The sequence below is a fragment of the Loxodonta africana genome, chromosome 3 (assembly GCF_030014295.1).
Source record: "Loxodonta africana isolate mLoxAfr1 chromosome 3, mLoxAfr1.hap2, whole genome shotgun sequence".
NCBI classification, from domain to species: domain Eukaryota; kingdom Metazoa; phylum Chordata; class Mammalia; order Proboscidea; family Elephantidae; genus Loxodonta; species Loxodonta africana.
This window is the reverse complement of record NC_087344.1, coordinates 44,272,657-44,495,969: the sequence shown is the minus strand read 5'-3', so window position 1 is coordinate 44,495,969 and position 223,313 is coordinate 44,272,657. Positions and strand designations below refer to the sequence as shown.

The 223,313-nt window shown below is 45.3% G+C and overlaps 2 protein-coding genes and 1 pseudogene across 12 annotated transcripts; 2 read left to right on the top strand and 1 right to left on the bottom strand.

Annotated features, from left to right (window-relative positions):
* The first annotated feature begins 24,395 nt into the window (after nucleotides 1-24,395).
* CLSTN1 (calsyntenin 1) lies at nucleotides 24,396-115,429 on the top strand. Of its 4 annotated transcripts, XM_064281242.1 has the most exons (19): nucleotides 24,396-24,700; nucleotides 65,373-65,495; nucleotides 83,450-83,479; nucleotides 84,661-84,856; nucleotides 86,962-87,170; nucleotides 88,790-88,939; nucleotides 89,054-89,239; nucleotides 92,519-92,767; nucleotides 93,132-93,253; nucleotides 100,879-101,041; nucleotides 105,090-105,146; nucleotides 106,339-106,496; nucleotides 107,086-107,234; nucleotides 107,467-107,693; nucleotides 108,298-108,468; nucleotides 108,990-109,135; nucleotides 112,151-112,286; nucleotides 112,698-112,882; nucleotides 113,631-115,429. In XM_064281242.1, the coding sequence occupies exons 1-19, from the start codon at nucleotides 24,610-24,612 to the stop codon at nucleotides 113,829-113,831; spliced, it is 2,949 nt and encodes a 982-aa protein (XP_064137312.1). In that variant the 5' UTR covers nucleotides 24,396-24,609; the 3' UTR covers nucleotides 113,832-115,429. The 4 variants fall into 4 exon arrangements, with proteins under 4 accessions (XP_064137312.1, XP_064137313.1, XP_064137314.1 ...); XM_064281243.1 differs by lacking the exon at nucleotides 83,450-83,479; XM_064281244.1 differs by lacking the exon at nucleotides 105,090-105,146.
* Nucleotides 115,430-117,037: 1,608 nt separating this feature from the next.
* PIK3CD (phosphatidylinositol-4,5-bisphosphate 3-kinase catalytic subunit delta) lies at nucleotides 117,038-191,749 on the bottom strand. 8 transcript variants are annotated; one of them, XM_064281236.1, is made up of 25 exons: nucleotides 187,672-187,793; nucleotides 152,709-152,827; nucleotides 134,930-135,029; nucleotides 130,556-130,725; nucleotides 127,807-128,035; nucleotides 127,497-127,726; nucleotides 126,903-127,082; nucleotides 126,442-126,591; nucleotides 125,888-125,977; nucleotides 124,291-124,512; nucleotides 123,480-123,576; nucleotides 123,253-123,383; nucleotides 122,132-122,182; nucleotides 121,892-122,059; nucleotides 121,639-121,760; nucleotides 121,292-121,435; nucleotides 121,026-121,125; nucleotides 120,727-120,905; nucleotides 120,529-120,644; nucleotides 120,253-120,331; nucleotides 119,564-119,731; nucleotides 118,808-118,931; nucleotides 118,483-118,628; nucleotides 117,950-118,082; nucleotides 117,038-117,305 (listed from the first exon to the last, which is right to left on the bottom strand). In XM_064281236.1, exons 4-25 carry the CDS (start codon nucleotides 130,694-130,696, stop codon nucleotides 117,168-117,170), a joined length of 3,138 nt encoding a protein of 1,045 aa, XP_064137306.1. In that variant the 5' UTR covers nucleotides 130,697-130,725; nucleotides 134,930-135,029; nucleotides 152,709-152,827; nucleotides 187,672-187,793; the 3' UTR covers nucleotides 117,038-117,167. The 8 variants fall into 8 exon arrangements, with proteins under 8 accessions (XP_064137306.1, XP_064137305.1, XP_064137303.1 ...); XM_064281235.1 differs by lacking the exons at nucleotides 134,930-135,029; nucleotides 187,672-187,793 and adding an exon at nucleotides 191,620-191,749; XM_064281233.1 differs by lacking the exon at nucleotides 134,930-135,029.
* On the top strand, nucleotides 140,864-142,864 carry LOC135230690 (tigger transposable element-derived protein 1-like; annotated as a pseudogene).
* Nucleotides 191,750-223,313: the final 31,564 nt, after the last annotated feature.

Here is a 223,313-nt window from a genome sequence, read left to right as displayed (position 1 = left end):
TGGCCTGAGGTGGCCATTCCCGGTGAGGCCACTTTGCTATCTGAGAAAGCCTGTCCCCAGACCCAGCCCAGGGGAGGTCTATGGCAGGCCAGCAGGGGTGTGGCTGTCCTTACCCACCGCTCACTTCTTACCCACACTGCTCCTGCCTGGCGTGCCCCATTGGGAATTTGTCTGGGAGGGGGGTGGGAAGCAGGTGGTCTGGCATCCCAGGGTAAGCTGCTCCCCCAGCCTGTGGGCCACGGTGGTCTGTGGACTTTCCTTTGACTGAATTCCCACACCCCATCTGGAATAGCTGCGGCTGCACCTTGGGAGAGGCAGTGTGGACTCTGGCCCCTCAGGGTTTCTATCCAGAACCTTCTTATCTCTCACAGATCCACCCATCTCATGTTCACATTGTCTCAAAAGTGAGCCCTGAGTCATCTGGCTGGCACCTAAGTCTTCTCTGGACTCCCCAAGAATTAACCTGGCCTGGGCAAATCGGACCTACTATGAGCCAGTCTAGGGAGCAGAGGTGAGAAGACACACCCTGCCCTACGGTCCCTGAGGCTGAAGAAGAGACTGACTTAAAAACAGCCACCAACAATGCAGTGCTTGTGGGAAAGGAAAACGCTCATCACATGAGGGGTTGTCAAGACCTGGGCTCGTATGAGGGGGCTGAGGGGTGTCCCTCAAGGCTGCTGCACCTGCCCATGGTGGGCATCATTTTCCCTGCCTTGTCATGTGAGTTGTCAGGGAGGCCAGGGCAGTGGGGGGAGTGCCTGTGGTTCATGATGGGGGAAGGGGCACTGGCTCCTGGCTCTTCCCCAGCAGCCAGAGGACAGGACAGGCTGGAGGACCCCAGGAAGCTCTTCAGAACCGCACAGGAGGAGACAATGGTTGGAGGGTGATTTGTTGGGACAAGCCCTGGAAGTCAGGCTAGAGCCTGACTTGAGCCAACACCCCCACCATGGCCACCCCCCAGCCCGACCTGCTGAAATTCCTGCTGACGCTGTTCAGATGGGCAGCTGCCAAATCGAGTTTGGGCTTGCTCTTTCCACCCCCTCCACAGACTGCACAATCTATTCAGGGCTCTAAACACTTGTCCCTGGGGAGAGATGAGGGGAGAGAAAAGGGTGTCCTAGTTCTCCAGGGGGTTCATCCTGGCCCTCTGAGTGGGTGCTGGGGGATGAGCTAGTACTCCTCTGTGGAGGGGACTGAAAGGCTTAGGAGATTAAGCTCTTACAGGTCATTAGGCAGAAGAGGAGGATGAGGTGGGGTAGGGGGCATTGCAGAGAGTGAGCACTGGACGAGGAGCCAGGGGTCTGAGTTCTCTAGCTCACCCTGCCACTAACCTTGAGTAAGTCCACTAACATGGGGTCTGACCATTCCATGTGTCTCACCACCTTCCACGTGCATATGCCCATGCAGACAATTGTGTTGAGGAGTTCAGGTGAAGAAGGTTGGTGAGGGATGAGGTGGCAGCTGGAAGGGCAGAGAGATCAAGGCCCACTTATCCGTGCCCACCTGTCCCTCAGTCTGACTTGTGTGGCCCAGATATGGCTGCTAGACAAGATGCAGCCAATATTCCAGGCCCCATGTTTCATGAATCACCTCCCTCAGGAAGTCAATTCCCCTTCTGGAAAACAGGGGTAGTGGCAGTATGGGAGTCATTAGTGCTGTTCCCTAAATATTTCCAGCTCTTTACTTTCTGGGCAGAGTCCCCAGGTGGTGCAAATGGTTAACACACTCAACTGCTAACTCAGGTTCACCCAGAAGCACACCAGAAGAAAGTCCTGGCCATCTACTTCCCAAAAAATCAGCCACTGAAAACTTTATGGAGCATAGTTCTACTCTGACAACATGGGGTCGCCATGGGTTGGAATAGACTTGACAGCAGCTGGTGGTGGTTGCAGTGTTCCAGCGGTGGTTGCCCTGTCAGCCTGGACCCTGTCAGAGCCCCCAGCCAGTCCATAAGTGAGGAAGAAACTGTGTTGTTTGATGCCCTGAGGGTCTGTTGTTTCTGCAGCATGAGCCTCTTCTGACCACACGGGTTGGACCAGTGATGTCTCAAGCCTGTGAAGTCGTGGCATTGAGACCCTTGCTGTATCAGAGAACCATCTGCTCCGCCATAGCTCAAGGGCTTCTCTGCAAGGTTGGTGCTTGCTTTTCTGGTACCCGAGGCAACAACACAGGAAAGCCTGCCCAGTCCCCACCCTGATCCCCCACAAGGCAGCGGCTGACCATTACACCTAGGATAAAATCTTAGCTCCTTACTGTACACCTTATTGTTACACCACAACAAAAATCCTCACAACTGGACCAATAAGCAGCAGCATGATAAACAGAGAAAAGACTGAAGTTGTCAAGGATTTCATTTTACTTGGATCAAGAATCAACACCCACGGCAACAGCAGTCAAGAATCAAATGTTGTATTGCGTTGGTCAAATCTGCTGCAAGAGACCTTTTTAAGTGTTAAAAAGCAAAGATGTCACCTTGATGACTAAGGTGAGCCTGACCCAAGTCGTGCTATTTTCAATTGCCTGATATACATGTGAAAGCTGAACAATGAAAAAGGAAGACCGAAGAAGAATTGATGCATTTGAATTATGGTGTTGCCGAAAAATATTGAATATAGTATGGACTGCCAGAAGAACCCCCACGTGTCCGTCAGTTTGTCATACTGTGGGGGCTTGCATGTTGCTGTGATGCTGGAAGCTATGCCACCGGTATTCAGGTACCAGCAGGGTCCCCCATGGAGGACAGGTTTCAGCTAAGCTTCCAGACTAAGACAGACTAGGAAGGACCCAACACTCTACTTCTGAAAAGTATTAGCCAGTGAAAACCTTATGAATAGCAGTGGAGCATTGTCTGATATAGTGCTGGAAGATGAGCCCCCCACATTGAAAGGCACTCAAAAGATGACTGGGGAAGAGCTGCCTCCTCAAAGTAGAGTCGACCTTAATGACATGGATGGAGTAAAGCCTTCGGGACCTTCATTTGCTGATGTGGCACAAGTCAAAATGAGAAGAAACAGCTTCAAACATCCATTAATAATCAGAACCTGGAATGTATGAAGCATGAATCTAGGAAAATTAGAAATCATCAAAAATGAAATGGAACTCATAAACATCGATATCCTAGGCATTTGTGAACTGAAATGGACTGGTATTGGCCATTTTGAATTGGACAATCATATAGTCTACTACGCTGGGAATGATAACTTGAAGAGGAATGGCGTTGCATTCATCGTCAAAAAGAACATTTCAAGATCTATCCTGAAGTACAACGCTGTCTGTGATAGGATAATATCCATACACCTACAAGGAAGACGAGTTAATACGACTATTATTCAAATATACACACCAACCACTAGGGCCAAAGAGGAAGAAAGAGAAGATTTTTATCAGCTGCTGGAGTCTGAAATTGATCGAAGATGCAGTCAAGATGCATTGATAATTACTGGCGATTTTAATGCGAAAGTTGGAAACAAAGAAGAAGGATCAGTAGTTGGAAAATATGGCCTTGGTGATAGAAACAATGCTGGAGATCAAATGATAGAATTTTGCAAGACCAATGACTTCTTCACTGCAAATACCTTCTTTCACCAACATAAACGGTGACTATACACATGGACCTCGCCAGATGGAGCACACAGAAATCAAATTGGACTACATCTGTGTAGACAGACGATGGAAAAGCTCAATATCATCAGTCAGAACAAGGCCAGGGGCCAACCGTGGAACAGACCATCAATTGCTCATATGCATGTTCAAGCTGAAACTAAGAAAATCAGAGCAAGCCCACAAGAGGCAAAGTATGACCTTGAGTACATCCCACCTGAATTTAGAGAACATCTGAAGAATAGATTTGACGCAGTGAACACTAGTGACTGAAGACCAGATGAGTTGTGGAATGACATCAAGGACATCATCCATGAAGAAAGAAAGAGGTCATTGAAAAGACAGGAAAGAAAGAAAAGACCAAGATGGATGTCGACGGAGACTCTGAAACTTGCTCTCAAACGTCGAGCAGCTAAAGCAAAAGGAAGAATTGATGAAATAAAAGAACTGAACAGAAGATTTCAAAGGGCGGCTCAAGAAGACAAAGTAAAGTATTTTAATGATATGTGCCAAGAGCTGGAAATGGAAAACCAAAAGGGAAGAACAGGCTCAGTGTTTATCAAGTTGAAAGAACTGAAGAAAAAATTCGAGCCTCGAGTTGCAATAGTGAAGGATTCTATGGGGAAAATATTAAATGACGCAGAAAGCATCAAAAGAGGATGGAAGGAATACACAGAGTCATTATACCAAAGAGAATTAGTCGATGTTCAACCATTTCAAGAAGTAGCATATGATCAGGAACCGATGGTACTGGAGGAAGAAGTCCAAGCTGCTCTGAAGGCCCCACTGGCGAAAAACAAGGCTCCAGGAATTGACGGAATATCAATTGAGATGTTTCAACAAATGGATGCAGTGCTGGAGGTGCTCACTCGCCTATGCCAAGAAATATGGAAGACAGCTTCCTGCCCAACTGACTGGAAGAGATCCATATTTACGCCTAGTCCCAAGAAAGGTGATCCAACTGAATGTGGAAATTATAGAACAATATCATTAATATCACACGCAAGCAAAATTTTGCTGAAGATCATTCAAAAATGGCTGCAGCAGTATATCGACAGGGAACTGCCAGAAATTCAGGCCAGTTTCAGAAGAGGACATGGAACCAGGGATATCATTGCTGATGTCAGTTGGATCCTGGCTGAAAGCAGAGAATACCAGAAGGATGTTTACCTGTGTTTTATTGACTGTCCAAAGGCATTTGACTGTGTGGATCATAACAATTTATGGATAACGTTGGGAAGAATGGGAATTCCAGAACACTTAATTGTGCTCATGAGGAACCTTTACATAGATCAAGAGGCAGTTGTTCAGACAGAACAAGGGGATACTGATTAGTTTAAAGTCAGGAATACACCAGGGTTGTATTCTTTCACCATACCTATTCAATCTGTATGCTGAGTAAATAATCTGAGAAGCTGTACTACATGAAGAAGAACGGGGCATCAGGATTGGAGGAAGACTCATTAACAACCTGCATTATGCAGATGACACAACCTTGCTTGCTGAAAGTGAAGAGGACTTGAAGCACGTACTAATGAAGATCAAAGACCACTGCCTTCAGTATGGATTGCACCTCAACATAAAGAAAAGAAAGTCCTCACAACTGGACCAATGAGCAACTTCATGATAAACAGAGAAAAGATTGAAGTTGTCAAGGATTTCGTTTTACTTGGATCCACAATCAACATCCGTGGAAGCAGCAGTCAAGAAATCAAAAGATGCATTGCATTGGGTAAATCTGCTGCAAAGGACTTCTTTAAAGTGATGAAGAGCAAAGATGTCACCTTGAAGACTAAGGTGCGCCTGACCCAAGCCATGGTATTTTCAATTGCATCATATGCATGTGAAAGCTGGGCAATGAATAAGGAAGACCGAAGAAGAATTGATGCCTTTGAATTGTGGTGTTGGCGAAGAATATTAAATATACCATGGACTGCCAGAAGGATGAATAAATGAATAAATGAATAAATCTGTCTTGGAAGAAGTAGAACCAGAATGCTCCTTAGAAGCAAGGATGGCGAGACTGTGTCTTACATACTTTGGACATGTTGTCAGGAGGGATCAGTATCTGGAGAAGGACATCATGCTTGGCAAAGTACTGGGTCAGTGGAAAAGAGGAAGACCCTCAACGAGGTGGATTGACACGGTGGCTGCAACAATGGGCTCAAGGATAACAATGATTGTCATGATGGCGCAGGACCAGGCAGTGTTTTGTTCTGTTGTGCATAGGGTCACTATGAGTCGGAGCTGACTCGACGGCACCTAACAACAACAACAACAACAAAGCCAGAAGAACAAAATAATTCTGTTTTGTAAGAAGTACAGCCAGAGTGCCCCTTAGAAACAAGGATGGTGAGACTTTGTGTCACTTATTTTGGACCTATTATCAGGAAGGACCAATCCCTGGGAAAGGACATCCTGCTTGGTAGAGGGTCAGTGAAAAAGAGGAAGACACTCAAGGAGATGGATTGACACAGTGGCTTTAATAATTGGCTCAAACATACCTACTATTATAAGGATGGTGCAGGACCAGGCAACGTTTCCTTTCTGCTATACATGGGGTCACTATAAGCCAGAACCAACTTGACAGCACCTAATAACAACTATTGTGCATGGCCCAAGGCCTAAATGACCTGGATCCTGCTAATCTCAGCTTCATCTCCTACCTCTCCCTCCCTGCCACTGGCCTCCTTTTGTTCCCTGAACATGCCAAACTCATTCCCACCTTGAGGCCTTTGCACTGTCTGTTTCCTCTGCCTAGAATGCTCTCACTATATGCCTAAATCCTTCTCCATTTCATTTTCAGACATCAGCTCAAATGCCACCTCCTCAAAGAATCTTCACTGACTTCCCCTATTTTCGTTTCCACCCCATCACTCTATACTCCATTTTCCTGTTTATTGAAATTATGACTATTATTAATTGAAATTACTTTGAAATTACCTTATTTATTAATTTCTTTGTTTTTGCCTTGGTCCTCCCACTGGAATGTAAGCTGATTGGGAGCAGAGACCTCGTCTGGCTTCTTCATGGCTGTGTCTCCAGAACCTGACACACTGTGGGCTCTCGGTAAAGACGTGTTAGATGGATGAAGAAACTTGACCTTGAACGACTCCTCTGCTGTGCCCCTACGTGACCCAGAGGTACAGAGACCCTATTTTCAGAACCAAAATTGTGCTGACAAAAAGGAAACCTGGGGCCGAGGAGAAGAGTGTGCCCCTTCTGTTTCAGAGGCTGAGAGCCTCAGGTGAAGTTTTAGTGAGCCTGGCACCTGTGTAATGACCCATGCCCAAGCCCTGCTGGGCCTGTCTTGATCCCAGATTGATTCTGAGCCAACGAAGGGGCTTGGGGACTTGTATTGTCAGGCCTGTGGTTTGCAGGCAGCAGAATCCCAATTCTAACTGGCTCACACAGCTGGGGAAACTCACAGAATTAAGGTGATTGCTGCAAGAAACAGGCCTTCAGGCACTGGAACTGGGGACTCTGTGCTTTCACTCCCTCCCTTCAGATCTGTTTTCACCTCTGCTTGTGTCTGCATTGCTTTGCCTGTTGGCCTCATCATTTCCTGTCACAGGCTGGCCTTCCCCTCCTGTGGTAGAATACAATTCCTGGCAACTTCTGTGGAAAGAAAGCTTCTTTGCCCCAGTGCCCCAAACAATCCCTGCTTGGGTGGTGTGCTGCCCACTGGACCAATCACAGTTGCTGGGAATTTAGCCATATTCCCTCATGGCTAGGGTGGGACAGGCTATTGAGAGTGACAAGCCACACAGAGGGAGAGTGGTGGTGCCTAAAGGGAAGGATGCTGTGTGGTTAGAGACAAGATGTCTACCATGGGATTCTGGTCCTGACCAAGTCCCAGAATGAGAAATTCACAGTAACACCAACCCTGGGTCTCAGTCAGCTTCCCGTGGGGCTGGGGACCCTCCCATTGAGATTAAAACCAGAGTTTCCTTCTTCCTCATGTTCTCCTGTTTTTGCCATCTTAGAGCAGCACCATGGTCCACACACACACACACACAAAGACACAGTATTCAATGAAGGCTGGAAAATGCTGCACACTGTACTCTTTCTTTTGGGGAGTAACACTATATTAAAGGTTCTGAGAAGTCCTGCAATAAAGACATCTATCATTAGCCATCTAGTGCTGCTATAACAGAAATACCACAAGTGGATGGCTTTAACAAAGAGAAATCTATTCTCTCACAGTCTAGGAGGCTAAAAGTCCAAATTCAGGGCATCCTCTCTAAGGGCAGGCTTTCTCTCTGTCAGTTCTGGGGGAAGGTCCTTATCATCGGTCTTCCCTTAGTCTAGGAGTTTCTCAGCACAGGGACCCCAGGTCCAAAGGACATGCTTTGCTCCTGGCACTGCTTTCTTGGTGGTAGGAGGTCCCGGAGTCTCTCTGCTCCCTCAATCTTAAAAGAGATTGATTTAAGACACAATCTAATCTTATAGATTGGGTCCTGCCTCATTGGCATAACTGCTGCTAATCTCACCTCACATCATACCCATTGCTAACCAAGCCCGTTGCCGTCAAGTCGATTCTGATTCATAGCGACCCTATAGGACAGAGCTGAACTGCCCCATATGGTTTCCAGGGAGCTCCTGGTGAATTTGAATTGCGAACTTTTTGGTTAGCTGCTGTAGTTCTTAACCACTACACCATCACGGTTTTCTATTGACATCATAGAGGCACGATTTATAACAGGTAGGAAAATCACATCAGGTGACAAAACAATGGACAATCACACAATACTGGGAATCATGGACTAGCCAAGTTGACAGACTTTTTTTTTGGGGGGGGGGGATACAATTCAGTCCATGACAACATCCTTTTCATTTAGCTTTTCCCTAAACTTTTTGTTTTTTAAACATTGCCACGGACCAACCTGTGAGAACTGCCTGCTGCAAGGGAAGAGCACTGGATAGAAAATGAGAAGTCCTGGTCGAAGTCCGAGCTCTGCCTATTGCTGGTGGTTTGACTTCTCTCATGAAAGGGGTGGTAATACTAACTGCCCCTCCCCATAGGGCTGATGTAAGTGTGGAATGAGAAGGTGTATTTGATAAACGCTGAAAAGCACTATGCAGATAGATGCCTGACAACTACAACTACAGTCGCCTGGAAAACAATATATACCCTGTGTTATGGGTTGAATTGTGTCTCCTCAAAATACGTATTAGAATCCCAACCCCTATACCTGTGGATGTAATCTAATCTAATGTAATCAATCAATCAGTTGAGGTCATACCAGTGCCTGGTATATCCTAAACCTTATCACTTCTGACTTATATAAAGAACAACATTGGGTAGATGTTCTTCAGAATACCTGCCTGCTTTAGTCAGTCAGGAGCCCTGGTGGCACAGTGATTAAGAGCTTAGCTGCTAACCAAAACGCCAGCAGTTTGAATCCACCAGCTGCTCCCTGGAAACCCTGTGGGGCAGTTCTACTGTGTCCTATAGGGTCACCATGAGTCGAAATTGACTCGGTGGCAATGGGTTTTTTATATACACAGAGGGAAGATAAACTCTGTCTGATGACAGCTACTGGAAACTGAAATAGACAAAGAAGGACCTCCCCCTAGAACCACACCCCGAATTTGGACTTCTAGTCTCCTGAACTGTGAGCACATACTTTTCTGTTCTTTAAAGCCACCCGCTTGTGGTGTTTCTGTTACAGCAGCGCAAGTAAACTAAGAACCCTGTTTACCTCATGAGGTAGGTAACCCTCAGTTATAGGATTATGGGGATGACAAAGAGGAAGCAAATGAAGCCAGGCTCGGCAGAGCCAGGGGACTTATTAGAGCTGAGGGCAGAGACAGGGAGGAATTCCAGCCTCAGTGCCATGGAGAATGAAAGCTGAGGGGCCAGGAGGACCGAGGCGACACTGGTGGACAGGGAGGAGCCTGGAGCGGAGGGAGGTGCTGAAGAGCCATTACGACTGCTGCTGAAGCCTCTCTGGTGCCTCCCCCAGCCTCCCTTGTCCCACCTGCCTCTCCTCCAGTTACCTGGTGGGCTCTACCCAGGAAAGGAGGCCCATTCTCCTTAGTAGGCATTCTCCATCTCACAAGTCCAATTCCCTGTCTGAAAGCACGTGGACTGTGGCCTGCTGGAAGAGGGAGCGAGCCCATAATATTGCTAATTGTCCCTATACCAGATCTGCAATTAATATGGCATGGGAACAAAGAGCAAATGTACGAATAGCACATAATTAGACTTAAACTGCACCCTCGGCAGAGCTGTGCCACCAAGCTCTGCTGTTTATGCTCCTTTTCAAATTAGCAAAGACGAGCAAATTAACACGTTTCCCCCTTCACCCAGCTTGAAGAGGAGCCATAGGGGTGGGGGACAGGGGGGCCCCCTGCTGGGATCCAGTCCAGGGCCAGGCACCCAGGCCTGGCCTTCGGAGTTGTGGTCAGGATGAGGGTGCCGAAGGGCCTCTTAGCTTCCAGCCACAGGAGTGAGGAATTCAGACCTTTCTGGAAGCCCTGATACCCGCCCAAGGTGGCACAGAGGCTGGTAATGGTGCTTATGGATGCTTTGTGCTCTGCAGCATGGCGTGACTCACCCAGGTGGGCCTATTATGGGCCCTGAGGCAGGTCTGGGCTGGGTTTGGAGTATCCATACTCCATGCTGCAACCTCACCACCTCCATCTTGTAGAGGAGGTCAAGTCCAGGCCCCTGGCAGCAGACCCCTGGACAAGGGCGCCTCTTCCTTCTGCCTCCCTCAGCCCGCTGGCCAGCTGGCCTCGTGTCTCTGAGGCTCGGGCACAGGCTCTGGTGCCCACCCAGCTGTACTTGTCTCCTTTCACTGGCAGACGCCCTGTTGCAGGCCAAAGGCTGCTGTGAGCTTTATAAGCAGTGACCTTGGCCCAGCACGGGTGCCAGGCAGAGCCCCTCCCTGACCCCTCATGTGCATGGAGCCCCTTTCCTTTGGCCTGTCCATCCACCTTTTCCTCCAGCTCCCTGGCCTTGCTGAAGCCCCCTGGAGGGGCTGAGCCTCCAGCTGGCAGCGCAGACGCACTCACCTAGCCATTTATCAGGGTCCTAACTAGGCCTGTGTTGGCAGGGGGCCAGGGCAGGAGCAGATTAATGCACTACCCTCCTTGGTTGGCCTTCCCTCCCTCCCTCCAGGCTGCAGGATGTCCCCGCCTCTCCTGGCCTGGGTGCAGGGTGCGAGGCCTGTCTTGCTCCAACGCTTCCTTGCAATTTGCCTCCCTACCCTTTCCAGGCCACTGGAAGCCTCCCCCTGGCTCCTACTAAGCCAACACCGGAAGCAAGGCTCATTGAGAATTTCTCTGGCCCTATCTGGCTCTAGAAGATTGTCTTCCTCAGACAGCAGCCTCCTCATTTGCATCCCCTAAATCAATGCCCTCAGGTGATCAAAGCGCAAAGCACAACTGCTTCAATGGGGCTGCTGAACCAGGGGACTGAGAGAAGGGAGAGAAGGCAAGGATCACCCCCCTACTTCCTGCTGCCCCTGGAAACCCAAAGGGAGCTGGAAACGGGAGGCCCTTGGAGGCACCGGCAGTGGGGCACCACAGGGCAGGAGCAGAAGTTCCTCCCGAGGTGAGTGGTCCCTTCTCCCAGCTTCTGCTGCAGGCTGGACAGAGAATGGGGCAGGCCAGTCCTCGGCCAGCAAAGTTTGCTGGGATGCACTGGGGCCCTGGGCCAAGGCCATGGAAGGGGAAGCTCTGGGAGGAAGGCTCCTAGTTTGGCTTTCTAGTGAGTTCAAGGACTGTGTCCTCAAAACCCCAAAACCAAACCCATTGCCATCCAGTTGATTCTGACTCATAACAACCTTATAAGACAGAGTAGAACTGCCCCATAGGGTTTCCAAGGTTGTAATCTTTACAGAAGCAGACTGCCACATCTTTCTCCTGCAGAGCTGCTGGTGGATTCAAACTGCCGATCTTTTGGTTAGCAGCCCAGCACTTAACCACTGTGTCACCAGGTTCTTAAAGAATCAGCAGGATTTAGGCAGATGGAGGAGGAGGGTTAGTCATCAGCCCTGACCATGCTATGCGTTTATAGGGATGACCCACATGGTCCTAGCTATCACGATAAAAAGATAGCCACCATTTATTGAGCACTCAAGTTGTGCCCCACCACCTGTCTGTCAGTTTGCCCTACTATGTTGCTGTGATCCTGGAAGCTATGCATGCTATCAGGGTTTCAAATACCAGCAAGGTTCACCCATGGCGGACAGGCTTCAGTCAAGCTTCCAGACTGAGACAGACTAGGAAGAAAGGCCTGGCTATCTACTTCTGCAAATTAGCCAATGAAAACCTTATGGATCACAATAGAACATGGTCCGACTCACTTGCTTTGGGCATGTTATCAGGAAAGATCAAGTGCTGGAGGAGGACACCATGTTTGATGAAGCAGAGGGAAAGTAAGGGTAAGAGAGACCCTCGGTGAGATGATGGGTACAACAGCCGCAATGATGAACTCAAACATGCTGGTGATTATGAAGATGATGCAGGGCTGGGCAACGTTTCGTTCTTCGTCCTGTTGTACATAAGGTCACCATGAGTTGGAGTCTACTTGACAACAGCTATCTATCCACCCATCCATCCATCTATCCATCCATCCAGGAGCGCTGGTGGTGCAACAGTTAAGCGCTTGACTGCTAACCAAAAGGTCGGCGGTTTCAACACACCCTGCAGCTCCTCAGGGGGAAAAAGCCTAGTAATCTGCTTCCATAAAGATTAAAGATTTACACCCTAGGAAATCCTATGGGACAGTTCTAATCTGTCATGTGGGGTCGCTGTGAGTTGGAACGCAATAGGCTTGACAGCACATAACTACTACATCTGTCTTTCTATCCAATCCATTCTTTCTATCTATCTATCTATCTATCTATCTATCTATCTATCTATCTATCTATCTATCTATCTATCTATCTATCTATCTATCTATCTATCTATCTATCACGATGTGCCAGGCACAGTGCTAAGCAGATTCCACACATTATTACATTTAATCCACATGGCAACCCTATGAGACATGTGTCATTATTATCTCCATTTCATAGATGGGGAAACAGAGAGGAATACCCTCTTTGTCAGGAGTGGCAGAGTCAGGGTTAAATGAGAGAAGGCTCAAAGAAGGGTTAAAAATCAAAAAACCAAACCCATTGCCATCTAGTTGATCCCAACTCATAGTGACCCTGTAGGACAGAGTAGAGCTGTCCCATATAGTTTCCAAGGAGTGCCTGGTGGATTCAAACTACTGACCAAAAGGTCAGCAGCCATTGCTCTTAACTACTATGCCACCAGGGTTTCACAAGAAGGGTTAGTGACCTGAAAAGTGCTGTGTGAAGGGGAGGGTGTTCGAGGGCCTGATCCTGTCTGGGATGATGGGGCAGCCTTAGCAAGCCCCACCCTTACAAAGAAGGTGCCTTCTGGGGACCCTTTGGTATGAGATGAGGGTTTCTGGCTCTTGTTCAGGGCACTTGCTTCCCCTCATTGCTCCATCCTCGTATCTTGACTCAATTGCAACCACCCAGTATAACATGAGCTCTCAGAGCTGGAGGTGGTATCTGACAGGGAAAATGCCAATGTGGAGACCAGCCAAGCTCTTCTTCCACCTTGATGCCTCTCTGAATTCTTATGGCTTTGCAGAAATTTTCAGAGCAATTTTTAGGAGACACAGTAAGGTCATGGGTAGGTACTTCAGACCCATGAACCCAGAGAAATCTGGGTTCAAATCCTGACTACCACTTAGCTGTTTGACCTTGGGTAAATTACTTAACCTCTCTCAGCCCCAGCATCCTCCTCTCTAGAAGAAGGATAATGATTATATTCATTGCATGGGATTGCAGCCAGCAATTGCATGAGATGGAATCAGACACCGCATGTAGAATGCTTCATTCAGGGCTGTGGCTGTTCTGTGCCCTCGAGTTGATTCTGATTCATAGCAATCCTCTAGGTCAGAGTGGAACTGCCCCATGGGGTTTTCTAGGCTGTAATCTTCACGGGAGCAGATTGCCAGGTCTTTTCTCCTGTTCATTCAGGGCTGGCCCACAGCCAACACTCAATATGTGAGCCATGCTTGTTATTTCTTTATCTCTGGGGGCTGATTAATCCCTGCTATGCAGATGAGGAGGAAAAAAAAAAGAGGGAGAGAGAGATCCCCAAACCATTAAATGAATTGCAGTCTTGAAAGGACCAGAAATTCTGAAGCCTGGCTCTTGATTTTTATCGGAGGCTGCTGACTGAGGGAATGTCAAGGTCGGGGAAGAAGTACAAAGAAGCCTGAGGAACTGCCTCTGAGGCCTGGCTCTGCTACGTCTAAGCTGGACGGCCTTGACTAGTCCCTCAACTCCTCTGAACTCCTGTTTCCCATCAGTTAAATGGGGGTACATGAAAACTCCTACCCACGAGGTTGTTGCGAGGTCCAAGCAGGTAGAGGTGCCCTTTGAAAAGGGGAGTGTGCTGAACAAATGCCAACTCTGAAGTGTGATCTGAAAGGAGAAAGTAAATCATCTCCTTAGATTCTTCAAAGTGCACCATCATCATCACCACCATTAGTGGAGCATCTACTATGGGACCTGGGGGCGCAGTAGCTAAGAGCTTGGCTGCTAACCAAAAGGTCGGCAGTTCGAATCCACCAGCTGCTTCTTGGAAACCCTATGGGGCAGTTCTGCTCTGTCCTATAGAGTTGCTCTGATTTGGAATCAACGTGACAGCAGTGGGTTTTTTGTTTACTACATGGCAGTGCTACACCCTTTACACGCATTTTCTCATTTCATCCTCACAATAATCTAAAGGGAGGTATTATGATTATTATACCTATTTGACAGATGAGGAAAGTAAAACTTAGGGTAATGAGATTGATTTTTTTTCTGCTAGCAACTACAGCCTAGCTCCATCTGAATCAAGATCATATTAGTAAGGCCTACCTCCTTTTTTAAAATATACACTTGAATATAGAAAAATTGCACAGAAAGCACAGAGAGTTCTGTATATCTCCTCTGCTTCCTGTGCACAATTTCTCCTATTATTAACATCTTGCATTAATGTGGTACATCTGTTACAACTGAACAAATCTTGATACATTATTATCAACTAAAGTCCATAGTTTACATCAGGGTTTACTCTTGGTGTCCTACAGTCATATGGGTTTTTGACAAATGCATAATGCCATGTGTCCACCATTATAGTATCGTGCAGAACAGTTCCACTGCCCGTAAAATGTCCTGTGCTTCGCATACTCGTCCCTCCCCACTCCCCCAATCCCCTAATAACCACTGATTTTTTTTTACTGTCCCTATAGCTTTGCCTTTTCCAGAATGTCATGTAATTGGAATCATACTAAGGTTGTTTTTAAAACCACTTTACCCCACTACCTCCCTTCAGTCCAGGAAATATGATGGAGCTATAGATAGAACCGGAAAACCTGGTGGCGCAGTGGTTAAGAGCTCACCTGCTAACCAAGAGGTTGGCCGTACGAATCCACCAGGGGTTCCCTGGAAGCCCTGTGAGGCACTTCTGCTCTGTCCTATAGGGTCGCTATGAGTCAGAATTGACTCGATGGCAACAGGGGTGGGTGAGTGTGGATAGAATCCAGCTCTCCTAACTCTAAATTTGGCACTGTTTCCACCGTGCCCACACCTACGCTGCCCATCTCTTGGCTGGCCATGTCTCCTCTGCAGTGCTGGGGAGCTGTGCCTGTTTCTACCCTAGCCTTTCTCTCCTCTCTTGCTCCTTCCTGGAAACCCAGCTCAGTCCTTTTCATCTGGGTGTTGTGTGTGGACAGGTCACATCACGTTTGGCTTATGCATCCTCAGAGGGTAGGGACCCCATTTGTTGTGTGTGGTGGGTAGTGCATGGGGGTGTTGTATAATCCCCGCCGTGCCCTCCCCATGTCACCCCCTCCCCTCCACCACACGCAGAAGTGAGTGGCTAATGTACCCCCTCAGCTGCCCATCCAAAGAGGGGAAAAGGATGTGCTGTGTGTTACCTTTGGTTTTGCAGTGAATGAGAATTTAAGTCAGAACCCCCAATCTTGTTCCACCTTTAGGGGTGCAGAAGTGAGCTGCCTGGCTTCTGTGGAAAGATGAGATTTTCCTTCCTTGGAGATGTTCACCAGCCGGAGATAGCTGATGCTTCATGTGTGGGAATCCAAGAGCTCTTTTGCAAATAGAGAGCCACAGAAATTGTGAGAGAGAGTCCAAAACAAATCCACAGATCCACCTTGATTCCCAGAGACCACAGGAATGCCCTTTCCTAAGTCAGGGTCTCTGTCACTGCCAGAGTAACATAAAGCTTCCGGGCACAGACAATAATGAATAATAATAGCTAATGTGGCTATCATTGCTGATGTCAGACAGATTCTGGCCGAAAGCAGAGAATACCAGAAGGATATTTACCTGTGTTTTATTGCCTACGTAAAGCCATTTGACTGTGCGGATCATAACAAATTATGGATAACATTGCGAAGAATGGGCATTTCAGAACTCTTGTGCTCATGTGGAACCTGTACATAGATCAACAGTCATTCGAACAGAACAAGGGAATACTGCGTGATTTAAAGTCAGGAAATGTGTGCATCAGGGTTGTATCCTTTCACCATATCTATTCAGTCTGTATGCTGAGCAAATAACCCAAGAAACTGGACTCTGTGAAGAAGAATGGGGCATCAAGATTGGAGGAAGACTCATTAACAACCTGCGTTATGCTGATGACACAACCTTCCTTGTTGAAAGTGAAGAGGACTTGAAGCACTTACTGATGAAGATCAAAGCCCACACAGCCTTTAGTATGGATTGCACCTCAACATGAAGAAAACAAAAATCCTCACAACTGGATGAATAAGTGACATCATGATAAACGGAGAAAAAATTGAAGTTGTTAAGGATTTTATTTTACTTGGATCAAGAATCAAAACTCATGGTAGCAGCAGTCAAGCAATCAAAAGACGCATTGCGTTAGGTAAATTTGCTGCAAAAGACCTCTTTAAAGCGTTGAAAAGCAAAGATGTCACCTTGAAGACTAGGGTGTGCCTGATCCAAGCCATGGTGTTATCAGTTGCCTCATATGCATGTGAAAACTGAACAGTGAATAAGGAAGACCGGAAAAGAATTGATGCTTTTGAATCGTAGTGTTGGCGAAGAATATTGAATATACCACGGACTGCCAAAAAAATGAATAACTCTGTCTTGGAAGAAGTACAACCAGAATGCTCCTGAGAAGTAAGGATGGTGAGGCTTTGTCTTACATACTTTGGACATGTTATTAGGAGAGATCAGTCTCTGGAGAAGGACATCAAGCATGGTAAAGTAGAGGATCAGTGAAAAAGAGGAAGACCCTCAAGGAGATGGATTGACACAGTGGCTACTGCGATGGGCTCAAGCATAACAACGACTGTGAGGATGACACAGGACCTGGCAGTGTTTCCTTCTGTTGTACACAGGGTTGCTATAAGTTGGAACCAACTTGATGGCACCTAACAACAACAACGTTGGCTAGCGCTTGCTTACAATGACAGGCGCTGTGTGTTCCCTGCTTTGAGTGCATTGGCTCATTTGTTCCTCACCCAGCGAGGAGGGCACTGACTTTACCTTCATTTTACCAGTGGAGGTACTGCTATCAGAGAGGTTAAGCACCTTAACAAAAGGTCACAGCATTGGAAAGTGGCAGGACCGGCAAAAATACAAAGAAGCTCACCGCAGCATGCTTTGTAACAGCAGAAGACTGAAAACAACCCATCCATAGATAAACAGACAGGCAGACAGACAAAGAGCTGCTGTCGAGTCACTCCAACTCATGGCAACCTTACATACAACAGAATGTAACATTGCTCAGTCCCGCATCATCTTCACAATTGCCAGCATGTTCAAGTCCATAGTTACAGCTATGGTGCCAGTTCATTTCAGCAAGGGTCTCCCATGCACTTGCTGGCCGTCATGATGTCCTCCTCCAGCGATTTACCCCTCCTAATGTTGTCTATGTCCAAAGCAAGAGAATCGGAGCATGTTCTGTTCTGTTGTGATCCATAAGGTTTTCATTGGCTAATTTTTGGAAGATTGCCAGGCCTTTCTTTCTAACCTGTCTTAGTTTGGAAGCTCCACTAAAACCTGTCCACCATGGGTGACCCTGCTGGTATTTGAAATACCAGTGGCATAGCTTCCAGCATCATAGCAAACGTGCAAGTCAGCATAGTATGACAAACTAATACATGGTGGTAGAACCCATAAATAGGGGGAAATATCCATCAATAGGGGACTGATTAAATAAAGCCTGGTATCTCCACAACTGGAATGCTATTGTGTAAAGGATGAAAACGATGTATAGTACGATGGAGTGAACTTCAGAACATTTTGTTAAGTGAAAAAAGCAAGATGTGAATAGTAGGTGTAATATGCTGCCTTTTATCTAAGTAAGGAAGAGGAATATGTAAAAATATTTGCTTGTATTAAAAACAAAAACAACAGTACAGGAAACATCCTAAACGTCCACCAATGGATGAATGGATAAACAAGATGTGGTCCATCCATACAATGGAATATTACTCAGCCATAAAGGGAGAAATGAAGTCCCGATACGTGCTACAACATAGATGAGTCTCAAAAACATTATGCTGAGTGAAGGAAGCCGGACACAAAAAGTCCCATATTGTATGATTCCATTTATCCAGAATAAGTAAACCCATAGAGACAGAAAGCAGGTTGGTGGTTGCCAGGGGGTGGGAGAGGGAGGAATGGAGAGCAACTGCTTAATAGGTACAGGGCTTTCTTTTGGGGTGATGACAATGTTTTGAAACTAGATAGAGTCGGTAGTTGTCCACTATTATAAATACATTAAATGCCACTGAATTATACCCTTTAAAACAGTAAATTTAATGTCATGTGGATTTCACCTCAACTTAAAAAAATGAGGGAAAAAAACTGCACAATGGAAGAATAAGCTGAAACAAATAAAAATGATAACCTATAAGGACAGGGAGAAAATAGGAAAGGGCACAGGGATGGTACTAGACTTCTCTGAGCACTTTGTTTTCTAGATTTACTTTGGAAGCATACAAATATTTAATGTCATTATAAAATTAAATTGAAATTTTTCAAAAAGGAAGTGGATACAGGTAGGTTTGAACCCAGGTCTGTCCATCATCCTTTTTGTTGTTGTTAGCTGCCATTACGTTGGCCCCGACTCATGGCGACTCCATGCACAAAAGAATGAGACACTGCCTGGTCCTGCACCATCCCCATGATTGGTTGTAGATTAGACCGTTGTGATCCACAGGGTTTTCATTGGCTGATTTTCAGAAGTAGATCTCTAGGCCTTTCTTCCTAGTCCATCTTTTTCTGGAAGGTCCAGTGAAATCTGTTTAGCATCATAGCAACACGCAGATGGGTGGTAGCTGCACATGAGGCACCTTGGCCAGGAATCCAACCCAGGTCTACCACATGGAAGGTGAGAATTCTACCACTGAGCCACCGCGTTTGCCTCCTATTAATTATCCCTTCTAAAAACCCTGGTGGCATAGTGGTTAAGAGCTGTGGCTGCTAAGCAAAAGGTCAGCAGTTCGAATCCACCAGGCACTCCTTAGAAACCCTATGGGGCAGTTCTACTCTGTCCTATACAGTCGCTACGAGTTGGAATCGACTCGATGGCAATGTTTTTGTTGTTGTTGTTGTTGTTGTCGTTAATAGTCATGGAGTGACCTGGTCTGGCCACCAGAAAACAGAAACGGGGCCAGACCTTGTACCTTTTGGGGCTCCAGGGCTGTGGTTTTAGTACTTTAAAAATTCATTGCTGTCGAGTTGATTTGGACTTATAGTGACCCTATAGGACAGAGTAGAACTGACCCATAGGGTTTCCAAGGCTGTAATCTTTACAAAAAACAGCCTGCCACATATGCCTCCCGAGCAGCGCCTAGTGGGTTCAAACCAACCTTTTAGTCAGCAGCAGAGCACTTTAACCATTGTGCCACCAGAGCTCCTTAAGTACTTTACAAAAATGAAAAAGGATCAAACCTGTTGCCCCCGGGTCATTTCTGACTCATAGCAATCCTAAGGGACAGAGTAGAACTGCCCCACAGGGTTTCCAAGGAGCACCTGGTGGATTTGAACTGCCAAACTCACGGTTAGCAGCCATAGCTCTTAACCACTACACCACCAGGGTTTCTTTAGTACTTCAAGGAGTTTGTTATCAGCTACTTTCATCAACAGTCTCATAACATTCTCCCACGGCAGTCCTAAAGTGGGTCTTACCCCAAGCGCATGGTTAGGAGAGCGTCTGTAATGACTGCTTACCTGCCTCCGGCTCAGTTCCATGAGCACTTAGTGCACACTGTGCAAAACGGTAATAACACGCCCACCTGAGAGCAGCTCCACATGGTCAGCAAAAAACTTTTCAGCACGCAATCTCATTTCATCCTCGGCAACTCTGGAACTGGGAATTCATGTCCCAGAGGAGGTACTCGAAGCTGGGTGAGAACGGTCTCCCATGACCTGATACAGCCACAGAATGGCAAGCCGGGGCTTGAAACCCCATCTCCTGACATTGGTGGGGCAGGCTGGCTCCAAAGCATTGGATCCCGTGTGGGGCTTTTTTGATATCTGGGGGGTACTTTCACACACAAGGCAAAGGCATATTTGGAGCTCCCATGGACATGACATTGAATCTCAGGTTTCCTTCTTTCTAGCAATGATCTCTTGAGCAAAATTTACATTGTTCTCGCTTATTTTTTTTTTTCTAGTAGAAACAGGCAAATGCATGGAGACCACAGTTTATTAGCGGTTACCAGAGTGCGGGGAGGGGGAAAGGAGAGCCATTGCTTAGGGGGCACTGAGTTTCTGCCAATCGTGCTGGAATCCTTTGGAAAAGGATAGCGGTGACGGTTGCGCCACATGATGAATGTAATCAATGTCACTGAACTGTGCGTGTAAAAACTGCTCAATTGGCAGCGGTTTTGTTACATGTATTTTTTAACTACCAGAAAAAAGTGCAAAAGCGAAAAAAAAAAATCATCGCTCTCATCTGTAAAACAGGGACTATAAGAAGTTCTGGCTGCTGGAGGCATAAATGATAGATCATGTATTTAACACAGCTGTTGTTGTTAGTTGCCATCGAGTTGATTCTGACTCATGGTGACCCCATGTGCACAGGGTAGAACTGCTCCATGGAGTTTTTAAGGCTGTGACTTCTCAGAAGCAGATTGCCAGGCCTGTCTTCTGAGGCACCTCTGGATAGGTTCGAACTGCCAACATTTTGGCTAGTAGTAGAACACTTAACAATTTGTGCCACCCAAACAAAAGAAAACAAAACCCCAAACCCATTGCTGTCGAGTCGATTCTGACTCATTGTGACCTAGAACTGGTCCACGGGGTTTCCAAGGCTGAAATCTTTACAGAAGCAGCCTGTTACATCTTTTTCCTGCAGAGCAGCTATTGGGTTCAAACTGCTTACCTTGTGGTTAGCAGCTGAGCTCTTTAACCACTGCGCCACCTAGGCACTCCTATTTAGCACACTACAGAGGTTGCTGTTATAAGACCCACCCTCAAAAGGTGCAGCGTTCTGAAAAATCTCCTTGTGTCCTTCCCACCTACTGCCTCAGCTCGGTTGATATGTGTTCAAAAATCCCATCTTCCTTGCCCAATGGACAAAGCCACCTCCTGTCCCGTGTCTGTGTTCTCCTAAGTGAGCTGACACTCCTCAGCGCCTAGTTCAGCTCCTTGAAGAAGCTAACCACGGCATGAAGTCCAGATCGATCCCCACCTCAGGGCCATCTTGAAGATTAACTACTGCGTCACATACAGACCTTTGAAAAGTGCCAATATGGCCGAGGCTGTTGTCAGGAGGATGGCATCCTCAGTTCCCCAGTTTCCCTCGCTTCCAGGATGCTGCAGCTGAGCTCTGCAGCTGGGCGAACTCTCAAGGGGGCAAAATCACAGCGTGTGCAGGTTGCACGGAGCGCGCCAGCCAGCTGTCTGCCCCACCTGCAGCTGAACCTTTTTGATCTCTTTGTTTCCTTAAGGGACAGCCAGGCTGAGGAGATAAGGGGATTCAGATTTCAGACACCAAGGTTTTATTTGTGCTTTTAATAGAACTGAATATATTTCAATTTTCTCTCTGGACTCAAAATACAGTTCTGAGATTATACCTTTCTGATTTTATGTTTTGTAAATCTAGAAGGTCCATGAAAACCTACAGGGAACACTGTTTTTCCATCTAGGTATGATCTCTATAAGAGACTAACTAACATAGCAGTTCATTTAGTTCATCACCGAACATTTACTGAGTACGTAGTAGGTGTTCAATAAATGCATTTGGCTGCTAACCAAAAGGCTGGGGATTCGTACCCACCCAGTGGCTCTGTGAGATAAAGACCTGGCAATCCGCTCCCATGGGGTAGTTTTACTTTGTCACATGGGGTTGCTTTGAGTCAGAATCAACTCGAGTCACCTAACAACTACACTATGTATTCACCAGTATAGCAGAAGCTCAGAAGGCTACTAGCCCTGAGAGAAAAAGAGAAACCACCATATATTCGGCACCTACAGTATACCAGGCTCTGTGAGGCACTTTAATGCCTCATGTAATTATCACTAGTCTAGGAAGTAGGTGTCAGTATCCCATTTCACAGATGAAGAAATTCAGAAAGTTCCATAACTTGTCCAAGGTCATTTGTAGTATTGGGAGCCGTAATTCTAGTTTAGTCCTGTCTGATGGTCCTTTCCACTAGAACACAGTGGGGAGAAAAAGGTGCACACGTGGAATAGTTAGCACAAGGCAGCAGATTAGAAAGCCTGCGCTGTGAGGTATAAGAGTTGGTGGGTATCAGTGCAGGAGGGCCTGCTAGTCAGGACTTTCTGAAGGAGGTAGCCCAGGGATGAGCCTTAAGGACTTAAGGCTCAGAGGAGGGGTGAGGGTGGATGTGCTATGATGCTGGCCCTGGGTAGGAGAACTAGAGCTAAGATGGAGGTGAAACCTTAGGTCCTGAGGTTACCTGGGTGGGGCCCGGGGCTGACAGCTTGGGAGCTCTGCGGAGCTGTCTGAACCACAGAGAGGCTGCCAGCAGCCAATGGTTTATGTGTCAGGGAGGGACAGTAGCAACACTCAGGGAGGGTGACTCCCACATCCTTGGCTGGAAGGAGTGGTGGGACACAGTCTAGAGATGGCAGGGACCTCAGGTGAAGTCCAACCAAGGACATTCTAGTGTCCGGCCAGCATGGAGAGTTGAAGGACAGAGGTTATCTTGGGGGACAAAGGACAGAGAGGGGCATAGTCAATTATACGACTGCTTTGAAACTCCCCTTGGGTCACATCACATAACTACTTCCTATTGCTTGCCAGCTCAAGTCCAAATACCTCATCCTATCATTTAAGGAACCTCACAATCTGGCCTCAATCTACCTTTTTGGGATCCTTGCCCACTACTCTTCTAAATAAGTCCTCTCCCCTACCAAAGGAGTGACTCATTCTCCTCACAGCCTCCAAGGCTGCCCACTCCTCTCCACTGACCCCCACCCCCAAGCTCTCCCGAGAGCCCACCAGCCAGCTGAGCTCTTACTGCAAACGTAGCCCTTGGCACTTGGCAGTGAGTCACCTTTGATATTTTCCAGCACAGTGGCATAATTAACATTTTATTGTTATTTAACTTTTTGCTGTAGGTGTCTCATCTCCCTAATGAGATGTCCTCCACGGCTGATTCTTCTTTTTACAGTAGTCGTCTCAATTGGGGAAGTCATATGTCTCTCTGACTTAGTTTCTTCATCTGCAAAATGGAGCCAATAACATGGTCTCACGTGGCACAGTGCCCGGCACACAGAGCTTATCTGTTAGCCAGTCCTTTCCTCTAGTGTGGGGCTGTGGCCCCTGCCAGGGTTCGAGATCACCAGCTGAGAGAAGGGGGTGCCCCAGAACGGAAGAAAAGGAGAGGACCCCATATTTCTGCAGGGATCCATCAGAAGGGCCCTCCTTCATCTAGTTGGATCTCCTCATTTCTAAGGGCCGTGAGCATCACACTTAAGATTGGTTAGAAAGACAGTACCTTTAAAAAGCCAGAATCGGATTTCTTAAGCAAATGGAGAAATCTTCGAGTTGCAAATTGAGGACGGACGCCTGGGAACACGCAACCCCCTCCCTGGCTGGTACCACCGCGGCACGTGCTGCGCAGCCCTTAACTGTTTAGCCTGTCACGCTGCCCTCTTCCCCTTGAACATCTTGCACCACCCCGAGTGTTACCTCTTATCACCTCCACTAGGCACAAGAGGACACCGAGAATCTGGGAGGCAAGGACTTGCTGGAAGTCTGACAGGGTGCTGGCGCTCAAGGGCCCTGGGCTGCATAGCGCTGCCCTGGGGTGGGGCTGGGGAAGAAGTCCTTCACGTGAGAGAAGCGAAACTTGGGCTCCAAGGTGCCACTCGCTTGGCCTCTGGAGCCTGGGAACGCGCCTGGGGACGAGGAGTGGTGCACTCCGGCTGCGCGGGGTCAGGGCGTACACAGATCGCGGGGAGCCAACCTCCGGCGCATCCCCCGCGGGCGCGCGCGCGCTCCTGGTTCTGCCAGCCGGTTCGGAGGCGCGAGTTCCCCGGCCTGTCGCGCGCCCGCGCCCCCCACGCGCCTCGCACCGCCCTCCGCGCGCTCCCGGGCCCACCGAGCGCACGCGCCCGTCCCCGCCGCGCCCGCGCCCCTGCGCCCCGCCCGCGCCTCGCGCCGCCTCCCGCGCGCTCCCGGGCCCGCCGCGCGTCTCTCGCTCCCCGCCCCTCCCGCCGCACCCCGCCCCCGGCCGGGTACCCTCGCCGGACCCGAGAGAGAGCGGCGCCGCCATCTTAGTTGCTGCCGCTGCCTCCAGCGAAGCGCTGCCTCCGCGGCGGAGGAGGGAGGGCGCCCGCGGCCGGAGCGCGCGGCCCAGCGTCACGGCGGCGGCGGCTCCTCCTCGGACCCCGGTGCTCGCCGCAGCGCCAAGCAGCCGGCCTCGGGGCGCGAGAGCCCCGCTCTGCGCCCCGCGTGCGTCTCTGCCGCTCCCGCCTCGGGCCGGCCGAGGCGCAGGGAGCCCGAGCGATGCTGCGCCGCTCCTCGCCCGCGCGGGCCCCGGCTGCCTGGCTGCTGCTGGCCGGGCTGCTGTGCGGAGGCGGGGTCTGGGCCTCACGAGGTAAGCTGTCGGGTCGGGGCGCGGGGTCTCTGGTCGGGGCGCGGGGGTCCCGGTCAGGGCGCGGGGGTCCCGGTCGGGGCGCAGGAGGCCGCGGGCGCGCGCTGCACCGCCTCGGGGAAGCCGGGTTCGGTCCCGGGCGGCGCACCAGGGCTTGGGCCGCCCCTTTTGCGGCCCCGGGAGGTGGCCGTGCGGGATCGTGGGGGCGTGGGGACGGGCCGAGGGGTCCTCTGCAGCGCACGGAGTCGGAGACGCACCCCGGGGTGCGATGCTCGGTACGTGCGTTGTGTGCTGAGAGGTGCAGCGGGGCGGTGGGGGCACGCACAGTTTTTGTGTGTGCTTACATAAGAACCCACTCCTCCGCATCCTTTCCCAAGACCCCGAGTCCCGGCTGCTGCGCGGCGGACACTGCACCGTTTCCCCTGGCCATCTCCCCCCAGGGGCCTTTAAACGTCTGTTTCCAAACGAACAGTGGCGGCAACTTCTTGCTCCCCTCGCCCCTCCTTGCACCCTGAGGTCAAATTGTGTGTGTTGGAGATCTCCGTCTCCCCCGCCCTCGACGCCTTGGTGCAGTTTTTCTGACGGTAATTAGATCGTGCAGGAGCTTAGCTGGCCTCAACAGAAACGAGAAACGAATCCCCGCGGTGATTTCTTAGGGTTGTAGGACCGACATTATTTTGTAGTTACATGGCAAAAAAGATTCCATGGTGAATTGATTACTTATTTTACTTTCACGACTTGACCTTTTAAACGTTACATGATTTCTGATATTGATTGATCTTGCCAACCACAAGCTTACGCATTGCAGATACAGGCTTCTGAATGGATCTTGGAATCGTAAACATTTTCCTTGGCCTTAGGAGCAAAGTAATCTAGGTGTAGTCTATAGAGTATTTGAATCTAGTCTTATGATTTTTTTTTTTAATGAAGTGTGTGGGGGGGGAGTTTTGACAGAAGTCTCGATGAGCCCGTCAGCATTTCAATTTAGCAATTTAAAATTCTCTTTTCTCCTCTTTGGCACGACATTATTGAGCCAAGTATGGTGTCCACAAATTAAAGAGCAGAAGAGGCAAAATGCACCTTTTGTTCCATATTCTTTTCTTAACATGGAGGATGATAAGCTTTGAAACTTCATTCATATCTTTGTAAAATCCTGTTGACTGTGTGGGATTCAGATCTCATTCACTAAGTATCTAATTGTGCTCAGTTTACAATTTGCTTTTTAAAAGTTACATCAAGCTGAATTAGAAATGTTCTCTCAGATGTGAGATGGAGATCTGAAAGTCTGTATAGCCCCCCCCCAAAAAAAACCAAAAAACAAAAACCCACAGTATGTGTCAAAGTTTTGCTTGTCTTGGGGAAAACCCACCCATCTTTTAGTATGTGCTTGGTTTTGTATTTTGGAAACAGTTCAAGTATATTTAGTTTAGTCGATGATAACATTTCATGTTAAAATCCTTGTTTTCTTAAGTTTGTCCATTCAGTCACATTTGCTATTCATTATTGAATTACTTTGTGCACTTAAATAGCATGAATTTCAACTATAAACACTTTCATTATGCTGAACTGAGAAATCTTACGTGAAAGATGCGTTTGAGTATTGAGTCCTTTGTAATTTCCTAACTTTCTCTAAGCTTTTCTTGGTGCAGTTATAGTACTTCAGGATTCTTAGACTTCAAAATAAAAACACATTTTAAACATCAGTTATTCTGTTGCATTTGTTTTTCAGCTTGCAAATTAGAATATGTCTCACTAATATTACATGAGATGCTAATAAAGTGATAACATTTTGAATAAAAAGTGAATTTTTTATTTAAATAGTACCATCTGTGGAGATATTTTGTATGGGCTCGTTTTAAGTGATGATTGTTTCAACTAATATTTGAATTTTTTTATTGCTGCAAAGAAGTATGCCATTATGAACTGCTCTTCATACTCCAGTTACCTCTTATAATTATTAATGGGATAAAAATCACATACAAACTGCTGGAGAGAATGATAGACTTTGCGACATAAATTGTATTTTGGCTCTTAAGTAGTTGTTTTATGGAGAACCCCAAATTTCCCTTTAGTAGTTCTGATAGTACCAAAACCAAAAAACCCGCTGCTGTCAAGTTGCATCCAACTCATGGCGACCCTATAGGACCCTATAGGACTGAGGAGAACTGCCCCGTAGGGTATCCAAGGCTGTAAATCTTTACGGAAGCAGATTGCATGCCCATCTTTCTCCCAAGGAGCTGCTGGTGGGTTTGAACCACTGACCTTTTGGTTAGCAGCTAGTGCTTTAACTACTGTGTCACCAGGGCTGTAATAGTAGTAGTAGTTCTCAAAAAACAAAGGTCAAGTAAAGCAAACTGTTTGGAGAGAGAGGCTTGGCATGTGTTCGTCCCTGATGGCCTTCTCTTTAGGCTGCCTGCTTTTTCTTCGTTGAGTTAATGATCAGGAAATAGAAGTTCAAGTACAGGAAATAGGAACCTGCCCTTCCCTGCTCTAGTTTTTCTTTTTCCCACATGCTTTGTTACTTACGTTTTGTCTCCCCTTACTAGAACAGACCTCTCAAGGTGGAAGGGTTTTGGTCTGTTTTGTATACAGGTGTATCCTATCAGCCCAGCTGTCTTAGTTATCTAGTGCTGCTGTAACAGAAATACCACAAGCGGGTGGCTTTGACAAACAGAAATTTCTTTTCTTACAGTGTAGGAGGCTGGAAGTGTGAATTCAGGGCACCAGGTCTAGGGGAAGGCTCTCTCTCTTTTTCCCTCTACTCTGGGAGAAGGTCCTTGTCTCTTTTCAGTTTCTGTTCCCAGGTTCCTTGTGGATCATGTGACATGTATCTTCCCCTCCATGCTTGCTTGCTTAATCTGCTTTTTTGTATCTCAAAAAAACAGATTGATTTAAAAGACACCCTACACAATACTTCCACATTAGCACAACAAAGAAAACTCATTCCCAAATGGGATTATAACCACAGGGATAGGGTTCAGGATTTACAACACCTATTTCTGGGGGACACAGTTTATAACACCAGCCATGCCAGGCACACAGTATTTGCTGTGTGATTGAATGAATGGATGGCTATAACTGTGTTTCAGTTTAGGCAACATAGTATTTTTACATTCTAAAATTCACCTGACAGATAAATGTTAGATACTAAAAAACCATTACGGGCCTAGAATATTAACAAACTTCACCTCTGCAGCACGGATATGGGACTTCATCAGTAGATAATTTCCCAAGACTCCATTCTATTGATTGCAATGTTGGGGGATTTTAGATCATAAAAATCTGTATCTTTAAAGACTATAGCTCTGTGGGTACCATTCTGGGTCCATTAAAAAAAAAAAAAAAAACTTGTAATTCCCAGTTTTCTTGGAAAATGGTTCCTTGTTACCTTGTTTTCCAGAGGCAACCTTGAGGAAAAAGCCATTTGAATATAGACTTCAGTATTACACTTAATCTAGCCTTTTTATTGCTGAAAATAAATATCATTTTACATAAGAGCTATAACCCCCAAGAAGCAATAAAATATTACAAATTCTGCATATATTCCAGGTCAAGAACTAAAAATCGAGGAACTGAAACTGTCAGTTAACTGGAAATCGTCTTTTGACTGCATGCTTCTTTTAGGAGAAAAAGCCTAAAACCAGTTTCATAGGAATTCTTTTTCCTTCTTTCTCTCTTTTTTTAAATCGTACTTTAGATGAAGGTTTACAGAACAAACTAGTTTCTCATTAAACAGTACATGTATAATTTTATGACATTGGTTAACAACCCCACGACACGTCAACACTCTCCCATCTCGACCTTGGGTTCCCTATTACCAGCTTTCTTGGCCCCTCCTGCCGTCTAGTTCTTGGCCCCTCCTACCTTCTAGTCCTTGCCCCTGGACTGTTGTGCCCCTTTAATTTTGTTTTGTTTTATGGGCCTGTCTAATCTTTGGCTGAAGGTGAACCTCAAGAGTGACTTCATTACTGAGCTAAAAGGGTGTTCTGGGGCCATACTCTCAGGGTTTCTCCAGTCTCTTGTCAGGCCAGTAAGTCTGGTCTTTTATTGTGAGTTAGAATTTTGTTCTAGGTTTTTCCTCCAGCTTTGTCCAGGACCTTCTCTTGTGATCCCTGTGAGAGCAGTCAGTGGTGATAACCGGGGACCATCTAGTTGTACTGGGCTCAGTCTGGTGGAGGCTGTGGTAGATGTGGTCCATTAGTTCTTTGGACTAATCTTTCCCTTTATCTTTAGTTTTCTTCATTCTCCCTTGCTCCTGAAGGGGCAAGACCAGTGGAGTATCTTAGATGGCCGCTCATGGGAGGAATTATTATACAAAATGAAGGTTTAGGATCTCATGTCATGTATTATCTGTGTTAGTACTACTTAATTATTGAGCCACTCTCCCCAAAAAAACCTCAACTAATATTTCAGTTTCAGATATGAGGAATATGAGCAGTAAATGAAATTTATATAAAATATGATGAAATTTTTTTTTTTACACTGAAGTTAGGAATACTGTAATTTCATGACACTAGTCTCAGGACTTGGTTAAGTTTTATTAAATAAATTCTCAATGTTTAAAAGGAGGATCTTGAGATATACGGTAAGATCTTAAAACATGAAAAAAAGATTGAATTGTTTTTATTATTGCCTTTTTAAGACAGGAAAATGTAATTTTCAAGTAGAGTTCATTTATAAGGTTTGACGCAAAACAAACCCATTGCTATCAAGTCGGTTCTGACTCCTGGGGACCCCATGTGATAGAGAGTAGAACTGTGCTTCATGGTTTTCTTGACTGTAATCTTTATGGAAACAGAGCTGCAGGATGGGTTTGAACCCACCAACCTTGAGGCTAGTAGGTGAGCACAAAGTTTTCGAGCCACCAGGGCTGCCTGAAAGAAAATAGATCTGATTGTTCTGAAAATCATCGATCGATTTGATTGGAGCAGAGTTGTTTGAAGAAATGAGCCTTGATAAATAAATTTAAAATGTTGATTTGCTGTAAAGTAGATTTTAGTGGAACTTCAAGAGTGTGGATTCAAGATGGTGGAACTGATTTATGCAACGCATGTTTTTGCACAGTTACACACACTCAGAAGTGCCATTTTGATTCCAGAAGAGGCTCTTCATAAGCCAGAGAGGGGAGCACTCAAACGCTGACGGTTTCTCTTCACTGTGTGTCAATTAAAATTTTTCACAATATCTGCTGCTGAGGCTTTTTTTGTTTTTAAAGATTCTTGGCAAAGTAACTAAATTTAGAACATTTAAAAAATCTAAACATATCTGAAAGTTAACTTCCTTGCATTCCAGAACCCCAGTAAGAGGTTCTGTGGTAGCATGGTAAAGGAAGACTCGTATTTTTCTTTTTTACCTTTTTGGTCAAATTTGAATATTACCTTTCAGCCTTCTACCTTGGACCAGCCTGATTCTCTTGTGACAACATCTTCTATTGAGTTGGCCACTTTTCAAGTCTACCTTGAACTCGTTGTTTAGGACAAAGGAAAATATCCACTCTTTTTTTTAAAAAGAAAAAATAAAAATTTTATTGAAATATAATTCACATACCAAAAAATTCACCCTATCGAAGTATACAATTCAGTGGCTTTTAGTATATTCACAAGGTTGTGTAACCACGACCACTATCTAGTTCTGGAGCATTTTTATCACTCCAAAAAGAAACCACATACCCATTAGTACTCAGTCCTATTTCCAGCTCCCCCAGGCCTAGGCAACTACTCATCTGCTTTCCGTCCCTATGGGTTTGCCAGTTTTGTACATTTCATGTAGGTGGTATCATACGCTTTGAGGCCTTTTTTGACTGACTTCTTTCTCCTAGCGTAATGTTTTCAAGGCTCATCCGTGTTTTAGCATTTATCAGTATTTCATTTGAATGTACATGTTTCGTGGCTGAATAATATTCCTTTGTATGGATATACCCCATGTTAGGGGTTGAACTGTGTCCCCCCCAAAATAGATGTTTTAAATTGTAACCTCTGTGCCTTTGGTTATAATCCCATTTGGGAACGGGTTGTCTCTGTTAGATTAATGAGACAGGGTTAGCATAGGGTCTGTCTTGAGTCAATCTCTTTTGAGATATTGCTGTTTAGGTGCCATGGAATCAGTTCCAACTTGTAGCGACCTCATGTACAGCAGAACAAAACACTGTCCGGTCCTGTGCCATCCTCACAATCTTGCTATGTTTGAACCCACTGTTGTAGCCACTGTGTCGGTCCATCTTGTTGACGGTTGTCATAGTCATATAGTGCTCCTATAACAGAAATACCACAAGTGGATGGCTTTAGCAAAGAGAAATTTATTCTCTCACAGTCCAGTAGGCTACAAGTCCGAATTCAGGGCACTGGCTCCAGGGGAAGGCTTTCTCTGTCAGCTCTGGGGGAAGGTCCTTGTCATCAGTGTTCCCTCGGTCTGGGAGCATCTCAGCGCAGGAACCTCAGGTCCAAAGGCTGCGCTCTGCTCCCGGTGCTGCCTTCTTGGTGTTATCAGGTCCCCCTGTCTCTCTGCTTGCTTCTCTCTTTTATATCTCAAAGAGATTGGCTTAAGACACTATCTACTCTCGTATATCTCATCAGTGTAACTGCCACTAATCCATCTCATTTCATCATAGTGATAGGATTTACAACACAGAGGGAAATCACACAAAATGGACAATCACACAATGTTGGGACTCATGGCCCAGCTAATTTGACACATATTTTGGGGGGACACAGTTCAATCCATGACAAGGGTCTTCCTCTTTTTTGCTGACTCTTTACCAAGCATGATGTCCTTCTTCAGGGACTGATCCCTGCTGATAACACGTCCAAAGTACATGTTTTGAGATATAAGATAAACAAGTAAGCGGACAAGCAGAGATGAGGGAAGAGAGCTGCCAGGCCACATGAAGATAGCCCAGAAGCCAGTGACAAGGACCTTTCTCCACAGCCAACAGAGAGAGAAAGCCTTCCCCTATAACCGGCACCCTGAATTCAGACTTTAGCCTCCTACTAGCTGTGAGAAAATAGTAAGTTTCTGTTTGTGTATTTGTGTTACGCGGCACTAGATAACTGAGACACCCCGTTTTGTTTATTCACTCATTAGTTAATGGTCATTTGGGTTGCTTCCACTAGTGACTGTTAGGAATAATGCTGCCGTGAACATTTGTGTGCAAGTCTTTGTGTGGGCATATGTCTTCAATTCTCTTGTGTTTCTATACCTAGGAGTGGATTTGCTGGGTCATGTGGTAACTCTGTGTTTAACCTTTTGTGGAACTGCCAGGTTGTTTTCCAAAGTCACTGCACCATTCTACATCTACTCTTGACCGCCATAATCACCCATGGGAGCATCTTTCTAATCAGATAACGGGAGTCCCTGCGTGGTGCAAATGATTAAGCACTTAATTACTAGCCAAAAGGTTGATGATTGAAACCCACTCAGAGACGCCTCATAATACAAGCCTGGCGATCTGCTTCTGAAAGGTCCCAGCTTTGAATACCCTATGGAGCAGTTTTACTCTGCACACTTGGAGTCGTCTTGAGTCCAGATCAACTTGATGGCAACTAACAACAACATATTTCACAGTTGTCTAGCAGTTTTCTCATTAGAGTTTTAAGTTGCTGATTTTTTTCCTGTTCTAGAGGCAACTGACGTTTGATTCAAACAATTTCTTCCTTCGCATTATCTCCTATATTATTTCTATCCAGGATCTCAGACTTAGAGCTGAAAGGAACTTTGAAAGGGCTGCTTTCTACTCAAGTAGACTTCCCTGAAAAACAGTTGTTTCTTCACACCATCCCTGACAAGTGATTGCACAACCTCTGTTTGAACTTTTCTAGTGCTGGGGCACTTGCTAGCTCACGAAGCAACCCTTTTCTTAAAAACAGTAAGTTGAGACTTTGAGCTGTTTTTCCTGGAAACCCTGGTGGTGTAGTGCGTAAGTGCTGTGGCTGCTAACCAAAAGGTCAGCAGTTCAGATCCACCAGGCGCTCCTTGGAAACTATATGGGGCAGTTCTACTCTGTCCTGTAGGGTCACTATGAGTCGGAATCTACTGGACGGCAATGAGTCCTTAGGTTAGGATTGAACTTCATCAGTCCTTCCAAATCTTTCTGGGCATCTAGCCCCGCATCTTAGTTTTTTACCACCACTGAGAGGGTGGAGGTCCCTGGGCACTGCAGGTGGTTTGCACTCGACTGCTAACCTAAAGGTTGGCAGTTTAAACCTACCCAGCAGTGTTGCAGAAGAAGGGCCTGGCAATCTGCTTCCGTAAAGGTTGAAAAACCCATTGCTGTTGAGTCAATCCCAACTCATAGCAACCCTGTAGGATAGAGTAGAACTGCCTCATGGGGTCCCAAGGCTGTAAAGCTTTACGGAAGCAGACTCATGTCTTTTCTCCCACAGAGCAGCTGGTGGGTTCAAACTGCTGACCTTTTGGGTAGCAGCCAAGCACTTAACCATTGCACCACCAGGGCTCCTTTCCATAAAGATTACAGCCAAGAAAACCTTATGGAGTGCAGGTCTCCTCTTAACACATGGGGTTGCCATGAATCAGAATTGACTGGAAGGCAGTGGGTTGGGTTTTGAGATAAGCTGAGAACATTCGTGGTTGGAATCTGAGGGATGAACAGGCTGTAACCTCAGTGGTGGGGACAACCTCCCAGACAGAGTAAGTATCTACACTTAACTTTATGAAAGGAACTGGAAAAAATACTAGACCCTTTAACTCCAAGTAGTTTAGAACATGACATTTCCTTCTTCATTAAATTTTTGTTACGCTAATTGGCTAAAAATGTGCTTTGCTATTTTGTCTAGTCCTTTGATTTTATTTTTTAATTAACTTTGTTATTTACCTGATCTTCAATCGTACTGTAAAACCTTAGAAATACATCTTTAGATTCAAATGAATTTTAAAACTCAGTACAAATGAATGTCATGTTTATTTAACACTTAAAGTGTAACGAAGACATATTTGCCCTGAGCTCTTCCTAATATTAAAAAAATTTTTTTTTTGTATAACATACAGTACTTTCATTTTAAGGACCACTTAGAAAAAATGAAATGTCATGAATGTAAGTTGAAGAAATGTAAAATTTTAGAATGATTTGCATAAGGTTGCCTATTAAGTGGCTTTTAAAGAACTTAATTTATTACATCTGAAATGCAGAATCCAGTTACGTTTTATTTTGCATATTTCAAATGATGAGCATTGACGGGATTGGCTGTGTAGTTCACAGGGCCAGGTACAAAATGGAAATATGGGGCTCCTTGTTCAAATGTATTGAATATTTCAAGATGGCAACAGAGCATTAAGCCAAGCTGGTTCTGAATATTGATACATTTCTATGACAGAAGGTTGATAGAATACCGGCTAGCCCCGAGAGTTTGGGTAGACTCATCTGCCCTCAGGGTCGCCTTTTAGATGAACTAGCTGGCACACAGCCCTCCTTAGAGGTACCACCTGCTGATGCCCTATCTGCTGCTGGAGATCCCACCTTTTATCGTCTCTGGCCTAAGGGTGGAGTCTGTGCTCACGTTTATTACTGTATCAAACCAAAACCAAACCTGCTGCCATTGAGTCGATTCTGACTCATAGTGACCCTATAGGACACAGCAGAACTGTCCCATAGGGTTTCCAAGGATTCGAACTGCCAGCCTTTTGGTTAGCAGCTGTAGCTCTTAACCGCTGTGCCTCCAAGGGTTTCCTTACTATCCCTAGCAACTAGCAAGAAGAGTGGACTAAGGTACCTGGGTGATGGAAATGGTTAAGTACTGGACTGTTAACTGAAAGGTTGGCAGTTCGAACTCACCCAAAGGTGCCTTGGAAGGCAGGCCTGGTGATCTGCTTCTGAAAGCTCACAGCCTTTGAAGCAGTTCTACTGTCCATAAGATTAGTTGACTGGACAGCAACTAACAACAACGACATACTAAATTCACAGTGACGTTTGTTAAATGAACAGAGGACAATGAAAGCAAGCTGAGGCTAATTGAGCAATAGGGTCCTTTATGAGTTCGGGGATTAAAGCCTTTGCGTGAAGCAGATTGTGTTAACTTTTAAAACACCTTGACTAATTTATGCCAGTTTCCTGTTACTTAAGGTAGTAGTAACAAGGCTAACAGAAATAATTAAAATTCTTGGGTAATTCCTAATCCTTTTTTTTTTTTTTTTGCCATGCATTTCAGACCTTAGTATTTAGTAAGTCACAAAATGCACTGATTTGAATTTAATTTTCTGTTTAGGCCTCCCTCACTTAGGGCTAAAATCAGAAAGGATCAGTGGGATGACTGAAAGGTGGGCAGCTGCTGTTCTCAGTAAATACGTGAGCACCTCCATTCCTGGTGCTGTGCCAACGGTAGGGGGCCTTGATAGTCCTCAGACTGCATCCTAAAGCATTGACTTAGCCATCTTCCTGACCTTGCTTTTGAATTGTTCGTAAATACTCATTAACATCTGTTCATGATCCCTGTATCAAGCATTTTCATCTGGCAGGGGTTTAAAAAAATCCAAGGCCAAGTATACGAGAGCCCGTTCTTTTTTTTTTTTTTCGTTAATAGTATTTCATTGTGTTTTCAGTGAAAGTTCACCCATAAATTAGGTTCCCATTTGACAATTCCTGTAGGAGTTGTTCAGTGACATTAGTTACATTTTTTCACAATATATCAACATTGTCATTAATTGTGTTCTGGTTCTGTTTCCGGGACCCCCCCCCCCGCCCCGTCTTCTCATTTTTGCTTTGGCTTTGGAGTAATTGTTGACTAAGAACCTTTTCATGCTTAACAAAGAGAGGCATCTTCTAAACATTATCCATGAAGACCTAGTGGCACAGACGGTTAAGCGCGTGGCTGCTAACTGAAAGGCTGGTGGTTCAGACCCACCCAGTAGCTGTTCGGGAGAGAGACCTGGTGATCTGCTTCCGTAAAGATTACAGCCAAGGAAGTCCTATGGGGCAGTTCTGCTTTGTCACATGGGGTCACTATGAGTTGGAATCAGCTCGATGGCACCTGACAGCAGCAACAACAGTTTTCCAAAACTTTAGAATAGAAAATAAATAAGAATAGAAAATAAATACTAATATACTTTTTAATCTGAAATCTGACATTGTTAAGCCTCTTCTAAACTGCATTTCATTTTACTGGGATCCACAATCACAATGCTGGTGGAAGCAGCAGTCAAGAAATCAAATGACATTGGGCATTGGGCAAATCTGCTACAACACCAAAACCAAAACAAAACCCAAACCAATTGCCCTTATAGGACAGAGTGGAACTGCTCCATGGGGTTTCCAAGGAGTGGCTGGTGAATTCGAACTGCTGACCTTTTAGTTAGCAGCTGAGTTCTTAACCACTGTGCCACCAGGGGTCCACTTTAAAGTGTTCAAAAGCAAAGATGTCACTTTGAGGACCAAGGTGCCCCTGACCCAAGCCATGGTATTTTCAGTTGCCTCATATGCATGAGAAAACTGGGAAATGGATAAGGAAGACTGAAGAAGAATTGATATATTTGAATTATGGTGTTGGTGAAGAATATTGAATATACCAAAAGAATGAACAAATCTGTCTTGGAAGAAATACTGCCAGAATGCTCCTTGGAAGCGAAGATAGTGAGACTTTGTCTTACTTACTTTGGGCATGTTATCAGGAGGGACCAGTCCCTGGAGAAGGACATTATGTTTGGTAAAGTAGAGGGTCAGCAAAAAAGAGGAAGACTCTCAGTGAGATGGATTGACACAGTGGCTGCAAAGATGGGCTCAAGCATGCAGTGATTGTAAGGGTGGCACAGGACTGGGCAGTGTTTCGTCCTGTTGTACACAGGGTTGCTATGAGCCGGAACTGACTTGACTGCACCTAACAACAACAACAAACTGGCACATGTACCACTTGTATAGTTTCAGAACGTAGCTTTTTTCCCCCCTTAAACGGTGATTTCAACCAGTACTATTAGTATTTCCTTGAATGAAATAGTGTTTTAGATAGGTCATTAATGCTAGTGATTAATACATGTTTGCTTATTCAATTGAGAAAGCTTACTACTCCATTTTTTTCCTAGAACTATCCTTTCTGAGTATTCTTAGAAAGTTTGAGATACTTATCACCACTTAAACAAAGTAATGCTTATGACAAGAGGGTCTGACCAAACTCTCTGTCTTTGTTGCATTTGTGTTCCTTCACATTAAGCATGTCTTTGAGGTCCTTGGGTGGCACAAATGGTTTTCACTCAACTACTAACCTAAAGGTTAACAATTTGAACCCACCCAGCAGTGCTAAGAAGAAAGACCTGGCAATTGGCTTCCGTAAAGATTACAGCCCAGAAAACCCCATGGAGCAGTTTTGCTGTGCACAGATAGGGTTGCCACAAGTTGGAATCAACTCGACGGCAGTGGGTTTGGTGTTTTGTGTTTTTTTAGACTGTTGTTAGGGTCATAGGACTAAGAGAAGTGACCCAAGGGGAAAGCAGAGAGGGACACGGGGAGTGTGTTAAATGAGAGATTCCAGGTGGGTGTGTGTGGCAGTTGAGACTTGAGGGAGATCGGTGGAAATGTGAGGACCAAGGCCAGGCATTTGAGTTGGTGATGAAGAGGTTGTTGATGATTTTAGGGATACGCTGTGCAGAGTAGCTTGGGGAGGAGCAGACTGCAGAGACTGAGGAGTGAAATCATCTGGGGCTGAGTATGGAAAATGGCAAAATGTCAAGTGGGCAAGAGTCCTGAGGGCTGGTCAGGGCTGTTCAGAGCATCTACTGGAGGGAGCCCAGGCTGGGTGGTGGGCGTGGGATGTGGCTCTTGGCTACGTGCTGTGATTTCGCAGGGAGGCTCTGGGAGGCGTCGGGGCCACAGTGACAGCATGGGGCCAGGGGTCCAAGCCCTTGGGGAGAACTAAGTATGGGGTTCTTTTTACCCCTCAGCTTGGGTTGCATGTGCCAGCTCTCCCCCTGCCTTATCTTGCTGTGTTTTCATGATTGTTTCCTGGGATGTAGAGCCATCTCTGGTTCCCAGATGATCAACAATGGCAACTCATATTATTGATCAAGAGTTGCAGTTGAACTCAAATTGGATTTTCCTATAGAAACATTGTTATAACCTGTTTATGTCCCAAAGGTAACCCGTAGTAACCCATACCAAAACAAAACAATTAAAAAAAAACCATTGCTGTAGAGTCGATTCCGACTCATAGTGACCCTATAGGACAGAGTAGAACTGCCCCATAGAGTTTCCAAGGAGCGCCTGGTGGATTCAAACTGTTGACCTTTTGGTTAGCAGCCGTAGCTGAACCACTACACCACCAGGGTTTCCACAGTAACCCATAGCAAGTGGAAATAGGGCAAATTTGCAGTAAAAAACACTCCACTATTGAAGAATATGGCATGAGGATTGGAGGAAGACTCATAACCTACGATATACAGATGACACAGCCTTGCTTGCTGAAAGCGAAGAGGACTTGAAGCATTTACTGATGAAGATCAAAGACTATAGCCTTCAATATGGATTACACTTAAACATAAAATAAAGTCCTCACAACTGGGCCAATAAGCAACATCATGATAAACAGAAAATATTGAAGTTGTCAAGGATTCCACTTTACTTGGATCCACAATTGAGGCCTATGGAAGCAGCAGTCAGGAAATCAAACACCATATTGCACTGGGCAGATCTGCAAGAGGCCTCTTTAAAGTGTTAAAAAGCAAAGATGTCACCTTGAGGACTAAGGTGCACTTGACCCAAGCTTGGTATTTTCAGTTGCCTCATATGCATGTGAAAGCTGGACAGTGAATAAGGAAGACCAAAAAAGAATTGATGCATTTGGATTATGGTGTTGGCAAAGAATATTGAATATACCACAGACTGCCAAAAGAAAGAACAAATCTGACTTGGAAGAAGTACAGCCAGAATGTTCCTTAGAAGTGAGGATGGTCAGACTTTGCCTCACTTACTTTGGACAGTCTCTGGAGACCAGAGGGACCAGTCTCTGGAGAAAGACATCATGCTTAGTAAAGCAGACAGTCAGAGAAAGAGAGGATGACTCTCAACGAGATGGATTGACACAGTGGCTGCAACAGTGGGCTCAAACATAGCAATGATTGTGAGGATGGCGCAGGACCAGGCAGTTTTTCATTCTGTTGTATATAGGGTCACTATGAGTTGGAGCCAACTTGATGGCACCTAACAAAAACAATGTGATAAGTTGATCTGTAAGGTAGAGATTAACCCATGTGCTCCATGGGTTAATAGGTGCGATGTGGAAAAAGGGGTCTCTTGGTCACCTAAGTTGGGGAAACGCAGTTAAACGGGTTTCGTAACTGCAGGACTTCTCAAAGCCTTTAGTGTGCTAACATGTGCTGAGGAATTCCTGGGCGGGTATAAACAACATTTACCCAACTCACTCAACCATGGAATCTTTTTTCCTGGAGCATCTTGTGGCACCAGTGTTCCAGAGAACACACTGAGGGAATGCTGCTCTTACTGAAAGAAAAAAAAAAAAAAGAGTTAAAATGACCTAAAATACTGCCTCTTGGAAATCATTTGTCTTAACACTTTCATGTATTATCTGTATAGATGTTTCCCTTGTAAAAATTTATCTACATAGTCAGAGTTTTTTAAAAAAATTCAAAAAACCAAACGAGATCATACTGTATAGGGTGTCCTGTAACTTTCATGTAATGCCATTCATTCAGCAGACATTTGTACCAGGTATGGTGTGTGTAGCAACCCATTAGGGATCTGTTGTCCTGTGTTGTCGAGTTGATTTTGATGCCCAGTGCCCCTATAGGACAGAGTAGAACTGCCCCACAGGATTTCCAAGGCTTTATAGGGGAAACCCTGGTGGTATAGTGGTTAACTGCTAACCAAAGGGTTGGCAGTTCAGATCCACCAGGCACTCCTTGGAAACTCTATGGGGCAGTGCTAGTCTGTCCTGTAGGGTTACTATGAGTCAGAATCAACTCGATGGCACTGGGTTTTGGCTTAATCTTTATAGGAGTATATTGCGAGGTCTTTTCTCCTGTGGAGCCGCAGGTGGGCTTGAACCCCAACCTTTCTGTTAGTGGCCAAGTGCCTAACTGTTGCGCAACCAGGGCTCCCTACGGGGATCTACCGTAATCTACTTAGCAAGTCCTTTAGGGCAGCAGCTCCCAAACTGGTTGTAGAACTCCTGTGCTCTCAAGAATTATTGAGGACCCCAAGAGAGTTAGTGCTTATGTGGGTCATATCTATTGATCTTTATTAGAAGTTAAAGCTGAGAACCTATTAAAAATTTAATTATTAATTTATTTAAAATAGCAATAAACTCATTGCATGCTACCTTAAATAACATATTTTATGAAAAAATGAGTAGATTTTTTCCAAACAAAAAACTAGTAAGCAGAGTGACATCGTTTTACATCTTTGCAAATCTCTTTAATGGATTTGCAAAGATGTAAAACATTTAGCAACACCCTGAATGCTGGATTCTGCTTTCAGGATGTTGCTATATGTTGTTTGGTTGAAGATGTGAAGAAAATTTAGCCTCACACAGATGTGTAGTTGGAAAAGGAAGCGCCTCATGGATTCCCTGAAAGGGTCCTGGGGGTTCCCAGGGTTGCTCAGACCACACTTTGATTACTGCTGCTCTGGGGCGGCAGTTGGTCTCAATACCATTGGGGGATGTGTCATAAGTAATTCGTTTCTAAATAATCGTTGGAGTAGCAAAGGAAAGCTCGCAAATGATTTACTTAAAAATGTAATGGAAATTAGAGTGAATCTGACTTATCCCCACAATTCTCTCCCTCATCTGCACTGTCGCTGGCTTAGAGGGAGAGATACAGCTCTCAGGTCTGGGATTGCCTATGATGTCCAGCAAACACCGCTGTCCCCCAGTGAGGGGGCTTTACAGATGGGCAGTTAGTATTGACCCATGGTGTGTGTGGAATCAGGAGTTCTGTGTGCTTGAGGGTTGTTAATCGGGCTTCCTTTTTATTTTTACTGTTGGACATGTTTTAAATAAGGGGAGGGCAAGGATGGGTGAAAAAAGTAGAAGTAAATAGTAAAATGAGATTTATTTGGGCTTATTCTTTGGTATGTACTTTTTCACCTTATTAATCTTCTTAGAATGAGATCTAGAAAAAAAATCATGGCTAATGTTTTTAAAAAGTTTCAATACTTAAAAAAGGATAGTCCCACCTTTTTTTTTTTTGTTGTTGCAAGGTAGCCTTTTTGAGATCTTTAAGTGGCTGACTTTGTTGTAAAATGGTTCTAGAACTACCATGATAGAAGGAATTTATGCTGCTGTTTGCTTTATTTTCCTGAAAAATCTTTTGGGGTTCTGTCAGAATCTGGCTTTGCCCCTGGAATATGTTTTGCGTGAGCGTGCACCTACCCTTGTCTGTCTTGGTAGAGAAAGGTTGAAGAGCGCTGTTCTAGGGCATTTTGTTTGTTTGCTTGGGCATTACCCTTGATTACCAGTAGTTCAGTTCTTGACTATAGTCCATAAATCCAGTTTCCCCTTGAGAGGACACCTAATCCTTCCTCCTCTTTTATGACAGAGTCCTTTATTTTTAAAATCTGGCAACTCATTTTCCTACTTCAGTAATCTCTGGTTATTTGTACATTATTGCATTATGATGTTAAACATTGTTTTAACCCTCATATTGAAAAAGTCTGATAATCTATTGGAAATCTAAGCTTCATAATTATATAGGGAGAATTCTAGAAATGGGAAGGACTTCAGAAATCCTTTAGCTCAGTTAGTCCATCTTAGAGAAGAGGCAGCAGTGAAGTTGTTACTGCTGGTAGCTCTGCTGTTTGTGTAGCTCAGAAAATGAAAGGTGGGAAGAAGTCCAAGAGAGTGTCTTTAACTCCTTTTTTTTTTTTGTAGTAAATATTATCTGGAAAACGTAAATTTGGATGACTTGTTACCTACCTTTTCGTGTGCAGTTGAGTCAGAAAAGTACATTATAAATGCAAAATTGGAGTTGAGTTTTAAAAAATTCTGAAGAAAGCACATTTTATTAAAATTTATTTTTAGTTTTGAAGTGCTTTTTTATCTGAACATCTCAGAGAAATTTACACAATATGCTCAAATCATAGTTACAGAGTTGACAAGAGCCTTAGAAATTATCTAGAGCAATGTTTGACGTCTGAATCCTCTCTCTTGACAATGGTTAGACAGTCTCTGCTGGAACTTGTCTAATCAGGTGGCTCCTTTCATTCTGGAAGGCGGCCTTCTTTGTCAGAAAGTTCTTTGTCCTAGTTCTATCACTGGGTCCTCACAGAGTAAGTTTTGGCCCTGTGGGGGTATACTGGACTAGTTAAAGCATGGACTCTGGAGCTAAACTGTTTGTGTTCAAATCCCCGCTCTGCTACTCACTAGCTGTGTGATCTGGATGGGTTACTTCATCTCTCTGTGCCTCAGTTTCTTCATCTGTGAAATGAAGATAATAAGACTATCTACTTCATAGGGTCGTTATGAGGATTAAACAAATTTTGGAAAGTTTTAGAACACTTTATAGTAAGCATTATGTGCCTGCTGTTTTATTAACTCAGTTCCTTATAACTTTTTAAAAGGATTTAAAGAGTTAGTTACCTTGTCATCCCTTCTGCCCAAACCAGCCTTTTGCATTTCAAAGCTAAGAATCCTCTGTTCCTTCCATATTCTTCATGTGTCCTTATTTCCAAAATCTCTGCCAGCCAGCCTGGTTTCTTTCTTCTTGGCTTCCTCCGAGGTGTGCCTGTTGCCTTTCAGATAGGGCAGGAGGTCTGGTAGAATCCCCCATGGGAATGTGGAGTTAGAGTGATGTGGGGCAAGTGCTCCCTGTTTTAGCACTTCAGCAGCTTTGTCACACCAATTCTATTTAACCCAACCCCAAGTCTTTCTGTCCCCTCCACATACTGATTCTTAACCATGCTTCTCATCTTTGAACTTGGTGTTTTCATCCTCAGTGAAAGTCTACTCATTATCTTCATTACACTCTGTCTTGCTGCATTTGGCCTTCCATTCCATTCTGTCAAGTAATTTTGACATTTTGAATTATGACAAATTTTGAATTCCGACTGCATAGTCCATCAAATGTGCTGTTCATTCTAGCTTTGTGTAACTCTCAAATTTGAAGTGACTGTAGAAGAGACCAACCAAGTATGGAGCCCTTTGAAAGGTTACCAGAGACTTTGTTCCGTGTTCCCACAGGTTCATTTCCCATTGACACCTATTGTAAATCCACCCATGTTTATTCTTATCCAGTTCACCATTTACCATCTTGGTCTTAACCCAAAGGAAATCCAGAGAGGCCTTGCAAAATGCCTTGCCAGTTCAGTGCACCATTTTTAGAGTTTCAAGTGAGTAAAAATTTTTATTATTGTTGTTGTTGTTGTTAGGTGCTGTCGAGTCGGTTCCGACTCATAGTGACCCTATGCACAACAGAACAAAACACTGCCTGGTCCTGAGCCATCCTTACAATTGTTGTTATACTTGAGCTCATTGTTGCAGCCACTGTGTCAATCCACCTCACTGAGGGTCTTCCTCTTTTCCGCTGACCCTGTACTCTGCCAAGCATGATGTCCTTCTCCAGGGACTGATCCCTCCTAACAACATGTCCAAAGTATGTAAGATGCAGTCTTGCCATCCTTGCCTCTAAGGAGCATTCTGGCTGTGCTTCTTTCAAGACAGATTTGTTCATTCCTTTCGCAGTCCACGGTATATTCAATATTCTTTGCCAATACCACAATTCAAAGGCGTCAACTCTTCTTCGGCCTTCCTTATTCATTGTCCAGCTTTCACATGCATATGATGCGATTGAAAATACCATGGCTTGGGTCAGGCACACCTTAGTCTTCACGGTGACATATTTGTTCTTCAACACTTTAAAGAGGTCCTTTGCAGCAGATTTGCCCAATGCAGTGCGTCTTTTGATTTCTTGACCGCTGCTTCCATGGCTGTTGATTGTGGATCCAAGTAAAATGAAATCCTTGACGACTTCAATCTTTTCTCTGTTTATCATAATGTTGCTCATTGGTCCCATTGTTAGGAATTTTGTTTTGTACTTTCGATGAAGGTTTATAGAAGAAACTAGTTTCTCATTAAACAGTTAGTACGCTTACTGTTTTATGACATTGGTTAACAATCCCACAACACGTTAACTCTCCCTTCTTGACCTTGGGTTCTGTATTACCAGCTTTCCTATCCCCTCCTGCCTTCTCATCCTTGTCCCTGGGCTGGTGTGCCCCTGTAGTCTTGTTTTGTTTTATGGGCCTGTCTAATCTTTGACTGAACGGTGAACCTTGGGAGTGACTTTATTACTGAGCCAAAAGGGTGTCTGGGGGCTATACTCTCAGGTTTTCTCCAGTCTCTGTCAGGCCAGTAAGTCTGATCTTTTTTTGTGAGTTAGAATTTTGTTCTTCATTTTTCTCCAGCTCTGTCTGGGACCCTCTATTGTGATCCCTGTCAGAGCAGTCGGTGGTAGACAGGCACCATCTAGCTCTACTGGACTTGGTCTGGTGGAGGCCATGGTAGATGTGGTCCACTAGTCCTTTGAACTGATCTTGCCTCAACTGAGTAAAATTTTTAACGTGGTGCTTGGCACTTAATCATAGCTGCTGTTTTTCTTCCAGCTTTCCCAATAACCATCTCAGAAGAGAAAATATTTAAATAACCTGTTCTGATGAATAATGCCACCTGCTCTTTGTGATTGCTTTTCCTTCTCTAAAGGCACCAAAAACCAGTGTAGAATTTGCCCATGACTAGTGTCAAGCTCCCTGATCCATAATTTACAATATCCATCTTCTTCTCTTTTTAAAAATACCAATATTTATATGCTTAGCAGACCCCTTAAAGATCACCCATAGTGAAGGTTAGCAGTACTGTCTATAAGTTTTCTCAGAGCCCTGGGTTTTAAAACACCTGAAATAACTTAGGGGAATTTTGTCCTTGTCTTTTTTCTCCATGTCCTCACCAACCTTGGGTTTTAGTTCTCTCATCATTGTGTTGATTCTGCTCTTTCTGATAAAAAATAAATGTGCTTCTTGAGAGACTCAGTGACAAAATAAGATTGAGCTATTTTACTTTCTGCATTTATTGTAAAAACATTCTAACATTTATTTTCTAAATAATGTAAGAATTCTGCTTTAAAACATTTATCTTGCTATTGTTAGTATTGTAGGAAGGTAAGTAAGGCGCAAAAGTAGGGACTCAAGGACAGAATCTTGATTTTTTTTTCTGGCTATATCATGGATTTACTAGATAATTCTAGTCAATTTACGACATGTCTTAGTTATCTAGTGCTACTATAACAGAAATACCACAAGTGGATGGCTTCAACAAAGAGATATTTATTCTCTCACAGTCCAGTAGGCTACAAGTTCAAATTCAGGGCGTCAGCTCCAGGGGAAGGCTTTCTTTCTCTGTTGGCTCTGGAAGAAGGATCTTGTTATCAGTCTTCCCTTGGTCTAGGAGCTTCTCCATGCAGGAACCTCCAGTCCAAAGGACACGCTGTGCTCCTGGCACTGCTTTCTTTGCGGTATGAGGTCCCCATGTCTCTCTCCTCACTTCTCTCTTTTATGTCTCAAAAGATATTGGTTTAAGATACTATGTAATCTTGTAGATCTCATCAATATAACTGCCACTAATCCATCTCATTACATCATAGTGATAGGATTTACAACACATAGGGAAATCACATCAGGTGACAGAATGGTAGACAGTCATACAATAGTGGGAATCATGACCTAGCCAAGTTGACAGATATTTTTGGGGGATACAATTCAATCCATGACACAAGGGGACTTTGGGGAGCCACTGCTAAGAACTTTGCATTCATAATGAATGTCAGCAGGTCTTGAGTGTTTTTTGACCTGTTTTGAAACTGTATGTGATGATGTTTTCCATTGTATGTGAAGGTCAGGAGACTAAAAAAAACACATGCACACACACAGAACTAGGAAATTACCATTGGGCTATTATGTTACCATTCAGGACAGCGCCCTGTCCTATTTTAATTCAAGACAAATGTGATAATGATAAGAAATAAAAGGGCAAACCTGGCCTGAATTTTCTGATAACGTTACAAAATAGGAAATTTAAGGCAATCATGGCTTGGAGTTTGTTGCATAACTGGATTTCTGATTGACTTGCGTTGTCAGAATTAATTGATAAACGAATGCGTACAAACCAGTCGATTTGAAGTGTTCTAATAGTGGTTTGTCATGTTGAGGACGAAGGTGCACCTGACCCAAGCCATGGTATTTTCAGTCGCCTCATATTCATACAAAAGCTGGACAATGAAGACCAAAGAAGATTTGATGCCTTTGAATTATGTTGTTGGCGAAGAATGTTGAATATATCATGGACTGCCAGAAGAACAAACAAATCTGTCTTGGAAGAAATACAGCCAGAATGCTCCTTAGAAGCGAGGATGGCAAGACTTTGTCTCATGTATTTTAGACATGTTATCAGGAGGGACCAGTCCCTGGAGAAGGACATTATGCTTGGTAAAGTAGAGGGTCAGCAAAAAAGAGGAAGACCCTCAACAAAATGGATTGACACGGTGGCTGCAACGATGGGCTCAAACATAGCAATGATTGTGAGGACGGTGAAGGGCCGGGTAGTGTTTCGTTCTGTTGTACATATGGTTGCTATGAGTCGAAGCTGACTGGACGGCACCCAACAGCAACAACAAAAACAACAATAGTGGTTTGGCAGTGGATCGGTTCCTGCTGTGCTATGTATTTAATTCTATACAAATTGCATAAAAAAAAAAAAAAAATTCTGAATGATTTTCCAGGGCCGGCTTTTTGATGAAGGTAGCCAGACACATGTAAGATATGAACTAAGAGACACTAAATGACTCTGTTGAAGAAGTGCTTTCCTCTATTTTGCCTGATGCCTGCATTTCTTAAACCTTAGTTTCTACTTTCATATTAAATAATGGGAGTTGGTAAAATGACACGACAGTGTTTTATCACATTGGTTAACAATCCCAAGGGGAGGAGAGAGAATCAAGATTATTAGCCCAAGGCTGATTGCTATGAGGTAGAGGTCAGACATACTTCCACCCTCTAACCTTTTTACCAATGTGGATACCAACTGTCCCTCCCACAGCAGCTTACTTCTCTGCTGGGTTTGATGATTCATTGCAATGACCACACAGAACTCAGACTGTACTTACAGTTACGGGATTTATTAAGAAGTAACAGGCTACAGATCAGGATCAGGAGTGACTCAGGATATAGTTCTTCGGTCAGGACAGCTTCTTGGCGATGCACACAGGCAGGCCTCTCTCGGCTCTTGGCCCCTCGGTCCCTCAGCCTCTTGGCCTGGCCTCTGCCTTTCTTGGGCAAGTGTTACAAAGCTCTTAAAAAACTCATTCCTGTTGAGTTGATTCCGACTCATAGTGACCCTATAGGACCGAGTAGACCTGCCCCTGTAGCGTTTCTAAGGAGCAACTAGAGGATTCGAACTGCCAAACTTTTGGTTAGCAGCCAGGCCCTTAAGCACTGTGCCACCAGGACCCTACAAAACTCTTAAGCTCTGCCAGTAAGTGCCCAAAGGCACCCCACTTGCTGTTAAGCCTCAGCCAGTAATCCTCAGCCTGAAGCCACTCAGCTCTCTTGCTCCATGGGCCAGGAAGCCCACTGTGCTATCTCACACCAGTCTCCTGGTTCTGCTGCCATTTCTCTGCTGCTGCCTCTCACTGTCTCTCTCCATCTCCTGAGTCTAGGGGGTTCTCAGCTCAGGGACCCTGGGTGCAAAGGACGCGCCCTGCTCCCGGCTCTTCTTCTTGATGGTAGTGAGGTCCCCTCTTTCCACTTCTGGGATTGGATCTCTTTAATCCTAGCAGGATGGCAAAACCAACCAACCCCCTTATTAGGGTTCCTTACACCTTATTTGCATGGTCCCACTCCTGCAATGGTTCCATGCACCTTATTTGCACTCTTAACAGGCTTTCCAATCCCTTGGTGGGTCACAAACACTTTATGTGCATAGTCACTCACACCCAATTATTGTGTGGGAGTCACAAAGACTGTAGTCAGAAGGGCCATGTTAGGTAATTCACTGAACCGCAGTGTTCTTTTCAGAATGCAAATGTGGGTATCTTAAGTCATTGTCATTCATTAGTACTCAACTCAGATTGGTTTCTCAGATTAGCTGGCCTAAAGTCTTAGCAGGAGGTGAAGAAATGGAAAGTTGGAGCAGATAAGTTTTTTTTTAATTAAAAAAAATGTTTTTTTCATCAGAACACATACAGCAAAACATACACCAATTCAACAATTTCTACAGTACAATTCAGTGGCATTGATTATATTCTTCAGGCTGTCACCATTAACTCACTGTCCCCTAAACTTCTTATCTAACCTTTCAAGTAGTTGTTGTCAAATGACCCCATATAGATAATAATTCAAAAGAGCACAATGCTCAAGGTAGACATTCTTTACTAATTAAGCTAAGCTGGTTTCAAGAGCTCTGGTGGTGCAGCATTTAAGTATTCAGCTGCTAAGCAAAAGAATGGTCGTTCGAACCCACCAGCAACTCCATGGGAGAGGAGACCTGGCTATCTGCTTTCATAAAGATTACAGCCTAAGAAATTCTGTGGGTTTCCTATAGAGTCGTTTATGAGTTGAAATTGACTTGATGGCAGTGGGTTTGGTTTTTGATATAGCATTGTTTGGTTTAAAGATGACTTCAGGGATAATAATTTCAGTTAAAGGTTTAAAGATTACTTCAGGGGATAATTTCACTTGAAGGTTTAAAGATTAGCTCAGGGCAGTAGTTTTGGAGAGGGAGTCATCCAGCCTCAGTGACTACAGAAGACCTGGATTCTGTGAGAATTTGAAATTCTTTTCCACATTTCTCCCCCTTTTGATCAAAGTTCTTTCATAGAATCTTTGATCAAATTGTTCAGTAATGGTAGCTGGGCACCATCCACTTCTTCTGCTCTCATGGCAAAGGAGGCAGTTGTTCATGGAGGCAATCAGACAAACATTCCTCTTCCTTCTCTGATTCCTGAGTCTTCCTCTGCTGCTCCAGGCAAATAGAGACCAATTGTTACACCTTGGATGGCTGTGGAGCAGATAATTTTTGATTTGATGCTGAAGAAGAGGCCAAGAAAATCTGGAAGTTTATACTGATGGGGTGTAGGGGGCATATAGATGGGAAACCCTGGTCTGTGGGGGGAAGAACTAGAAACAGAAAGGCGGTGTGGTCACACTGAAGATAAACATCATGCGTTACTATGCCTGTGAGAAGTTCTTTGAATTACACTTTGGAGAATTAATAGCCATACATGAGCTGATTTTTACTTGAGGGCCCTGGTACTAAAACAAAAGCAAGGGCCAGTGGCCGTAGCTGGTACCAGTTAGGGCTAAGTATTCTAGAAGAGCAAAGTCAAAGACACGTCTCTCCCAGAGTAGCTGTCTAAGTGGGAGAAAGCACCCAGACAGCAAAAAATGGTCTAGGAGAGTAAAAGTGAAAATTGATGAGTCAGCTGATACCCGCACTCCTCTCAGAGAGTGCTCTCTAGTACATGGGCCTCTGTTCACAAGCCTCCGACTCCGTCGGGGAGTGCGTCAGAATCTCCTAGCAAATGTTCCAAACCAGACCTGCTGGAGCCCCACACCTGGCTGCCTGTCTCACATTCCGGGGTGGGGCTAGGGGGTGGTTTGACAAGGATGTCTAGAGGATTCAGCCTTGTACCCTGGTTAGGGACTGTTGCCGTAGTTGGTGAATTGAGGTGTATTTGCTCTCTGTGGGTTCAATCTTCTCTGTCAGGATACTGAATTCTGAAATAATTCTATTCAGTGTTCACAAATGAACAGCCACCTGAGGAAAACTCATAGGCCCCTGGAACCTGACCCCAGCGCCAGTCTACACTGGTCAGAGGAGACCCCAAGTTCCCATGGGTGGCTGGCCTACAATGGAGCTTTTCTTCCAGGCACCCATCTTCATACATCACCTCTGGGGGATTCTGGGATCCAGGCCAGGCACTTCCTCTGTTCCCAGGGACACTGTAGCCAAGGGCACAACTCTCGGCTCCAGTGCTGCTGTGGGGGAGGGTATCACTCACCAGGACCCAAGAGGAATCCTGTGACCCTGAGCGCTTCCATTGGAGCTTCCCCCATGTTACAGCCAAGAAGCTGAGGGGGCCCCCTTATTTCCTGAAGTTTAAGGACTGCCTTCCCGGCCCACCTGGCCTGTCACCTTGGGACCTCTAAAAAGTCGTGCAAAAGGTTTTGCAGTTAGAAATTTCGTGTGTTGCAACTGGACGTGAGGGTCCAGTACTGGAGCAGCTGCCACATCACATTTGTGACATTAAAGAGAGGCTCTCAGTTAATATGTGTGATAGTTGTTTATGAATATAGGCTTTACTATTAGATTTGCTAGTTAACTGTCCGGATGGTTAATTTTATGGGGCCAATCTTAACATTAAGGAGCCCTGGTGGCGCAATGGTCAAGCACTTGGCTGCTAACTGGAAAGCTGGCAGTTCGAACCCACCCAGCAGCTCCACAGAAGAAGGTGATCTGCTCCCGTAAACCTTATAGCTTAGAAAACCCTATTGGGCAATTCTCTTCTGTCACATGGGATCACTGTGAGTCAAAATCGATTCCACAGCACCGAACAAGCAACAACAGTCTTAACATTGAGTAAAGAAGAATTTGATTAGAAAATTAATAGACTTCTGCACTTCATGCTAGTGAAATGCTTTTAGTTGCTGACTAGAAGAGTTTGTGAATGTGGTATTAAGGTACTTTGGGATATGTAAATATAACCTTTTATGAAAATCTACATGGTGGAAAAATGAGGTAATGGATTACCGAAGGTTAGATCTTTTAAATAGATGCATTTAAAAATTGTTGGAAACTTCTTTAAGATGTACACATTTCCTGATAAATAGTGAATAAAATATGTTGAATGCTCTTGCTGGCTTAGGGTCAGTTATTATACTGTGCTGTAGGGACTTGTCTTAGTTTCCTGGTGCTGTTGTAATAGAAATAACCACAAGTAGGTAGCTTTAAAAAGCAGATTTATTTTGTTACAGTTGAGGAGGCCAGAAGTCTGAATTCAGGGCACTGGCTACAGGGGAAGGCTCTGTCTGGGTTGACACTGGGGGAAGATCCTTGTCTCTTTCAGCTTCTGTAACCCCTGTGTTATGCGGCGCTGACTTATGCTGGTACAGAATGCGCGGCGGTATATGACTGTGGGCGTATGTGCCCAGACCGAGTTCGGGTGACGTGTGTGAGCCTGTTCCTGTGACCAGCTGTAGGGGTGCCACTGGGCGCGTCCATCCCCTCCTTGGCAAGTTGCGTGTGTGTGGAGCGAAGACACCCCTCCTTGGTGTTCCTCAGGTGGCATCTGTCTTCCCCCCATTTGTGCTTGCTTCTTTGGCTAATTTGCTTTTTCATAACTCAGAAGTGATTAGGTTTAGGACACACCTTACACTTACATAACCTCATTAACATAACAAAGAAAATGCTATGTTTTGGGATACCAGTGCATATTGTGTTGTTACTGTTAGGTGCCTTCAAGTCGATTTAGACTCACAGTGACTCCACCTGACAGAGTAGAACTGCCCCATGGGGTTGTCTAGGCTATAAACTATATGGGAGAAGATTGCCAGGTCTTTGTCCTGCAGAGCTACTAAGTGAGTTCAGACCACCAGTTCTTTTTTTTTTAATATATAATAATTTTTATTGAGCTTTAAGTGAACGTTTACAAATCAAGTCAGTCTGTCACATATAAGCTTATATACACCTTACTCTTTACTCCCACTTACTCTCCCCCTAATGAGTCAGCCCTTCCAGTCTCTCCTTTCGTGACAATTTTGCCAGTTTCTAACCTTCTCTACCCTCCCATCTCCCTTCCAGACAGGAGATGCCAACACAGTCTCAAGTGTCCACCTGATACAAGTAGCTCACTCTTCATCATCATCTCTCTTCTACCCATTGTCCAGTCCCTTCCATGTCTGATGAGTTGTCTTCGGGAATGGTTCCTGTCCTGGGCCAACAGAAGGTTTGGGGACCATGACCGCCGGGATTCCTCTAGTCTCAGTCAGACCATTAAGTCTGGTCTTTTTATGAGAATTTGGGGTCTGCATCCCACTGATCTCCTGCTCCCTCAGGGGTTCTCTGTTGTGCTCCCTGTCAGGGCAGTCATCGGTTGTGGCCAGACACCATCTAGTTCTTCTGGTCTCAGGATGATATAAGTCTCTGGTTCATGTGGCCCTTTCTGTCTCTTGGGCTCATAGTTATTGTGTGACCTTGGTGTTCTTCATTCTCCTTTGATCCAGGTGGGTTGTCAGGCCACCAGTTCTTTGGTTAGCAGCTGAGCGCTCAACTTTTGCACCACCAGGACTCCTTAACATAATTTGGGGGGGACACAGGTCACTTCAGAACAGTGGTACGTGCACAGGGCAAATCTGCTCAGATTCCTAAAGAGAATATACCTGGCGCTTGTTTTAAAGAAAAGAAAAAAAAAAACCTGATTCCTTCATTCTGCCCATCCATCCATTCATCTTCCTTTTCATCTTTCTCATAATAGTGGAGAAAAAATGTTAAGTAACATAACCTCTTGGGTAGTGTAATAAAGATGCCCATCTATAAAATTAAGTAGAGAATCAATGTTGGGAGGCAGCCCTCGTGGAGGGTTTTTGTTTGTTTATTCTCAGTAAAAAGCATCTTTTTGTCTTTATCGCTTGTGCCTCTCAGTGTTACTGAAAGCATACACTGTCATTTTAGCTTCAAATTTACTTCCTTGTTACTTACAGCTTATCTGTGTCACTAGCTTTAAGCCCTCTAAAAAAACGCAGCAGTGTTGCACCTTATTTGAATTTCTTCTCTGACAGAAAAGTCTCCGTGAACCGTTAAGATACTGCTGCTAGAGACCACCAGATACGAAGTAAAATTTTGGTACCATGAGCATACAAGAAATGTAGTTTTACAACTTGATTTCTAGTTACCTTGAGGTGCTGCACGAAGAGGGTCAGTTAATAAGAGACTTCACTGTATGTTTTTTCTAGATACCTTTGTTGTGTTGGTGGTAGATGGTAACAAAACACTTGTCATTTCAGTAATCTTCACGTGTACATTTCGGCGACATTAAATATGATTACCGTGTTGTTCAGCCATCACCATTCACTGTGTGTTTTAGAACAGTGATTTTTGCCTGCACTGGTTTCTGCGGGTGTCTGAAGCACCTGAATCTCCTGCCAAGTGTTGTGTGTTTGTGCATTGTTTTCCTGGGAGGAGGTTCGTGGCTTTCATTAGATTTCTCAGAAGATCTCGTGATCTAAAAATGTTGTGAATGTTGCTTTAGAAGGTCCTTATCCTTTATGCCAAACCAGTACCAAACCCACTGCCACTGAGTCAATTCTGGCTCATAGTGACCCTTTAAAACAAATCTTCAATTATTTATCTTTTAGATTTGAGGATGCTGTATTTAAGCTGGAACCCTGGTGGCGTAGTGGTTAAGTGTTCAGCTGCTAACCAATAGATCAGCAGTTCGAATCCACCAGCCCCTCCTTGGAAACTTTATGGGGCAGTTCTACTGTGTTCTGCATGGCCACGATGAGTTGGAATCGACTTGAGGGGAATAGGTTCGGTTTTTATTTTTGGTTATATTTAAGCCAGATGTAATAGCAAAAACATTAACTCCACTCAGTCTTCTTCTTTTTTTTTTTAGTTCTAATTTTTATAAAAGCACATTGTGATGATCACACCCTATTTTCTCAAAAACAGCATTGTTATTGGGGTTGTATCTTGCCTAATCACATAGCTAATTGCTTTAGAAAACCAGTCTTAATGGTAAGCAAACTCAGGCATATATCATGCCTAGCTTGCAGTCGGTACACAATGAATACATGTTGTATTTGATATTGAAAATACAAAACTTGAGTAAACTCAAACCAGTAGAACTTTCGGATCAAAACAGAAGTTAATTAAAATATATATTGACCAAAATTAAAAAGTAACAATGATTGGCAAAGTTGTGGAAACACCTAAAGCAATTATTGTTTAAGGGTAAGCAACGATTTTAAGTTTGTCTTTCATAGCCGTGGAATTCAGGTTGGAAAACACAAATTTAACTATACAGAAATGTATATTAGATTAAATTATTTGATATAATGAGATAAGTATTATGGATATTTGAATAGTAAATAATTGTGAATTTTTTACGTGATAATGACATGGTTGGTTTTAAAAAGACTCGTTTTAGAGAGGTACAGTATTTATGGAAGAAATTACATGATGTCTGGGATTTGTTTCAAAATAATTGAAATTGGGGGAGGGAACGGGAATGCATAAGTCAAACAAGATTAGCCACCTGTAACAGTAATTCTAGTGGTTGTGTGATGGGTATGTGGGTTCATTATTCTGTCTACATTTGCATATGTTATAAAATTTACATTAAGAAAAAGTAACTTGTTTGGGATTTGGAAGAATAACTAGAAGGCTCCTTTTAAGCTTTAAAAAGTTGGATTTGTACAAAGTGTGGTATTGTTCCCTAAGAATTACTTTACCAGTATTTTAACGTATATAACATAACCTCCATACATGGTCCCTCCGCCTTCCTTTCCTTCTTCCCATCCATCTACTCTGTGGTACTGTTGATTCACCAGTGTTTCCTAGCACCTAGAAGACTACTTGGGCTTAGTAAAGGTGGATGGATGGATGGGAAGAAGGAAAGGAAGGGAGAAGGAAAAAAGAAAAAAAAGACAGAAACCTGTTCCCTGGCTTCTCCTCAGCCCTGTTGACCCTTCCTGGCTTTCAGTCCAGGAGGGCGTGGCTGCCCCATCAGCCGTCTGCAGTGGGAGCCTCCTAAACTGCAGCCTTCATTCAGCCTTGACTCCTCCTTTCTCATCGTGGCCTGCAGAGGGTTCTTCTGAGAACACAGGGCAAGCCTCTCCCCTCCTTCTGTTCCCTCAGTGGCTTCCCTTTGCATTTAGAGTGCAATTCAGAGTTCATTGAAGGGCCTCCAAGGCTCGGTGGCAGCTTACTCTTGCTTGCTTTTTCCGTCTCATCTGTGGATGTGCCCCCTACGTTCATTTTGTTTCCTGCCAGCCTGAAAAATCATCAGTTTCTGAGCTTGGTTGAGGACCAGCCAACACCTGAGCGACAGCTCTCCCTGGTGGGGGGGTTGGGTAGTGCATGCCTTCACCAAGGGGCCCATTCCAGTGAGAGCATCCCACCTTCCAGGCAGATAACCATTCTCACTTTTCAGAAAATGTCAGTACTTATGCATAGTGTGGTATATGATAGTACATGCTAGGCAAATGCTTGTAAGTGAAAAGTGAATAAATACAAGAAAGGTTTCACTCAGCCATTAAAAAGAGTAGTTGCTTGTTTAAGGACTTATTTTACCCTAAAATGGGAATTTTACTTAAAAATTAGCTTTACATTGATATAATGCACATAAATGATAAAATTGGATGTTTTGATGTGGAGAACATTAGTTTTCCTTAAAGAGGTGGCTCTAAGCCTGGTTCCCAAAGTAGGGGGGCGGGTTGCCTCCCAAGGAATATTGAACAATGTCCGGAGACATTTTTGGTTGTCACAATGCTGGGGGGGGGGGAGGGGAATGGGCGTGCTACTGATGTCTGCTGGGTAGAATCCCGAGATACCGCTAAGCCTGCAGTGCACAGGAGAGTCCCCACAGCAAAAAAATATACCTAGCCCAGAATATCAGTAATGCTGAGGTTGAGAAACTCAGATCTAAATAATATCTAATATAGACAGGCTTTTCAAACACTTCAGAATTAAATTTATTTGGGATTGTAATGAAGGTGCCTTTAAACTTGTGCTCACAAAATTTGCCTGGAGATTCTTTGGAAATCTTCAGAAAAAAAAATTATTCTTAGAATAATTAAAAAAATATGTTTTACAAAGTCGGAGGAAACTGGTGCTGTATTAGCCAAAACTATTTCTAGGAGTAACCTCAGCTGCAAAGGAGAGTTAGTGTGTATAAATATCATGCTGTGTTACTTTGGTTAGTGAAAAAGTTTCCTCTTTTGTTAAAGTGCCAGGGTTTTTTTTTTTTTTTTTAAACTATGAGAGTATCTCTCTGCTATAACACTGGTTCTCTCTTTTCTTTTGCTAAATACAAGGGATGAAATAAGGTCTCAGTGGAGCCTGAAAACTGTGGGGATTTCCTTTAGCTGTAGGGTGTGTATTTAGGAAGATGGTGATGTTAAGGTCGTCATGGGAATGAGTCCTTAAGCCTCCTGAGTCTCCTTAACTCTGGTTTTCTGCCCTCAGAGTTATTTCTAAAACACAGCTCCTGTTTATGATTAATTAATCACCAGTATTTACTGAGCATCTGTGTGGCAGACATATAGCGGGCCCTTCATTTATCCTACTACTTAGAGTCCTCACCACAAGCCGGTGAGGTGGGGACCGTTTCCCAGGTTACAGTCGCAGAAACAGGTGTAGGTGGTTAAATGATGTGTTGCATCACAAAGCCAGTCAGACAGAAGCACCATTTGTATACTCTGTCTGATTTCAGGGTCCCTGCCTTTTCTGCCATACCACACCAAGTGTTTCAAATTTGCAGCGGCTTCCCATTCTCGACAGAATTAAGAATACTTCTTGGTGTGGCTTAAAAAAGGGATGCTTACCATGTGCCCCAAGTTACAGGTCAGGCCCCCTTTCCAGCTGTACCTCCTTATACCTTTGCAGCAATAAATTGTGGTCTTGCTAGTCCCAGAATGGGCCATATGCTTTTTTTTTTTTAAATAATTTTTACCGTGCTTTAAGTGAAAGTTTACAAATCAAGTCAGTCTCTCACATAAAAACTTATATACACCTTGCTACACACTCCCAATTACTCTCTCCCTAATGAAACAGCCTGTTCTCTCCCTCCACTCTCTCTTTTTGTGTCCGTTTCGCTAGCTTCTAACCCCCTCCACCCTCTCATCTCCCCTCCAGGCAGGAGATGCCAACATACTCTCAAGTGTCTACCTGATCCAAGAAGCTCACTCCTCACCAGCATCCCTCTCCAACCCATTGTCCAGTCCAATCCATGTCTCAAGAGTTGGCTTCGGGAATGGTTCCTGTCCTGGGGCAACAGAAGGTCTGGGGGCAGTGACCACCGGGGCCCTTCCAGTCTCAGTCAGACCATTAAGTCTTGTCTTTTTATGACAATTTGAGGTCTGCATCCCACTGCTCTGCTGCTTCCTCAGAGGTTCTCTGTTGTGTTCCCTGTCAGAGCAGTCATCGGTTGTAGCCAGGCACCATCTAGTTATTCTGCTCTCAGGGTGATGTAGTCTTTCCTTCATGTGGCCCTTTCTGTCTCTTGGGCTTGTAATTACCTTGTGTCCTTGGTGTTCTTCTCCTTTGATCCAGGTGGGTTGAGACCAATTGATGCATCTTAGATGGCAGCTTGCTAACGTTTAAGACCCCAGACGCCACGCTTCAAAGTGGGATGCAGAATGTTTTCTTAATAGATTTTATTATGCCAATTGACTTAGATGTCCCCTGAAATCATGGTCCCCAAACCCCTGCCCTTGTTACACTGGCCTTTGAAGCATTCAGTTTATTCAGGAAACTTCTTTGCTTTTGGTTTAGTACAGTTGTGCAGACCTCCCCTGTATTGTGTGTTGTCTTTCCCTTCACCTAAAGTAGTTCTTATCTACCAACTAGTTAGTGAATACCCCTTTCCCACCCTCCCACCCTCTCACCTCCTGTAACCACAAAAGAATGTTTTCTTCTCAGTTTAAACTATTTCTCAAGTCCTTATAATAGTGGTCTTGTACAATATTTTCCTTTTGCAACTGACTAATTTCACTGAGCATAATGCCTTCCAGGTTCTTCCATGTTATGAAAGGTTTCACAGATTCTTCACTGTTCTTTATCAATGTGTAGTATTCCACTGTGTGAATATACCATAATTTATTTATTCATTCATTTGTTGATGGGCACCATGGTTGCTTCCATCTTTTTGCTGTTGTAAACAGTGCTGCAATAAACATGGGTGTGCATATATCTGTTTGTGTAAAGGCTCTTGTTTCTCTAGGATATATTCTGAGGAATGGGATTGCTGGATCGTATGGTAGTTCTATTTCTAGCTTTTTAAGGAAGCGCCAAATCGGTTTCCAAAGTGGTTGTACCATTTTACATTCCCACCAGCAGTGTGTAAGTGTTTCATTCTCGGCACAGCCTCTCCAACATTTATTATTTTGTGTTTTTTGGATTAATGCCAGCCTTGGAGTGAGATGAAATCTCATTGTAATTTTGATCTGCATTTATCTAATGGCTAATGATCGTGAACATTTCCTCATGTATCTGTTAGCTACCTGAATGTCTTTTTCAGTCAAATGTCTATTCATATCTTTTGCCCATTTTTTAATAGGCTTATTTGTCTTTTTGTAGTTGAGTTTTTGCAGCATCACATAGATTTTAGAGATCAGATGCTGACTGGAAATGTCATGGCTAAAAACTTTTTCCCAGTCTGTAGGTAGTCTTTTTACTCTCTTGGTGAAGTCTTTGGATGAGCATAGGTGTTTGATTTTTAGGAGCTCTCAGTTATCTAGTTTTTCTTCTGCATTCTTAATAATGTTTTGTATACTGTTTGTGCCATGTATTAGGGCTCCTAACATCCCTATTTTTCTCTCCATGATCTTTATCGTTTTAGATTTTATATTTAGGTCTTTGATCCATTATGAGCTCGTTTCTGTGCGTGGAGTGAGGTATGGGTCTTGTTTCATTTTTTTGCAGATGGATATCCAATTACGTCAGTACCATTTGTTAAAAAGACTGCCTTTTCCGCATTTAACTGTTTTGGTGCCTTTGTCAAATATCAGCTGCTCATATGTGGATGGATTTATGTCTGAATTCTCAATTCTGTTCCATTGGTCTATGTATCTGTTGTACCAGTACCAGGCTGTTTTGACTACTGTGGCGGTATAATAGGTTCTAAAATCAGATAAAGTAAGGCCTCCCACTTTGTTCTTCTTTTTCAGTAATGCCTTATTTATCCGGGGCCTCTTTCCCTTCCATATGAAGTTGGTGATTTGTTTCTCCATCTCATTAAAGAATGTCATTGGGATTTGGATTGGAATTGCATTAAATGTATAGATCACTTTTGGTAGAATAGACATTTTTGTAATGTTAAGTCTTCCTATCCATGAGCAAGGTATGTTTTTCCACTTATGTAAATCTCTTTTGGTTTCTTGCAGAAGTGTTACTTTTATACCTTTGTACTTTATGTCTTGTTTTTATTCTGTTTAAAGTACTTCGTCACGCTCAAGAAAACCTCAGTTACCCTTCTAAGAACACCCTCATGCGGTACTTCTGGTGGTCCCTAGAGCTGTTCTCATATACTTCCGGACCTCTCTTCCAGACACATGGTAGAATTGTGCTTCTCCTCCCGTTGAATTTGAGTGGGGCCGGGTGACAGTTCTGGCCAGTGAGTTATGATCCAGAGTGACTGGTGTCCCTTCTGAGTGGATGGCATTGCTCACTGGGAAATGCTCTCACTCTTTGTCTTTGGCATGAGGGATGGCTGCTCTGTCAATCTGGTCCCTGTGTGACTCCAGTGAGCCAGTCCCCCTCCAGCCCACGATGGACATGAGTCAGGAGTAAGATACAAACCTTTGATGCAGGAAATTCATTTGGAATGTAGACAGTTGTTGATATGTTTGTGTTCTCTGATAGGTTGTGACTTGAGCTCCCAACAGCCCAGTGCCTTGCAGCGTGCCTTATCATTTGTCAGAACAAACTAAAAGTTAGTAGCTATTTGAAGCCAAAAGAATTCTTGGCATTAAGTTGGTTTGAAAGGCCAGGAATGTCTTATTCCAGTATAAGACTTTATGGCCAGGAGAGGACTTAGAGAGTCCATGAGATTATATACCTTCTTATATTTTGGTTTTGGACCTATATGAATATTTTACTGATTCCATTTTTTTTTTCTTGAGAAAAAACATAGTCAACTTGATATTTTAAGCCTGTATAGTTTAAAACACTCAATGAGTATCATCTTTTAGCAAAGGGCCGGGTAACACGGATTACATTCTTCTCCTTTAGTAACCCAAACCAAACCCATTGCTGTGGTGTCAATTCCAACTCATAGTCACCCTATAGGACAGAATAGAACTACCCCATAGGTTTCCAAGGCTGTAATCTTTACGGAGGCAGACTGCCACATCTTTCTCCCATGGAGCAGCTGTGAGTTTGAACCACTGACCTTTTGCTTAGCAGGGAAGCAGTTAACCACTGCACCACAGGGATAAAGATTTAGGTTCTTAATCGAAGCCTGGTAGCTTGGAGCATGCAATGAAAGGTGCTTATTGCCACCTAGAGGCCAAAACAAAACAAAACAAACCCAAACCTGTTGGTGTCCAGTTATTCCGACTCATTGTGACCCTATCTTTTGATGGACCAAGGTTAAAAATTCAATCTGCAAACGATACATGTAACATCATCTGGGATTTACCAGGCATATAAAATTCAGTTTTAGAAACTGATTTTAATTAAAAAAACAAAAAACAAACCCACTGCTGTCAAGTCGATTCCAACTCATAGCGACCCTATAGGACAGAGTAGAACTACCTGATAGAGTTTCCAAGGAGCGCGTGGCAGATTTGAATTGCCGACCTCTTGGTTAGCAGCTGTAGCACGTAACCACTACGCCACTAGGTTTTCCCAACTTGTAGGTGAATAAATCTGAAGGGAACTGTTTGTGATACTGGATTGACATCAGGGCTACAGTAGCCTCAGAGTTAGCCTGCAGGCTCCGGAGCCAACCTGCCGGGTCCTGTGTGACCTGGGTAAGGGCCCAACCTGTCTTTAGCCCACAGACTTCAGTCGTGCTGGGAGACACAAGTTTATACTTAACACTGAAGTTGACCGTTGTATTCTTTTAATCTTGTTATTTAAATCCGTGACAATTTCTAATGATCAAAATCTACCATCACAACAAAAAAAAAACTAATCATATCCTAAAGTAATAGATGTGTATCCTAGATATAGGATCACTGGTAGTGCAGTGAGTAAAGCATTCGACTGCTAACCAAAAGGTCATAGGTTCGAACTTACCAGCTGCTCTGCGGGAGAAAGATGTAGCCATTTGTTTCCATAAAGATTATAACCTTGCAGACGCTACGGGGCAGTTCTGTTCTGTCCGATAGGGTCGCTGTGAATCGGAACTGACTCAGCTGCAGTGGGTTTCATTTTTTTTTAAATCCCAGATACATCCTACACTTACAGAAGGTCTGGTTGCCAGCTTTGCTATTCCATTATTTTAAGTGAATGATACACCATTTAAAATTTAGTAGATCTTTGAGTCTGGTTAAGGTTTATGGTTTTTATGGGCTGGAGTGTGACAAAATGAGACAGGTATAGACCCTCAACATAGACAACACTTTCCTGGACTTCTAGTTGGTAGTTTCTGTCTTTATTTAAGATTTTTTTTTTTTTAATGACTACAGAAACATCAGTCACGTTGTTTCTATAAATGTTTTATAATGCAAATTGAATGTGATGAAATATTAAAAATACCATTCATTAAATATTCAAAATTTCAGTCTTTGGAACTAACCAGACCTCTTCAATCTACTGCCAGCTTAAAGAAGCAATTTAGGAATTCTGAATTATAAAATGAGAATGCTGGGGAAAAAATAAAATGGCTGGGATTATGGCTGTAAAATTCCTTTTCTCCTTGAGCCATCAGCCATTTTTAGCTGCAGGCCTTTCCATTAGGGTAGCAGAAATAAAATGGTATTTTAAAACTCCATTACATCTGTAACTCCCGGCAGTATTCCAGCCAGAATAATAGCATGGTTTATTTAAAAAGATACCTGGGATGGATGCTGAGTTTTAGCGGTGAGGTAAAGAGTTCAGCCTGATCGCCAATGAAATTATCTTTTGTGTTCAGTGGAACCATCTGAGAATAAAGGCTGAATGAACAAAGGGTTTGTAAGGCTCAGGCAGCCAGCTCCACCGGTTAACATGTCACTGTTTATCGTGGTCATGGGGAGTTTCTAAAGGGGAGGGACAGGTATGCCACGGGGACCTGGATTCTCCTCTTCACCACCTCTCCTGTCCCAGGAGGGGAGAAGATGTGTTTCAGAGGCACTTTTAATTTTTGATCTCTGTGCTCGGGGTTTGATTTCATGGTAGGTTCTTCCATAATCTAACCATAACTTACCTTTTCCAGACATATCTCTCAGTGTTTTGGTTCACCCACAGTGTGCCTCTGGATTTTCTAGCCTCCTGGTTTGGAGCATCTACCTGCCACAAATAAACAAAAATCAAAACACCTTCCCAGTGTCTAAAGCCCCATCTCATGCCCGTCTTTCAGTTCTGAACTCAAAAGCTGTCTTCTCTATGGGAGAATTTCATATTCGTACTATGTGTTGTCGTAAAGGAGCCCTGGTGGTGCAGTGGTTAAGTGCTTGGCTGCTAACTGAAAGGTCAGCCTTTCTAACCAACTAGCTACTCCGCGGAGAAAGATATGGCAGTCTGTTTCCATAAAGATTATAGCCTTAGAATACCAATGGGGCAGTTCTCCTCGGCCCCATAGGGTCACTATGAGTCAGAATTGACTTGATGGCAACGGGTTTCTTTGTTTTAATGTTGTTGATATTAGCTGCCATCTAGTCAGCCACTGACTCTTGGCGACCCCCCTGCACAGTGGAATAAAACTCTGCCCAGTGCTGCCCCATCCCCATGGTCAGTTGCAGATGGGACCTTTGTGATCCACAGGGTTTTTACTGGCTGAATTTTAGAAGCAGATCTCCATGCCTTTCTTCATAGTCTTAGTCTGGAAGTTCCACTGAAACCTGTTCAGCAGCATAGCAAGCCACAAGCCTCCAATGACGGACAGGTGGTGTCTGTACACGAGGTGCATTGGTCGGGAATCAAACCCAAGTCTGCCACGTTGCAGGCGAGAATTCTACCACTGAACCATCAATGCCTCTTGTACTATATAAGGTTCTTTATGTACTCATTCATTTACCAAATAGACTTGAGAAATTATGTGCCAAGCACAGTTCTAGGTATTGGGAATTAACCGAGAACCAAAAGGTCACACCCCCACAGAGCCTGTGTTTTCAGGTGCAAATGTGTGTGAGGGAGGAGAAATAATACCACCACATTTTGGCATTTACCAAATGCTGGGTACTGTTCTAAGTATTTTACATATTGACTGAGTTAATCACACAACAGCCTATGAGGTGGGTACTTTATTGTCTGCATTTTACAGATGAGGAAACTTTGAGGCCCAGAGAGCAAGTCATGTAACATCCTCAAGGTCACAGGCTGGTCTGGGTAGTCCGGCTTCAGAGTTCGGGGCTCATGCCGCCTCCTTCTTTCCTCTCCTCACTGCATGTGGTGAACAGCAGAGTAGACAGGCTGGGTGATGGTAAAGAAAAGGACAGGAGCAAGGGCAGAGAGAGCAGCAGGTTGTCCTCCTTGGAGGAGTGAACCATCGAGCAGCGATCTGGAGTGAGTCTCCTGAGGCCCTTCCAGGGGCTCCGAGAGGACAAGCTGTTTTAGTGATATTAAGACATTATTTGCCTTTTCTTACCAGTGGAGTTTTCTAGAGGCTACATGCCAAGTGACGTGCAGCACATTGACTGCTGGAGCAGATGTAAAACGATTTGCAGAAATATAAAACACTGCCACTCTTCTCACTAAACTCAGGGAAAATATAGTTATTTTCATAAAAATATTTATGTTAACATATAATGGGTTTGTTTTTTAAAATGAGTGAGTAAATATTAATGTATTTCTTGGTCTTAATTTCCAATACAGTAAATACTGATAGATAACAACCCACATAAACAGAAGACCACCGCTGTTTGAGAACTGCTGTTCTGGGCGATTCCCCCTGGCTGCTGTGTGGAGCCTTAGTGTAGGAGGGCAAGAATGAAAACGGGGGTCAGTTACTTGGCTTTTGTAGTCGAGGTGAGCAGCAGAGAGGACGAAAAGTGGCTGGATCTGGATTGTTTTGAAAGTGAAGACAAGAGGGTTTGCTCTTGGCTTGCTCGTGTTTTGTGCAAATGACTGGTGAACATGTTACTAATAAGAAAGATGGCAGCTTTGCTCTGGCCTTTTTTTCCTCACAAATGGAGGCCTTTACATGCCTCTGATTTAGGATTTTAGCTGCGAGCTCGCTGCTCCCATACTGTGCCCTGTTGGAGTAGTTGCCAGGCGAGGCCAGGTACTGCTGATCTTCACATTTTCCTCTCATTGTGTAATAGTCATTAACAGAGTAGCAAATAAGTATTATCACGTCATGGTGGTGGTTCTTAGTGTCAGGTTGGCTCTGACTTATGGCAGCCCCACATATAACAGAACGAAATGTTGCCTGGGCATGTTTGAGTCCATTACTTTGGCTGTTGTGTCAATCCAGCTCATTGAGGGTTTTCCTTGTTTTCAGTGTCCCTCACCTTGACCAAACTTGATGCCGTTTTCTGCCGATTGGTCTTCCCTGATGACACATTCAAAGTAAATGAGTAGAAATCTTGCCATCCTGCTAAGAAACATTCTGGTTATATTTCATGTCATGATAGCATTGTATTAAAGAAGGCATATTTATATTTTGTGTTAGATATGTCCAGATTGATTTACACTTACAGAAAATACCACCATATACTTGGAAATAAAAATTTCATATCACTCGTTTTAATCTTTCTGGATCAGTTTAATTGAGTATCCTGAGGTTATAATGTGAGCTGTTAACAATCTTCAGGTGTAAAAAGAAATAGAAAAGGTTTGAGCTGTGAGGCAGAGCCCAGAATATGCCAGTGGAGATAGGAAGCTCAGGGAGGGAGGGAGTATCTCTGAGTTAGTATCCAGGGGAGTTCCAGGCATGTGAGCACGGCTCCAGACAAAGCAGAATGGACAGGAGCTAGAAATTTATTTTATCATGTGAATGACCTAAGTAGATGCCAGATCAGCAGTTCTTACCTTAAGAACTTAGGTAGCAGTTCTAATGCCCAGTAGAGAAGGAGAAAAAAATTGCTTCTCCAGTGGTGTATGCTCACCCCCATGTTGAGAGCAATGGTGTCTCTGGATTTCAAGTGAGGAAATTGAGAATAAGAGATCAATGAACTTGCTCAAGGCCACACTAAAAGTAGCGGGAAACTGGAATTGGATCCCAGGTCAGCCTGACTCCAGAGTGGGTATTCTTAAGCACTGTTTTAAATTAAGTTTTTTAGAACTTTGCATTTACCTTATTTTTATGCAAATAATGGGCATGTTAAATGTTTTTGTCAACCACACAGCTCCTTCATGCGTTATTTTCCTGGGTATGCTAGGTGCTTTATATGTGTGGGTGTTTTATTTATGTGGGCATGCTATTTGCAAAAATATGATAGTTTATTAATTTTACATTAAAATATCTACTTCGAACTTTTTTAAAATTTTTGTTGGTAATGTTAATTTAATAATAAGGTAATATCTGTTGTAAAAGAAATGACATATTTTTCTTTGTAACTTTTCTGTTTACAGATAATTTGAGTTTATCTATAGCCATCCATCTTTTTGTCTTTCTCTCGATTTCTAGTGCAATTTATTTCTTATTTCTGGTTGCTTCACAGGCTCAAATAATTTCTCTACTACCAACTTTAGAATTTTATCCCATTTGGGCCTTGATACCAAACTTGGCAACAAAAATACAAGACTAAATGGGAGTTTTATTTTAATCATATAAATGGACAGATATTTTTCTTAAAAAATAGTTATAAATTTAAAATAATAATTCTGACCTTGTGTATTTTGTCTTTTTTTTTTTTTTCCCACCAACGCAGTTAACAAGCATAAGCCATGGCTTGAACCCACCTATCATGGTATCATTACAGAAAATGATAACACAGTGCTCCTTGACCCCCCGCTGATCGCCGTGGATAAAGATGCACCTATGCACTTCGCAGGTACAAACATGGTTTTTATTTACTCTTGTTAAATTTGGACTGGATGGGAAGCACTTCATAGACCCCGTTTGTATCATTTCTGAACTTTCTGAAAATGTCTTGATAGCAAAGTGTTATCTGTGGCTCCTGTGTGCCAGATTTTTTCCTATTAATTTTAATAGTTGAGACACTTGACCAGAAAAGCTGGTTCTTGTAGGTAAAAGACAAAACATTTAATTGCCTCTTTATACTCCTTGTCTTGATGGAGCCAGGTGGATGATGTCTAGATCAGTGTGTCTCACACTTGAGTGTGTACACAGATCACCTAGGGAGCTGGTTAAGATGCAGATTCGCTAAGTCTGGGGGGACCTGAGACTCTGCATTTCTAACCTGCTCCCAGGTGATGCTGATGCTGCTGGTCCATGGGCTGCACCTGAGCGATGAGGCTCTAGATAATTAGGGCTTGAGATTTTGCTTACACTGCCTAGACTTCAGGTATCTGAAAAGATTTTTTGAAAATGTTGAGCAGTCTTTCTAGAGGAATCCTTTTGCCTTAGGTTTTACTTCCAATAAATTTTAGCCTGAGTTACTTCATAAGATCGTAGTACCTAAGTCTTTTAATAGAGTCAAATCTCTAGGATTGCTTTGGAGATTTTCGTAATAACCATCTACTTTGCTAAATTGTAATGGTACTTTCCAGATCAAAACTGTTCTCACACTTGACATTCACATCAAACGTCCATATTTGTTTCCTTAACTGATGACTGCTGAACTCTTTATTTGCGTCAGACTTAGAATTGACATTGTAAAATTAAGTTTTAAAGAGCAGTTTTTGCCTGACAGTTTCCCAGAATAAAACTTCTCCTGTGAAATGAAGAGTGTGTTTTGTTTGCCTAGGGAGAAATAAGAAAAATTGGATTAACTTACATAAATGACATCATACATTAATTTTACTATAGCTAATCAAAGGAAATGAGTGTGGGGTTATTTCTGAGGAGTTACTTAAACAAATTTGTGCTTCATTATGTTCAAGTGCCACATCATATTTTCAGAAAAGTAACCTGAAAATTAGTGTGTGCTGTTCAAGTCAGTGATGGAGACAGACTTTTCCAATTAGTGTTACTTATTCAATCATTTCTGGAGAAAAACCCCATTAGATGGACTGCAGAGGAAGCCCTGCGTGCTGTGAACACACACGTACTCTGTTCAGTAGCTGAGGTGATTTGTGGTTTTCCCTCAGATTTGAAACCATTTTTAGCGTTGCATACTGGTTTCCTCTGTCCTAACTAGGTTTTTCAGTGTCTGTGTATGACCCCATACTTGGTTATTATGTAGTTCCTCCTTATGAGTGTGATGTTCAATGCTGTATAGATCATTGTAAAGGATTATCTACGTTGTATTTTTCAGTGGACGTTTATGCCTTTCTGACGTTTCGTGCTTTTTAAGGGGTGATTGCTGTCAGGGGTTCTGTACGTACTCCCTAAGGCCTTTCTTTGTCATGTGAAGTGTCAGCTGTACACAGTCCCATAGTATTTGTGGAACCCTGTCTACTCAGGCATAACAACAATTGTGAGGATGGCACAGGACCGGGCATTGTTTCATTCTGTTGTACATAGGGTCACTATGAGTCGGAACTGACTTGACGGCACCTAAGAACAGTCTACTACGTTAAGGAGCCGTGGTGGCTCAACAGTTAATAAGCGAAAGGTTGGCATCCTGAACCCATCCGGTGGCTCCTCGGGAGAAAGACCTGGCAGTCTGCTTCCCTAAAGATTACAGCCCAGGAAGCCGGATGGGGCAGTTGTACTCTGTCCTGTAGGGTCACTGTGAGTCAGTTGACTCAACAGCATGTACAACAACAGCATCTACTACGTTACTAATCATTCACAACGCTTATAAGCATTCACAGTGTTCTAGGCGTTATTCCAAGCGCTTTACAAATTTGTGTTTTGTGCTGGCAACAACCTCATTAGGCAAGAGTTGTTTGTGCCAGCCTCCATTTTAAAGACAAGGAAACTGAGGCACAAACATACATTATGTGTTCAGGGTCATTGTGTTAGTTATCTGCTGCTATAATAGAATTACCACAAGTGGATGGCTTTAACAAGAGAAATTTATTCTCACAGTCTAGGAGGCTAGAAGTCCGAATTCAGGGTGCCAGCTCCAGGGGAAGGCTTTCTCTCTTTCTTGGCTCTGGGGGAAGGTCCTTGTGATCAATCTTCCTGGTTGAGGAGCTTCTCAGTGCAGGGACCTCTGGTCCAAAGGATGTGCCATTCTCCTGGTTCTTGTTTCTTTGTGGTGTGAGGTCCCCTGTCACTGTCTCTGCTCGTTTCTCTCTTTTATCTCAAAAGAGATTGATTTAAGACACACCCTAATCTTGTAGTTTGAGTCCTGCCTCATTAATATAACTGCCTCTAATCCTGCCTCATTAACATCATTAAAAACAAAACAAAACCTGTTGCCATCGAGTGGATTCCGACTCATAGCAACCCTATAGGACAGAGTGGAACTACCCCAGAGGGCTCCCAAGGAATGTGTGGTGGATTCGAACTGCCGACCTTTTGGTCAGCAGCCAGACTCTTAACCACTACGCCACCAGGGTTTCCCTTAACATCATAGTGGTAGGATTTGTAACACATAGGCAAATCACATCAGATGACAAAATGGTGGACAATCACACAATACTGGGAATCATGACCTAGCCAAGTTGACACACATTTTGGGGGGACACAGTTCAATCCATAGCCATCAAACAGCTAATATGTATGTGGCAGAGGCAGAAAGTTACAAAAGGGAGGAGGAAATGAAGTGTGCACATTGAAGAAAAAGTCATAGCAATAAAACAGCACTTTTTTCTTTCTCATTGTATTGAATCTAACTTTATTGTGTCATTTGTCAAAACTTAATGTGTAATCATAGATTTAATTATACTTAAAAAGTTTTATGAGGTTTTTTCATTGATACGCAAAAGTTATATATTGGCTTTTTTTTTCTTTTTTTATCTGTGAAGAGAAGAATTTAGAGCTAAGCCATAGTGGTAACATGGTTGTATAGCTTATATGTCATAGTAGATAGATAAGTCAGTGTTTTCCTTCGGGAAATTTTTATGAGGGAGCACAGCTACATATGTATGTGTATATATATTTTTTGAGATATAATTCACATACTATAAAATTCCCTGTTGAAGTATAAAATTCAGTGGTGTACAGTATATCCACAGGTCATGCAACCATCACTACTGCCTAGTTCCAGAATGTTTTTATCACTTGCCTCCGATAGCAGTCACTCCCCACTTTCTTCCCCAGCCCCTGGCAACCAGTAATCTATTTTCAGTCTCTATAAGTTTGCCTGTTCTGGACATTTCATATAAATGGAATTAAGCAGTATGTGGTCTTTTGTGTCTGGCTTCTTTGATTTAGCGTGTTTTCAAGGTTCATCCATGTTGTAGCATGTATCAGAGCTTCAGTCCTTTTTATGGCTGAGTAATATTCCACTGTATGGCTGTGCCACATTTTGTTTATCGTTTCATCACTTGGTGAACATTTGAGTTGCTTCTACTTTTTTGGCATAGAATAATGCTGCTCTGAACATTTGTGTACAAGTTTTTGAAAAGACAAAGGTTCTCAATTCTCTTGGGTATATGGATTTGATACTCGTGTATTCTTGACTGAAGCATGGTGCGCTTCTCTGCCTGAGGAGTGAGCAGCTGCATGGGGTGGGGAGGGGAACACCTCCCATGTCACCTTCCCTCCTTCGCTCTTCTGTTGTTGTGGTACACATCCAGCAGAACACTGCCTTCATGAGGCTGTAACAGACAGGCAGTGAGGAACACAGACCCACAGAACACCAGATAGCCCACATTTGAATCCTGGCCCTGCTGCTTATTGGCTCTGTGGCCTTGGGCAAATTACTTAATCTGTCTGTGCCTCAAGTTAATCTTTTGTAAAATGGGGATAATAATGTCACATACCTCATAGGGCTTTGGGAATATTAGCGTATTTATTTGTATACGTACACAGACGGGGAGGGAGTATGTGGCCGCTTACCTGCCCTGTGCTATCTTGGATTCCTGTAGTTGAAGTGCAAATCTCAGGAACACACATATGTGGCACTAACTTATTTGTTATAAAATCTCACCATACATTGTGATTTCTTATACACAATACTTTCCCAGTATAGTACCACAAAACACATCACTAAGGTAATAGTGCCTTCTGATGCTGTTGTTATTAATAATAATAGAATCTTTAAAAAACATATTTTCACTTAACATTCTGTGAGAAATATTTTTTCATCTTTCTACGTAGTCTTCATAGTGTTCCATTTTCTCAAAGAGTTTCTTTAATAATTTTCCTGGATAAGGTAAAGGCTGTATCTGGAATCTTATTTTGATCGTAGATTTGTTTTGTTAGTGACATTGAATTTAATTTGGCACCATGATGATGGTGGTGGTGGTGGTGGCAGCAGTGGCAGCCATCAGCGTGGCAGAGATGGTTCTAAGGACTTTACGTGGATTACTTTCTCTAATTCTTTTCACCAGTCTCATGTGGTAGGCACTATCCCTGTTTTCCAGATGAGGGAACTCAGAGCTCTTGCCTACCTTGTTCTCCACTGAATCCCTCATACCTAGAGCAGCGCCTGGGAAGAGTCAGCGCTCCATAAATATTTGTAGATGGAATGAGTGAGCTTGGCCAGTGTCCCACAGCTCATAAATGATAGCTCTGCCTTTGACCCAGAGCTTGATTCTCCAGCCCGAATCCTTAGGCTCCCTGTGTTGACTCTCATGATGTTATCGTTAAAAAACTTGAACATTCCAGCTTGTAGTCTCATCCCATTACAAGGCCTGTGTGTGGGTAGCCTGTGGAATTTCCTTGTCAGAAATAAATATATGTGTCATGTTAGAAACTCAGTCATGGATGCTTGTGGTGAAGTGTAGGCTCGTTCGTCACTGATCAGACGTTTACCTTGAGTATACAGGGTCTAGTCCAGAGTGCTTTCTTGGGGTGAAACTAAGAGAATAAAGTCTTAGTATTCGTCAAGTATTTTAGGATATTATTGTTTGTTGCTGCTGAGTCAGTTCCAACTCACAGTGACTTCATGTGTTTCAGAATAGAACTGTGCTACATAGGGTTTTTGCGGCTGTGACATTTTGGAAGCAGATCACCAGGGCTGTCTTCTGAGGTGCCTCTGGGTGGGTTCGAACAGCCAGCCTTTTGGCTAATAACCTTTTGAACCATCCGGTTAAAATGATTTTCTCTGCCCCTCCTCCTCAATCTGCTGGAATCTGGGTTGATGTGTGTAAGGCTGAGTGTGAGAAGCTTGGTGGGATGGTGGTTAAAATCCAGTTACAGGATAACAAGATATTTTCAAAATCAGTTTACTTAATCTACTTGTGTTAGGCACTAATAGTTAGAAGAGCGTGACTTTTTTCAGTAAGTAATTAAAATGTAAATCAAGCTCATGGGGCAGAAAGTGTCCCTTCATTTTTGATTAGAAGATTATGTATTATATAAGCAGACACTTTTGAGATGAGATGAAATGGTATTCCCTTTTCTGTGTGATACTGCTCCAAAGCAAACTGGATCATAGATCATACTATGGCCACCTTGCAAGCAATCGTTAGCTCTGTAGTAAAGTTCGAGATTAGTAGACGAGTGTACTACTCTAGGTGAACGCTTGCTGCATAGTTAACACTTACACGTGCAATGATGCTTTGTTAAAACAACCAGCTGCACCTTTTTGAAGCCCTGCTTAGGCTTCTAACAAATGTTAAAACTTTATTTTTTTTGGATGTGTCTAGGAAACTTCTGTGCTTTTCCTTCGGTCCAGTTGTGCTGACTTCTGCTATATAACAAATGTTAAATTTTATAAGTGCAAAACACAAAACAAATTTTACATCTTGTTTACTTAGTGGAGATTTAAGGAGCCCTGGTAGCGCACCAGTTAAGTACTCAGCTGCAAACCAAAAGGTTGGCAGTTCAGACCCACCCAGGGGCTGTGGAAGCGAAAGACCTGGTGATCTGCTCTGGTAAAGATTGTGGCCTTGGAAACCCTATGGGGCAGTTCTGCTCTGTCGCAAGGGGTCGCTGTGAGTTGAAAATCGACTTGAGGGCACCCAGCAACAGCAACAACAATGGAGATTTGAAAGCTTTTGAATCATGTATACAGACCTCATTTGTTGCTGCTTTTAGAATTGTACGTTCCATATTGCTCATGGAAACCCTGGTGGCATAGTGGTTAAGTGCTACGGCTGCTAACCAAGAGGTCAGCAGTTCGAATCCACCAGGTGCTCCTTGGAAATTCTATGGGGGCAGTTCTGCTCTGTCGTATAGGGTCGCTATGAGTGAGAATCAACTCGATGGCAACGGGTTTGGTTCTTGGTTTGGTATATTGCTCATATTAGAAAGCCGAGCATCTCCCCACCACTTTTTTTAATGCTCTTCCTTTGAGTGTGGGTGGTTCTATTCAGGCATTCTTTTTCCTTACCTTCTCCGACTGAGTGCAGGTATTTTACAAGATCGGTTAAACAATTATGAATAGAGTCCAGAAGAAATTTCAGGGCAAGGATGGGCACTTTATTGTCACACATATTTAATTAGAACCTACTCAGAAGATCTATGATAGCTTTTCTCCGTATTCTTCGCAATTCGTGTGATTCATATCCCCTGAGGATGACTGATGAGTTTAACTACTCTATGTCAGTGCCCGATTTTGCATTTTTAGGATATGCAACTGGGCTGATGTTGTGTTTGCAGCAATGGAGGAAGGGGTGTGTTAGGCTTGGCCACGTGAAGTTGGCATTTTTGTATGTCAAAAATGATCAAATATTGGACTTTGCCCATGGTCCAACCTAATATAAGGCAGTAATCACTTGAGTAGCAGTTTAAAAATAAGTATCTGTATGTTAGGACAGAAGCCCGGTATTATCAGTTACTGATTAGAATGAACTCATTTTGGAAGCAGTTGTCTCTCAGGAAAGGTTCAGAATTAGTAAATATTAGACAACTATGCCAGCTCCTTTAGGAAATGTTAACAAAGCATGAACGTTGGCCCTGTTCTGAAAGCACTGATAATCTAGGTGGGAAGGCAAAACCAACATTGACAAAGAGTTACCCAGGGTGACTAGGAAGTTTATAAGTCAGTGCAAAGTAAGAGAGGCAACACATAGTATTTTCGGGAGTTTATAAGCAAGAAAAGATGATGTGGGTGAAGAAGGCGAGGAAACGATTTCACAAGGCAGAGCTTGAGCTTCCTTTTAAAGGATGGGTAGAATTTGAATAGGCAGCCAAGGTGGAGAGAAAGGTAGGAGCAGAGGTGGGAACTGGCAGGGCTTCCAGGGAGCAAGTGAATAGATTCAGCTTGTACGGCGTGTGGCATGGGGAGCAGGGGTTGGGAGTCAACTTCGGGTCCAATGGTTTCTGTTGAAGAGATGAATGGAATGGGGTGTTCTCTTGCTGTGGTTTTCCAATATCGCATCCAACACTGTGTCTGCCTGGGGCCCTTGTGTGGTGTGCAGACTCCCGAGCACTATTCTCAGCTGCCTGAGTCTGTACCTCCAGGGCTGGAGCCTAAGAAGTCCTTGACAGCCAGCCAGGTTTGGAATCCACCGATAGGCCAGTTTTCTCAAAGCATAATCTTCAGCCTGTTTGCTTTAGGAGCGCTCATTAAAAATACAGATTACTGGGCTTCTCTCCAGAGCTGCTAAATCAGAATTTCTTGGGGGTAGAGCTTGAGAAACTGTGTTTTAAACAAGCTTTCCAAGTGATTCTTGGCACACTAAAATTTGAGAACTACTGCCATAATTCATGAGTTTGTGAGAGCAGAGCCTGTGTATTTAAGGAATCTTGATTAGACCCATAACTGAGCTTGCCCAGAAACTAGCCCGGACCAGAAAGCAAGGAAGCCAGCCTTCAGCACAGGTAAGGACCAGGCTGGGCATCCCAGCTGGTGAGCGTGGGCACCAAGGCTGAGCAGGGCAGAGAGACATGGATTAGAGATGAGCGGTAGATAAGCAAGCCCAGTGCAGCGGACACTTGTTACTCAGCAGATGTCCACTTTCACTTCTTAATAGGCCCCTGGTCTCTTTCCCATTGGGTATAGGTCAGTGATTCTACAATCCGTAACCCACCTCCCCAAACCAAGTGTGTTACGCAATCTGTGCCTCCCTCCTTGGAATTTGAATACTGAGCAGAGAGACAGAGAAGCTAAAGACTGGTGTCCCATTCCATCTCAGCAGTGGTAAGCACTGTCCAGGCTGTTTTGCTGTGGGACCGTTGTGGTTTCCATTTCCTGGTCTCCTGAGCTGCCTTGGGAGGCTCTTTTCCAAGTCCCATTCTCTAGACTACCATCAGTTCTTTGAGTTCCCGATAGCTTTCCATTAAATTCCCTTTTGCCTAGGTTTGCTAGAATGGATTTCTGTTGCTTGCAACCAAAGAACCCTAACTGGTAGAGGCAGCACTAATGTCCTCAGTAAGGTGTGAAGGAAACACTTGCTGTACCTGGGCAGGGCCAGCTGAGAGCCAGGGAGACTCTTAGAACAGGATTTAGAGATACCCTTCTCATTTGTGGAAGACTTAGAAAGGAGCAGGACCAACCTGAAGTTTGGGTTTTCAAAGGAATGAATGAGGAAAGAATAAGGGTAAAGCGCTGTCAGTTGAGAACCCCGGACATGACTTTGGGTATCAAGAAATTGAATTTATCTATTTTTATATTTTGCTTTTAAAATTCTTTAGTACAGTTCTTTTGGACTATTTTAGGTGAATGAAGAGGGGAAATAGAGATAGGGGAAGGTTTGATTCACTCCTAGGCTGTCAGAGCTACAGAGGTCTCCTGGGAAACCTAGTCGGGCATTTTATTACAGAGAACAACAGGATGAAAGTAGAGTTGTAGGTGGATTTATCTAGTGGTGGTATATAACCTGAGTTGAGTGGGAAGGGGGTACAAAGAAAATAGAATCTGAGATGATTTTGAGGGGTCCTCCCTTGCAAGATCAGATGTGAGGTTACGAAGTGAGGACTGAGTCTAGGATAGCCAACCAAAAATGCAAAAGGATAGCAAGGTACCGTTACATGGCCTTACAGTGATGCGACTCCATGCAATGCATGTAACTACCATGTAACTTCATGTGCGTAATTACCACATGTATATAACTAATAGAACCACATATAATGGTTAAGGAGACTGGGAAAAAGAATGAGTCAGTGACAGCTTGTGAGAATGGTGGTCTCTGGTTTAGGGGAAGAAGATAATAAATTGGATTTGGAGTATAAATCGGAGAGGAATTTTTGTTAATTTTGTTATATCTGAGGAATTATTGTTAATTTTGTTGGCCTGATAATGTTATGGTTGTTGTTAGGTGCCCTCGAGTCAGTTCCGACTCATAGTGACCCTATGTAGCACAGAACGAAGCACTACTGGGTCCTGTGCCATGCTCACAATTATTGTTATGCTTGAGGCCATTTTTGCAGCCACTGTGTCAGTCCATCTCATTGAGGGTCTTCCTTCTTTTCCCTGACCCTCTACTTTGCCAAGCATGATGTCTTTTTCCAGGGACTGATCCCTCCTGACAACATGTCCAAAGTATGTAAGACGCAGTCTCGCCATCCTTGCTTCTAAGCAGCATTCTGATTGTACTTCTTTCAGGACAGATTTATTCAGTCTTTTGGCAGTCCATGGTATGTTCAATATTCTTTGCCAACACCATAATTCAAAGGCTTCAGTTCTTCTTCGGTCTTCCTTATTCATTGTCCAGCTTTCATGTGCATATAATGTGATTGAAAATACCATGGCTTGGGTCAGGCGCACTTTAGTCTTCAAGGTGACATTTTTGATTTTCAACACTTTAAAGAGGTCCTTTGCAGCAGATTTGCCCAATGCAGTGCATCTTTTGATTTCTTGACTGCTGCTTCCATGGCTGTTGATTATGGATCCAAGTAAAATGAAATCCTTGACAGCTTCAATCTTTTTCCTCTTTGTCATGGTGTTGCTTATTGGCCCAGTTGTAAGGATTTTTGTTTTCTCTGTGTTGAAGTGTAATCCATACTGAAGGCTATGGTCTTTGATCTTTATCGGTAAGTGCTTCAAGTCCTCTTCACTTTCAGGAAGTGAGGTTGTGTTATTTGCACAACGCGGGAGCCTTCCTCCAATCCTGATGCCCAGTTCTTCTTCATATAGTCCAGCTTCTCAGATTATTTGCTCAGCATACAGATTGAATAAGTATGGTGAAAGGACACACATGTGATGTACATCTTTCTTGATTTTAAACTTCACAGTATCCCCTTGTTCTGTTCAAATGACTGCCTCTTGGTCCGTGTACAGGTTCCTCATGAGCACAATTAAGTGTTCTGGAATTCCCATTCTTCTCAATGTTATGCATAATTTGTTATGATCTACACAGTCGAATGCCTTTGCATAGTCAATAAAACACAGGTAAACATCCTTCTGGTATTCTCTGCTTTCAGCCAGGATCCATCTGACATCAGCAATGATATCCCTGGTTCCACATCCTCTTCTGAATCCGGCCTGAGTTTCTGACAGTTCCTTGTTGATATACTGCTGCCGCCGCTTTTGAATGATCTTCAACAAAATTTTACTTGCATGTGATATTAATGATATTATTTGATAATTCCACATTCGGTTGGATCACCTTTCTTGGGAATAGGCATAAATATGGGTCTCTTCTGGTTGGTTGGCCAGGTAGCTGCCTTCCAAATTTGTTGGCATAGGGATTGAGCACTTCCAGCACTGCATCTGTTTGTTGAAACATCTCAAGGGATACTCCGTCAATTCCCAGAACCTTGTTTTTTGCCAGTGCTTTCAGTGCAGCGTGGGCTTCTTTCAGTACTATCCGTTCCTGATCACATGGTACCTCTAGAAATGGTTGAACATCAGCCAATCGTTTTTTGGTATAATGACTCTTTGTATTCCTTCCATCTTCTTTTGATACTTCCTGCGTCATTAATATTTTCCCCGTGGAATCCTTCACTGTTGCAACTTGAAGCTTGAATTTTTTTTCAGTTCTTTCAGCTTGAGAAATGCAGAGTATGTTCTCCCCTCTAGTTTTGTCTCCAGCACGTCATTACGATACTTTGTCTTCTCGAGCCGCCCTTTGAAATCTTCTGTTCAGCTCTTTTACTTCATTATTTCTTCCTTTTGCTTTAGCTACTCGATGTTCAAGAGCAAGTTTCAGAGTCTCTTCTGACATCCATTTTTGGTCTTCTTTCTTGTGTTTTAGTGACCTCTTGGTTTCTTCATGTATGGTGTCCTTGATGTCATCCCACAACTTGTCTTCGGTCATCAGTGCTCAGCGCATCAAATCTATTCTTGAGATTGTCTCTAAATTCAGGTGGGATATACTCAGGGTCGTACTTTGGCTCTTGTTGACTTATTTTAATTTTCTTCAGTTTCAAATTAAGCTTGCATATGAGCAATTGATTGTTCCACAGTCAGCTGCTGGCCTTGTTCTGGCTGAAGATATTGAGCTTTTCGTCATCTCCACAGATGTCGATTTGTTTCCTGTGTATTCCTTCTGGCGAGGTCCACATGTATAGTCGCCATTTATGTTGGTGAAAAAGGTATTCACAATGAAGAAGTCGTTGGTCTTGCAAAATTCTATCATGTGAGGAGGCCATATTTTCCAACTGCTGGTCCTTCTTCTTGGTTTCTAACTTTCACATTCCAATCACCAGTAATTATCAATGCATCCTGATTGCATGTTCCATCAATTTCAGACTGCAGAAGTTGGTAAAGATCTTCAGTTCCTTATGGTAGTTATCTTAAAGAAAAAACTCTTATCTGTTAGAGATATCTGCTGAAGTATCTATAGATGAAACAATATGATGTCTGGGATTTGCTTTACAATACTTGAGCAAACAAACACTTCACCCTTCTCCCAAGTCTTTCCTTCTTTCTCTGTGTTTTAGTTCATTAACAGCACCATCAGCCAAAAACCAGGGAGTTACTCCAGTCTCTTTCACTCTCTCTGTCGTTGGTAATGAAGGCATAGCTGTTGGTGTTGTTAGGTGCTGTTGAGTTGATTCTGACTCATAGTGACCCTATGCACAACAGAACGAAACACTGTCCAGTCCTGCACCATCCACACAATCATTGTTGTGCATGAGCCCATTTTTGCTGCCACTGTGTCAGTCCATCTTGTTGAGGGTCTTCCTCTTTTTTGCTGACTCTCTATGGAGCATGATGTCCTTCTAGCATCATAAAAATCTTCCTGAATCTGCCTTAGTTTTTAGCCTCATCGTATCTCATCTAAAATCCTGTAGTAGTTTTAACTTGTCCACTTGCCCCATCCTTGCTCCCGTCGAATCCATTTTTCTCATTAGAAGCAGTGTCATAGGCTGAATGGATAAAGCGACCCCGAGAAGTGGGTATGGTGGCCCTCTTAAGCAGATGGCTCCGCAGTGACCTGTCCAGTCACACAGCTGATGTGGGAAACCCAGGGCTGTCTGAGGATGAAGCCACGCTGCCCCAGCTGCATCAGGCTGCCCCTTGGGAAGGCGGTCATTACAGGCAAAAGGACCCAGCCTGACTAGCAGTGGATTTATTACCACTGAGTGAAAACCCATGAAGTAGCCAACTTAAGTACTCAAAATTGGTTGGTTTATGTAGAAAAGATGCAATTACATGTTTTTGCAGCTCTTATTATGAATGGATCCAGTCTTTAGAGAGCAGCCTGGAAATATGTAGTGAGTTTTAAAATAATTTATGTCCTTAACATTTGATAACCATACCTTTGAGACACTATTTCAGGTTTTTTGTTTTTGTTTTTTGTCCTTAACAAATTATAATACTGGGGTCCCTGGGTGGTGCAGACAGTTAACATTCTTGACTGCTAACCAGAAGGTTGGGAATTTGAGTTCACCCAGAGGCGCCTCAGAAGAAAGGCCTGGTGATCTACTTTCAAAAAACCAGCCGTTGAAAACCCTGTGGAGCACAGTTCTACTTCGACACACATGGGGTCCCCTGGGGTCAGAACTGACTCAACAAGCTGTAACACAGATACACGTTCAAAACTAAAGGAACAATTCCCATTTCTCCCTTCTGTAGTGTTTCCCATCTTAGTAAAGGGCAACTTCATCCTTAAAATTTCCCACTTAAAATCCGCTAACAGATGCTGTTGGCCTTACTTCCAGAGCACACCCAGACTCCAACCACTTCCCTCTATTCCCACTTGTACCAGCCTGGTTCGAACCGTCAGCATCTCTTGCCTATTGTTGGGCACTGTCAAGTTGATTCTGACTCACAACAACCCTATATGACAGAGTAAAACTGTCCCATATGGTTTCCTGGGCTATAATCTTTTTGGGAGCAGATCTCCAGGTCGTCTTTCTCGTGGAGCTGTTGGGTGGGTTCTAACCACAGCAGAGTGTGTAACCATTGCACCACCAGTGCTCCAAATAACCTCTGTATCTGACCTTGCCCTCCTACAGACTTATCTTCCACAAAGCAGCCAGATAGATTCTTTCAGAATGGAAGCCATATCATGTTATTTCTCAGCCCAAAACCCTCCAGTCACTTCCTTCTCACTCAAGGAAAAACCACAATGCACACTGTAGTGTAAGAGATCCCACCTGTGTGGCTTCAGGCTACTTATCTGGTCACATCTACTGTTCTCTGCCTTGCTCAACTCCTCCAGCAGCACAGGCTACCCTATCACTGATCTGAGCCAAGCCCACACTTGCCCCATGGCCTTTGCACATGCTTCCCCCCGCCCCCCGCCTGAAACTTCCCCGTATGATCACCTTGCTTACTCCCTTAGCCTACTGCCATCGAGTCCATTCCGACTCATAGTGACCCTACAGGACAGAGTAGAACTACCCCATAGGGTTTCCAAGGCTGTAACCTTTACCGAAGCAGACTGTTACATCTTTCTCCTGCGGAGCCTTTTGGTTAGCAGCCAAGTGCTTAACCGCTGTGTTACCAGGACTCCCTCCTTACTTCCTTAGTGCCCTCCAATCAGTAAGGCCTTCCCCATCACTCGAAGTATAAAATTGAAATACCCCTCTGCTGTCCTACACTCCAAGTCGTCTCTCCCTGATTTATTTTTTGCCATAGCACGTACCAGTATCGACAAACTCTATATACTGTAAAATCTGTGAAAGCCAGAACCTGTGTAAGGTGGAAACCTGTCAGAGAAGAAAAACTCAAATATTTTCCACTAGTAGAGACCGATAGAAAGGTGCTAAGACCACACCCAGTCAAAGATGGAAGATGTAAGAGACCCAGAAAGACAAGGCAGTCCCAGCGAGTTCTGGCTTTCACTGTATTTCTTTTTTTATTTGTCTGAATAAACAGACATACCAAAACATAAACTACAGTGTCAGCTCAGTGACGGTGGGGGACCTTTGTTCCCAGCCATGTCACCAGTGCCCAGGACAGTAGCTGGCACCTGGTAGATGTTTACATTTTTGTTGGATGCATAATGAATGTTCGTTGGAAAACTAGTTAAAATCATAGTAGTTTACAGTACTGTCTTCTGTTTGTGGAATTTGGAATGCCTTGTGTTTGAAATGGCCAAAAGTAAGATGTGACAAATTTGCAGCAAGTGCCTGGTGAGCTCTGGTTTCCAGATGGATGGTACAAGAATTGGTACTTGTACCAGATTTTTGATTTTTTTTTAAGCCATTGAGATGAAAGCAGAGACTTGTACAATAAACCAAATTCCCTTTCCTAATGACCCTCAGGAAACCCTGGTGGCGTAGTGGTTAAGAGCTACGGCTGCTAACTAAAAGGTCGGCAGTTTGAATCCACCAGGCACCCCTTGGAAACCCTAAGGGGCAGTTCGTGGCAATGGTGTTTTAAGGGAAATAGTTTTCTGTTGCTAAGAAGGGCCAGGCCCCATATGCAGCCTGATCTCTCAAAGGAGAGATTTAGTTAGTTTACAACTATTGGCAAACAGTTCCTAGCTTCTTCTGATAATGGACTCTCTCATGGTCAGATATAATCCCAAGGGCATTGCTCCTGGTAAGTGGTCATTGGTTAAAGCAATGTCCAGCATAGGTGGCTTTACCCAGGCCAGAGACTTCACCTCAGAGGTCTAAAATCTGCCCTTATCTGTACAGTGGCCTTTGTCAGGTAAGCACACTGCAGTCACTATCAGTGATGGCAACCCAGAAGGAGCAGAACTTCCTCCTCAGGAAGCTCAGTCACAAACAGGGTTTTCTCTAAATTAAACCTGGGGCAACTTGACTTATTTTTAAGTGTATTATGCAATATTAATATGTACAGGAAGTTTTAAACATAATATAATGAGCTAGTACATTCTGCAGACGATTTGACGTATCTGGTACAGTGGACTATCCTACAACCCAGCAGTTCTACTCATAGGCATGTTTCTAGAGCAGTGGTTGGCATCCCTTTCCTATAAAAGGTCCGTTAGCACTTACTTTAGGTTTTGCATATGATACGGTCTCTGGTGCATCCACTCAGCCCTGCACTGAACTCAGCCATTGGAGTGCAGAAGAAGCTATAGAAGTGCATACATGGGCATGTCTCTGTCCCAATAAAACACTGCTGAAGGATACTGAAACTTGAATTTCACATAATTTTCTCATGTCGTGAAATAATATTTACAAAAGGAAAAACCATTATTAGCACATGCTGTTACTGTTGGGTGCTGTTGAGTTGATTCTAACTTATGGCAACACCATGTGACAGAGTAGAACTGCCCCATTAGGTTTTCTTGGCTGTAATCTTTTACATTAGCAGCCTGGCACCTAACCATTGCACCACCATTCCTAGTTCGTGGGCTGTACGGACACAGGCACAGGCCAGCTCTAGCCCAGGGGCCCCAGTTTACTGACCCCTGCTGTGGAGCAGCACTGCCCAGTAGATCTGGCTGTGATGATGGAAGTGTTCTGTATCTGCATCCTCCCATTCAGGAGTGGCTCTTGAGCACTTGAAATGTGGTTAGTGTGACTGAAGAACTGAATTTCTAATATTTTATTTTAGCATGAATTTTAATTTAAATTTAAATCCTGTGACTGTTGTTGTTAAAAAAAAAAAATCAAGTCGGTTCCAACTCACAGCTACCCCGTGTGATAGAGTAGAACTGCCCCCTAGCATTTTCTAGGCTGTCATTTGCCAGGTCTCCCGTGGAGTTGCTGGGTGGCTTTGAACTACCAGCCTTTCAGTTAGCAGCCAAGTACTTAACCATTGTGCCACCAGGGCTCCTTCTCGTTTGGCTAAAAAAACAAAAACCAAACCCATTGCCATTGAGTCAGTTCCGACTCATAGCGACCCTATAGGACAGAGTAGAACTGCCCCCCTAGGGTTTCCAAGGATCGGCTGGTGGATTCGAGCTGCCAGCCTTTTGGTTAGCAGCTGAGCTCTCTAACCAGGGCTTTTCCCCCATGTGGCTGGTGGCTGCTATGTTAGGCAGCTCAGTGCTAGAGGAACATCAGGGCATGTGGCAACATTAGTCATGGACAGAAGTGTTCATTTGGAGCAGTGTTCATAACAGCAAAAACTAGAATTCTGGCATATTCACCCAGTGGAAGATAATCATAGTAATTAATAGCAAATATTCCCTGAGTACTCTCTTATTGAAACCCTGGTGGTGTAGTGGTTAAGTGCTGCAGCTGCTAACCAAAAGGTCGGCAGTTTGAATCCACCAGGCGCTCCTTGGAAACTCTATGGGGCAGTTCTACGCTGTTCTGTAGGGTCGCTATGAGTCAGAATCGACTTGACGGCAGTGGGTTTGGCTTTTTTAGGGGGGGGTACTCTCTTTATGCTAGGTAGTATTTCAAGCATGTTGCATGTATTAACTCACTGGAGTCTCACGACTGTGTAGTGGTATAAATGAGTAAACTACCTACAGATGTCAACAAGGGTGAATGAATCTTGGATACACAAGGTTGAGTGAAAAAGCAAGTCACAAAAATCACATACCATACGATAACCAGTTTTTAAACTTTAAAAACAAGCCAAATGGAATAATAGATTGTTTTAGGAATATGCAAATATTAGCTAAAACCATTAAGAAAAGCAAAGAAACTTCTTTGTTTCCTTTGCAGGGAGAGAAGGGTGCAACCTGTAAGGACAGGCGCGTCTGGTGAGAGGCAGCTGGGCTCTTTTCACATTTTCTGCTCCTGTAGAGCAGTCACGGGGCAGAATCTAGGTTGACCTGTTAGAACCGTGTTTTCCTGTAGTAAAAGCCATGATCGCTGTAGCATCGCTACAGTTAGTATGTAGCCTGGTTTCAGTTCACATTTAACCAAATGTTCTTTTAGACGAGGGAATTGTATTTGTTGCCATGGTGGGTAGTTCAGATCAGAAAAACATTGTTATTCACTTCAAGAACAAAGGGTTAAAGTCTCATTAGGGGGAGAGTAATTGGGAGTGTGTCCCAAAACCCAGTGCCATCGAGTCGACTCATAGCGACCCTGAGACAGAGTAGAGCTGCCCCAGGAGTGTGTAGCAAGGTGTATATGGGCTTTTGTGTGAGAGACTGACTTGATTTGTAAACTTCCACTTAAAGCACAATAAAAATTATATATAAAAAAAAAAAGAACAAAGGGCTAGAACCTTTTGCTCCAATTTTTTGTTTCATTAAACTTAATGGTGAGATGAATGTTACCAGAATCGGAGAGAATTTAGCATGAAAATGAAAATCCCCAAGCTGTGAAATAACAAATAGGTGTACTTATTAACTGTTATCAAAATGCTCGTTAAAAAATCCTGATGACACCTGAGGGTGTTAGGAAACATTATAGCAGCATTTCATCCACAAGTTACTGTGATTTCAAAACTATGCCTCGTTCACGGTAAGTTGGATTCAAAGTGGCATTTGGCTACCAAGGACGCACTTTCGGTACAGCAGTACCTGCAGCGGGCTGCTGAGCTCTCTGTTAAATGATACGTCAAACTTTTCTATGTAATATTTGCACCTTCGTTTTTTTTTTCCTGATTGTTCCATCTTCTTTCCTGTATTACTGACATGGGTTTATCTTTTCTCCCTTTAGAGAGTTTTGAGGTGACAGTCACCAAAGAAGGTGATAAAGGGTTCTTTCTATCCCTCTTATGAATATTAACCCACTAACTTTGTTTATAAAATTGGGAATCAGCCCTTGAACAGAAGATACTGTCATGCTTTTTTGCCCCTATTTATTCTCCTATTTGTTTCTATTTTTCAGTATATTGATGGAAATTGTATGTAACCAAACCCTTGGTTAGAAATATCTGGAAATCAGACATCCATTTGAACTATATGGATAATACTGTACATTGAAAGAGAAAAGAAAGAACTTAAGTTTAAAGAGAACTTTTGCTTCTTAACAATTTCCATTAGTTTGGGATTTTGGAGGCATTCAGTCATATTTCTACATGAAATGACATTTTGTAAAGTTTCATATGCACATCAAAACATTGACCCCCATGGGCAAGAATGGAAAAGTGGAAGCTTTTAACTCCTAATGAAGCTCGTAAGCCCACTTTGATGTAGTTAAGTTCTGAGGTGAGGCAGGTTTCTTTTTCAGGTTTGATAGGACAGTCTGAAGGAAAGTCTAGCAAACCCCTCCCCACAGTAGACACTGTCTTAACAGTAGATGCTAGCTGTTGAAATGGATGCCTGAAGAGTTGGTATTTCTACCGTTCTCATTTAGTAGTTTGTTTTGATTCCCTAATTTTAGCCAGGCTCATTGCACAGGAAGACTTGCTTCTTCTGATTTTCCTTTTTTTCTTTTGGACAGAATGTCTGTAATTATGGTGCTGAACCTATATCTCACGCTTTTTCCTCTCTCGACACGTAACTGTGTGTTTTCGCCTTCTCTCTGGTGCAAACCAAAACCACTGCCCAGTTCTCCCCAGTAGCTGGGCAGTCTCTGGGTGTTAACAAGGCCTTGGCTGTTTGCTAATGAGATCGACTTTGACCCTAGAGCCATCCTAAGTACTCCTGTGAAATGCCTGTCTATATTTTCTCTTTCTCTCTTTTGTACTCCTGCATGAATGGATGCAAAGTAAACGAGTTGCTTTGAAAGTCAGAACTCGCTTCTTTTTACTAAAGCCCCCAGAACTTACCCGTGTGAAAGCACAGCGCCCTCGCTTTGTCCACAGCCCTCCAAACCCCTGGCTGCCAAATTGTTATTTGTTTTCTCTGGGGGTTGGTGGGGGGGTGGGGAATATGCAGAAGGCCTCTGTGGCAGAAATGCTAACCTCATCTGCTTTGACTTCCCAGGTGAGATTTGTGGATTTAAAATTCATGGGCAGAATGTCCCCTTTGATGCAGTGGTAGTGGATAAAACCACTGGTGAGGGACTGATTCGCTCCAAAGAGAAACTGGACTGTGAGCTGCAGAAAGACTACACGTTCACCATCCAGGCCTACGACTGTGGGAAGGGGCCCGATGGCACCAGCGTGAAGAAGTCTCATAAGTGAGTAAGCTGGACAAAGAGCAGAAAGAATTTACCAAGGAAATGTGTGTATGTGCTTGTGCGTGTGTGTGTGTGAAGAAAATGGCAGTGACCTAGCTCATGTCCCCAAGACTTACTGTGTTTTTGAAAGATGAGGGAGAAAATGTTTCTCAGTTGTCCACAATTAGTCTGTAAGCTCTTTGAGGGTAGGAATCACGTCTGTTTTGTTTACCCCTGTATACAGCTCCTAGCAAGAGTCTGGCACATCTTAGGTGTTGAATTAATAATGAATGAATAATTTCATCCTATCGAGTATTCTATTAAAGAAACCAAGACCATATAAGTTGAAAAAGCCTGCTTTTTCCCGAGGAACATATTTTATTGTCACATTTATCTTGCACTGTCAATTCTAAGGGCATGACATCCGTTAGTGCTGTTGAGAATGAATTGGCCTTTGTACCCCATCCTGGGTGGTTTCATGTGCTACCTGCCAGGTGAGAACGACTGGTGGATGGAAAGAATTCTGGCCAAGACAGTAGATTTAGAATTTTAGTCTTTTCTCCACCATTTACTACCCTTTTGACCAAAAAACCAAACCAAATCCACTGCTGTCGAGTTGATTCCAACTCATAGCAACCCTATAGGACAGAGCAGAACTGCCCCATAGGGTTTCCAAGGAGCACCTGGTGGATTCGAACTGCTGACCTTTTGGTTAGCAGCCATAGCTCTTAACTACTACACCACCAGGGTTTCCAGTCTTTTGACATTAGGCAAATGATGTATTTTGTTGAGTCTCAGTTTCTACATCTACTGAGGAAGGGAGTAGAGATGATGTCACGTAACCCCCATTGTGAGATCAAACCCAGTGGTGCTGCCCTGTGGAGACTCTTATTGGAAGTACAGCTGGTGTGTCAGTGAATCTCTGCTCATCCTTTCCCATAGTGTGATATTACTGTTTTTTCCTGAAAAGTATCTTATATTGATCAGAGACCTTTTCTGATTCAGAAACAATCCCTGATGAGTAGTCCTTGAAACCTGTCAGCGTTTTTTATTTGTAGTCTGTTCTGATGAGGGACGAAGATGTTCACGTGCAGGGGCTTAGCGAGGGTAATGAGCACCCAGGGACAGTCTGCTTCCCTCCCCCCGCCCCCCATTTCAACATGAATAGACGTCTGTAGCGGCCGTGCATCAGAAACACCTTCCATTCTCTTGTCCGGCTGCCTCAGTCAGGCACCTTTCATGTTTGTGGCGCCTTGGAATGCCATTCTGTGCCTATCTGGTGTCTCCGGGACTTGTGACCGGGGGCAAGTCATTCCTACCCCCCGCAGTTCTGTTCACGTTTGATCATTTCAACATACCATCATTGTTTAAGAATATGGGAAGCAAGTCAGCATCACCAGTATAAACTAGCCCTACTCAGTCCCAGACCCCCTTATTACTACTTCTAGATTAAAAGATTAAGAGCAGACCAATTGGTCCTTTTGGTTGAAGAAGAAATCATGTCAATATGATGACATCTGTCTAAAGAGTCAGTGTGGAAAGTGTGCATGTGACCCAAGAGGGAGAGCCCAAGTAGCAGCTAGGGCTTGGCCTCCCCAGAGCCCTTTATTTATGAGATCAGTAATGGGGTGGCAGCCCAATAATGGGCCTAATGGTCTCACCCTATTCCCTAAGTAGGACAGAACTTGTGTTAACCCTCATCAAGCCTTCCTGTACTTTCTCTTTTTCTACCCATTCTTCCTTTGGCTCTGTTTTCTAGACTTTGCAACAAATTATCCATTTTTAACTTTATAATTAGAGAGGAGACAGATGTCTGATAATAGTTTATCTCCCTTCCGCATGCTCTGATACAATGTCCCGTATATTGCTAAAGAAAATCACTTGTCTCTTATATTTGTGATTTTTTTTTATACCAGCTAGCCCATTCTTAGGACCTGGAAGAATCAACACAAATCCCTATTTTAGCCTTTTGTTGTTTTCATCCTGAATTTAAAACAATGAACAGTTTGTCACTTTCATGGTATGAATTTCATGAAGCAGGCTATCTGAAGAAGGAAATTTAAAATTGGGTCAGAATTGATACCCTTTGGGTAGACACAAATAGCCTTTTATTTTTTTTCTCCCAGAGCAACTGTCCACATTCAGGTGAATGATGTGAATGAGTATGCACCTGTTTTCAAGGAGAAGTCCTACAAGGCGACAGTCATCGAGGGGAAGCAGTATGACAGCATCCTGAGAGTGGAGGCGGTGGACGCGGACTGCTCCCCCCAGTTCAGCCAGATTTGCACCTATGAGGTTGTCACCCCAGATGTGCCATTTACTATTGACAAAGACGGTAAGAACAGAGGGGCGCATTTTCCCCAGCTGGGGCTCACAGTCTTGGGGCAGACACAGCCCCTTCCAAGCCCATCAGCTCTAAGCTCATGTTTATATACGGAGCACTTTGTAAGCACTTCAGTGAACCCCACAGATTGGAGACCAGATTTGGTGTGTGTTTGTTTCACATTTACGTTTTCACTCTGCTCCCAACAGCCACTTCTCTGGCACCCTGAAAGTCTTGTGTTCTCTTGTGAAGCTTTCCTCTTTTTCCTTTTCCACCAAATCAAATGAAAATCTCCCATTTAACATGCTTTTATTATTTTATCTTCTCATCTTTCAGTCACCATGCACCTGAGTAAGACTGACCTTTAGTTCTTTGATTTTTTTTCTGTTCTCCCTTAGATTTGCGTTTTCGGTCTCATCTTGAAAATGAGGGTTTATATCTTACTGCCACTGCTAGGCCCACCTACATCCTTAGTAATTGAACAAAATCAGCTCCTTGTAGAGCTTAACTTCTTTATAAGGTTATAGCTTCTTAATATCACACGGGGTCTCCACTGTCAACAAAGTCCAGGGTCTTTGATGGAATTGTGAACATTGCCCACATTTTATAAGAAGTCAGGCATCTGTACTCTTATTTGAGAAGCAGGCGTCTGCTCTAAGTGGGTGGGGTAGGAAATCTCTATTTCTTTAACAAAGTAAATCTTTTAGCAAGAATATTTAGTACGGCTTGTTGTAGTTAACGTTTGAATAACAGAATTATTTTGCTTATTTATGTTCTTTTTTATATAAAGTGTTAAATCTTAAAGTGAATATAAAACCCAGTGTGTAAAACTGTAAGAATAATTGGAGGTTGAATTATGTGAACTCATTTCTTCTGTTTAAACAATTCTTTTATTGTTGAGAATGTACACAGCAGAACATACACCGATCCAACAGTTTCTACCTGCACCATTTAGTGACACTGATTACATTCTTCAAGTTGTGCAACCATTCCTACCCTTCTTTTCTGAGTTGTTCCTCCACCATTAACATAAATTCACTGCTCCCTAAGGTTCCTATCTAATCTTGCAAATTGCTGTTATCAGTTTGATTCCATATAGATTGTTCTTAAAAGAGCATAATGTTCAAGGCAGACATGTTTACTAGTTGAGCTAAATTATTGTTTGGTTTTAAGAAGACTTAGGGGATATTTTTGGCTTAAGGTTTAAAGATTATCTCAGGGCAGTAGTTTCAGGGGTTCATCCAACCTTCATGGCTCTAGGAAGTCTAGATTCTGTGGAATTTAAAATTCTGTCCTACATTTTCCCCCTTTTGATTGGGATTCTTCTATAGACTTTTTGATCAAAATGTTCAGTAATGGTAGCCAGGTTCCATCCAGTTCTTCTGGTCTTATGGCAAAGGAGGCAGTTGTTCATGGAGGCACGTTTAAAGAATTCTTAAAGATGAATTTAATGTGTGTTCAAAGCACGTGTAAACCAGGTTGAGTGTTAATTATCTCAAGCGTAAGTTTATTTCTGCGTCTGTCAGCATTTACAGGTTTACAGCACATGCATTTTATGTTTCAGCATAAGATAACCAAAGTAAAAAACAGTGTGGGTTTTTGTCTTCCCTGCTGTTTCTTTTCTCGGTAAGGATATATAAAAAACACAGAGAAGTTGAACTATGGAAAAGAACATCAGTACAAGCTGACGGTCACTGCCTATGATTGTGGAAAGAAAAGAGCCACAGAAGATGTTTTGGTAAAGATCAGCATCAAGCCCACCTGCACCCCTGGGTGGCAAGGTGAGCTGCATCCTTTTCTCTGCTCTTATACCTGATCTTAAAATTTATCAGCGGTAGAAGCCTACAATGTGAGTTTTGCTTCTTTTCCTCCACCCCAATTTGTGGGCGATACAGGATGGAACAATAGGATTGAGTATGAACCTGGCAGTGGCGCTTTGTCCCTCTTCCCCAACGTCCGTCTGGAGACATGTGACGAGCCTGTTGCTTCCGTCCAGGCCACAGTGGAGCTTGAGACCAGCCATATAGGAAAAGGCTGTGACCGTGACACCTACTCTGAGAAGTCCCTTCACCGGCTCTGCGGTAAGGAGACCCTGTGATGCTGAGCTGGTCGGTCTTTGGTGCAGGCAAGAGAGACCCTTTCCAACAGATAGGTTGGCTGAGGGGCTGACCCACTGTTCGGGTACCTTGGTGTTCATCATGATAAACTATAACAGAGGCTCTTTGCTTTTCTGAAATCACTGTCGCTGCCTTGTTGGCAAATTTTCATACTGAATGGGCTTCAGGGGAACATAAACCCCTAACACTGTTCAAAATGTTATGTGTAAGTACATTTTTCTGGGGAGATGGCCATGACTTTCATCATATCCGTATGTAGGTGTGTAAACAGTTAAGTGCTCACCTGCTAACCGAAAGGTCAGTGGTTTGAACCCACCAGCAGCTCCACAGGAGAAAAGACATGGCAATATGTTCCTGTAAAGATTACAGCCTAGGAAGCCCTATGGGGCAGTTCTGCTCTCTCACATGGGGTTGCTATGAGTTGGAATTGACTTGACAGCACCTAAGAACAACATGAGCCTCCCTCCCCTTCTCCTCCAGGACTGGGAGACACTGATTTGGAGAAAGTAAATATTCCTCCAAGGGTACATTGGGAATCTTCAAAATAGGGATCATATAAGTGCATTTTAGGTCAATGAAATGGGATGTATGTTTAAGGATTTATTTATAAAAAATAGCTAATGCAATAGCCTTTGGCAAACAGGAAGTAGAAACACAAAACTAAAGATACGCACATCAAATTTATAATCTCAACAGAAGATATCACAAACATCGTGTGGGAAAGTGGAGAGACAAAGTTCTTGTGAGTCTGACCCAAAAGATTAACTCTCTCCCTTCAGTTGTGGACGTTTTTCGGTCTGTCCCAATGAGGGAAGCCTGAGATGTGGGCTTCTCTTGTGGAAGATGCAGAGGAAGAGCGTTTGCCTTGCCTGCTGATAAAATACCAGCAACTTCAGTGGCCTCTGGATAAGCAGAAGGGTCTTTGTGTTGCAAGAGCTGCTCGGAAACAGCTCTGCAGGGAGCGTTTTCTGATCTGTCTCATAAGGAGCTTCCTGGTATCACAATGGTTAAACACTTGACTGCTAACCAAAAGGGTGGATGGTTTGAACCCACCAGCTACTCTGTAGGAAATCGATGTGGCAATCTGCTTCCATAAAGATTTGCTGCCTTGGAAACCCTACAGGGCAGTTCTACTCTGTCCTGTAGGGTTGCTATGAGTTGGAATCAACTTGACGGCAATGGGGTTTTTTTTTTTTTTAATCTCTTATCACTAGACTGGTAACAGACTTAAGCAACTGGTTCTCTGACTGAAATTTGTTGTAGGGGGAATACACAAGGGATAAAAAGTATACACTCTTGGCCCATCCTGATGGTGAATATACTAGACTGTTTTGTGGTTCTCAACCTAAGTATTTATAATAATCATGTACCCAAATAAATGTAAGTTTGGAGGTCTGGAGGATTTTCTGATTTAAACTATGCATATAATTATAATGTATTACATAAATTTTCTTTTCACAATACTTTTTATGGTACTAAATAAGCATTCTCTCAGAACAGTTTGACGTTAGGAAGAAAATAAAGAATTTAATATCTGAGTATTCACTGTATGCTAGGTACTTCCACATGTGTTATTTCATTGAATCTTCCCAACTGGCCCAAGTAGTTGGTATTGAGCACCTTCTTAGGAATTAATTAAGACTAAGAAGGTTAAGTAGGTTGTCCAAGGTCAGACTTTTAGGAAGTAGCAGAGTTGGGATTCAAACTGAGGTTGTATGTTACTCGCAGGAGCAGGCTGATCTAACCAAGTCATGCTCTCCCTAAGAATGAAGAAGCCAAGGACCAGTGACTGAGAGACTTTGCAGCATCTTTATTTGTAGAAAAATGTAAAAAGAAAACGTGAGCTTGGCAATACCTGATAAAAGTTATAAAATATTTTTCATGCTGCTTGACTTAATAATTCCATGTCTAGGAATTTATCCCAAGAGAAGAATCTGAAAGACATACAAAGGTATTCATCAAGGTGAGGTTTGTAATGGGGAAAAGCTAGGAATATACTCAGTGTCCACCAAGGAGATTGATTAAATAAATTATGATCTGTCTGTACAAAAAAATGCTATTCAGACAATTTAAATTATGCTAGGAACCCCTGGGTGGTACAAACAGTTAATACACTTGGCTGCTAACCGAAAGGCTAGAGGTTCGAGTCCACCCAGAGGCACTTCAGAAGAAAGGCCTGGTGTGATCTACTTCTGAAAAATCAGCCACTGAAAACCCTGTGGAGCACAGTTCTACTCTGACACACATGGGGTTACTACGAGTCGAAATCAACTCGAGGGTAACTAGTTTGGTTTTTTCGTTACAGAAGACTTATCGGGATAATGTATGTTTATCATGACTCCACTTTTATAAATAAATACGTTGTATCTGTATATATTCACAGAGAATATATACAGCTTTGGAAACTGTGGGGCAGTTCTACTTTGTCCTATAGGAACCCTATGATTCGGTGTCTTAGTCATCTAGTGCTGCTATAACAGAAATACCACAAGTGGATGGCTTTAACAAAGAAAAGTTTATTCTCTCACAGTCCCAGTAGGCTAGAAGTCCAAATGCAGGGCGCCGGCTCCAGAGGAAGGCTTTCTCTCTCTGTCAGCTCTGGAGGAAGGTCCTTGTCATCAGTTTTCCCTTGGTCTGGGAGCATCTCAGTGCAGGAACCGCAGGTCCAAAGGACGCGCCCTGCTCCTGGCACTGCTTTCTTGGTGGAATGAGGTCTCCTGTCTCTCTGCTCACTGCTGTCTTTCATATCTCAGAAGAGATTGGCTTAAGACACTACCTAATCTTGTAGACCTTCTCGATATAACTGCCGCAATTCGTTTTATTGCATCACAGTGATGAAATTTACAACACGTAGGGAAATCACATCAGAAGATAAAATGGTAGACAGTCATACAATCATACAAGGGAATCATGACCCAGCCAAGTTGACAGATATTTTGAGGAGGGGGGACACAATTCAGTCCATGACAATCGGAATTGACTTGATGGCAGTAGGTTCATAGAGAAAGGACTAGACGTGTTTATACCTAATTGTTAATAGTGGATACATTTGGTTAGTAATATTTCTTCCTTTTTTTTTTTTTTCACTATCCACAGTGATTGAATTTTTGGGGGGAGTAATGAAAACAGTGTTTGAGGAGAGGTAAGCTGGAGTCAGCACGTTGTGTAACTGTAAGATAAGACACTACCTTTGAGTAGTGTAAATTCTTCATGCAGTTTGTATTAAGCGTTGTTTTGTTTCAGGTGCTGCTTCTGGCACTGCTGAGCTGCTGCCCTCCCCGAGCAGCTCCCGGAACTGGACCACTGGCCTCCCCACTGACAATGGCCATGACAGCGACCAGGTCTTCGAGTTCAATGGCACGCAGGCAGTGAGGATCCCAGACGGCATCGTTTCAGTCAACCCGAAAGAGCCTTTTATGATTTCTGTGTGGATGCGGCACGGGCCTTTTGGCAGGAAGAAAGAGACCATTCTTTGCAGTTCAGACAAAACAGGTCAATAAATTTTGCTATGAGTGATGTCATACTTTTTCATACTCTAAACCTGTGCTGTCCAGCATCCCCTAAGGCTCCACACAGGCTGGTTGGTGGTGTATGTTATTCTGCATGTCATGCTGGTGCCCTTGTCCTTACAAGACAGCTTTGGTATTTGTTAGTTTTACTCCGTGGCTGTCAGGAGATCACAGGCTTTGCTTCCCATTAAAACCCAAGTGTATTTGCTTCCAAACCCTGCCTTGGCCCAGCTGGAGAGTTGATGTATGCAGATAAAATTGTGTCTTCAAAACCCATTAAAGAAATAGCTTTTATTTCTCCTTTGGGTTTTAAGTTGGTCACTTACCAGCAGGCACTGTCTTTGCAGATATGAACCGGCACCGTTATTCACTCTACGTCCATGGTTGCCGGCTCATTTTCCTCCTCCGTCAGGATCCTTCAGAGGAGAAGAAATACAAGCCTGCAGAATTCCACTGGAAGCTGAATCAGGTGAGTGAAGGGAAATCTCACTAATTATGATCTTTTAAGGAGACTATTAACTGGGCACTGCAACCTGCAAGGTGACTAGCTGTTTATACTCCATGTGTTTGTGACTTTATGATTTGTGTGTCTCTGAGTAATGTTGTTGTTGTTAGGTGCCATCAAGTCGGTTTCGACTCATAGCAACCCCACGTACAACGGAATGAAACACTGCCTGGTCCTGTGCCATCCTCATAGTCGTTGCTATGTTTGAGCCCATTGTTGCAGCCACTGTGTCAGTCCATCTTGTTGAGGGCTTTCCCCTCTTTCTCTGACCCTCTGCTTTACAAAGCAGGATATCCTTCTCCAGGACTGGTTCATCCCGATAACCTGTCCAAAGTATGTAAGACAAAGTCTTGCCATCCTCGCTTCTGAGAAGCATTCTGGCTGTACTTTTTCCAAGACTGATTTGTCTGTTCTTCTGGCATAGTCAGTAGTCTTCGCCCACACCATAATTCAGAGGCATCAGTTCTTCTTTGGTCTTCCTTATTCATTCTAGGTAATAGGATAGCATATTAAATTCCTTTAGTCCCTTTCCACTGAAGGCCTGAGTTCTTTTGGCATGTGTGTATTTTAAACATAAAATATTGGCACAAATCAATTATGTATTTTAAATTTAAAACATTGTTATAATTTATTGAAATAAGCACATTAGCTTAAAAATTGGGATTGAGACATTTGTATTTATTTATTCATTATTTAAGGCCTCGGCTCTCAAACTGTGTGCCAAGGTGCCCGGGGCACCTCAGCGGTTCAGGGACATCACAGGATTTTGTAAATTTTCAAGAAGCCAGCAGTCTGTCGGACACTACACAAACTAGTAGATGTAGGTGGTTTATGCTTTCGGCATTAGAACACACTATATGAGTCGGACTCGACTCCGTGGCAGCAGGTTTGGTTTTTATATTCCTTTTGGTGATGTCATATCTTTACAAAGCTGATTTCCCACAGTTGCTATGATTGAAAACAAGTATCATGTCAAAAATTGCTGTCATAAACAGATATATGCACACCCATGTTCATTGCAGCAGTGTTTACAATAGCAAAAAGATGGAAGCAACCCAAGTGCCCATCAACAGATGAATGGATAAATCTAGTATATTCACATAATGGAATACTACACAACAATTAAGAACAGCAGTGAATCCGTGAAACACGTCGTAACACGGAGGAATCTGGAAGGCTTTATGCTGAGTGAAATTAGTCAGTTGCAAAAGGACAAACATATGAGACCATTATTATAAGACCTCAAGAAAAAGTTTAAATACAGAAGAAAATATTCTTTGATGGTTACGAGGGTAGAGAGGAAGGGGGGCGGTATTCACTAATTAGATTGTAGACAAGAACTATTTTAGGTGAAGGGAAAGACAACACACGATACAGGGGAGGTCAGCACACTTGGACTAAATCAAAAGTTAAGAAGTTGCGTGAATACAACCAAATGCTTCGAAGGCCAGAGTAGCAGAGACAGGGTCTGGGGACCATCGTTTCAGGGACATCTAGGTCAATTGGCACAACAAAATGTATTAAAACGTTCTGCATCCCACTTTGGTAAGTGGTGTCTGGGGTCTTAAATGCTCGCAAGCGGCCATCTTAGATCCATCAGTTGGCCTCAGCCCACCTGGAGCAAGGGAGAATGAAGAACACCAAAGACACAAGGTAAGCATGAGCCCAAGAGACAGAAAGAAAGGGCCACATAAACCAGAGACTTCCATTAGCCTGAGACCAGAAGAACTCGATTGTGCCCAGCTACCACTGATGATTGCGTTGACAGGGAGCACAGCAGAGAATTGCTGATAAAGTAAGAGAACCGTGGCACACAGACCTCAAATTCTCATAAAAAGACCAAACTTAATGGTCTGACTAAGACTGGAGGGACCCCAGAGGTCAAGGCCCCCAGACCCTCTGTTAGCCCAAGACTGGAATTGTTCCCAAAGCCAACTCTTCAGACAGGGATTGGACTGGACTATAAGACAGAAAATGATACTGGTGAGGAGTGAGCTTCTTGGCCCAAGTAGACACATGAGACAATGTGGCAGCTCCTGCCTGGAGGCAAGATGAGAAGGCAGAGGGGGATAGGAGCTGGTTGAATGGACACAGGAAATACAGGGTGGAGAGGAGGAGTGTGCTGTCACATTAGGGGAAAAGCAGCTAGGGCTACATAGCAAGGTGTTTTTGTATGAGAGATTGACTTGAGTTGTAAGCTTTCACTTGAAACACAATTAAAATAGCTGGGTTAGAGGAAATGAGGTACCATATGGGGGTGCTGTAAACTGAGAAAACCTTCTCATTAAAATTAGGACAAATCACTTCTCTTGATTTAGGGTTGGGGGCAAGAAAGGGGGCCTTTGGCCTTAGCTCATGGGGTCAGTAAAGAAGTAACTGGTAGAATGCTCATTAGAAGTGAGGATGGCAGGACTTCATCTCACATACTTTGGACATGTTATCAGCGAGAAAGAGGGAGCCCTTCAACGAGATGGATTGACACAGTGGCTGCCACAGTGGGCTCAAGCATAATAACAATTGTGAGGATAGTGCAGGACTGGGTAGTATTTCGTTCTGTTATACATAGGGTCGCTATGAGTTGGAACTAACTGGACAGCACCTAACAACGTGGCGTCAGTGGCCAGGTGCCGACATCCTGCTATATATGCCTGTGGTTGCTACCATGTAACATGTCTGAAATAGTTAACAAGATAGGTGAAACTGTAGCAGCATAAATGAGAAAGGAAAAAACTGTCATGGTGGAAAGATAAAGTGAGCGTCCAGTTGGTAGCTTTCATCTCTTACTAATGCAATTTTTTATTTACATGAGTAATTTCTTTCTCAGACAGTTTTGTGACTTTTTTTTTTCCTTTCAAGAAACCAAAGAAAAGTATAGGTCAGATAAAAATTTTTTGCAGCATAGGTGGACATTTTAGGGACAGTTCTATTGTAAAACCCATTGCCGTTGAGTCAGTTTTGACTCACAGTGACCCTATTAGGACAGAGTAGAACTGCTCCATAGGGTTTCCAAGGAGTTGCTGGTGGATTCAAACTGCTGACCTTTTGGTTAGCAGCCAAGCCCTTAACCACTCTGCCACCAGGGCTCGTAGTTCTATTGTAATAACCATAATCTATATTTAGTTTCTCACAGCTCTTCTGATTACATTTAAAAAAAAATTATGGAAAATTCTAGATATATACAAAAGTAGAGATTAGTATAAAGAGTAATTCCGCATACCCTTCACCTAAACAAAAAAAAAACCAAATCCAGTGCCATTGAGTCGATTGCGACTCATAGCGACCCTATAGTGACCCTTCACCTAGGTTTAACAATTAACAATTCCTGTCAGTCTCATTTCATCTTTACTTCTACCCACCTTCCGCCCATTAATAATTTTCAAGCAAATCCCAGATATTATATAACATTTTATTTGTACGTATTATATATCTCTAAAAGATAAGCATGATCACATCTTTAAAAAATATCACATCTTTTCACATCTTAGAAAAATTAACAGTAATTCCTTAGTATCATCAAATATCCAGTCAATGTTCAGGTTTTAAATTAGCTCATAAATGCTTTTGTTTTTATGATTTGTTTGAATCAGGATCCAAATAAATGCCACCATTGCTGCTGCTTGATGACAAGCCTTTTGAGTTTGTTTTTTTTTTTTAATCCATAGCTTTCCTCTCTCTCTCTTCTTTGCTCCTTGCAGTTTACTTGGTGATGAAGTCAGGCTTTTTGTCCCATAGAGGTTCCCATAGTCTGGTTGTATCCCTGTGGGGCCATTTGACATGATCCATTGTCCTCTTTACATCCTGTGAAACGGTAGTGGGATCTAAAGCCTCGATCAGACCTAGATTGGTTGGTTTTGGTAAGACTGCGTCAAGGATGATGCTTTTATTCTTCCATCAGGAGTCACATATGTCTGGTTGTTCCTCTTCAGTGACTTAAAGCAGCCTTGATGTCCAGTGCCACCAGTTCTTGTGGCAGTGTCACTGGTCATTTTAGTTGTATGATTTGTGTTCTCAGGAAGGGCCCGGGGGAACAGTCATCCTTGAGTTTCTGCATGCTTTTAATAGTAAGCCTTTGTACTGAAGGCAGTTTGGATGGGTATAAAATCTCTGGTTCATATTTAAGATTTACAAGAAAGGAGAATAATTTCTGCATTGTTTTCTGGCATAAAATGTTGCTATTGAAGTCTGACAATAGCCTGAGTTTCTTTCCCTTTTAAGAAAATTGGTCCATTTGTTTGGATGTGCAAAGGATTTTTTTTCTTCTTCTTTAAAAAAAAAAATTTAGAGTCAGTTAATTTTATTACTGTCTTGGTTTTTCTGAGTCTCTTTTCCCAGACGTGCTTTACGTTCTTTCAGTACATAGTTTCAAACATTTTATTTCAGGAAAGCTTTTATTGTTAAAGTTTTCAGTATTCCATTGGTTTGGTTTTCTTCTTTGGGGACTCCTTTCATCTTATATTGGATGTTCTTTATCTATTTTCTGTACCGGTTGTTTTCTATTTAATTCTTTTCCTGTGTTCTGTCACCTCATTTCTGAGTTGCTATAACTGTGAGCTGTGTACCTTTTTGTGTGTGTGTGTGGTTTGAATGAAAGTTTTATGAGCTGTGTTCTTTTATGCTTTGTGTCATTTTCTTAATGTCTTCTAGCATATTTTGAAATACTAGGTTATAGTTTTCAGTTCTTTCACAAGCATAACTTTCAGGCACGCTCCCGTTGTTTTCTGCCGTGGTTAAGAGCTCAGGCTGCTAACCAAAAGGTCAGGAGTTCAAATCCACAGCTGCTCCTTGGAAATTCTATGGGGCAGTTCTGCTCTGTCCTATAAGGTTGCTATGAGTAGGAATCGACCCGATGGCAATGAGTTTTTTTCCCCATTATCTTCAGGGACCTCATTTTCCTTATAAAAAGTTTCTGTGGGATTTAATTATGATCCTTTCTCTCCCCCTTATTTTTTCATGAAATTCGTTTTCCTTATACTGTCAAAAGAGAGAGTTGGGTCAGGATATCTTCTCTTGCTTTCTGGCTCTTGAGCTCCCCCTTCTGTTGTTTTCATGAGGTGTAAAAAAATATGGCTTGACATCCTCCGACAGCTCCTGGGCCTGGTCTGCCCTTTTCTCTGGACCTTTTCTTTGTCTCTAATCCCCATGTCCGGCTTTGTTTGATTCTGTTAGCATTTTCTCCTCTGTGGGCCTTTGTCCTGGAAGGGAGCTTTGGCTAGAAAGCTTTGAGGGTTCAGAGGATCCAGACTGCTTCAGTCCCTTCAAACTTTATCACAAACTTTTAGTGTTGTTGTTGGGCACTGTCAAATCAATTCCGATTCTGCCCCATGGGGTTTCCTGGTGATAATCTTTATGAAGGCAAATCACCAGGTCTTTCTCCCATAGAGGAGCTGGGTGGGTTCAAACCGCCAGCCTGCCAGTTAATAGCCAAGTGCTTAACTATTGTGCCACCAGGGCTCCTTAATTAAAGAAAAAAAAAAAAAAAAAAAAACACCAAACTCACTGCCATTGAGTCTATTCTGACTTACAGCAACCCTGTAGGACAGAGTAGAACTGCCCCATAGAGTTTCCAAGTCGATAATATTTACAGAAGCAGAATGCTCCATGTTTCTTTCGTGGAGTGGCTGGTAGGTTCAAACTGCTGACTTTTCGTTAGCACTTAATCACTACACCACCAGGGCTCCTTTGGTTCCTCAGTACTCCCCTATAAATCGGAGTGTGCAAATTCCTTCCAGATTCAGCTGCTGCCTCAAATTGGTCTGGCATTTTCCAGTGGGTACCTTTTGGCTCTTCTGGGGGTTCTCCTCTTTTCAGATCCACTAGAACCCTTCTCGCTTTTCTCCACCTTCTCCCAGACAGATGCTAACACATGAGTTTGTAGCTCTCCTGGTTTGTCCCCAGTCACTCTCATTTCAGAGTTCCTGGGGTTACTTTGCTGCCACGTCTTGGTGTAGATGCCTGTGGGTTTTGGTTTTGCTATCCTAATCACCTGCCTGATTTCAGAGAAATTAGAAAGCTCTACTGATTCTACTCCTGTCTTTTCAAAATATGCTTGTGAATTTTGACCAAATACTAATGGTGTTTAAATACGTCACTCTGCTAATCCTGTAGAAACCTGCAACTCTTTAAAAACTGGGTGTGTAATATAAATTGCTTTCTGAAAGACCTAATCTTACAGAGCTTGTTTTAAATAGAAACTTAAGCTAAATTTGAGGTTTTATCTATCTTAAAAGTGAATTCGTGTGCAGTTTCTTTATTTAGAAATACTTTATTAGTATGGGGATTATTTGCTCCTTAGAGGTTTCAGTTTTTTCTCTAATAAAGTGATCAGGACCAGCTGCTTTCCTTTTGTGGGTATTCATTTCATAATTTCTTCATTTATTTTGATGTATGTGGTCTGTTCAAGCTCTCTATTGCTCATTGGTTCAGTTTTTTTTTTTGGGCATTTAAATATAAACAGGCCAAGAAGTACATTTTAAACAATATATTGTTATAGACATGTATTTAAAGTCCCCCGAGACTATGGCCCTTGGACGCCCTTCTAACTTGGAATTGAAACCATTCCTGGAGATCACCTTTTATCCAAATAATAGGCCTATAAAATAAACAGTAACACCCATGAGAAAAGTGAACTCTTAGAACAATCATCTGTATAAGACCCAAAGGTCAACATCTGCCCAAAAGGAAAGATAAGAAGGCAGGCAGGGGCAGGAAAACCAGACAAATGGAAATGGGGAACCCAGGGTGGTGATGGGGAGAGTGCTGAGACATTGTGGTGATTGCAATCAGTGTCACAGAACAATTTGTGTATAAGCTTTTGAATGGGAGACTAATGATGCTTTGTCAAACTTCACCTAAAACAGAATTAAAAAAAAAAATGTATATATATATATGTAAAGGAATTGCACCACATGCTATTTCTTTTTCTGCCTCTCTGTTCTTGAGTGTCTACGTCTTGCTCTAAATGCCAGAAATCAGATGTCAGAGCTGAAAGGGGCCTTAGAGACTGCAAACTAGCCCCATCTTTTAACAGCACAGAAGTATTAGCAAGATGCTCTTTTGTGATAGGAAAGGAATTCCACTTACACTTTGGCATACCATTGGAGCTGTATGTTCATACTTAGATCTTCAACTTTGAAAAAAGATAGCATGCATGGCAGTGTGCCTTATTCTGAGATCGAAGGTAGTTTTAATTTTGATCCAGAAGAGGAATGGCCAGTTGGCAGGCCAAGCTAGCCTATTAGTGGATGGGTCCCTTGCCTGTCAATATAAGAATTTTTTGTGTCACATTCTTGGCAGACGAGAATTGGGCAGCTTCCTTTCTTGGACCCCCATAATATGATGAATGAGCAGCGTGACCCAGTTTGAAATGTCCTGGAGATGGTTGTGTGTTGCCTTGGCCCTTTTTGGTGAGATGTGTTTGCACAGTATTTTGTTGTTAAATTTTTTGAATCTCAATCCTTTCAGGAAGATGGATGTCCATTACAGGTGACTTGTTTTCCATGTGCAGCTGTACGGGTTTCATTTGTTCTGTCTCTGGACGAGAGGGACATTTGACCTTTCACACTCCTGACCCATCCCTTTGTCTCTCATAGGTCTGCGATGAGGAATGGCACCACTATGTCCTCAATGTGGAATTCCCAAGTGTGACTCTCTACTTGGATGGTGTTTCTCATGAGCCCTTCTCTGTGATGGAGGATTACCCACTTCATCCATCCAAGATAGAGACTCAGCTCGTGGTTGGAGCTTGTTGGCAAGGTAACATCATTGACAACTTCTTTCCCTGCTTGTCAGGAATTAAATCATGTCTTTTTACTCTACTGGTGGAAACAGACTATCCCTAGGGCCTCACATCCTTCTCCCTCCTTCACTTTGTCTCTTCATTCCTTGTCCCGTGTATAGCCTTTTCGGGAACACCGTTGACACTATGCTCTAGTGTAGTTCTATTGATGTTCAGAAGGTGTGTCATAGGATTGAAATATACCCACATCTGTCCCAGGAACCTGAGAACGAGCATTGCATAGAGGGGTATATGCAATTGGGGAACTATTTTATAAATTTATGTATTTATTGAAAAGTCTACAAGGGCAAAGAGGCAACAATCAAAAGACTGTCTCTAAGGGACACAGAAACATAACTGTGCTTCAGACCTGGAGGACTTTTCCAGAGTGCTTTGAGTTTGTTAGCCTGGTGGAACGACCGTGAAGGAGCTATTGGCCTTCTGCAAGTGCTCATAAGTTTGGAGAGGATTTCATGGAAATCTCCACTGCAAAGACAATGTTACCAAGCCCTTTGGAAAAATGAGTGCAAATTGGGAGAACCCATTACCTTTCCCACGTGTGAGATGTAGAGTTTATAAGAGGGATGGATTTCAGAAAAATACAAATGGGGATCTGATGTCAGCTACCAGCACTGCAGCAGTATTTATTTTGTGCTTATTAAGTGGCAAAATGTAAAGCTGGCTATATGCTGATTACTTTACATACATTATCTTATTTAATCCTTTCAGTAACTCTCTGAGATAGGGTTGCTATGAGACGGGATCAACTTGATGGCACACAGTCACAACAGCTAGAAACCATTCTAATTCCAGTTTACAACTGAAGAAATTGGGGCTCAGCAAAGTAAAGTAACATATCACATGGCTGATGAGTTACAGAGTTAGGATTTGAAACTGTGAGGCCTGTGCATCCAGGGGCCCAGCTCTAAACCACCAGTCCAGGCACTTTTAACCCTCTTTGTACTGTGGATGACCCCTTGGGCATCTGAGGGAGCCGATGGACACCTTCTCAGAATAATTTCTTTTTAATCTATACAGTAAAACACGTAGGATGTCAAAGGCAATATAGTTATCAAAATACTAGAAGAATAAACGTGTGAAGTTGCAATATACAAGTAGTCCCCGACTGAAAACAGGGTTCCATTCTGACAACTCGGTCGTTAGTCGATTCTGATGTAAGTTGAATACCTATTTTTTAAGTTTCCATTATTACTGCCTTTTATTATCAGCATCTTTATAAATCCAATCTTTGAACATCTGTGAGTAAACACCTGAGAATTAATAAGACCAGCAAATTATGTTCTACATCGTTGTATGTAGTACCTATTACTGATGATAAGTTGTACCAAAAAAAATTAAGTAAATGAAAGATGGGCTTAAGTTCGGTTCATCGTAAATCAAATACGTCATAAGTCGGGGACTACCTGTTATGTGCAGATTTATTAACAAAGAGCCAGATTTAGTAGCAGGCCTGATAACTACCAAAATTTGAAAGTAATGAGGAACATAAACGATGTTTTGTGACAGTCGTAACATGATGTGAAAACATGTGATTTCTATTGGTGTCAAAGTCACAGTTACTGCTGATTCTACTGTGGTTTGTTGCCTACGTTTACAACCAAAGGAAATGCTAAATTTCACAAGTTAGTGAAAATTAAAAGTGTGATTTTCCCCATCCAAATCCATGGACCCCTCAGCCTCTCCATGAGGTCCTGGACACACACTAGCCCCTTGCCTGACCATATGGACTCTGTTTTGTATCACGAGTCATGACATGGGCTTGCTAAGAGACTTTCTGAGTATTTTTTTCCCCTTATGAAAGCAATCTACCTTGAGTTAGGTTAGAAATTGATGAAAGAGCCTAATTTCTAAGACATATTTGCTTATTTTAAGAGAATTTAAATTTCAGAATTTTCCTGAGGCCTCTTTCAAATGAAAAGGAGTAAGATAGTATTCTAGGGTGAACTTCTTCAGCAGACTCTCAGGCTTAAATCTGGTGGCAATTGACCATGAGAAAATGGATGATGAGACCAGAGAATGAGGGATAAACTCTTAGGGACCTAGGAGTTTCTTAGTTGATGTTCTTAAATTTTCAATTCAAATTTGCTTCCCAAATTAAACAATAATCTCTGGATAATTAAAAAAAATAATTATGTAAGCCTAAAGGTTATTTTTACATTCTGGGAGCTTCGTTGCTTTGGTTAAAATAAACCACCCTACCTTCTTTGAATTCTGTGTTTGTTACAATCTCTGCCATCAAATAGCAAAGCCTTTTCATCTTCTCAACTTTTTCTACCTTAGCCCTCTTGATATCTCATCCAGAAAAATCCACCTAAATTCCCAAACCAACCAAACAAAATTCTTTAAAGCGTGGTTAACAGGGAGGAGAGCTTTCTTCCTCTCAGTGGAAACCACTTTTGTTGCTAATTCATCACAGAGTGCCTGGGCTAAAGGTGGCACCTTCATTTCTGCGGGAGTGAAACATTATTTCTCGCAGCGTGTTAGCAAAGAATTATGCTAGGTGTGCAAGTGGCCAGTGAGCTGTGTGCTCTAGACACACCTGTGCCACCCCCTGCCCTCACCTAAGGTGTGTCCCCTCACAGCTGCAGCCCAGCAGGTACAACAGCAGGTTCGGGCAGTCTGAGCCTTGGGGCTGTGAGAGGAGAAGGACTTCTAAATCGTGATCCAGAAGATGGAGGCTCCATCCTCAGCCATTGGGAATGTGCCTCTCCAATATGGCATTGAACTTGGAACACTGGCGGGGAGCTACAGCTGGTTAGAGTCCCCTCAGTCGAGTTCCTTGACCTCTGAGTCTCCCTCCCTCTTCAGAGAAAGTGGTTAAAAATGTCTCCGCTTTTCTCTGTCACTTAGAGGTTGACATGTAGACAGATGTGAACTTGTGTTGCACTTTAAACAATACGTTCTTTTGCATGTTTACCATGTACCAGCCTTTTTTGGGCACCAACAAGAGCTACCCCACACTGTCTGTGCAAACTGTCCTCCCTACTGTGGGTCCAGGGTTTGGTGTTGGCTACAGTGGGTACATGGCGGCAGTGGTCAGCCTTCTTGGGATAGCCTGCTCAACAGCACAGGTTGTGAGATCAGTGAATTCACTAAATCAGCTTTAATTTGTCTGATTTTGAATCTTACATATTGCAGTGAGTCAAGAGTGAAAAATGAAAGTAAGTTTGTACAGGGCTATAGCTCTCAGCAAGTAATCGACATTTACCCAGTGACGTTTTCATAAGCTTTATTACTTTTGTGGTAATTAGGACAGAGGGGAAAGGGTAAAATTCCATCTCAGCCCGGTCTCCCTGGCCTTCACCCTAAGGTGAGCTGACAGAGAAACCCCGCCAACACATAGCGCCTTGGTGCGTTGTAGGTGAAAGACAAAGGGATAAAGGGACCTGGGCCTTATATACCAGAGGGGTCTACATGCAGGGGTGCATAGGAAAAGGGGAAGGGGAGGAAGAGAAGGTACCCCGTGATGCAGTCTGGGCTTAAGGTGCCTGATGGCCCTGTGGCAGTTGTCCCCAGCCTTGATGGCATCAAAGGAAGAACATCCCTCCCCTTCTGGGATCTAAGATTAGGTCTTGCCAGCATGCAGCCATATAGTTATCATATACCTTACGACGGAAGGTGCCAGGGCAGGGAGGGCCTACTTCCCCTAGGGTACATTCTTCCAGTACAATAGCAGAGCACTTGACCATTGCGACACCAGGCCTCCTAAGGGTTGTGCAGACGGTGGGAGAAGAAACTGCTTTCTGCTGCCTCTGCACCTGTGTTTTGGCAAGGAGGATGTGGGATGATAGAATAAAACACCAAGGCATGTGGGGAGGTAAATACACTTCTGGGAAAAGGTGGTCAAGGACAAGCTTGTGTCTTGGTGGAGTCTGTCCCACAGAGGGACAAGGGGGGCGTACTTCTCTGTTTTGTGTTTGGTAGCTTCTAAACCAGTTTTCCTGGTCCACTGAAGACCCTAACCTCTTGGTGCTTTTCTATTGTCTCTGTCTTGCTTTTCTACAGAGTATTCAGGACATGAGAATGACAATGAGACTGAGCCTGTGGCTGTGACCTCTGCAGGTTGCTGGACTCCCTTCCCTACTGTTCACTCTTACGTTTCCTTTAAAGAGACATTGATTCATTCCACATTGCGCATGAAACGCCCAGGTTGCATTATGACCGCAGACACCGTTTGAGCTGCTGCCTTGTGTATCTCTGCATTGTGCTTCCCATTGCCCCGAGGGATCCCCTCCGCCCACTCGGATCCCAGCTACCATGAGGGCACGTGGCTCACTAATGCACTGCACTAATGGGATTTTTTTTTTCTCTCATCAAATTTTACCCTGGTCCGATTGCATGAGGCTCCTTGCTGGCATCTCACAGGGCAGGTTGGGCAGCCACGTCATGGTTCTCATGGGGCTGAACCACAAGACAGGAAAGGCTTGTTTCTAGATAGTCTGTCTTGATTGCTGCTAATTTTAAATGTACGTTTCTTAGAAACGTCGACCCCTAATGAAGACATACAAGGTCTAAGGTCCTCATCAGGACATGAGACCAGCTACTCAGAAGTCGTCTGTCGTCTTCCGTCAGCTTAAGAACAAGGTTTAGTTTCACCTGTTTTAGACTCTCCGACATAGTCTGTCAAGGCCAGTTTTCTGGGTTTGGGTTTTTGTTGAACATCTTCACTCCCCATTTAGGAGACAGGAAGAATGTGATTCAGCCAACTCAGAGATGGTCTGCAAGGCCTTGACGCCAGGGAACCCAGGCTCTGAAGAGCAGGAGACAATTTAAGTAGCACTTTGATGTTTCCATCATGGTTGCTTAGAATCATCTCCAGATTTGTGCACATCCCCCAAGTCTGCTTAGCTAGAAAGAGCAGCCATAGTGGGATGGCAGCTGGCTGAGAAGGAAGGGAGTGGTTGCCAAGGCTGTTAGTGGTAGGAAGTGCCCCTTCCGAACCAGGTGATGGGGCTGATGCAGCCTATCCTTGCTGGGGGTGGCTGGACACGAGGGGACACTCATGGGACCTCTTGGGCTCCAGGCGTAGGTGAGGGACCCCAGTTCCTCCTTTCTCCAGGCCATATGCATGATCATCAACAGTTTAATTTCTTCATTGCGCGTCCATGTAGATCACAAGGCTAACAGGGTTTGGTATGAACTAACCCGCATGTCCATACATCCAGCTGCCACCACTGGTAACACTGCACTGAGAAGTGAAGCAGGAGGCTCTGGCTGTCCCTGTAACTTCTTGCTTTTTCCCCCTGTCCCAAAGGTGGCGACCTGCACATGACCCAGTTTTTCCGAGGTAATCTGGCTGGCCTAACAATCCGTTCTGGGAAACTTGCGGATAAGAAGGTGATTGATTGTCTGTATACCTGCAAAGAGGGGCTGGACCTGCAAGTCCCCGAAGACAGCGGCAAAGGCGTGAAGGTAGTACCAGCCAGAGAGTCGATTAGCGTTTACCTACCCAGCATTAATGAACTTCATAAACCGCAATTATGGAGGTTGTCAGGACAAGGAAGTAGCCTGTGGTTGTTAGGTTTGCACTTTAGAGGTTGTTGTTAGCTGCAGTTGAGTCGGCAACAACTCGTAGCGACCCGTGTATAACAGAATGAAACATTGCCCAGTCCTGTGCCATCTTCACGATCATTGGTGTATTTGAGTCCATTGTTGTGGGTATTGTGTCAGTCCATCTCATTGAGGGTTTCCCTTGTTTTTGCCGACCCTTTACCAGCCATGATGTCTTTTTCTAGCAATTGGTCTTTCCCGATGACTTGTCCAGAGTAAGCAAGCTGAAGTTTCACCATCTTACTTCAAAGGAGCATTCTGGTTGTATTTCTTCTAAACTTTAGATATGACCATCATATAAAAGAGGGTTTCATTCACTGGAATTTTACTAGCTTTTCTTTTTCATTTTACCAATTCAAATTGATCCTAAGCTAATCCTATGAGCCATAACTATTAGCTTCCTGAAAAGGGAACCTTACTCCTCTCCTCTCTCCATTTGGCATGATTTCAGATCCAAGCAAACCCCAGTCAGTCCATGCTGACCTTGGAGGGAGAGGATATTGGGGAGTTGGATAAGGCCATGCAGCACATTTCCTACCTGAACTCACGCCAGTTCCCCACTCCTGGAATCCGGAGACTCAAAATCACCAGCACGGCCAAGTATGTCCAAATTTCTAACAATAAACCTGTCTTAGTACAGTGACACCTGAGAAGAAGGCGTGTAAGAAACGGTGGACCATCCCTTATCACCACAAAGTTTGAGTGAGAGACTTGAATGCTGCCTGTGACCCGCGGTTCTGTGTCCTGAGATGCCCACTCTCTTTGCTCCCCCAGTGTGGTCTTCGAAGCCCTGACCCTTCCGTTTCCTTTTACCTGTGTTTCTTGTCGGCAGGTGTTTCAATGAGGCTCCCTGCATCTCCATCCCCCCAGTGGATGGCTACGTGATGGTTTTGCAGCCAGAGGAGCCCAAGATCAGCCTGAGTGGTGTCCACCATTTTGCTCGGGCGGCATCTGAATTTGAAAGCTTGGAGGGAGTGTTCCTCTTCCCTGAGCTTCGAATCATTAGTACCATCACAAGAGAAGTGGAGCCCGAACGGGATGGTGATGAGGACCCCACAGGTAACAGCCCTTTCAGGTGGGACTGGCTCCCGCTCCCTCCCCTTGGCTGGAGACTGGGTAATGGAAACCCCATTGCTGCCACTTACTTCCTGGGCTTCTCTTCTCAGTGGGATTTGGGGGGGGCTTTTAAGTTTGTCCTGCTATCCTTGAGCCTACTTCTGACCTGTGGGCTAGAGCTCATTGTGGGTGTGTCCCTCTTTTTCTGGCTGGATGTCAGGATCTGAGATATAGCTTGAGAAAGCTGAGGAAGTGAGACCGTTGCAGGGAGATGTGGAGACATCCATGCCTCCTGCCCCTTGGTGTATACACTGGGCTCGCCTGGCCACATCAGGCACAGGTTCCCACCATGCTGGTGGCCCATCCTCCTAAACACATAAGGTACCCCCAATTCTCAGAAGTGGCTCTACCCTACCTCCCTCACTAGTTTTTAGTAGAGTTTTGTGAATCTGAGGATGAGTCACTGTGACCAGCCATTCTGGGCAGTGTGACCAGATTGACCAGCTGAGTGTGACCAGTGTGACCAGCCAAACTTAATGGACTGTGTGATCAAGTGTGATCAGCCATGCTGGGCTGCATAGTCTGCTGTCTCTGGCCATTTTTGCAGTTCAAGAGTCCCTGGTGTCTGAGGAGATTGTGCATGACCTGGATACCTGTGAGGTCACCGTGGAGGGGGAGGAACTGAACCAAGAGCAGGAGAGCCTGGAAGTGGACATGACACGCCTGCAGCAGAAGGGCATTGAGATGAGCAGATCCGACCTGGGTGTGGTTTTCACAGGTGAGGAAGCGCTACTTATAGGTGAGGGGGGCCCTTTTCCCAGGTGAGGAGGGCTCTGCTCACAGGTGAGAAGGGCTGCTGTTCACAGGTGAGGGGTGCGCTGCTCACAGGTGAGGGGGGCCCTGCAGGACTGAAGGCCCAGAGCAGGCGAGACCAGGAAAGTGAGCGCTGAAATGCTCAGCCAGTTACTTCCTTCCATTTAAGAGTCTTGAGTGTGTCCCAGAGGAGAGGGGATGAGTGTTGGCTAGGCATCAACACCCGTCCTTCTGTAGTGGGAAGTGGGAGTCGGGGGCATGACCTTACAAAAGGATGGGATTCAGGTGCATCAAGGTGCATCCCCTTCCAGAGGGAAAAATGCCCAGCACACTTTGCATTCTTGCCCGTTATTGGAAAGTCAAAATATGTGGCCTCTGGCTCGGCTGGCCCAGGTGCCTGACTCTGCCTGCTTTTGTCCATGGCCATGTCCACACCTGCATTCCTGCCTGAGGAGTCACGGGCAGCCTCTTGTCTTCCCCCCATAGGCGTGGACACCATGGCCAGCTACGAAGAGGCGCTGCACCTGCTGCGCTACCGCAACTGGCATACCAGGTCCTTGCTTGACCGCAAGTTCAAGCTCGTCTGCTCGGAGCTGAACGGCCGCTACATCAGCAATGAATTCAAAGTGGAGGTGAGTGCAGGGCTGACTGAGCATCCGGCTCTCGGCCCTAATGCTTGCAGACACCACTCTTTAGAGCCTTCATAGTATCCCTGCTATTTAAACTTGTCCCAGGAGCGGGTTCCTCATTCAGCCTTGGGGTGCTGCAGGTTGGGCAACAGGTTATGCAGGGTAGGCTGGGGTTCTGCTTGGTGCGCCCCTCTCAGCTGCCCCAGGAAGCCTTTGGAGAGAGATGGGGAAGGGCAGGTGGCAGTTCAGTGCCAGTTGGGTAGCAACAGGGTTATGTCTTGAGAGTTCGCACGTGAAGGAGACATGAGGGTGCTGTGTTAAAGAGAGTGCCCAGGACAACACACAGTACAGGGGAAGTCAGCACAACTGGACTAAACCAAAAGCTAAGAAGTTTCCTAAATACAGCCAAACACTTCGAGGGACAGAGGTGTGGGGACCATGGTTTTGGGGGACATCTCGGTCAATTGGCATGACAAAGTTTACTAAGAAAACGTTCTTCATCCCACTTTGGTGAGTGTCATCTGGGGTCTTAAAAGCTAGCAAGCAGCCATCTAAGATGCATCAATTGGTCCCAACCCACCTGGAGCAAAGGAGAATGAAGAACACCAAAGATGCAAGGAAAATATGAGCCCAAGAAATAGAAAGGGCTGCGTAAACCAGAGACCACATTATCCTGAGACCGGAAGAACTAGATGGTGCCCGATTACCACCAGTGACTGCCCTGACAGAGAACACAACAGAGGGTCCCTGATGGAGCAGGAGAAAAGTGGGGTGCAGAACTCAAATTCTAGTAAAAAGACCAGACTTAATGGTCTGACTGAGACTGGAGGGACCCCAGAGGACATGGCCCCAGACTCTCTGTTAGCCCAAAACTAAAACAATTCCCGAAGCCAATTCTTCAGACAAAGCCTAGACTGGACTGTTAGTTGTTGTTAGGTGCCGTTTAGTCGGTTCCGACTCATAGCGACCCTATGCACAACAGATTGAAACACCGCCCGGTCCTGTGCCATCTTCACAGTCGTTATGCTTGAGCTTATTGTTGTAGCCACTGTGTCAGTCCACCTCGTTGAGGGTCTTCCTCTTTTCCACTGACCCTGTACTTTGCCAAGCATGACGTCCTTCTCCAGGGACTGATCCCTGCTGACAACATGTCCAAAGTATGTAAGATGCCGTATTGCCATCCTTGCTTCTAAGAAGCGTTCTGGTTGCACTTCTTCCAAGACAGATTTGTTGGTTCTTTTGGCAGTCCATGGTGTATTCAGTATTCTTTGCCAGCACCACGGTTCAGAGGCGTCAGTTCTTCTTCGGTCTTCCTTATTCATTGTCCAGCTTTCACATGCATATGATGCATAGGAAAATACCATGGCTTGGGTCAGGCGCACCTTAGTCTTCAAGGTGACACCTTTGCTTTTCAACACTTTAAAGAGGTCCTTTGCAGCAGATTTACCCAATGCAATTTGTCTTTTGATTTCTTGACTGTTGCTTCCATAGCTTTTGATTGTGGATCCAAGTAAAAATGAAATCCTTGGCAACTTTAGTCTTTTCTCCATTTATCATGGTGTTGCTCATTGGTCCAGTCGTGAGGATTTTTGTTTTCTTTATGTTGAGGTGCAATCCATACTGAAGGCTGTGGTCTTTGATCTTCATTAGTACGTGCTTCAAGTCCTCTTCACTTTCAGCAAGCAAGGTTGTTAACGAGTCTTCCTCCAATCCTGATGCCCTGTTCTTCTTCATATAGTCTAGCTTTTTGGATTATTTGCTTAGCATACAGATTGAATAGGTATGGTGAAAGGATACAACCCTGATGCACACCTTTCCTGACTTTAAACCATTCCATATCCCCTTGTTTTGTCCAAACAACTGCCTCTTGATCTATGTAAAGCTTCCTCTTGAGCACAGTTAAGTCCTTAGACTGGACTATAAGACATAAAATGATACTGGTGAGGAGTGTGCTTCTTTCTTAGCTCAGGTAGACACATGAGACTAAATGGGCAGTTCTTGTCCGGAAGTGAGATGAGAAGGCAGAGTAGGACAGGAGCTGGTTAAATGGACATGGGAAATACAAGGTGGAGAGGAGTGTGCTGTCACATTGTAGGAGGAGCAACTACGGTCATATAACAATGTGTGTGTAAGTTTTTGTATGAGAAACTGACTTGAATTGTGAACTTTCACTTAAAGCGCAATTAAAAAAGAGTGCCCAGGGAACCAAGCACTTTGTGGGCGTGTCAGATCACTGGCCCTGTTGTGAATAAAGTTGACCTCTGTTGCAGGGTTGCTGGCATGGGGACCAGCAACAGCAGGCACACGCCTGCTGAGGATGGTCGTGGTGACTCAGGCCACAGTGGCCAGAGGGCAGCTCATCTTGTTCTGTAATTGCAGGTACTTAGCCATTCAAGGCCTCTGTGATCTGGGGGAATGACCCAGAGTTACCCCAGCAGCAGAGCACCCCTAGCTGGCCTGGAGGAATGACCCACAGTTGTCCCAGCAACCAAGCATCCCCAGCTGGTCTGGGGGAATTACCCACAGTTGTCCCAGCAACAGAGCATCCCCACAGTGACCTGAACTGTGGCAGAAGACTAACTTCACAGCACTGAAGAATTGATGAGTATTTAGTTTGAGCCCAAGGGTGACTGATTTGAAAGGAAATAAGTGGTTATGGTTTGTGCTGTCTGCCACATGGCTGTGGTTTTTGGGAAAAGGGGACAATGGTCTATGCCAGGGCTTCTTGAATTTCCTGTTCTCTTTTTTTCCCCCAATCTGCTGTGGAGGGGTTTTGTATACAATGAGAATGAGTTCTTAGAAAAGCAGTGTGTTCCTGGGTTGCTGTGGCAGCATCAGCTTGTTGAAGAAGTTTCCAAATGCCCACTCTGGATTTCTGCCCTGCTGCTGTCACAGATGTTGCACAGTTTGCAGACCAGCCCTAGTTCAGGGTCCGCACTCTGAGTGATGCTGGTCTGTGTCAACGTATTGATTCCATTTTTATCCCTTGGCCAGTAGTCCTGTCTCTCTCTGCTGCAGGTGAACGTGATCCACACAGCCAACCCCGTGGAGCACGCTAGCCACATGGCCGCACAGCCGCAGTTTGTGCACCCCGAGCACCGCTCCTTCGTCGACCTGTCGGGGCACAACCTGGCCAGTCCCCATCCTTTCGCAGGTAGGGTGGAGGAGCATCTCTGCTGACACACCCTCTTGACACCTGAGCCGGGTCAGAGTGCAGGCCTCCTTCCCCTGCCTTCCCTGCCCCCAAATGCAGAAGGGCAGGGAGGACCCCGCTGGGAGAACATCACTGTCCCCAAAGCCACTCCCAAGTGGTGAGTCAGGCATGACCAGCCCTTGTCACTCATGAAAAAATTAGGCACTGGCAGAGGGCACGTTGAGTTTTCCGAGGTCACAGAGCAGCCAGTGACAGAACCCAGATTTGAAACCCGGGCTGAGCATTTTCTAATGTTTCTTCCCATCTTTTGGGGATCAGACAGGCGTTCTGACAGCCCGTTTTGACCTTGTGTAGCCAAGGAGGAGTTAGATCATGTGATTAACACTCACTCCATCTCTCCCCTCGCTGCAGTTGTCCCCAGTACCGCGACTGTCGTGATCATTGTGTGTGTCAGCTTCTTGGTTTTCATGATTATCCTGGGAGTGTTCCGGATCCGGGCCGCTCACCAGCGAACCATGAGGGATCAGGATACGGGGAAAGAGAGCGAGATGGACTGGGATGACTCTGCCTTGACCATCACCGTGAACCCTATGGAGGTAGGAGTGGATGGGCGGCCAGGAACAGAAAACCAGCCAAGGTCAGACCAGAGTCAGGCTGACCACATACAGACCCATTGTCTGGGCCCCTCCCCTGTCCACCGTGTTTACATACTTTAGCTCAGGCAATCTTTGCAGCGACTCTGTGAGGTAGGCATCCTCATTTTTCAGGTGGGTAAACTCAAGCTCATCGGTGTGTGCTGTTGAGTCGATTCCAACTCATAGTGACCCTGTAGGACAGAGTGGAACTGCCCTGAAGGGTTTCGTAGGCTGAAACCTTCATGGGAGCAGATCGCCAGGTCTTTTTTCCCGTGGAGCAGCTGGTGGGTTCAAACCACTGACCTTTCGGTTAGCAGCTGAGCACTTAACCGCTGCGCCACCATTGCTCCTTAACTCAGGGTCAGAGGTGCCTTATTCGAGGCCATACTAAGTAGTACGAGTCGAAGCATGGCTTATGCCAGACCTATTCTCATCCACTTACTGCTCTTTCTCTCTTCATTTACCTGCCGGCCTCTGCCCACATGAGACACATTTCTTGGGTGGGGAGACCGACGCACCTTGGCACAGTTCTTCCCACGCTGATGTGTCTCCCTGGCGTGTGCACATGGGGTGGCGATCAGAGCTTCATTTTTCTTTTCTCTCTGATAAGGCAACTTCCGGTGCTACACAGGCCCCTTCTCAGCACTGGGTGATTGGGGTGCGGGCGGAGGGCCAAATAGCCGGACTTAACCTGCCATCTCTTGGTCAGACTTATGAGGACCAGCACAGCAGTGAGGAGGAGGAGGAAGAGGAGGAAGAGGAGGAGAGCGAGGAGGGCGAGGAGGATGACGACATTACCAGCGCAGAGTCAGAGAGCAGCGAGGAGGAGGAAGGGGGGCACGGGGACCAGGCGGGTGCCAGCAGGCAGCAGCAGCAGCTGGAATGGGACGACTCCACCCTCAGCTACTGACCGCAGCAGCCCTGGCTTCTCCTTGGCCCTCTTTTCCGCTTCTGAAGACTTTGCCACCCCCACCCTACTCGTCCCAAGGATCCACGATGTAAAAAGTCATTCGGCCAGTAGGTCTGCAGTTCCTCCCCAGTGCCCGTCGTCCACCCCGCTTGGTGTATAGGACTTAGACACCCCTTCCTCTGCCTGGATCTCGTCCAAGTTACGTGAGGAGCGACCCCCACGCCCTCAGCCGTCGTCTTGTTCTGCGTAGTGACCCACTGCGCTCAGACACGCACACATGGTGTCCGCAGGCCCCGTCTAGCCTGTGAGGACGGACATGGCTGCGCGCGCCTCCTGGAGCCGCACTGACGGACTTACTGACCAAGGGTAACATTGCTCACTCCGACCTGGTAACCAGTTTTGTTTTTTCTTTTTTTAAAAAAATTTTTATTTTTTCCAAACTAGTGCATGTATAAAATGGCGAAATGGGGGTTGATATGTAGATGATTAACTGACTTTTTAATATTCTGTAAATAAATTGGAATTCTATTGTGTCGGTTGTGCTAATGTAATCAAGGACTGGAATTTAAAGTGAAATTCAGATTCCTGCGTGCAGCGGAGACCCTCATGGGCTCCCTGCTCTCACCGGCCTACCCACCCCGCCAGAACAAGGAGGAACCTGTCCCCCCACCCAGGTCCCCAGGTCCCGCAGGGGTCCATGCCCTACTTGGTACAATCCAGCCTCAGGTCTCCGAGTGTGGGTGGGGCAGCCTGCTGGGGGTCCAGGCTTCGTGTCCTGCTTGGCTGGGGAGACTGGCTGGGGGGCCCTTCTGTGGAGGCTGGACATAGCCAAAAAAAAGCTCTTCTTTTTTGGGATTCTCCCTATTGCTAATTTGGTGGAGGGGGTGGGGGTGGGAGTGCGTTGCTGGGATCACCGGTCTGTTACACACTCCTTGTACAGTCATCTGAACTCTTCTTGTGCAGCCTTGTTGTTTATACTTAATGTATCTTTCTCTGCTGGTGACATAATGTATAGATGACACAAATGGACAACCATTGCCTGGACCATTTGGGCACTTGGTCTGGGGACAGCAGCAGGCCTGAGCGAGCCGGACTCAGGACGGCCGAGGAGCAGATGGGCTGCAAGGAGCCTCTCCAGACAAAAGCCACCGGCTAGATTTTCCCCGGCAGTTGTTGCCCCTCCACCCTCCCCCGGATGACCCTGCCCCAGGTGTCACACCATATCCAGTGGCAAGAAGGGAGAAGAGAGAACAGTCAGGACCTAAAACCCACAGGGCCACTTTTTTTTTTTTTCTAATTTAAATGTAAAATTTTAGATTTCTAAAACGGGGTGGAGTGGGCAGATAATTTTGAATACTGTCCTGTGATCATAACTGCTAGTTTCTCAAGAAAACGGACGGTCATCCTGTGCTCTTGTGTAGCCATCCTCCATACCCCGCCACCGTAGCTGCTGTCTAGACCACTGATAACCTAACGTGGAGAGGGGACTGTGCTCATGTGTCTGTAGCCACCATGGGTGTCGCTCTTCAGATGTGTATATTCATGCTAGGTCAGAAAGTGTATACGCTACAATAAAGTTCTGGTTCTAACCACTTGGAGCCGCTTCTTGTTTTTTAATCCTTCGTTCCCCTTGCTGTTTCTGAGTGGAGACATGACATAACAAGGCTTTTATTTCTTTTTTTAACCTGGTTTCACCTCATTCCGAGGTTTCACAGAGTGCTGGTCTTGGCCTCCATCAGCACTGTTGAACTCGCCTTCCCCGTACAGAAACAGTAAATGATTAAAAAAAATAGGAAATCTTCTCACCAGGCAGACAGACTACACACCCAATCCCCAAATCGCTGTGTCTGTGCAAAGGAATGCTGCCCACACCGGAGAGCACGCAGACCCACTTCAATAAATAACAGAATATACATAGACACGGGCACTCAGCCTTCGATTTCCTAACAGGCGGGGTGGAGCTGTTAATTTCAGCACACACTCTGGAAGAGTGTAGTCACTTGGTGACTTCAGATGAGCCAGGTGTTCTGAGTGACACTGACAGATGGGGTGGGGGGGGCAGAGCCATCCGGGGCCAGCCACCTCCTGGAGCAGGGCACTTCCTCTTGACTCTAACCATACCCACATTTAGCACCTGCCTCTTTTTTTAAGCCAGGCACTGGGCTATTGAGAGGGCAGCTACCACGGCTCTGCTGAGCCTCAGGAGGCCTTTGGAGAGGCAGTGGTGTAGCCTAGCTGGTCCCAGGCCTGCCACTAGCACATCAGGACCACCTGTGGGCTGCTAAAAACCCAGATTCCTGAGTCCCTCAACTTCGGAAGGTGGGAGAGGCCCGGGAATCTGCATTTTTGAAGCTTCTGAATCCAGATGGTTGGGAACTGCTGACCCAGCCTGGCTCTTGCCCTGAGGCCTAAGGCCAAGAGCTAAGTACCATCAGAGAAAGACTCCATCAGGCCCCAGACCCCTCATGCGTCTGGTACCATTGACTCACAGCAGGTTTTCAAAAATGACAGTTCTGGAAAAAAAGCTCAGCTCCCATACCTTAATGAACCCCGCTCTCCAAGGCTGGTCCCAGGTATTGCACAGAGTACTCTCGAACCTGCTTTCCCCATGATTTGGAGCCAGGACGAGCCAAAACAAGCTCAACTTTTTTTCCCCCAACATTTTTAACACATCTGGAGTACCCACATATATTATTCTTTGTGGCAGCCGGGTCAGCTTTCCCTAGCCATGGAGGTTCAGTAAGGAGTTTGGCTGTATTTCTTATCCGCACACAAAATGGCTTTACAGCAGAGATGAGAGGATCCCCGGGCCCAAGAGTTACTTTAAAAGCGAAGTGCAGCAGGCATCCCTGAATCTCGAGGGCACCGGGTGTCCTTGGGGTGGGGGGGTGGCTACCCCGAATCACAGTCAATGGGGGCTGGGCAGCACAGGCGGTGAGAGGAAGGCTGAGGACTGGGCGCCTCTCTGGACAGTAGGCACCAGGTGACTGCTGGAGCCGACACTCCCACAGCTGGGCAGCTCCCAGGAGGAGAGAAGTCGGGCTGGGCCCAGATCACCAGCTGGAAGACTCGGGGCTGCAACCCTCCACTGAGGGGCAGCCTGGGGGCGCCCCATGTTCCTCTCCACCAGGCTCAAATGCTGCATTTCTTTTTATGGCTGTTTAGTCCCTTTAACATTTCAAGTCATAAATAAATAAACGCAAGTATTTCGTTCAGTGTAAACAAAAGGCAATTGTGTAGGTTCTTTCCAATGAGGTGCAGTTCAGGCCTTTGGGATAAAGGTCGTCCCTGCTCCTGACACAAGGGCTAGGAGCCACAGCGTGTGGGGCCAGAGGGCTACTGCCTGTTGTCTTTGGACACGTTGTGGGCCAGCCAGTTCACTTTGGTTTTCCAGCTCTCTCGCAGGGCTTCGTTAAACTTGACCCGGAAGTGCTTGAGTGCTTCCTCTTCCGTTTTCCCCAACGCCAGGGAGTCCTGAGGCCAAAGCATCAAAGCAGTATTAACCCAGTGCATGGCTCAGGAACGCAGCCCTACTGCCCCTCTGGATATTCTAAATTCCCTCCTAAGAGAAGTGCATGAAGGAGTCAGGCTACAGCCAGTCCCAAAGTGAAACAGGTCAGGGTGACCCACCTACAGAATAAGGATGCAAACTGCCAGGGTGTCTTGGCCCCCCAGCCCATGGGTGACAGCTTTGTCTTCTCCAGTGGAGACAATAGCTCCAGGAGGAAGGGGGCGGGGGGCCAGTTTTGTTTTGCAGGAATTAGCACCAAGAGGGAATCCATCCTCACTACCCACCCCAGCTTCTCACCTGAAAAGATGCAGGAAAGAAAACTACCTAACCCAGCCCCTCATTGTATGAATGAAAAGCCCGCAGTCCAAGGAGGGTAAGTGGGTTGACCAAGGCCAAAAACATGTCTGCAGCAGGCCAAGGACTAAAGCCAGGCAGCACGAGTCCTGCTCTGGCCACTGGCCACCAGGTGGGCACAAGGAATGCATGAGGTAGGAAAGCCCATGGGGTCCACCACACTCGGACTCTCCTGGCTCGCATCCCTTGCAGGGAAACCTTGGGAAGTCTGGCTACACCTGGCATCCCCCCTGGAGTGGTGGTCGTGATTCACCTTGAGATACTGGATGTCTTTGGAGCAGCTGAGTTCAGGCAGGCCTGCTGCTCTCATGAGGGCAAAGAGATGGAGAAAGAGCAGCCCATGGCGCCGCAGGATGGTGTATGCTCTCTCACAGTAGCCCCTGAACCTGCAGAGGTGGAGACAGAGACTGTGGCTCTGGTCCTCACGGCCACTGCCAAGCCCAGGCCGCCTGGCAACTTCCCCAGAGCACTTGTCCTTGCTCTGAAGACAGGCCATGTACACAAAGCCCCGGATTCCTCTAACTGACCCCCCATGCCACAGCCTACTACACATACGTGACCTATGGATGCCACCCCCCGCCACTGCCCCAGTAGGGCACTCAGAGCTGGGGTGGGGGTGCTCCTTGCTGAGAAGGCAGGAACATGTTCCAAATCCCTCAGTAACCCAGAATGGGGGCTGGAGTGCGGGAGGGCCAATTCCCCATCCCTGTAGCTTGTGGGGACCTCTGCTCCCTCACTGGGACACTGGGGACTGAGGGACCCCTAGTGGGTCTAAGGTGCCCTCACCTTTCAAACTTCTCACTGTTGTTTGTCTTCCCCTGCTGAATCACATGGACAAAGTCATAGGTGAGGATAAACGGGACGCGTTCACGGTTGATTCCAAACTTAGTCTTGAAATTCCCCAGAAAGTGGCCAAAATCAATGTGGAATAGCTAAGGGGAAGGAAGAGCAAAGGCTGAGGTGGCGTCAAGAAGGCGAGCCGCCAGGTGTGGAGTATCCAGGGGGCATGGTGCGGCTCAGGCTAACAGGGGACTCTGCCCAGGAATTGTGTGCAGGGCAGAATGGCCAGGGGCCACAGGCTGCCCATGTGGCAGCCGCCCACACCACCTACCTGCCCGCTTTCACGGATCATGATGTTGTCACTGTGCCGATCGCCAATGCCCAGCACATAGGTGGCCACACAGTAGCCAGCACAGGAGAGGGTAAACTCCTCGATGGCTCGGTCCAGGGCCTCCCTGGGCAGGGAAGATTGAAATCATGGCTACAACGCTTTGTAGCTCCTACCAAGAATTGTGGGCTATTCCTCTCCCCTTGAATCTGGCTGGCCTTGTGACCTGCTTTGGCCACAAATGTGGAGGAAGTGATGTTGGGAGCATTACAGAGCCTAGGGCTTAAGATACCTTGCAGTTCTTGGACACACCTGCTCATAAATGAACCCCAGGCTGGTATACCAAATGAGGACAGGCTACATGGAGAGGGACAGAGCTGACAGCCAGCACTAGCTACCGGACATAAGAGTGGGGGCATTGTTGATCCTCCAGGCCCCATCATGCCACCAGATGGCAGTAGTCGCATGAGGTGACCCCAAGCAAGACCAGCAGAAGAATCACCCAGCTAAGCCCAGCCCAAACTGCAGATTGATGAGCAATAAATGGTTAAGTCCCTAACTTTTGAATGATTGCCACACAGCAATAAATAAGTGATATGTGGAGGAACAGAGACCCCCTATCCCAACACAGACATGGGCTGCCTCTCAGCCTGAATGTCACAGCCCCTTCCTCTCACCTTTGACAGTAAGAGGCCAGTCCCTCCCAAGCCACCCCTCTTGGGAAGGATAGAGCATCTGTCCCCAGGGCCCTAAACCAACCCCGGGTTCTTGGACTTGAGCCAGTTGAGCAGGGCATCCTTGTTGAAGGCAGCTGTGGCTGCCATGTTGCTCTTGTTTAGCTGGATGTTGGCGATGGTGTCTGAGTGGAGCACTACTTCGATGAGGCCTGTGCGGTCCCCAGTGGAGAGGCAGCCATAAGGGGTCATCCTGTGCCAGTGCAGAGAGGGGAGGCAAAGGCCATGGTCAAGGCCTGTCCCTGGCGCTGCTTGGCCCCACAGACCTCGAGGTACCCAAAACCACCATAGGAGGTGCTGTTCAAGGAGCTGGGAAGGAGCCCACAACTCCAAGTCCCCTTGGAGAGTCAGCCCTGGCACCTAAGACCCCAAGGGGAGAGCTCAGCACCTTGGCTGAGCTCATGCTGGCTCAGAAGAAAAAACCATGGTGGTTGGAAGAAGACATCACTACTTCCAAAGATGAGGCAGGAAGCCAGGGACACTTGGGGTGAAGAAAACAATGGCGAGTGAGGAGACGCCAAGCCTGGAACAGCCTTCTCCACACGTCCTACTGCCACCATCGCCCCCTTCCCTGGACATGGAAATGGCCCCAGCTCTTCTTACAACAGCCCTTTCTCAGCAGGGAGAGTAACAGCTGCTTTGACAGGCAGCCCCTCAGAGGGCACAGGGCCCTAGGCCTTGTGCAGAGACAAATGGATGACAAGGGGCCCTCACCTCAGGTCCAGCCCCTCCTGCTTCCACAGAACATCCATGAGCTGGATCATCTGCAGAGTCAGCATGTCCTGGCGGAGGTCTGTCCAGCCAGCCACAGAAAGGAAAAACACAAATTTCTGGAGGGCTCTGCACTCCAAGCCACGTCCAGGCCCTGAAGTCCCGGGTCTGTCTTCTCAGCTCTCCCCGTAGGAGTTACTCACAGGCATCCCCCAGGTCAGTACAGGCATGGAGGGGGGAAGGCCTCAGCGGGGTCCCTCCCAGGCCCTGCCCACTCACCATCCCCGTTCTTGAAGATGATGCCCACGCTGCCCTCACTGCCAGCCTCCTCATTGCTGTACATGATCCATAAGGGCTTCATCTTGGAGTCCATGAAGGTGCACTGCTCCACGCTGCTGGGCCAGAGATCGGTCAGTGGGCAGCCGAGGGGCCAGGGGCAGTCAGGCAGAGGCCCTGGTGGGGCATGGGCAGGCCTACCAGACATCAGCCAGCAGGGTGCTAGGGTCGAGCGGGGACTGCAGGTGGGAGAGAGCCTCCAGGTAGGTCTCCTGACGCATGCACATGTGCATCATCTCCTTGGCTTGGGGCTTGGTGGTCTTCTGGGAGCTCAGCTGGACAAAGTCGTTCAGGGCCTTCAGTTTGCTCAGTGCTTCCCCCTGGCCAGAGAACGGGAGGTTGGGAGGAACAGGCTGGGAGGGTTTGAGCTCTGGGCCTCGCTAGGCTGAGTGATTCGAAGGGGCCCAGCTTAGGGAGGGGTGCAGAGGTTGGAGCCTCACCTGCTTCATTAGCACCTTCATGTGGTGGGTGCTGCCCCTGCAATAGGCCTCCATGATGAGGCCGAAGCGCAGGGCCACCGCTGGAACGTGCATCTCAGAGCTGAAGGGAGAGGAGAGGCTTGAGTCCCTGGCAGGGCCAGCCCCTGGGACCCAGGTGGTCAGGACACCCAGGCCTGCAGAAACTCGGGGTCAGAGGACCAGAGGCCCCTCTCCCGCCATGGCCTTCCCGCCCTGGGGGACACAGAGGCTGGGGGGAGTTGGGCTACCGGAGATGCCAGAAGAGGAAGTGACCAATCTTGCGGTTGGCCAGTGCCCGGTCCAGCAGGAACTTGGTCAGCTCACAGTCGAGGTAGGACTCATACTTGAGTACCTGCACCAGCTGCAGCAGGTACTGGAAAAGCTCATCGTCCCTGCGAAGAAGGGAGGCTACTGGGGCCACTGCAGATAGAGGGCCCACAGTGGGCGGAGGCAAGGCAGGAGCAAGAGGCAGCCTTCACTTCAGCAGGTCCCAAGAGGCTCAGTGGCCCCTAGCAGTGGCCTCTTGTGGGCAGCTGGGGCAAAGCCTCCTTCCAGCTCCAATGCCCAGCAGTCCCCAGCAGCCTGCAGAACTCACGTGAGTTTGCGCAGGGACTTGATGGCGAAGGAGCCCACGTGGCGGTCTGGGAAGCTGAAGTCCAGCAGCTCCAGGGCACTCAGGACAGGCAGCTCGGGCCACGAGCACAGCAGGTAGAGCATCTGGGGGAGGGGGAGGGGCTCAGGGTGATGGAGTGGGGGGGCTGTCAGGGGTGGAGGCCATGGGGAGGAGGCTACCAGGGGAGGGGGCCACCAGGCTGACTAGGCTCTGCCCGCCCCCACCCCCTGCCCACCTGGGCCACATCCTCATGCTTGTTCCACTTGGTGACCAGCAGCAGCCGGGCCAGCGCCTCGGGGAAGCGCTCCTGGACCTCATGGCGCATCTTCCACACCAGGTCCTTCTCATGCTCGTACAGCTCCCCCGAGCCGCGCCGCTCCAGGATTTCCCGCAGCTGCAGCTGCTGAGGGGCGCAGGGGGTGAGGGCCGCCCCCACCCACTCTTCTCCCTGCCCCGCACCTCACACCCAGCTCACCTCCTCCTCTGTGAAGCGCCCATGCTCCACATGCCGCCCCAGCTCCAGGATCTGCAACACAACCACCAGCCCTGCTCTCAGTAATGCCCCCCACTGGCCACCCCTGGGCCAGCCCCGAGCAGGGCTTTCAGATTCTGGGGCACAGTTTCCAAGTTCAGCACTGCTGACGTTTCAGGCCAGATGATTCTATCGCGGGGTTTCCTGTGCCTTGTAGGAAGTTTAGCACCATCCCGCTCTCCACCCACTAGATGCCAGTAGCACCACTTTCCACACTAAACCAAAAACCAAACCCGTTGTGTCAATTTCGACTCATAGTGACCTTACAGGATAGAGTACAACTGCCCCATAGAGTTTCCAAGGAACACCAGGTGGATTCGAACTGCTGACCTTTTGGTTAGCAGCTGTAGCTCTTAACCACTATGCCACCAGGGTTTCCCCTTCCACAGTAGTTAACAACAAAAAACGTCTCCAGACATTGCCCAATATCCCGTCATTGTTAGGTGCTGTCCAGTCAATTTCGACTCATAGCGACCTCGTGTGACAGAGTAGAACTGCCCCATAGAGTTTTCTTGACTGTAATCTTTACAGGGCGTCCTGGTGGTGCAGTGGTTTAAGGGCTCAGCTGCTAACCAAAAGTTCAAATACACCAGGCGCTCCTTGGAAACCCTATGGGGCAGTTCTACTCTGTTCTATAGGGTCGCTATGAGTCGGAATTGACTCGACGGCAACAAGTTATTTGTTTAATCTTTATGGGTGCAGACTGTCAGGTCTTTCTCCTGAGGAGCCGAGGGGTGGGTTCTTATGGCCAACCTTTCCGTCAGCAGTCGAGTGCTTAATCATTGTACCACCAGGCACTGGAGGGGTGGTCAATATTGCCCGGGTTGAGAACCTCTGCTCTAAGGCAAGTGAAGATTCCAGAAAGTCAGGGACACCCCCACTGTGCATAGTGACCCCCCCGACCCCCCCGACAAGCGCTGGGCAACTCATGGGGTGGCAGAGACCTTGCTCTGGGAAGCACCTGAGGCAGGGCCCTGAAAGTTCCCCTTTGACCCCATAGGCTCCGGGCAGGGCAGGTCCTGGTATGGGGGTCCAACCCAGCCGAGGTCCTGCCCCAAACTGACCTTGTCCAGGGCAGGGTAGTACACGGGATGGGGGGCCACCTCAGGGAGGCAGATGACCAGGGCAGCAGCACTCTCTGTGTTGGGGTTACTCCGCACAGTCCCTGTGGGGTTTAGCAGTTCCCCTTTCTCGTCTGAACACAGAGACAGATGGAGTCAGGTGCATGGGGAACACCACCACCAGTGGGGCTCCCCATGCCCCTGAAGCCTCTGTTCCCAGCCTCGCAGACCTGGTACAAAGGGCCACATGAAGAGGCAGTGCTCCCCGGTCTTGAGCTGGTCTTTATAATCAAACAGCATGAGGTTGGCCCAGGCGATGGGGCAGTCCTGGGGAGGACAAAGCAGGTCAGGGTCAGAAGGGACTCAATTTGCTCATCTGCAAAATGGGACCAGCCTCCAGGCCAAGCTTCCCCTGTCCTCACCCAGACATCCCAAGGTGATGTGCGAGAAGACTCAGACCCCAGCTGAAGTCTCCCAACCAGACCTCGGAGGAGGCCCTGCTTAGATAGGGGGAACCCAGTGTTTTCTCCTCCCTATCAGAATCTCAGTGAGAAAGGCCAGCTGCCTTACTGCGCCCTCTGCTCCCAGTGGCACCTCCACCCTTGGCTTCTTGAGAAACCCCCAAACCAACCACATCAGCTCCCAGAGAGCTGGCCCTACTCAGCTCTCCGTGAGTCAGCAGGACTGGTGGGACTCAGGATCCCACCACCACCTGCTCCTGATGGTGTGACTTAGGCCTTCTGCTCCCCAAGAGGACAGCAGCTTTGTCCCTCCCACCTCAAGAAGCTGCCTCCAGACTCCCACAGGACCAAAGGCCCAGATAGTCCAAGTAGCCTGCTCACAGCCCAGCCACCAGAGCCTTTGCAAGGGAGGGGTGGAGGCTAGACAGGGAGGGGTGAGGCTGGGAGGCTGGGGTCTGCAGGTCTGCCCCAGAGCCCCCATCCAGACTGGGAGAATGGAGAGAAGCCCAGCTCAGGGGCAAGACTGGGCCCAGCAGGAGGTACACTGGCCCTCGGGGGTATGGACCCCAGTCTGACCCACCGCCTTCTTGGACTTCTTCTTGGTGGAGCGAGCCTTCTTGGCCTTCTCGATCACTGCATAAAGTGCAAGGCAGAGCCGGGCCATGCGGGGCAGGTCACAGATGCTGATGTCGAACTCCAGCCGCTGGTTCCACACGGGCCCCGAGCACACGCTCACCTCTGAGCTGGACACCATCTTGCACAGCATCTCGTTGCCATGGAAAAGCCCGGCCTGCACCACCAGCTGTGGGAGGCGCCAGGGCATGGGTGAGCCGACAGCACGGGTGAGAGGGCATCACGGGTGAGCGGGCAGCCCAGATCCAACCAGATGGAGGCCCGGGGCAGAGGCCCAGCCCCTCTCCCTCCCAGGCCTCCCCACCCCATTTAACAGCTCGAATCTCCTCCTCCTTGTTGTTAGTTGCCATTGAATCAATTCTGACTCATGGCAACCCCATATGTGTAGAGTAGAACCGTGCTCCATAGGGTTTTCAATGGCTGTGACCGTTCAGAAGCAGATTGCCAGGTCTATCTTCCGTGGCACTGCTGGGTGGATCCAAATTGCCAATCTTTAGGTTAGCAGCAGAGTGTTTAAACCATTATGCCACCAGGGTTCCTTTTCTTCTCCTTAAATGCCCTCATTTAAGTGGGGATGAGTCCCACTGCCATGTGGAACAAGGTGGTATGGCAGAGGGAGGGCCAGGCTGCCTGCATGGGACAAGGCCCAGTGGCCATGGGTGGGGGAAGCACCTGGTCTCAGCTCCCCCACTGGCTCTGTGGGACCCCAGGACATGTCTCTTCCCCTGCTCTGGGCTTCAGTTTCCCCACATGTGCGTGGGAGCTCCAAGAGTCCTTCTAGCTCCAACGTCCCAGGGCTCCCTTCATTTCTTGGGATTTTTTATGAGCCCCCATGAGCTGGGAAGTCCCCAGCCTGCCTCCCCCACTCCCACTGCCCCATGCCAAAGTCTGTTGCCTGCCAGCCCATCTGATCCAATCCACCATGATTCTACTGGGGGAGCCCAGACCTGCCTGCTTATAAAAGTCCTCCATCAAAAAATGCTCATGGGTATGACACTCAATCCCTCTGGACTCACAAGTGGGACAATAAGCCCTGCACCTCACAGGGCTGTTCTGAGGACAGACTGGGTTAGGAGTGTCACATATTTGGAAGAGAAAACAGCACAGCTCCAGTCCCCATACTGTCCTTGCAGCAGAGGTGGACCCTGGCCTGATCTCTGGCTCCCCGGGGTGAGACAGTGACGGCCACACATACCTGCAAGCCCCGCCTTCACCAGCTCCTTCCATGCCTTCTGGCACCCACCCCCAGCCAGACTCTGCGGTTCCTGCATCTTGGAGTTGGGCCTGGTCCCCGCCACCTCCACCAAGCTGAATACCCAGAACTCGCCCCAAGTTTCTGTGAATTGGTCTCTCAGGCCAGCCAGCCTGCCCCCAACGCGGCTTCCTGTTTTGAAGCAGCTCACAAACCACCCCGGGCAGGGATGCTGGGTAATGTGGTCAGGTGGCTTTCGTGTGATCCCCCTTCTTCCTCTGCCACCCCTCCAGCCACAGCCGCCTGTTTGTGCAAACGCCCCTGGCTCCCCACCTGCCCCCAGAGCCCCTACCTTCATGCGCTCGTCGGCATTCACTTTGCTGCCCTGGATCAGCTCGATGCAAAATGGCTGCTCCAGAGACCACAGGGACGCAGAGGAGGGCTGGGGAGGAGAGAAGTAGGGCTGGTGACGGCCCAGGCAGTGGAAGAATCCAGAATGCTGTCATTGGGCTCACTCCCCTGGCCGCCACTTGGAGTGGGGCGCGAGTGTTGCAGGTTTGTGGCAAAGCTCAAACAGGGGCCCACAACACCATCCTTTACCAGAAAAGCTGCCGGGCAGATGACCCAGGGGCCCACCCTGCCTGAGATCTACAGGCCATCGAGTTCTGCCGAGAGTGTGGGGAGCTGGTGGCCATGGGGCAGGGCAACAGGGCAGCCAGCCTCTGCCCCCAAGGACATTAGTCTGTGAGCCTCCCAGGGTCAAACCCCAACTCTCCACACTGACCAGCCATGAGGCTGGGGGCCCTGGACCGACAGCTACCCCGGGGCGCTGCCCAACAGGCTCTAGGCTTGGCCAACAGGCAGGAAGAGGGATAGAGGGGAGAGTCGTGGAGGGCGCTGGCTCACCTTCTTCACAGGAATGGGGGGTGGCTTGGTGCGCAGCTTCTGGACCTGGGCAGCGGGGTTGCTCTGCTCGTCCCGCATGGCCAGGATGGAGGAGGAGTGCACCATGGTCAGGTGAGGGGTCAGCCCACTGTGCAGGCAGCTGCAGATGTACTGAGGGGGGCAGTACGAGCTGATGATGGGCACCTCCTAACCACTCGTTGGACAACAGGCTCCCTGGGAACACCGCCCCCCCTCTGTAGACCACCACCAAACCCAGGCCTCTTGGGGTCCCCAACCACCTCCTCAAGATGGAGTATCTCCTTGTGCTCACAGAGAGGTCCAACCCAGCAGGGAATGCTTTAGCCGAGACCCCCAAAGGTCTGGCTCAGGAGGCTGAAGGGGGCCCGAGGACCAGCTCTCCTCACTCTAAGGCCTAGCCCAGGGCTATAGGGAGCACAGATACGGGGCCCCCCAGGCCTCACCTGGAACTGGCAGAGGGGGTAGCTGCCATAGAGGTACTCGTACTTCCCGTTCACCTGCAGTGCATAGTCCTCCGGCCGCTCCACCAGCTGCTGCCGGAACACAGTGGCCTTCTTCCGGAGGGCACAGGCCATCAGTGCCAGGGGCATGTCCTTGGTGGACACCTGGAAGGTGAAGCTCTCCTGGGAGGAGGACAGTGGGTCAGCCCTCTGCCCTGTGGAGGTCCCATGGCATTCTGGGGCACAGAGGGCCTTAATTGTCTAAAGCAGGAACCCCCCACCCTGGAAGGTGAGCTCCATGAGGGTCTCAGGTGTCCACTGCCAAGGGCATTTAGCTGACGCTCAGGAAGTATTGACTGAATGAATGAACAGATCGATAACCTAATGCCACTGTTATACTGCATTCTGTTATACTGAGACCACCGGTGGGACTGATCCAGCTCGCCTGGTGGATGTCTGGCTGAGCCTTCACGCGCACAGACGCCTTGTAAATACCATCTGGTACTACTGGAGGGAAGTGAACTTGGGGGATCATGGGGAAGCACCCCCAGCAGAAGCCACAGCAACGTCTAGGCTGGGATGGGGGGCGAGGCTCACCTCACTGCCCTCAAACTTGACATTGACCAGGAGGACCCGGTTGGGGACGCGCAGGGTGCCAGCACCCCAGCCCCGAGCTACGGGCTCCAGCTGCAGGGGAAAGCTGTACTGCAGCCAGGCCTCCCAGCCCAGCTGCTGCCGGTGCGCAGCCGCCTCCTCGCAGAACTGGCGCATCTTGGTGCGAAAGTCATTCACCTCCGGGTCTCGCAAGGAGTCGAACTCATGGAGGCCTGAGAGGTGGGAAAGGGCTGTTCAGCATGGGATGCCTGGAAGGCCCACCCCGGTCGATGGGATCCACCCACAGGGGCACCTTTGCCAATGACGAGGCTGATCTGTGAGTTGATGAGCTTCTTCACACGGTCGCCCTCGCGGGCCACCAGGCGCAGGACCGGCAGGAAGGGCTGGATGTCGCAGAGTCGACGCTGCTCGTCCTCCAGCTCCTGCTGTTCTGCCGTCTGGTTGACGCAGGTAAACACATAGGCCTCGGGATCGCTGAGCATGTGGAAGAAGGGCTCATACTGGGCACGGTGCCACAACACCTGGGAGGGACAGGCACCAGTCAGCTCCTCCAGCCAAGACCACAGAGAGCTGGGAGGAGCGAGACTCGGGCTCCCACTCCTCATGGCCCAACAAGAGGGCAAAGGCAAGACTCCAAGACTGGCGCCCTCTCCAGAGCCCTTGAGCACTGACTACATGGTGCCCAGGATTCTCTGTTACTGCTCTTCTCAGAATATACAGGGTACACGCTGGGGTCTGGGGCTGAGTGCTATGTCCCAAGGTCGCCCTGAAGTCACCCTGGGAGACAGCAGCTAGAACATGGCCTTTAGACACCCCCCCAGCTAATCATTCTGGGGTTCGTTCCCTTGGCCATTAGACAAACTCACCTGAGTTCTAAATGTTGGCAACTAAATCAGAAAGGGAGTCCCTACGTAGTACAAAGGGTTAATGCACTCAGCTGCTAACCAAAAGGTTGACGGTTCAAGCCCACCCACCCAGAGAGGCCTTGGAAGAAAGGTGATCTACTTCCAAAAATCAGTCATTGAAAACCCTGTGGAGCACGGTTCTACTGTGACACACATGAAGTCGTTATGAGTTGGATTTGACTCGGTGGCAATGGTTTTTCTTTTAAGTCAGAAAAGTTTAACACACTGAATGGGCCAAATAAAACACATCTATAGAGTGTGTTCAGCTCCACAGTGTCCCCCCAAAGTGAGGTCTCCCTAGGAACTCTCCAAGGAGAAGCAGTCCAAGAGTCAAGCTTTAGTACAAAGATGTTCAGCACAGAGGAGGAAACAGCCATCGCCCATCAACACTACGGGCCAGAATCTGGGATTCCTATACATATGGGCATGGAGGGGTCCAAGGTACATCGCTAAACTGAAAAAAATCCCCAGTTGTAGAACAGCAGATATAATTCAAACCCACTTTCATAAAAAACAACAATAAACATATTTATTAACATAGACCAGAGTTCAGCGAACTACATTGTGTGGGCCAAATCTGGCTCACCAGCTGTTTTTGTAAAGAACGTTTTATTGGAACACAGCCACACCCATTTGCTACATATTGTTGACGGCCGCTCCTGTGCTACAACAGCAGAGCTGAGGAGTTTCAACAGATACTCTATGGCTAGCAAAGTTTCAAATATTTACTCTCTGACCTTTTACAGAAAAAAGTTTGCTGACTTGTAGTATAGATAAACATATAAAGAAATTAAAGCTAATTGGTTCACGCCTTCTGTGGGGTGAGGCTGTAGGGGCTGACATCTATGTTTTATATTTTCGTAGTGTTTGAACCTGAATAACAAGCATGCATAGCTTCTATAAGCAAAAAAATAAGATTAACTTTAAAATGATATTTATATAAAATAACAATGAAGAAAGATGTTATAATGTTAACTCAGAAAAAAAAAAGGAAATAAAAGTTCATAATAATCAGAACGATCACTGTTATGCAGGAAAAAAACAACACATTCTATATAGAAAACAGGAAATAGCCAAAGTGTTAACTGTGGTTTTCTCATATGGCTGGATTACAGGTAATTTTTTTCTTCTACTTTTCCTAAATTTTAATGGGTCTATATTGCTTTTTTTTTGGGGGGGGGGGGAGGTGGTAAATATAATGTAACAAAATATTTGCCGTTTCAACATTCTTCACATATACAAGTCAGCGACATTAATTACGTTTATCACGTTGTTCAACCATTACCATGTCCATATTACTTTCATAACAGAAAAACGTAGACTTAATTTTCAAAGAAATCCTCCGAAGGGAAGATAAAACTCAAGGATGTCCATGGCCTCTCCTTTTTCTTTCTTGTTCCCAATTATCACTTTTAAAATTCTGAGAGATGGTTTCACCCTTTGGCAGCCCAAGGCAAGAACCATGAAACTCCATACTTTGTAGATAGGATAAGCCCTTTGAATGTAACATGACCAAAAAAAGGGGGGAAAAAAAAAAACAGCCTGTTGCTGTCCAGTTGATTCCAACTCATAGGACTGAGCAGAACTGCCCCATAGAGTTTCCAAGGAGCGGCTGGTGGATTTGAACTGCCGACCTTTTGGTTAGCAGCTATAGCACTTAACCACTACACCACCAGGGTTTCCAGTACTGTGCTAATATCTACCAAATACATCCAGATGTTTCATCCTTTACTCAGTAATTCACCCTGAAAATTATTCAACAAAAACTGCTTCCAAAGATATTTACTAAGGGGTCAGTGCTGAAGACAAAGATTAATAAAATTCTTAAGTGGCCATGGATGGAGTGTGCTCCCAACAATGGCACAATGGGATGCAAGTCGCCACTGAAACCAGCACCTTGAAACTTCTGCTGTGACCTAGCTAGGATAAACACACTGTTAAAGTGGGGAAGCGGAATTTGGAATGATATATAGAATGTAACTGCAAGTTTTTAAACAATTCTCGGGTATTAATTGTATCTTTTAAAATTCTTCTCTGAGGCTCCCAAATCTGATAAACTATGCATGTGAGTGGGAGAGTCTGTCTGTCTCTCTGAATGCTAAATTCTGAGGACCTGGCTTAAGGTCGAGGTCATACCTGCTTGATGGTACTGAGGTTGGCATTGCGGGACACAGGGAAGTTCAAATAGACACCCGTGGGCAGCAAGAAGTCAACCGCCACGCTCTGGTTCTCCTCCTTGGTCCAGAATTCCATAGGGCAGTCAACCCCGGGGGGCATCCTGTTCTACCTCTCAGGCGCCAGTTGCCCTGAAGAGGAAGCAAAGACAGAGTAAGTGACCCAGGTGATCTGGGCAAGTCAGAAATCCATGACAGCTGGAGGCTCAGGGCTGGGACCTAGCCCACAGACACACAAAGCTGCCTCCCTCTGGGCCTCTTCCTGCCCAGGGGGGGGTTGTGGCTCCCACTGCCCCAGGCCACAGTCTCAGCTGTGCTGCTCCTCATCACATAGGGAACAGTGTCGCAAACCCTCACTGCAGTGCACCAAAACCAAGACACCAACAGACTCATGCCAATCCTTTTTTCCCAGGAACACACACATCTAGGAGGCCTGGCCATGGCCACCAGCTCGCAAAGCCAGGGGACATCAGGAACACTGGGCAGACAACCCAGGGCATTAGAAGGACTGGAAGGTAGCAGTTCTTTGACACTTAATAGCCAGAAACCAAATGACTTAAAAACAGCTTTGGGTATATACCCAAGAGACTAGAAAGCAGTGACACCAACAGACACATGTACAGCAGTGTTCATTGCAGCGCTTATCACAACAGCCACATGGTGGAAACAACCCAAATGTCCATCAGCTGAGGGATGGATAAACAAAAGTGGTATATACATACAATGGGATACTACTCCATCATAAAGAGAAATGAAGTCCTGATACCTGCTACAACAGGGATGAAACTTGAAAACATCATACTGAGCGAAGCCAGTTGCAAAAGGACAAATACTGTATGATCTCATTTATATGAAATAAGCAAATAGGTAGAAACCAAAGATTATTAGTGGTTACCAGGGGTGGGTTGGAGAGGGAAAGGGGGAGTTCTTGCTTAGGGGGCATTGAGTTGATGTTAATGATGGTGGAATGATTTGGAAAAGGATATTATATTCAACTAGAAGAATGTGATCAATGTTACTTAATTATACATGGAGAAATTGTTGATGTATGTTTTGTTGTGTATATTTTCAACACAATAAAAAAGAGAGAAAAAGGAAAAAAAATGCCTTTGGGCAGCAAACAATTTTTTGCAACATCTCAGCCATATCAAAGTATAAACAAATCCATGTACCATCTCCAGTAAGTGACAAAATGTTACAGACACAATTAAAGGACCTTGTCTACCCCCCATCGGAGCCCTAGTGGCAAAGTGGTTAAGCACTGATGGTGGGTCCCCCCACACTCTAGGTTACCATCACCTGGAATCTGGTTGTTTATCATTTCCATGCATGTTTTTAGACTTTTAGTATACAGATATGTATCCACAAGCAATCCCTAATACATTTACATGTTTTAAAACCCTGTATGAATCTTAAGTTTTCTACCTTGTTTTTGCCACTCAACACTGTTCTTCAGATTCATCCACACTGATAACGTGTAGCTCTAGTTCATTCATTTGAACTCACGTATGATATTTCACTGTGTAAATAAACCACAAGTTATTTACCTCTCTCTTGTTGAATGACTACATCTGGGGAAAGAGATGAGGGAGGTCAATATCAGTCAGAACAAGGCCAGGGGCCGACAGTGGGACAGACCATCGATTGCCCGTATGCAAGTTCAATTTGAAGCTGAAGAAAATTAAAACAAGCCCACAAGAGCCAAAGTATGACCTTCAGTATATCCCACCTCAATTTAGAGACCATTTCAAGAACAGATTTGATATCCTGAACACTAATGACCAAAGACCAGATGAGTAGTGGGATGACATCAAAGACATCATACATGAAGAAAGCAAAAGGTCATTAAAAAGACAGGAAAGAAAGAAAACACCAAAATGGATATCAGAAGAGATTCTGAAACTTACTCTTGAACACAGAGTAGCTAAAGCAAAAGAAAGAAATGATGAAGTAAAAGAGCTGAACAGATTTCAAAGGGCAGCTCGAGAAGACAAAGTATTATAAGGAAATGTGCAAAGACCTGGAGTTAGAAAACCAAAAGGGAAAAACATGCTCAGCATTCCTCAAGCTGAAAGAGCTGAAGGAAAAATTCAAGCCTTGAGATGCAATACTGAAGGATTCTATGGGCAAAATATTGAACAACACAGGAAGCATCAAAAGAAGATGGAAGGAATACACAGAGTCACCGTATCAAAAAGAATTGTTCGACATCCAACCATTTCAGGAGGTAGCATAGGATCAAGAACCAATGGTATTGAAGGAAGAAGTCTAAGCTGCACTGAACGCACTGGTGAGAAACAAGGCTCCAGGAATCAACAGAATACCAACTGAGGTGTTTCAGCAAATGGATGCAATGCTGGAAGCACTCACTCATCTGTGCCGAGAAATCTTGAAGACAGCTACCTCCTGAAATGGTTGGATGTCGAACAATTCTTTTTGGTACAGTGACTCTGTGTATTCCTTCCATCTTCTTTTGATGCTTCCTGTGTCGTTCAATATTTTGCCCATAGAATCCTTCAGTATTGCATCTCAAGGCTTGAATTTTTTCTTCAGCTCCTTCAGCTTGAGGAATGCTGAGGATGTTTTTCCCTTTTGGTTTTCTAACTCCAGGTCTTTGCGTCTGGAGTTGCACCTACCAGAAAAGATCCATATTTGTGCCCATTTTAAAGAAAGGTGATCCAACGGAATGCAAAAATTATTGACAGTATCATACGCAAGTAAAATTTTGCTGAAGATAATTAAAAAATGGTTGCAGCAGTACCTCCACAAGAAACTGCAGAAATTCAGAAAAGTATGTGCAATAAGGGATGTCATTACTGATGTCAGATGAATCATGGCTGAAAACAGAGAATATCAGAAAAATGTTTAGACTATGCAAATGCATTTGACTATGTGGATCATAACAAATTACAGAAAACATTGTGAAGAATGGAAATTCCAGAATTGTGGTGCTCATGAAAAACCTATACATACATAGGCCAAGAGGCAATTGTTCAAACAGAACAAGAAAGGTGGGCATCAGGGTTGTATCCTTTCACCATACTTATTCAATCTGTTTACTGAGCAAATAATCCAAGAAGTTGGACTATATGAAGAAGAAGGGGGCATCAGGATTAGAGGAAGACTCATTAACAACCTGCGTTATGCAGATGACACAACCTCAGTTGCTTAAAGTGAAGAGGACTTGAAGCACTTACTGATGAAGTATGGATTACACCTCAACATAAAGAAACCAGAAATCTTCACAACTGGACCAATAAGCAACATCATGATAAATGGAGAAAATACTGAAGTTGTCAAGAATTTCATTTTACTTGGATCCATAATCAATGACCATAGAAGCAGCAGTCAAGAAATCAAACGTCATATTGCATTGGGCAAATGTGCTGCAAAAGACCTCCTTCAAGTGTTAAAAAGCAAAGCTGTCACTTTAAGGACTAACGTGTGCCTCACCCAAGCAATGGTGTTTTTAATCACCTCGTTATGCATGAGAAACCTGGACAATGAAGAAGGAAGACCAAAGAAGAATTGATGCATTTCAATTACAGTGTTGGCGAGCAATATTGAATATATCATGGACTGCCAGAAGAACAAACAAATATGTCTTGGAAGAAGTACAGCCAGAATGCTTCTTAGAAATGAGGATGGCGAGACTCTCTCACGTACTTTGGACATGTTATCAGGAGAGACCAGTTCTTAGAGGACATCACGCTTGGTAGAGGGTCAGCAAAAAAGAGGAAGACACTTAATGAGATGGACTGACACAGTGGCTGTAACAATGGCCTCAAACATAGTAACGACGGTGATGGCGCAGGACCGGGCCGTGTTTGCTCTGCTATAGGCAGAGTCTCCGTGAGTTGGAACCCACTTGACTGCACCTAACAACAACTTGTTGAGGAACCTCAAGGCATGCTTCTAATTTCTTTTTGTTACCACAAACAGTGCTGCAATGTATATTCTTACACTCCTTGAGTTCATGTGAGAGTCAAGTTCAGCACTGTCCAACAGAAATATGTGAACCACATACACAATGTCATGACAATGAAAAAGGAAGACGTAAGAGGAATTGATGCATTCAAACTGTGATGCTGGCAAAGAATACTGACTTCCAGAAGAATGGACTGGCACAAGAATGAACAAATCAGTCTTAGAAGAAATACAACCAGAATGTTCCTTAAAAGCGAGACTTTGCTGGCTTATTTTCCACATGTCATCAGGAAAGACCAATCACTAGAGAAGGGCACCATGGTTATTAAAGCAGAGGGTCGGCAAAAATGAGGGAACCCCTCAATGAGATGGACTGACACAAGCGCCACAACAAGGGACTCAAACTTACCAATGATTATAAAGATGGCACAGGACCAGGCAACGTCTAGGTCTGTTACAGACAAGGTCACCATGAGTCGGAGGCGACTCAAGGGCAAATAACAACAATGCTAAAAAAAGCAAAAAGACAGGTAAAATTTTCATAATATACTTTATTTAACCCAATATGTCCAAAATGTGGTAATTATAGACATGTAATCAATATAGAAAAATCACAAAAAAGAAAGGGTTTGGTCTGGCCAGACTCAGAAAGAGGAACCCAGCTAGGATGTGGTTTTACAATCAGAGGAAGTGAATGCCTGCAATGGCAACACGGTTGTGCTGGGTGATGTGTGGGTCCCGCTGCTCAGGGCCAAGGGCAAGCCTCGGCCCAGCTGGTAGAGCCAGCAAAGCAACTGCTCTCTTACACTAAACATTTCCTTTCGACTCTTTTTTAAAAGTCATTTAAATCTAGGAGAATGTGACCTTAGGATAAAGAAAAAAAAAAATCATAAAACAGAAAGGCAAAAATTGATAAATTCAACTACATTGACACTGAAAACTTCTATCCATCAAAAGATGCCATAAACAAAGTGAAAAGATAACCCAGACTAGGAGATGATACTTCCAACAAAGGGACTAAATCTAGAATACACAAAGAAATCCTACATACCAATAAGAAAAAGACAGCCCATGGGAAAATGGGCAAAGATTACAAGCAGGCAATTTGCAGGAGATAAATGTTTACAGATAGTAAAGGAAATGCAAATAAAACAACAGGAGACCATTTATTTCATACCAATATTAGCAAGAATGAAAAAGTTTGACAATTCTAAGTGCTGACGAAGATACGGAGATTCTAACACTATACAACAGTGGTATGCTTGTTAATTGGTGCTACCATCTGGGAAGACACCTGGCAATATTTAATGATGTGAATAACCTATGATATGGGGACAGTGGTGATTCAGAGGTAGAATTCTCACCTTCTATGTGGGAGACCTGGGTTCCATTCCCAGCCAACACACTTCACGCACAGCTACCATCCGTCAGTGGAGTCTTGCGTGTTGTTATGATGCTGAGCAGGTTTCAGCAGAGCTTCCAGACTAAGACCAACCAGGAAGAAAGGCCTGGCAAACTATTTCCGAAAATCAGCCAGTGAAAACCCTATGAATCCTAACAGTTCGATATGCAACCCATCATGGGGATGGTGCAGGACTGGGCAGCATTCCATTCTGTTGTGCGTGGTGTCGCCATAATTGGGGCAGCTAACAACATATGACCTACGACCAATCCATTTAGAGGTATATACCCTAGCCCTTTGCTGTCCAACATGGTAGCCACCATCAACATGTGTTTCTTCAGCACTTGAAATGTGGCTACTGTGACTGAGGCAGTAAGTTTTTCAAATGCTCTCGTTTTAATTCAAAAACTGATACCCGATCCAGTTATTAGAAAACTTTTGAGTGTGTTTGAAACAACCTGGGTCCGTAAGCCTACTTTTTCACTTGTAAATGGTATGAAATTTACCTATAAATCAAGTATTTCTGATGAAAATTTAGCATCTGAATAGCAATGTACTGTAAGTGTTAAACACACACCAGATTTCAAAGAGTTAATGCAAAAAAGAATGTGACAATATTTATCTCTTGCAAATTGCCTGCTTTTAATAGTTGCCGTTCTCCCACGGGCTGTCTTTTTCTTACTGGTCTGTAGGATTTTCTGATGTATTGAGATTTAATTCCTTTATTGGAAATATCTTCTAGTCTGTGTTATCCTTTCATTTTATGGTATCTTTTGATGAACAGAAGTTTTCAATGTTGATGCAGTCAAATTTATCAATCTTTGTCTTTCTGTTTTATGATTGTTTTTTCTTTATCCTAAGGTCACATTCTCCTAGATTTAAATGACTTTTAAAAAAGAGTCGAAAGGAAATGTTTAGTGTAAGAGAGCAGTTGCTTTGCTGGCTCTACCAGCTGGGCCTGGGCCTCGCTCTTGGCTCCGAGCAGTGGGACCCACATATCACCTGGCACGACCATGTCGCCATTGCTGGCATTCGCTTCCTCTGATTGTAAAACCACATCCTACTGGGTTCCTCTTTCTGAGGCTGGTCAGGTCAAAGGCCTTTTTGATTCGAAGCTCGAGGAACAGTCAGAAATACGAGAGAACCCACTTACAATCCCATATATGATTTGGCCAAGCTTGAAAAGTCAGGGGGCACCTTTGAGCACCCAACCCTATGAGCCAGAGATGGCATGAGCTCCCAGGGGCTCTTGCCAAAGGGCCTGGGCTCTGAGAAGTGCACGCTAACTTCCCTATCCCTTGTTGTTGTTGTTGGCAGCTGCCATCAAGTCGGCCTGCACTCGAGGCAACTCCATACACAACGGACAGGGCTGCTGTCCAGTCCCGCACCATCCCGATGCCGGGTTGTGATCCATAGGGTTTTCACTGGCTGATCTGGGGGAGTAGACAACCAGGATTTTCTTCCTAGTCTTCCTTAGTCTGGAAGCTCCACTAAAACCTCTTCAGCATCACAGCAACACACAAGCCTCCATCGACAGACAGGTGGTGGCTGCATACGAAGTGCATTGCTGGGAATCGAAAGGGAAAAATTTTATCACCGAACCACCACTGCCCCCTCCCCGTCCCTGAGCACTCTGGAAATGAAGCCTTCAACTACACTCACCCATCTGGATGCAGGGAAATACTTTCATACCAAAAAACTCTCACTCCTAAGAGAGGAAGACACAGCACGGTGTGGGAGGGACGTAATCAAATGCCAGAGACAGTCACTAATGAATGAGACAGGGGACAGGACAAAGCAGGACCTCCTTCCCTCTCTATGGGCCTAGGACCTTCCTCTGAATGATGTCCAGACCCACTGATCTCCAACAGGTAAAGGACACAGAGGTCAGCTAATCCAGGGATGTTCAAACCACCCCAAGAGTGCAAAGTGGTACAACCACTTTGCAAACCTCTTTGGCAGTATCTACTAAAGCTGAGCATGTGTCTGCCCTAAAAAAAAATCAAAACCGAACTCATTGCCCTGGAGTTGATTCCGACTCATAGTAACCCTACAGGACAGAGCAGAGCTGCCCCAAAGGGTTTCCAAGGAGCGTCTGGTGGATTTGAACTGCCAACCTTTTGGTTAGCAGCTGGAGCCCTTAACCACTATGCCACCAGGGTTTCCCTTGGATCCAGCAATTCCACCCCTAGGAATACACCCAAAAGAAATGTGAGCCCTTGTGCACCAAATGACATGTAGAAGACTATCTGTGGCATCACTGTTCTTAATAGTCCCAAACTGAAAACTTCCCAAATGTTCATCAACAGTAGAATAAAAAGTAAATTGTGGTATTATCTCCCAATGGAATATTATATAGCAATGAGCGTGAACAATCTATAGATCTGTTGTTGTTAGCTGTCATCAAGTCAGCTCCAAATCATGGTGACTCCATGTACAACAGAAAGAAACCATGGCTGGTCCTACATCATTGTGGGATAAAGGACCTAGTCTTATCCCAAGTAAGGTGGACTTTGTCCTTAGCCCTGGAGAAATAAGCTTTGGAGTAATTAGGGTGCCTTGGTCTGGGACTTCCATGCTATACCCGAAGGTTTGTGCTGGCCAGTATGGGCTGGCCATATCAGAAACAATTCACGTTGGAGGCTGATATCAACTAGCCTCAGGAGGTATGATTTAACTTATCAAGCAGGACTGGCTGATAAAAGCCCTGAATACAGAGGTGCAGAGCTTCCTGGCTGGTGAAAACATCTGCTCTCAGGAGGTAGCACCTCCCTTGAGACATGGAAGCTCTGCACTAAAAACCCTTCCAGACCTCACCCTATGCGTCTCTTCATTTGCATCCTTTTTGGCTCTAACAAATCTGTAGTTTAAGTCTGGTATACTCTCCAGAAATTCTGTGAGACACTCTAGAGAATTATTCAACCCAAAGGAGTAGTAGGAGCCAGAGGTCAGAAAGTAAGGGCGTGGTGTGGACTCCCAAGGTTCCATCTGGCATCTGAAGGGGTGGTGTGAAACCAGCTCTGAATTTGTGGCCAGCAAGTCAGAAAGTTGGGGTGTTGTGTGGACTCCCCAAACTTACGGTTGGCATCTGCCTGTTTGACAGTCTGAAGGATGTCGTCCTTTTAACTTGTGATCTCTGACCTAGCTCTGGGTGGCGAGGGGCAGAAAGAGAGAGTGCCACGGGGGCAGCTGGTGATGAGGATGGAGAAGCAGGAATGTGAGGACTGGAGCAATCTCCACATTTTGGGATTTGGATTCATCCTGATCCTACTGCACAGCCATCTTCACGAACATTGGCACGCTCGAGTCCATTGTTGTGGCCACTGTGCATTTTGAGTGTCTTCCAACCTAGGAGGCTCATCTTCCAGCATTATATTAGATAATTCTGTTGTGATCCATAGGGTTTTCACTGGCTAGTTTTTAGAATTAGATCTCACCAGGCCTTTTTTCCTAGTCTATCTTAGTCTGGAAGCTTTGCTAAAACCTGTCCACCATGGGTGCCCCCACTGGTATTTGAAATACCAGTGGCAGAGCTTCTGGCATCATGCCAACACGCAAGCTACCACCGTACAACAAGCTGACAGGTGGTGGGATCTACAGATAGAAACTACAGTATAGATGAAACATAAAAGGGAAGCCACACACAGAAGAATATGTGCTACATGATTCCAATTATATAAAGAACAAAAACAGGCAGAACTGATCTATGTTGGCAGAAGAAGGGACACTGGTGACCCCAAGGGGGGGGCGTTTAGCGAGTGGAAAGGAGTACAAGGAGGCTTCAGAATGCCAGAACCACTTGGAACCTGTGGACTTTTTACAAACTGATCACACCCAAGTCCTTTCAAATGGGCTGACTTTACTCCTGGCTTCAGGGGTGAGCCTGAGATCCGGGCCCAGCCAATCTGAGCCCTGAATTCTGTGGCCAATGGGATTGGACTAGCTGTGGGACTGGACTTAGACCGGCCAATCACTGTACAGCATCTCCCTGACTACAGTGATCCCAAGATGGGCACATGAGCAAGTCAATCCAGTGAGTTTTGACACTTGGACTTCTCCAGGAACTTTTTCCTGGGGCAGCAGAAAAGACAGAATATCTGCCTATAGCTACCAACGAGCACCTGCCGCCCTGAAGGATGGAACCTGAGGAGACCCATCCAGAGGAAAAGCAGAGCTCAGAGTGAGAGTACAGCATCTCCATTAGCCAATAAATCCCTCTTTTTTTTTTTTTTTTTTTACTTAGAGCAGTTTGAGTTGGGGTTTTTGCTTCTTGCATGTGAAAGTATCTATTTCAAATAATACAGAGCACATTCCATTTTTGGAAGCTTCTAGTAGTTAGAACCGCCACCCAGCTGTCAGTTTGTTGTCCTGTGGTGGCTTGTGTGTTACGGTGATACTGGAAGTATGGCACCAGTATTTCAAATGCCAGCAGAATCACCCATGGTGGGCAGGTTTCAGCAGAGCTTCTAAACTAAGACAGACTAGGAAGAAGGGCCTGGCAATCTACTACCAAAAATTACCCAATGACCCTATGGATCACAACAGACTATTGTCAAATCACCAACAATCACGAAGATGGCTCAGGGGCCGGCAACATTTCATTCTGTCATACAGGCATACCTCATTTTATTGCACTTGACTAATACTGGGTTTGTTACAAATTGAAGGTATGTGGCAACCCCGCGTTGAGCAAATCTATCAGTGCCATTTTTCCAACAGGAAGCACTCACTTCATGTCTCTGTGTCACATCTTGGTGATTCTCACAATATTTCAAACTTTTTCATTATTATGGTGATCTGAGATCAGTGATCTTTGATGTTACTATAATTGTTTTGGGGTGCCACAAACTGCACTGATACAAGACAGTGAGCTTAGTCAATAAATGCTGTGTGTGTTCTGACTGCTCCACCGAAGCCCAATCCCCCGTCTCTCCCCCTCTCCTCAGGTCTCCCTATTCCCTGAGACACGACAATATTGGAATTAGGCCAATTAATAACCCTACAATGGCCTCTAAGTGTTCAAGTGCAAGGAAGAGGTACATGTCTCTCACTTTAAATCAAAAGCTAGAAATGATTAAGCTTAGTGAGGAAGGTATGCCAAAAGCTGAGACAGGATGAAAGCTAGGCCTCTTGCACCAGTTAGCCAAGTTGTGAATACAAAGGAAAAGTTCTTGAAGAAAATGAAAAGTGCTACTCCAGTGAACACACGAATCATAAGAAAGTGAAACAGCCTTATTGCTGACATGGAGAAAGCTTCAGTGGTCTGGATAGAAGATCAAACCAGCTACAACATTCCCTTAAGACAAAGCCTAATCCAAAGCGAAGCCCTAACTCTCTTCAATTTTCTGAAGGTTGAGAGAGGTGAGGAAGCTGTAGAAGAAAAATTTGAAGCTAGCAGAGGTTGGTTCTTGAGGTTTAAGGAAAGAAGCCATCTCCATAACAAAAGAGTGCAAGTGCTGATGTAGAAGCTGCAGCAAGGTATCCAGATCTAGCTAAGATAAGTGAGGAAGGCGGCTACACTAAACAATAGATTTTCAATGTAGATGAAACAGCCTTATATTGGAAGAAGATGCCATCTAGGACTTTCATAGCTAGAGAGGAGAAGTCAATGCCTGACTCGGAAGCTTCAAAGGGCAGGCTGGCTCTCTTGTTAGGGGCTAATGGAAATGGTGACTTTAAGTTGAAGCCACACTCATTTACCATTCCAAAAATCCTAGGGCCCTTTGGAATTATGCTAAATCTACTCTACCTAAAAAAAAAAAAAAAAAAAAAATTTTTTTTTTTTTTTTTAAATGGAGCAACAAAGGCTGGATGACAGCACATCTGTTTACAATGGGGCTTACTGAACATTTTAAGCCCACTGTTGAGGCCTACTGCTCAGGAAAAAAGATTCCTTTCAAAATATTACTGCTCATTGACAATGTACCTGGTCACCCAAGAGCTATGACGGAGATATACAAGGAGATTTATATTGTTTTCATGCCTGCTAACAACACATGATCCATTCTGCAGCCCACCAATCAAAGAGTAATTTCAACTTTCATGTTTTATTATTTAAGAAATACATTTCATAAGGCTATAGCTACCACAGACAGTGATTCCTCTGATGGATCTGGGCAAAGTAAATTGAAAACCTTCTGGAAAGGATTCACCATTCTAGATGCCATTAAGAACATTTGTGATTCATGGGAGAAGGTCAAAATATAGATGTTAACTGGAGTTTGGAAGAAGTTGATTCCAACTCTCATGGATGACTTTGATCAGTTCAAGACTTCAGTGGAGGAAGTAACTGCAGATGTGGTGGAAACAGCAAGAGAACTACAATTAGAAATGGAGTCTGAAAATGTGAGTGAATTGCTGCAATTTCATGATAAAGCTTTAACGGATGAGGAACTGCTTCTTATGGATGAGCAAAGAAAGTGGTTTCTTGAGATGGAATCTACTCCTGGTGAAGAGGCTGTGAACATCGTTGAAATGACAACAAAGGATTCAGGATACTGCATAAACTTAGTTGATAAATCAGCAGCAAAGTTTGAGAGGATTGACTCCAATTTTGAAAGAAGTTCTACTGTGGATAAAATGCTATCAAACAGCACAGCATGCTACAGAGAAATCTTTCATGAAAGGAAAAGTTAATCAATGCAGCAAATTTCATTGTTGTCTTATTTTAAGAAATGCCATAGCCACCCCAGCCTTCAGCAACCACCACCCTGATCAGTCAGCAGTCATCAACATCGAGGCAAGACCCTTCACCAGCAAAAAGATTACAATGTGCTCAAGGTTCAGATGATGGTTAGCATTTTTTAGCAATAAAGTATTTTTTAATTAAAGTATGTATATCATGCTGTTGCATACTTCATAGACTACGGTATAGTGCAAACCTAACTTTTATATGCAGTGAGAAATAAAAAAACTTGGCGTGACTCATTTTATTGTGAAGTCCGCTTTATTGCAGTGGTCTGAAACCGAACCTGCAATATCTCCAAGGTATGACTGCACATAGGGTTTCTGTGGGTTGCTAACTCAAGGGCAACTACCAACAACAGTAGTTAGAAAGTTCTTTTCTTGGAAGCTGACTTGCCTCTAACAGTCAATCCCTGGCCTTTGTGTTGTCACCTAGAGGAACCCAGAGGAGGCCACCATGATTGCTCTTCTGCTGGATGGTGGCTCCATCATGTCAGTACCTCTGACTCTTCTCCCTACAACATGGTGTTTAGATCTTCTGCCAAAGTTTGGAGTTCAGAGATAACAAGATGATTCAGTTGGGGCCAACATGTCAAGCTATAGAGGGATGTTCTGGGCACTAAGATCCTATTTGCTTAGTCTAAAAGTTTACGGTCTCTCCCACCCCTACCCCAGATAGTTTTTTGGTGCTTATGTTAGCTATTGGCCCTCCATGAGCTTTTCACAGTAAGTCAGGTTCTCTCAGCCTGTATAAAAACATCAATTTCCTGAATCTCATTGCAGAATTCATAATTATTCTTGGTAATTTCATCTCATGGACATAATTGACACTCATATACTACGGGATTTAATATTCTATATATATCACCCTAGCCTGCAATATATTTGTTTCAATTAATATTTATGGAGCTCAACTAAGTGCCAGGTATGATATGAAGTGCTGGAAACACTGTGGTAAAGGAGACAAAAGGGTCCTTGCCTTCAAGGAGCTCACAAACGGAGGGGAGACAAGTAAGTAGGTAGGATGATTACAGAGTCCCTGGGTAACGCAAATAGTTAACTTAATGCACTTGGCTACTAACCGAAAGGTTGGCGGTTCAAGTCTACCCAGAGGTGCCTCAGAAGAAAGGCCTGGTGATCTACTTCCAAAAAATTGGTTATTGAAGACCCTATGAAGCACAGTTCTACTCTGATACACGTGGGGTGGCTATGAGTCAGAGTTGACTTGATGGCAACCGGTGTGGTATTGGGCACAGTGAAGGAAACGTGGGAATGCGATGGAGAATAACTGAGAGTGGATGCTCCATATGTGGAGGTCAGCCAAGACTTGAGGACCAGAGTGAGCCAGTCACACAGAGCGCCCTGGACAGCAAAGAGTAAGGTGGGAAAGAGCCACTGTGGCTGCAGCATATGGTGAGGTGTGGGGTGATAGGAGATGGGATTGAAGATATCAGCTGGGACCAGGTCCTATAGAGCCTTTAGAACAGGGAGGGTACCCAGGTCTCATTCTAGAGTGATGGACAGCCCTGGGGGGGCGGGGGAGGAAGATTGAGGCAAAGTAGTGATGGGATATGATTTGCATCCAAAAAGATGCTACTGGCTACTATGTAGAAGGAGAAGAGAAGCTAGGATGGAAATGGGGAAAGTGTGAGGAGGCTGGTACAGGGGTTTGATGACAGTGGTTTGATCTAGGAGGAGATGGAGCTGAAGAAAGAACAGAATCAAGATATAACTAGGTGATCTGATGGATCAGATGGGGGCAAATGACCAAAAGGGAGGAAACAAGGATGAGAGCCAGTTTTGGCGCTGGGGCAATTGGATGGGTGGTGCCAATGCTCAAAGTCGGGGAAGTAAAGGGGAGAGGGGGGTTTTGGGGGGACAAAGCAGCAAGAAGTCTACTGCAGACACACTGAATTTAAGATGCCTACTAGAATCCAAGTGAAGACAACCAAGGGGCAAAGTTCCCAGGTCAGTGCTCAGCGGGGAGGTCTACCGGCTCACAGAGATATAATTTGGAGTCATTAGACTACTGACAGGATGTGGAGTTGTGGGGACAGCTGAGATGGCCTAGGGACAGAGGGTAAGTGAGGGCTGAACCACCCCCAAGATCCTGGATGTATTACCCAAGGATGAACCATAAGTAATCCCTCCCTGTTCCAAGTCACCCAGAATCTTGAGGCATAACTACCTATCCACATCTAAGTCATTAATAAAAATGCCAAAGGAAACAGAGCAAGAAAGAGCTCAATTCCTCCCCTTCCATCTCCCTGGCCAGGACATTCCACAGCTGTGCACAGTAAAAAGGATTGTAGGATCAAACCATCCTAGAAAAAAAAAAAAAAAAGTACAGGTTGTTCTTTAATGCTCCCAGTTAGGTGCACTTTATTTACCCTAAGGTTGAAGAACACTTTATGTGTGTTTTGGGTGGGTGGGTGGGTGGGTGAGGGAGTCCTGGACTGCCAGCAGAGAGGACTTTCCCCAAAGACTTTCAATAAAGTATGTGTGCTACCATCCTTCCCAGCCAGCACCAGAGAATGCTTCAACACGCTCTAATTTATTTCTGCAAGTGGATGGTTGTCTCAGAGTCCTAGTGTTGCTGTAACAGAAATACAAATGGGTGGTTTTCATGAACAGACATTTATTTTATCACAGTTTAGGAGGCTAGAAGTCTGAATTTAGGCCACTGGCTCTAGGGGAATGTCCTCTCTATGTGCTCTGGGGAAAATCCTTGTTTGAGCTTCTACAACCCCAGTGTTTCTTGATTCCTTGGTGATTTCTACATGGCACCTATGTTCCCCCATTTGTGGTTGCTTGCTTCTCTCTGTGTCTAATCTGCTCTTTTTATATTTCAAAAGTCATAAGGTTTAAGACACACCCTACACTGATATGGCCTCATTAACATAACAAAGAAAACTCTATTACCAAATGGGGTTACCTTCACAGGTCTAGGGGTTAGGAGTCTATTTTGGGGGGAAATTTCAATCTGTAACAGATGGGAAGTAGGGGAGTGTATCCCAGGGCCACAAACTCTTCCTCTGGTCTGGGAGTGAAGTTGTGGCCTACCCCACAGCCCCTGTGGCCTAGCCAACCTGCTGATTGGCTGCCTGTCCCAAGCTTAGGACTCTGAAGAATCCATCTCATTCCTTTGGAACTCCACCACTTTGGGGCTCTGAGCTGCCTTCTCTCAAGCCTGTCAGGCTTCTACATGTTTCCAGTGACCTCGCAAATGGTTCCTCTGACCAGGGACAGCTTCTCAGCCTTCGTCAATGTAAAGACAGGCTCTTCGGTCCCACAGTCACATGCCCTGAGGAAAGGCTTCCAAAGGGAACACATGAGTCACTCCAGGCAGGCTCTGCACCAGGGACAGGCAGCAGGAAAAGAGGGGAATTTGCGTTCCACTTATCTGCATTATAAACATCCTTCTCCCTGGTATCCTATTGCAGGTTGAATTGTGTCCCCCAAAAAGACATGTTGAAGTCCTAACCCCCAATTCCTGTGACTATGAACTCATTTAGAAATATGGTCTTGGAAGACATTGTCAGTTAAGTTAACATGAGGTCATACTACAGGACGGTGGGCCCTAATCCAGTGAGTGATGGCCTTATAAAAGAAGAGAGGAGAGACACAGAGAGAGACATAGAGGGAAGATGGTCCTGTGAAGACAGAGACAGAGATTGGAGTGATGCACCTTGTAGCCAAGAAACGCCAAGGACTGCCAGGAACCACCAGAACATAGGAGACATAAGGAGGGATTGTCCTTTGGTGCCTTCAGAGGGAGCGTGGTCCTGCTGACACTTTGATTTTGGACCTCTAGCCTCCAGAAATGAGAGACAATAACTATCTGTTACTTTAAGCCACCCAGTTTGTGGTACTTTGTTACAGCAGCCCTAGGAGACTAATACACTCCATGAGGGTGACCTGTGCAAAATACAGCATGCACCTTCAGATGTTACTCTACAGCAGTAGGCTGAAGTTCCTCTGGGCCAGCCCTACAAGTGTGTGTTCATACAGACAATGGCTCACTATCATGCTCTTAGCCCTACAGACAAAACATCTGTTCAACACCTAGATTTCAGAGCCAAAAGCTGTAATCCATTTAGCCCAAGAGAAAGAACCTCAGTCACAGAAACTTCTACACTGTGGTTACACTCAACAGTCCATGTATCTACCATAATCCCAGGCCTGGGAAGATGCAAGACCAGCAGCCACCATGACAGATGCAGAAAGGTCACCACGTAGCAGTGTCCATGGTGTAGGTTCAGGAACGCCACCCAGGCTGGCCTTTCATGCCTTGCTCAACAAAGCAGGGTCCTGATTGGTCCTCTTGACCTGCGTTTTGTTTTCAGGTACTTTTCAGCCTCAAGAAGTGTTTTGTTTCCCAGCATTCTCTCTTGGAGAATGAAATTGGCACATTTCTGGTTGCCCAACCAATGTGGAAAGTGAGCGTGAGTGGGCACTGAGCCCAATGGCACTTGGCCCACAGGGCCTACTTCCCAACGAATCTTCAGCTGGAGCAGTGGAGACTGGGCAAGGATACCAGGAACCCCCAGCCTGCTCTGGCTGCTGGGAACACCCCAAATATCCTACATCTTTACATCTGCCTGGAGTGCCTCAGGAACAAGGCCACCCCTCCTCAGTCTGGAAGATCTCAGCCCCCAAGTCCTGCTCATTCATTCATTCATTCAGCAAACACTTATCTGTGCTCCTTCTGTGTGCCAATCAGGGAACGGGACAGGTACCATCCCTGCTCTTATAGAGTTTTTAGTCTAATGGGAGAAGACAAACAATAAAAAGAAAACAAATTAATAAACAAGATGATTTCAAAGAGAAAGAACTGGGATGTAGTTCCTCAAAAAGTTAAACGTAGAATTTAACACGACTCAGCAATTCCACTCCTAGGTATATACCCAAAAGACTTAAAGCAGGGACTCAAACAGATCTTTGTACACCAATGTTCACTGCAGCATTACTCACAAGAGCCAAAAGTGTCCAACAATAGATGAATAAACAAACAAAATGTGATACACAGATACGATGGAATGTTATTCAGCCATAAGAAGGAATGACGTTCTGATATATACTACGACATGGATGAATCTTAAAAACAATATGCTGAGTGACATAAGCCAGTCACAAAAGGACAACTATTGTATGATTCTGCTTACATGAAACATCTAGAACAGGCAAATGCACAGAGACAGAAATTAGATTAGAGGTTACCACAGACTGGGGAGGAAGGGAATGGGCGTTACTGCTTAATGGGGACAGAGTTTCTGCTTGGGGTGATGAAAAGTTTTGGAACTACACTGTGGTGAAGGTTGCATGATATTGTCAATATAATTAATGCCACTGCATTGTATACTCAGAAGTGGCTAAAGTGGCAATTTTGATGTTATATATATATTTTACCACAATAAAATTGAAGGAAGAAAAGTTGGGATGCAATAAAAAGATAATTGCAAGAGCAGTCTCCTTCAGATGATGGGTCAGGGAAGTGCTCTCAGGTAAGATCATGGGAGGGAAATCTCCAGAAGCCCAGGAACCAAGCAAGCAGGACATCCTGAAGACCAAGGCTAGGACTGACAGAGGAGTTTGCCTGGAGGGCTGAAGGTACACCCCGAGTGCCCACCACAATAGAAAGAGGTCAGAAGGGTGAAGGATGGGCATGGATGAAGTAACAAAGTATTGTGAAATCATGTAAAAGGCGTTCCAAGGTCCACTCGGAAGGTAAGATGAGGACAGGAACTGCTTCACACCCTACCATGACCCAGTAATTCCATCCTTATGTATATAACCAAAAGAACTGAACCCAGGGACTCAAATACTTGTACACCAATGTTCATTGCAGCATTATTCACAACCGCCAAAAGGTGGAAACAACCCAAGTGTCCATCAATAGATGAATGAATTAACAAGATATGGTCTCTCCTTACAATGGAATATTACTCGCTTCTCTCTCCTTCATTTTGACTGGTGTTTCCCTTGAGGTGATATGAATCAATAGGATATGAATTTTTAATTTGAATATTTAAAAAGGAAAAAACACAACAAAAAACTTCATTGGGAAAAATCAAGACAGAAACAAAAGAATGAGAGACATAGGCCTCTGGAAATTCTGTTTTATATGGAAAACAAACATTTCTGACCCCTTCTGCTGCCACCAGAAAAAAATAAGTCAACTACCCTGAAGAAAATTCTATCCCAGCCATGTTCTATGATGTCTGCTCATGGCACAACCAGGGAGGTCTCAGCCTGCAGCCAGTTGGAACCCTGGCTGCCATGGTGAGATCCCTCAAGAGCTGCCATAACATCTCAAAATCCAGAGAAAGATCCATGGTCTCACACGTGTCAATTCTAAGACCTTGGGAACTCCCCCTAAGGAAGTAATTCAACGGTAAAAAAAAGCAATATGAATACATCTTCATAGTGGTATTGTTCGTGAAAGTGAAAAATCAAAAATAACGAGGAGATGGCTAAGTAAATGTTTGTTAACGCAATGGAAATGAATGCAGTCATTAAAATACTCGTGTGGATACTGCATAACACTATAAATATTTCCCACACTAAATGGAAAAAAAATACACATACATTTATCATTATGACTTATGCCTATGGATAAAACATTTCAGAAAACACAGCAAAAAAAAAAAAGATTATATTATGGATGGATATGGGTGTCGTAATAATGATATTTAATTTTAATGGCTATGAAAGTTATATAGCACTTGATTAAAAAAATTAATTAGAAGTAAAACTAAAAACACTCCTAGAAGAAAATAACAGTCTCCTGACCCCTACCTCTACACACATACCAGCCCCAAACAATTTCAGTTGTTTCTCTGGGTATTTATCTCTGTATTTCTAAATAATAGGTTTACACTCATATTTCTTTATTTTCTACTTTTAACTTTTTACCTTAGAGAATAAGATAGAGCTTCCCTATACATGTTTACATGCAGGTATCCTCTCCACCATTTTCTAAATACAGTAGTCCCCCCTTAACAGCAGAGGATACGTTTCAAGACCCCCAGTGGACACCTGAAACCACAGATAGTACCGAACCCTATATTACTATGTTTTTAACTATACGTACATGCCTACGGTAAAGCTTAATTTATAAATTAGACACAGTAAGAGATTAACAACAACAATAATAAAATAGAACAAATATTAAGTAAAATAAGGGTTACTTGAACACAAGCACTGTGACACCATGACAGCTGATCTGATAACCAAGACGGCTACTAAGTAACTGATGGGCGGATAGTGTATACAGCGTGGATATGCCGGACTAAGGGATGATTCACCCCCAGGGCGGGGCAGCAAGGGACACTGCTAGATTCATCATGTTACTCAGAAGGGCATGCAATTTAACACTTATGAATTGTTTATTTATGGAATTTCCCATTTAATATTTTTAGACCATGGAAAGCAGAACCACAAACAAAGGGAGACTACTGTATAGCTATGTGACAATTTCTTGCTATATAAATCTTCACTGCTTATTATTATGACTATGCAAATATTGCTGAAAGCTAAGTCACATAGTATACTATGATTATATTTCCTTTCTTGTTCAACTTTTTATTTTTCCTGTAGTTGACAGTTGCCTCATTTTTTTACTTGCTTTGTTTTCAATATATTGATCACTAATTCTTCCTCAACTCCCCACCCACTGCCTCAACTCCCCAACAGAGCTATAAAACTCATCACGATACAGCAAATATGTTAGATAACCAATCAGTTCCATTTTCTTCTTGGAGATATTTCTCCGGAGGCCCTCCACCATCTTGCTCGCAACTGGGTTGACTGCTATCTAGGTCAGCTGCACAGCTGTGGTACTGGTTTCACCAACATTACGAAAATTCCATTCACCTCTCTCTGGATCAGTCAGGGTTCTTGGTTGCAAGTATAGAGGCCAACTCTGGCTGACTAAACAGGGAAGGAGCTGATAGATTATCTGACATATTTGTTGTATTTTGATGAGTTTTACAGTTCTGTTGGAGAGTTTCAGAAAGATATAGTGATCAATACATTGAAACAAAGCAAATTAAAGAAGGCAACTATCAACTTGAGGAAAAAAAAAGTTCAACAAGAAAGGAAAAATAATCATAGTACACTCTGGGGTCCATGATGCAGAACCACATCTGATGACAAAACAGCTGTTGTTGCCACCAATCACTGGGTACCACAGTGTGCATAAGGAAGCTGTCCTTGCATACATCACTGCTGTCACCACCACAGCCATGGCTAGAGCACACTCTTCATCCCTTTCTTTTGTGTCACTGGCTTGTATGTCAAAAAGTGCCACAGGTTAATCTCATCAACGGATCCTGGGCCATAGACTTGGTCCTGACTACAAAGGAGGCTCAGAAGTGAGTACTTCTTATTTTCCATTGGGAGGAGGTAGTTTTTCTTTCTCCCCACTCCCAAGACACAAAGTAATCTAATAGCTGAAACACAAAAAGTCATTTGGCAGCTGAGCAGCCAGAACAAGGGACACTTGCCCATTGTACTACTTGTTCTTCTTTATTGATTTATTCCCTCATTTTTGGTGGAGCACATCCTCCAGTAGCCTTCTTGAAAAGAAATATGAAGGAGGGTGATATTTCTTAAAATTCACATGTCTTAGAAAAGTACCTGTACTCTCTTACTTGAATGATAGTGAATACAGAATTCTGGATTGGGAATTAATTTCCCTTGGAAGATGGAAAGCATCTCTCCATTGTCTTCTAGTTTCTAGTGTCACTTTTGAAAAGCCTGATGCCATTCTGTTTACCACTCTTTATGTGGCCTCTTTTCTCTCTGGTGGCTTTTATCAGACAGCTGGGCAGGAGTCCCTGGATGGTGCAAACAGTTAATGCACTCAGCTGCTAACCCAGAGGTTGGAGGTTTGAGTCTACCCAAAGGTGCCTCAGAAGAAAGACCCGGCAATCTACTTCCAAAAAAATCAGACATTGAAAACCCTATGCAGCACAATTCTACCCTGACACAAATGAGTTTGCCATAAGCCAGAAGGGACTTGACAGAACTTTTTTTTTTCCTAATCCAGTATGGGAAACCCTGGTGGCACAGTGGTTAAGAGCTATGACCACTAGCCAAAAAGTCAGCAGTTTGAATCCACCAGGCACTCCTTGGAATCCATATGGGGCTGTTCTATTCTGTCCTATAGGGTCACTATGAATCAGAATTGACTCGGCGGCAACAGGTTTGGTTTTTGTTTTTTTTTTTCCCCTAATCCAGTATGACCTAATCTTAACTTGATTACATCTGCAAAGACGCTATTCCAAATAAGTTCTCATTCACAGGTTCTGGATGGACACGAATCTTGGGGGGCAGGGAATACTATTCAACCCACTACAGAAGTTTTGAAAGACATACAGAAAATGAGGTTGGCATTACAGGGAGGGGGAAGCCTTAAAGGAGCTACAGCTCCTTCCCCTTCCATTCTGAAGAGATGGCTGTCGCTCAAGAAGCTCGCTCACCATCCCCGGCTACCTCAGGACCCCAGACAGGGGCATTTAGCCCAATGCCAGTCATTCTTTGGTCTCAGTTTCTTCATTCGCACGATGAGATGACTGTATTCATCTTCTAAGCCTTATACCCTAGAAGCTCCAAAGAGTATTTTATTCCCGATAATGTGATGGCCAACTCTCTGGGGCTGTGGGGGGGGGGGGGGATGTCCCTATCTAAGGACGTTTTGAGAAGAAACACCAAATTAGAAAAAATAAATTCACTTTCTTTTGAAGAATATTTTACTTTTTCATTCCCAAAATAGGCCAACCCAACTCCACCATGACTGTAGTGAGTCAAATGCCAAATCCTGCTGCTCGGGAATGGGCTCCTGACAGCAAAACCACACCTTTTCCCAGGCAGCATCCCTCCTTTGGGAACCTAGCTGAAGTCTAGTTATCTTCTCCCTTTGCCAGCTCCTAGCACAAATTTGGGTCATTCTCTCCCTTGAGGCATTCTAGTCCATGGAGAAGCTCTCCTTGGCGAGACAGTCAGGGAGGGCAGATTTGGTTCACATTCTTAATCGATCTGCAAAATAATGTTTCTTCTTCCTCCCGTCCCCACACTTACCCCCCTATCCCCAGCCTACCTCCCTGGGATGGTCCAAGAAAGAGCAGAAGCAAAGGCCCTTCTGTCTGATAGATTAGAGATGCTTTAGAATCAATGAGTGTCATTCCGCCCTTGCCTCACTCTGGGCTCCTTACGTGCCTGAAAAAGAGAGAGAGAAATTTAAAAAGGGACAGAAGATACTTTCAAGATCTATCCATGTGGTATGGAATCGGTAACAGCTACTTGAAAGATTAGATAGGAAACTCAGGGGGCAGTGAGTTTATGTTAATGAGGGAGGAACAATTTGGAAAAGGAGGGTAAGAATGGTTGCACAACTAGAAGAATGTAATCAATGTCACTGAATTGTACAGGTAGAAATGGTTGTACTCGTGTAGGTTTTGCCGCGTATATTCTTAACAACAACAACAAACATAATATAGATTATTAAAAAGAGAGAGAAAGAGAATCTCAAACCTTCTCTCACAAGATTTTAGCCCAAAAACAACTGCTTCACCTCATTTCCCTTTTTGCAAACCAGTCACATTCAGCTTGGTCTGCCTTTCTCACCATCTGCATCCATGCCACCCCCAGCTCCCTTTGGGGTTAGTGAGCAAAACACAGGAACATCTCCAGGGCCTGAAACAAGAATACGCTGAGGACTGAGATCAGTTCTAGAGCTGTTTGTTGGTTTTGTTTGGTTTGGTTTTTGAAAGCAAAGTGACCTGAGCCAGGCCTGGGTTCGAATTCCATTCAATGGCTGCTAGAAGCAGGTTTGTGAGCTTGAGACAGTGCAATTTCCCACAGGAATCTAACTTCAAGGCTCAAATCGCATCAAAAAGGAAAATCCATCACTGCTCGGCTGGAGATGAAAAGGAAAGCCGACCTTGTGGAGGGCGAATGGGGAGGAGGCCGCCCACTCACTGGATCTATGGTGATTCGCACCCCCCTCCGCCCCCTGGAAATAATCTGACCCCTGGGAGAGAAAGACGCCTGAGCTCCGGAAGCCCGGTTGCCTGAATTCCAGCAGTAGGGCCTCTACCCCACCCCGCCACCCTATGGCCCTGGGCGTCGCTATCTCCACGGGGTGGGAAGTCCTGCCTGGAACCCACCAGGCAGGGCTGGGAAAGGCTCCTAACAGGTAGGAAAGGGAGACTATTGCTGGACCCGCTGAAAAAGGTGTCTATTCCGGGAACACATTTCCCAAGGACCAAGTGGGAATTCTCCTTGCCGCCAGCCCAGCTCCTGGAAAGAGGACCCCCGGTTCCAAGAGCCCAGGAACGTGGGCTGGGACGGTCTCTTCACCCAGCATCCGGGGAGAAGCGCCAGGACTTCCTGAGGCAGAGAAATGGGAGGCCAGAGCCCACAGCTGACCAACATAGAAAAGGCCAATACTGGAGTTAACAAGAGGATCGATAATCCCAGCTCGGTAACAGGGAACTGAGACACGGTAGTAGGGAAAGAGACAAGGGGAGATAAAGCAACAAGGATGATCCAGCCGAGAGAAGAAGAGTTAGAGAAGGCGGCGAGAGAACTGGTTCTCAGGAATTCAGGTCAGGAAATAATGAGCCAGGAGAGAATGCACAAGAGGGCGGCCAGGGAGAAGACGCTTCCCCCGAGGAAGGTCAGTCTTCGGCCAGGACCTCAGGACCTAGTCTGCAGCCGCTAAGCCCTCAGGTTCATGCGCGACCCTCGGGACGCGCAGCTCACAGGATGCTCCTCGCGCGCCTCCTGAATGGGGGCAGGGGGAGGGGAGGACGCGCACGGCCACTGCTCCGTCCCTGACAAGTAAACAGCTCGCCCCAGACAAGCGCGTCCTCGAACGGGGCCCAGCGGAGGGCCCTGATCTTCCCATCAAGGGCGGCAGCGGAGACACCCCGGATCTCCGTCCTCCCGGGGCAGAAACGGGGCTCCATCAGACCAGGGGCGAGGCAGAGCATCACGCAGCCCCACCAGAGAAGCAGAACGCGAGCCCGACTCTGCCCCTGCCGGGGTCCTGTTCTCCCCCACCCCCCACGCCCCGGACCGCGATCGCCTCCACCACCCACGCCCGCCCCGCCCCAGAGAGACAAAGCCTGGAGCCTGGCGGGCCGGCACGCCGGGGGGCACTGGGACCCCGCAGACGCCCGCGCAGGTGGGTTCCGTACCGGTGTCGGGGGCTCGGGGGCGGGGCCCAGTCTCCCTGGTGACGACTGCCCAGGGGACGCTGCAGGCAGGTCCCGGAGTGACAGGAGAGAGCGAGCCTCCCGGCAGTGGCGCGGGGCCCGCAGGGGCCTGAGGGCAGCCTGCGAGCGCCGTTTAGGCTAGCAGCGCATCCGCCGAGAGGCGCGGCCCGGGGCGGGGCCGGACAGCAGGCCGGAGGGGCGGGGCGTCCCCGGGGGCGGGGCGGGGCGTCCCCGGGGGCGGGGAGGGGCGGGGCGTCGATGGCCCCTCGGGTGGGGCCAGTGGTCTGCTGGGCGGGGCCCCAACGGGGCGGGGTTCGGCCGGCACGGCGCCGCGCGGGCACCGTCAACAAATTCTCACACCCACTAGAGGCGACACGCCAAGCCGTGAGAGGGCCCGGGGTGCGGAGGGAACGGCTGAAAATTCTCCCCGAGCCCTGCTGCTCCCGGCTGGGAGGCCGGAGGCGGGGCTGGCTGGGTCGCTCCCCTAGCCTCCGCCAGACCAGATCGCGCTCGGGCGCAGACCCTTGGTCTCGATCTTGCCCTGGAACAGGGGTAGATAGAAAGTGACATTTGCACAGTGAATGAGGTCTGGTCGTCTGCCAAACCGCTCCGTGCTCCCCAGGAATCACCAGAAAGGGCGGGTACCGGACCCAGGTCACGGATTCGGAGCCTGGGTTACCCGAGGAAGTGGCCCAGTCGGACTCTGGGCTCCAAATCCCGCGTGCTGGTTGTTCCCCAGCCGCGGAGCTTTCCTTTCCATCGGGAGATCCCTTAGTGTAAGAATTATAAAATAAATGCGCTTACCGGGGACTTCCGCCAATGCATCTATTCGGTGCAATGAGCCCAGGGCGTGCTGGCCTATGACCCCGGCAATAACGCAACAACCACTGCGGGGCACCTGACACCCCGCTCTGGGGCTTAGCCATGTCTGACACCGCGAGGTAGGTGCTGCGCACAGGGCGAGGACTCTTACCCTCCCAGACGCACTCACACGCGGACACACACGTGCACTCGGACAGAATTACATACACAGGCACGGACGTCCACACACAATTCTCACAGCCTCTAAGCGGCAGTTAGCATTGGAACCAGTTTGGTTTGACACCAAACCCATCCGCTTCTCCTGATGCCCGGCCACGTCCTTTAGTTTACCACCTGGTCCACAGCCCTGGATTTAAACCTTTGCCACAGTGCAGTTCAAGAGAGAAGGTAGGGTGTTTCAGGATCAGAATCACCGGCTCGGGGTGGGGCACACGAGGGTCGGGGGAGGTGTTTGTTTTAACTGCTCGGCGCTCACAGCTTCCGTTTGGATCAGCTTCCAGGGTCCGAGGAATCTCCCTCTGCCCCAGGATCACCCTGCGCGGACCCGCATGCATGAGAGGAGGGCATGGTGGAGAAAAACCCAGCTAGAAGCTCGGGGCGGGGGAGTTCTGCAGAAGCCCGGGAAGAGAGGAGGGGGCCTTGGCACCTGGAGCCCCCAGCCAGAAGGGCAGGCTTATTATATACACTGACACACATCCTCATACACACTCAGTCACAATTATGTAACTGACACCCCCCCCCCCACACACCTGTACTCACACACGGAGACCAGACACATTCACACACAGATGAACTCGCCCACATTCACACACCCACAGTGAGAAGAGGGGCTGGGCACTTGGCAGACAATCCCCGGAGAAGGCGGAGCCCTGGCCTTAGACCATCCCTGAGGCATCTTCTCTCAGGGACTTCTTCCACCTCTGCTTTCCCACCTCTTGCCCTGGCTCAGAGCTTGCCTAGGAGCCAGGCAGCAGAACGCACACCAAAGGCAGGGTGGGGAAGGACTTACTGGGGTGGGAGAAGCCTGATCCCAGGCAGCACCTCCCCTGACCCACAGGGCGGGGTTTCCAAGGTTGAGAAAGAGACTTTTCAAGGGGTTCCTCTCCTCCCACCCCCAGCCTTTTCCTTGGGTGCCTTCTCCCCGGGGGGCCAGTCTGCAATGGTCCCTTTGCTTGGAGACTTCCCTTTCTCTCCAGCACTTCTGATTGAACATCAAGCTCAAAAACAAGGTCCCCATCAGCAATGGAACCCAGTGACCCTGCTGGGGTTCAAATTGGGGGTATCAAGCAACAGTTTCTCTGGAACCACAAAATGCCAGCCCTGAACGTCCTGCTGGTATTACCATGATGTCCTGGAACTGCATTGACAAATTCTGGAAAGATACATAATTGTTGTGGGGAGAATTAAATGAGTGAATACAGGTACGTAAATACGTAAAGTCTTCAGGGCAGTGCCTGGCACCTATAGTAAATGCTCAGTAAGTGTTTGCTCCCACAGATGGGAAATGGGCACAAAGAGGCCAGGTCACTTGCCCAAGGTCACACAGATACTTTGTGGTTTAGGAAAAAACAGTCTCCTGATTCCTTATTCAGGGCTGGGTACCTTCAGTCAGTCTTTTCTGAAACTAGATGAGGGTATAAACAAATCGGTTCCGTGGATAAATAAATTAGTTCCACCACTGTTAAAATTCAGAGTAAATAGAGAAATTAGATCCTCACCCCACTGCTGATTATAAAGCTGATCGTCTTTATAAGTCCCCAGCATAAGGCGGTAAACCAGTGTGTCTTTGTTCCCACCCATTAGAGCCCTCGTTACATTTGATAAGCACTAGGGTAATGGACTTGAAGACAACCAGTTTAGTTTTAGTTTATAAGAGGGAGGTTTACTTGCTCCATTAGTCATATCTCTGGCTCCCCCCCAACACAATTCCAGGTAGTCTCACTATGATGAAATGTGAGCCTCACCCAGCTGCCCACCAATATCTCATCCACCATTATTCATTCTCCCTAGAATTCTGCCCTGATAGCACAAGGGCTGAGCACTCAGCTGCTAACCAAAGGGTCAGAGATTCGAATCCACCAGCAACTCCGCAGGAGAAAAGACCTGGCAATCCGCTCCCCTAAAGATTACAGCCTAGGAAACCCTATGGGACAGTTGTACTCTGTCCTACACTGTCATCATGATTTGTAATCGATGCAATGGCACACAGCAATTTTCTACTCAAAGTTGGTACTCCAAATTTCTGTATCTGGTTCAGATAAGAAGCTGAGTGGGGACAAGACTAGGAAGGCTAAAGTCAGAAAAAAAATAAGATGCAACTAACAAAAAAACAACTACAACAGAACAGTTTAGCATTTGTTTGCAATTCTACTAGAAAAAATGGAAGGACTCTGGAGAATAATCTTTCTCCTTGATGGGGAGAGATAGTTTCCATATTTGCTCAAACGATCCCCCTGGCCTTTGTTCCCTTGATATTTTTACTCTCAAAGCAGGAGTATGAGGGAGGCGAATGACGTGAGTGTCTGGGCCCTGTTCTCCTGCCTTCCTTACATATTTTCATTCATCTTTGAGACTGTCACACCCAGTGAACTCAAAAAGTGGCTCATCTGTAGTTAAGAAGCAAAGTTAATTAGAGTCTGGAGCTTCCGGCTTTCTTTCGACAATTCCCCATGCTTAGTACAAAAGTCTGCCTTAATTGAGGCTTTGGGAGCTTGTGACCTGGGGGACAGGGAGTGGGCAGAGAGAAAAATGAGGCTTGTGTTTGAGTTGCTCATTCTTTCAGGTGTCAACCAAAAATGGTTCACGTTGCAGGGAATCTCTCAGTGAGAGGGGGGAGTGCAAGTTCAGGAGTTAGGCTTGGTTTTGGATGAGTTTCCTAACGCCTCTACCTCATCTGTAAAAGGGACCAGCACACAGCACATGGCACTGACCTTGGATAGTGCCATGGATTGAATTATGTCCCCTCAAAAATGTGTGTATCAATTTGCCTGGGCCATGACTCCCAGCATTGCATGGTGGTCCTCCATTTTGTGATTGTAATTTTTATGTTAAAGAGGATTAGGGTGGGATTGTAACACCCTTACTAAGGTCACATCCCTGATCCAATGTAAATGGAATTTCCCTGGGGTATGACCTGTACCATCTTTTATCTCTCAAGAGATAAAAGGAAAGGGAAGCAAGCAGAGAGTGGGGACCTCATACCACCAAGAAAGCAGTGCCTGGAGCAGAGCACTTCCTTTGGACCCCGGTCCCTGTGCAGAGAAGCTCCTAGTCTGGGGGAAGATTGATAAGAAGGCCGACAGAGAGAGAAAGTCTTCCCCTGGAGCTGATGCCCTGAATTTGGACTTTTAGCTTACCTTACTGTGAAGAAATAAATTTCTCTTTGTTAAAGCCATCCACTTGTGGTATTTCTGTTATAGCAGTACTAGATGACTAAGATGGTAATAAAAAATAAACAAACCTGTTGCCATCAAGTTGATTCCTACTCACTGCGATCCTATAGGACAGAGTAGAATTGCCCCATATGGTTTCCAAGGCTGTAAATCTTTATGGAAGCTGACTGCCACATATATTTCCCCCCGCAGAGCAGCTGTTGGGTTTAAACTCACCTGACCTTTTGGGTTAGCAGCCAAGCACTTAACCACTGTACCACCAGGGCTCCTTCTTTGGACAGGAGAGGTCATGATTAAAGGGACAGTACATTTAGAGGAGACTTTTAGGCTTGGAAACCCATGCCATTGAGTGGATTCTGACTCATGGCAACCCCATGTGTTGCAAAGTAGAACTGCACTCCATAGGGTTTTCATGGCTGTGACCTTTTGGAAGCAGATCACCAGGCCTTTCTTCCCAGCCCATCTTAGCCTGGAAGCTCCACTGAAACCAGTTCAGCATCATAGCAACATGCAAGCCTCCACAGACAGAAGAGTGGTAGCTGTACATGAGGTACACTGCCCGGGAATGAACCAGGTCTCCTGCATGGAAGGTGAGGATTCTGAACCATCACTGCATTTATTGAGTTCCCACTTGGGGGCCAGTGACTGGGCTGAGATCAAGGCAGGAAGGGTGCCTCCCCTGGAGAATGTACAGGTGGGTGGGCTCGAACTACCAACCTTTTGGTTAGTAGTCTGGCGCCTAACCACTTTTGCCACCCAAGGACTCCTTGTCCCTAGAGGGGAGCATTGATTGATACAGCGCGTTCCCTCACCACTTTCTGTGAGTCTCAGGTTGCCCATTTGAGGATGTGATCCTTGTGGGACGACATGATGTCTTAGACTTCATTTTAAGATTCGCGGTAGGAAAAGAAGACATTCCTGTGTTTGTAGAAAAGATCAGTTTCGAATATTTACTGCGAGAAAATGAGGATAAGGGCATAAATAGGGTGCCTGAAACAACAGGGCATTTTGTGAGTCACACATCAAGGCTCATGAAAGATACGCTGGGGGATTGGAGCAACTGATCTAGAATCTCCTTGCGAAATCTCTGTGTTTGAGAAGCTGCTGAGGGTAAGAAAATTAACCTAAGGGCTAGGAAATAATAGTAATAATAATAAAAAGTTGGCTCCAAATTTGAAGAAGGTAAAAGAATGAATCCAACAATATTAACCACTTACTGTTGTGTCGATTCCAACTCATGGCGACCCCATGTGTGTCAGTCTAGAACTGTGCTCCACAGGGCTTCAATGGCTGATTTTTCGGAAGTCAATTGCCAGGGTTTTCTTCCGAGGTGCTTTTGGGTGGACACAAACCTCCAACCTTTTCGTTAGCAGCTAAGCATGTTAACTGTTTGTACCATCCAGGGACTTCCTGGCAATATTAGACTAAACATAATCACAGAGCTGAGCCTTAAAGATCATTTAGTTAAGACAAGGCAGGTGAGTTGTCTGAATCACACACAGTTAGCTACATAGCAGTAAGTTCCAGTCTTTTAAATATCAGTACCTGAGAGATACTAAAACTAGTAACAATATTGACAGCAACAGCAGGAGCAGCTGGCAGCTATATGACACATACTATACATCAGACATTCAACCATTTCAGAAGGTAGCATACGATCGACAACCAATAGTACTGAAGGAAGAAGTCCAAGCTGCACTGAAGGCACTGGTGAAAAACAAGGCTCCTGGCATTGACAGAATATCAATTGAGATGTTTCAACAAATGGATGCACCGCTGGAAGTGCTCGCTCATCTGAGCCAAGGCCAACTGACTGGAAGAGATCCGTATTTGTGCCCATCGCAAAGAAAGGTGATCCAACAGAATGCAGAAATTAATGGAACAATATCATTAATATCACACACAAGTAAAATTTTGCTGAAGATCATTTAAAAGCAGTTGCAGCAGTACATCGACAGGGAATTGCTGGAAATTCAGGCCGGATTCAGAAGAGGACATGGAAAAAGGCATATCATAGCTGATGTCACATGGATCTTGGCTGAAAGCAGAGAACACCAGAAAGATGTTCACCTGTGTTTATTGACTATGCAAAGGCATTCGACTGTGTGGGTCATAACAAATTATGGAAAATATTGCCAAGAATGGGAATTCTGGAACACTTTATTGTGCTCATGAGGAACCTCTACATAGACTAAGAGGCAGTCATTCGAACAGAACAAGGGAATGCTGCATGGTTTAAAATCAGGAAAGGTGTGCGTCAGGGTTGTATCCTTTCACCATACCCATTCAATCTGTATAAGCAAATAATCCAAGAAGCTGGACTATATGAAGAAGAATGGGGCATCAGGATTGGAGGAAGACTCATCTACAATCTGCGTTATGCAGACGATACAACCTTGCTTGCTGAAAGTGAAGAGGACTTGAAGCACTTACTGATGAAGATCAAAGACCACAGCCTTTAGTATGGATTACACCTCAATAAAAAGAAAACAAAAATCTTCACAACTGGACCAATAAGCAACATCATAATAAATGGAGAAAAGATTGAAGTGGACAAGGATTTCATTTTACTTGGATCTACATTCAATGCCCATGGAAGCAGCAGTGAAGAAATCAGATGACGCATTGCATTGGGCAAATCTGCTGCAAAAGACCTCTTTTCAAGTGTTAAAAAGCAAAGATGTCACTTTAAGGACTAAGGTGTGCCTGACCCAAGCCATGGTGTTTTCAATTGCCTCATATGCATGTGGGATCCCTGGTGGCATAGTGGTTAAGTGCTATGGCTGCTAACCAAAAGGTCAGCAGTTCAAATCCACCACGTGGCTCCTTGGAAACTCTATGGGGCAGCTCTACTCTGTCCTATAGGGTCATTCTCTGAGTGAGAATTGACTCAATGGCAATGGGTTTTTTTTTCTTTCATATGCATGTGAAAGGTGGACAATGAATAAGGAAGACCAAAGAAGAATTCACACCTTTGAATTATGGTGTTGGTGAAGAATATTGAATATACCATGGACTGCCAGATGAAGGAACAAATCCATCTTGGAAGAAGTACAGCCAGAATGCTCATTACAAGCAAGGATGCGAAACTTTGTCTCAGATACTTCAGACTTGTTATCATGAGGAGTCAGTCCCTGGAGAAGGACATCATGCTTGGTAAAGTAGAGGGTTAGCAAAAAAGAGGAGGACCTTTTATGAGATGGATTGACACAGTGGCTACAACAATGGAGTCAAGCGTAACAGCAATTGTGAGGATGGCGCAGGACTGGGCAGTGTTTTGTTCTGTTGTACATAGGGTCACTATGAGTCAAAACTGACTTGACGGCACCTAATGACAACAACATACGTCAGTCATTGTACCCAATCTTAACATTCTTCATGAAGGTTTTAAAACATGGCAGCAAATTCTTTGACATTCCTTCCATTGAGATTTGGGATCTGTGTCTCCTCTCTTTAAATCTGGATGAGTTTGTGACTACCTTGGCCTGACCAAAAAAGTATGGCAAAAGTGATGCTAAGTGACCTTGAGAGGTTAGATCATAAAAGGCCAAGTAACTTCTGCTTTGGTTTAGGAACACTCACTCTTGAAGGTTTGGGTATCAAGAAAGAAGTCTGACATCCTGAAGCCGCCAAGCTGTGGGAAAGCCCAAGACATAAAGAGAGGCCATACACGTAGGTATTCTGGCTGACAGTCCCACCTGCGCCCAACCTTCGAGTCATCCCCACCCTGGCACTAGATGTTAGTGAAGAAACCTCCAGATGATCCCACCCCTAGCTGTTCAAGCCCTTTCAGAATCTTCCCAGCTGACACCTAGACATCATGGACTATAGACAAACTTTCTCTGAATCCTTGACCCACAGAATCTGTGAACATAAGAAAATAGTTATTGCATTACATTTCTGAGTCTGAGGTGGTTTATTATACAGTTATACCAAAAAACCAAACCCATTGCCATTGAGTCAATAGTGACCCTATAGGGTCACTATTGAGTAGAGTTGCCTCATAGGGCTTCCAAGGAGTGGCTGGTGGATTCGAACTGCCAATCTTTTGGTTAGCAGCGGAGCTCTTAACCACTGCGCCAGTAGGGCTCCCATACAGCTATAAACAAACAGATAAAATCCAAACCCGTTGCGGTTGAGCCGATCCCAACTCATAGCAACCCTATAGGACAGAGTAGAACTGCCCCATAGAGTTTCCAAGGAGCACCTGGTGGATTTGAACTGCTGACCTTTGGTTAGCAGCCGTAGCACTTAACCACTATGGCACCAGGGTTTCCTATACAGCTATAGATAACTGGAATTTCATTATTTCATTAAATCTTCAAAACAACTCCACAAGGCAGTTACTATCATCATCTCCATGAGGCAATGTAGGCTGAAGACTGACCCAAAGCCACACAGTTAGGACATGGCAGAGCAGGGCTCAGATCCCACCTCTAACCTCCCTGGGTGGTGCAAATGGTTAACAGGCTCCCCTGCTAACTGAAAGGTTGGAGGTTTGAGTCCACCCAGAGGTACCTTGGAAGAAAGGACTGGTGATCTACTGCCAAAAAATCAGGTACTGAAAACCCTAGGGAGCACAGTTCTACTCTGACACACATGGAGTCACCAGGAGTCAGAGTTGGCTTGACAGCAACTATTTTTTTTTTTCTAACTGCTTCTAACAATGAATCAACCAACTACTATTATGGCACAAGGCTCATTTTTTTAAAAACATGCTGTATCTGCATTTTAGCAAGGTCCGATCCTATCGCTGAAGTCAGCCTCATGAGAAATGAGGGGTCTTCAGTGACTCCTGTTACATGGTAGAAATCAGCGCAAGAGTGTCCCACATTACAGCAGGGTTGGTCGGTGTGACCCAAAGAAAATGGCAGACATGAGGGTGTGTCACCTCCAAGATTAGGTATGAAAGACTGCAGCTTCAGCCATGAGCTCTCTCACGCTGTCTTGTGGTGGCCATGTCATGAGGACACTCAAGCGCCCCTGTGGAGAGAGGCCCAGATTTTGACTAATTGAGGTGTCTGGCCAACAGCCAGCCACGGTAACTGAGGACTGTTAACAATATCTTGGAAGGTATCTTCAGCCCCAACACTTGCAGCCCCAGCTGATGACTTGACTGCAACCTCACGAAAGACTCTGAACCAGAACCACCCAGCTAAGCTACTCCCAGATGCCTGACCCACAAAAACAGTGAGAAGAAATGTTTATTGTTTAAGTTGTGGGATGATTTGTTACAGAGCAATAGGTTACTAATATACCACTCAGGGATGCCGTCCTTCTCCCTGTGTGCCCTGGCACCTGCCCCACGCCTGATCGAGCAGAGGCTCAATCAATACTGTGATTAAATCAACGGCCAGTATAACCAAAAACCCTCCCCTGTATTTGTATGGGTCAGACATGTTTCTAAAGAAGAGGTAATATGTTCAGTGAAAGAAGCCAGACAAAAGATCGCATATTATATGATTCCATTTTTATGAAATGGCCAGAATAGGCAAATCCATAGAGACAGGAAGTAGATTAGTGGTTGCCTAGGGCTTAGGGAGGGGTAGAAATGGGAGGCAGTGGAGAGTGGCAGCTAATGGGTAGAAGGTTTTTTTTTTTCCCGAGTGATGAAAACGTTCTAAAATTAATGGTGGTGATGGCTACACAACTCTGTGAATATACTAAAACCCATTGAATCATACACTTTAAATGGGTGAGTTCTGAATTATATCTCAATAGAGCTGTTATATTAAGAGGAAGGAGGAGGAATAGAAGAAGAGGTAGATCACTGGTCCCAAGTGGGGAGTGGCACTCAGGGAGGCTGGCCACCTGGAGTTTGAGAAAGCTTTGAGATACTTGAAATGCAAGGTGCCTTGCTGCTGTCTGGGCCAGAGGAGGTGGGTGCTGAGGTCTGCTCACCATTGCTCAGGGCCAGCCCCATCCACTTGGCACAGGTGGGAGGGGTTTGCTTCCTAATCATCCAGGGAGACCCTGCCTGTTCTCATAGCCACCCGGAACCCCCCAACATGTGGATCCTGGTACACGGCGCTGCCTTCCTTCTCATTCTCTGTAGAAGAGGAGCCCACCCTCTCATGCCGATGTATACACTCCAGCCCCCCCAGGGCTTTTCCACCAGCCCAGCCAACGCCCTTCACATAGAAGTGGAACCACAGACCCACGGCTGTGGCTGTCCCAACAGCCTTCCTCCTTTGTGAATGAGCTAATTCTACAGTGGTTTTTGTTGTTAGGTGTCGTTGAGTTGGTTCCAACTCATAGTAATTCTATATACAGCAGAAGGAAACACTAGCTGGTCCTGTGCCACCCTCACAGTCTTTGCTATGCTTGAGCCCATCGTTGCAGCCACCGTCAGTCCACCTCACTGAGGGTCTTCCGCTCTTTCACCCACCTTCTGCTTTACCAAGCATGATGTTCTTCTCCAGGAATTTGTCCCTTCTGATAACATGTCCAAAGTACGTGAGATGAAGTCTCACCATCCTTGCTTCTAAGGAGCATTCTGGCAGTACTTCTTGCAAGACAGATTTGTTCTTCTGGCAGTCGATGGTATTTTCAATATTCTTTGCCAATACCATAATTCTATGGTGGACACAGACCAAATGATGCAGGAAAGTCAGTCCTTGCTGAACACCACCAAAAAGGAGCACTAAATTTAGGACAAGGGAAAGGATTTAACTGGCAGGGAGTGAATTTGCACATCTTAGCTGAGAGGTAGCCAAAGCTGAACAGCTTCAAACTGGACTTTGAACCGGTGTGTTGGCACGCGTCTTACAGGAGCTTCTGGCCCTCCCTGGCCTCTGGTGTCAGAGACAGAGCCCCACTGCTGAGGTAGGGATGGAACCACAGCCTTCCATCGAGCAGAGTCTGGGGGCGAACTTGGGGGAGGCCAGGAAGTCCCCAAAATTACACTAAAAAAGGTTCCTGAGGAAGCCTTTTTCTGCAGAGAAAGTCCATGATTTTTAGCAGATTTTCAAAGGGATTTAATATGTGAAAGGGGTTCTTGGGTAGGTGGATCATGGAGTTTTTTTCTTCCTTTGACAAACCTGTATTTACAGACTTTATCACTCACTTGTATCGCTTTTATACAACTAGAAATATATAGGGTATGGCATAGAAACATTGATAAAACATACATATAGCATAGATATTAAAAACATCCACATGTATAATCTAGAAGATTCTAGCCTATAATACTCAGAAGATGTAGGCCACCCCAATCTTAAGACACCCAAATAATATCTTCTAAAACTGCAAATTCCACTTCTCTTCTGCCTTGGCCCTAATCTAAGAACACCACACACACACACACACACACACACACATATATTCAGGGCAGCAATGGAGATGGGTTTCCCCTTTCAAGGCTGTTTGCACCCGTTCTCCTGGGGTCTACTCTGCAGCCACACTCCTGCCTGCCTGCCTGCCCTGACCCCTTACTTGCCACTCAGCCCTTGGGCCCTCCTTCTTCACCCAGCAATGGGCTTACATGCCCGCCTCCCCTCCTTGTGAGACACCAGAACTGCAGACAACCCTCAAACGGTTGGGCCAAAGGGAGAAAAATCTTGGGGACCACGCTTAGAGCTCCAGACACCTCATCCCATTGCCCTGTTCAGCCTCTCCTCGCCAGGGGCCCGGGACTGCCTCCTTCCACTCCCAAAGCAAGACTCCAGGCCACTTTTGCCCCTGGGAGCCTCTGGGGGTACGTTCTGACCCTGACCCAGAACAAGAACCTCTTGATCATTTACCAGGCTCATATTTGGGGTGAACATGGGCAGCGCCCATCTCAGAGCACCTCCGTAAGGCCACACGATTCTAGGCCCCATACGTTCATTTCTCATTTGATCATCACAACAAGCCCCTAAGTCAGGCATTCTGTTTTACAAATGAGGGAAGCGGGGCTCAGGGGGGTATAGCTGCACAGCTAGCAAATGGGAGAGGCAAGATTTAAACCCAGGTTGACTCCGGAGTCCTGCTCTTACAAGTGTATCACACTGCCTCTCCTGGGTTAATGCAGAGTGATCAGAGCTGGGCCACTGGCCCAGAGGAGACCCAAGTCCTGTTGCCTTGATCATGTCGTTTGCCAGCTCTAAGATTCCTCTCAGAAGGCCCAAGAGACGGATGTGGAGACCATTGAGGTTTCAAAGGGCAGGCACTGCTTCCTTTGGATACAGGGGAGAATGGCTCACAAAGACCACCCCAGCCTCCCTGGGGCTGGCGACTGGGGTCAGCCAACCACCAGAAGCTGCATTCTCCTAAGCACTCTCACTGCACAAGAGACCAGAAGCTAAGTCCACCAGCGAAGGAACACCAAGTACAGGGAAGGCTGCCCAGGAACCCAGCTGAGTCCCGGGGTGGGGGGTTGAGAAGAAGCTAGGAAAGCCCTTCCCCAGAGCCCACTGACTCCCAGAGGCCTCCCCTCAGCCTCCTACCCAGATCCAGACCCCCAGACCCCCACTAATGCTTCCTCCCAAGAAATGAGCGCCCTCACTTGGAGGAAGTGCAGAACAGTGGTTAAGAGTAGGCTCTGCCACTTTCTAGCTGGGTGGACTAAGGTAAGTTACTTAACCTTTCTGTGTCTGTTTCCCCATCCATAAAACAGGAATCTCAAGAGTATTTATCACAAAAACCAAAACCAAACTAGTTGCTGTTGAGTCAATTCCGACTCACGGCAACTCCATATGTGCAGAGTAGAACTCAACTCCATAGGGTTTTCAAGGCTGTGACCTTTCAGAAGCAGATTGCCAGGTCTTTCTTCTGAGGGATCTCTGGGTGGATTCATTCCCTTAACTTTTAGGTTAGTTTCCGAGCACTTAACCGTTTGGGCCACCCAGGGACTCCAATACTTAACACATAGGGTTGTAATAAGAATAAATTAACTTAGTATTTCCAAGTGCCCAGGGGGTGCTACAAGAATCTTTGCTATTATTATTAGTCAAAGAAAATAGCAAGCTAGCATAATGAAGCTGGCAATTCTGAGCTGGCTAATGGCAAAGCTCTTAAGTATAATGTAGCTGATCAGACTCACAGAAAACAAGCCTAGTCTGAAATGTCCCCCTACTAGAGCTCGTTGTGGTCGTTCTCAAAGTGAGGGGCTTGGTAGTTTAGTTGGGAGTCCTAAGCTGAATCTCGCCTCTGGCCCGGGTTCTCTGATTTCTTGTGCCTTACCCAGCCTCCACCTGGCAGACTCAGTGGATTAACTGTGTATCCATTTCCTCTCTGTAAAAATGGCATGGTGGGGGCATCTGACCTCCTCTAACTTCATGAGGAGAATCACCATCAGCATCAAGAGCCCAAGGCTGACTGCTGGGAACCCGAAAAGAAAAAAAAAAACCATTGCCATCAAGTGGATTCTGACTTATAGTGACCCTATAGGACAGAGTAGAGCTGCCCCAGAGGGTTTCCAAGGAGCGGCTGGTGGATTCAAACTGCTGACCTTTTGGTTAGCAGCCAAGCTGTTAACCACTACGCCACCTGGAGGTCAAATATACCTCCACCCTCCAACTTTTTTACCAATTCCTACACCAGCCATCCCTCCCGTGTCACTCTACTCCTTTGCTGGGTTCAATAATTCGTTGCAATGGCCACACAGAATTCTCAGACAATACTCACGATTATGGGGTTTATTAGGGGAGTACTAGGTTACAATTCAGGATCAGGAACAACTCAGGGTACAGCTCTTTGATCAGTACAGCCTCTTCTCAGCTGTGCCCACAGGCAAGCCTCTGTCTGGCCTCTGACCTCTACCCTGCTTAGGCAAGTGTTACAAAGCTCTTAAGCTCTGCCAACAAGTGCCCGGGGGCACCCTACTTCACCAGTAAGCCTCCGTCCAAAGGCACTCAGCTCTCTCGCTCTGTGGGTTGGCATACTCACTGTTAACCACCTCGCTCCATAGGCTGGGAAGCCCACTGTGCCATCTTGGGCAGGTCTCCTGGTTCTGCTGCCACTGTTTTTCTGCCACTGCTTCTCAGCATCTCGTGCTGTCTCTGGTGTTGTAGCTCTGTCTCCTGTGTCTAGGAGGTTCTCGGAGCAGGGTTGAAAGGTTGCACTCTGTTCCTGTCTCTTCTTCTTGGTGGTAGTGAGGTCGCCCCCTTTCCACATCTGGGATGGTTCATTTTAAGGCTAGTGGAATGGCAAAACTGACCAAAACCCCTATTTGGGTTCCATATACCTTATTTGCATGGTCCCACCCCAACAAGGGTACCATGCACCTAATTTATAGTATTAGCAAGCTGTCCAATCCCCTTGGTGGGCCATGAGTGCCTTCTTTGCATAGTCCCGCCCAATCTTTGGTGGGAGTTACAAGACCATGGCTAGAAAGACCATATAAAAGCGACCCATCACACCACACTCTCCAATTAACATCCTGACCAATGTCCTCAGCACACCAGCCACTCAGGGTGCCAGGACGACAGGCCCTTTGGGCTCTGCATGCTAACAGGTGTTGGCTGTGCTTGTCCCCAAATCTGTCTGTGCCAGTTGCCCATCTCTGTAATTACCTAAGGTCGTTATTCATGGATTCCGTACTTTCAAATTCCCCTCTTTGCTAAAATTTGTCTCTAATTCCAAAACCAACACTCACGATGCCTCTGCAGGCATTTGTGGACACGCATGTGCTCACAGCAGCAAAAAAACAGTCACCCAATGTGCACATTGCCAGCTGGGCTCAACAAGGCCACTCACTCTCTGCCTTCTTGTTTCAGCTCTCAGGCTGTAAACAAGTGTCCTTTTCGCAATTTATGTAGTGCCACATTTTTCCATTTTCATGCTTCTTGTTGGTGATTTTGCTGTTTAAAATGGCCCTTCAGCATAGTGCTAGAGTGCTGTCTAGTGTTCCTATGTGCAACAAGGCTGTGACGTGCCTTAAGGAGAAAATAGGTGTGCTAGATAAGCTTTGCTTAGGCGTGAGTTATAATTCTGTAGGCTGTGAATGAATCAATAACATATACTAAAAAAATAATACTATCGATTAAGCAAGGTGTCTTTAAACAGAAGCACACATAAGATAACCAAAAAACTTGTTGCCGTCGAGTCAATTCCCACTCATAGCGATGCTAAGGACAGAGTAAAGGTAATATATTGATCAGCTCACGAAAATGTTGTGACCAGAGACTTGCAGAAATCTAACCCTGTATTTGCCCTAGGAGCAATGGTTCAGTATTCATTAAGTGAATGTTTGCGGTGACATTATAAAACATAACTACCATGAGTAATAAGAATTGGCTATATTTTTATATTATATCAGTGGATGAAATAGCATGAAAGGAAAGATCTGATTCCGTGAAAACTAAGCTGAATGCTTTAGACACTCATTAAAGATAGATTGGGGAAAATCAAAACCAAACCCATTGCGGTCGAGTCAATTCTGACTCATAGTGACCCTATAGGACAGAGTAGAACTGCCCCATAGAGTTTCCAAGGAGGGCCCGGTGGAATCGAACCGCCAAATCGAACTGCCGACCTCTTGGTTAGCAGCCATAGCACTTAACCACTATGCCACCAGGGTTTCCATAGATTGGGTAAGACAACTGTAAAAGATGGGGGGAGGGTTAAAAATCTAGAAGGATTCAGAAGGCTTCATCAGTGTCTTTAAATTCTTGATGTTTAGTTAAAGAATAAACTAAATCAGGAAACTGTAGAGTATACAAGTGTGCCTTATACAAGAACAATGGACCTATGCAAACAAAAGAAAGGCCATTGGCATTACATCTGTAGATCAGTGAACAAAGGTACATTTATATGTTTTCAGTTAAAATAAAATATTTATGTTTGAGGTATAGTATAGTATATTTATAATTCTCTTCTTAAACCGAAGTTTTAGTTACTCAACCAACAAATCACATGGGATAAAAGGGGCCCTATTAAATAATGCGGAGTCATTGGGCAGTACAGTTAATGAACTGGGCTGCTAACTGAAAGGTTGGAGGCTTGAGTCCACCCAGAGGCGCCTCAGAAGAAAGGCCTGGCAATCTAACTCCAAAGAGTCAACTATTGACAACTCTATGGAGCACAGTTCTACACACCTGAGATTACCATGAATTGGAATCAACTCAAAAGCAACTGGTCTTATTAAACTACGTATTTCTTGTCACAACTGTGTCTTATCACTCTTCCTACTATTTGCTCTAACCTACACTTTTTCAAACTAGGGTTGGAGACACTGTGCTGGGAGTAGCGGAAGCCACAAAAAAAACACAGACATCTTCTCAGAGCATCTGTTTGACTCGGCAATTAGGGGAAAACATTCTCTATAGTAAAATAAACATAAGTATATCATGGAATAGAATGTAAAATTTACGTTAGTGTTAAAAATAAAACTTGAGGCTTCAAAGCAAGGTCATGCTTGGGGTGGGCTGTGCAGGCTGGGGTCACACATCCCATCTCCTCTGGCTGAGGAGTGGGTGGGAAAGTCGGAGAAGCACAGCTCCATTGAGGCCAAGGTCACTGCCAGCCACTTGGCTATCTCCCAGCCACCATGACCTCCACCCCATGTGCACGTAGCACAAGGCTCATGGGACATCTGCCTCCAGAACAGGGGGATCCAGGCTAGGAGCACCCACCTCGCTGCTGCAGCTCCCAGGCCAGGGGCCAACCCAGAGTCCACTGCCATGGCCAAGGCCACTTGAGGGCAGATCTCCCAGTGAGCAGCTCTATCCTTCTAGTCCAGGCCCAGGGAGTGAGTCTAGAGGCAGCTCATGTCTGAGTCTAATATCACCTCCCGGGAAAGGTAGGAAATAACCCAGACAAGATTTTGTTCCCAACAATCCTCAACTCTGGTGCCTGTTGTTAATTGCTGTCGAGTTGATTCCAACTCATGGTGACCCCGCGTGTGCAGAGTTGAACTGCTCCATAGAGTTTTCAAGGCTGTCACCTTTCAGAAGCAGATCAGCAGGTCTGTCTTCCCAGGCGCCTCTGGCTTGTAATCCAGCACTTGCTTAACCCTTTGTGCCACTCAGGGACTCCACCTGGTCCCTTAAGCACCTTCAGACATCGAGAGGTTAGAAAAAGCTGAATATATCCAAGAGAAACAGGTGGATAACAAACGGAAAAGCAACTCTAAACTTTTATCTGTAAAATGGGGATATTGATACATGCCCTGTGCATTCCCTAAGAGTCATTCATGGGAGGGTCAAATAAGATAATAGATTTATAAGCCTTATCACAACATGTCAGTTTGTCCTACTGTGGGGGCTTGCATGTTGCTGTGATGCTGGAAGCTATGCCACTGGTATGCAGATGCCTACAGGTTCACCCATGGTGGAAAGGTTTCAGCTGAGCTTCCAGACTAAGAGAGACTAGGAAGAAGGACCTGGCAGTCTACTTCTGAAAAGAATTAGCCCATGAAAACCTTATGAATAGCAGCGGAACATTGTCTGATATAGTGCGGGAAGATGAGCCCCCCCAGATTGGAAGGCACTTAAAGATGACTGGGGAAGAGCTGCCTCCTCAAAGTAGAGTCGACCTTAATGACGTGGATGGAGTAAAGCTTTCGGGACCTTCATCTGCTGACGTGGCACGACTCAAAATGAGAAGAAACAGCTGCGAACATCCATTAATAATTGGAACATGGAATGTACAAAGTATGAATCTAGGAAAATTGGAAACCATCAAAAATGAAATGGAATCCATAAAGATCGATATCCTAGGCATTAGTGAGCTGAAATGGGCTGGTACTGGTCATTTTGAATCAGACAATCATATGGTCTACTATGCCAGGAGTGACAACTTGGAAGGAAGAAATGATGAAGTAAAAGAGCTGAATGGAAGATTTCAAAGGGTGGCTCTAGAAGACAAAGTAAAATATTTTTTCTTAATTTTTATTGTGCTTTAAGTGAAAGTTTACAAATCAAGTCAGTCTCTCACACAAAAACTTATATACACCTTGCTACATACTCCCAATTGCTCTTCCCCGATGAGACATCTCCAAAGTAAAATATTACAATGACATGTGCAAAGAGCTGGAGATAGAAAACCAAAAATAAAGAACACACTCAGCATTTCTCAAGCTGAAAGAACTGAGAAGAAAATTCAAGCCTCGAGTTGCAATAGTCAAAGATTCCGTGGGGAAAATATTAAATGATGTGGGAAGCATCAAAAGAAGATGGAAGGAATACACAGAGTCGTTACACCAAAAAGAATTGGTTGACGTTCAACCATTTCAGGAGGTAACATATGATCAGGGACCAATGGTACTCAAGAAAGAAGTCCAAGTGGCACTGAAGGCATTGGTGAAAAACAAGGCTCCAGGAATTGACGGAATATCACTTGAGAGATTTCACCAAACGGATGCAGAGCTGAAAGTGCTCACTCGTCTATGCTAAGACATTTGGAAGACAGCTACCAGGCCAATTGACGGGAAGAGATCCATATTTATGCCTATTTGCAAGAAAGGTGATCCCACCAAATGTGGAAATTATCGAACAGTATCGTTAATATCACACGCAAGTAAAATTTTGCTAAAGATTATTCAAAAGCGGCTGCAGCAGTATATCTACAGGAAACTGCCAGAAATTCAGGCTGGATTCAGAAGAGAACGTGGAACCAGAGATATCATTGCTGATGTCAGATGGATCCTGGCTGAAAGCAGAGAATGTAAGAAAGATGTTTCCCTGTGTTTTATTGACTATGCAAAGGCATTCGACTGTGTGGGCCATAACAAATTATGGATAACATTGTGAAGAATGGGAATTCCAGAACACTTAATTGTGCTCATGAGGAACTTGTACATAGAGCAAGAGACAGTTGTTCAGACAGAACAAGGGGATACTGTGTGGTTTAAAATCAGGAAAGGTGTGTGTCAGGGCTTTATCCTTTCACCGTACCTATTCAATCTGTATGCTGAGCAAATAATTCAAGAAGCTGGACTGTATAAAGAAGAACAGGGCGTCAAGGTTGGAGAAAGACTCATTAACAACCTGCATTATGCAGATGACACAACCTCGCTTGTTGAAAGTGAAGAGGACTTGAGGCACTTACTGAGGAAGATCAAAGACCACAGCCTTCAGTATGGATTACACCTCAACATAAAGAAAGAAAAAAAACAACAACCTCACAACTGGACCAATAAGCAACATCATAATAAACAGAGAAAAGACTGACGTTGTCAAGGGTTTCATTTTACTTGGATCCACAATTAACATCCATGGAAGCAGCAGTCAAGAAATCAAAAGATGCATTGCATTGGGCAAATCTGCTGTGAAAGACCTCTTTAAAGAGTTGGAAAGCAAAGATGTCACCTTGGAGACTTAGGTGCGCCTGACTCAAGCCATGGTATTTTCAATTGCATCATATGCATGCAAAAACTGGACAATGAATAAGGGAGATGGAAGAAGAATTGACACCTTTGAATTGTGGTGTTGGTGAAGAATATTGAATGGACTGTCAAAGAACAGACAAACCTGCCTTGGGAGAAGTACAACCAGAATGCTCCTCAGAAGCAAGGATGGCGAGACTGTGTCTTACATAGTTGGGACATGTTATCAGGAGGGATCAGTCCCTGGAGAAGGACATCATTCTTGGTGAAATTCAGGTTGTCAGAAAAGAAGAAGACCCTCAATGGTTTGACACAGTGGGTGCAACAATGGGCTCAAGCATAGCAACAATTGTGAGCATGGTGAAGGACTGCGCAGTGTTTCGTTTTGTAGTACGTAGGATCGCTATAAGTCGGAACCAACTCGACGGCACCTAAAAACAACAACATCACAGCATGCAAACCTCAATGACTCATGGCAAGGATACCTGTTATTTAAGATCCACTTGCTGCCACAGTGTGGGACCTCAAAAAACTCATTCATCCAATCACAAAAATAGCTTATTGAGTGCCCACGACCTGCTAAAGGTTTTTCATTATTTCTAATCTTCATGATATCGGTCAGTTTGTCATACTGTGTTATGTGTGTTGCTGTGATGCTAGAAGCTATGCCACTGGTATTTCAAATACACACAGGGTTGTCTTAGTCATCTAGTGCTGCTGTAACAGAAATACCACAAGTGGATGGCTTTAACAAAGAGAAGTTTATTCTCTCACAGTCCAGTAGGTTATAAGTCCAAATTTAGGGCATCGGCTCCAGGGGAAGGCTTTCTTTCTCTGTTGGCTCTGGAGGAAGGTCTTTGTGATGCATCTGTCTTCCCTTGGTCTGGGAGCATCTCAGCGCAGGAACTTCAGGTCCAAAGGATGTGCTCTGCTCCCAGCGCTGCTTTCTTGGTGGTATGAGGTCCCTCTGTCTGTCTGCTGGTTTCTCTCTTTTGTACCCCAAAAGAGACTGGCTGAGGACACTATTTACTCTTGTAGACCTCATTAGTATAACTGCCACTAATCCATCTTATTACATCATAGGGATAGGATTTACAAAGCACAGGGAAATCACATCAGAAAATAAAATGGTAGACAATCTCACAAGGGAATCATGACCTAGTGAACTGTTTTAGGGGATACAATTCAATCCATGACAAGGGTCATCTGTGGTGGACAGGTTTTAGAGAAGCGTCTAGCCTAAGAAAGACTAGGAAGAAAGGGCTGGCTATCTATTTCCGAAAATCAGCCAATGAAAATCTTGTGGATCACAACAAAATATTGTCTGATCAGTACTGGAAGATGAACCCCCTAGGTTGGAAGGCACTCAAAATATACAGTGGCTGCGACAATGGACTTGAGCACACCGATGATCTTGAAGACGGTGCAAGACCAGGCAACATTTCCCTCTGTTGCACCTGAGGTCGCCATGATCAATGGCAGCTAACAAAAACAAATCTTCACAACAATCCAGTAAAAGAGTACTGTTATCTCAATTTTCAGATGAGAATCTGAAGGCTCAAAGAGGTTAAGCAACTTGTCGTGGTCACCTAGCTGGTAAAGTGTCAAGGCCAAGATTTGAACTTCCATCTGTCTAATTCTAAAGCCCTTGCTTTGGCCGCTAACATCAAGCTTCCATTCTATTCATTTGCAATACACAATGCCTTGCACAGCATTTCCCATTGGAAATGTGAAGTCACACACATTTTAAAGAAGCTCCCATATATTAGATCTGTTGCATTTAATTTAAAAATAGCCCACATATATCATCACTGGTTTCCAAATGACAGCAGATGGGCTATATTATTCAAATATTCATCACACCATACAATAAGGAAAAAATATTCATGACTGATGATCTGGGTCCTGGACTCAGGAACCTTAAGAAACAGGAGGGGTGGTCTTGTTCATTCTTTCGTTGGCTTCTACCACAAGAAATGTTTCAATGGAATTTTCTGAGGGACAGGTGAGGGGAAACAGTGGCTTTCTGGTATTTTTTCTCCTAGAAGAAATGTCTCACAAAGCAGATTATTTGAGACAGAGATCCTGGTTCCATTAACTTCCTTCTCAGACACGTCAGGCCACCAATAAAGAGGAAAATGCATGCATTAAGCACCACATGTGTGCTTGATTTATGCACCTTCAGTTAACAATATGTAAGGATCACTTGAGATGAAAGTGGAGGCCACTGGGCTCTGTTGTTTTTAGTTGCTGTTGAGTCCATTCTGACTCATGGCGACCCCACATGTGGAGAATAGAACTGCTTCATAGGGTTTTCAAGGTTGTGACCTTTTAGAAGCAGATCATCAGGCCTATCTTCAAGGCACCTCTGGGTGGTTTTGAACAGCCATCCTTTCAGCTAGCAGTCAAGAGCTTAACCATTTGCACAAGGGCTGCAAAAGCAGATGCAAAGGGCAGTAGATGAAACTGGTGCCAACACCCCTGTGGTCCTGTCCCTGAAATCTGTGGGGCATCCATAGAGCTGCCTCAGCTTCCCAAGCTGCACTAAGGAACATCTGGATGTAGAGAGTAGGAAAGTCACCATGATGAATTCTGAACTCAAAATTAACCATTGTTATTCTTACTGTAAACAGGTAAACATCCTGTTTACCTGTGTTTTATTGACTATGCAAAGGCATTCAACTGTGTGGATCATAACAAACTATGGATAACATTGCAAAGAATGGGAATTCCAGAACACTTAACTGTGCTCATGAGGAACTTTTACATAGATTAAGAGGTGGTTGTTTGGACAGAACAACGGGGTACTGATTGGTTTAAAGTCAGGAAAGGTGTGCGCCAGGGTTATATTCTTTCACCATACCTATTCAATCTGTATGCTGAGCAAATAATACGAAAAGCTGGACTACATGAAGAAGAAAGGGGCATCAGGATTGGAGGAAAACTCATTAACAACCTGCGTTATGCAGATGACACAACCTTGCTTGCTGAAAGTGAAGAGGACTTGAAGCACTTACTAATGAAGATCAAAGACCACGGCCTTCAGTATGGATTGCACCTCAACATAAAGAAAACAAAAATCCTCACAACTGGACCAATGAGCAACATCATGATAAACGGAGAAAAGATTGAAGTTGTCAAGGATTTCATTTTACTGGGGTCCACAATCAACAGCCATGGAAGCAGCAGTCAAGAAATCAAAAGACGCGTTGCATTGGGTAAATCTGCTGCAAAGGACCTCTTCAAAGTGTTGAAGGGCAAAGATGTCACCCTGAAGACTAAGGTGCACCTGACCTGAGCCATGGTATTTTCAATCGCATCATATGCATGTGAAAGATGGACAATGAATAAGGAAGGCCAAAGAAGAGTTGACACCTTTGAATTGTGGTGTTGGCGAAGAATATTGAATACACCATGGACTGCCAAAAGAACGAACAAATCTGTCTTGAAAGAAGTACAGCCAGAATGCTCCTTAGAGGCAAGGATGGCGAGACTGTGTCTTACATACTTTTGACATGTTGTCAGGAGGGATCAGTCCCTGGAGAAGGACATCGTGCTTGGCAGAGTACAGGGTCAGCAGAAAAGAGGAAGACCCTCAACAAGGTGGATTGACACAGTGGCTGCAACAATGAGCTCAAGCATAACAAAGATTGTAAGGATGGTGCAGGACCGGGCAGTATTTCATTCTGTTGTGCATAGGGTCGCAACTGACTCAACGGTACCTAACAACAAGAACAACAACAACTTTCTTACTGTTGGCGAAGCTGGTTCAGACCTTGGCTGCTAACCAAAAGGTCGGCAGTTCCAATCCACTAGCAGCTCCTTGAAAACCCTATGGGGCAGTTCTACTCTGTCCCTCTGTCCTATAGGGTCACTATGAGTTGAAATTGACTCAATGGCAGTGGGTTTGTTTGTTTGTTTTGTTGTTGCTGTTAGGTGCCCTCAAGTCAGTTCGGACTTATAGCAGTCACTGTGTACAACAGAACTAAATTTTGCCCAGTCTTTTGCCATCCTTACAATCATTGCTATGTTTGAGCCCATTGTTGCAACCACTGTGTCAATCCATCTCATTGAGGGTCTTCCTCTTTTTCACTGACCCTCTATCTTACCAAGTATCTTAGTTTCCTAGTGCTGCTATAACAGATGGATGGCTTTAACAAAGAAAAGTTTATTTCTCATAGTAAAGTAGGCTAAAAGTTCAAAATCAGTGTGTCAGCTCCAGGGAAAGGCTTTCTCTCTCTGCCAGCCTTCTCATCAGTCTTACCCTGGACTAGGAGCTTCTCCGCACAGGGACCCCAGGTCCAGAGGATGCGCTTTGCTCCTGGTGCTGCTTTCTTGGTCCTATGAGGTTCCCAATTCTCTGCTTGCTTCCCTTTCCTTGTTATCTCTTGAGAGATAAAAGGTGATGCAGGCCACACCCTGGGGAAACTCCCTTTACATTGGATCAGGGATGTGACCTGGGTAAGAGTGTTACAATCCCACCCTAATCCTCTTTAACATAAAATTATAACCACAAAATGGAAGACAACTACACAATACTGGGAATCATGGTCTAACCAAGTTGACACATATTTTGGGGGGACACAATTCAATTCATGACACCAAGCATGATGTCCTTCTCCAGGGACTGGTCCCTTTTGAACCATTAGTAAGTCTTTATGCCCGATTTCCCCCAAGGCAGAGACTACAGGACTGCAGTGAGCCAGGAAGCCAGGGTCCGGAAAAACAGAATTCCCTGTAGCTCATCATGGCCCCTCTTTATCTGATCAGGGAGGTCAGCATCTCCATGTCAAAGGTTCTTTTGCTTTCCCCAGGGAGGCTCAAGCCAGACAGCCAAGGAAGAGGTGCATTTCTGCAGAGAAAGGTTATCAGTTCACCTTCTAGATGTACCTTACCTTTTTGACAGAAAAGTCTATCTTTATGCTTAACCCAAATCCCATTAGCCAGGTAAAACCATTTCTCCTTGTTGAAACAAGATCAATCTTGAGGGTGTTGGCATTAAAATAATGGTAATAATTTACCGAAAATTTATAAAAGCTAGTAAAAAAAAGAGGTTATACAACTATAAAGCTAATATTTACTGAAAATCAACTACGTACTAGGTGATGTTATTGTCTAATTTATTTCATTTAATCCTTAAGAAAATCATAGGAATGGGTCCTATTAGCTCCATTTTACAGATGAGGACACCAAGGATCAGAGAAGTTAAGTACCCTACTCAAGATTACAGAGCAGGAAGTGGGGAAGCTGAGGTTAGAATCTGAATCCATCTGAGCATATAACTCTTGCATTGAACTGCAGCAACCTTATGCTACACATACAGCTTCCAATCAGAAAAAAGAATTCTCAACCTCACCAGCAATAAAAGAAAGAAGTTTAAGATATTACCTTTTGGTATGAGACCACTATTATAAGAACTCAGGAAAAGGTTTAAACACAGAAGAAAACATTCTTTGATGGTTACGAGGGTGGGGAGAGAGGGAGCAGGGTAGTCACTAACTAGATAGTAGATAAGAATTATCTTAGGTGAAGGGAAGGACAACACACAATACAGGGGATGTCAGTACAACTGGACTAAACCAAAAGCTAACAAGTTTCCTGAATACAATCAAACACTTTGAGGGACAGAGTAGCAAGGGCTGGGGTCTGGGGACCATGATTTTAGGGGACTCTAGGTCAATTGGCATAACAAAGTTCATTAAGAAAACGTTCTGCATCCCACTTTGTGAATGGTGTCTGGGGTCTTAAAAGCTAGCAAGCGACCATCTAAGATGCATCAACTGGTCCCAACCCATCTGGAGCAAAGTAGAATGAAGAACACCAAAGACACAAGGAAAATAGGAGCCCAGGAGACAGAAAGGGCCACATAAACCAGAGACTCCATCAGCCTGAGACTGGAAGAACTAGATGGTACCCAGCTACCGCCAATTACTGCCCTGACAGAGAACACAACAGAGAGTCCCCGAAGGAGCAGGAGAAAAGTGGGGTGCAGAACTCAAATTCTAGTAAGAAGACCAGACTTAATGGTCTAACTGAGACTGGAGGAACCCTGGAAGACATGGCCCCTTGGACTCTCTGTTAGCCCAGAACTGAAACCATTCCGGAAACCAACTCTTCAGACAAATATTAGACTGGGCTATAAGACATAAAACGATGCTCGTGAAGAGACCGCTTCTTAGCTCAAGTAGACACATGAGATTACATAGGCAGTTCTTGTCCGGAGACAAGATGAGAAAGCAAAAAGGGACAGGAGTTGGCTGAATGGACACGGAAAATCTGGGGTGGAGAGGGGGAGTGTGCTGTCACATTACAGGGAGAACAACTAGGGTCACATTATAATGCGTGTATAAATTTTTGCATGAGAAAATAACTTGAACTGTAAACTTTCACTTAAAGCACAATAAAAATAAATAATTAATTAAAAAAAAAAAGACATTAACTTTTGGGCCTATTAGTAAAATGTTTCTTTCAATATGACTTAGTGCTGACAAGGGTGTCATTGAAACCATTATGTATCACTAGGTTTCCAAATGGCAGCAGATGGTAAACTGGTCTAGAACACCAGTTAGTTTCAAGAGCCATAAAAATGTTCAACGGCGTTGATGTAATAATTCCTGAATACAGAAAAGCCATATGCCCCAAATGTCAATCACAGGGTTTTGAGAGGGGTATGTGTGTGTGTGTTTGTGCTTGGAAGCAACATAAATGGCCCACAATGGAGGAAGCTTGAGAAAATGATGGTACTCCTATTTTAGGGAACTTATAAAAAAAAAAAAAAAATTTATACTACTGCCATGGAGCTCTGGTGGCGCAATCATTAAGCGCTGGGTTGCTAACCAAAAGGTCAGCAGTTCAAATCCTCCAGCCACTCCTTGGAAACCCTATGGTGGCAGTTCTACTCTGTCCTATAGGGTCACTATGAGTTGGAATCGACATGACAGCAGTGTTTTTGTTGTTGTTGTTGTTGTTGTACTACTGCCACTATGGTCTCTGGGTGATGCAAACAGTTTGCATTTGGCTACTAACCTAAGGGTTGGAGGTTTGAGCCTACCCAGGGTGCCGTGGCAAAAAAGACCTGGCAATTTGCTTTCCTAAAGATTACAGCCAAGAAAACCCTATGAAACCGTTCTAACCTGCAACACATGGGATCACCATGAGTCAGAACTTGATGGCAATGGGTTTTGGTTTGGTTTGGTTTTATACTGCCATTGAAAAGGATGACTAGGTTATGAAGCAACATGGAAAAATGCTAGTGAATCAATGTTAAGTGAAAAAGCAAACCGTGATCATGCATGCCTACTAGTTACAACTAAATTAAAAATGCCTGTAAAAAATTGAGAGGGTACCCAAATGGGCAGCAGCTGTGTTGGTACAGTGGGATGATAACAAACCACTTTTGGGGCACCTACTGTATACCAGCTCCTTTACAGGCACTGTGTGTACTGCTGTGTGCCTGGCCCCTTATACTTGGTCATATACGAACTCCTAAGACTAATGGGGTAGGGACTGTTATTCCAATGCCACAGGAGGGGACTCTGGCCCAGAAGGGCTAAAGAATGTGCCCAAGGTCACCCAGCAGATAAAAAGCAGTTAAGATTAAAGCCAAGTCCGGGCTGGCTCCAAAGATGGTGATTTTCCTCCATGTGGCAATCCCCCCATCATCACCCACACCCCGCCTCGCCCTGCCCAGCCCCGCCCTGCCCAGCCCCACCCTGCCCTGCACAAAGGACTTTTCAATTCACAGGACCATGATCTTGCTTCCCTATTGATAAGAAAGTGTTCCTCCCAGATTTCACAGCCAAAGCAAAGCAATGCCCCACCACCAAGACTAGGCAGGAGGGGAACGGCTGGGGCAACCCCCCCCCCGCCCCCTGCCAGCACCTTCTCAGTTCAGGTCTCAGTGATAGACTCCTAGGGGCTTCCATGACTGGAGACTTCCCCAAACCCCTCTCACCACCACCAGCCCCATCCCAGGAAAGCCTCCAGGTTCAGTGAGACAGTTATGGCCTCCAGGTGGTGCGGCCCCAGCAGCAAGCGAGGTCCTGACTCCACCTCTCTTGGGGGCTCAGAGGAAACATAAGGGGCTGTGAGGTCTCAGACAGAGGCTGGGGAGGGGCCCGGGCAGGGTCAGGAAGGGAAAGGGAAGAGGAAGAGAGGCCTGGGTAGTTCTCTGAGAGGAAGAAGAACTTGCCCTGCAGGCGCCTCCTTCGGCTCGGGATCCCAGAGGGAGGGTGTGGGGGGAGGCTGCAATGATTGCAGCTGACGCTAAATGTGGCTGATGGCCCACAAAGTAGGGGAAGCAGCAGGCTAAGTACCCTCTCAAGGGGCTGCCTTGGTTTCCCAAACTGCATTAAGCAGCAACTGGGTATAGAGAGTGGAACAGTCATTCCAATATAGTGCTGCACTAGGGATAGTGGGACAGCAGAGACCCCCCGGGGACTCTGAAATCCTTGTTCAGGTCCCCAGGGGAAAGTGGCAGAACAGGCCCGGACGAAGGGAAAGTTTGGCTCTCTGCAAAGACATCGGAGCTTAGCACCTTCCCTAGAAAATAAGTAAAGAAGAGCATTCCTGCCCATTTGCTATGGGTTGAATGGTGCTCCCCCCTCAAATATATGTCCAAGTCCTAACCCCCAGAACCTGTGGACTGGACCTCTAGAAACAGGGTCTTTGTAGAGCCATTAAGTTAAAGATCTCCAGACGAGATCATTCTGGATTATCTGAGTGGGCCCTAAATCCAATGACAAGTGCCTTTATAAGAGACAGAAGACACAGAGGAGGCAGCCAGGTGAAGGTGCAGCCATGAGTCCAGGAATGCTGGAACCACCAGAAGCAGGAAGAGATAAGGAAGGACCCATCCATAGAGCCTTCAGTGGGAGCATGGCCCTACCAACACCTTGATTTTGGACTTCTGCCCTCCAGAACCGAGAGAGAACAGGATTCTGTTGTTTTAACTCACCTAGTTTGTGACACTTTGTCACAAGAGCCCTAGGAAACGAATACACCACCCTGCCAAGACGCAAAATTCCAACTCAGCTTGATTCCTTTCTTCCAAACCTCCTTCTATGCACCCCCACCCCAGCTGCCACTCTGCCAGCGCCTTCCCCAAGTGGGAGCAACCCCCTCAATGTGAGTGAAGCAGAAGCTAACCAAAATACCGCTTTAGAAACTCCACATCCATCACTCCCATCCGTTCTCTGCTCACAGAGGAGGCAGCCCGGGAAAGTACCCTGGCAGGTACAGCCCTGAGCCCTGTCCTAGGCTGGAAGTTGTCAGGCCTGGGCAGAGAAGGGGCTCACCTGCTCCTCCAGCAGTGCAGGTGAAAGGAGAACTTTCACTGGAAGCCAACCCTGGGCACCAGGTACTCTGCTGGCCCAGGGAAGAGAAGGCAGGTCTCACTTGAGTGTAACCCCCAGAAAGTTAAAATGTTTGGCTACAAAGAAAGAGAGAATGAGGAGGGAGGCTCTTGGGGGATTTTTTTCCACCTTGAAACTGCCAGTATTTCTGATATGATTACGGGGGATTTCCGTTAACCAAATGAAATAAAATTCCGCTTTAGTGTTAACTGCAAGGAGAGTTTTGCAACCTTTGCCACTTAAGAAACACTGTTGTCTTAGCTATCTAGTGCTGCACAAGTGGCTGGCTTTAACAAACAGGAATTTTTCTCACAGTCTAGAAGTACAAATACAGAGCACCAGCTCTAGAGGAAGGCCTCCTCTCTCTGCCCGCTCTGGAGGAAGGTCCTTGTCTCTTCAGCTTCTGCTTCCTGGTTCCTTGAAGATCTCCATGTGTCTTGGCATCTATCTTACTCCATGTCTCCTCTGCTTCTTGCTTAAAATCTCTTTTATATCTCAAAGGAGATATAAACATAACAAAGACAACCCATTTCCAAATGGGATTATAACCATAGGCATAAACTCGTTATGGTTGAGTCAATTCCAACTCATAGTGACCCTATAAGACAGAGTAGAACTGCCCCACAGGGTTTCCAAGGTAGGCTGGTGGATTCAAACTGCCAAACCTTTTGGTCAGCAGCCAAGCTCTTAACCACTGTGCCACCAGAGCTCCAAACCACAGGCATAGAGGTTAGGATTTACAACACATATTTTGGGGGACATAATTCAATCCATAACAACTGTCATTAGCACAATGATGACAGTGTCTCTCTCCACTCCCAAACAAGCCAGATTCCAGCCATCTTATGGTCAGTGGACAGTCGCCACCCTCCGTGGGACCCATCCGACCAGGCACTGCCCAGCCACCCTCCTCCAGCATTTCCCTTCTGGATCTTTCCCTCCAACAGCTTTGCTGGGAAACATGTTTGTCGCCTGGGGAGTGGCCGAAGCATCCCTTCTGGCTGAAAGAGCTTTTCTAAGGTCCCACACTAAGAAAACATATGGTGGGGCCCCAAACCTCACCACCAGACCCACAGAGGCAGCTGGCCTCCAGGGAGGGAACTGCTGTCTAAACAAAAAGGGTTTTGAAAAACAACCCAGCCGAAGGGGAATTGCTTCATAAGTTGCACATTCACTTCTCCCTCTAACTCTGCAATTGAAGAAAAACAAGGTGAAGCAGGAACCGGCCCCTCCCAACCCCAAGCTCACCCCCTACCCCCCACTGCCATGAACTCCCTCCACATCACAGCGCCAGGTCCCTGGAGGCTGACAATTTGTGATTTGCCTGTGTCCTGTGCGCGCTGTCTGTTGCGGGCACCCTCCCTGTCTGCCTGCCTTGTTCTCAGCCCAGCCCCCGGCCTCCAAGCAGGACTCAATGAATACTTGCTACCTGTAGGAAAGCAAGAGAGAGGCCTGGAGTCCACAGCATAAGGCGGTGCACTGGGAGCCCTTCCTGGGCATGGGACGGAGGTTGCAGAAACACAACTTGTCCTGCTCAAGGGGAAATCAATAAGGCCAGGAGTGCCTCTGGGACACCTGCCCTCATTCGGAAAATATCTACATTCTCAGCATGGCCCGCACTCTCTAGACATGGGCAGAGGTGATGGGAGGAGTGGGGCGCAGAAGGAGGTGAACTGGTTGTCTCTGGAGGGAGGCCAGCCAACTGGGTTTTAAAAGCACTGCCCCACCCCCACTAGGGTGTCTTCTGTCCCTTCCAGGAGATGCTCATGAAAGCACCAAAAGGGAATCGACCCTGGGATGTGGCTGAGCAGTCCTCTTGGGGGCCTCAGTGGTGGAATCCTGATATCAAGAAATCAAAAGCAGGGGCAGGAATATTAGGGGGCCGGAGAGATCAGAAGAGGAAGCTCAGTTTGTATCTCCTGTTTTGTTACAGCCCCATAAGTCAGGAGAATCTTCAATCTCACTCATCACCACAATCAAACTCGACACACTGCTCAGAATACCAGCTGTCAATCAAACCCTGCACAGAACTCCGGACCATCAATTGCAGTATCCGGGTTTTTACCTGGGAGAATCAAAGGGGAGTATGTTAGAGGCTGCGCTCTGACAAAAAACCAAAAAGCCAAACCCACTGCCGTCGAGCGACTCTGACTCATACCGACCCTATAGGACAGAGTAGAACTGCCCCATGTGGTTTCCAAGGAGCCCCTGGTGGATTCGAACTGTTGACCTTTTGGTTAGCAGCCCTATCTCTTAACCACTAGGGCACCAGGGTTTCCGTGCTCTGACAGGGGACCCCCACTCTCCCAGCCCCCATCCAAGAGACTTATTAGGAAACGTCCTCTACAAGCTACAACCCCTGGAGATTTACCACTTTGCAGTGTGAAAGAGCTGGGGTTCAAATCCTAGATCGGCTACTTAGACATTGCATACGTCTGGCTAGTGACAACTTCTCTAAGCCTTAGTTTCCTCAACTATAAAATAGCGACAAATCAGTTAGCTCCTTCCATTGTGTAACTGAAAACAGGTATGTAAAATCGATCCATTATTTGGGAGGAAAGTCCCTACGGCCCCATTTAATCAATAAGAACACCAAGGGCCCATTAGATGTCCAGGAGCTGGATGTCAGCTGCAGAATTAGCCTGGGTTACAAAGTCCCTTGGGAGCAGCGACTTTTCCCTTGAAGAATCCTGAAGCAGGAAGGACCCCTCCACCCACACATCCACAAGCGACTGTGCGCGACACAACACGTCAGAGGGTGCAGCCCAGCAGCACTCCAAGTGGAGGAACTCCGGTTTATAGAGTCTGGAGGAATCCAAGACCCGTAGGTCCCTCCTTCCAAGGAGCCGGTGAACGAGGTGCATGCCGTTCAGTCGACTGAGGGCCCGAGCGCTCCATCCGCAAACTGGGCACCCAAGGCTGCTGCCCAAAGACCCTGCACGTAGGACGTCAGTGCTCCCGCAGGGCGACTCCGGTCCTCCTCCCCCCGCCCCCCCGGCCCCGGCCAGGGACGCGCCTTCCGTGGCCTCGCAACAGTTCTTTCCTGGCTCTCTGGACCTCCATCTCCCGGTCAGGGCAGAGAGCGGTGCTCCCACCCTGGCCCCCACGAAAGGTTATCCCTGTACCCCTCTCCGCGATTTCAAAGGCGGCGGCGGGGAGGAGGAAGCCTAAATAAAAACAGGAAACTCGTTTTAAAAAAACGAAAGAAAGAAAGCTTCATTCAGGCTGAATTACGGGTAAGTGTATTTAAAAAAAAGAGTCCGGAAATGCAAAGCTGGAGGCGGTTTTGCCGCCGTAACCCGGGCTCAGTTGCAGATCCGGGGGCTGGTGTCGCCTGCGCCGCTGCAGAGAACACGCGGTGACAGCGCGGCCCCCAAAGGCCGCCCAGGCGGGAACCAAGGAGGAGACAGGGGCTGCAGGCCGCGCACCGGCCAGGATGGCACGGGACACCTCGACCCCGGCTCCCTTGCAGCCGGGCACCGGGAGGGCGCGCGGGGCCGGGCGCAGGGGAGCTGTGTGCGCCGGTTCCCCCTCGGCCTCGGGTGGAGCAAGGGGGCGGCCCCGTTGCAGGGGGCGCAGCCCTGACCCCGCGCCCTGCGCCCCGCCAGGGCCTCACGGTCCCACCTGCCAGGGCACCGGGAGGACGCGCTAGTCCTGGGCGCAGACAGCTCCGCGCTTCCCGGACCTGGGCGGGCTCGCCAAGAGTTGCACCGCAGGCGGGTCCCCAGTCCGGCCGGGGAGGCCCCAGGTCTCTTGTGAGCCTCTCGCCCAGAGGCACAGAGGGTACACAGGGAGCGGCCCGGGATCCCGAGCACAGCCCCAGCCGCAGTCCCGGAGGCCCGGCCCGGGGCGCACCCGTCTCCGGGATCGTTGGACGTAGGGAGGGAGCACAGGGTAAGGGCGCACAGGGCTGTGTGCACGGCCTGCCTCCGGGCTCGGGGACACATCCGCGAGCCAGACCGCCCAATCTCCCAGCCCAGATCCTCCTTCCCCACCTCCCCAGACGCAGCCAAAGGCGAGCGCTTACCGGTCCCGGCGCGGCTTGGTGGGGTTGCGGCTCGGCCCGCGGCCGCTCGGAGCAAGGGTGCCGCGGGCGAGTGAGCCTCGAGGGAGGGGGGCGGGGCTGGTGGGGGTGCCCCGCCTGCTGACAGCCGCACACCCCACTTCCCACTTTGTTTCCTTTTTACTAGCAACAGGAAAAACAACCGCTCCTCTTGCCGCCTCGCCCGCCCCCACCCCCTCTGTGGCTGGAAGGGTATCTAGCAGGTGTCTTTCGGGAAGCTCTGCACCTCGCCCGTCTTCAAAACAAATTTTCTTTTTATACCAAGGAAAACAACAACCAAGTATAGGTCCTAAAAAACCCAACCCAGGTCCTAGGAGCCCATAAAACCCCAGCCTTTCACACTCACACACCAAAGAATTTTCCCAGAGGCCAAGAAATGTCTGAGGGCGGGGAAGAGGGCGGGGATGACAGTGACTGGAGCTCAAGGCACCGGAGGGAGCGAGGTTACCCGGCGTGAGGGAGGTGAAGGACTCCAGACTTAGGTGAGTAACAAGCATGCCGGTGAAGGCCTGGCCGCTCAGATGACAATTGATGACAATCGTGGCTTCAAATCTTTCTCGGATGAGGTAGGGGATGAGCCTGTCAATTGTTTAGTCAAACAACTGCTTAATCAATCTACCCTAGGCAACCTGGCCTGGGAGGTAAAGCAGCTATTATCGTCCCCCTGGACCGATGAGAAAACCGAGGCTTCTGAGGGGCTTGGGCCCAGCCGTGGCCCAGGAGGTTGCTGAGGGGGGAAGTGTAGAAGCTGTTCCATTTTTAACCAGGAAAGAGGAGAGGGTTTGGGCAAGGCTAAGCCAGGTGCCGAATGGTCCCAGTTTTCTACAATCCTGGTGGCAACTTCTGGACTCTCAACTGAATGCCTGTGATCCGTACCACAGGTCCCTTTGGGGAGAAATGTTGATGTTGGGTCTGTCCCAGGAATGAATACTAACATCTTTCCCAGAAGAGCACCTGAGACTCACAGCCTCACTCCTAGCCCAGGCTCAGAATGACTGAGCCTTGGCAGAACGCTCCAGCCACCTCCAGAGAGATCCTGCCTGAAGCCAGCAGAGAAATGCACATCTCACAGAGAAAGTCTGATGGTGGGGTGAGCATGCTTCCCTCACACCTGTTCCCAGACCTGATCCTGCTGGGTCACAGTTTTAAACAGATGAAGAATACTTTTGCGTCTTCCAAAAGAACTCTTCCTTGAGTGTATACGGTAAAACCTGTGAAAGCCAGAATCTGTGCAAAGCAGAAATCTATCAGAGAAGGAAAACTCAAATATTTTCCACGAACAGAGAGCAATAGAAAAGTGGTAAGACTGCACCCTGTCAAAGGCAGGAAATTTGCAATATCTGGAAAAACAAGGCAGTCCCGTTGAATTCTGGCTCTCACAGTTTTCACTGTATTTTTATTGTGGTAAAAATATGGACACCAAATATATTCGCCAATTACAAGAGCTTCCAAATTACATTAATTATATTTTTCTTGTAGTACCATGATTCTTGCTATCCTTTTCCAAAATATTTCACCACTATTAATACACAGGTAGTCCCCAACTTATGATGTGTTCAAACTAGGACAATGTTCTGCTGCTATTCATAAGGTTTTTGCAGGCCAATTTTTTCAGAAGTAGGTCCTTCTTCCTCGTCTGTCTTAGTCTGGAAGCCAGAACACTTAATTGTGCTCATGCAGAACCTGTACATAGAGCAAGAGGCAGTCGTTTGAACAGAACAAGGGGATACTGCATGGTTTAAAATCAGGAAAGATGTGTGTCAGGGTTGTATCCTTTCACCATGCCTATTCAATCTGTACGCTGAGCAAATAATCTGAGAAGCCGGACTATACCACATGGCATCAGGATTGGAGGAAGACTCATTAACAACCTGCGTTATGCAGATGACACAATCTTGCTTGCTGAAAGTGAAGAGGACTTGAAGCACTTACTGGTGAAGATCAAAGACTACAGCCTTCAGTATGGATCACACCCTAACATAAGGAAAACAAAAACCCTTACAAACTGGACCAATAAGCAACATCGTGATAAATGGAGAAAAGGCTGAAGTTATCAAGGACTTCATTTTTCTTGGATCCACAATCAACCCCCACGGAAGCAGCAAAGAAATCAAACAATGCATTGTGTTGGGCAAATCCACGCAAAAAACCTCTTTAAAGTGTTGAAAAGCAAAGATGTCACTTTGAGGATTAAGGTGTGCCTGACCCAAGCCATAACTTCATATGTGTGTGAAAGCTGGACAATGAATAAAGAAGACCAAAGAAGAATTGATGCATTTGAATTGTGGTGTTGGCAAAGAATATTGAATAGACCATGGACTGCCAGAAAAATCAACAAATCTGTCTTGAAAGAAGTACAGCCAGAATGCTCCTTAGAAGCAAGACTTTGTCTCATGTACTTTGGACATGTTACCAGGAGGGACCAGTACCTAGAGAAGGACATCATCTTCAGTAAAGTAGAGGATCAGCGAAAGAGTAGAAGACCCTCAAGGGGATGGATTGACACAGTGACTGCAACAGTGGGCTCAAACAGAGCAATGATTGTGAGGATGGCACAGGACCAGGCAGTGTTTGTTCTATTGTACACAGTGTCGCTATGAGTTGGAACCCACTCAACGGCACCTAACAACAACAACAGCGCTTACGACCGTTTTTTATGATCTGTGTATTTTTTTATGTATGTATGTATTCGAGCCTTGGTGGCACCGTGGTTAAGAGCCTGGCTGCTAACCAAAAGGTCAGCAGTTCAAACCCACCAGCCACTCCTTGGAAACTCTCTGCAGCGGTTCTACTCTGTCCTGTAGGGTCACTATGAGTCGGAATCAACTCGACGACAGTGGGTTTTTTATGTATGTATTAAAATGTATCTGTAAATGCATATGTAATGTTTTCAACCCCTAAAGGCAAATAAAGGTGGGATTTATAAAAACACTGATAATAAAAGACAATAATAATGAAAACTAAAAAAAAATAAGGCATTCAGCTACCTCAGAATGGAACCTTGGAATGGAAAACCAGGTAAGTTGGGGACTACCTGTAAACTCAATACCTTTCAAACAAAAACTCCCCATTGCCCTCTCCCTCCCACCCCCGGTAACCATTAAGAATCTTTGGTTTCTGTTTATTTGCTTATTTTGTATAAGTGAGATCATATAGTATTTGTCCTTTTGCAACTGACTTACTTCACTCAGATGTGTTCAAGGTTCATCCATGTTGTGGCATGCACCAGGGCTTCGTTTCTCTTTATGGCTATGAAATAGTCCATTGTATGTATGGGCCATGTTTTGTTTATTCCAGCTGTGCTTTTTAACATGCAAGATGCTTCCAGGGGGAATGGAGGGACACTAAATGCCGTGATATGCATCTTACGTTGTTATCCCTGATTCCCACAAAAGCCCAGTAAGGAAATTGTTACCATTCCCACTTTAGAGATGAGAAAACTGAGGCTCAGGAAGGATGAGCCATTCTCCCAGGGCCACACAGTCAGGAAGAGTCTGATTCCAGATTCTAGCTCCTTTTACCATGCCACCCTGCTTCTTCTTATGCCCCCTGTACCAAGAAGTTGCACTTTCTTGAAAACCTGATATGCTTTTTTGGTGAGACCACAACTATAGCACTATCAGTTTCCCGCTTTTTCTTGGGGTGCCAGGAAGCTTAAGCTAAATTTAACCTTCAAATAAAGTCATCCTCGTCCCTCAAGTTCCTGGTAGAATTGCCTTTTGCTTTCCTGTATACGGTTTCTGATCTTTCTTTCTCACTTTATTTTTAACTGTCTGTTTTGAAGGAAGAGGCCTCCAGTTCCCTTTGAATTGTAAATAAAATGAACCACTTAAGGTGGAGAATTCACGACACTAACGGAAAAGAAAAACACCAAGCACCTGAGCTGTAAGAAAGGCAACGCGTAATACTCACACGAGCTCAATGGCCTCAACTCCTGCTCTGGAAACTTGTCCTGACTGAGAAATGCTCTGGCCCCCCTTTCTGGAAGGGACCCAGCGCAGTAGGCAGGCTGGTCAGGGAGCACACACAGGCCTCCAGTTCTACTTCCTTCTGTCTGTGCAGCTATCTCCTGCCAGAACGTCCCCCTCCGAAACCTCTGCAGTTTCTCCCGGATGCAGAAAGCATCTTTGTTCAACCTAATGCAGCTTTACCAGCTACACCCACACATGCCCACAAGCAGGGTTATGTCAGAGCAGCTGGAGCCAAGCGAAGCACTGCGGTGCAGGGGTGCTCCAGTCCCCCTCCCCTCCACGAGGGGCTCCAGAAACCTGCCTCTGTGCCGCATCTAGTCAGGGAGCTGCTCTGCTGTGGTCCTTCCTTTCCAGGCAGGGCAGAAATGACCCAGCTCAAGCCCTTGCCCTTTGGCTTTAGCCAGAAAAAGTTTGGAGAGGCTTAGCAGTTAAGAGCACCCTTCCTGGAGCCAAATTGCCCAGCACTGTCACTATGGAGCTGTGTGATCTTAGGCAAGTGACTTAACCTCTCTGTGCCTCCTTTCCTCATCTGTAAAATGGGAATGCTCATCATAGCTCTCAATTCTGAGAACCGTTGTTAGGATTAAATGAGCAAATACATGTAAAATGCGTGTTACTGTCTCCTGATGCTCCATTTCCACACCAACACGGAGTTTACCCCAGAAAATGGTAGTTCATATTAGTCTAGAATGGTGTCTTTGTGCTTTGTGGGGCCGGATGTTTCTGCTACAGAACAGTGTTTTTCAACAGTAGGCTGTGGCATGTTAGCACGCTGGGAATGAATTCAGTGAGTCAAGTTTAAAAAATGGAACAGGATAGAAAATACCAGAGTGTATTCCATGTAGTCAGGGCTGACATTCCTTCCTAAAACTTTGATTCTATTCACAGAGAGGTGTGTGTGGTGAGTGTATATTGCATTTCTCACTATAGGTCTCAGTCAACGCAACTGTAAAGCCACTGCCCTGGATGACGTAATGGTGATGGCAATGAGAGGCCAGAAAGGACAGGTTAGATCATTAGCCAAGGCCACATGGCTGGAAATGGTCAAGTCCAGGTGTGAACCCTGGAAAGTCTAACTCATAAGAACTCAGACTCAGAGGGGTGCTGAGAAGGGGCCAGGTGGGAGTACCAAGGACAAAGGAAGGGGGGTCCTAGGCCTTGCAGCCCCCACCCACCTGGGCTGTGCCCTGTCTGCTGGGGAATGGAATAATGACTCAGAGGTGTAGGGTCTATGGGATTCCTCAGGAGAGGGAACGGTGCTCCAGCACTTGATCCAGTGCCTGAGTTGGACCAAAGATTCCAAAATGACCCAGTGCGGGACAGCTCCGAGGCAGCCCAGATGAACTATGGCTGGGTCCAACTGAATGGAGGCTCCAAACTGAAATCCAGTCCTCATTTTTGTAAAACACGCACACTCAAAACTCAGGCTACCAGTTACCAGTTGCTGTCAAATCGACTCTGACCCATGGCGACCCCAGATGTATCACAGTAGAACTGTGCTCCACAGGGATTTCAAAGGCTGATTTTCAGAAGTAGGTTGCCAGGTCTTTCTTCCAATCTGCCTCTGGGTAGATTTGGACCTCCAACCTTTTGGTTATCATTTGAGCATGTTAACTAACTGTTTGTGGCAACCAGGGACTGCAAACTCAGGCTACTTGGGTTCAAACTCCAGCCCCACCACCTAGTAGCTGTGTGACCTAGGTGAGTCACTGTAGCCTCAGTTTCCTGACCTGAAGCAGAAGAGTAATAGAAGTTCCACCTGCCCCAGGGCTGCTGGAAGCCATAGTCCTGCTCCTGGCGCAAAGCAGATGCTCAGGAAAGACCACTTGGCTTTTTAAAAATCCTCTAATGCCCTCCTTGCCCAAGGCATGGGGGGAACATGGAAGGGGGTTGTGAGGGAAGTGGGGAGCAGCAGGGTTTGGGGTTAGGAGCCTGAAGTTAACCTCATGCCTTCCATACACTGTGGGTGACCCAGGGCTTGGCAACACTGATTTATTTCAGCAAGTATGTAACCTGCATAGCAGCCGGAGTGTCAGTTACAGTGCTAGGCTGGTGGGGGGGGGGGCGGTGGGGGAGCAGCACTGTACAAGCCAAAGCCCCACCCTCCCCCTCCTGGAGCTTATACTCTAGTGAGGAAGAGAAACTATGAACAATAAAAATAAGATACAATATCATAAAGTAGTCAGTGCTGCAAAGAAATATAAAGCAGGTTAAGAGGGGAGAGATGGGGAGGGGGGATGGAGTCAGGGAAGGTTTGGAGGGGAGAGGGAGGGAATGGGATGGAGTCAATGAAGGCCCCGCTGAGGTCAGGACATTTGGGCAGAACAATGAGCTGGATGAGGTGAGGGAGGAGCCATGCAGACACCTGAGGGAAGAGCATTTTAGGCAGAGAGAACAGCCAGTGCAAAACATGTTGGAATGGCAGCAAGGAGGCTGGGGGAGGTGAGGGTGGAGTGAGATGGCTAAAAGGGTGATGAGAAGCAGAGGAAGGGTTCTGAACTGACCTGGGAGTGGTGGGCTACAATTTACTTGTTAAAAAAGTCTATTACATATCTATTTCCTTGTTATATCAGCTGAAATGGCCTAGATGCAAGAATACCCCAGTAGCAACAAGCACATCTAGAGCCCAGATCCTGGCTTCTAACACCTTCCTCCTCAATAAAAAGAACCAGGGCTCCTTGGAGGAATGGGTGGTTCTAGGACTGGGGTAGGAAATATGTAAGATGAACCTGGACAAGGATGAGAAGGCAGGAGGCGACAGGAAAAACTCGTAATAAGGAAACCAAGGTCGAGAAGGGGAGAGTGTTGACATGGCGTGGAGTTGGCAACCAATGTCACAAAACAATACGTGTACTAGTTGTTTAATGAGAAGCTAGTTTGTTCTGTAAACCTTCATCTAAAGTAGAATTTAAAAAAAAAAAAAAGATAAGCCTGGAGCGTTGTATAGTGCTAGAAAGTAAGGAAGTACATAAAAAACAAAACAACATGAAACACAATAATTGGGGGTATGTCAAAGGGACACAGGGACCAACGGAAAGAGCTCCCAATGGCCGAAACTGGAACAATGTGAGCAACAAAACAAAGTATCCCTAGCTTTTAACAATGGATTATCTAACACAATAACAAATGCACAAACAGCAAAAGACAAAATAAATACATGGGACTTCATAAAAATTAAAAACTTCCATTCATTAAAAGACTTTACCAAAAAAGTGAAAAGACAAGTCACAGACTAGGAGAATATCTTTGGAAACCATATATCTGATAAGAATCTAATAACCAAAATATATACAAAACTTCAACAATTTAACAAAAAAAAAAGACAACCCAATCATAAAATAGGAAAAGGCCTTGAATAGACATTTCACCAAAGAGGACATTCAGATGGCCACCAAACACATGAAAAGATGCTCAACACCATTAGCCATCCAAAACCAAAACCAAACCCACTGCCCTGGAGTCGATTCGGACTCATAGCGACCCTATAGGACAGAGCAGAACTGCCCAATAGAGTTTCCAAGGAGCGCCTGGTGGACTCAAATTGCCAAGCTCTTGGTTAGCAGCCATAGCACTTAACCACTATGCCACCAGGGTTTCCCATTAGCTGTCAGAGAGAGGTAAATCAAAACCACAATGTGATATCGTTTCACTCCCACTAGAATGGCTAAGCCTGGAGCCCTGGTAGTACATTGGTTAAGCACTTGACTGCTAACTGAAAGGTCAGCGATTTCAACCCACCAGAGACTCCACGGGAGAAAGATGTGACAGTCTGCTTCTGTAAAGAGTTACAGCCTTGGGAGGCCTATGGCTTAGTTTTACTCTGGCCTATAGGGTCACCATGAGCTGAATCAACTTGATGACAACAGGCTTGGTGTTTTTTCTTTCTTTCTTTTTTCTGAGGAGGCTGAGATTTAAAAACAAACCAAAACAGAAAATGACAAATGTTGGCGAGGACGTGGGGGAAATTGGAAGCCTTATCCATTGCTGGTGAGAATGCAAAATGGTACAGCCCTTGTGGAAAACAGTGTGGCGGTTCCTCAAAAAACTAAAAATAGAACTACCATATGACCAAATTTCAGAGTCTCTTCTGACACCCATTTTGGTCTTTTCTTTCTTTCCTGTCTTTTTAATGACCTCTTGCTTTCTCCATGTAGAATATCGTTGATGTCATCCCATAACTCTTCCGGTCTTCAGTCATTAGTGTGCGATGTGTCAAATCTGTTCTTGAGATGGTATCTAAATTTGGGTGGGATACGCTCAAGGTCGTATTTTGGCTCTCATGGACTTGTTTTAATTTTCTTCAGCTTCAACTTGAACTTGCATATGAGCAATTGATGGTCTGTTCCACAGTTGGCCCCTGGCCTTGTTCTGAATGATGACATTGAGCTTTTCCAATATTTCTTGCCACAGATGTAGTTGACTTGAGTTCTGTGTTTTCCAACGGGTGATGTTGAAAAAGTTATTTGCAATGAATAAGTCGTTGGTCTTGCAAAATTCTATCATGCAATATCCGGCATTGTTTCTATCACCAAGGCCATATTTTACAACTTTGGCATGCAAGTAAAATTTTGCTGAAGATAATTCAGAAATGGTTGGAGCAATACATTGACAGGCAACTGCCAGAAATTCAAGGTGGATTCAGAAGAGGATGTAGAACAAAGGATATCATTGCTGATGTCAGATGAATCTTGGCTGAAAGCAGAGAATACCAGAAAGATATTTACCTGTGTTTAATTGACTATGCAAAGGCTTTCGACTAGGTGGATCATAGCAAATTATGGATAACATTTTGAAGAATGGGAATTCCAGAACAGTTAATTGTGCTCATGAGAAACCTGTACATAAACAAAGAGGCAGTCCTTCAAACAAAACAGAGGATACTGCGTGGTTTGAAGTCAGGAAAGGTATGTATCAAGGTTGTATCCTTTCATCATACTTATTCAGTCTGTATGCTGAGCAAATGATCTGAGAAGGTGGACTATATGAAGAAGATCGGGGGATCAGTACTGGAGGAACACTCAGTGTTAACAACCTGCGATATGCAGATGACACAACCTTGCTTGCTGAAAGCAAAGAGAACTTGAAGCACTTACTGACAAAGATCAAAGACTACAGCCTTCAGTATGGACTACAGCTCGACATAAAGAAAACAAAAATCTTCATAACTGCACAAGTAAGCAACATCATGATAAACAGAGAAAAGATTGAAGATGTCAAGGATTTCATTTTACTTGGATCCACAGTCAACACCCATGGAAGCAGCAGTCAAGAAATCAGATGACACACTGCACTGGGCAAATCTGCTACAAAAGACCTCTTTAAAGTATTAAAAACCAAAGATGCCACTTTGAGGGCTAAGGTGTGCCTGACCCAAGCCATGGTATTTTCAAAAGCCTCGTATACATGTAAAAGCTGAACAATGAATAAGAAGGACTGAAGAAGAATTGATGCCTTTCAGTTATGGTGTTGGTGAAGAATATTGACTATACCATGAACTGCCAGAAGAACAAACAAGCCTGTTTTGGAACAAGTACAGCCAGAATGCTTCTTGGAAGCAGGTATGGCAAGACTTCACCTCATATGCTTTGGACATATTATCAGGAGGAACCAGTTCCTGGAGGAGAACATCATGCTTAGTAAGGTAGAGGATTAGTGAAAAAGAGGAAGATCCTCAGTGAGGTGGATTGACACAGTGACTGCAAAAATGGGCTCAAACATAACAATAATTGTGAGGATGGTGCAGGATGGGGCAGTGTTTTGTTCTGTTGTACATAACATTTCTATGAGTCAAAACAGACTTGACAGCACCTAACACCAACAACCATGTGACCCAGCCATTCCACTTCTAGCTATATACCCAAAAGATGTGAAACCAGATACTCAAACAGACTTGGACACCACCGTTCATTGCTGCACTATTCACAATAGCCCAAAAGTGGAAACACTCTAAATGCCTGTAACAGATGAATGGGCCAACAAAATGTGATAATGCATATAATGGTATACTACTCAGCCAGCAGAAGAAATGAAGTCTTGATACATACTACAATATGGTTGGAGTTTAAAGACATTATACTGAGTGAAATCAGTCGATCACAAAAGGACAAATATTGTATGACCTCACTTACATTAAAAAAAAAAAAAAGAAAAAGAAAAAGCAAATGTATAGAGACCAATGTTTATTAGTGGTTACCAGGGGTGGGAGGGAGGGGGAAAAGGGGAGGTAGTTGACTTTTATACTGAATTTTGGTTTACGGTGATGGAAAAATCTCATTGGTTAAGGGCAGGGTTACACAGCTGATTATTGTAATTCCTGTCAATAAGTTGTATACCTGTAAAAAATTGAATTGGCAAAAGTTGTGTGATAGATATATTTACAACAATGACAATAAAATAAAATAAAAGTAGCTGCTGTGGCTGCTTATGTACAACCAAACACCTCATGGGATTTGGTTCCTTGGTTTGGAGGTTTAGGGTCATGATTTCATGGGACATCCCAGTTTTTTGGCCTAATAACATGTTCAGTGCTTCTGCTCTACCTCCTGTTCTGTTGTGTAGTGTGCGGGGTCTTAAAAGCTTGCACGGCACAACAATTGGTCTCTACCGGCCTGGAGCAACAGGAAAAACAGTCAGGAATAGGAGAAGGAAATGGAATGTGTGGCTAATTGCCTCCACGAACAACTGCCTCCTTTGCCATGAGACCAGAAGAACTAGATGGTGCCCAGCTACAATTACTGAATATTTTTATCAAAGATTCATAGAAGAGTCTTGATCAAAAGGGGGAAATGCAGAAGAGAATTTCAAATTTTCATGGACTCTATATTTTCTGGAGGCATGGAGGCTGAATGAACCCCTGAAACTATTGCTCTGAGATCATCTTTAAACCTTAAGCCAAAAATATCCCCCTAAGTCTCCTTAAAACCAAACAATAGTTTAGCTTCACCAGTAAAAAAAAGTCTGCCTTGGGCATTATGCTCTTTTAAGAACTATCTATTTGGGATCAAATTGACAACAGCAACTTGAAAGATTAGATAGGGACCTTAGGGGGAAGTGAGTTGGTGTTAATGGAGGAGGAACAACTCAGAAAAGGAGGATGAGAATGGTTGCACAATTTGATGAATGTAACCAATATCACTGGATTGTACATGCAGAGGCTGTTGAACTAGTGTTTGTCTTGCTGTGTATATTCTCAGCAAAAACAACAAAATAAATTAAATTTAAAAAAAGTATCATTTGATTACAGCCCAAAATATAAAATTGTGAGTCTACACTGATATAAATAATCGGGAAGAATAAATAAATCTCCTGTGCAGAATAATTTTAAATCATTTGGTATCTATTTTGCTCTCAAGAAGGGGGACTCTAACTCCCCCTCCTTAAGAATGGGCTGCACCTAGTGACTTCCTTTCAAAGAGTACAGTATGGAAAGGGGAGGCGACTTTACAGAGGAGATCCCCTACCTCAGCCAGGTCAAGGTCAAGGTCATCTTAAGTCATGTTGATAGCATGTAGCAATTGATGTGATGAGGAGGGCACCTTACTTCTGCGGTCTTTCTCCCAGGGACCCATAACCCCAGTCTAATCATAATAAAAACATAAGAGAAATGATGGACAGTCTACGAAATATCTCACCAGTATTCCTTAAAACTGTGAAGGTTATCAAAAACAAAGAAAGTCCCAAGAACAGTCACAGGAGCATGACAACTCAATGTACTGTGGTATCCTGGCTGAGATCCTGGAACAGAAAAAGGACATTAGATTAAAACTAAGGAAATCTCAATAAAGTACGGACTTTAGCTAATAAGGTAACAACATCAGTTCCTTAGTTGTCCAGCTCAGTGGTAGAATTCTCAACCTCCATGTGGAAGACCGGGGGTTTGATTCCCAGCCAAAGCACCTCAAGTGCAGCCACCACTGTGGGTCGGTGGAAGCTTGTGTGTTGCCGTGATAATGAACAGGTTTCAGCAGAGATTCCAGACCAAGATGGACTAGGAAGAAAAGCCTGGCAATCTACTCCCAAAAACCAATGAAAACCCTATAGATCACCACAGTCTGATCCAGCTGGTCACGGGGATGACCCAGTGCCTGGCGACATTTCATTTCATTGTACGTGGGGTTGCCACGAGTCAGGGGCTGACTTGATGCCAGCTAAAAAGAACTACAAGTTGTGACAAATGTACAATAATAACGTAAGATGTTAACAATAGGGGGAACTGGGTTTGAAGTATATGGCCTCATTCAATATGGCCTGCATTTCAATCCAGGGAAATGCAGGATGGCAAGAGCAACAGTGCCCAGACCAAGGCCATGAAAATGGTGGAAATGTATGAAGGTATATGCCAACTTCTTGTTCCAGGGACTTTCCTCCATGCATCCATGTGGCTATAGGGTAGCCTCCTATCAGATATGCTTGCCCAACATGACCTTGACCCCTGCCCAAGTTGATTGGACTAGGGTTGTCACCTGACCCAAACTAAGCCAATCAGTCACTTCCCCAGGAAAATGGAATTAGAAACAAGAGAGGTGAGTTAGTGACTCTTTAGGTAACTATAGCTTGGGAGTTGTAACGGTAAGCTGGGGAGCTGTGGGGGTCTTAAGCCCATCATATAGACTAAAGAAATTAGAGATCCTGATATGCAGAGAGAGATTGAGAGAGAATCATGAAACATGACAGACAGGAAGAGAAGAACATAGACAAGAGTCAGAGATTTCAGGCAACTTCCCAGCTCCTGATTCCTGCATTTTTTTGAGATCCACCACCTTCTTCATTCTGTGAAAGCCCTCTACCACTTCTATCTTATTTGCATTTTCTGTTTAAACCTTCTTGAGTGGCTTTCTGTTTGAAACCAAACAAATTCCAACTGGTACAGAAACTGTTGTCAGGAGAAACTGTTTTTCAAAGAAAGTATGAAACTAACTGCATTGAGAAGGAGGGAGAAGCAATGAGGATTCATTCCTTCAGTTCTGGATGGGACACTGGCGGTTCTTGTTACGTGGTAACAAATCAGTTCAACAATGGGACTAAGAGCACGTGCCAACGGAGGCTGAAGCTTAGAAAATTTTGGAGCAAAATGCCCAGGATATCAGTGTTATGGACTGAATTGTATCTCCCAAAAATGTGTGTCAATTTGGCTAAGCCATGATGCCCAGTATTGTGTGATTGTCCACCATTTTGTCATCTGATGTAATTTTCCTATGTGCTGTAATTCCTACTTCTATGATGTTAATAAGGCAGGATTACAAGCAGTTATGTTAATGAGGCAGGACTCAATCTACAAGATTAGGTTGTATTTTAAGTCATTCTTTTTTGAGATATAAAAGAGAGAAGCAAGCAGAGAGACAGGGGGAACCTCATATCACCACAGCCAGGAGAATAATGTGTCATTTGGATCCAGGGTCCCTGTGCTGAGAATCTCCTCCACCAGGGGAAGATTGATGGCAAGGACTTTCTTCCAGGGCTGACAGAGAGACAAAGCCTTCACCTCGAGCTGGCACCCTGAGTTCAGACTTCTAGCCCAGTAGACCATGAAAGAATAAATTTCTCTTTGTTAAAACCGTCCACTTGTGGTATTTCTGTTATAGCTGCGCTAGATAATTAGATAAGACAATCAGTATGTGAGCCACTTCTAGCAGTCTTTGGCAGGTGCTACGGATACGCTTCAGTTCATTTGCGCTCAAGATCGGGGGGAAAAAAAACAGAGGAAATATTTAATTCTACTAAGGGAAATTCTTTCCTCTTATAGCCAGTGACTACCAAGGGACAGGTAATTATGTACCTGTTGCAAAGTAGCAGCCACATTCTCTGCCACAGCCTGTTTCTAAAACCAAAGTTGACACACAATAGAAAAGTCTATAAGCTTAGCAACTGCAATGGGGATATCTGGGAAGAACCGCAGAAGTGAACAACCCTTAATCTTTGGTACCTCTAAAATACCTCTTCTTATCAGACATACATGATGCTGCCTCCCGTTGTCAAGTGTCATGAGGGCAGGCAGGGGTAGAATTCCAAGAGAAATTAGAGGAAAAAATGCCTTCTGCCACCCTGAGCAACCCTTAGGCTGAAAGTAGAAACTGGCTACCATGCTGGTTGCTAAGAAACCCAAACCCTGGGCCGTGGTTCAGTCTAAGGCTGAGTATTCAAATGGACAAGATTTCATGGCACTGGTTATTGGCAAATGGCAGGCCCCAAAATAAAACTGACAAGCAACCAACTAGGGTCTTATGAGAGTTAAAATTCCAAGAAACCCTCAAGTCTGGCAAATTGGGGCTTGTGACATCTCATCCTCTTTGATGTTTCCTGGGCCCAAGTACCAGCACCAAGAAGCTGGCTGCTCATAGGGAAAAAAGCCTTCTTAAGGTCCTTCTCACTTGAGAAAACTTGAAAGACTCTAGACAAGGGATCCTTTCCTGGTGAGCAGAACCTGAGATAACCATGTTTGCCAACCAAGGAGCTCACTGCACAGCCAAGGAAATCAACCAGCCATTCATTGTTCCTAGTGTTTAATTTACTCTACCCTTCCAGAAGACCATGGCATGCGTTTTGTATGGAGCTCGCATCTTTTGCTCTATAGATCAAATATGGCAGGAGAGGTTAAATGGATCACTTAGTCTATCTCTTGAGGGGGATCCTGGGAAGAAACAGAGGGGGATATATACCAGCTGGAGATGGTGGGCTCTGAGAAAGGAGGCCCTGGATGCAATACTTCAACATGACTTGGGTTGCCTCTTGTTTGACAGGGGGAGAGGTATTTGTGGTTGACTTTGTTTTATGACAGGACTGGGTTAAGTAGGGACAACCGGAGTGGGGATATTTGGGAAAAGCCACAGGAGGTGAGCAAGGGTATGTGTGCTGGGCAACCCCAGAATGGAATGCACTAGAGAGGACCCTATTGGCTTTTAGGCTATTAGTATGTCTGCCCATCTCCCCTTTTCTGGGAACCCTCCTGTCTTAGTCATCTAGTGCTGCCACAACAGAAATACCACAAGTGGATGGCTTTAACAAAGAAGTTTATTCTCTCACAGTCTGGTAGGCTAGAAGTCCAAATTCAGGCTTCAGCTCCAGGGGAAGTGTTTTTCTGTCTGCTGGCTCTGGAGGAAGGTCCTTGTCCTCAATCTTCCCCTGGTCGAGGATCTTCTCATGTGCGGGGAACCTGGGTCCAAAGGACGCGCTCTGCTCCTGGTGCTGCTTTCTTGGTGGTAGGAGGTCCTCTACTCTCCACTTGCTTCCCTTTCTTTTTTATCTCTTGAGAGATGAAAGGGGGTACAGGCCACACCCCAGAGAAACTCCTTTTATATTGGATCAGGGAGGTGACCTGAGTAAGGGTGGTGTTACATCCCACCCTAATCCTCTTAATATAAAATTACAATCACAACATGGAGGACAACCACACAATACTGGGAATCATGGCCTAAGCAAGTTGATACACACACTTTTGGGTGGACATAATTCAATCCAGGATACCTCCTTTACATAACAATGAGGACAGATGCTCAGCAGACAAACTTGACCACTAGCTGCAACTAACTGGACCAGAAGAAGGGTCTGATCCAAGACAGGCCAGCCAACCCCTCCCCAGGAATGTGGACTTAGGCCAGGCAATAGTTCTCTTTGTGTGAATGGACTCAGGACACACCAAATTGGCTGCTGTGATGTGGGTGGGCAAGTGGGGACAGGCAAGCAGAAGGGAGATAGGGAAGGACTGCCTGGTCCCAGTACTACTCCAAGGCTGGGCTGCATCTCTGGCTTCTGTGAGAGCACCCTGCACCCTTGCTATGAAGTCCCCTTTCCTGCTTGAGCTAACATGAACTGGCTTCTCATACTGAAATCATTTTTGGGCTCAGACAGGTCCCTGCTAGGGCACTGGCTGAGACTGGCTTGAGAACAAGACGGAGACCCAGTCATCCGAATGGAGCTGACCCAGGCAGCCTCTCTCCACCTTGCCCTTCATGCAGCACCATAGCAGGGACTTTCGGCTCCAGAACATCCCAGGCTATCTCTCTGACTCTGGACCTTTGCACACACTGTTCCTTTTGCCTGGAGTTCACTACCCCAACTTTCCTTCTGTCTGTCCCTCAATTTACTTGCCCATCGAACACTGATCGGCAGCCTTAGGGCTCAGCACAGAGGTACCTATATGGCGCCCTTGCCCAAAGGGGCCCCCTCTTTACTCTAGCCCTAGGCCACCCCCACCCTGTCTACTCAGCTGCTTCGGTGGCTGAGGTCTTACATCAGACTCTCAGAGACCTGGGTCAGCCAGGCTGACTAACTGGTCAGAGTGACCCCTCTGCCCTACCTGGAAAAATATGGGTTTGGCCTGGAAAACAGGCAGTTTTCAGCGTGGGGATGGGAATTTAGGAACCCCCTGCTCCTCCCACAGGGCTGGACACTTGCCCACCTCCACCCCCAGCCTCCACGAGCTTCCTCCTTCCACTCTGAGCTGGAGATCATGGAGTCCAAAGCTTGGCAGACACCTGGACACACCTAGCACAGCCATTTCCCCAGCCTCACAAAGCCCCCTTGAACCCCTCTGACCCCAGGCTTCCTTCCCAGGCAGGCTCCTGCCTTCAACGCCCTGCTACTCCCTGTAATGAAAGCGCGATGGTGCAAAATTCGTTGGGGAGAAAAACAGGAAGTGGAGCTGAAAGCAAGGCTGCAGAAGCGCTAGCTACCCAAGCGCTTGTGGCAGCCCCCTCCCACCCACAGCCTTACAGGAAAGTGGTGAGGGGGCTGCCCCAGCCCAGCTGCGGGGGCGGGGCGGGACGAGGGGAGAGTCCAGCAGGTATGGCTTGGCCAGGAGGGGCTTTAATTTTAGACCAAACCTCACATCTGTGGCCTGTGTTTTACATCTTATTGCACCTTCTTACAACAACTCAGAAAAAGGTTAGTATTATTGTTAGCTGTGGTCAAGTCGATTCCACCTCATAGCGACCCCGTGTGTTACACAGTAGAACTGCCCCATAGGGTTTTCCAGGCTGTAATCTTTATGGAAGCAGATCTCCAGGTCTTTTTCTCACACTGAGATAATGGATGGGTTCCATCCGCCAACCTTTCAGTTAGCGCCATCAGGGCCCCTAAGGTAAGTATAATGACCCCATTTTACAGATGAGCAAACCCACTCAGAGAAGTGACTTGGCCAAGGTCACACGGCCTTTCCCACGGCTGGGTCATGGCTCCTTGATTCTTTCTCAGACTTTGATTTCTATTTGTGGTCTGTTTTTGTTTTAGGCCTGTGAGCTCACAGTAGGGGGTGGGGAGGGCAGGAGGAGCCAAGGCTGTTTCTGGTTTCATCATCTCGGCCCATCTGATTGGGTAGTAAGAAGGGAAGCAGAGGCTGGTGCTGAGGGCCCATCCTGTGAGGTTCTGGTTTCTGCCCTGTCTGAGCTGAGCTGGGGGTAACTGAGTGCCCTAATCTCTTTGCTAATGAAGAGGAGACTGAGGGCCAGGGAGGCTCACCAGCCAATCAGCAGCAAAGGGAGGCCACTAACTCCCCAAAAAACAAAATCAAATGTTTATAACATTGATTAGGCTGAGAACCCAGGGCTTCCACTGAGTTCGGGACTCTTCTCCGTCCCAGGCCTGGAACTTGGGGTAACCCCAATCCTATAGATTTATCCCTGAAAGGCAATTAAAGGCTCTTTCAGGCATCATTAAAATGAGACACGGGGAAGAGGGGCCTCAAGATGACCTAAAGGGAGTGAGAAAATGGAGGTGTGGAGAGAAGCCCCTGAAAACCCCCAGCCTACCCAGGCCCAAGCCCCCACCTGGAGTTTCCGGGTCATGAAGTCCTGCTCACTCATGAAGACCATGGCAGGCAAACCCAGGCTTCTGGGCCCTCCCACCCTTGTGCTACCCTGGACTTCTGGGAGTTCCCACCCCCATGCCTACCCCTGCCCAAGAGCCTTCGGGTATCCGAGGCCTGGGAGGTGACACTACTCTAATTGCCCAGGCTTCTCCCAGGCCTGATGCCCAGGTCCCCCCCCACCACCACACCCACACCTCCATCCTGACTGCTGCCTCTGATGCTGAAGGCCAGATTGTTTATCCCAGCTGCCTCTGGGCATCCCCCCAACTTTCCACAGAGCCTTCAGACTCAGCACATCACAAACCCAGCTCTGGGCCCACAGGGCTGGCCACCTCTCAGGTCTCCCTCACCCAGTCACTGAGGTTGACACAGCGGTGTGGTGCGGCCGTCACTCACCTGCCCCAATCTCCCTCCATGGCTGGAGGAGGGGGTAGCTTTCCCAGAAGCCCGAGGGACTGCTGGAACTGCAGCAGGAGCCAGGCTGGGAATCAGCAGTTCCTCCACTGCTCTGATTGAGGGGTGGGCTCTTCACCACCAGCTGCCTCTGCTCCTGCTCATGCTGGGCACGAGGGCTGCAGAACAGGACGAAAAAGAGGGTCCCAGTCTTCAGCATCAAGGACATTCCCTCCTCCCTCTGCCCTCTTTGGGTAGCAGTCCCACCCCCAACCCCGGCACTGAGCAGCACTCAGGGGTTAGCAGGGAAAGTGGACCTGATGTGGGAGATCTGGCCTCCTTTCTTCCGTTGCAGAGATGCCACTTCTGGTCCCCAGCCACTTCGGTAATAAAAGAGAACTATAATAATGAGTTAATGAACCCTGGTGGCCCAACGGTTAAGCACTTGGCTGCTAACCGAAAGGCTGGCAGTTCTAAACCACTCAGTGGCTCCGTGGGAGAAAAACTTGGTGATCTGCTCGAGTAAAGCTTACAGCCTAGAAAACCCTTTGGGGCGGTTCTATTCTTAACACATAGGGTCGCCATGAGTCAAAATTGACCCAAGGGCACCTAACAATATAATAATAAATTAATATATGTAAAGTGCTTAGAACAGTGCCTGATCGTTGGCGAGGGTGCCAATACTGTGCATATTTATTATTATTATTATCTAATTTAATTCTTACAACAACCTGTTAGGTCCGTATTACGCTCCTGTTTTATAAGCGATGACTTTGAAGCAGACGGTTGAAGCCATTTACAAAACATTAAGTGGCTGAACAGGGATTTCAACCTAAGTCTGTCCAAAGCTTGTGCTCTGAGGCACTGTGCATTGAAGTTCCCAACAGGAGGACTGGATGACAAAGAGGCGGAGATGGAGTCCATGTAGGAAGCCTTGCCCATGCCTGGTCCAACTTCCCTCCACGACCCTGCATCTGCTGGCTCTCTTGACAGCTGGGCTTGCCAATTCGGCTTCCAGGGAAGCACGACGCGCCATCTGGTGGCGATGAGGAGAAACGCACCACTTTCCTCCCGCACATCACGGAGTTCGAGCTGGCTCTCAGCTGCACATCTGGCTGAAGTTCACCCCGATTTCCACCAAACCAGCGATATTAGAACGTGGAATTCACTGTCCTTCCTGCCCAGCTTCCTCCAGGGACGGGGAAATGCATGTCAAACCTTGCGTTGCTGTGTTTGGGCTGCTGATGATTGGGGGACGGCAGAACTCATTTAGCCCATATGGTGCCACAGAAAATATTTTTACGTTCCCCCCAAACTGTCCATTCCTTTCTTAATTCCTGCACTGCAGGTGGCAGATGATTCCAGGGCCACTTTCCCCTTGGCTTGATGCTGGGTGGAACACTCTGCCTCTTACCTTCACATCTCACTCTCCCAGCTCTGGCAGCTCTGTGCAGGGGTGCCCAGCCCATGTCCCCTCTTGGGCTGGCCTCCCAGCATCTCCCCCCGGGTCACTGGACCACCCCTCCAACTGAATCTATCCAAACCTACGCCCCACCCAGCCTGCCTTCCTCCTGGGCATCCTTCCTGCTTCAGTGAAAGTCGACACCAAGGCAGAAGCCCCAGTCACATTTCACTTCCCTCCCCACCCCCTCAGGCAGGTGTCACTGCTCTTTGAGCCCATCAAGGCACAGGGGCTCCAGGCTTCACCCATTCATTCAACACGTGTTTATCAAGTGCCACGCATGCATGGTCCCACCCACTGAAGATACAGCAGCAACCAAGACAGTGAGGGCCCCACCCTTGAGGACATTGTAATGGAGGCAGGGGGGAAACTCACAGAAATAAACAAGAAACAACAATACATTCATAATACATTGCAGAATAAGTTGGGAGGAGACTAAAGCAGGATGGGGGTCCAGGTGCTAGACCCTAGCGCCTACCAAACAGGCTCAGGCTCCAGCACCCTAGTCAGGCCACTGCTGCCCTTACCCACATGCCACCTTCCAACACTCAGCTCTGGGCTGCTGACTCCTGCAAGGGCACCCCCCCCACCCCAGGCTCTGATTCCCCCACCATGTCGCCCTCTGTGTGCATTCTCTCCTCACCCTTCTGGGGCTCCAGCACCCCCCTTTACCCAGGGAGATGCCTGCACACAGGGCCCCACCTAATGTCTTTGGACTGAATTGTTAAAGAAGGGAAGGGAAGAAGGGAAAAGAAAAGAGAAGAAGAATGGAAGGGGAAGAGCTTGAAAAGAAGTCCCTTAATATTTTGAAAAACTCCAAGCCTTCCTTGAAATTGAGAGAGTAATACAATGAGTACTATATGCCCCAAAGAAAGGCCTTTTAGGAGGGGGAAAGCAGCCTGTGTTAAAGTCCATGAGGAGATGGTCCAGGAGAAAGGAAGACAAGAAAGGAGCAGAAGAGACAGGCTTGTCCGGCTCCTTGGGCAGGAGGAGATGGAGCCTGGTGGGCAGGCAGAGGGCCGGCCGTGGATGGGTGTGTGGACAGTCTAGCCATGGTGACAGGCAGGAAGGCAGGGCACAGTGGGGGTGTGGTCGAGTATTCACAGAGAGACCTGTCTGCCTGGTTGTGGGGTTTTGTCCAAACGCTTTGGTCTGCGTGGGTCTGCATCTCCATCACACCTCTGTCTCTCTTCCTGGCTCCCTCTCCAGTGGAGCAGCTGTGGGTTCCGATACCCTGCATGGTTCCCTGGCCCCCCTCAACCGTGGGAGCAGGCGCTTATGGCTCCCCCAGTGTCCCGGGTCAGGGCCTAGACGCGTGTGAAGCTGGGCTGCCGGAGGCCTCCTTCTCCAACGCTGAGAGGAGGGGCCGTGCCCACCACATCCCGACAGCACTTGCGATGGTCAGCCTTTACATTTCAGTCATTCTAATAGATGTGTAAGGAGCCCTGGTGGCGCACCCGTTAGACCCTTGGCTGTTAACCAAAAGGCTGGTGGTTTGAATCCACCAGCCGTTCTGTAGGAGAAAAGACCTGGCAATCTCCTCCCGTAAAGATTGTTGTTGTTGTTAGGTGCCATTGAGTCGGTTCCGATTCATAGCGACCCCATGCACAACAGAACCAAACACTGCCTGGTAGTGTGCCATCCTCACAACCATTATGATGCTTGAGCCCATTGTTGCAGCCACTATGTCAATCCATCTCCTTGAGGGTCTTCCTCTTTTTCACTGATCCTCTATTTTACCAAGCGTGATGTCCTTCTCCGGGGACTGATCTCTCCTGACAAGATGTCCAAAGAATATGAAACCTAGTCTCGCCATCCTTGCTTCTGAGGAGCATTCTGGCTGTACTTCTTCCAAGAGAGATTGTTTGTTCTTTTGACAGTGCGTGGTATATTGAATATTCTTCATCAACACCATAATTCAAAGGTGCCAATTCTTCTTTGGTCTTCCTTATTCATTGTCCAGCTTTTCGTGCATATGAGGAGACTGAAAATACCATGGCTTGGGTCAGGTGCACCTTAGCCTTCAAGGTGACATCTTTGCTTTTTAACGCTTTAAAGAGGTCTTTTGAAGCAGATTTGCCCAATGCAACACATCTTTTGATTTCTTGACTGCTGCTTCCATGGCTGTTGATTGTGGATCCAAGTAAAATGAAATCCTTGACAAACTCAATCTTTTCTCTGTTTATCATGATGTTGCTCATTGGTCCAGTTGTGAGGATTTTTGTTTTCTTTATGTTGACGTATAATCCATACTGAAGGCTGTGGTCTTCGATCTTCATCAGTAAAGGCTTCAAGTTCTCTTCACTTTCAGCAAGCAAGATTGTGTCATCTGCATAACGCAGGTTGTTCATGAGTCTTCCTCCGATCCTGAAGCCTCGTTCTTCATATAGTCCAGCTTTTCAGATAATTTGTTCAGCATACAGATTAAGTAAGTACAGTGAAAGGATACAACCCTGACACGCACCTTTCCTGACTTTAAATCATGCAGTATCCCCTTGTTCTGTTCAAATGACTGCCTTTTGTGCCTGTATTACAGGCTCCTCCCAAGCACAATTAAGTGTTCTGGAATTCCCATTCTTCGAAATGTTATCCATAGTTTGTTATGATCCACACAGTAAATGCCTTTGCATAGTCAATAAAGCACAGGTAAACAGATTTCTGGTATTCTCTGCTTTCAGCCAGGATCCATCTGACATCAGCAATGATGTCCCTGGTTCCACGTCCTTTTCTGAATCCGGCCTGAATTTCTGGAAGTTCCCTGTCAATATACTGCTACAGCTGTTTTTGAATGATCTTCTGCATAATTTTACTTGGGTGTGACGTTAGCGATATTGTTCAAGAGTTTCCGCATTCAGTGGGATCGCCTTTCTTTGGAATAGGCATAAATATGGATCACTTCCAGTCGGTTGGTCAGGTAGCTGTTTTCCAAATTTCTTGGCACTTCCAGCCTTGCATCCGATTGCTGAAAAATCTCAATTGGTATTCCATCAATTCCTGGAGGCTTATTTTTTGCCAATGCCTTCAGTGCAGCTTGGACTTCTACCTTCAGTACCATCGGTTCCTGATCATATGCTACCTCCTGAAATTGTTGAACGTCAACCAATTCTTTTTGATATAGTGACTCTATATATTCCTTCCATCTTCTTTTGAAGCTTCCTGCGTTGTTTAATATTTTCCCCATAGAATCTTTCCAAAATTGCAACTCCAGGCTCAATTTTTATCTTCAGTTCTTTCAGCATGAAAAATGCCGCACGTGTTCTTCCCTTTTGGTTTTCTATCTCCAGGTCTTTGCACATGTCATTATAATACTTTACTTTGTCTTCTTGAGACACCCTTTGAAATCTTCTGTTCAGCTCTTTTATTTCATAATTTCTTCTATTTGCTTTATCTCGATTTTTAACAGCAAGTTTCAGATTCTCTTCTGACATAATTTTGGTCTTTTCTTTCTTTTCTGTCTTTTTAATGACCTCTTGCTTTCTTCATGTATGATGCCCTTGATGTCATCCCACAACTCATTTAGTTTTCTGTCATTAGTGTTCAATACATCAAATCCATTCTTGAGGTGGTCTCCGAATTGAGGTGAGGTATACTCAAGGTGGTATTTTGGCTCTCGTGGTCTTCTTCTAATTATCTTCAGCTTCAACTTGTACCTGCATATGAGCAATTAATGGTCTGTTCCACAGTCAGCCCCTGGCCTTGTTCTGACTGAGGATATTGAGCTTTTCCATTGTCTTTTTACACAGATGCAGTCGATTTGATTCCTGTTTATTCCATCTGGTGAGGTCCACGTGTATAGTCGCTGTTTATGTTGTTGAAAAAGAGTACTTGCAATTAAGAAGTCATTGGTCTTGCAAAATTCTTTCATGTGATCTCCAGCACGATTTCTATCACCAAGGCCATATTTTCAACTACAGATCCTTCTTCTTTGTTTCCGCCTTTCACATTCTAATCACCAGTAATTATCAATGCATCCTGATTGCATGTTCAATCAATTTCAGAATTCAGAAGTTGGTAAAAATCGTCAATTTCTTCATCTTTGGCCGTAATGGTTGATGTGTAAATTTGAATAAATTCATATTAACTGGCCTTCCTTTTAGGCGTATGGATATTATCCTATCACTGACAGCATTGTTCTTGAGGACGGATCTTGAGATGCTCTTTTTGACGATGAACACACGCCATTCCTGTTCAATTTGTCATTCCTGGCATAGTAGACCATATGATTGCTCAATTCAAAATGGCCAATACCAGTCCATTTCAGCTCATTAATGTCTAAGATATCGATGTTTATGTGTTCCACTTCACTACAGCCTAGGAAGCCCAATGGCGCAGTTCTATCCTGTCATATAGTGTCACTATGAGTCAAAATTGACTTGATGGCACCTAACAACAAGAATTATGTGGTGATGTTTCATTGTGGTTTTAATTAGCATTTACCTATAACTAAAGATGTTGGGCACATTTTCATGTGCTTATTGACCATTTTTATTTCTTCTTTTGTGAAGTATCTGTTCAAAACTTTTGTTCATTTTTTATTGGGTTGTTTGCTTCTTATTACTGACTTGTAAGAGTTATGTATATATTTTGAATACAAGTCCTTCATTAAATACACATATTGCAAATATTTTCTTCCAGTCTGTGTCTTGTCTTTTTGTTTTGTTAAAATGTCTTTCAAAAAACCAGAAGTTTTAAATTTTGATAAAGTCCAAGTATTTTTTTTCTTTTATGGTTCATGCTGTTTGTGTCCTAAGAAGTCTCTGCCTATCCTACAATCTCTAAAGTTTTCTCCTTTGATTTTTCTTCTAGAAGTTTTATAGTTTTAGCTTTTACATTTTTTACAAGGTGTGGCATGAGGGTTAAGATTCATTTCTTTCCCATATGGATATCCAGTTGTACCAGCATAATATTATTTTTCATTTTCTCTTCTAATCCTCATAGAAAGTTTACAGTAGGTTCCATTTTTATTCCTATTTTTCAGAGGAAGAAACTGGCGACGTGGTGACAGTGTTACGATTTTACTGTAGGACATTGTTTCTCAAAAACCAGTACTTTGATAATAATGCAAATTGGATTTTTTCCTAAAAAATTCAAGATTTATTATTATTATTATTATTACTGTTAAAGACATTTAGCCTCCTGAGGAGAAACCAAAGTGAACAAGGAAGAAACCTGCAGTAAAAGAGACAGGTTTGTACGGGCTTTCTGTGGGCAATCTGACATCTAACAAAATTTCAAATGCACGTGGAGTATATCCTAGCATCCCATTTCTAGGAGTCTTACAGAAACACCAGCAGCAATGCATAAAGATATCTGCACAAAGATATTCATCATGACATACTTGCAAAATCAAGAAATTAGGGGGAAAATGACATTAATCAGGGAATGGAGATAAGTAAATTTATTTGCTTTGCTCATTGCTGTACCTCTAGAGTCAAGAACAGTGCCTGCAACAGATGAATAGATAAACAAAATGTGGTGTAGCCTTACAATGGAGCATTATTTAGCCATAAAAAGAAATGAAGTACTGATGCGTGCTACAACACGGATGAATCGTGAAAACATTACGCTGAGTGGAAGAAGTCAGACAGAAAAGACCACATGTTGTATAACTGCATTCATATGCGATGTTCAGATGAGGCAAATCTGCACACAGACACAGAAAGCAGACGAATGGCTGGCAGGGGCTGGGGGAGGAGGAAGTGAGAGTGACTGCTGATGGGCACCGGGGTTCTTTTGTGGTGATGAAAATGTCCCAGAATTAGACAGGGAAGATGGTTGCACAACTCTGAATATACTAAAAACCACTGAATTGTACACTTTAAAAGGGTGACTATGACGGTACATGAATTAAAGCTCAATGAAGATGTTATGAAAACATAGAACAATTGTTCTTGGCATATCATGTTGTTGTTAGCTGACTTTGAGTCAGCCCATGATTCGTGGCAACTCCATGCACACTGGAATGAAACACTGCCCAGTTCTACACCATCCACATTATGCATTTTGGATTGGGATGTTGTGATAGGGTTTTCATTGGCTGATTTTCAGAAGTAGATTGTAGGGACCTGTAAACATTTGGTGAACAGATGCAACCATGCATGCATAAATGAATGAGTGGTGGTACATCTACATTCTAAATGGCTCCCCCCTTCTTTCATTCCACCATATGTCTGTCAGTTTGTCTTACTTTGGTGGCTTGCCTGTTACTGTGATGCTGGAAGCTAAGCCACCAGTATTTCAAATACTAGCAGGGTTACCCATGGTGGACAGGTTTCAGTAGAGCTTCCAGAGTAAGACAGATTAGGAAGAAGGATCTGGTGGTCTGCTTACTGAAAAAACTGGTCAGTGAAAACTTTATGAATAGCAGTGGAACATTGTCGGATACAGTCCTGGAAGATGAGCCCCTCAGGTTGCAAGCCACACAAAATACAGTTAGGGAAGGGCTACCTCCTCAAAGTAGGATCGACCTTAATGACAGGGATGGAAGTAAAGGCTTTGGGACCTTCATTTGCTGATGTGGGATGACTCAAAATGAGAAGAAGCAGCTGTAAACATCCATTAATAATCAGAACATGGAATGTATGAAGTACGAATCTAGGAAAATTGGAAGTTGTCAAAAATGAAATGGAACTCATAATAAACATTGACATCCTAGGCATTTCAAGATCCATCCTGAAGTACAACACTGTCAGTGATAGGATAATATCCATACAGCTACAAGGAAGACCAGTTAATACGATTATTATTCAAATTTTTGCACCAACCACTAATGCCAAAGATAAGGAAATTGAAAATTTTACCAACTTCTGCAGTAAAATTGATCAAATGTGCAATCAAGATGCATTGATAATTACTGGTGATTGGAATTCAAAAGTTGGAAACAAGAAGGATCTGTAGTTGAAAAATATGGCCTTGGTGATAGAAATCGTGTCAGAGATCGCATGATAGAGTTTTGTAAGACCAATGACTTTTTCATTGCACATACCTTTTTTCTGCAAAATAAGTGGCGACTATACACATGGACCTCACCTGATGGAAAACACAGGAATCAAATTGGCTACACCTGTGGAAAGAAACGATGGAAAAGCTCAATATCATCGGTCAGAACAAGGCCAGAGCCTGACTGTGGAACAATCAATTGCTCATATGGAAGTTCAAATTGAAGTTGAAGAAAATTAGAAGAAGCCCACGAGAGCCAAAATGCCACCTTGAGTATACCCCACCTGAATTTGGAGATCATCTCAAGAATGGATTTGATGCATTGAACAGTAATGACTGAAGACCAGACAAGTTGTGGGATGGCATCAAGGACATCATACATGAAGAAAGCAAAAGTGTATTAAAAAGACAGGAAAGAAAGAAAAGACCAAAATGTTTGCCCAAAGAGAATCTGAAACTCATTCTTAAATGTAGAGTAGCTAAAGCGAATAGAAGAAATGATGAAGTAAAGGAGCAGAAAAGGAGATTTCAAAAGGCGGCTGGAGAAGACAAAGTAAAATATTATAATGACATGTGCAAAGACCTGGAGTTAGAAAACCAAAAGGGAAGAACACGCTTGGCATTTTTCAATCTGAAAGAACTGAAGATAAAATTCGAGCCTTGAGTTGCAGTTTTGAAGGATTTTATGGGGAAAATATTAAATGACACAGGAAGCATCAAAAGAAGATGAAAGGAATATGCACAGTCATTGTACTAAAAAGAATTTCAAGATCTACCCTGAAGGACAACGCCAACAGTGATTAGATAATAGCCATTCACCCACAAGGAAGACTCTTATTCAAATACCAGAAAGAATTGGTGGACATTTAACCATTTCAGGAGGTAGCATATGATCAAGAACCAATGGTACTAAGGAAGAAGCCCAAGCTGCACTGATGGCATTGGCTAAAAACAAGGCTCCAGGAATTGACAGAATACCAGTTGAAATGTTTCAAGAAACGAATGCAGCACTGGAGATGTTCACTCGTCTATGCCAAGAATTGTGGAAGACAGCTACCTGGCCAACTGACTGGAAGAGATCCATATTTGTGCCCATTCCAAAGAAAGGTGATCCAACAGAATGCAGAAATTATTGAACAATATCATTAATATCACACACAAGTAAAATTTTGCTGAAGATAATTAAAAAATGGTTGCAGCAGTACATCGACAGGGGACTGCCAGAAATTCAAGCCTGATTCAGAAGAAGACGTGGAATGAGGCATATCATTGGTGATGTCAAATGGATCATAGCTGAAAGTAGAGAATACCAGAAAGATGTTTACTTGTGTTTTACTGACTATGCAAAAGCATTCGACTGTGTGGATCATAACAAATTACGGATAACGTTGCAAAGAGTGGGAGTTCCAGAACTTTTGATTGTGCTCATGAGGAACCTGTACATGGGCCAAGAGGCAGTCATTTAAACAGAACAAGTGGATACTGCAAGGTTTAAAATGAAGAAAGAGGTACATCAAATTTGTGTCCTTTCACCATAGTTATTAAATCTGTATGCTGAGCTAATAATCTGAGAAGCTGAACTGTATGACAAAGAACAGCGCATCGAAATTGGAGGAAGACACATTATTATCAGCCTGCAATATGCAGATGACACAACTTTGCTTGCTGAAAGTGAAGAGGGCTTGAAGCACTTACTGATGAAGATCAAAGACTACAGCCGTCAGCCTCAACATAAAGAAAACAAAAATCCTCACAGCTGGACCAATTAGCAACATCATGATAAACAGAGAAAATATTGACGTTGTCAAAGATCTCATTTTACTCGGATAAACAATCAACACCCATGGAAACAGCAGTCAAGAAATCAAAAGATGCATTGCACTGGGCAAATCTGCTGAAAAAGACTTCTTTAAAGTGTTAGAGAGCAAAGATGTCACCTTGAAGACTAAGGTGTTCCACGGTGTTTTCAACCCTCTTATATGCATGTGAAAGGTGGACAATAAATAAGGAAGACTGAAAAAAAAATGATGTCTTTGAATTATGGCATTGGCGACGAATATTGAATATACAATGGATTGGCAAAAAAATGAACAAATCTGCCTTGGAAGAAGTACAGCCAGAATGCTCCTTAGAAGGGAGGATGGTGACACTTTTTGTATCATTTACTTTGGTCATGTTATCAGGACGGGCCAGTCTCTAGACAAGGACGTCATGCTTGGTAAAGTAGAGGGTCAGCGAAAGAAGGAGATGGATTGACACAGTGGCTGCAAGGATGGGGTCAAGAATGACAATGGTTGTGAGGAAGGTGCAGGACTGGATGGTGTTCCATTCTGTTGTACATGGTATTGCTATGAGTTGGAACCGATTCCGACTCATAGCAACCCCATGTACTGCAGAACAATAACATTCTGAGAGTAAGAGGGTCACTGAAGGACTTCAAGCAGGCAGTCATTTTTTCATGCAACAAATGTTTATGGAGCATCTACAATGAGCCAGGCACTGGAGATTCAGGGGTGAGGAAGGTATGCCTGCATGGGGCTTTTATTGTAGCATCTAGAAAAATTTCTCCAGCTGCAGGGTGGGGCATGGAGACCAGGTAGAAAGGCAGGAAGCTGGAGTCTCATAAAGCTCCCAGACTTGCCCTGCAAATCCCAAAGCTTTTCAAAATGAGCCAGCGAAAGCCTTATCGATCACGGCGGTGTGATTTACAACCCATCATGGAGATGGTACAGGACCAGGCAACGTTTTGTTCTATCATACATGAAGTCGCCATGATCTTCATGATCTTTAGTATGCTTGAGCCTGTTGTTGTGGCCACTGTATATTTTGAGTGCCTTCCAAGTCAGGGAGTTGATCATCCAGCACTGTATCAGACCCTATTCTGTTGTAATCTAGTGTTTTCACTGGCTAATTTTTGGAAGTAGACTGCCAAGCTTTTCTTCCTAGTCTATCTTAGTCTGGAAACTCCACTGGAACCTGTCTATCATGGGTGATCCTGCTAGCCATTGAGATATTGATGGCATAGCTTCTAACATCAGAGCAACATGCAAGCCATCACAGTATGACAAACTAACACTACTTTGGTACATTTGTCACAACTAATGAACTAACACTGGTCCATTACTATTAACTGAATTCCATAATAAGGTTTTGTTTTTACATCAGATAATTTTTTTAACTTTTATTGTGCTTTAAGTGAAAGTTTACAAATCAAGTCAGTCTCTCATACAAAAATTTATATACACCTTACTATATATTCCTAGTTACTCTCCCCCAATGAGACAGCACACTCCTTCTTTCCACCCTCTATTTTTGTGTCCATTCAGTCAGCTTCTGTCCCCTTCTGCCTTCTCATCTCCCCTCCAGACAGGAGCTGCCCATATAGTCTCATGTGTCTACTTGATCCAAGCAGCTCACTCCTCACCAGTATCATTTTCTGTCTTACAGTCCAGTCCAATCCCTATCTGAAGAGTTGGCTTTGGGAATGGTTCCTGTCTTGGGCTAACAGAAGGTCTGGGGACCATGACCTCTGGGGTCCTTCTTGTCTCTGTCAGACCATCAAGTCTGGTCTTTCTGTGAGAACTTGAGGTCTACACCCCACTACTCTCCTGCCCCCTCAGGGATTCTCTGTTTTATTCCCTGTCAGGGTGGCCATCGGCTGTAGCCGGGTACCATCTAGTTCTTCTGGTCTCAGGTTGATGTAGTTTCTAGTTTATGTGGCCCTTTCTGTCTCTTGGAAACCCTGGTGACGTAGTGGTTAAGTGCTATAGCTGCTAACCAAAAGGTTAGCAGTTCGTATCCACCAGGCTCTCCTTGGAGACTCTAAGGGGCAGTTCTACCCTGTCCTATAGGGTCACTATGAGTGGAAATTTACTCGACGGCACTGGGTTTGGCTTTTTAGTTGCTGTCTCTTGGGCTCATAATTACTTTGTGGCTTTGGTGTTCTTCATTCTCCTTTGCTCCAGGTGGGTTAAGACCAATTGATGCATCTTAGATGGCCGCTTGCTAGCATTTAAGACCCCAGATGCCACTCTCCAAAGTGGGATGCAGAAGTTTTCTTAACAGATTTTATTATGCCAAATGACTTAGATGTCCCCTGAGACCATGGTCCCTGAACCCCAGTCCCTGCCACACTGGCCTTAGAAGCATTTGGTTTATTCAGGAAACTTCTTTGCTTTTGGTTTAGTCCAGTTATGCTGACCTCTCCTGTATTGTGTGTTGTCTTTGCCTTCACCTAAAATAGTTCTTGTCTACTATCTAATTAGTGAAAACCCTTCTCCCTCCCTCCCTCCCCACTCTTGTAACCATCAAAGAATATTTTCTTCTCTGTTTAAACTATTTCTTGAGTTCTTATAATAGTGGTCTTGTATAATATTTGTCCTTTTGCAGATGACTAATTTCACTCAGCATAATGCCTTCCAGATTCCTGCATGTTCTGAAATGTTTCATGGATTCATCATTGTTCTTTATCAATGTGTAGTATTCCATTGTGTGAATATACCATAATTTATTTATCCACTCATCTGTTGATGGGCACCTTGGTTGCTTTCATCTTTTTGCTATTGTAAACAGTGCTGCAATGAACATGGGTGTATATATATCTGTTCGTGTGATGGCTTTTATTTCTCTAGGATGTATTCCAAGGAGTGGGCTTGCTGGCTCATATGGTAGTTCTTCATCACCACAGCAACACGCAAGCCCCCAGAGTACGACAAACTGGGTGTTGCTGTGATGCTGGAAGCTCTGCCACCGGTATTCAGATACCAGCAGGGGCACCCATGGAGGACAGGTTTCAGCTGAGCTTCCAGACTAAGGCAGACTAGGAAGAAGGACCTGGCAGTCTACTTCTAAAAAGCATTAGCCAGTGAAAACCTTATGAATAGCAGTGGAACACTGTCTGATATAGTGCTGGAAGATGAGCCCACCAGGTTGGAAGGCACTCAAAAGATGACTGGGGAAGAGCTGCCTCCTCAAAGTAGAGTCAACCTTAATGACGTGGATGGAGTAAAACTTTCAGGACCTTCATTTGCTGATCTGGCATGACTCAGTGAGAAGAAACAGCTGCAAACATCCATTAATAATCAGAACCTGGAATGTATGAAGTATGAATCTAGGAAAATTGGAAATCGTCAAAAATGAAACGGAACACAGAAACATTGATATCCTAGGCATTAGTGAGCTGAATGGACTGGTATTGGCCATTTTGAATCGGACAATTACATAGCCTACTATGCTGAGAACGAACCTTGAAGAGGAACGGTGTTGCATTCATCGTCAAAAAAAAGTTTCAAGATCTATCCTGAAGTACAAGGCTGTCAGTGATAGGATAATATCCATATGCCTAAAAGGAAGAGCAGTTAATACGACTATTATTCAAATTTACGCACCAACCACTAGGGCCAAAGATGAAGAAATAGAAGACGTTTATTAGCTGCTGCACTCTGAAATTGATTGAATGTGTAATCAAGATGCATTGATAATTACTGGTGGTTGGAATCCAAAAGTTGGAAACAAATAAGAAGGATCAGTAGTTGGAAAATATGGCCTTGGTGATAGAAACAATGCTGGAGATCGAATGATAGAATTTTGCAAAACCAACAACTTCTTCATTGCAAATACCTTCTTTCACCAACATAAAGGGCGACTATACACATGGACCTTGCCAGATGGAACACACAGAGATCAAAATGACTAGATCATATTGTAGAGAGATGATGGAAAAGTTCAATATCATCGTCAGAACAAGGCCAGGGGCCGACTGTGGAACAGACCATCAATTGCTCATATGCAAGTTCAAGCTGAAGCTGAAGAAAATCAGAGCAAGTCCACGAGAGCCAAAATATGACCTTGAATATATCCCACCTGAATTTAGAGACCATCTGAAGAATAGATTTTACGCATTGAACACTAGTGACTGAAGACCAGATGAGTTGTGGAATGACATCAAAGACATCATATATGAAGAAAGCAAGAGGTCATTGAAAAGAAAGAAAAGACCAAGATGGATGTCAGAGGAGATTCTGAAACTTGCTCTTGAACGTCAAGCAGCTAAAGCAAAAGGGAGAATTGATGAAGTAAAAGAACCAAAGAGAAGATTTCAAAGGGCGGCTCGAGAAGACAAAGTAAAGTATTATAATGATATGTGCAAACAGCTGGAGTTAGAAAATCAAAAGGGAAGAAACACGCTCGGCGTTTCTCAAGCTGAAAGAACTGAAGAAAAAATTCAAGCCTCAAGTTGCAATAGTGAAGGATTCTCTGGGGAAAATATTAAACAATGCAGGAAGCATCAAAAGATGGTGGAAGGAATACACAGAGTCATTATACCAAAAAGAATTAGTTGATATTCGACCATTTCAAGAGATGGCATATGATCAGGAACCAATGGTACTGAAGGAAGAAGTCCAAGCTGCTCTGAAGGCATTGGCGAAAAACAAGACTCCAGGAATTGATGGAATATCAACTGAGATGTTTCAACAAACAGATGCAGCACTGGAGGTGCTCACTCATCTATCTATGCCAAGAAATCTGGATGACAGCTTCCTGGCCAACCGACTGGAAGAGATCCATATTTATGCCTAGTCCCAAGAAGGGTGATCCAATTGAATGTGGAAATTATAGAACAATATCATTAATATCACATGCAAGCAAAATTTTGCTGAAGATCATTCAAAAATGGCTGCAGCAGTATATCGACAGGGAACTGCCAGAAATTCAGGCTGGTTTAGGAAGAGGACATGGAACCAGGGATATCATTGCTGATGTTAGATGGATCCTGGCTGAAAGCAAAGAATGCCAGAAGGAATTTTACCTGTATTTTATTGACTATGCAAAGGCATTCGACTGTGTGGGTCATAACAAATTATGGATAACATTGTGAAGAATGGGAATTCCAGAACACTTAATTGTGCTCATGAGGAACCTTTACGTAGACCAAGAGGCAGTTGTTTGGACAGAACAAAGGGATGCTGATCGGTTTAAAGTCAGGAAAGGTGTGCACTAGTGTTGTATTCTTTCACCGTACCTATTCAGTCTGTATGATGAGCAAATAATCCGAAAAGCTGGACTACATGAAGAAGAAAGGGGCATCAGGATTGGAGGAAGACTCATTAACAACCTGCGTTATGCAGATGACACAACCTTGCTTGCTGAAAGTGAAGAGGACTTGAAGCACTTACTAATGAAGATCAAAGACCACAGCCCTCAGTATGGATTGCACCTCAACATAAAGAAAACAAAAATTTTCACAACTGGACCAATGAGCAACATCAAGATAAACGGAGAAAAGATTGAAGTTGTCAAGGATTTCATTTTACTTGGATCCACAATCAATAGCCGTGGAAGCAGCAGTCAAGAAATCAAAAGATGCATTGCATTGGGTAAATCTGCTGCAAAGGACCTCTTTAAAGTGTTGAAAAGCAAAGATGTCACCTTGAAGACTAAGGTGTGCCTGACCCAAGCCATGGTATTTTCATATGCATCATATGCATGTGAAAGCTGGGCAATGAATAAGGAAGACCAAAGAAGAGTTGACGCCTTTGAATTGTGGTGTTGGTGAAGAATATCGAATGTACCACGGACTGCCAAAAGAACAAACAAATCTGTCTTGAAAGAAGTGCAGCCAGAATGCTCCTTAGAGGCAAGAATGGTGAGACTGCGTCTTACATACTTTGGACATGTTGTCAGGAGGGATCAGTCCCTGGAGAAGAACATTATACTTGGCAGAGTACAGGGTCAACGGAAAAGAAGAAGGCTCTCAATGAGGTGGATTGACCCAGCGGCTGCAACAATGAGCTCAAGCATAACAACGATTGTAAGGGTGGCTCAGGACCAGGCAGTGTTTCGTTCTGTTGTGCATAGGGTTGCTATGAGTCGGAACCAACTCGATGGCACCTAACAATAACAACAACATGGTAGTTCTATTTGTAGCTTCTTAAGGAAGCGTCAAATAGATTTCCAAAGTGGGTGTACCATTTTACATTACTCTCAGCACTGTATAAGTGTTCCAGTCTCTCTACAACTTCTCCAACATTTATTATTTTGTGTTTTTTCGATTAATGCCAGCCTTGTTAGGGTGAGATGGAATCTCATTGTAGTTTTGATTTGCATTTCTCTAATGGCTAATGACCGTGAGCATTTCCTCATGTATCTGTTAGCTACCCGAATGTCTTCTTTAGTGAAGTGCCTGTTCATATCCTTTGCCCATTTTTTAATTGGGTCATTTGTCTTTTTGCTGTTGAGTTTTTGCAGTATCATGTAGATTTTGAGATCAGACTCTGATTGGAAACGTCATAGCTAAAAAATTTTTCCTGATCTGTAGGTAATCTTTTTTACTCTTTTGGTGAAGTCTTTGGATGACCATAGGTGTTTGATTTTTAGGAGCTCCCAGTTATCTAGTTTCTCTTCTGATGTTGGTGCATTTTTAGTAATGTTTTGTATACTATTTATGCCATGTACTAGGGCTCCTAGTGTTGTCCCTGTTTTTTCTTCCATGATCTTTATTGTTTTAAATTTTATATTTAGGTCTTTGATCCATTTTGAGTTGGTGTTTTTGCATGGTGTGAGGTATGGGTCTTGTTTCATTTTTTGCAGATGGATATCCAGTTATGCCAGCACCATTTGTTAAAGAGACTGTCTTTTCCCCATTTAACTGACTTTGGGGCTTTGTCAAATATCAATCGCTCATATGTGGATGGATTTGTGTCTGGATTCTCAATTCTGTTCCAATGGTCTATATATCTATTGTTGTAACAGTACTAGGCTGTTTTGACTACTGTGGCTGTATAATAGGTTCTAAAATCAAGTAGTGTGAGGCCTCTCACTTTGTTCTTCTATAATGCTTTACTTATCTGGGGCCTCTTTCCCTTCCATATGAAGTTGGTGATTTGTTTCTCCATCTCATTAAAAAATATTGGTGGAATTTGGATTGGAATTGCATTGTACCTATAGATCGCTTTTGGTAGAATAGACATTTTTACAATGTTGAGTCTTCCTATCCATGAGCAAGGTAAGTTTTTCCACTTATGTAGGTCTCTTTTGGTTT

Excerpts from the sequence above, each read along its gene's own strand:
- CLSTN1 (XM_064281242.1), top strand. The coding sequence starts at position 24,610 with ATGCTGCGCCGCTCCTCGCCCGCGCGGGCCCCGGCTGCCTGGCTGCTG. Across the intron at positions 83,480-84,660 it reads GGTGACAGTCACCAAAGAAG|GTGAGATTTGTGGATTTAAA; the intron begins GTGATAAAGGGT and ends TTGACTTCCCAG. Across the intron at positions 106,497-107,085 it reads ACAGCGGCAAAGGCGTGAAG|ATCCAAGCAAACCCCAGTCA; the intron begins GTAGTACCAGCC and ends GCATGATTTCAG.
- PIK3CD (XM_064281235.1), bottom strand. The coding sequence starts at position 130,696 with ATGCCCCCCGGGGTTGACTGCCCTATGGAATTCTGGACCAAGGAGGAG. Across the intron at positions 124,513-125,887 it reads ATGCCGACGAGCGCATGAAG|CTGGTGGTGCAGGCCGGGCT; the intron begins GTAGGGGCTCTG and ends CGCCTCCCACAG. Across the intron at positions 119,732-120,252 it reads CAGGAGGGGCTGGACCTGAG|GATGACCCCTTATGGCTGCC; the intron begins GTGAGGGCCCCT and ends GCACTGGCACAG.